We start from the raw sequence: 245,096 nt of genomic DNA, 5'->3' as shown, positions 1-245,096 counted from the left end.
ATGTAGTGAGATGAGATGAGATAGAAGATGAGGTTTAAAGTAAGCGTAAGCTCAGCAGAATTGCGAAAAAAACACGATTACGATTACGATTAATTTGTTAAAGAAACTTTAGAAATACTTAATATTCTATATGTATGCAACAACAACAAAGCCACTAAAAAGTTATAAACAATGTAAATGGCACTGCAATATACAAATATAAAAAAAAAAAAAAAGAAAATGAAAATTATAAAAGTAATTGAAATGAACGAAGAACGCTTTAAACGCTGCATATAGTCAAAAGTCAATCAAAAGTTTTGGCTGCTTAGAAGCTTATCAATTTGTTTTCCCTCTCCCCACTTTCTCTATCAATGTATGTAATTGTCGTTATGCTTTTCTCGATTACGATTTCAATTTCGTATTCAAAAGAACCACCTGCAAAATGCTTAAAGCGAAGAAAATATTAATAAAAGTAGTATTCATAATAATTCTAATCGAAATTGCAAAGGCCACCTGTAAATTTCTAAGAATCTTCAAAATATGCAATGCGCTTAGAATGCAATATACCTATTTTTCGCAATACTATTATCAGATCCCAGAGCTATTTACTACCTTTTAACAAAAATCTCTTGATTTAAATTTGCATTTGCTTCGAACAAGGCACGAGCTTAAGCCGGGAAGGACGGCGGGCAAAATATATAAATACATATATGTATATTGCTGTGGGGCCAGGACAATGGGATCACTTATTCCGAGTGATAAGTGTGTTCCCAAATTGTTATATGAGCTCGCTTTCGTTTGTTTCCGTCGATGGAAACAGTTAACAGTACGTTAAGCGGACGGGATCGGGTCGAGTTTAAGTTTGTAGCGAAATGTAAACATTTGTTGAACTATTATTAATAATTATTTCGAATTGTAACATATTAGAGAATTGTAATTACAATAATCATACCTATACTTACTTACCATTACTATGCGCTGATTTATGTAATACTTTAAATGATATGCACATTCAGTAATTGCAAATGCAAAAAAACAGCAGCAGATGGCGAGCTAAATCTATTAGCAAAAATGAGCAACACTCCACTTAAACTGCATATTCGAGTATAGTACATACTCGTACAGTACATTTGAAATTCAATATAAAAATATATATAAACATAAAACGATATTATATATATAAATTAAAACTCGGGTACGTAAACAGCATAAAAATGGGGCAAAGCAATGCTAGGGATAACGTTCAACGGATTCGGTTTATTATTGTGGAGACGTACACCCAAGGAAAGCGGCAAGCAAAATAAATTCTATGCTATCTGTATGTATAATCCAAACAAAAATGATATATGCCAGAGCGTATCACTATTAAAGAATTATAAATTAAAACGGCTTTAAAGAAAAACTGTAATCTAAAGATCTTTCATTGAGTTACGGGAGTGAATAATGGGTTGAATTTTTATTTATTTATTAATGGTGCATGTAATCATAAATAATTCCAAAGTGAATGGATTATTTTAATGGTCGCATTCTATTAAGTTTATCTGTAGTTCTCATCAGATTCAATTTATTTTTATCTTTTTATTAAAACTATTCGTTGTTAAAGAACTCATCTTAAAGTTGAGTCAAATAATTCTTGACGTAAAGCGACTCCCTCAAGAGTCAACTAATAAAGTTACTTTGGAAACTTTGTCCCACGCTGCGTATGCGTTATGTAAATTACAAGAAAGTTGTGCGCTAAGTCTACCGCTCAGTCGATTCCACGAACAATGTCAAGTCAGATGCAAATCGCGGATTGTATACTTGTACTTGCAACATGCCACAGGGATAAGATGCAACTAGATGCAAATGAATTTCAAAGGGAAATCTTTGTTAAGCAGCGGGACAAATTCACTTGACGCTTGCAGAGAATTTCTTTAACTATGCAGCTGAGCTGTTGTAATTAGGCAACTTGTCATTGCCATTTGGTATTTGGCATTTGGCATTTCCAGTTACTACCTGCTGCCTGTGTGCTGACCATCATCGCTTGCGCCTTTTTTATGGCCTTTTGTTGGCATCGCACAAATGAATAATTCAAAAGTCGACAGTCAGAAGTCGCCAGTAAAATCCGCTTTTAACTCTTAGTCGACGTCTCAGTTGGCTATCAGTTTTGGTCTCGCTTTGCAGTTTGCAGTTGTTATACCCTTTATCAGTCGGTTGTTAAAATTATATACGAAATTTGTAACACATTTTAATTATACATTTGGATTTTTATCCGATTATATTGATAACTTTTATTATTTTAAACGATTGGAATTTTTATACAACACATCTTTATTTCTTAAAAATATTTGTCAAATATTTAATTGCCAAAAAGTTATTGGTATATTTTCTATGCATAACTTATGATTATGATTTAGTAATTAGAATGGAAATCTTGCTATTGTTTCAAAAATTTTATTATTTAAATAAAACTTAGAGCTGAAAATCGTTTTGTCAAATATAATTGTAAAATAAAAGCTTATACTATTATATTTTGCGGATATCCCATCCAAATATAGATTATCTGCGACTTTTTTAGTCTCCACATAATTTTTTTTAGGTTTTTTAAGTAAATTATAAAATTATAGGATTAGGAACAATTAGAAAGGGTATCTAATCTTTGGTAATCCTAGAATAACAAATATTTTCCGACTTATTGTTGTTGTTGTTGCTGTTGCAGCATTGTCACTGGCTCCGATTGAGGTCAGTGAAATCAAATCTCTTGGACGTTCGCAACTTGTTAGCACTTTTAAGAACTGGCAGGCGAATAAGCAACTGTTTAGTTGTTGTAAATCTTATTGTTGTTGTACTTCATCCCGCTGTTGTTGTTGTTGTTGGTGTTAGTGTTGTTGTTTACTGATGCTCGAATACTTGAGTTGGACTTGGTTGGCTGCCCTCCCTCGGCTCAAGCGGCTAGACTTTCAATGTCCAAATGCGGCGGCAGGCGATGCTTTTTGGCAGTGACTGTGTCTATGGTTATGGCTTTGGATATGACGGAACCCAACACCCAAGACAAAACAGTGTAGTTGTCGGTTTCCGCCTCAACAAATTAAAAATAGCAACAATTAAATGCAAATCGAAGGCGGGCCAAAAGGTTAAATTAACTTGGCAAACGACACACAGAAAACAGCATTGACATTGTCAGTGTCGGTATCGGTATCGGAATCGGAATCGTCGGCGACTATAAAAGAAAATACCCAATGTGGCCAAAAGTCAGAGATAAACGTGTGAAGAGGACGTGAAGTTGTCGCGTCAGTTTTGCCACACGGCGTCCAATTGCGGTTGGGGATTTTTTTGCTGAAAGGCAATCATGTTCGACTCGAAGATTAAGGTGCCCAAGTATGACTCGGAGGCGTTCGACAATGTCGAGTACGAGCTGCAGATGACCTACACCCTGGAGACAGATCGTCGCATCATGAGCTTCTATGATGCCATGTGGGGCATGGAGGTAACTGGCGGCATCGATCAGTTTGAGCCCCTCACCATTGTGAATGTCTCGCCAACGGGTCTGGCCAAGCGCGGTGGCATGCGGATCGGTGATGAGATTACCCAGATCAACGATGTGCCCGCCTTGGAGATGACCTTCAATGAGGCATTGCAGCTTTTTCGCAAATCATCGCGTTATGTGCGTGTCTATGTGCGTGGGTAAGTTAACAGATGACCAATCATCGGTTTGTGGTTGTTATCTCATTGGTGTTGTTCTTGCAGTGATGATGATGTGCCCGGTGAGGAGGATTGGACGTGTGACTGCTGGTTCAGGCCCAGGAAGCCATGGAAGCGCGACTTTACGCCCATTCAGTGGACCTTCCCGTGGAACGATCGACGTAAGCCGGTCTACAAGGAGTCCAACTGTTTCATGGTGCCCAGCAAAATGGAGGAGAAGATCAGGGCACGACGTGCGGCCACTTCAGCGGTACACAAGAAGGAGGATGCAGCGCCCCACACGCGCTCCCTGACTCCTACGCCCAGGCCCAAGAATCAACCCGGACCCAATCTACTCGAGAGTGTGCTCCGACCACGTGGACCACCGCCCAGGGATTAGGAATCGCTAAATGATCCAGCCAAAGTTGGACGAATCTACCAGACAGCAGGCAGTGCTGAAACCGCTGCAGTGCGTCAGAATCTTCATGACAAGATAATTAATTGTCGCCTGGCAGACAATTATATTTCCAATTCACAGATCAGTTGAAGTGACATTTGAAAAGCACACATTGTCATTATCTAATTTGATAAAGATAATAGCATAAATAAATGGCGTTGATCCGTATTAAAGAAATTATATTGCTTATGCAAACGAAACGAATGCATTTAGTGGATGTGATTATATATAGTTGGTCGGTTGGGGTCCGTTTATGATTGCCAAGTTATTGCAGCTACCATGAGAACGTCGCTCATCTTTGCTAACCTGTTCCTTCTACTTGCCCTTCTCATCAACTGGACACTAGCACAGCCCCCCTGCAGAATACCAAAAAATTTTATATGTGATGAATATGAATCATTTCCAAAACATAAATTTTAAATGGATAACTGTATATTTCAAATGAAAATATAGTTTATAATCCTAAATTTCCTTATATTAAATGTTTAAATTTAAAAAATTTAATAATTTTTGTAGTTATTGAAAATTTGTTAAATTTCTTTCGCTTTGTAAATTAATGAAGAGATATGTAATCTGTTCTAAGCCTCTAAGCAGTAATGAGATTTCTCTTCCGTCCGTTAGTTATACCCGTTACTTAAAAAATAAGTAAAATTGTATATTGTGTTCATCAGAATGTATGTAACAGGGAGAAGGAGGCAGCTCCAACCCCATAAAGTATATATATTCTTGATCAGCATCAACAGCCAAGTCGATATAGCCATGTGTGTCTGTCCGTCTGACCGTCTGAGTCTATAAGAGATAAAGATACAGAAATTTCACCCACAGACTCCAAATGCGTTGAAACCGGTCGAGTTTGTTTTAAATTTTTGACACGCCCCCAAAACCGTTGTTTAGTCTTTCCCACTTGTTTTAAATACAGTTGGGATTGAAAAAAAAATTTATTAAAGTTTCCACTTGTTCCAAATCGATTAGTAAGACAATCGAAACGAATGCAATTTGTCAATGGGATTATATTTAGTTGGTCGGCTTGGGTTCAGTTTATCATTACCAAGTTATTGCAGATAACATGAGGACGTATCTCATCATTATTAACATTTTCTTTATACTTGTCCTTGTCATCAATTGGACACTAGCCCAGGATGTTGAGGATTCAAGCGATGATCTCATTCGCTGCTTACCATCAAACTCAATTATATGTACTGATTCTTTTTTAAATGTGTTAAGAACTAAATCTAAAAGGAATTAGATCCATTTCCGATAATTGTATACCAACAATAAACACATATACAGGGTTGCCCATATTCGACGGACCCATCTAGCAACTCCATAACTTTTGACAGAGATGTCAGATCGCTTAATGACATACCACGTTTGAAGCGTCAGTCCAAGCAGATTTTTACCATGGAACAATACACGCCACGCGAGCGCTCTGAAATAGTTGAAATTTACATTCAACAGAACAAGTCAATTGTGAAAACTCAACGTGCTTTTAAAAAATTAAAAAATGTGAAAAGTGCGCCTTCTAAGAACACCATTAAGCGTTTATACGAAAAATTTTCGACTGGTGAAAATCCTCAGGAGATTGAAGAAGTGCCTCTTAATGACGAAAAAGTCACAGTTTGGTGCGGCGTTAGTGCGAAAACGGTCATTGGGCCGTTTTTCTTCCAAAATGAAAATGGCCATGCTGTTACCGTCAACCAGGAGCGTTATCGCGACATGATGACCAATTTTGTGATGCCAATTATTCGTCGAAAGCGTATGGGGCAGTTCTGGTTTCAACAAGACGGCGCTCCACCGCCCACAAGTCGCATAACAATCGATTTTCTGAAGAAATTGTTTCCGGGCCGTTTGATGTCGAAAAGTGGTGATTTGGACTGGCCACCGCGTTCGCCCGATTTGTGGGGATATTCGAAGTCAAAGGCTTACGTTAACAAGCCAAGGACCGTAGAAGAGCTCAAGGACAACATTCGTGAAGAAATAGCCGCTATTCCGGCCGAAATGTTGGCGAAAACGATGGAAAATGCTGCAAAAAGGGCACAATACGCCATCAACGCCAGAGGCGGCCATTTGAGAGATATCATATTCAAAAATTGATGAAAAAAAATCTACTTGGAACAAATTAAATGATTAAGATTGCCAACCGCCAAATTTTTATTTTTTTCCTTGATTTTTTTTTAAAAAACATGGGTCCGTCGAATATGGGCAACCCTGTATATTTCACATATTTCTTAATTTTTTCTAATATAAAAAGAGTTTACAAAAGATATCCAAATTACACGTTCATCAGAAAGATTTGTGTCCTAATAATTTTCATGATTTCTTCATCTTTTTGATAAAATGCTGGGATACTCTGCCATAATACCTAAGCATTGATTTCGTTCCTTCAGTTGATTTCATCGGAAAATGTTAAATAAAGAAAATATCCAATTTGTGGTGTAATTGTATAAAAGCAAAACTTTAAAATGCTTATATTACTAACAAATTTGAATGGCACTAATCAATTTATTGCTTATACAATTGAAACGAATGCAATTAGTAAATTGTTTTATATATAGTTGGTCGAGTTAGGTTTACTGCATCATTCCCAAGTTATCACTGCTACCATGTGGAAGTCTTTCATCCTTGTTAACCTGCTGGCTCTACTTGCTGTTATCGCGGAATATAGAGACTCCGATTACAATAAATAGTAATTTGAAATATATAATGTATCATATCAAGATGTTCAAGAAACAATAAAGTTTGCCGTCTAAAGCATATACTTCATATTTAAAAGTTAATGGTTTTTAATTTAGGTTTAAGTTTAAAATTACCGAGTGCTTTTATTCTTTGCCCATTTCGAGCATATCAAATCTACATATATAGAGAAAGTTCGAACCATTTCGATAATTGTGCAACCATTATGTAAAATAGTTTAAAATAATATAAACATTCAGTTTAAATTTGATATAACTGTATAATTTAAATTTGATAAGGTTCTTAGCAGAAATAAATATTTTTGATCCATATTAAAGAATTTATTGGTTATGCAATAAAAGCGAATGTAATTAGTGAGTAAGAATATATTATGTGTGGCGGGTTGTATTCAGTATATTACTATCAATTTATTGCTGCTAAGATGTGGACGTCTCTCTTCTTTGCTAATCTGTTGACCATACTTGGCGTTTTGTCGGAATTGATACGAGATCCATATCACGAATAATTTAAAATATGTAATTTATCATGTTGTTTACAAGCACATAATAAAAAACCAAGATATTTTAAAAGCAATATAGAGTGCCGTCTGAAATAACTTCTTAATTACCATAATTGATTTTGTAAATGCTCCAATAAATCAGTCAATAAATAATCCATCTATTTTCGTCGAAGATAGCTTAAATATATTTTTAATACCTAAATATACAGTTTTTACTATTATATTCATTCTTTTTCCTTATCTATGCGAAATATCAATTTAAATTTAATTCGATAAGGTTCTAAGCATAAATAAATGGATTTCATCCATATTAGTGAGTCTATTGCTTATGCAACCGAATCGAATGTAATTAGTGAATGAAAGTGTATTTAGGTGGGCGGATTTTGTTTAGGATTTCACAACCAAGTTATAGCTGCTACCATGTGGACGTCGCTCATCTCTGCCAATCTGTGGATCCTAGTTATTTTTTTCTTTGACGGAATATTAGACGGAATGGGTGCCGGACAAGACCAAGATGGCGGACAAAATGGTGGCGTGGAATTAAACCAATGGGAGGATTACTTTGGCCGTATTCCTGCTTGGTTTCCTGGTTCTCGATTATAAATACGGGTTCAGTTACACAATCTCAAAAGATATGACCTATCTATATTTCAAAAAATATGCATGATATCGGATCCAATTTCATAATAACTTTAATTTAAAAGTTATTATCATAAGTAAACGCCTCCCAAGATTTTTAAGATGAAAAAAAATTTATAACTTTAAGAGCAAATGTGTACAAATAAATAAACTTTTAATCAAACTAATAAAAATAACTTTTAAATTGATTTCATCGAATGCAATTCATTATGAGTTATCAATTTGTAACTTTCAAGTAAAAGTTTTTTTTATTAATTTGCTTCGATAGGTTGCACACCTCTCTCTCCTGTCTCTCCTATCTCTTTCCTCTCTTTCCGTCTCAGTTTCTGGCATTTGCACTACAAATTGCCAATTGTAATTTATGCTGAGAAAACAGGTTGTCATTGCCAGTTTGGGTAAAAGTCATGAGCTGCGACTTTAGGTGCGCCGTCACTGGGAAACTTGGACTTGACTTGACAACTGAATGCCAACTAAAATTAGCTAAAAAAGAAGTTTATTGCAAATCAAATGCAAAACATGATTGCCCACAAACTTTCAGACGGCCAATAACAAAGCCAATAAGTACAAGTTAATCAATCGGTTGTGTTTGACTAATAGATGCCCTGTTATCAATATGTAAAATGAATTATAGACATACTTGCTTTACAAATCAAGTTAGGTTCGAAATTATATATGCAAAAAGCAAAGCGATACAAATTTTCATAGGTTCAAATTAAGTAGACTTAGACACGAGCAAGGCCGGTTTACACCAGCAGCTAGTTAGACAGATACAGTGGCTCTCAGCTTATTTGACCCACTACATTTTTAAGTATGCTTTGCTTTTAAAACTTAATTCAGATTTAATATTCTCAAAAAATATTATAAAATAAAATGAATAAATCTGCGTTGAATTTTTTAATAAAATAATTTGTAACATGTAAGAGTAGTAAGTCAAATAAGGTGAGAGACACTGTATATTCCCGCTAGACAGACAGTCAAAACAACATCAAGAACGTATTTTTTTTTATGCAGCTTAAAGTTGTGATTGGAAACAGTATTCAGTTTACTTTTTGCATACATTTGCACAACTTTATAACCTTCTCATCCATTTTATTGGCATAGGGTATAGCAACAACAACAACATTGAAGCAACAACAACGACAACAACTACTACAAATTGCAGTCTTAAGTGCATCAAAGTTCAAAAGTGTCAAGCGTTGTTCGTCTCCCAATTCCCTTTTCCCCCCGCTCAATGTTTACCCCCCACTTGGTGCATACTGCAATTCTGGTAGCCAATGGAGGCAACTTTTAATGCACACACGAATTTTGGTAGCAGCACGATGCTAGTCAAGTTTTCTTTTAAGCTGAAGGAGGCTTTTGGCCAATTTATAGTTTGTGTTTGCCACAAGACAGCGACGATAATGTTTCCCAATGCTTTCTCGGTCGTCGAATAGGTCGCAAAGCAGGAGAAGAGGAGATGAGAAGACGAGGAGGACTGGAGTATAGTCACTGTTAAAGTCTGATGACCACAAGGTCGAAACGTGGCTTGGCATTAAAGTGACTACCAGTCGAGGGCTTGTGAGCTGGGCAAACAACGCATAGCAAATTGGAAACCTAAGCTGTGTCAAATGTGGGTCAATCCTAAGCTGACCAAATAAATGGCCAGTCAAACGGAGTGGATCAGACAGCATTTGAAAAGGGTTACCATTACAGATGCAGATGCACATATCACTGAGATGAATAAAGTACCACAAGTGTAGCAGAAAATATGTTAAAGGCAGTGTCATTCAGTGGATGATGCTTGAAAAGGGATTGTAATAACCAAGGCCGCAAGTTGACCAGTTAATAATAGCCCCTTTAAGATTGATGGTTACCCATTTTGTACAACTTAATAGGCAACACTGCTCACTAAAACTACTTTCATTCTTTTAAATTTTTTCACTTGAGACCACAGGGAATTTCACAATTTTTCTTTTGTTTTTCTACATTTTTTAAAACCATATTATCTTTTGGATATTTTATCTACTATATGTGATCTACTCAAATATGTTGTCAGAGTAAACAATTTACAAAATTTTCATTTCTTAAAGAAATTTTGAATACTTTTAACCCTGCTATTAAAACTTTTAGACATCTATAATATTTTAGTTAACAATTTAAATTTAATTTTTTTTTTAAATATAATTTTTTTTAGTTGTAATTTGCATTTTTAAAATTATTTTTTAACTTTAAATTATTTTTTGCATGACTTCTTTAAGTTTTTTTTAAATAAGTCAATAAATAAAATCGAAATCTAACTTTGTTCTTATTTCTAGATTTTTCTGTAATAGTCTTTCTCTTTTGATAAGCTCTCTTGAAAAACTGCAAGAAATGCTGACCAATAGACATACTTAAATTAAACATTTCAAAAGTTGTGTACCAACTTTTTTCTATCTATAATAAAAAAAAATGCACAATTTTAAGAAGAAATCTGCAATTTTTATTCTTCTTACCTTCTGTTTTCTATTTTTCTCAATCTTGCTCTTTTAAGGGTTCATTTTATTTCTTATTGCATTTATTATACAAAGCTATTCAAAGCTGCTTACTAAACACTAATAATAAAAACATTTTATGGACTTGTGTATGCCTAAGATCTACTGCATTTTCATCAACTCTGCATAACAGCAAAAGTTTCAACAATTTATGGACAACAAACTGTGTGCCAACATTTTCTTGCCCATTGTCCTGTCAGGCGTCGGTTGTTGTTGTTGTTGTTGTTATTATTATTGTTGGTGTTCTTGTTCTGCTTCTCAACATGCTGCATGAATATTTCATGAGTGTCGTTTTAAATAAAGTTGTTTGCAGCCAACGTTTATTTTCAATCGCTCCATCTCTCCGTCTGTTTTTCAGTCTGTTGCATCAATCAATGAAAGCCGCGTGAGAGACGACATTCTCGATATTGAACATGGTCAGTGTCCTCGAGTATCCTGTTGACTTCACATTGCGCATAGAGCTCTTAAAATATCTGGCATGAACATGTCATAAAGCGGCAAAGTCAAAAGCACTTTTAACGCTCGCCAATTCTCTACCTTTTTCCCTAGCAACCTATCCAACCAATTCACTTGACTCATTAGCATAGGGGTTCAAAGCGGAGAGGGGAAAGAATGCTCGCGGGGAGGGAATGCTTAAAACAGATGTTGCTCTTAATTACCAACACATTCCTAATGACCGCCATTATCGTCCCTCAGCTCAAGCGTTAGAAATTCAGGAGGTCAGGCGTCAACTGCGAGGAGCTTGGACTCCGGGGAGAAGAGTTTATCTCTGGTTTACTAGAGGATGAAATTGCTGTACACGCTAAAAGCTCTAAAGCGTGTAAATTTAAGCCACCTTTTTTTTTTTAACAATTTGTTTTGTATTGTATTTGTTTTTCGTTTTTGTTGGGCTTTTTAAGCGATACTGATTACCAGTTGCAATTGGGTAAATTTAATTTAGTAATAATGTAAAATTTTCTGGTTTTTCTTAGTACAAATAAAACTAAATAGCTGCCTTGTAAATTTATCTGACTAGCAAAGAAATATTTAGTATTATTATTTTTTTATTAAATAAATTAATGGATCTTATAACTTCATTATTTTAGCTTGTTTGAAGAATAAAATAAATGGCCATTTATTTTGCAACATAAAATATTTAAATAATAAATTCACTAGCTGTGTATATTGATTTATTTTAAAAGACTATTCAAAAATTCAATAATATCAAATTTATAGAGCAACACATATATTTGTCAACATTTGCTTATATGTCCACAGTAATTTGTCATCTTAAGTATACGATTTGAAGACACCCACGTTTCTTTATTATCACTTAGTTTCAACTCCCTTTCGTGCCTTTTCACTTGCTGCACTCTAATGCTTGGGAGAAATTTCCATTTGTTTTTCTTTTTTTTCTGTTTTGTTTAGAGAAAACCACTTGCCCTGAAACTCTATAGAGTTGAAGCTTTTAGCTCATGCAAAATTAATTAACGTTGCGCCAAACTTTTGGCACTGCAATCTTTTGTCATAGTTGGCCGTGCCACTCTGTGTGCCACGCTTGCCACACTTGCGCCATTGCACCCTTGCCACTTTATGGAGTTGGCGAAAAATGTCACGCAAACAAAACAGCAAAGAAACTTGCGAAACGCGCAAAAAGGCGCAGTTACAGAAAGAGACAAAGAGAGAGAGAGAGAGAGAGAGAGAGAATAGCAAGACTTCAAAATAACTGGCAGCCATTTTGTGCCCAGAAAGAAATTACAGCCCATGTAATACCCCCAATTCTCATCATGCCCTCTCTCCACACACCGTTTAGCTATCATTCCTCTTGGGCAACATTGCACTTGCAACTAGCTCAAAAACTTGGAGAACTTCGTTCTATTGCATTTTTTTACGCGAATTTTTTGCACTGACCTTTGTCAAGGGAGGATGGGAATAAGAGAGGGTGGCGAAGAGTATGAGGGGGGTTGGCAACTTTAATTGTTTGCAACTGTTTTGAACTACCCAGCGTTTAGTTAAAGCGCACAATTAAGCGAAGAGGAGGGCGAGGGGGCGTGGCTGGTTTTTTCGCGGCATAAATAGCCGGAACGCTTTGCAAGATTTACACGGAATGCAATTGGCGCATTTGGTGCGTTTCATTCACTTGTTTGCCGTGTGTTTGTTTGCTTCCGAAATTGAATTTCTCGCTGAGCGGAAGACAATAAACATGCCAAGCGTAGACCAACGACAAAGGGCGACGATGTGAAACGTGCGGGGGCGGGACGTGCTGAAGGCTGATGGCTGATGCCAGCTGGCGTATGCTGTACGGCGGGAGCATTGAGTCTGCCGCGTTGCGCATACGCCACGTTGCCCGTCGACGGTCGCCAGTCGACAGTTTCGTTTTCACAGTCACTGGGCTTTTGGGTATGGTGAATTTGTAATAAAGTAAGCTCAGCACTTTGATATTATTATTGATTATAATAAAATATAGAATTTATTTAAATTCGAAGTTAAAGAATTTAATGGAAAATATTTTTCCATTTTCTTTTTCGCAATATAAATAGTTGTAAACATTTATCTGAATATTTAAATAGAAAAAAAATATAAGAATATTGTTTCGGAGTTTTAATTTTACTAATGCATATTTAAATAGTTTCAATTCAATTAATTGTGTGACCATGTTTAATGTTTATTCATTAGCTGTTATGAAAAGTTTATTTTTTAATTCCACCTCAAAGAAACTGTTCATTTATTTTTCATCAGCAGAGTATCTGCTAATTCAATATGATCGCATTTTCTTAAGCATGTCCTCAATTTTGTTCTTCCATTTCCGACTTTCAATTAGATATTTTTATTTTCAAACTGAAACAACAGTAAAGTAAGAGCATACCCGCAACGTTAATAAATCGTTTTCTACTCTTGTTATTTTCTTTCCTCCTCTTACTCTCTTCCTCCCTTCCGTGTGCTGTTCAGCTACACCCCCTCTTTCTCTACCGCTCGCTGTGTTACTCTTGCGCCTTGGCACCGAGTTTGGCCCAAAACGGAAGGAAACACTTTCATTATCACTTTGGCACAGCAAATTTATTGCGACAGCCTTGGTAGGTCGTGGGGATTTGGATAGCTGGATAGCTGGAAAGCTGAAACTGAAGCTGTAACCCATGCTGGCGCAGCTCGTTGGTTCCATTAGCGTCATGTGTTGGCCCTACTGTCTGCCCGACTGCCAGAAGCTGCTGCAGGTCCTGCTGCCTGCATCTCTTATCCCTATTAACAACTGCCAACTTCACGTTGCCCGTTTTTTCGATTTCACGTTCGTTTCGGCTTAAGTTACTGATGTAAAGGCCTTAATCCTTAACAGAATTGGAAACTATTTTGTCCAATATTTTGCAGATGTATGGTTCATCTGGACCTCATATGAATTCCGAATATTTTTTGTGGAACTTCAAGTAACCAAAATATGGCTGAAAAAAAGGGAATTACAAATTAAAATATTCAACTAAGAATACTATTTTTCTTGCTGGCTAATTTTGTGGATTAAATGTTAAGCTAAGCAAAAATATAAAACAATGGTAAAAAAAGTTTAAGAAAAAAAATCGCGCAATTTTCAATCAAATATATTTTAGATATAGAGGATCAACTCAGCTGTGGCAGTAGACTCAGAATTATAAGTTTTAACTTAATCTTTTAAATATATACTTATTTCTATTATATTGCATTATCTTCTTTTTACAATGTATAGCTATTTTATCCTTTAATATCAGTCTTATTTTACTTTTTTTTTTTACCAATTTGTGCTCCTTCCATTTTTTCTCTTTCTTTCCTACTTTGGTCACCTGTCGCTTGTCAGCTGCAACTAAAAAACAATTTGCGCAAATTAGCCAAGGTGTTTTATGGCCATCATCATCATTATAACAGTTGTTGCTATCGTTGTAGTTATTGCTGTCGTGTTTTTGGCCAAGTAAAACTGTTTGCCCATTTTCTAGCTCAATCACTTTGGCAAGCACAACATCCCCGAGTGCGCTTTAATTGAGGTCTAAGCTGTAATTAAGCTTCCCAGCCTTTGCCAGCTGCTCTAATTCTATTTTTACAGTTTAATGAAGTACTCTTTCGGCCGTTAGAGCCGTTGAAGCCAACACTGGACAGGCGCCTACGAAATTGCTTCGCATTATTCATGTGATGTCCTTAAAGCTCCTGGCTGGGAGATTGCAACAGGCCGCAGTCGGCTTAAAAGCCAATATATCACTCTCTAACAACAAAGCAAACCTATCTCAGTATCCCAGTCCATTTGTGTGTGTGTGTGTGTGTTGTTGTTGTTGTATTTAAAACAACAAGAGCAACACATGCATCATACACGTGTCTGGTCAGGATACTAATTATGATTGTGATGGCAACGCAAGGACAGCAAGTCAGCTGCTTTGTTTTGCACCGGTTACAGCAGTATCTATATATGTATAAATGTGTGTGAACAGCTCAAGAAGCACAAGGTGCTTTTAGCTTGAATGATGATTCTATAATTTTCATTAGAAAATATTTTACCTAAATTGAAGAACTTTAAAAGAAAACTTCGCTATAAATAAAATAAGCTTTAAATTAAATTGTAATAAATTTAATTAACTGCCTATATCTTTAAAATGTTCAATTTAACGCATTTAGTTAAATTATTTAATAGTATTTTTTTTTGTAATTAAATACATATTTATGTAGTTCAAAGTGTATTTTTCTCTGTAAATATTAAATATTAAATATTTCTATAAATAATGTGAAATTTTCGAAATTATACAGTTGCTTAAAATCTATAATATTTAATATATATTTTTAAATAAAATACATATTTATGTAGGTTAAAATATATTTTCTTTTTGAAGTTGAACAAGAAATGGAATTGCTCTGTCTGGCATTGAGTCCTGTTGTGTCTGTTGGATGGAATCCTTTTTTGCAAATCGTTAGCTCGTTGCAATATTCAATAAAGAACTCAAGTCGAACCCATAAATTTCCGTCATAGTCAGCTGCAGCTGGGTGCTCCAACATTGCTCCAGTCGTGGTCTGGCAGTACCTTTAACACCTTTCCAACATTTACCGCAAAACACCTGTCCTGGTACGTTTTATTCGCTCTCTCTCTCAGTCTCTTTTTCTTTCGCTCTTTCTCTTTTTCTCTGCCACAGTCCAGACTCATTTGTCACAATCCATTTCGTGCTTGCACAAATAGAAATTGCTGCCAAGTCATGTCATTGCCTGCTCATATATATCCTTGCTACAGGATTTCAACAACAACAGCAATAACAACGGTGCAGTGCTGCTCATATGCAAATCCTTTCGTGACTCTGCGCCAGCTACGTGTCCTGGCACATCCTTTTTCTCCGCATCCGTCGCGACTTATTTACTGTTTTTCAAATTGTGCTTCCTAACTTTTGGTTGCCATTTGCGAGTATCTTTTTTTTTTTTTGTTTTTCTATGTGTGTGTTTTCACTATTCCCTTAGCTAACGTTTCCCGTTTCCGCTTTTCTTTGCTGCATGTGTTTATGGCTTCTTAATTGTCTGCAGAAGTTTACTTCTTTTATTTTGCTTCCCACAACAAAATTTGGCAACTTTTTCATGCCCAACGCCAACTTTTGTTAAAACCATCCACGATTTTGCGGTGGCGGTGGTTTTTTGGCTTAATGTGTTCATTTATTTCGTTTTCATGCTCGGTTTTTTCTTTTTGGTTAATTATTTATAATGACAGCATATTGACGATATTGTCATATATGGGATTAATTTCATTTCACATTATTTGTTTTATTTGCCTTTCGAACTAATTAAAGCGCATGGCATTTACAACACGCTTTTAAAGCTTTGTGCCGCATAATTAAACCGCTTAATTGGGCCTGCATTCAGCTGAATACATTGATAAATCCTTACACAATCAAGATGTATTCATAAAGAAATTTTCAATAATTGCAGTCCAACTATTTTTTATGAAAACTGAATTGATATTGGAGAAAAAAAAAAACATACAGACAAGCTAGTGTTGCTTTCCATATTAAAAAAATCTTTTATTTAGTTTTTATGTGTTTATTTAGTGAAATAGTTATTTTCAAATTTTACAACGATTGGCTTAATGTCTTTTTTATGTTGATATTTTGGCTTTTACATTTCTTTAACTTTGATTAATTGCAATTGCAGCTGCCCGCCTTTTCCCTCCTCGCTGAGTGGGGGACTCATATTGTCATCGGAGGTAATAGTTTGTCGCCATTTTCGTTTTCTATCTCTTTAACTTTTTGTTTTCGGGGAATTTTCCTGTTTTCCTGAAACCTGCACTTCTTTAATTGGTAGCAACCTCCATTGTTACGTACAATCTGCGATTTATCACAGCCGCAGCCATTCTCGCAGTGATAGATGCAGTTCCGGCCCCTCTCACGACAGTTAGACTGGCAGTATTGATTACAGTCCATATAGACGGTCCTAGTGCAAGACACTATGCGCACTCCTTGTGTCCAATTCACGTTAACAGCAAGTAGAATCAACAGGTTAACAAAGATCCACATGACAGCAGCCACAATCTAAGAATAATGAACCGAATAATCCATATCGCATTCACTATTGATTCTCGAATTCGTTCCAGAGCCAAATAAATATTGGTGCTAACAGCTCTAGCTAATTGTATAATTGCAATCTTTATGCATTCTAAATAGCATTTCAATTGTTTTGTGAGTTGAAGTTGCAGTTGTAGAATTCTGCTAAGATGCGCACAGCTGCCATTTTAAATAATTATATGAAGCTTTTAAAGAAGTAAAGTTTTTAGTCGAGCAGACCCGACTGGAAGAAACCCTGTACTTAAAAAATTTATATTATTTATAGAATTTTATTCTGCTTCTTAATTCAAGATTCTTGTCTATAGTTCTTAGAGCCAGTTAAAAAAATGAAGTTTAATATGCTTCAAACAATTTTTATATACCTTTCTTAAATGTTAAATACAGGTTCTATAAATGCAACTATTTCAACCAACAGTGAGACATTACTAAAGTTGCCTCTGTCTTTGGCAATATTATAGGAATTTAATTGTTAAAATCAATATGCTGCGTTGCGGTAATAAGTGCACTTCAGTATGCCACAGTAATTGCCAAATCAAGTCAAATACACACACAAATACAAACAGATATACTTACACACTTACAGCCAGCCACAAGCATTCAAAAGTTGTGTAGCTGGCAAATTGACTAGCATAATTTGACTGCGCTCAAAAGTATGCTACGATTTGTGTATGTGTGTGTGTGTGTGGGTGTTGTGCATGTGAATTGCACTGTAATGTATGTGTGAGTGCTACAAATCTAATTGGATTTGTGCACGTTCAATGAACTGAACACTAAAAGTATTTTCTATTATTATTGCACTTAGAGAAATGGCTGAAATGGCGTTCAATGCTTGTTACTTTGTTCTTGTTGTTGTTGTTATGGCATATTTTATTGCTTTTGCTACACTTCATTGACGCAATTGTAAGCTATGCACAAAAATGTTGCATTAAGCATTGAAATTGTTTTCCTCATCGCAGTTAAATTCCCATTCCTGCAACTCGTGCAACATTGCGAGGCGACGCGCGCAGCAATTAGGTGCAAAAACACGTACCAAAATGTTGTTTCTGTTTCCCTGCAGCCTCCAGCCTCCAGCCTTCACTTCTCACCCCACACTCCGACCTCCCCTGTTGCTTATCCTCTGGGCAACAGTCGCATATGATAGAGACTGTCTGTTGCTCAGACTTCAACTGGCAACTCATCCGTTTATGCGCCGTGTGCCTCGTGTTTCTCGTTGCTTATCACAACCAGATGAAAGAAAAGAAGGTGGAGAGGAAGAAGAACTGGCCAAGAGGCAACTTTAATGAGACGGAAAGCGGGCGCCAATCGCTGCAATTAAAATTAATTACAGTATTTGTCAGCTTTGTGGCTAACAGCCCACCAAATGCGGTTTTATTTCATTCACAAGCCTCATCTGACTGAGAGAGAGAGATAGAGAGAGAGATAGAGAGACACTGCACTGGAGCAACAATAAGAAAGGGGCATGCAGCAAACGGGGGCGTACTCAAAGTTGGGTGCAAGACGCGTTGCATTGATTGCAATCGCGATCGTTAATTAAATGTCGAAAGGAATGTTGTTGTTGTTCGTTGTTGCTGCGTAAAGATCAGACAGCTGGGATAAGGCCAAGTTGTTGTTGTTGCTGCTATTTATAGTTGCTGCAATGCGGCACGCAACGTAACACGATTCAGCACTGTAACTTGCAACTTGGGGCAACAGCGGCTGCCGCGGGCTTTGGCTTTATTATCGCCCTTGATCTTGGCTAAATCGAAATCGCCTGCATTGCGTGAAGTGTTGCAAATGAGTTTTTGTCCGGGGCGTGCATTGAATTTTCAATTGGCCAGCAAATTGGCAGCACCAAAAGCAGGAAACAGCTACAGGGCCACAGGTGGGCCAAAAGCACTTAATATACCGATAACTTTTTGAATATATCGACGTAGTTTCCTTCGATTTTTTCGATAAGTTTTAAAGTTTAAAATTTGCATAAAAAACTTAGAGTCAAAATCATGATCAAAATTTTTAAAAAAATTAAAAGGAAAATTGGTAGTGAGTGTCTGATGTTAAAAAAGCCAATTTTTTTTAGTAAACAAATTTTAAATGCTGAATTAATTTAAAGGCCAAATAATGCTCAAAATGACATTATGCATGGAAGTCGGTTGGTTTTTAATAAAGTTATGATAGATCAACGCTTTTGAAAAGATGTCAAGGTTTTGGTATTGAATGGATTAAAATTGCTTAGTTTTAACATTCTCTGTTCAAATCAATTGGCCTATACAAAGTTTAATAAAGAGATGTTTGCATTTTTATTGTTGTTGTGACATGAACTAATGATGCTTGGAGAAACTTTTGTGAAGCGAAAGATTTCTCCAGTCAACTGGGAGCATCTTTATTATATTTATACATTCATCTTCTTCGACTAAGGAGTCAAAGAATCGCGATTGAGCACTCCTGAACAAAGGGCATACTCTCTCACTCATATGATACTACGTACTTGGGTCTGTTATAAGGGGTCGCTGGATGTTGCAGTTGTGTGCTCACAAAATACAAGTTTATCAATAGATGGTAACAAGCAGATCAACAGAGGAAAACTTTGAACTCGTTTTGAGCCAAGTTTGTTTTTTTTTTGCTTTTTGCATTTTGTTGCTAGAAAACTTTGCACTGCATTTGCTGGGTTGAAAAAAAAAGTTCATTGCAGTTCTGTTGGACTCGTTCCGGAGTTGCTCTTCGGCGTCTCCTGGGCTGCTTGTTTTTCAATGAAAATGCAAACAAATGAAAAGTGCAACTGCCGTAAAAGGATAAGGAGGAGGAGGAGGGAGAAGCCAGAGGAAAGTGTCGGAAATTGGAGCAATCGAAATGCAGTTTTGATGGCGTTCAAAATTGTCAATTTGTGGCCGGTCAGAGGCAAGTGCCAAGTGCTAAAATCGATTTGAGAATTATGGGAAAAGTGTACAGAGATTTTGTTGAAAAAATATAAAAACCAGGTAGCACTTAAAGAATATAAGGAATAACGCAAGCTAAATCGAGACGAGCGTTGTTAGTCTAGATTTTAATGAGATACGCTTTGAAAGCATCAAGTCATAATACTAGATATTATATATAACTACTTGGATGAACTTTAAGTGAAATTAAAGTTCCCATGCGCTTGGGAACTGTTTTATTTCATATCCAATTTTAACAGTTGAATCGTAATATAAAACTAGTTCAACATCTGGTCATTTTGATAAAACAAATAAAAACAGTTGTGCAAATGTTTTCCATTCAATATCCGACTAGAACAGTCGTAAGATTAGCTATTTAAATGCGTATGTTTCCATTGGGGTTTTGTGACCTAAAAATATATTAAACAAACACAGCTGTTTCTTATTATTATGCCTATTCATGTTTATTAGTACAATATTATGCAAATATTTATTCCTTTTAAAATATATCAATGAATTTGCGCGCAAATTTTTCTCATCTTCCTTTTTGGATCGTTCAACTCCCAAACCGAACCACAACACAACCACAAATGCAAATGAGCCACGTGCATTGCCAGAGTCAAGTGCTTCAGTCACAGCATGTTCGAAGCGACGTGGATGCCGGCAACTAACAAGTTGTAGCGTATGTTGCATCAGAGATGAGCAGTAGTTGGCTCTTAACTAAATCTAGTGTTTAGAGGCAATAGAAACTTTTATTCCTTTTCCATTTTTTCCTGAATATATTTCTTTCAGAAGTGCCCCAAAAATGAAGCCAACTGAAAGACTTTATAAAATGTATCGGTTTTGTTAGGTTTTCAGTTGGCTTTCGATTGGTTTATATTTCTCTAGCACCTCTGTATATCTTTAAATATCAACTTTCATTAGAAACTTAATTAGGTTGTTGGATTTTTCATCAGTACATTTAGCTAGATAACTTGTACTTAAAAGCTAATAAAATATATATTTCTATTATCATAAGTAAAGTCAAGCTTGGCGCAAACATTCGTTTGTAGTTTGGATCTTTTTGGATAATTAATGAAATTTCTCATATGTAGTAAATAAAAAATGTTTAGGAATAATGAATTCTGCAGAAATTTATATTGCTGGCCTTAATTATCGAGACTTTAGTGTAATTTAATTTTATTGACATATTCTAAAGATATCGTTAAGTGCACGAACCTTTATATTTCATACTATGATAAAAAATGGTTTCAAGTACATACCATACATGTGGCGATAAGTTTCACTTTTCATATAACCATTTCAAGCCGAAATCCATTTGGTAAATGCGGGTGCATTCGTCATTCCAGACATTTGTTTTTTGTTTTTTTTCGCTAAAGAATGTTAAGAGACCCGCACAGTATTTGGCATTTATCGGGTAGCAAGTTTATCAGACAAATCCGGGTGCCACATCGAACATGTTGCTGTTGCGTTGGGTTTGTCGTCGCGTTGCCAACCAACCCTTAGCCGGTTAACGATGCGGTGGCGAGTGCGAACCGTTTCGGTTCAGACAAGTTCAGAGAAGCATTTCAGTCGCTTCTCGAGTTAGTCGATTTTTAGCCGTTGAAATAGTTGGAAGTGGGGCGCGTGTTGAACGGAACGTTGCATTTCTCTTTCTCCACTTGCACACGAGAACAACAGTGACAACACTCTCACACACAGGTGCACGGTTTGTTTTGTTAGTGCATGTACATGTGTTTGTGTGCTCGCGTCCGTGTGTGTGTGTGTGTGCATATGTGTGAGGGCGCGTGAAAATACAACAACAGAAGTAGAAGTTAACACACACACAGCAATCACAGTCAGCTGTGTGTTTTGCTTCATCTTCATCGTCGGCAAAAGTAATGTGTGAAAAATAAATGCAAATTATAAATAATAAGCATAAATTACAAATTATTAACGTGAATATTTCAGTTGAGCAAATCAAATGAAAGCGTGCAAATAAATTCAACGCCTGCTACCAACAACAACAACAAGCACAACAGCAACAACAACAATCGCGAGTGTGTTTACAGTGAGTGCTTGGAGTTTTGTGCCGTGTCCGTTAAAGTCCACTAGCATAATCCTCACGTCTACGTTTTGACAGCAAAATCAAAGCAGAGCAACCCAAGTGCTGTAGCGGTCACATCAGCAACATCACCAGCAACATCAGCAGCAGCAGCAACAACAGCAGCAGGAGTAGCAATCGAAGCAAAGGAGAGCGAGAAAGAGAGAGGGTAAGTCGAACCAGCTGAACGTCAAGTGTCTCTGCCACGCGACCAGGAGCAACTCAACAACAACAACAATAACAACAACTACAGACAGGTCAGACAGACAGACAGATAGACAACCCACAACGAAACGGTTGGCATAGAACCTTGCTAAGGCAGCGGCACCTGCTGCTGTTCGTTGTTGTTGTTGCTGTTGCTGTCAAGGGTGTAGGCAGCGGGGTATCAAGGGGGACACCCTTATATTCAGGGCTAAATATTTGTTTTGCTTCCGAAATTGGCAAACAAAAGATTCGATGATGTTATAGCTAATATTAGCCAAACTTTCACGTTCTATATCTTTAAAGGTATTGACCATTTTTGAATTCATTGTGTTTCTGCTCAAGAAAGGATAAAACTATAAATATTAGGTTTGTGCCTATGGTATTATTAAAATTTATAAAAAAAATCTAGAAATATAACTAAAGGAGTGCTTAGAAAAGTAAAGGACTGGTTGACAATTTAATGACTGCATATCTTTAAAATGATAAATATAATAAATTTTAATGAAAAATTGTTATAATAAAATAAAACTAAATTTTATTAAAACAAATCTAGAAATATTCCTTAAGAAGTGACTCAAAAAGTTAAGGATTGGCTGGGAACTTCTCTGTGAACTTCTTTAAATGAAAAATAATTTAAAAAAAAATAGTAAAACTCAACTAAATCTTTGAAAAAAAAAAGAAACATTCCTTAGAAAAGCAAAGGGTGTGGATTTCTATGACTAAATATATATTTATAGATGTATCATTAGTCATTGAGCATCTTAGATTAGTTTGCGAAAAATCCACGAATATATTTTTTTTTTATAATTTAAATAAGTATACAACAAAATATATTTGTAATTTAGTACCCCTCTTCGCTGTGAACTGCCTATGCCCTTGGTTGCAGTTGCTGTTGTTGTTGCTGTTGCTTCTGTTGTTGTTGTTGCTGTTGCCCGGCGCTCCACAACAAAGCATTTGTTTTTGTTGCGTGTGTTTGTTACGCGTGGCTCCGTTAACTCGAGCTGACATTTACAACACTGCAAACGACGCGTTGTCGCTGCCACCGCTGCCTCCTTTGAACTCCCCCAGAAACGCTTGGCTCTTTGCGTGCTCAAGTTCTGCTTCTTCTTCTGGGTCTTCTCTTTGTTGTTGTTCTCTTTTGCTTTTTTTTTTTGAGTTTGTCTGATTCTTCCTCTTCTTAGTTTTGGCGTGCATTGACTTTGTCAGCGCACATTTGTTTTTGCATGTTTGTTTTTAGCCTTCTTTCTTCGCTTTTTTTTGTTTTAGTCTTTTGTGTTTGTCTGCAAATTACTTTTATTGGCCACTTCCTTAGCTTTGTTTTGCGCCGGCATAGAAAAATCAATAAATTTTTATTTGATTTTCATGCCTTGTCGCAGCTGTGACTTTGTTTTCCGTTAAATCCCCTCCTAGACACATCCTTGCCATTTGTTTTTTAAGCCTTTTGTTTTTGACTTTGCCATGGCAGCTACCAACCCCACACAAATCTGTGTGCCTGCTGCTGGTTTGTTTGCTTCCTCCCTCTCTCACTCTCTTCTACCTCTCTAAGCTCCACACAGACCTGGCCTAGAATCGGGCCAAATTTATTAATTATCACGGAGCCAAGTCGCAAGCCGTTAGATGACACACTTTCACAAGGGAGCGTACCGACTTATCAGGCTGAAATTCAGTTAGATAGATACATAAGATAGTAATTTGTAGACTTTTGTATATTTATAATCCGTTAATTATACTGCGTTTTATTAATCTGCATAATTAAATTGGAAACTGGAATATTGACCAAGTAGGTGTTCACTTAGCTTGAGTTCGTTGAACGGTTTTCTCATAAAAAAATTAACATTCTCTTTTAAATTGTCAACAAATTAAAACCTTGATAGGTTATTAAATAGATTTTTTAAAAACGGCTTTATAGAAATCGCTTTTGATTTAATTTAATAAAAAACTGAAATTATTAGTTTTTGTCTATTTTTAATGAAGTCAAATAAAATACTCAATAATATTACTTGTTTGGTCAATTTACCATGAGATATCTTACTTGAAAGCACCTTGTTCATTATTTATAATTTTAATAGATTGGACTTGAAATTTATGCAAATATAATTTTCACTTTTCCCCCCATTTCCACGCACATTCGCAGGAATTCCCCTTGACTTGGTTCTCTGTACCCTTCACTTGTCGCATAACTCAAAATTTTGTCGTATATTTACCCGTTTGACAAGCTTTGGGACCTGACACCTGCTAAAACCTGTCCCAACCAATTCATATTCGCAATGAGCCAACAAGTAAAAGTGCCGCCGCCACCGCCACCGCCCAAGTTTATTATGTCTCTTTCTTCAGCGTCTGCAACAAAAAAGCCTCTCATTCATTTTTATTTATTTAATAAAACTCAACATTCGTTTAATTTCCATGTCCATTTGAAAACGGGTTTCTTTCTCGGCCAACTAGGGGCCTCGGGACCCGGCTCTGGGTTCGACCTGACTGCCACTTTTTTTTCTGATGATTTTTTTTTTCGGTCTGCATCATTAAGAAGCAGCAATGGCAATTAAATTTAATTATTAATGTCGGCCAGGTTGGGGCCAAAAGGCGGCAGTGGGGGGTCGAGGAGTTGTTTGCGGCCAGTGACAAAGAGTTTGAGGGAAGCGAGTAAAAGTTAAAGCTGTTGCCATTTATGTTAATTTCAATAAATTAATCACAAACATATTATGACTCCGCTTACATCATGGCCTGTCCACTCTGTTGATTTATGTTCTGCTCACGTTGACCTCACAATTTGGCCAGGTGCGAAATACAACAGATGGGCCCCCTAATCTTTCATTTATTTCGCACGTTTTCACGTTCTTTCAACCACTCTCATCAAATTTAGACCAACTTAACTCAATACAAATAACATTAGCCAAGTCGTAGGTCAGTCCACGTTCCACAGCGATTGTAATATGATCGAAGAATTTACATATCATGTCTCAAGGGAAAATATCATCATACTCGTATGTCAACTGTTTTGTAGATCTCTTCCATGGTCTGTCGACTATAATCTAATGTCGTCCCAAACGGTGAGCACGTTTGTGTATAACTGTAGTTAGTGCTGGACAACTGAAGCACTCGGAATGACAGCTTAAAATGGAAACTGCAAATGGCCAAATGGCACTTGGATAAGGGGTTACAACGAGGGGGCACGTAGTGTCCGATTGCGATGCTGTACAAGTTCTTTATGCAAGACTTAACCTCAGCCTGTGTCTAGTTGTGAAAGAACTTTGAGTAACTTAAGACACGGTCTCTAATTTCACAGTAATAAACATAAGTTTGTGCACCACAGAGAGTTCCTTTATCTCAGCATGTGTGTTGTCGATATATTTGTCGACGATTTTAACATTTGTGTACCAAGACAAGAAAAGTGATTTAATAGTGAATGTGTATTTATTTAACGAACTTAATAATTAAAAAATATTTGTGTAACAAATTTACATCATTTAAGGTAATATAAATGTTTTTAAATTTAATATTTAATTTTCTTATAATAATTTTTAGCTTCTTAAAATAATTATTTAACCAGTCTCCAATTAATGACTTAATAGTTAATATATATAATTTTATATTAATATTTGCTTAACAAAGTTATATTGATAAAGGTATTTTGAATGATTTTATATTTAATATTTAGTTATTTTTAATTATAATTGTTAGCTTCCAACATAATTGTTTAATTAGTCTGTAGCTTATGATTAAATAATTGAGAATTTTTTTTTAAAAAGTCACATAGATGTAGGTAATTTTTTTTATAAATTGTTAGCATTTCAAAATAATTTTTTAAGCAGTCTGTATTAATTGCTATTTCTTAATATAATAATTTCGATAGTTCAAGAACTAATAATAATAGCTTTTAGTGTGTATCTGCCAAACCAAATGTTTAACTTTCCCAGTCAATTCTCTCAGTGGGACCAATCTCCGTCCAACTTGGCATCTCGGTATTTAAAAGGCCTCAAATGATGGCAATTAATACTTAAATGCCAGCCTCTTAGCCATAAATTGTTTCTGAGGCTGCATTTTAATTATAACTCTGGCAACTAAAGTGAGCTGAACAAATTCTGCGTGGCACACAATTAAAAATGTGTTAGAGAAACGACCAAAAATTGAGAGAGCAGCGAACTAAATTGCAATTCTAGGCAATTTAGCCAATGGGCCAAGTGGATGTTAGCCAACGGCTGCAGCTAATTGTGGAGAGAGGTAGATAGCAGCAGAAGGATCTACAACTGCAATGACAAGACAAATGTTGCAACAACCTGCAGATACAAGAATACAACAACAACAACAATAACAACAACAACACGACTGCAGCAGCAAAAACAATTGGCAACATGCAGCGTAAGCCAATGTTTCTGTTTCTCTTCTTCTTCTTCTTATTCTACTGTTCTTGTTTTTGTTGTTAGTGGCAGGCTTAAAAATTCGTTGTCTAAACCAATTCGAAAGCAATTTCTGCTTAAAGCCTTTGCAGCGGGTGGGCAGAGTGAACATTTGCATAACTAGGAGCCTGTGGCAAAAATGTGTACACAGTGAGAAAAGAATTATTCAAAAATGCAAATTCAATATTCTTGATTTCAGCAAGATTTTTAAAGTATGTATTTAGTATATTATTGTTAAATTAAGACAATATGCAGAAAAAAGGCAACGACTCAGATTAAAAAAATTAAAGGAACCCTAAACTATACTATAACTAAAAAAAAATTACGAAAATCAAAATATTTCTGATAAAAATTGTGCTGGTAAAAGTGTTTGGTGCTTAACTTGAGAAAATCCAAGAATACCTTAATTTAGCACCATATTGGGTGATTTTATTCCGCAGTTCCGAATTTTTTTTTTGTGTGTACACATGCATACATGCATAGGCTCCTCTTTTAAATGTATGTGTGTGTGTGTGGAAGATGCATGTTCTACATACACATTGGCAGTGTAAACGTTTAAGATACATGTGTCTGTATGTATGTATGTTTGTATTTGGAAGAGCTGCTGGCTTAGAAGTCTGTTCTGAAGACGAGTTCATTGAATTCTTTGCTGCTTTATTCGCCAAACTCGTAAATTTTCAACCAAATACACATAAAATTCAAACCAAACTGGTTCCTGCAGCCCCAGCACAACAACAACAACCACAACAAGAAGAACAACCGCATTAACAGCGATTTATACGAGACCACAGTCATATAGTCTTTGGGTATCCGTGTTTTTCAATTTTTTTTTTTTTTTTTTTTTCATTTTCATTTTTGGGCCTGCATCTTGTGGAATGCGGCAGTCAACATCATCTTCACAAACCGAAACTCAAACTCAACTTACAGCAACTGAAATTGAAACTCATCTTTGGCTTTTGGTTTTGTTGGTACTCACAAAAAGTTGGCCAAGAGACGGGCAAAATGCAAGTGCATACTATCAACTGCATTTAGGTTTCACTTTGGACTTCTCTTTGGATTCGTTGCGGCTACTTCGATTAAGTAGCTGTCAGCATTTGTATCTTGTATCTGCATTTGTCACATGCAGTCTGTGTGTGTGTCATTTTACTTTCGGTACTGCAGCTCTTTTAAGTGCAGTTTGGTGAAAGCGCAACGCATTTGGGATTATTGCTTTTGCCCATAAAACTTAACTTGGCTCTTCGCATCTTTCACGACAAATTCGAGCTGACGACCCACTTCCACATCCAGTTTTCAAATTAAGAACCAGCTGGTGCCTTATCAGATCGTATCAGTACCGGCTTCATGTGTCACACACACACACACACAGAAGACTGGACAAAAGTTGCGCCCAAGTGACAGCAGTAAAGTAGCTCAAATATTTGGACAAGTCCAAAATACTAATTGGGCCCCATCAGCAACAGACTTGTGCTGAGCTTCCTCTAATCACTGTGGGCAGCAAAACAAATATGTAAATCTAAACACACACACACACACACAGCAGCTACTCAACACAGACAACGAGACGAGACCATACCAGACAATGGCAAAAAATATATATTAAGCAAAAGATACGTATCTGAATCTGTAGCTGGCCCAAAATGGACAAAGACAGCTCAATTGAAGCAAGGGATCATCGATGCTCACGCTTCACTTCTTCTGCTTCTTCTTCTTCTTTTCGTGAATCTTTTTCTTTCCTTTTTTTTTATCGCGCTACCTGTCAAACAGAAGATGGATACTTGGCAAGATGTTTGGAGCTGCCTAAGACATCAATCAAAAAAATTTCAGTTTCTATGATTTAAGAGTTGACTTGAATTGGCTGGGAATTGTTTGGTGGCAGCAACGGAAATGAAGTTGAGCTTTTGACCGTTTGACGTTAACTGTAATTACGCACGCAGATATACGGATATTGATACCGATACCGATACAGATACAGATACATTTTGTATCTCATGACGCAAAAACTCGTTGTGTGCACGCCCAATGCTGGTCAGCGAGAATAGCAACAGCAAATAGCCACAAACAACCACATAATGACCTTGTAACTCAACTGTCAACTGTCAACACACGCAACAACAACAGCAACACTACCAACAACAACAATGGCAAATCAATAGCTAGCCACAATTTATAGTGCTCGTATCGATGGCCATAAATTGGAGCGCCTGGCACATGTCACGCAGTCCGCAAGAATGTTGGCCAAAATGCCAAAAAGGGATCGGTTGGCACAAAGGATCACAAGTCGAATGAAAATCAGTGCAAAATTTGATTTAATTTAATTGAAATTCCAATATTATTTATATGATATGACCTCATCAGTTAACTGTTATACTATATATCTTTAGATACCAGTTAATAATCTTGAATTATTGAAATTATTACAAGCTTACATAAAGTTATGAGCAGTTGAAAGTCTAGAAAGTACGTTTCCTACAATATTTGTTGTATTTTTTTCAACTATGTTCTATTTTAAATACTTTATCTATTCTTAATTTAATTTTACACCATTCAGATACTTAAAACTTATATATATATATATCTTATTTAAGGCTTATTTTTCTTTCTTATCCAATTTTCCCACTTTTGCTGCAACTTTAACAGCTTTTTAAAATTCATTTAATGAAACATTCTGTATATTTAAATTAGGGATTTTTTTTCTTAATATTCAAAAAAATTTTTACTTTATATCACTGTCAAATCTTAATCGTTTTTTTTTGCGATTTTCAATTTTACATTATTTATTTTTTTTTTGTCACATTATATTGAATCTAAATTAAAAAAAAGAGAATTTTGTTATCATAATTTTATTTTATCAAAATGTTACTTAATGTATTAATCTTTCTACAAGCAATTCCCTCGTGTCCTCCATTGTCACATTAAGTTGCTTCCTTAAATTTGTTATTGTGGCATTGCGTGGATTTTTTACTTCGTCTGTCAACTTGTTGCGATAGACATCAAGGGAAGTGTTTGTGTGTGTGTGTGTGTTGCGCCTTTTCATGATGTGTCTTGGGTCAGTTTTGAGTGGCAGCATGGGCCGCATATTTATAAAAATAACAAAAAAAAAAAAACGAAGAAGACGATGGAGAATAAAAAATGCTTATCGTGCTGAATATTTTGTTGTAGTACTCTTGTATTGTTTGCGCGAGAAGGGGCCATAAAATATGAGCAACTCGGCAAATACAAATGGTTGGAGCTATATCTGACGGATACACGCGCACACAACACACACACATACATACAGTTAGCCGAGAAGCGACTTCCTCGTTGTTGTTGGACTTTCAGTGTATTTCGGTTTTCCCTTTAGCACACAATAGGCAGCAGCAGCTACACAGAATAAGAAGAATCTTAACAAGTAATGAATTACTTGCTCAAGTATATAGAGAGAGGCCAGCATGTCCAAAAAGAACTTAAGAATTTGCCAAATATACGCGCTCGAGATATTCACCAAGAACAAGTACGAATAGGACTATATCAAAGGCAGCCAAAAAGTTTTTAGCATTGTATTCGAATTTGTTGTTATCAGCCAGAAAAAAAAAGGAGAGAAGAAAGCAAATTTCTAAAGCAGAACCAAGTTTCAACAATAGGTCGCTGTGCCCTCGTGATTGTTGGTTGTTTATTGTTCGTTGTTGTTGTTGTTGTTGTTGTTGAGTTGAGAGCATTTTGCGATAGCTGAACTTTGTTTTATGAGAAGTACTTAAGTGTGTGCGTGTGTGTGCTGAAGCATATCTTTAAAATACATTTGTTAGTTGCAGTATTTTGCAACAATTTATTTAAAGTTTTTCTAATCTTTATTTTAACATGTTTTTCTCATTATTTTCAATTGGTTTCCCCTGGCCACAGTTAAAAGTATCCGCCATAATATTATGAAAAACTCAGAAGTCTCTAATGACGCGAACTAACCTTCAGTCGCAAATCATTGTTGTCAGAAAAAAAGGCACATAAGAAATACAACAACCAGACAGCTAACAACAACAATACCAACAGCGAACACAACAATAGCAAAGCAGAAGATTTAATAAGGCAAAAGGCCAGTAAATAAACCTGTTGCAATGTTTTTGGCTCTATGCTCACTTGACTAGTTTTTATTTATTATTTGTAATATGGCTATAACTGTGGCCATTACTATAACCATATCCAAGCTAGAGTCTAGTCTCTGGCGTCTGTTTTTATTGGCATTAGCAATGAATGGTTATTAAACCGTAACCACAACACAACACAACAAAACACAACAGCGCCAATATATCCAACTGTGCCACGGAAAATGCCAATGCAAATGTTCACAGTTGACTGCTGAGCAGTGACATTTAAAGTTGGAGTTTTCTAAAAATGGGCATAAGGAAGATGACATACACTTTTAGCCAACACACAAGCTTTATAGAACAATTAAGAGGAGGGAGTGCCTTTGAGATACCCTGCATTAACTCCATTTGACTTGTTTATAATTGATTCATCATTTAATTAGATAAATATGTTGCTAAAATAATTTTAATTAATATATGAAATATATATACAGATGTGATAAACAAATCTACACGGATTCTTATGATATTTGCTTTTGAATTCGCAAATATTTTCAGACTCACAAAAATTGGTTGCCATTTATATATTTTCAATTTCAACAAAATTATTATTTATTGATATATATTTTATACAATAAATGTTTTTATTTAAAATATATTTTTGGTCTTTTAATATATTTCAAAAATGAATTTAACTTATTTCAATAGATATACAATTTAATCGAATCTCTCGACAAATCTTTAGAATTTTATAAATTGCTTTTGCATTTCTTATTGGGTTTCTATTTCTTATTTATTTATTTTGGGTTGTTCGAGAACATGTTTGGTAATAATATTTAAAACAATTAGAGAGTTGAACATTTTTAAATATCTCAGATATTATTACTGGTAACTATTTGTTGTGATCTACATTATAGTTCGCATAATCTCGCTAAATCCTATGTAAATGCCGGGTATTAGTTGTGTGGCAACATCATGACATATTCATTATACCCTCGATGTGCGGCGTCTCTGTAAGAAATGAGAAAACATCATCGAATCAACAACAATTATATGTGATATATACTCGTAAAGCATATACAAACACACAAAACGCGCTTTTGGCCTTCGGGCATTAAACTTTTGCCTCAACACCACGGGCGCTTTTTATACAATTGTGGCAAATGTTGCATCATCATTAACAGGCACACACACACACATACAGTTGTAGATGAAGATACATATACATATTGTTGTAAATGGTTGAGTTGGGTATTGAATAGAAACGCATCTGATGGCTTTAACACTTTCGATGCCTGCAGTTGAAAGCGAATTCATTGCAAAGTCATCAACAGCTGCCACAGCGAGTCAGAGTCACCTTTGGCTTGGCATTTTTCTCTGGTTCATTTACAAATGTTAATGGTTAAATACCTGAGATTCGTTCCTACCATAAGTACGACTACAGGTTCGAGTAAAAGCCGTGCCCTGACAGGGTGCAGTGCCCAAGGCAATGAGTCAGTTAACCAAAAATGTCAGCAACTAAAGTAACTTCGTCTGCCAAGTGTAGGCAGTTGTTGTAGTTGTTGTTGCTGTTGCCTGTTGGCTGTTGATGTCTGCAATTTATCACATGTTGCTGCAACAGCAGCCACAGTAACAGCCGCAACAACAGCAACAGCAACAGCAACATAAAAATTTGTAAAATGCATTCAGGTGCCGCCAAATATTTGAGGCATGCCGCAAACTTTGTGTGCGCTTGTCGTTGGTTCCGTTGCGACTGTCTTTACTTTCAGTAAGTCATTAAGTTGCAGTTAGGTAACCAGGCAGCTGAGGCAACCTACAATACCTACAGCCCTACAGCCCTACAGCTCTACAGCTGCATCTGCATCTGCAGCTTGCAGATCGTACACAGAAAAAAAAAAGTTAGGAATTCCGTAATAAAATCAATCGAATGCGGTATAAGAAGAATGGAATTTACTTGAACAAAGTACAAAATACTTGACTCAAGCACGATTTTTCTCAGAAACATTCAAATTTTCAGGGCTCTGAAAGAATTTTTATTTGTTAACTTAAAAATTTTAGGCTTCTTTGACTTTCTTATGTTGAGTTGCCATTTTATGCGCATACTGTTTCAATTTAACAATATTATGCTAAATAAATACCTTAAAAAACAAGCTGAAATCAGCAATATAAAACATAAATTTAAGATTGATTTTCTTTTCAGTGTAGCTGGCTGATGTTGCAGGTAGACAGTCGGTTGATTGAGCCGTAATTAGGCATCGTAATGAGTTGTAACTTCGATGCAGAGTCGAGACAACTCTTTAAAATTTTTAGCATGTGAGCTGTCAAGTTGATTAGAGGACTAGCCTGGCTAGCTGGCTGCCTATGTGGGTCGTCTTGAAAGTTAACACCCCGAATTTGTAACAGAAAGCGCAACAAAGAAAATAAATATACAACAAAAAACTGCTAAAAAACGAAAACGAGCTTCCAAATCAGAACGCAACGTGCGCAGCCAATTGACATGGAAATGGGCGGATGAAATTCTTGGCACGTTAAAAATTAACTAAAAAAGAAAAAAGCACAAAAAAATCAACAAACTTAACAGAAGCAACTGAAATGACAGCCACAACAAAAACAACAAGATATATAAAATAATAACAACAACAACTGCGACTGGGCTCGGCCCAAAAGGTTGACCAAGAAACGACGTGAAGCGCGTCGACAGAGTCGCAGGTGAACAACCGTCTGATGGCCTTTTAAAGATTTTTACAGCTATTTATTTACTCAAGCCCATAGTCCATTTTGCCTGCTTCTCTCTCTCTCTGTCTCTCTCTCTGTCTTTCTCCTATCTTTCGTTTGTTTGTTATTCGTTTGTTGCTGACACCTGCTTTGCTTTCCAAGCTGCCACTGACGAGTACTCTAATTATATTTGACCATTTGTTTATCAACAAATACAAAAGCGAAATACAGACTAAGCCAGAGAATGCTGCTTGTAGGAGGAAATGCAAATGGCTAAATTTCTGAATGAAAGGATAAAAGAGAAGAAGGCAGAAGCTGGTAAGAGATTACTTCAGTGGGCCGGAAGTTGGCAGAATTCAAATTGTTCCAGCTACAAGTAGCAACTTGATTTGACAAGATAATTGCAGTTATTTTTAGCACAAGTTTAAGTTTGTATCTTTGAGATACATTTGCCTTGGCCGAGTGCTCAGTTTATTTGTGTTCTAAAGGCTGGAAGACATATCAGCAGCTTCTGTCTTAACTTCTTGGGCTTATGAATGGGGAAGTATTTTCCAAAGGTTGATTTCTTCCTAAAGATGCCAGATACTGACCTTTAACTTTTTCTTAACAATTTACTCCCCTAGGCGTTTGATTATGTTACATAACATCCGCTTTAAGAGGGAAGGAAATATTTGCAAAACTTTTGCCAAACTTAAATCTCTATTGAGTTTTGGCAATTTTACGGCTTATGCAATGCCAATGTCTTCTTCAATGAATGAATGAATGAATGTGATTCGTGTGATTTTTACAAATTTTTGCCATTGACATAATCATTATCATCATCATTGTGATCATCAATTTCTTGATTATTAGTTGTAACTTTCACTGTCTAGCCACAGGGCGCTTGGGACTTTTATACTTTGATTATGTTTATAAGTTGTTTCTCTCTTTCTTCTTGTTGCATAATATGTTTCAAAGAAACTTCAGACAAGTTATAACGGTTCGGGCATATATGAATGATAGTTGATATCATCAATGAATTAATACAATAACTGTTTACATATTTGTTTTTGTTATACATCACATATGGCGATTACAACGCTCCACATTTATATATATTATTTATTTTTCTCATTGTTTTTCTTTCTTTTTTTTCGGATTTTGTTATCTGCAGCGGAAACTCACAAATACTGGTAGAAACACGTACGAGTGTATGTAGATATATGTACGTACATATTAACATGTATGTAGTACATGTGTATACATATGTACAAACTATATTCATTATTTATTTTTTTGCCCATCAGCTTTTGAGATTCATTTGTTTGATTTTGTTAGCGCACTAAATGTCACGAACAAGAATTCAGTGTTCAATTAAAAGATACTCTACAATTTAGTAGATTTTGGAATAAAATATTCAGGAAAGATTCAGGAAAAAATTCGAGTTGTTATGATTAATAGTAGAATTTTATTCGCTTTCGGTATGCATTCTCTTACACATGTTTATCACACCCGAATAATTAACTGCAGGGTGTACAAAATTCCGAGATTAAATATTTGTTTTACCACATCAAAGGTATTCATCATATTTTTAGTACTTCCATTGCAAATATTTGTTAGCAAAATATATAAATAATAATGCAAAAATGTCAACAAGCTGTGCAAATGGCCAACGAAATATATTTAATAAATAAACTCGTTTGTATTTTTATGGATGTGCATTAAATATTGAACAGCACTTTGTTGATTATTCATGTATGTGGTCTGCAAACATATATTTACATAAATATTTATATGAATTAATGATGATGATGGCTGGCTTGTGGTTATTTAGTTGTTATGTGGCAAAAAATTAGTAAGTCGTCATTAATTCATGCCCAATAATATATTTTTTATATCTGACACTATCTGTTGACATTTATAGAAAAAAGTACCTGGCATTTCTAAGAATAAATAGAAGTTCAAAATAAAATTTGATAGCATAATCTATGCCAAGTGCTGATTGCAGCATTTAAAATAAGAAATAGTTGATAGTTTTAAAGCTTTAAAAGATTATTTTACTTTTTTATTGTTCAGCTTTTCTACAAGATTTATGTCTAACAATTTAAACTCTTGGCTTAACTTAAAACTAATGTGCAACTTTGTAAATAGTTTTGAATGCATTTCATTATTGTTGTAGGCATTCAAGTTAAATATGATCTCCACAGAGATTACTTTGTTTTAATAATTTTCATTTTGATTTTATTGATTTTTTGTGGTCATCTGAATTCATTTAAACTTGTCTTCATTGAAACTGAACTCCACATGCAGCCAGCCGCAAACTTGAATATGCATTTCGAAAATAAGTGTATCTAACAGATACACACACACACGCATTCTTGAGATACGAGTTTCAAACTGACTTTCAGACGAGTGGGTAGTGCATACTTATTTCTGACTCTCTGACTTTCCGAGTGGTTCAGATGACAGCTGCAACACTGGGGACTCTGGGGAGGAGGGGGGCTTGAAAAACTCTGGAGAGGTTGTTGAGGTCGTGACGTGGCGTCTTCTTGGAAATTTAACAATGACAGTTAATTAGTAAATGTATGCTTATTGCAAGCTGTAACAAATGAAATTACAAAGTGTGCAATTAGCTGCAACATGTTGCAATAGTGATAAAAGCAAAAGCTGTGCCACAACTCGCATTATTCATAATAAAGTTGTTTCCTTCCACACGACTTCTCTTACTATATATGCCATACAAAAGGACGTCTCACAATTCAGCGCTCGTTTATCACAATATATTGGCAAGAAGGAGGAGCAGCAGGTTGGTAGGAGGAAACCGGGACAAGACCAGCCCATTGGGGTCTGTATAATTACTAGTTTTATGCAGCCAGAGGTCGAGACTGAGTCTTGAGACGTTGTCTTGGCCTCTGGAGAGTTAACAACTGCAGTCCTGCAATTGATTTGAGTTATTGATTGTAACGTCTTCTGGAAAAACAGAAGATACTGGAGAGAGAGTGAGAGGAGAAGTACCTCTCCATGGTATGATTAATTTTATGTTGAGTCAGGCTTTTGTATGATTTGAAGAATTAGTACAAACTGAACTGCAAATGATCATAAATCAAACAGTTTGCTGATTGCATTCGAAGTGCGCACAAATTGCATGATTTGCAATTTCTGTTGCATTCCCCGGATGCTGACACGACTGCAACGATGACTTTGGGACCGTTTTCATGACCAGACCGCACTCAGATTCAGCTCATTCCTGGCTGCTCTTAAGACTCGGCAGTCCAAGCCCTCACGTTGCACATAATTCGCATTTTTGTTGCGAGTTACAAGTTGCAACTTAAATAAAATTATTGCCTGGCATTTTTATTTGCTTTTTATTGTTGCCATTTTTCGCCCATTGTCCTGCCTTACAATGGTCTTCGTCTTCGCCTTCTTCTTCTTCTTCATTGTTGCTTTCATTGTTTTGTAATTAAATTTTTGGCAACAGCAACAACAATAACAACAAAGCGACATTCCACAAAATCGATAAGCACACAATCCTACAAAGTCTCTGAATCTCCATTTCCTTCGAGTGTTGTCTTAATGCAAGACAAATTGTGGCAGTTACTTTTTTGGCCATAAAATGCACAACAGGCAAAAGATACAGTGGCTAAAATCGACAACGGTTTGTTTAAAAAATAGCAAATATTGTGGATTAAATTACAAGTTTAGGACAATTTCACCTCGTAAAAACATTTGCTTAATTCACAATTCGAGATTTATTTGAGTTTTCTTAAATGGGTTTTTCGACCACTGTTAATTCAATGTTTAAGCTCTGGGACTTGAGTGGCAGCGTGACTTATCTAGACAGTCGTAAAGTCCTATTCCAAAGTCCATTTGGCAGCTTTCATGGCGCTAGCCAAAATCAATAAACATAAAGCCCAAACAAATTACACGCTTGTATGGGCCAAGTTAAACTCTAAATCGATGACGCAGGAAAACAGACTGTAAGAGAGAGAAAGACAGATATAGAAAAATAGATAGAGGGAGAAAGAGACGATCACAATATGAAACTGGTTAGCCGGCTATGTAAATTTTTATTAATATTCAAAAGAAGCGTTTTCGTGTACAATAACAACAACAACTTCAGTAACAACAACAACAACAGTCTGAATAAATATGCATATGACCTTCGTCGCGGATGATGGACAACCGAACAAAGCAACACTGGGAGATTTTTACCGTGTCGAATGTGCTCGCCAATCAGTTGCAAACAGCATAAATTGGATTTACAATCAGCAATTGCAGAAATTAATTGCGCTTAATCAAGACGTTCAACCAGAAACGATATGGCAAACGGGGCAAAGAAAGAGATATCGAAAACGGAAAGTCATTTTATGCCGACTGGCCGAATCGAAGCTATTTTAATGGGCATCGTGCCAGAACATAAAACAGAATGAAACCACGCCTCGGGCCAGACAAAAAATCCAAAACGAATAATAATAAAAAAAGAAAATTTTTAACCGAACAAAAAGCTAGAGGCATTTTGTTTATACAATTTAAGAGTGTTTACGGCCAGCAACATTTTGCGATCATTAGCAAATAATTTATGCTATTTACAGAACCTCAATTGGTTAAGCTACAATACAATTTACAATACACTGTAAAATTTTTGAAAATTGTGTTGATTTTTTTTTTTTTTAAATTGTTATTTAAATTTTTACAATTATTTTTTGATACGTGAGACTACAGTCTATTATTGGAATCATTAAAAAATAACAAATTAACTTTCGTCTACATTTGAAAAATGTAACATTGAAGCTAAAAATAATACTTATCTTTATTTTAAGTATTACTTTTGATATTTGAAACAAGAGTTTATTATTACAATCATTAAATAATCAAATAAGTAATATATATGACTTTTCTCTTAGCTCACTCACAGAATGTAAATACCCCACATGTGTAGGGTATGCTCAAGAAAGCGCACACAGCGTTTAATCAAAAACCGAAAAGAACCCTTTTGCCGGATCGTTTATATAAGCCGCTTTTGCTTTAGCTTATTGGTCCAACATTTATTTAATGAACTGGCAACTCGCAAATCATTCAACATTGTTATTATTGCTCTTGTTGTTTTTGTTTTTTGTTTTTTGTTGTTATTGTTGCTGTTGTCGCTGTTGGTGGGCGACGCAAAGCGTGCGAAATTTGTTGTCAAGTTTTTAAGCCTCTTAAATAGATCTGAGCACTTGACACAGAAGCAGCTTCTGTGTTTCGCCCACACATCTATAGTATCTCACATACATACAGACAATCGTACACACACACACCCACACACACTCACCCACACATAATACATTTGCAAATGAAATAATTTATGGCCTTTGTCCTTGCAACAGAAATGTGCAGGCTTGCTTCATTAATTAGATTTCCTTTGAATCACATGGCGCTCAAATCGAATTAATTAATTAGTTTGATTAGCAATGCTTGGGGCACATTTATTAATTATATTATTCGCATTTTGGCAGTCATTTGCAGTCCCCCATTGTTTCCAGCTCAGCTCCCAAGGCGATTCTAATTAGTTATTGGAAAAAAATAAAATATGTAGCTACTTGTATTTATCATTGTTGGTGTGAGTACATGTGTATTTGTGGTATTTGGGTGACTTGGTCATCACGCACATGACATACACATTCCACACACAACAACAAAAACAACACTCAGCAAGCATTGGTGACTTAAAGTTGATATCGCTGTACGATTTTTATCTATCGGCCACTTGAGACAAGTACTTTATGTTCTTCTTTTTGTTGTTACACAGAAAGAAAATTCTAAAATTCCAGTTTTTAATTCATGAATATTGCATAAAATAAGTGAAAGAAGACTAAAATATTTGATCTAATAAAAAGAGTCTTAAAGAGCACCAAAATCAAAGTATTTACTGAGAGCCAAAAAAAATAGTGATTTAATTAAGTATTCTGTACTTGGCTTAAGAAATTCTGGTATTATTGTTCTTCTGAAATTTATAAATATTTAAATTTTTTTTCTATAACGTCAACTAGGATAAGTAAACCAAGGATCGATTTAATAAATAATTTAACTTTGAAATATGATTTAAAGTTCATATTAAAATTAAATTATAAGTTATTATAATTTTAAAGCAAAAAGAATGATAAAATAGTAAAATAAAAATTAGTTTTATTGATTTTACCTCGGTTTTTTTTGTTGTGTACTGTTGTTGTTTTATTCTCATATTCTTAGAAGCCATTGCACATTAAACCAACACCTAACCAGTTATGTTGGCCACACAGTGTAATAATGAAAAGTGTGTGTGGGTTGCAACGGGATCAACAGTTTTGAACAGAATGGACGGAAATTTAGTTGTGAGATATTGTTGTCATAAATTTTTAGATTATACATAAACTTTGTCATTATGAAATATCCTGCACACAAACTATGATATATTTTCATTAATTGAAAACATCTTAACAATAAACAGAAATATTTGTATAGACACTCTCTCTGTTGTTCTCATTTATCTCTTGTTAAATTAAATAAACATTATATTTTGTTATATTTTCATTAATTTAAACTAATTTTGCTTTAGACATGTACGAAATATTTGCCTTGTTGAGCTATTTCAAACACATTGTAAATAATTGCATATTCTAAATTGTATGCAAATTAATCTGGCAACCGAAAACAATTGCATTTTAATTACAATAAATTGAAATTGAGTTGAACAAAAAAAATTGCATAGTTTTTCAAAAGGAAATGTGTAAATAAATAAAGTTGTGTAAATGTTGTTAAATGCATTTGTTTTTGCCATATGAAAAACAATTAATTAAAGCTTAATTATGTTGGTTGGCGTTGAAAACGGGAAGCCATAATGCATTTCTTGACCAGATCCCATATGCCATATAAGTCAGAACCATAAATTGTGACTGGCAGCGACACGGTTAATTAAATAGAAAAACTATTATCAGGCAGCCATTATCAGTCGATAATAAGAGCTTATCTTTACTTTACTTAACTTTACCTGCCTGAGTACCTGTACAGTTGGTGATTTATATATTTTTTTCTGTTTTCTCGTTGCAGTTGATAAGAATTGCTGGCAAAATATATTTATATAAATAAATAAATAGCAGATAAGCAAGCCGCATTGAGGTAAGTACTCCAACAGAAAAAGTGGGGGAACAGATCAAATATAATAAAAATAAAAACAGGAAATCAACGATTCCCCTTTTTGGGTTGCACGTGGTGCACAATATTTCCAATGTCAATTTGTAGTGGGAATTTATGATATCCATTGTGGGCCACAAACAAGATCATTGTTTGCTGACTCTGGCCAAAACTAATAAGCGCCAAGTATGGTACTGCAATTTAGCTCTGTTCGCTGTTAACTGGCCAACTGAAGTGCCAGTGGCAGTTGCAACTTTGGTAGTAGCTGCCAGTTGCCTCCTAAGATGCTTACAAAGCCAATACTTAAGCCTGTCTTTTCTCTGGCATTGTCTTCGTTGCGGTTTCTGTTTCTGTTTCGGTCTCGTTCGACTTTTCGTTCTGGTTCTGTTCTGTTCTGTTCTGTATCTTCTGCTTCTCCTTCTTGTTATTGTGCCAAATGGCCATAAAAGGTTAATTGGGTCCTTAGCAACTTGGCTGCAACAAATAATGCAAGCATTCCACACGTACCTCAGTCATTGTTGCAACAAGCGACAAGCGACATAGAAAAATCTTAATTAGTTAATTAAAACAACAAACAAACCCGAACCCTTGTTGTAACAGACGACACTGCAGCTAACTAGTTCACTTGGGCTACTGCATAATTCATGCGACTTTAATGACAACCAAGCGGAGGACAGGACATCGTACAAAAGACTAAACAAAAGCTACACAGAACAAAAAATCGGAGATTTCGGGATAAACTCATTCTAATGCGGTGTCAGAAGTACGACAATCCCGAATATTCTTTAACCAAGTACAAAATACTTGATTCAGGCACAATTTTTCATTTGGCTCTCAACATATTTTACATTTTCTCAACATAGCTCTCTCTCTCTCTTTAATAAAAATCTCCATTGTCATATACCTTTTCAGTAATCCCTTATACTAATACTGACACATTAGAAGACTTGCTGATATTAGATACCTATCCATCCTAGAAATTCTTCCAATACTAATATTAATGCTTATACTTATTGATCTGATTGGGTTTTTCTAAGTTTTTCCAATCGTTGCAACAAATGTTGGATCATTTAAAATATTTTGAATACAACTTGCAACTTTACAATTTGTTTTATTATCTTTCAGTGTTCAATTTAATATATAAATTAAGTTGTAAATTTAAAACTTTCATTTGTAATTATATTATTGTTTGCAACTTTTTTCTATCAACTGCTTTTAGAAGACGTTAAGTAAGTAAACAAATATTTTTGTTTTTGGGACTCTATAAGATTTCTATTAGTTAAAACAAATATCTAAGACTTCTTTAACAATAGTATCCTGAACACTTTTAAGTATGTATACAAGCTACAATCAAGTTACATTTTTGAAAAATATTTTTTTCTGTGTAGTTACCAGTTCCCTAGTTGCCCAGTTCTTGTTGTTCTTGTTGCCACACGATAGAGACACGTTGTCTGCTCCTTTTGCCTGGTCAACTATAGATCTTCTCTCTTTTCTGTGTAAGTGTGTGTGTGACTCAAATCCCCCGAGGTGACATTAAACTATGAAAGGCATTTAGTTCAGCGATTTATATAGGCGACTTTTTGACAGTTTTATGTCTTGGCTGTCCACTGGCTGCTACAAGGTGCCGATTGAGGATAACGAGCTGAAGACCAACTGCCTGAAATCTTTATGCCTCATTAAATAGCCAGGCAATGTTTATATTTCACTGGCAGAAAGGACCTCGTTATCCCAATCAATGCAATTGGCTGGAAGCGATTTATTGCCAAGAGTTTATAGTTTGCAATTGCAGCAATTGCGATTATTAAATGAAGTACAGTGATTGCTTTAAAGCGGAAGAATTTCAATTATTATTTTATATCTGCTCATGATTCTTCCCAATCAATTGACCCGCTACAACAGCAGATCAATCGTCTACAATCTTTTCAATTTAATTAATGACAAGTTCAAGTTCAATTCATGACTATTTTCTATGCACAAGATTGGCCTTTAAACTCTACAAATTGTTAACCCTTTGCGAGTGAACAAAACAAAGTTATTTGTGCTCCAACTGTGTGATGACCACAACATGAGTCGACCCCCAAATGTGTTGATATGTTGTACAAATATGTATGTATTCATGTATATATGTACCCAGGGGTTATCGGGTCTCTGTCTAATCTCTTGGTAAGCCCAACAGAGAAATATTTTGGGACCGGTCATAAAAAATGACCAACTGCCATTAGGACACAGAAATGAAACCATTTTTGTCATTTGACAGGCAATTTTCGAGCGTTACATTTTCGATTTACCCCCCGCTTTCCTCCCTCTGTAATTTGTGGTGCCAACATACACAAACATGGTATAGTTATGAGGGTACTGTGTGTGTGTGTTTGTATGTATGTATGTATGTACTCTGTCAGTTGTGCCCACAGAATGTTTTGTGCTCATAAAATGTTGTAGGGCGACCGAAAAATCTGATGATGATAGTTTATATAGAGCTAAAAGCATTTTTCCAAACCCCTGCACACATTTTCACATGAATGCGGCAAAAATCTGTTGCCATTTCTCATGTGGCAGCAACATTTTTCCATTGCCAGCGTTATAACTCCTACTCATCCAGAGCCTCGGTTTCCATCTCTCTCTGTGGCACGTTTAATCGAGTTGCCACACATTGAAATATATTGACGTTATTATCCAGCCGGCGGGCTATCATTTGATTAAATCTAAATCTGTTTATGATCCCAAGTTTGCAAGAATTTATTAATTTTTAAGGCGCACCAGAAAGCTGAATAAACAAAATTAACTCTGAACTGATAACTTTATGGATTTTACTCGTATTTTTTACCATTTCATCTTCCACTTTTTTTTTTTTGCCAAATAGTTTGGCGAATTAGTTTTTTATTCAATTTACCAAAGTTGGCAGCCAGTTGGCCAAGGTCCAGGAAACAGTGAAACAAACTTAAACACAAAGTCAAGAGGCCAATGTGAAAAATCATGAAAAATGCAGGAAAATACGCGAAAACTGTTGAGTAGAAGATGTGAGCCAAAATGGTCAACTGGTTACAGTTGTCGGGATACGAGTACTCAAATGAATGCCTGAATAAATGCTCGACATCTCGAATGAATGCTTGCCTTGCCGTGTGCAAACAGACATACAAATAAATATTGAGGTCGTGCTATAAAGCAGGCGAAACCAACTGACCTGGCCAACTGGGAGCTATTCGAGCCAATCTGATGACCATTTGTGGCCCGTTGATGTTGCTGTTGTTGCTGCCGTTTTTGTTGTTGCTTCTGCTTCTGCTTCTGTCGCTGTTGTGGAAAAGTCATGCATATGCAAATGAACAATTGATTTCTTGTGGCCTGCTCGGCCTTATATGCTTTATACCGTTGTTTCCCGTCTCCACGACAACCTTGTTTACCCTTTGACCCTGCATCTAGCTTTGCGTATTTGGGCTGACCTTGTACTGAGAAAGTGCAGGGTTAACACAGGCAACTAAAACATAGAAGTCGAAATTAGTTTAATTAATTAGCTGGAAAAGTTCCTACACCCTGTACCTTTTAGAATGGGTATGATTACGTTAAACATCAATGACTAAATTAAACAGACATATATCAGTCTATAATTTTTGTTTTTTCTATATTTTATATTTTTTTTGCAATCCCTAGTAATTTTAAGAAATTTTCTTTTGATGTTTGGAAAATGTGTTATTTTTTATAACATTTTTTTGAAGTGATCTGGCAATTTTGATTATTCTAAGTATACGCAATGTTCGCAAAATCTTAGGACAATCTAGAACTTTTTATAACAATAGTTTCCCCATTCAACTAGAACAGCCTTACTTGTTAATAAGTTCTACGTTTTCAATTAAACACTTTGAGTGTTAGCTCAATAAAGTTGCCAACTTTAAACGAGTTTTCCGAAAAGTTTTCATCATTCGCATAGCTAATCAAATGAACATGGAAAATTCCAGCTGCAGTTGCTAAAGATTTTTCCCAAGCCAAAAGAAAGGAAAAATATCAAAAGGCAGGAGGCAATTAATCATCTGAAATTTGAAAAGAAAAAGCACAAGATGTTTCTGCCAGTCATTTGTTGCAATCATTTAATTGCAGTTTAATAGCGCGCTCATCCTGCAATTTATTTTCTAATAATGAGAAGCGCGTAGAGCAGCGCTGCAAATAAAAAAGAAAAAAAAAATAGCTAAAGATGAAAATAGAATGGCAAAAATGTGCAGACAGGAGTCGAACGAACGTGCTGAAAAACATTTAATTACATTTGTGCGGTGTTTGCCACGGAATCATGTGTCTGACTCAGACTCTGAGTTCGACTCTTCAGGAATATATATAAAAATATATAAAGCTGAAGATGATAATAGCAAGAGAGAGCGGATTGAGAGCAGTTTATGTGAAGCAAACATTTTTACAACGTTGTCAAATTAAGAGCTATAAAAAATGTGTGGCATGTTGCAATTGCTGAGGATGCAGCTGCAACTGTGTACATGTATATATATATACATATAAATCGAAACGGGGGCCTTGCTATTCGAACTGTTTGTTGGCCTGGCAAATTAACAGTTAAGCGCCAACGGTAAATAATTGTCAAAGACAACAACAACGATGATGTCTTTGACTTTTGGAGCTGATGCTGAAGTTGTTGTTGCAACTGCCTGTTGAAAGCTGCTCCAAAAAAGCGCTTGGAGAAGATTTAGCCGTGTCTCGAATGATGTTTGACTGGTTTCATGCACCAAATAACCAAAAGGAGCCGAGTCGGAGTCGAAGTCGGAGTTGGAGTTGGAGACCATGAGACTGGGAAGACCTGTTGTCTGGTTGTCTGTCTTCATGGATATACTATACAATATCTGGTCGTGGTACTGGTAATTCTAGTCGCCTTGCCAACTTCTCGCTGCTCTGGCGGATGTGCAAATATTTTGATTAAATTTTCTCCATGGCAACTTTCTTTGCACCAAAGTGGCATCAGCACACACACACACACACACACACACGCAGCTACCAGCATCTTTCTTATAGCTCCTGTACGTTCTGTATGTGTATGTGTATGTGCGTGTGCAGCTGCCGGTTTTGCAGTAACCAATACATTTCCTGCTTCTGCATAAAACACGTTTTCACAGCAGCATCATCATCATCATGAGCATCCTCAACAGCATTAACATTATCATTATCATCATCATTATCAGCTGTGGCTTCACTTTGATGCACGTCGTTGCCCAGTTGCGGTGACCTTTGCTGACACGCCGCATTATTCGAAATCAGAGACAACATTGTTTCCAATTTTATCACTTACACGGCGCATAAATCTTCTCTATTAAATTGCTAGAGATTTAGCTGCATATTTTCAGATTTGCGAATTTTTTTTTTTTCAATTTTGTAGATTGTTTTTATATGTTTTTCATTTTAATAGAAATTTTCTGTATCAAATTTTGCTAAAGATTGCAACTTTCTGAAGTATTTCAGATGCTTAAGTAAAAAGTTTTGTTTTCTTTTTCAAGTGATGGCTCTGTACATGAGGGGAATCTTTTGGTTACAACTTTCTGTACTCTAACCTAAATGAAATCCATGTTTCCAAGCAATTTTACTTAGCACTTATGCTTTGACTTTAAGTTAAGTAATCTGAATCTTTTGTTTTAGTAAAGAGTCTTTTGTGGCTTAAGCAGGTTGCCTTAAGCCAAAATTACCAGAAATGATAATTGCCTGGAAGAAAAGTTCATTTAAAGACGCACGCAACTCATTAGGAGTGAGAACTTTGCGGCAATAGTTGAAAACTTTATGCCGAAATGCAAATGAATATTAAACGCAGACTTGAGGCTGCGTTTTAATAACTGCGGATTAAGTCTGCATAAATAATAATCATAATAAACTCTCAGCCACAGCCATGAAAATGCGCATCAGCCCGTAGCAGATACGCCTCTAACTACCAAGTGGCTCCCTGTCCCCCTGCTCCCCCTTTCTCCACGTCCCGCCCCTTTCCCGAACGAGCAAAAACTTTTTGCATAAGAAAATGACAAATGATCAACGGAGGTTGTTGGGTGGTTCGAGTATCAGCTTCAAGTCGTGTCGGAAAAGTATGCAAAAGTATCTGACGAGGGGGAAGCGGACGGAAAAAGCGCGACAATGAAGTTTTTCTTACGAGGGAAAAATTCTTGGACTTTGTTGCTTGCAATTTACGCTTTTTTTTCTCTCTCTCTCTTTCGCATCTTTTGTAATATTTCATTTGGCTTAAATGGCAAGCGATGCTTGGATTTTTTTCTTTTTTTTTCTCTCTGAAATAGTTTTGTTGGGGTTTTGCTGGAGTTTAATTCGCAAGTTAAATGTGCGTCTAATTATGCCAACAATTATGCTGAGACTTTGATAAATGGCTGACCTACAAAGGGGAAGCAATCATTAGACAGGAAATGGGAGACATGTCCGATGGGAGATCATCCAGAACATTTGCATGCCATTGGCATTTTCAAGTTTTGCCTTCAATTCAATTAATTTTTATCTTATCTACGCGAAGCAATGCGCGAAAGAAAACCAAAGCAAAGCAAAGTAAAAAAAGTCTTGAAGACAAACGCACAAATTGCTTTGGCGCTTATCAGTCAATTAGCTGTGAGATAAGGCAAACAAGCAACGCGAACATGGCGCAAATGAGTGGAAACAGTGGCAGTGAAGGAAGGGGAGAAAGAGTGAGAGAGAGAGACACTGGAATAGATTGAGCGAGAGGGAAGTTTACTTTTGTTTGTGGGTTTGCCACTTTTTAGCTGAAGAAGTGAAGGTAAAACAATGCCTTGGTTGCCTTTGCTTATCGAGCGAGTTACGAGCCGCCCTGTCATCGCATATCTTTTAATTTCAAGTGTCTTCCTACTCGAATTCTGCTGTCTTCAGCTCCCCCTGCTCATTCTCTGTGGTGTGTGATAAGCCCAGGTAAGCAAAGCACGTAACTGGGTCGCTCTATGAACCTGTTGTGACAGGCCGTCGTGTCTCTAATGGCATTCATCTAAGACCAAGTTACAATCAACTAACTCATTTTGTTAGTTAGTTTTGCCAGACAGCTTTGCCGTGGTAGACAGGTGTTATTTCGAGACAGGTGAGCACAATCCATGCACACAAATTTCCACAACACTTTTCATTTATTATCCTAAAATGTCGCCCCAAAAGCCGCATTTCATTTAGCAATAGAAACATTATTTGGCATATATATTATATATTTGAATCCAAGTTTCGTGCTAAATTGGTCAATAAATATTTTGATTGTGTGCTTTTAAACATTTAAATGTGGCTTGTATTTAAAGAGGGATTAAATTATTAGGTATGCATAATTTAAAGTGACTGCCAAAGCTGAAAACATTGAGTGAGGAAAAAGCATCATTAAAAGATAACGCAAAAAAAAGTAAGCGTGTTATGTCATTTATCTGAGTTTTTTTTCTGTTGGTTTTATTTTTGGGTAATTAAAATGGTATAAAGATCTTCCGTCATATCTGCGAGAGCTCTTATCAAGAGCATTAAAACCATAACCCTGACATAATTAAAAAATTAACAATACTTGAATTTGTCTACCATGACGGCGAGCTACAAATTAATAATAAATTACAAAATTGCTTTCAGTTTATCTTCAATAAACAATTATTTGCAGCTATGTCGAATAGAACTATAGAATCTCATGCTAAATCAACCATTTAATTAAAGTTTTTGGAGTTACAATTCAAAAAAATGTTATGTCTCTGGTTATGACATGAAATCAATTCGTTTGTTATCATTTGGTTTTACAAGCATTGCGTATACGCCATGTGGCTATCAACGTGACGCGAATTTTAATTAACAAACCATTTCCAACCAAAAAATAAAAATAACAATAACAAAAGCAAAAACAAAGAAGCGTATAAAGGCCAACAGATGCAAACAATTGGCCAAAAAGACAGGATATGCGTGCCATTTTGCAGTGCGTTGAAAATGGCCAAAAATGCGAAACAAATTCGGGAAATGCGATGCATCTCATCAATTATAGATTCCAATGCGTGGGGCAAAAACAATTTCATGTGATTGCTGTTGGAGTAGTTAGTAAAACAATTTGGCCCTTGATTATCCAAACTGACAACTGTCGACCTAATTAGATCAACGACTCGAATAAAAAGCGTTTCAGTGACATTTCCTTTACACTTTTATCAGCAATTCAATTTGTCAGTGCGTTGATATTATTATGTTTCTGTTACTTTTTGTGTTATTTTTTAATTTGAGATTGTTGTCGAGCAAGTAAATTATAAATTGACATGTAGTTCGGTTTTAACTCTGAGTGTGCGACTATTCCCAGTTGGTTGGCGAATTTAATCGCTCTATTTTTGTGAATGCAGCTTTTTACAGCTGAGTGAGGACATGACATGTGTGGTGGTACAGTCTGTTCTCTATCCCTTACTTTCCCACTTATTTGCAATTGATAAGCACACACACACACAACGGAAATTGCCAACAGAGTGGGTTGACTGGGTTGACTGGGTCATTTGACTGGGTAATGGAGACCAGGGCTGAATGCCAGGTTGGCGATGGCACTTGAACCCAACGAGCCATAACAAAAGGCACACGAAGTAATTAACTTGTATTTATTGTATGCACACATTGTTGGCATAGCTGACAGTGGCACGTTGGGGAGGGGAAATTGACCTCCCCTCGAGAGGGAAGCTGGCATGGTTGCCTTTTCTAATTGATAAGCTGGCGGGGATCGGGAATCGGGGATCGGTTGTGGTCCCTGGCCTGCATGTGCATTCAATTACTTGGCTCTGAACTCTGGCTATGTTATGCTACGTCCAGTCATGGCTAGAACTCAGACTTGGCCATTAACTGGGCAATAACTGCAGCTGATCATGACAAGAGAGCCAGCTAATAGTTAATGTTTATTAGCTTTTATTGGCCGGAGGGAAGCGAAAGAATATGGCGACTTGCTAATGACGTTGGTTCAAGCCATTTAAATTTATATTTAATGGAAAATAGTTGCATGTGATGTGCAAAATCTAATAAAAAAAAGTTGCATACTTTATAACAGGCATCGCAAGTAAAAGTTAATTGAATTATTAAAATACATTTTTATCTTCTTTTGCGAAAGAAATTAATAAATTTAAACTAAAATTTTAAGATTTTATAAATAAATTATAATATTACTATAATTTTACGTTTTTCGTAATTTTTTTTTAACTATTTCAAAATTAAAAATATCTTTTAAAATACAACTTGAATGAATTGAATCAACTGGTGCATTTTTAAAATTTATTCAACAATTTAACTATTAATTTTGAATATATATTTAAAAAAATTTGATTAAGGGTTAAAATATAATTTTTTTTATTAAAATTTAAATTTGTTATTCATATTTTTAATTTGCTTTGTATCTAAAAATTAGAGTTATATGACAAATTTTTTTTATAACAAGCAACATATAAATTTAATTTTTAAAATTATAAAATTAAAATTATTATGTATACAAGCTTGTATTATTTTCTGCAAGTGTATTTCAAGTTCGTCAAAGGCCGCATTAGTTTCTTATGACTGTTGTTATTTGTTTGGTCTGATGCGCCACAACGTGGCACGCAACATCTCGCTGTGGGGCAACCACTTGACTGGGGACTGGCAACTAAGATTGAGATTGAGACTGAGACTAAGACTAAGACTCAGACGGAGACTTGGAAGTGGGCAGTGTGGATGTTGTTGTTGTTGTTGTTGCTCAAGTAGCGTGTCATTTACCTTGGCAGCCACAAGATTGAATGAGAATGGGGCGGACAAGAAGTGAGGCAAGAGAAGTGAGCTAAGGCTGATTCTGCAAGTTGTGCGGTTTTTGCTGCAATTATATAATATTGACATTAGTTGCATGTTGTCTGTCGTTTTATGATCAAGCTGAGCCGCTCTGTAAATGTTTTAAGCTGATGGATTTAATTACAGTGCAAGGCAAAAATCAAAAATCAATATTGCCTCTTAATGCGGCAATCATTTGATTTACGTTTCAATTTAATGGCTTAATGCCATCTCAATTAGGGTAAAAGGGTGAGGCTAAAACTGGAGCTGAGACTGAGGCTTAAACATGTGCAGATTAGATTAAGTGAATTCAGGACACAATTAAATTAAACTCGATTCTAATGCAATCCTCTCTTTTCTCTATCTCTTTCTATTTCTATTTGCTACATTTGCAGGCTGAGTGCACAAGGAGACTGTTAAATTGACTTAACGCAACGTGTGGCAGACACAACAGCCACAGAAAAGGAAGACACTCGCTTCCTTTCATATCGTAACTTCAGACTGATTCACTGCAGGCCAAATTGCACAACAAACTAGAGTGAAAACTTGGAAAAGCTTGAGAGAATATAAAATAGAGCAAAAGCCAGCCAGCAATTCATGTGAAATGCCAACAAATTGAAATTGAAATTCATGTCCATGTGAAGGCGTGTGGAATGAACAGGACTAGAAACAACTAAAACTACAACAACAACAACAACTGCATTAACATATCAGCAGCTAAATTTAAGTGCAAATCAGCTTAAATCCTGAGCACATATCCTGGCGCATAAATCAACAAAGCGCACACTGATTAATGTTACGCATACGCAGCGTGCGCCAATCAAGCGGCGCAACTACATAGCTGAAGCACTCAACGAGTTTCACAAGCCATTAAACCACAGGAAGAACAACAATAACAGCCACAACAATAACAACAACAACAACAACAACAAGGAGACAAAATCATCATGGCGTTCATTTGGCGTCGACGTTCCACAACAATTGTCAAGCTGGTAGCATTAATGCTGGCCATTTGGTTCTGCATTGCCTTTCTCATCTATACGGACGATACACGCCGGAGAGCAGCACAGGAAACCAGCGGATTCGGTGCCGGCAACATTGTCGGTGGCGGAGGCGGAGTTGGCGGTGACAGCCGCGGGGATCCAATTGCATTGGCCCTGAAAAATGGCCCAGACTCGGGCGAACAGTTAGCGGGCGAAGGATTTGCTGTTAATGGCAATGCCATTGCTGACGCTGATCGCGATGCGGCCCAAGAGGCGGATGTGCCGCCCACGGCCAAGCACAAGTCCAGGGTGAAGGTGTTGCCACGCCTAAAGGCCGAGGAGTCCGTGCGTCACAATGTTGTGGTGCATCCGGAGGAGAAGGCCGTCCACAAGCAGGAAGCCAAGGAAGATGGTAAGTGATGGCAGCGATTTTAATTAATTTTAAATGTCCTTTCCACATTTCATACTCATATTTACACATATCCAGGCAAATAATTATCATTTAATCCTCGATTTCCGCGTTAATTATTGAATTTAATTATTGCAGCATCGACATATATGCAGCGTCATTAGAAGGCTCATTTAATGCTTTCATTTTAGTTTAAAAACATATTTTCAGCTGTCCATTTAACGGACGTATTTTAAGCCAATGTCATTTGAATTATTCTTTTGGCTTTGCTAACGAACTTTTTAATTACCAAATCCATTACAATTTTAATTGATTAAAAGGTTGAAGCAGCTGTGGAAATTTATAAAAATGTTGTGTGTATTAGACTAATTGGTTAATGTTTTTGTAATGTCTGGTTAGCTGAAATTGTAACAGAAAAGTGTTTGATTCATAACGAGTATCTTATGAAACTTTTACTAATTAAAAAAAATAGGAATTTATGAAAAACTCTTGCGTTCTTTTAGGGGTTTATTAATATCTTCAAACATTAGTATTATATTACATGTTAGCAGCGACTTTTTTAATAAGATATCTTTAAAAAGATTTCAGATTGGCATAATATATGTTTATGGTTTAGTTGCAAGTTAATTAAAAGTATATGCTTTTTTTAGCTCTTGGCATACGCATAACAAATGTGCAGCATTAATATTTATATTGAAATCAGTTCCAGATTATCCACATTTCTCGGTTCATCCATCACAGTTAATTCTTTGCCCCGCAACTGATTCGCAACCCATTCAACTAGTTCTTTTTTTTATGATTCTTCTCTTTCTGCTCACTCGTATTCCTGTAATCAGTTTTTACGAATCTCAACGCTGTGTTCCCATTCAGGCGATTCGCACTTCATTTCCACGCAATCTTGTCCAACTAATTCCCATCAAGTCGTTGCACACCGCTCTCTGTCTCTTTCTTTATATAGGGCTCTCTCTCTCTTTCACTTGTTTAGCCTTGCATTTTGGGTCAGCAGCCAGAAAATCGAAGTAAGCGTACGAATAATAACACATATCGCTTTCCTTTCCTGTTTACTAAATGTGGACTCTGGAGAGGAGCTGCCTTCGACTGTGGCTCCTCCTTCCATGCTTTAAGAAAATTTCTAACAAGTTTTACAACAATGTTTAAGATGCCAGCGGCGACAAACACAACAACAACAACAAGAGGAGCTTGAGTAGAAGCACTTAACACAACTTGCAATTGTTGCCAAACAGCATTTTCAATGGCACGCAAGGCAACAACAACTAACTTTATAGGGGGCAGGGGCTGGGTGATAAATAGAGAGACCAAAACTTGACTCATGCCGCTGTCAAGCGAGGCATTCGCATTAAGCATATTAAAAAGAAAAGGGAGTAAAACGACGTAGAATCTTTTACTAATCAGACACAAGCTTGAGGTTTTACTCAATGGACTGAATGAGAGGAACTGACTGACTGACTGACTGACTCAATGAATGACTGACTGACTGACCGTCTGACTGTCTGACTGGAGCTACACTTGGCTGGCCAAATCAATGAAGCAGTCAGTCGTTACTTTACAACTGGAACAAGTGCAGGGGCAACATGAAGTATCCATCTATCTATCAAGTGAGACGCCGTTGCATGTGCAACAAGCATTTAAGATTGCATCTGAGAGAGCAGCAAAGAGGGGGAGAAGATTCTTCTCTAGGGTCTTCTGACTCCTCTTCTGATTTTAATACTGGCTACCTTTGCAGTTCCATACAATGCACGTATTTGCAATTTCGCATATCATGTTTGCATCTCTTTGCCGCTGCCTCATCAACATTGAGGTGGCAAAGGTACAAGTTGTTGTTGTCAGTGCTATTGTTGTTGTTGCTGTTGTTGTTGTTGTTGACTGTTTGCCTATTTGCTGATCCTGTCGTGCAGCAGCCGCCCCGTGGCGTCAAAATTGTGTGCAAGCCTACAACGTTTACCAACACTCGACCACGCACATGATTCGTTGCCTGTGGTGGTGCCAGAGATCTTAGTTTGCAGATTCCACAACCCTGTAGAATCCACAACTCCACTCCATACACAGAAAAAAATTTAAAAGTTAAATCAAAATTTCTAGATGGCTTACATCTTTTTTAGGAATGTATTAAGCATATTATTGTGAAATTAAGGCAACCAGAGGTGTTCCAGACATATAAACTTACGGAAAACCAACCAAAAACCTATACATTTTTGGTTGTTTGCCCAAAAATGGCAACAACTTAACTTTAAAAAAAATCAAAGAAGTCTTAAGTATTTGATCTAACTTAAAAGAATCCTTCAGAACTGCGAAAATCAAGTTATTTGCTGATTAACAATTCGTGCTTTAATCAAATATTTTGTACTTGGCTTAAGAAAACCGGAATTATCATTCAACCGACAACGCATTGTATAAATATTATCCTGGAATTTTGGATTTGGTTATTTTCTGTGTACTCCTCATTGCTCATTGTCTGTTGTCTGTTGTCTGTTGCCTGTTGTTCATAGCTGGTAATTAGTGTTGTTGTACTTATTGGCTGGCCTTGGGGCGCTTACCACCAAAAGACGTGGCCAACACGACGTTTATCGCGCGCACGCATCAACCAGGCAACAAACAACAGGCCAGGATAGGCCAACCAACCAAGCAACCAGCCAACCAACCAGGCCAACAGTCAGTCACTCAGTCAGTCAGTCAGTCAACCTGCCTGCTGGCCATGTCTTTAATACGTTCACTATCTTGATCTTGGCCTGGTCTGCACTGGACTCGTATGTGTCCCCCTTTTGTTGCCATCATTCGCTGTTGCTGCCTCCTCTTGTGCTCGTATTCGTCTTCCAACTCTTACTTGTTTTTTTTTTTGTACAATTTAGCAGCGATAATGATTTTGTACATACAATGCAAATGCCACACCCCCTAAAAGAAAAGCAGCAAACGCCTCTGGGAACAGCTGCTGCACAGATTGATTGCCACATCCATGTTCCCAGTTCCCTGTTCCCTGTACCGAATCCCCTCTCCCCTGTCCACTCTACAAACTTCAGTTTTAATCAATGCTAATCCCTTGCCCTGTTAATAACATAACGCTGATTTCGAGTGTGTTTGTGTGTGTGTGAGTGTGTGTGTGCTGCGCCTGTCTATTGTCCTTGTTTCAGTCCCTAGGCACACGACTCCTAGCCTCCTGTTCCGCCTTCTCCACCATTCATTTGGCAAATAACGCTACTTTGGCATATTATGTTCCTTTTATGCGTTATGTCGGAACATGCCGGGGCAGATTGTACTGCCAGTTGTGGCAGGATGGGAGGATGGAAGGCGCCTCCCAGGCATGTGTCTGTGCTCCTACCTATCTCTGGCACTCCCTGTTTGTCTGCAGCTCCCTCTCTCTTTCTCAATCTCTCTCTCTCTCCACATAACGGACGCTTTATAGCTTCCTGTCACGCTCAGGCGTGTCCCTCGAGCGCTACGTTTGCGCGTATTCGCCTCATGCTTGTGTCCATAAACTGCCGATAGATATGAAAATTATATAGGTGGATAACGCATCTCATTTGCCTATACAGTAAACTCTGGCTAACTGCGACCAAATGCAGAATTTACATAAACAAACTATGTTTTGTTTGTATTTCTTTTTAGAACAGATATTACAGGAGAGGAATTCTCAAAGTATTTTTACTGACCTATTTTCTCTACTTTATCAACTTATCAACTTAGTTTCAATTTATTTATTCACTTATTGTGTATAATCGACAAAATAAGTTAAATTACATTTTATTTATTAAATTACAAAGGTATAGATAATTATATAATAGGTTAACTAATTCATTAATTAAAATATTAATAATTTTGTATTTTAATATTCTAAAAGTAATCAATTTAAAAATAAATTCATTGTTAGGAAAATAAAAATTTCTGCTGTCACCATCTTTTTACAATTGAGTTCTTAGTCATGGCTTTACTGTACACTCTGAAATGGCTTTCATATTGCCATCATAATTTCAGAGAGTTTCTAAATTCCGATATTCTATAATTGGATTGAGCTCAGGTGGTTTCGGTTGCATAGAAACACGCCACACAGTCGTTGCCATAATATTCCATGCTGTGCCATAAATAAGTGAATCAATAAAACACATAAAACCCCAAAGAGCTGCTTCTCCTTCAACAGCCCCCTTCCTTGTTACCTGCCCCTTTCCTGTGTCCTTCCTGCCACTCCTTTCTGTGTGCCAGTTTTTATTGTTTTTTATTATGATGCGTGTGCGCGCACAGCATGCAAAAAAGTTCATTACGAATCCAGGCGAGTGGCTGCTTAGTCCTTGCTCTGCTCCTTGTGCCCCACTCTGATCCTCCCCTAACCCCCCTGTGCCACTTGGCACACGCGTGAATATTCCGCAATGAAGTTGTAACTACGACAAATCATAAAATTTATGCGCAGTGCCTGGACTTTTTCTTTTATTCTTCGTCTACAAGTCTAGGCTCCTACTATGCCCATTTTCTTTTAATGGCTTTTGTTGTGCGACCAAAAATTTATTGCTAGCTGATTGGCCTCTTCGGTTGTTACCAACATTCCACAGCATAATGTGGCTTGCTTGCTTGACTTGGTCTGAACTGGACCTGGTCTTGGGCTCTGACTTTTTACGGCTTTTTATTTTTCAGCTAGCTTTTTATGTTTATTGAAATGATTGTGGTAATTGAAATGTTTTTCATTGTACCAAGTTTTACAAACATAGAGAACGAGAATGTAAGAGAAAGAGTGAAACAGATGGAAAGCAAGTAAAAATCAACAGCACACACACACACACACACATACACAGACGAGTAACACCAATAAGTGTCACTTCTTTCTGACAAATCTCATAAAATGCAGAAACTGGCAACCGGAACAGAATCATATTTCCATGCAAATGCAAATAACAAGATAATATAATGCACAGAGAGCACACCAACGCACACAAACACACTCATTCACACACGAACACACGCACACACGCAGAAGAAGAGCTTCAACCCATTGAGCGTGTGGAAGATGTTACTGACAACACGCATACGCACCGTTGCACACTGACATAAAATCGAAATAAACTGACAACTGAGATGTTAAACATTTTATAAACTCTCCATAGTTTTTAAAAAGATTAAATTTGAAAAAATTACTTACTACAAAATTAAATAACAACATTTTATTAGATTAATCGTTAACATTACAGAATTAAGTTGAATATTATCTTTTTTTCATAATCGCAAATATGAGATATTTTTATTATACAAATAAATTTTTAATCTTCATTTTAAATTTGAAAATATAAATAAAAGAATTCAATAATTATTTAATTTTTTTTATCCAAAAATAAGAGTTAAAATTAAATTTTATAATAAACATACGCCGTATTTGCAATCCCTGATTTTGTAAAAAGAACCAAAATGTCCAAATTTAATTTTTCACTAACAACCAAATAACTTTTATACCACTGTGCCTTGCCAAGTGAATTTGCAAGGCGAAGCATTTTTCATGCATGACGCTGATGATGACAGTTTTTCATGTCAAATGCATTGCGATTTATCTTCGCAGCGTGTCACATGTTGTGCCAGTCGTAAATTTCATACACAACAAAGCAAGCAGCAAGCGAATCCTTTCGAATAATAGCTCCTTTAACCATTTCCCTTGCCAGCATCCACCATTCACACATATCCTGGCAATTTTCAGCCAAATCAAGCAACAACTTTAGCCCGTCACTTATCAAATTCCGTCTTCATTTCTGTCGCCTTTTAGATAAAAATGTTTTGGATGCGCCAGCGGCGAATCTATTGGAGGATAGTCCTGGTGAGCTGGGTAGACCGGTGGTACTGCCAAAGCAGATGTCTCCGGAGATGAAGAAGGCTGTGGAAGATGGCTGGTCCAAGAATGCATTCAATCAGTATGTCTCCGATCTGATATCCGTGCATCGATCGTTGCCCGATCCACGTGATGCCTGGTGCAAGGACTCGGCCCGCTATCTCAGCAATTTGCCCAAGACCGATGTCATCATTTGCTTCCACAATGAGGCGTGGTCGGTGCTGTTGCGTACAGTGCATTCGGTGCTGGACAGATCTCCGCCAGAACTGATTGGCAAGATCATACTCGTAGATGATTACAGCGATATGCGTGAGTTGCAATTAAATTGAATTCTTTTAATTGTATATTAACACAATTTTATTGCAGCACATCTGAAGAAACAGCTGGAGGATTATTTTATTGCCTACCCCAAGGTTGAGATCGTGAGAGGACCTCAGCGAGAGGGATTGATACGTGCCCGTCTCTTGGGTGCCAAATATGCCAAGTCGCCGGTCATAACCTACCTCGATTCCCATTGCGAGTGCGCCGAAGGTAATTATTGAACATGCCCCAAAGTATGCAACGATTTTTGCAGTTTCACGCAGCTTTTAAGCTCATTTGAAATGCAATATTTTCCATTATTGTAAATTGGTCATATTTATTTAATGACTGTCAAATTGTTAACTGGCATTGTTACTGTTGGTAAATAATTAATTGCTCAGCAAGTCACAAATGGCAATTTAATATTCGAGTTTAAATACCGGCAGCATTTTGTGTATGCTAATTTAAGCCGATAAATGTGAACGACAGCGAGAAAACAAATAGAAAATAATAGAAAAGAGAAAACAAGAAAATCGGAAAAACAATTTTATAGAATGTAACCTATTTTAGAGGGTCGCTTTAGGCGCATTTCACAAATCCCCAACGTGCCCATAAATTTTCCTGTTACATTTGATGGCTCAAAGATGAAATCCGCTGGCCAATGACAACGATAACAAGAAGACGAAGAACAACAACAACGACAACAGTGTTGCCAATAAAACAAAGCCAACTAGTAAATCACTTAATCTTCCGTTTTGTTGCTTGCCACTCGAGCGTTGATAGCGCAGATTGCTTTGTACTTGTATCTTTTGGCCAGCTCCAGCTTTTCATTCTGTGTGACGGCCAGTCGAGGAAAATGATGCAAGGGAAAACACAATCAATTTTGTTTATTGCTCACGAAATCGATGCAACCAACAAGAGAAAAACTAACCGAACGATAACTTTCCGCAAAAAAAAAAAATATCATCCAGAAAAACTTTTGAGTCAAAGAACGTGGATAACGATATTGTATGTGTTTGTCAGTGTGTGTGTGTGTGTGTGTGAAAGTTGGCGCTGAGAGAAAACAATTTTGGTCTTTACTTTACTTGGACGTTGTTGTCATCATCGTCAATGCCGATGATGAATGACAATAGCAAAGAGAAATAAGCTGGCAAAAAGCAATTAAATCAAGCTACAAACTTCAACAGCAATAAATCATACACTAAGAAAAACAGTGCATTAAATCATCTCAAATATTTGATACTCCTAAAATTCATAGTTTTATATATTGATTTTAATGTGTACAAATTTCCTTAGTCAAATTTATATGTAAGCTTTTACTTTTTGTGGCTTACTAAGTGAGAGCTATTTTATTTTTCAATATTATAATCCATAATTTACTACTTCACTTTATAGCAAACTGTAAAAAATTTTACTTAAATTAGCTTAACTCACATTATCATTTCTTTCTCTGTTTTTAGGTTGGTTGGAGCCACTTTTGGATCGTATTGCACGAAATTCAACGACCGTCGTATGTCCAGTTATCGATGTTATCGATGATACAACACTGGAATTCCACTATCGCGACTCTAGTGGCGTCAATGTGGGCGGATTTGATTGGAATTTGCAGTTTAGCTGGCATGCGGTGCCCGAACGTGAGAAAAAGCGCCATAACGTAAGTAAAAACTTATTAAGTACGCCCACATACCAAATGTTACCCCATGAACTTGCCCAAGAGCGTCCTCATTGAATTTTTCAAACACTTGAAATAGGACGGCTTCTGTTTCAGAGGATTTCTGCGGTTTGCTGCGTGTTTGTTTAAGCGCATGCCATTATGGTTATATACTTGTGTGTGTGTGTGTGTGTATGTTTGTTTTGTGTGTTGGCTTAGCCATGGTTAGGTTAAACGAACTAACCCCAAGTTCCATTCGAAAAATACCAAAAAAATACGCGCATACAACGGCATACATGAATCCGCTTAAAACCCTTGAACGTGGCTTCGAAATACGAGTATTTGCCGTGAACTCAGCGTGGCCATCTATACACACAAATACACTCACACACACACACACACAACCATAATCCACACACGTACAGGCAACTATGGTATTTGGTTATGTTATGCGATAGTCTCATGAGACTTTCTATGTGGCAATTGCAGTGGCTCATTAAATTTTGGTAACGATGCTAGAATAATATATGAATAATTCTAAAATTGTTAAATTAAAAGCGAAACTTTGTTTTCTACTCTTGAATTATTTGTATAGCAATGCATTAAAATTAGTGATGCAAATTCAAACTGTGAATCAAGTTAAAAATCGATATATTTATGAGGGAAATATGAAAAAAATGGAGAGTGATTGAAAAAAATTAGTTAGTTAAAAGTGTCAAGAGGAGAGCATGGAAAAAAATTACAAATATAGTATGAAATATAATAATAAAACTAGTTAATTAATTTCAAACTCTTGCAGATTTTTTTTAGTTTTATTATTAATTTTTTTTCTGAATATTTACTTTTTGAAAAGTGTACATATTTTGTTAAGTAAAATATTTGTATGCTTTTTACGCTTGTAAACTAACAGCAAATGCTTTTAGAAAAATAACCAGAAAAGCTCGTTAACATTTATTAGTCTTTTATGTATTACTCGTAGCAAAAAAGTTTATTGCCTCTGTTCATGTGTCAGACATCTTTCGTCGTCAGTTAGACACACTTTTGTCAGAAACATGGCATTCACGTATTATAAAAGCACACACATACACATACGAGTATATCGTGTATTGCATTTGGTGCTTTGTGTACTCTGTGAATGGATTGGCAAACACTTGAAATTCAATTTTAGTTGTTAGTTTTAAGCATAACACACACTTTTGCACACACACAGACACACACACACACATATACACACACATTGAATGGTTCTCAGCTTTGGTCAAATGCTCTCGAATATATATTTCGTGGCATGCTTTAAACAGAAATTTGCATACAATTTCTCTCTCAACCACTTTGGGTTGCTCTTTTTTTAAAGTTGGACTGTTGCCACATAATGTTGTCTTCCATTTTGGTCTTATCGTTTTAATTAAACAATTCGCGTTGAGTTCTTAATTACAACATTTGACTTTTGAGTGCGGAAAATGAGCATAAATTGTAGCCGCAGTCGGAGTCGCAGTCACAGTAGCTGCCAGCAGTATGTAAGTGATATTGCGTATACGCCGCTTAAACCCTACAGAAATAATATGCAGAAATTACAACTGAGGCTGTGCGTATAAATGGTGTCAAGGGTTTGGGGCAGGGGGATAGCGTAACTGCAATTAAAAGCCAAAAATGTTAACAGCAAATTCTCGCCTGCTGCTGCTGCTGTTGCTGTTGCTGAATTTGTTGCAGTTGTTGCTGTTGCAGTTGCAAGAACAGCGGCAACAGCAATTGCCGCCGCTTCTTGTGGCGTGAATATCTGGCATAATTGTTTTTACAAGCGCCAAGAGAATTTATGCGAACATTGTTGCCGAAAATCCTTGCCAGGATATAACAGAGAAGGGGAAATGCCACCGCTGTTGTTGCTGTTTTTGTTGCCACTTGCGCCTGAAGCTGCACTTAGCAGCTAAATCAAGTAAAGCATTTCCTGAGTACCACATTGGCAATTTGCCGGTTGCGGGAATGGGAATGAGCCATAAATGTTGTCTGTCGACAATGATAATGGCAGCGCTTTGGCGGAAAGCAGGACGAAAAGAAAGTGGAGAAAGTAAAGGAAATTCACACACATAAATGGCATTTTCGCATGTGCGACAATTCGCAATAAATGACAGTGGAAAGTTTTCGTTTGTCGCTTGTGTTGCTGGCGACAGGGAAAATTGAAAAGCCTTTTTGGAATACATAAAATATGTACTCGCAACCTACAGCCACAAAAGGAGCACAGATCCTTGTTGTTACCTTCCCACTGCCAGCTGTTGACAGTCTTAAAGCCTGCTCTCAACTTTTGCCGTGTGTCCAAAAAGTTGCTCAACTTGTTACGAGCTGCTGGCAGCGGCAACAACAGCAACAACAGCAACAACAACAACAAATGAAACAATAACAATAATAAGCAATGGGAATCAAAAATACATATCCGTTCCAAAGCTCCCAGTTCCCTTCTCTTCACTCTTTCTCTCTCTCTCTCTCTCTTTGGACTTCAACAAAAGTTTCCTGTGTTTGTGCTTTGCGTTTGTTGTTGTTTCTTTAGAATCGATATATTTGGTAAGCGTGTGTGTGTGTGTGTGTGTTTGTAGAGCTATGTAGACTGGCATAGAAGTTCGGAAGCGGTAGGATTAAAACCCGCTTACACGTGAGTGGCGTTGCCAGCGCCATCGGCTAATGGATTTGGCATTAACTTGGCAGCTGCCATTCGCTTGGCTGCTCATCCCCAACTCTCTAGCTCCTACTTCCCTCCAGCACTGCTCCCTATTCTCTACTCCGCCACATTAGCGAATTTTTGCCAAAATGCTCAACTTTTCGATATTGCTCATGAATTTGCCTGTTTAGAGCTAGTTAGCAAAGAAAGGAGAAGTAAGGGAGGCTGACTACCTGTAAATCACTCTTTGGACAAATTGTGAAAGCCGTTGAGACGACTTTAATGCTGTATCGTAAATAATATTTGAGCATTGCGAAAATCCGCTTTTCTTTCTTTTTGTTTCTCTTTTTTGTTGTTTTTAGTTTCGCTTTTTATGGCAGCAGCTAAAGGAACTTTTGCCAGTTTTCTATAACAATTTTATTGCCATTTTTTCACCTGTCGCATTTCAACTTACCTGACGGCACATTTGTGCCAGTTGCTTGCCAACTGCCAACCATTTTACATGCTTTTCAACAGTCTTTTTTTTGTTGGTTCATGTTAACTGCTATTTTATACATTTTCAAGAGATTGTTTTAGTTTCTTTCGTGCTACTTTTGCGCAAGAAATAGCTTTGAAAAATTAAGATTTTTGCACAGTTAACTGAAAAGCATTTTAAAATGATTATATGATAAATAAATCTGGTTTCCTTAGCCTGCAGCTAGCAATGCTTTACCTTAAAAATCTTGCCTGTTAGTCGAGCCCGGCACTTTGTTATTTTTACATATTTATTTGTTTAATAAGACCTGTAACTTGGTTCAATCTTGCTTGCCATTTTCTTTACTTTTATTCCTTCTTTTCGCCCAAGTTGATTACTTTCTGTTTGCTGAAGCGCGTTCATCTTTCTAAAGCATACAACTGGGCGCAGCAAATGGCCCATAGTTGGAGTTTCAATTATGCAAGGCAAAAGCAAAGCACACTAAAAATTTTCAGGCAAATAAATTCACCTTCAACTTCAGCTTCAGCTTAGTGAAGCAGAAATTGCTCTGTAAAATTTGCCAGGACATATATAAGAATTAATTTGAAGGGCGCTTCCGGCAACTAACTAAAAATAATGAAAATGTTGGAGCTGCCAACTAATCCGCTCGCGTTTGTAGTTAGCTTAAAGGCAGTCTAAAAGCCGTAACTAGGGAAAAAACTCTAACACACACACACTCACAGATATACACTAAAATCTCAAATAACCCGAAGCGCATAAAAAAAAACTACTCGTATAATAACAACAACAATTTCATAAAAATAACAGAAATAATATGCAAGTATAAAGGCAGGTAGCAAGAGGGGTAGTAGAAAGATGCGGGGGGTTAGGTTACGTTAGGTTGCTTGCTTTAGTTTTAGCTATTTGCTGGCACACAAATACTAATCCAATTATTTGCAAAATCTAGGTATATGTTGCTCTGGCGTATACGCAATATGAGTACTCCATACGCAGCGTTGGCCAGGCATTTAAATATACATACGGGCATAGAGCCTAGACCATAGACCATTGACTTTATGGTAGGCCCATGACGGAAACAAAGAGAACGAAGTGCCACTTACACGCACACACACACGCACACACACGCATGACAATTTGAGTATACCACACACACACACACACATATATTCACTCGAAGTGTTGTTGATGTCGACTATTCCCTTTTCACTCCTCCCGCTTCACACAGAAAAAGGTAAAGTTTACCTATAAAAATTGTTTGGCTGTCGTCGTCTCTTATCCTTATGTGCATGTGTAATGGGGCTGTGTGGATAGGTAAATGCTTTCTAATACCCTACACACACACACTCACAAATCTAAATACACTCACACATACACTGCACGTTTCATTTCATTTCTTGCGCTTTACGTTTATTCCATTCTGATTGCCTATGCGTGCGTTTTTTTGTGAGACATTTTTATTTATTTTCATTTTTGCCATTTGTTCTTGTTGTTGCTTGTGTTATTTTTGTTGTTGTGGTGAAATCGTGCATGACACGAAGCTAGAGTATTTTTGCCTCGTTGCGTCGAGTGGTTTCTGAGTCCTGTAATACGCTGCGTATGCGAAATTTTCTCTTTTGCGCCACATTGACAAATGTTGAGCAGTCAATTCAGAGAGCATCCGTTGCACAGGGTGAGGAGATGAGTAGTGGTAAGTCGGATTGTTCAGTTGATGAGGATGTGGCTGGAGAAGTGTAGCTCACTCTCCCGCTTCTTTAATGTTAAAGCCGATTACGCTTTTATGTCAAAGTCAATTGGATTTGAGCATGCATCACAGCACAAGCACACTGCGAATATCATATATCTGAATAAATAGCATATTTAACTAAATGATAAGCAAGTACGATTTGTTGCTATGCACTCTAAAAAAGAGAGAATGTATTGCAAAGTGTTTTTTATTTATTTATGGAGATGATTGAGAAGAGATTTTTGGTGTAAAGCGTTTTAAGTTAGCGACTTTAAACTTTTTATGTACGTGTTCCTAAATTGCCTAAACAAAATTTTTCTGACATACTTTTAAAGCGAGAATATTCTAAGGCCGTTTATTTATTTTAAAATTTAACTAGAATGTTAACTTTTTTTATTTTTTACGTTATAAAAAAATTCAATAAAATTGTATTTATTTTCTCATTCTGAATCTTAAAAGGCAAACAAAAGGATAAGCATTGTAGGGTTTCCCCCGCTTATATTCTGAAATTTCTAGTTAATCAGACGATATTTAATAGCCCTCAGAATAGGATATATATCACCAGTGCAGACTCCACGGAAATCATCGTAAGCCAAGTCGAAGAGAGCCACTCCACCCAGGTTGTTATTTTTCACATAGATAGCTTTATCAGCAGCGGTGTTGGGATCCTCAAAGCTAATCCAAATGCCGTTGTCGCCCTTCTTATCAGCGGCACGATAAGCATAGTTGCCGGATCTCTTGGCGGGATCTCTGACTCTTGTCAGCGGAGCATTGGCACCTTTGGCGTAGGCATTATTCTGATTGGGAAGCAGGGCACAGGTCTCGGGCCAGCTGTAGATGCCATGCAACTGGGTGTTTCCACCAACAGGTGCCTCATCCACCACCTTAGACACAGGTGGCACTCCTGTTTCACCAGAATCATCTGTCATTTTCCAGGGACGACCATAGCTGGCCACGCCCACATTTATCTTGCTAGCTGGGCAACTGTTTCGCAGCCAATACTTGACCTGGGCATCGACATTGAACTCGGGATTGCGTTCACTCAGCTCATATAGGGGAGCAGCATAGTCAGCCAGCTCCGGATTGCGTTGCGGGGTGTAAAAGTCAAAGGCGGCGATGTTGACAAAGTCCAGATAGTTGATCACAGCGGGCACATCGAAGAAAACTAAAGATAGAGCAGGAAATTAGCTACTACCTAAAAGAGATCTGTAGATTAACCTACGGGATGCGTTCACATTGGGCAGAACTGTCGTAGAGAGCAGCAGATTGTCCGGACGGAAGGCGTTCTTCACATCACGGAGCAACGAGGTGAACTGTTCCTTGTGGTCCACGGCGTGCTCATCCACAATAAAGTCACCAGTGAAGACCTTCTTAAAGCCTTTCCATACGCTGCCTACACCGCTGTGAAACTTCTTGGGCTTATTCTTGGGAAACTGCCAAGCAATGTCTATACCATCAAATCCGTAAGTCTTCACTAATGTATAAACGGTATTCACGAAGCGAGTGCGACCTGTGGGATTCTCCAACAGTTCTAAGTATTTGTTGGGCAAATCCTTGGCATCCTCGCTCTTCTCAATATCCTTGTCTCCGCCCACGCTCAAGAGAATACGCAGACTTGGATACAAGCGCTTCAAACGGGTCACTGTGCGGTACAGTCCCTTGCCTAGATCCAGATCCAGCTGCTCATTGAGACTCACAGCCTTGTGCGAACTACGCTCGAGACCCGCATAGCCATAGATCAGATAGTCACAGAACTGTAGAGCAGGCTCCAACTCATCGATCACCAGTTTGCCGAGACCTTAATAAAGAAAGATCACGGTAGAGAGATAAAGTTACACACTGTCAAACGTTCTATGTTAAAAGTCATAAAAGTACTCTGGCTAATGAAACGTTTTGTATATTTAAAAATATTTTATTTGACAAAGCGGTCAACCTTGATATAGTGGGGAGATCTTGCAAAAATAAATTTACGATGTCCCGACACGGCCGTCATTCTAATCAGGACAAAAGTGATTCACTTTTTCTAATTTGTGTAATTTTAACCTATAGTAAATATCTACCCAGTGTTCTCGGACAATTAAACTAAAATTTTCTAAGACTTGAGTTTGATAAGCCTCATTTGCTTATTTTTTCAAGATTTCATTTTTAATTTAGTTTTTATTTGTTTGTACTTCCGGGCTAATCTTATTATCAGTAGTTGCTTTGCTTTTTGGGGAATTATGTTACCATTTTTGTCTTATTCACTCACCTTCTTTAATGAAACTCGACGAGTCGTAGAAGCAGACCAGGTGTCGCTTTTGTTGTCCCACCTTGCCGGAACAAACGCCGACCAGGCACAGGGTCAGCAATACCAAAGATTTTATCATCCTTGAACAATTCATTTGAACTCAAACTTGTCAAGTAGTGTTTACCGCTTGGCCGTCGACTTGAAACTGAATCTGAGACTTGCGCTCTATCTGTCTCGAGGCTCTAAAAATGATCGATTGTTGTGCGATGACTAAAGTGTGAATTGATAAATGAGACAAAAAAGCGATTGCGAGGTATTAAAAAGCCCTACATTAAATTTCTGTCTCAGTACAGTGTACATCCGTCGGCTTGAACACTTCGATCTCAGAGACAATAAGAGCTAGAGACAAGCAAGAGAGCAAGCTCTTTTTATACGCTGAGCCCATTAAAAATGGGCAAAAAAAGGGAATATTGTGTTTGGCAGAATGTATGTAACAAGCAGAAGGGGGCGTGGCAGACCCCCTAAACTTTTAAATATTTTTGAGCTGAATCAACAGCCGAGTCGATTGAGCCGTGTCCGTCCGTCTGTCCGTCTGTCCGTCCGTCTGTCTGTCCGTCCGTCTAATCGATCACGTCGATCTCAGAAATAATAAGAGCTAGAGACTTCAAACTTGGTAAGTAGGTTCCTGGATACCGTAAGCAGATCAAGTTTTCTTTTTTTTTTGGATCGGACCTCTATATCATACATCTGCCTTAGGAACGATATATCGATAATGAAGTTTTCGCATGAAAAACTACTTGGTTTTTTTTAGATATCTCGACAATCTGACACAATGTACAGCTGGACTGGTACATCCTGCCCAAATTTGGTTCAAATCGGACCATTATATCATGTAGCTGCCATAGAGACGCTCTGTCGAAAATCATGTTTTAGTATGAAAAAGTTTATTGTTTTTTAAGATATCTTAACCAAACTGATAGAATATGCACTATAGTTGGTGCAATACATCCAGACCAAATTTGGTTCACATCGGTTTCCCATATCATATAGGAACAATCGGTCGAAAATCTACTTTCAGTACCCGACTACCTGGGCACAGGGTGTCCTACTGTCGAGCGTGCTTGACTTTAACCGTCATTCAGTCAATCTGTTTCAAACATATGTAGTACTCAAATTTTTCCTTTATACATAGAGAATTAAGCCAAAAATCAAGCAGATGCTGTAGGAATTTTCCCGGCTGAGCACATATTTTATTATTCGTTAATTGATTGACAACACTTTCAGACATGGGACATTATTAAAAATGATATTTTCTGGAAATTCTAGTTAGACAGGCGATATTTGATAGCCCGCAGAATGGGATATTTGTCACTAGTGCAGAGTCCACGGAAGTCATCGTAGGACAGGTCGAAAAGGGCAACACCGCCCAGATTGTTGTTGCGAACGTAGCCAGCCTTGTCGGCAGCGGTGTCGGGGTCCTCATAGCTGATCCAGATGCCGTTGTCGCCCTTCTTATCAGCGGCACGATAAGCATAGTTGCCGTATCTCTTGGCGGGATCTGTGACTCTTGTCAGTGGAGCATTGGCACCTTTGGCGTAGGCATTATTCTGATTGGGAAGCAGGGCACAGGTCTCGGGCCAGCTGTAGATGCCATGCAACTGGGTGTTTCCACCAACAGGTGCCTCATCCACCACCTTAGACACAGGTGGCACTCCTGTTTCACCAGAATCATCTGTCATTTTCCAGGGACGACCATAGCTGGCCACGCCCACATTTATCTTGCTAGCTGGGCAACTGTTTCGCAGCCAATACTTGACCTGGGCATCGACATTGAACTCGGGATTGCGTTCACTCAGCTCATATAGGGGAGCAGAATAATCAGCCAGCTCCGGATTGCGTTGCGGGGTGTAAAAGTCAAAGGCGGCGATGTTGACAAAGTCCAGATAGTTGATCACAGCAGGCACATCGAAGAAAACTAAAGAAAGAGCAGGAAATTAGCTACTACCTAAAAGAGATCTGTAGATTAACCTACGGGATGCGTTCACATTGGGCAGAACTGTCGTGGAGAGCAGCAGATTGTCCGGACGGAAGGCGTTCTTCACATCACGGAGCAACGAGGTGAACTGTTCCTTGTGGTCTACGGCGTGCTCATCCACAATAGAGTCACCGCTGAAGACCTTCTTGAAACCCTTCCATATGCTGCCTATTCCGCTGTGAACCTTCTTGGGCTTATTCTTGGGGAACTGCCAAGCAATATCTAAGCCATCAAATCCGTAGGTCTTCACAAGTGAATAGGCGGTGTTCACGAAGCGTGTGCGACCTGTGGGACTCTCCAACAGTTCCAGGTATTTGTTGGGCAAATCCTTGGCATTCTCGCTCGTCTCAATATCCTTGTCTCCGCCCACGCTCAAGAGAATACGCAGATTTGGATACTTGCGCTTCAAGCGGGTCACGGTACGGTACAGTCCCTTGCCCAGATCCAGATCCAGCTGCTCATTGAGACTCACAGCCTTGTGCGAACTACGTTCGAGACCCGCATAGCCATAGATCAGATAGTCACAGAACTGTAGAGCAGGCTCCAACTCATCGATCACCAGTTTGCCGAGACCTTAATAAAGAAAGATAGCGAGACAGAGTGGTAAAGATAGAGATAAAATAGAAGCTTGTTATATTGTAATATCGAGAATATCTGTAATATCGAGAATATTTGAAATACTTTATTTTAATTTTAAATTCCTATCCTTACGAATTTCCTATTCTCGACGCATAGATCAATATAAAATCATTCACACACAAAAATATCAACCTTAAAAAATGGAACAGGTTAATAAATTAATTTACTATATCCAGTTTCCACTGTAATTCTTTTCTGGACAAAGGTGATTCACTTTTTCTAATTTTTGTAAACTAAATCTACTGCAATTATTTGTCCAGTGTACTCGGGGAATTAAATAATTGGTAGCCTGGTTTGTTATCGCCATCGAACACTCTAGAGAAAAACAAACAAATAAATCTAATTTCTGAAGCTTGAGATTGATAAGCCTCACTTTGCTTGTAAGTTATTCACTTTTTTTATTCAAGATTTCGTTTTCAGTTTCACTTTATTTATGTACTTCAGGGCAAATCTTAATTATCAGTTGCTGTTTTTGGAAGCATTACGTAAGCACTTTTGGTTTATTCACTCACCTTCCTTGACGAAACTCGACGAGTCATAGAAGCAGACCAAATGTCGTTGTGGTCCCAACTGCTGTTGCCCCACCTTTCCAGCCAAAACGCTGGCCAGGCACAGGGTCAGCAATGCCAAAGATTTGTTCATCTTTGAAGAATTCCTTGAATTGTAACTTGTCAAGCTGTGTTTACCGCTTGGCCGACGACTTGAAACTGAAACTGAGACTTGCGTTGTTTCTATCTCGAGGCTCTCGAAACAGATCGAAGCAGCTTTTCATGAAGGTTGAGCTGATGTTCTTTTTTTGTTTTGTTTTTGTGCGACGAGTAGAGTGTGAATTGATAAATGAGACAAAGCAGCGATGGCGAGACATTAAAAAGCTCTATTATGAATTTTTGTGTAAATACAGTGTACGTTCGATATCATGCATAATTATTAGTTGAATTTGCATACTGCTTATAAAGTCGCAACTTATTTATTAAATTTAATTCGACTAAAAAATGGCTCGTAAAATTAATTGATCAATCTTTATGGCGCTTAACTAATATTAAACTTAAAAATATATTTAATAAATAACTTTTAATATTGAATATTTAATATTTATTATGTTTGAATATTTTCTTATACATTAAACAATGAGTTCACTCTAATAATTTACATATGCCGCTGCTATTTTTGTCTAAAAATTAACTTGTTTAACACATTACTCAGCCATCAAAGAGCGTGTTTGCTTTGAGCAGAATTCACTGTATTAATTTAAATGCCGCTCTAATTTGCTTGCGTTTAAGATCCGTTTGATTTGTGATTTTTTTTCTTGCTTTTCTGTTTAGCTTCGCATTAAATGTGAAGTCCAAGCCCAAGTAATTTTGTTATCAGTCAGCCTGGACCTGGACCCATTTTTACTTTAGCATAATCGTCTTTCGATCCACATCTCAACTACCTCACTTACTCCCACTCTATTCTCTCTTTCTCTCTCTCACTCTCTATCTGCTGTTGTTTCTCTTTAGTTTTTCTGCTTCGTATTTTATTTGCCTGCCTACGACGCAGCTCGCACCGTTTCCATTTACTTACTTTCAGCTGCCCTCTGTGATCTTAACTGCCCACACCAACACACACACACACACACACACACATAGAAATATACCCACACACTCACACATTCATACTCATGCGTTAGCTGTTTAGAAATTCATGGGTTTACCCATCGATTGACAGAGAGAATGATAGAAAGAGAGAGAGAGAGACTGAAAGGGAGATAAAGACAGTAGTAGATAGATAGATAGGTAGATAGAACTTGCCCCCAGCTTGACCCTCATCTCATCTCTGTGACAGTCGCACGCACAATCAGCCACGTGAGCATCCAAATGGAATGGAGCAAACTATGGAATCCAACTGCCAGTTGCCAGTTGCCAGTTTTCCGAGTTATTTGCATAAAATGTTTGTCGATTGTTTTGCGACAAGAAGTCGATGTCAGAGAGTTACTCACAATTTTATTGTTTTGTTTTTGTTGATTGTTGTTTGCTTTCTATTTTATTTTTTGCAGTTTTTCCATTTGCATTTCAAAATATGAGTATTTATGTTACATTTATTGTTTGATTTACCATTCAACATTTATTGCTTTTTTCAGTTCTTTTGTTGAAATTTAAAAGCAATTATCACCTGTTAAGGCAACGTTTTCAATGCAAATTTAAAGCCAACTTGTTCAGGATGGGGAGGGTGTGAATGATAATTGAAATTGCTGTTGGCCTAACATTTGCATAAGTGAAAAGTGCAAAAAAGATCCACAATGGGGTTTAACTTTATCCGCACTTTCGCCTCAGCGCTTGTAAGTTTATGATTAAGTCAATCATACGCATGAATAAAGCACAAAAAATATGGCTTAAACTGGCCAAGGACAGCCAGCATTTAGTTTGTGTGTGTGCGTGTGTGTGTACAAATTGAATTTCGTCTCGGTACGCAACCGACAATGGAACCCGCTGCCAAAAGACCAATTTAATCCTAGCCCGCAGATTTCACTTTTCAATTGCTGCTCGTGCCGCTTTTGACCTTAGCATTTTCTTTCCCTTTTTCTTGCACACATACATATATATTCTTTTTATTCTTATTTTTTTTTAATTAATGGCAAGCCAGTTTTGGGTCTAAAACGAAATCCTTTTGACTGCCCCTTTTTTTTTAACTTTTTGGGATTCCTGCTGCGTATTTTTATTTTTGTTTGAATTTTGTAAATTAATTTGGCTCAAGTAGAGCGAGCAGCAGGCAACGTTATTACTTACACATTTTCTGAAAATTACATGCAGTTTAACTTTTAATTGAAATGTTGTAACGAGTGGGAAGCAAACGAGGCAACACAAAACCCCAACAAAGCCAAAGTTGCCCGCTCTCTCGACCACTCTCAGAACATTCTCATGCTCATCAGCTGCCATGGCAATGCATAAAGTGCTCCCACTAGAAAGCTTTATATAGCTATATTGCTTGCATACATTTATTTTGTGTATATGCATGTATTTTGCGGCTCTGTTTAATTAAACGTGCCGGCAGCGCTGAAAATCGCTGGCGATATTTTACACTCTCGCCTGAAAGTATGCTTCACATTCGCATAAAAAGCACAAGTTGTTGGCCGCTTTCGAGCGCACCATGAATAATGGCAAAATTATGTTATTTGCAAAATATAAAATGACCGCCAATTTAATGCGCTTAACTGCTACTCATAGAGATGGCCGCGTGACACGAAGCGAGGCCGTAACTTTATAACTATATACCTCTTGAAAAATATAAGTTGAAACTATTTAATGGTTTTTGAATTTGTTATTTGGTTATTTTGTAATATTAGCTTTATAATTAAATTTTAGCTGTGGTATCTTTAATTAGACTCTTTAAGTTTTGAAAATTATTTTATTCAGTACAAAATAGAATTGAAAAATTCAAATTTTTTCCATAAAATTGAAATTAAACCTTCTCCAAAATTTTTGCGGACTTGTAGCTTTGACTGCGATTGTTTGAAAAACAAACTATCGACTCGTTCTTATTTTACACAAACTGACCATAGATGGAAGTTTCAAGAGTAGTTCGACTTATGTGTGGATGATGTTGACCAAACCAGCTCTCATGGCATGGCAACGATAAGCGGCAACAGGAGCCAGAAACCTCGCTCATAATTTTGCATATTAAGCCATGAAGAGGAAAACTCTCGAAAGTTTTATTGGCAGCCCGCAGCTGTTGTTCCTTGTGCCGTGAAACCACAACGATGTTGGTGCGAGAGGGAAGGGCAGAGGAGAGCTAACAATAACAAGATCACCCTGCAATCCCAAACAACTCGCAAGTGTATTAATTTGCACCCAATGCAACGACAAACGAGTGGAAGCATAGGAAAACGAGGGAAACACATGGAGGTAGGAAAAGGACGTGGCTGTGAACAATATTTGGTGGAATATGGACGCATGATAAGCGAGACTAACGACCGCTTCACTGGGCTGCCTGGGCAATGTGTGGAGGCTGCTGCTGCTGCTGTTGCTGTTGCTGTTGTGGGCGTGGCAGCATGGCCACCATGCCCCAAAGTGATTTGTGTGCTCGCCCATTTTTGCAGCTGCAACAGCATCAACAGCAACATATGCAAATCACTCACTCAAGCAAGAGAAGGGTACACAAACCAACACCAAAACAGCATAAACACCATCTCACACACCCACACACACCCATACACACACACACACACTCACATCCAACCACCCACATATATATATGTACACAAACACAAGCCTGTTTGGCTGTGTATGAAAGTCAGCTTACGTGGCGCATGATTTATTAAAAAGGACTCGTAAAAATGCACAACACACTCAACAAAAAAAATAGCACGAAACAAACTCCCAAAACAAGCAGTAAATACACTAGAGATGACTGCGTGACAATCGCATATAATGGAACCATCGGTTTATGTTATTCAAAAGCTTATTACAGCTGTGTTTTGCATTTAAATTTTTATTCTAATTTGAAATAACTCTACTTAATTATTTTATAAATAAGTTTTTTGAGCATTACTTTAAAATCATTAAAGTAAGGAAATAGAAAATATATTTCTCTGCTTCAATTCGACATTCGCATTTGTTGAATATATATTTTTGTAGCAACATCTTCTTAAAGTCTGCTTGGGGCTAGACTCCTCGACTATGTACCTTCTGAAGTTGCATTCCTTGTCCTGTCACATTCTTTGTACTACAACTATCAACAACAACTCTCATGCGAGTCTGCAGCAAAAATGCATGAGAAATAGCTATGGAAATAAGCTGAACCAAAAGTAAAAGCAACAGCAATAGCAACAACTTCTAAAAGCTGATATGAAATTTTTAAAGTCTCATCTTTCTCGTTGCATGCACTTCAAAAAAACAAAATTTGATACCATACCCCATTCCCTACACCCCATTTCCCTTACAGCTGGTGCTTAGCCTCGCATGATGGGTAAGGAAAATGTCGAGAGGGGATGGGGAGGGGGTGGCAACACTACAAAACTGGCAACTGGCAACTGGCCCCACTTTGCGAGCCCATCCATCAACTGCCAGCAGTTGGTTCATTTTTAAGCAATTTTCGCAACCGATATTTTGTGCATGGCAGACAACATTATGGCGCCCCCGTCCCCCCCTTCTGCATTGGCTCGCCCAACCATGACATGCAGATAGATGACTATATATGTACAGATATAGCTTCAGCTCTGCCAGTCGATTTTTTGCATTTGCCATCAGCAAAGTCAAAGTTCTGTTGCCTCTATACGCCAGCCAAACCGTATTACCAACATCATCATCACCATCATCGTCATCATTATGGCCAGGCTAAAATGTGAAGCGACTATTTGGCTTGCATTCGCCTGGACGCGTCTGCCTGCAGGTCCTCATTATTAATTGGCCAGCAATGCATATTTCCAGGATTCAAGGCGCCATTCAACTCATTTTTGGGAATCACTTTATGGCATTTTTGTGGCAAGCAAATTGTTAGTTAAGCAACTCAACTTTAATTTAGCTGTTATAGTATATACGATGTTTAGAGCTACATTTAGCAAAAAAATCGATAGAAGAAATGACTAAGGATCAATATATAACACACAAAACTGATTAAATTTTGAAATATGTGAGTCTTCTAAGAGATTAGTTCTTAAGTACTTAATGAACAGAAACCGTAAGAAATAACATTTAGGGGGATTTAATCTTTCATATTATTTATTTTGCATTGAAAAATGGGATTTAAAATTAATCTAAGTAATTATAAAAAATCTTATTAGCGATAAAGTTAGAAGAGTCGCAAGATAAGGTGAATGATTTTCTAGAATCTTACAAAAAACTTGATACGTTCAAAGTTTTTAAATTTATGCCATAAATTGTGAAGGCGAAACTGTTGTAATTGATGGGCTGCTTATGGGACCAGGTTGAAAGCAGGCCGCTGTTGGCCATCATATTCGCCATAAACTAGATATAAGCACGTACTTAGAAGCAGTTTCCGTAACTCTTCGTCTGGATTCACTCGCTGCATCTGGCATGCAAATTGAGTGCGCGTTTCGCATAACCAAAAACTTCATTTTCAGCAATTTGAATGGGCATTGGAGATAACTAAGGAGAAGGAGCAGGAACAGGAACAGGAACAGGAATGAGAATGTGAGAACGCGAGCACGTTCTGAATGAAAATTTGAGAACCACAGATGGACGTCGCATATACGATGTTACCAACGTGCCCAGAGGCGTCGCTTCCGGTGATAAGCTCCATTCTCCCCTCCCCCTCTTTCTGATGGTAATTATGTTATGTCCAGCGGGACCACGCCCCCAACTTAAGGGACTTTAAGTCTTAGCCCAACTTGAATAACTGCTGGCCAAATTAAATAAGCGGCTAAGTTGGCACGACCTTGTTCACTTCCTTGCCCGTGGGAATGACGGGGGAATAAACAGGGAAGAGGATCTTCTTCCGCTTTTAGGAACGTGCTGCTGTCGCCATTTTGACGATGTTATTTAGTATCATATTATACGTTACGGGAGTGGGAAATCGCCGCGTGGCGTTTTCTTTTAATTTTCATAAAATTTTTTCGCAATTTTCTGTTTCTTTTGCGCGCTTTGCACGTGCGCGCATTTTACTGCTTAATACGCAGGGTTGCACTTTACTTTTATTGCACTTTCAGAACGCGCTGTGTGTGTAAAAACGAGCAAAGTTTGCCACGCGCTCGAATCTCTGCTGCGTTTTATGTGTATGCAGAGGCGGGTAAAAAGGGGGAACGGAAGAGAAAAACATATTCACCATTTAAAGGCATAAAAAACCAGTTTGGCAAATCATCTTGAATTTTGTGTTGAATAAATTAAATAAAATGAATAAATAATATTTACTCGTAATATTTATTTAATCCGCACTTGTTTTATTATTTATTTAACCTTAACTAAGAGTTCATCTGAAATGAAATTTAAAAAAAAGTCAATAAAATTAACTTTAATAAAAAAGAATAGATAAAAATTTATATAAATTATAAATAAATTTTAACTTTAAAGTCAACGGATAAAAAACATATTAAATATTGATTTAAACTTGCCATTTATTAAATCAAATTAAACAATAAGTTTTGAATTGACACAGCTACTGCTTAAATTATTCGCTTGATTATGCTTAAACAACCATTTAGCATTCTATTGAAATACAATGTAATATTTGCATATTTCCCCCTGCTGTTGCCTTGACAACGCCCCTGTGTCTGGGCCAAGCAGCAGATAGTCCAGATAAGTATGCTTGCCTTTGGGTTGAGCACTGTCTGAGCCCTGGTATTTTCAGTTTACGCTCCTGTCTCTGTTTCTGCTTCTGTTTCCACTTTTGCTGTTGGTCCTGACCAACGTTAAGCACTCGCTAACGGTCCAGTGAACCGGTAATCAAAGCAAAATCAGCTAAGCAACGAACAACTTTTTATGCTAATTTGGTGCGTTTCATGTAACATTTTCTTTTTCAGCTCCCTTACTCCTAACATATGTGTGTGTGTGTGTGTGTGTGTGTGTGTGTGAGAGTTAGGTGGGTTTTATGGTACATTACACATTTTAATAAGCTTTTGAGCAGCCTTACTTGAGCTTCAGTTAAAGCAGGTTAAGCAGGACTTTTGCTCAGTCGCACCTGGTCCAAAAGCGTGGCTTAAAACATGGCAAGTTTCATGGTTTCCTTTGGCATCCTTTGCAGCATCCTTACAGATCTCGAGTATTACTTAAAACTTGTGCAACTATTTACTTTGTGAGCACAGCGACTTTTTAGCGACTTGACTCATGCAAATGCGATGCAAAGAGGCATGAAAACTCTCAAGTTTCCCTCTCTAGATACCCACCCTACTAAAGATACACAGATACTAATATATACATATATGTGTATATGTGTGTATGTGTGTATGTGGGCGTGTCAGCGTGCACTTGTCAAAAGTCAACTTCACATTATGTCAAGCTGCGTTTTTCCTTCCTTCCTTTCTTCGACGTGTCCTTTGAATTTCTTTCGCATTTCTCCTATGGAGTAAACGGAAGAAAAACCGGAGGTGGCAGCCGCAGGCACTTTATGCCCTACTGTGCGTGTCTGCCACGCCCCTTAGGGGGCGCCCTACACTGCCTCACATAATGCGATGCTGACATTAACGGTATTCCCGCTCATATATATATTTTTTCGGTGCCTCCTGCTACTTTGCGTGACTATTTTATTTGATATTAATGTGTTTGCTGTTGTTTTTGTTGCTGTTGTCTGGCAGCCCGCAGGTTAGCACATTATTTCCATAGCACACACAGTTGCCTTTTAAAACCAGGGCCACTTCACGTTTCGCTTTTCGCCTGCTTAATTTGTGGTGGCTGTCGGGGGTGGGAGGGTTAGAAAATGGGAGAAAGGGAAGTGTCGGATCCTGGGAGATCCTCTGCTAAGCTCTCTCTGTGCTCTGCACTTGACGAATGGCTTTGGTCGCTAAAGGACCCATCATTTTTCTAGCATAAATTGTGTCAACCGCACACACAAACACACACACATCCAGACGTGCATAATAAATGCCTCTAGATTTATTTGATATCTAAATAGGCCGTCGTTTCGCCATTGAAGCCATGTGAGAAATGTGTGGCAATTATGATACCCTGTAAGCACTTTAAAAATGTGATAGGCTATTCAGGGAATTATTTTTTTATAAAAGTAGTAAGTTTATTAAAAATATTAAAGCTATTTAACGATACAGAGTATTTTCTAGTCAAGTTGATCTATTGTTGTCGCCTTTTAAGCTTGAAATATCTTTTAGATTGAAAAACCTCACAAATCTAATGATATTATAGATTTTATCTGCCCCAAATTGAAATACGTAGTTAATTTCATTCGACAAAATAAAAGCTGCACATATTTTAATTTTAATTTTTTTTAATTCTTAAGCCCAATCAATTTCTTTTTTTTATCTAGGTGCAGTCATAGTAAAATAAAATTAATATTTTTTTTTGGCAAAGTAAAATACTGTATACAGGGTAGCTGCTGTTCGACTTATTTTCTTGCTGTTACTGCTTAGCTTGGCTCTCTCCTTGATTGCGTATGCATACATCTTTGTTTAGTGGATATATCTTCAACAAATTGAATTGATTGATTGGTTTATAAATCAAGCGGGATTTTGCACAATTGTGATGAAAGGCAGTTTGATCCTTTGAGCCGTGGCGAGTCTTGAACCATGAACTTCCTTCCTTACGCCTTGTATGGCACTGACAAACAAACTTATCTGTTTGGAAATGAATGTCTGTACATACATATTTATTCGCTGTTGAATCATTTAAGCCGCATTATATGAGTAGGAGTATAACGTTGACGACAGATGGCCAAAAGCGAAGAGTTATGCGACGTTGTTTGCACAAAATGGCAACTGCAACTGCAACTTTCCTCAGCTTTTGGTGTTTATTTATTTATTCAGCGCTGAATTTTATTTCATTTCAGTTTATTTTCACAAGAAACTTATTTTCGTTTTTACTTCCATTTCCGCTGCGCAGGAAAGAAAACAAAAAAAAAAATGTTGTGCATACATATATAGAGAAAGGATGTTGGGCGAGCAACAACAAAAAATAACGCAACTATAACAATAAAATCCTTTTACATACACATGCATACATTACACACACATACGCACATACATATACAAATGAAGCCTGCGTTTTTGTTGCTGCTTTTCACTTTTGCTATTTGTTCTGTCACTTCCGGCGGCGAAAAAAAAAATGAATAAGAACAAAAAATAAGAGAAAAATGGCCGCCCGCATGCAGCTTCCGCCTCGTCACGCATACAACATGATTGTTGTTGTTATTGCTGTTGTTGCAGGTTTTTACCCCGTTCCAGCCTGGTTATGGCCACACTCATTGTTGTCTTGTGCCAGCAGCGTTTATTAAATGTCACACTGCGAATTTGCCAACGGCTGTAGGTTCTCTGTTACCACTCCCTTAGCCATGCACCAATTCCCATTCCGACTGTTATCTGACATCCGTCTGGTGTTCCGGCCTGGCCGTGACGCTCTCTCCCAAAACACAATGGCACTTGTCGCGTTTGGAGATTTCACTCGCTGCCTTCATGTTTGCTATTTGATATTTGTTGTTTCTTTTTTGTTGTTTATTCTTTTCATTCTCTTTTCTGCGTGTTCTCTCTTTTGTTTTTACGCCTTGACATTTTCTTTTGTTGTTGACTTTAAGTTACACAATTTTAGTTGCTTAGCAATCCACCTCTACATCCTTATTCCCTTTGACGACAATTCCCCTGACTGTCAGGCGGCGACAATTTCATTTATTTTGCTGCTTTTTTAAATCAAACGTCCTCAACTTTCTCATTTTGTTTGCGTATCTCACGTGCCGCCATATACTCGACATACATATACCAAATATTCTTTATTATTCTTATATATTTTATACATATTTTTCACAGTTTTATATGCGAAAGTGCATTTGACTAACTTATAAATTTGTAATGAAGAGTCAAAAGATTTGAACAGTCTTTAAATTAAAGGATATCTACGGGTCGAACACTCTCAAGTGTAGAATATGTATATATATTTTTCTTTTGCCATGCTTTTAATCGCAGTTCTTTTTAGGTATCAGACATTGCTTTCTTGTTTCACGTTGCGTATACGCAATGTTGCCTTTGATTTGCATACTTTTGATGTTGATATCAATGAAGTGCTGTCAAAATGAAATGAATTTTAAAATGACATTACAATTTGCAAGCAGCAGCACAAAAAGTTCCATTATTTATATTGTTTATTAACATTACACAAATTATTTATGAGTTAAATTTAATGTTGTTGTGTTTGTTCACACACAATAAATAAATAAAGCAAATGTTATTTATTTTTAATTATTCTGTATGAAGAGACGGCAGCTGCAACTGCTGCGGTAGCTTGGCCAAAACAAGCAAAAATTGTAATTAAATTGCAATGAAAATGAAATGCAATTCTCCAATTAAATGCAAAATCTGCTGGCGCACAAGATGAGCGAGGGTGAGACAGAAAGAGAAACAGATAGAGATAGAGGGTTGCCGCAAGTGCAGCAGGAAATGGAGTTAAATCGAGCTCTGGAAGAGTCCAGCTGTCCAGAAAGCAACATCATCAGCTAGACAAGAAATAGAAGCAGGAGCAGCAACAAGAGCAAAGCAAATACTCAGCACAAAATATTCAATTACAACCGAAATTTGTGGAGAACCAGACAGAGACAGAGCGAGAGAGATATTGGAGATGGAAGTGTGAAGAGGCAAACGAAAATGTGTACTAAATAAAATGTAGCCTCGAGTGTTTTGAAGCTGTTGAAAGTATCCGAAAAAGGCAGACAAAGTTGCTGCCAGATGGGGCAACTTACTCTTGAAATGGGCGCCATGTGGCATAGTCGGTTGCATCTCTTTCGCTCTCTCTCTCTCTCTATGTCTCTCTATAACTTAAACTAGCTTAGGTGTGAGCCACTCGAGCGTACGATACATTCGCTTGAGTTTCAATTAGGAAAATTAAATGTCCTTATGAGATTCCATTTGACTGGAAAAGCAGCCGCAAAAGTCTGCTTTCCTCACATTCCTAATCAAAAATGTCAGTCAGCCGGGACTAACAATATTCGTCCAGGCTATTGCTTTTGTCTGTCTATTCTCTAGCTGACATTCAATTTGTTTATTCTTTGCATCTTTTTCAGAGCACGTCGGAGCCTGTCTATTCGCCCACAATGGCTGGCGGCCTCTTCTCCATTGACCGTGAGTTCTTTGAGCATCTGGGCACCTACGATTCCGGCTTCGATATCTGGGGCGGTGAGAATCTGGAGTTGTCCTTCAAGACGTGGATGTGCGGGGGCACACTTGAAATTGTGCCCTGCTCTCATGTTGGTCACATTTTCCGCAAACGCTCACCGTACAAGGTAAGTTCATGACACAAAAGATACACCAAGGTATTCCCAAGAGTAGTTGCACCATTAATGACCCACCAATGCGATTGCAAAACATTAGAGAATTTAAAACTTACAAACGACAGACACATGTGTGTGTGTTGCATGTGTTGTGTGCTTTGTGGCAAGCCTCAGCACCAGTTGAGGCCGAGGTTCGTGTTTGGTGTACAGTGGCCCTATGCGGTTTTCCCTTTGCCTCTGCACATGTCGCACATGCCACATCCCACATGCCACATGCAGCAGCTACTACATACGAGTAACTATATGGACATAGGCAGGGCCATGAACATGGGACACTGCCTCAATTATCAACGGTTTACGCTTGACAAAAGTTTGGCAACTGTTGTGTTGTCAATACCACAACGGCAACGGCTTCTATTCAAACAAATGCCACTGGGGGCCAAAAGCATTAAGCTGCAACGAACTGAATACATACCTGCCACATGCAACTATGAGTGCAGTTAAGTCACGAACTTCCGATGAAATGAAATGAGCAACATGAGCAACAATGTCAAACTGGAAATCGCAAATCGAATTATTTAGCTTGACCCTCGGCAGGGGTGGTTTTTCAAACTGATTTTGAATATTGATAATTATGTGCATTCAATATAAGTAATTACGAAATCGATTAGTATCGTTAGTATCATACATACGTTGTTATTATTCAAAATTCTTAAATATATATCGATAGCATTACATCGTTAAATGTATGCTCGATAAATTATTAAATTAAACCTGTAATGAGACTGGACAATCAACTTAAGTCTGACATGCGACCAGCTTAATATAAAATTTTCGATATTTATCGATAGCTTATAATGGAAGCTCTTGAATGTCAAACTAATGACATCATAACTCCCAAATTTATCTAAAATGTTCGATTAGTGTCGATAGCCGATAAGCAATCGATAAATATATATTTTAGATAATGTATTGTATTAATTTTTAAATGCCACCACGTTCCCAGAAGTTTGTTTAAAATTTTCGATGTATTATCGACATAAAAGAAATTCGATAACTTATTATTATGTGGAATTTACTTATGTGTAGAGTGCAATGCACTTGCCCCTGGCCCACTCTTCTTCATATTAGCTTTCCACAAGCCACACAAAGCACACAGCTATACAAACACACACTCACACACACATACGCATAAACAAGAACAATACACAGCAAGCAAACAAAGAGGGAGAGGGGCATACATGGCGCGGGGAGTGGGGATTGTGGGTAAAGACAGATAGCCAGATAGAACGACCACAATAGAATCACCAGCAGCAACAGCAACAGCAACTTGCAGCAGCTGCAACTGCAACTGCAACAGCAGCAAGTGGACAACACGCCAAAGTAGATACATATGACGTAAACCAACTCATTCAGGTAATTAGACTGGTCTACTCTTCCCTGCCCCAGCCCCTGCCTCTGCCCCTCTTTGCAATCCTCTGCTGCTCCAGTTGCAACTCCATTGTAAAAGCTCTGCTCTGTGTGCGGTTGCCAAATATGCTTACTGGCTTTTGGCGCCGCCTTGTTCTATTGTGGCAGTTGCAGCCCAATTGTTTTCATGTAAATGTTGCCAAAAGTCCTCTAATGATATATCTTCATCTTCGTCTTCTTCTTCTTTAGTGGCGTACGGGCGTTAATGTTCTGAAAAAGAATTCAGTTCGTCTGGCCGAAGTCTGGATGGATGATTACTCCAAGTATTATTATCAACGCATTGGCAACGACAAAGGCGACTACGGCGATATCAGTGATCGTCTGAAACTGCGGTAAGTGAAAGAGTAAAGCTAAAAAAAGATTTAGACTGTCATAACTTTGTCAATTTATAGCCGATTTATTTGCGGAATGTGAATTCTATCATTATTTTGACGCTACTTTGATTCTGCATAAAAATTGGAAAATTCTACTTTTTCATTAAGAATTTCAAACCGGTATAACTTTGTCATTTCCTAATCGATTTTCTTGCGGAATGTCAATTATATAATTTTTTGTCCTCTATTTTGATTCTGCATCAAAATTACAATTTTTTTCCATTACTGTCTATTTTTTTTCATACTTCCATACATAGTTTTTCATCACCTTGTCTTAACATAGGACTCTTTTTGCATGGGAGTAAACCATCTTTAAAACACGAATATAAATAAATATTTTTTTTTTTTAATTTTTTCCACATATTTTATGTTTAGCGAGGATCTGGAATGCAAAAGCTTCAAATGGTATTTGGATAACATCTATCCGGAACTCTTCATACCCGGCGATGCGGTGGCCAATGGCGAGGTAAGTTCTTGTTCAGTGTTTCCTTTCGAGCACGCAGCTCTTGCAGCATGTGGCAAGCGATTACCCTTGAGATGTGGCAACCTGTACCCCAAGATCCAGTTAAAGTTTCAGCTCCAGTTAAAGGCTCCCGGCTCCTTGCTCTTGGCTCCTTGCTGAAACAACACTACTAACCCATTAATGTGCCATTTATGGAATAGTAACAAGAAACACACACACGCTTACATATGTATTTCCCCATTTTCCACAGATAAGAAACTTAGGTTATGGCGGTCGCACCTGCTTGGACTCGCCATCTGGCAAGCGGAACTTGAAGAAGGCTGTTGGCACGTATCCTTGCCACAAACAGGGTGGCAATCAGGTTTGTTACAACAACAACAACAACAACAACCACAACAACAGCAGCACTGCGACCGCCACAAACTCCGTTGAAGCACAAAACCGTTAAGATTATTTCCCATCCATAAATACTTATATATCTTATGATCCTATGATTACGAGCCTGTACAGTTCTCTCCCCCTAATGAAGCTAATTACTAATTTCACTAATTCAACCTGGGCACACGGGTCGAACTTTACTTTAATTGTACAACAAAAATTGTAAAAAGTCTACAGCATAGCGATAACGATAACGATAACAATAACAGTCGCAATTCCGTTTCTAATCTTGTTATTGTCAATGATGATGATGTGTTCCTTTGTTATTTGTCTTGTGCATCGATATGACGAATCGAACTTAATTTCCAGATTAAAAACATTCACACCGACATGTGTCTCGATGTTGATGGAAAGGCCGAGGACGAGTCGCCTGTCGGTGTCTACGGATGCCACGGCCAAGGAGGACATCAGGTATCCAACTCCAAATCCAAGCTCAAAACTCCATCGTTTGACCCTCGCAGCAGCAGCAGAATTCGGATATATTTTCTCCGATCTGCGGCTAATTTTGTGGCTTGGGTTTTACATCAAATTGTATTTAAATTGGTGTCGGCTTCATTGTTCGGGTCTATCGAGTGCTTTCAAAAGCTTTGCTTACAAATAATGCTCGTAGTTAAATTGTAAATTACTTAAATTACTTTGTTCCCGCTTGCTTGATTAACCAATTGACAACATGACACTAAACGAATGCAGAATATATTTGTATTTACTTATCTAAAATCTGACTACAACACTTTACCTTTAGGCTTAGCATTAAATGTGATTAATCCTTAACATCTTAGCTTTTAATTCAACCAAATTTTAAGAGAGACTTTTCAACGTTTATGTGCTGCTTTTTTAGGACAGATGCATAAACGTATCAACTTATTCTTTATTTAACAATTATGGATTATAATTATTTCCTGGATTGAACAACTTTTACCTAAATTAAATAACATCTCTCTTGTTTTACTTTCAATTTAAATTTTTTGCTATCGACTTTAGCTGAATTTTCCTTTAATTGTTTGTGAATTCATCATTAACACTCTCAGCCACTTTATTCACTTTCTGGCCCTGTCTTTTTCGTATTAGCCAAATTAGTTGGCCACTTGTTCTAAACACTTTTAACCCACAATTCAATTTGGCTTTATAAAAGCCGTCAGTATACTAACTAAATAATATTGTTCTATTTTTCTATTTTTCATCTCAATTTGATTTTTGTAATGGTTTCTCCCGTTTTATCGACCGTTGTTCTGGCCGCAGGTTTTGTGGAATTTCGTAAATGTTTTTGATGAAAAATTAAAATCATGTAGATCTTTCCCTTCCCAACTCGTACTCGTATTTACCATTTATCGAAATAAATATTGTTGATAAACTATTTTTGACAGTCCTGCGGTTTTGAGCACTAATTTCACGGAGTTTGTGGATTATAAAATGTATTTTTAAATACTTTTTCGCATTTATTTAACATTTAGCCTTAGCATCAAGTGAAAGTATTTATCACAAAATTTATTTTTTGTTCTTGTTGTTTGCCATGGACAGAGAAAACTCATTGACAATTTTACACTAAACACATACACAAAATACTCGTGTGGCACACACACACAATTTTGCAAAATTGAGATTTATGCCACGTTGCAAAATTAATTAAATCGCAATCATAAATAAAATGACAAAAATGATAAATCATTTCCATGGCTTTGCTTGTTCGGCTTCGTGTTGGGCAAGTTTTCACAAACCAACAACAACGACAACAACAGCAACAACAACAAGAAAACTGTGACAATTTTACAAACCAACAACATCAAGAAAACTGTGACAATTTTAGCAGCATTTAATAACAAAAATTTCGACAACAAAAACGCACAACAAAACTGCATACAAATGAACTGAAACAGACAAAAAGTAAAAGAAAAACACTAGTTACAACACACAGATACACAACACACACACTTATACTTTAGATACATTCAACATTAAATGGAAAGTGTTGACCTCGTTCCGCTCGCATTTCAAAATGCAACGAAAACCGTCAGACGGCTTTTCTGCCACGCCCACAACCGCAGTACCTTCAGCAACGCCTTTGCCACGTTTTAAGTGCAACAAACCCGCAGCAAAGTAAGGAAATAAGTAATCCAAAGAATAGTAGTGTACTATACAGGATACCAAATAAATTGACTTAAATCTATAGTAAAACAGATTTTATTAAATTTATTTAAATTTTAATTTCAAATGAATAGTTGTGTAACAAAACTACCCCATTTAAGCACTTCATATAAAGGGTATAAAATGTTGACTCTGTTGTGGAAGCGACGCTGCATAAAATAATCAACATTTGCCAGCACTGGCAAAATTTTAATTTCACACATTACAAAAAAAGGAACCCACTTTTGTAGAGGGACGGAGGGAGTAAAGTTTGCACAGTTCTTTGACTAACGTCACGTCAAAGGATCCTCGCAGTTAACATCCAAAACAGCAACTGAAAAACCGACGCAATATAATGAAAAAATTTTCATTTTCACATAAACGCGCGAGTCTAGAAAAAATACGGGAAAAGGCGAAAAAAGAAAACTATGCTCAACACTGATAAAGTGGAAAAAGTTTTGCATGCATATTAAAAAATTGCATGAGATACAAAAACCAAAAAACCAGACCAAAAAAAATAAAACAAAAGGAAAACTGGGAAAAAGAAATGAAAAAGATACATACATAATTAAAAACGTATCATGCATCACTCGAAAAAAAGAAAACGCTGTGGCATCAAGAAAAAGCGTTACAAAGGCTTTAACTGAAGGGAAATGCAAATTAAAGCCGTGAAAATGAAGGCCGCTAAAGGGAAATGAGGTTGGCGTCGGGGTGAGGAAAATGAGAAGGAAGAAAGCAGAGTGCAAAGAGCAAATAACAGTGGTAAAAGAGTAAAATTGTTAAATGTAAATACTGTTAAACCTGTTACTTATGAAGTGAAAATACTGAAATATGTTAATAACTCAGCAGCAGCTTTCTTTCATTTCGTTTCTGACATTTTCACCAATTTTCCCTTTGCCTCGCTAAGAGCTGCATTTGATATTATGTTGCAATATTATATAAATACAATAAACAAAGTGTAAGAGAAACAACATTTAAATGCTCATCATATGCAGGGTCAGTTGTGGCAGGCGGAAGCGGAAATGAAAATGGTAACACAAACAAAATGGCCGCCGGGCAGCCATGTTGCCATGCTGGTCCTGGCAAACAAAAGAACAGCCAGCCAGCCAGCCAGCCAGTCAGCCAGCTGGCGTTGTCAGCAACGTGGCTTAAATTATAAATAATCATGGCCAGGCCGCAGACAAAACACAGACACACACACCCAGACACACACACATACACATGGACAGAGACTGGTAGCAGCTTTGGCATTTAATTTTATATTAAATATGTAATAATAAGTAATGCGGCTACTTGGCGAAAATGTTATGCAACAATTTCTCAAACCAGCTAACACAATTTGTATTAATATGAAATTCTGTTTACTTTCCCCACTTTCCACCCCTTTTAACTAAACAGTACTGGATGCTGAGCAAGGCTGGTGAAATACGTCGGGATACTGCCTGTCTGGACTATGCCGGCAAGGACGTGATACTCTTTGGCTGTCACGGCTCCAAGGGCAACCAGGTGAGTGTTGCATATGATTTTCAAGTGCATATTTATTTATATTTACAATGCTTACAGTTCTGGACATATCGTGAGGGCACAAAGCAACTGCATCACGGCTCCTCGGGCAAATGCCTGGCCATCAATGAGAACAAGGACAAACTGATCATGGAGGAGTGCGATCCGAGATTCGTGCGACAGCAATGGCTCATGGAGAATTACGACAGTTCGAAATTGTGAGGCTATTTCTATGCGAAGGGTACCCTACTGGTCCCCACATCGCAGAGCATGAGCAGAGCATAGCAAGGACACTAAGGAGCAGTAAAAAAAAAGTAGGCATAAACAGCAATAGGAGGAGAACTTGGAGTTAAAAGTTCAATGTTAGTTTGTAAGCAAAAGAAAAAAGAAACAATGACACGGCCCTCGAGAGTTGTGCAATAGGCAGTAGCTAAAGTACGAGTATTTGCCATGGCTTTTAGCTGAAGTACACACACACACACATCTACTAACAAATATATATTAATTTTAATTTTAATTGTATTTTATTTTTTATTTTAATTGAATTAACTAGTTGTTAGGCGCACAGACAAAAGAAAAAGATAGATGGACTGTTTGTTGTACAGTAGATCTTAAGTTTTCTAAGCCAAACGGAAACGGAAACGCAACCGTTAACAGTTACTTACTATAGTAGAAGATGCATTAAATAGTGTAGTCATAAATATATAGACATATAAAGTAAACTGTATACTTAATGCAGTTAACCCAATTGGGTTCAACTGACAAAAGTCGTAGCGCAATTTTTGCATTTACATGTTATAAACTTTTTAGCACAATTTTACGTGGCGAACTTTGTGTGTGTGTGTGCGTGCAAGTGTGTGTATTTGACAGGCCAATAATGGAGTGCACAAATACATACATACACGCATACCAACTTATACATATAGGTACTTATTATAATATTTATGAATTCTCCTGACATCAAATGACTTTGCAAAAGTCGCGTTCCAAATATGTTTAGTCCGTAAGCTTGCTATAAGTCAACCGTATTGTTGTTGTAGAATGGAAAGCATTTGGTGATTTTCCTTGCCCATCCCCCACTTTCCCCCCACCCATTCCCTTAACCATTCCCAATTAATTAGATAATAGATTTATGTACTTATATATGGCACACTCGTTCCGTTTCATTTCGTTTTATTTATTTTGTTTTTATATATTTTCGCAAATTCGGAAGAAACAAGTAAAAATTATCAAGAAGAGTATTGAAGTATTTTGTTTTAAGATAGGAAATCTGAAATACTTCTTTACTTTTACAAACCTATGCCAAATTATATTTAGTGGTTTATTTATAAATTATTTTGTGTATCTTTTTCGCATTTTGTTATAAACTCAACAAGGACAACATATCCCGTTTGTTAAACAACGCCAGCTTGTAGAAGATACATTTTGTATTTATATCGTATCATCAGTTTCGGACAGACTTATCGATATCACTAAACTGTAGTGCTAGAACTTAATCTAAATCTAAGAAGCAAATATGCAATAGTGCCTTCTACTTTATACTGACTCACAATTGTTTATCCCATTTAGCACCAAAAGAAAGTTAAAACTAAACAAATTAATCAGCTCAAATGGGGTCTAGTTTAGTTCACAAGCAGAAAGCGACTGTAAATACTTATAAATTGTACAATTTGATATCGTATATATTGTATGCATGTAAATAATCAAACATGGTCAAAATAGTTCTGGATAATCAGAGTAAATATATTAAAGTTAAATACATAAACATGTTTGATTTGCGATCGATTTTAGGCTTCAACCTAGGCGACATTTACCATTTAGCGTACGAAGAAACCAAAAGCCATAAAAGTGGTCAAGAAATTTTTGATAATGATACAATAATTAATAACCTAAGCTCGTAGTGAATGTATTTGTATAGTACTTAAGCAATTACACGAGTTGTAAAAGAACACGGATGAAGTTGCAAATAAAAAAAAAAACCATTTCGTGTACTGATTAATTGTTTTATTAGTTTTAATTGAAGTTAATAAGAAGTAAGTTCAAGTTCGCGTCAATTCAAATAGGAAAGTAGTCAAATGTGCAGCTAGACATTTGCGTTTTGTTTGATCCATGATCGCAGAGCACCCACATAGGTGTACATGGCGGGACGTCCCTTGGCACCGCAGCCGAATCCCCAGGAGACAACGCCAAACAGCTTGCCATCAACAGTCAGTGGTCCGCCGGAGTCGCCCTGGCAGGAGCTCACCTGTCCACTGGGATGCCCGGCACACACCATGCGATCCGTGAGGCCAGGAATATTCTGAGCATTGCAGAAGTCGCGACTCCAGAGCTGAACCTGTGCGAACATCAGACGATTGGGCAGCTGCAGATTCTGATTGATGGCTCCAAAGCCGCTGATAGTGGCCATGGTATCGGCTGCATAATTGGCATCCGACTCTGCCAATTGAATCGTTTGAACTGCACCGCCCAAGGTCACCGGGCTACTCAGGCGAATCAGCGACATGTCAAAGTCCTGACTTTGGGGATTGTACTGCGGATGTATAATGAATTGGGCAATGCCCACAGTTTGTCCATTTCCAGCGCTCAAATCATTGGTGCCCACAATCGCCATCATTTGACTGGGACTCTGTCCCTTGGTGCAATGAGCGGCCGTTACAATCATGGTATCCGATATCAAAGAGCCGCCGCAATGATGACGCCCATTCAACTGCAGCGACACCTGATGCGGAAACTGTCCGGCGGATGCGAATTGCCCGCCAATTATGCGGGAAACATCCGCACCGTAAACGCGACTTGCAACAGTTGCAAGCAACAGGAGGAGCACAAAGTTGTATACCGAAGACATTGCTGAAGTTGAAGTGTGTTGGACTCGGCATTAGAGCAGGTCTTTTATAGGCCGGTAATAGACAAAGCATTTGAATTGCGACTTATCAGTTAAAACCGCAGGGTTCTTGACCTAAATTCAAGTGCGAATTTCAAAAAGAAGGAAGGAATTTGGATACTCCAAAAAGTATGAGTATGAGTATGTTTAATGAGCCGCTTAACAAGAACTTTGTTATCGAAAAAGCACAACGGGGGCTCGACTCGACCTTATTTCAACTGCGAAATTCTACTTTTGGCAACATTAAAACTGTTTATTACCATGACCATGTATTTGTAACAAGAACAGTTAATTTCTTTTTTTTTCTTTTGTATTTCAATGGGCAGCATGTGTATGATGACCATTGCTTATCATCCAGACATTCTTCCAGATCTCACGCTTGAACACATTGCGATAATTCTGCACGGAAACTAAAAACTCTGGACCAAAAAGGGTTTGAATAACAACATTCTCGGCAGCCAAATTGCGATTTGTGGCCGCGTGGACAATCACTAAAGGCGAGTTGCTCTAAGTGAAAGAAAAGTATGTTAATAAAATTAATTTTTGGAAAATCGAAATCTGAAAAGACTTACTGGCAAGGTTTCGCCCTCACTTTCAAAGCGTTTATTGGGATCCACATGCATGCAAAACCAGTTGGTAAACGCCTTTGGTATGTCCCCGTCTGGACACATAATTTTCTGATAGAAATTAGCATTAGAATATTTTAGAAAATAGATATTATCCAATTACTTACGCTGCGATGCACAAGGCCCAGCGGTAGATTGACTTCTCCGTATTTCTGCGAGTTGAATGAGGTTGTAATGGATTGCGAGAGGTTGCTCAGCTTGGGAGCACTATACAGTAGAATCGGATCATCGGGTGACTCGACACACTCTAAACGGAAACGTTGACCATACTTCAGTCTTTCCCCGGTGCGATCCTGCTCATCGCCGCTCACAATGCGAAAGGAGTTGCGTACGCAGGGATGATCGGAGGGAGCCACAGTTAGTTCGCAATCCTCGTTTATTGTCTGACTAGAGCGAATTGCGTGCTCATTGATGACCACCGATAACGCCGGATGCAGCTCGGATGTATCCATATCCAGTATGTTCATATAGATGGGCATCAGTTGAATCACAGCCCCGATCATAATATCATGCTTAGGTGCTGCCAGCTGAACCTCCTTCTGGAAATTATCAAAGAGGGTTCGTGCCTTCTCCACCAAAAGTTCGCCGCGATCGCGCATCTTCCTGAAACTGCTCATTTTATCCTATATGAAGTATTGTTAGACTTTAATCAAAGAATTGTATTTGAAAGCGATAGACTCACCTCCTCCAGACAGTGGTCCTCAAACCAATTTCCAATGCGCACCTTGGAACGATAACGATTCGAACCCGATTCAAAATTAGAGACTGAGCAAGGCATCGTGTATTATTATGTATTATGCTTTCAGAGAAGAATTACATAAAAGATTTAAATGTATTCAGTGTTGTGATTGCTTTGAAAAATTTTTTGTCTCTGTAATATAATTAAAATAAACTGTGCGACTTTAACAACAACGCAAGAGTTGATTTAACATATTGTACACAAAAAACATTTTTAAAATGAAATAAATAATATTACTAAATCTGAACAGATTTTATATAATTTCTTAAGAAAACACTGTAGCATACTTTTAAGTGCTTTAAGAAATTTTAGCTGCGTTATAAACTATTGCATACTTTCGGCTGTCCAATGAAATTCGATAGATATTCAAACCTGGAAATAAAAAAAAGGGGAATTTCTTGCCCACTGGGACATTATAAAATATATATATTTTCCTGATCAGAATCAACAGAGCATTTAAAATAAACAGTACTAAAAACAGTACTAAAGATCATCTGATTTTGAAAGATAACTTATTGTGGCGACACCTTTTGTCTGTTTTGCGAAACTTATTATTTGGCGCTCTCTCTTGACAACTCTGCCAACTTTGACAATTTTCTGCATATTTATTGACATTTTTACGCGGGTAAATTTAAAAGTTAAAGAATTAATTAAATAAATCGATGAACTTTTAAAAAAAAAAAACTGTTACTAAATATTATTATAAGAGACTTGAATTGCAAACTATTTATCTGATAAATTTAAATGATGAGTTATATTTATATATTAAAGTAGCTGTTATTTACAAGTTACTCAGGCTTATTTAAAGAATTTGTCTCAGATTTATTTTTGCAAAGTTAAGAGCTAAGCAACTATTATTCAGTCAGGCATTTATTTTGCAATGTCGGGTTATGATGATGGGTGTGCCCTAAATGGCAAGTAACAACCATATGATCAGGTGGGAGTCATAGACATCTGGGAGGGTGGAGTTAGATTGTTGCCTGCCTAGATATTATTCATTAGTCAGATAAGCAATTTGTATCAACATGACTTAATTACTGATGTTGTTGTTGTCTTTATTATTGTTGTTGTTGCTATCTTCTGCTATCTGGAACGGCGTGCACTTCACGTGAACGTGATCGGCTCACTCGGCCGATTCACAGCACGTTCCTTATCAAAAGCTATCGCTGACTATAACAAATGTCATTCAATTAGACGCAGACTTTTACGATAGTCGTCATTTGCCCGTTATATGGGACATACACATATTTGCCTGACTTGTTGCCATATTAGCCAATATTAGCCTGTCATTATCATAATCGGTTATCAAGACGCAGAGCTCTGCTCTGATTTATTTCAATTAGTTTGCACTCTATACATTTATGGCTTTCATAATTTTCACTTTATCAAAAAGCAACTGCATTTATTTTCGTATTAATCCATTTTTTAATTTATCTCGTAAATCTATAATAATCTAAAGTAGTTGTATTAACACCAAATGACTAATAATAACTTACCAAATATCAGATAGCTTAGCAATAAGTCGACTTTACCAAGAACTATAACTACAAAAAATAAAATTCATTGTTTATGTCATAATATCGGATCATAACTGTATTACAAAGCCAGGAAACACTTTAAATCTTTTGTTTCTAAGAAGCTTGATATTATTCTGTTTTAAGCCGAAGGATTCATACTTGTCTAAAGCACTAAAACTCTTATGGAATATTATGCAACCTTATCAATGTTATCACAATATAACGAACAGTCTTAAACTGATTAGAATGGTACAAAATTCGGCTTTATCTCAAATTGTTATTAAAAACACACCCACTTTTGATTTCGCCATTGCATTTATAATTGCCTAGGTTTCTTATGTAGTTCTTATCCTTGAAATATCACATATTTTTGATAACTTAAAGCAATCAATGTTGGATTAAAATCTGTTCCGATAACACTTGCCACACTTCCGAGAATTATCTTATCCATGTGAACTGCGCACTGACCAAGTGGTCAAATGACTGCATTATCTACATAGAACAGACATCAGTAAAACACCCACAAAATTAATTGCGTCAATAGATGATTAAATGGCGCTCTGCGAGTATATCAATTAAAATCTGTGGTGGGATTTTTCCTACGAGTAACAACATAACAATACTCCCAAGTATAGGCCATCATAATAGATCTTGCGTAAATGATAGACCCCTGGAATGATTAGAAGGTGCCGCAGTGACTTCATTATTAAACTTTAATGGCGTCATTGAAAATGTAGCCCTTATACGAACCGTTAGCTAACTTATTAGCTTATCGTGATTTCAATTGACACAATTTTTTTTGTTTAGTATGTAAACAACGACAACAATAGAAATTAAAACAAGGGAGGATATTTAAGTTGAGTTGCTCGACTTTTAGATGCCAAGTATCCATATACATAAACAAATTAAAAATATATGTACAGTAAAGGAAATATAAACAAAACTACATATATTCAAAAATATTTAAGAACAGATTGGAACTGAGGTCTTTTGGATCTCAGTCTAAGAGTGAACATAGTATTTGCTTAAATTTTAAAATTTGTAAACAAATAAGCAATTAAATTGTAATAAGTAAGAAATATATTGAAAATTAGAAAATCAATAAAAAAAAATGGATTTAAAAGTGGAGTTAAGTTGAATTGAAGTTTGAATTCATAAATTTTGTTTTAAGTTGAATAATTTATTGATAGTCTTAGAATCTTTCACAAAACAGACAAGTAGAAGGGCCATCATAAGTTAGCGGAATTCAAGTTCTAATAAGTAATAAATATGATTATCCGAAATGATAATGTCAACATTGATTTAGTTAAGTAATTAAGGCCTTCTATTGGGTCTTTAGCTGGCGCTTTAAGAGCGACAACAAATTTAATTGCGTTGGTTATTCCGAATTGTATAACCGTATTCGCACTTCAACTTGTCAAATAATCAGGGCGATAAGCATCGCCATCTTTGGAACTTTGTTGCTTAGCTATACTCTGATATATATATGCGCATATGTACACGAGTACGAGTATGTCAATGATTATACTTAGCCGTAATCCAAATCATGTGACGGTTTTATTTTACACTCAGGTTCCCATTCATAAAGGCCAAATCGAGAGTTCAATTTGCCACTGCTCGACGGTTTATTTTATGGTGCAAAATTTCTCAGTTTTCGAGCAATGCGAAGCAAAGGTCGATTAATATTGTCAAGATCTCGATCTTATCTCCACCGCTTTATAGCCCCAAATGCCGAAGGTGTTGTATTTACCTAGATACATATATGTAATTCTTAAATTGACGTAGGGCGGCCCTTAACGAAGTCGTTGCACTGAGCGTGAAATTTGCATGGCTGATAAGTTGACGACGTTTACAATAACTATATATAAATGTGTTAACTGTGTGCTGTCAATATTGTAAAAGATGTTTCAATTACTCAATGTCAACACTGCCAACGCCAACGCTTTTAATATGGCCCACACGAGTTCCTCACGCAATCCACAACCGCTCTGAGCGCAGCACTTGGCTCGTGAGCACGTGAATGTCAGGGACAGCGAAGAGAAAGAGTGAGAGCGAGATCGTAGAATAACGGCAGTTAATAATCACATGCTGCACTTGCTGAGAGAGCCGTCAACCGGTTCACCATTCTCTCATAAGCTGCGCTCATAAATCAGCAAGCCGCGAGATGAGTGAGTGCACAACAAAAACAAACATGCAGAGATGGAACTATTGAAGCTCACGTGCTGAGCTTGCAGTACAAGTTAATAGTAAATACTGAATAGTGACAGTAAAAGCTTTGTTTTGTAGGCTGCAATTGCCGCAGGCTAAAAGAGCAATAAAAACATCATTTAATAGTTTATAACTTGAGCAATAAACGTTGTCATTATCACTATTTATCAGCAGCTATCGCAGACTACGGAGACGAAGCACACTCGGCTTTATTCGGCTCAACTGATGAATCAAGTTGAGTGGCGTCGTGCTTCGTTTATTTGTTGTTGTTGTATTTGTATTTTTTTTTTGGATTGCTGCCTCCCACCTGAGGCTTTGTTTTAACGCGAATGAAACACAAACAGAAACAGAATTATAAAAACGTTCAATTAGCTCAGGTAGTAAGTCATTACAGCGCCAACGCTCGGTCAGGCCGCTTCTCTGCCACCAACGACGACGCAGCAGCAGCTCCCAGGCAAATAAGAAAGTTACACTGTGCGCGTGGTGAAAATTGATCGCGAATTTAAAAAGTGCCTACAAATTGGAAAAACTAGCTCGTGAGTGCCTGTTTATAAAACAAAGGCTTCTTATCATTATTATGATGAAAGAAAAGAGTTGATAATTTAAATTGCAGTTGCAAATTCCTGCAACGTTGCAATCCGTTATCGTTGTTTTTGCTTAACGCGTTTTAGTTCGCTCTCTGTTTTTGTCCACACCTTCGCCATCGAGTGAAACAAATAAAACACACAACACATCGCAAATTACTATAACATAAAGTCGAAAACAGCTGATGCGGGTCTGTTCAAAAATCGAAATTGTTGTTGTATTTCGTTTTGTCTCGCTTCCATTCATTTTTATTTCATTATTTTGTTATTTCGCTTGCCAAAGGTGAGTGAGTTTCAGTTTCAGCTGAAACTCACCTTAACTTCAATTAATTAATTGCGTACTTTATGATAATGAGTTTTAGAGAGCAGCCTTAAAAAATTTCAATTTTATTATTCACGCTCTGTCACTCACTCTTCTTCTCTCACAGTGAGTGTCAAAGAACTCATTAACTAATTTATATGTATGTATTATAAATCTTATATGTTGATAATTATCAATTAATTCAATAAACGTCAATTTGATTCCTTTCCCAGAAAAGTAACAGCAGTTGCTGGGTTATAACTTGAGCACATGGCTAGAAAGTGAAGGGTTGTAATTGAATTTGTTTTAGCCAAAAGACTGATCATTAAGTTATTTCAAGTGCAAAAATGCGCAGTGTAATACTTTGTTAATGCTTAGATTCCTGGCGATAAGCTAAAGCACTTTAGATGCAAGCAATTTCCCAGAGAATACAATCAACACTCGACTATAGCCCACAATCAACAATCGACAATTGGCATCCACAATCGACAATCGACAATGGAGCATCAAGAGCCACTCGGCCGAAACGTAACGATACAAATCGAGTCAAATGTGTTGTTAAGTTCACTAAATTTATTTATTTATCGCTATCAAAATAGGCGCCATTAAAATCGTCGCATATAATAGAAAAAATTAGATTATAAAATATGTATTAAATAAAAGAGCGCACTAATAAAGAGCCTCCAATTACCGTGCGAATAAAGTTATAATAAATTGCGATAATTTAAATAAAATAGAAATTTGCCAGGCAGCATTAAAAAATTCAAACACTCGAGACACGAACTGAGGAATTGTTGCACGTGAAACGATTGTTGATGCGAAATTTGTTGTGAAGCACATGTGGAAAATTTTGAAGTATTGTTTGGGGCAATAAGTGTTAACGGTTAATGACAGTCTGACGTATATAGATGACGACTTTGACTAGCCAAAAAATCCAGAACCAGAGGGCCTGCCATTTATGAGTCTGCGATAAACTTGATGGCTATATAATTAAGTTAACACAAAAGAAACGACCTCCATATATCGTTTATTGCCAACAATTAACGGTCATATTTTTGCTGAATGAGTTAGCTGTGACTAGGGAAATTTTGGAGATCCATAAAAATCGAGACAAATATTTCCGTTAGTTGTAGCATAATAAAAAGTTAAAAAAAGTGCAAACGCATAGTTCATACTTCCCATAACCTTGTATGGAAACATAATAATTTGAATATCTGACAGGTGTGAACTATGTCGCTGGAATTTATACATCCGCCCTCAGTGTCCAGTAGTTAAAGGTGTGTGTGTGAGAGTTTAATCTATGGCTCGGCACGGGTACTACATACATAAGTACGTCAGTGCGAAATTCTCGTTCAGATAAGTGAGCTTGATTTACGGCTATTCAATAGGTTCACAAACGCCCCTTGGTAACTTAAATTAATATTTTTTTAAGCACTAAGAGTGTATTCTTAGTTCTGATCAAATAAACGTCGTGTATCTATAAATCTGCCAGTTGTCATAAATAGAGCGTGTCCAAGAATTCGCCAATTCAATAGTAAATCGAAATCGCTGGCTACAAACAGCCATAAAGTTTTATGATGCTCTATCAAAAATTGAAAACACTTGAAATTCATTGGACACACGCTTAGCCTTCGAATTAGCCGAAGTCTTTGTCATGTATTGATCATAAATTTATTTAAACAATTTCCTTTAGTATTCTTAAATGTACTCCAGAATTAGCCAAGCTAGTAGGGCTCCATAAATTTCAAAACTAAGATTTAATGCATGATAAATGAAAATATAAGCAAAATCGCTTGTTGTTTTAGTGATGATCATATAATGAATTTATAAGCTACGCTATAAATGACAACACGCTCCTTAATTAAAATGGCATTTATTATTTAGTATACCTACTATATATTTTTTGCATATTATTTATAACTATTTTTGTAATTCCCCTAACTGCGGTTTATTTATTTTTTTTTTTATTGTATATTTTAATACATTACAATTTCTAATTCTATGTTTACTGCAGTCTGTTTTCCGATGCATATCAAGGGCTCGGTTATCCATTAAATTAAATGTGCTTTTCCAGTCGTTCGCTTGTATGACTTATATAACGGTCTGGCTGAAGTCTGAACAGCACTAGACTACAACGTTAGCGAAACATTTTCACACCGAACACATTCGGAAATTCGAAAACTGAACTGTTTAATCTATTGGCAACTCACGACTTTTATTTTATCTGCGAACTGTTAGCCTATATTAATTTTAAGTTAATAATTGGACTGGTCGTTGCTCAAAAACCAGTAGCAATTATCAAAGCAGTTAATGATGAAGCAAGTTGACCTCCATGATTTAGTAGCTGACAGAAAGTGTTAGTTTTTTGATTATTTTCTGTGTAATTTAAGGGATCATAATAATCACTTAGCTTTTGTTTCGAAGATGCCATTTTATACCAGATAAATTAAACTTATTCATATGTATCCATACGAGGGATAATACGCTAAGCATAGGATATTTTCTTCCTTTTCTATTCACAAGTGCTCTTAAGACCAGCACAAGCTCGACTTCCGAAGCGTCTAATCGACATCTTCAGACTGAAACGTGCTGCGTCCGATTAGCAGCCGCAAAGCGCAAAATAATTCACTTATTTATTTTTAGCATATATACTTTTTGCACTATTTGATCGATATCAAATAAAAATCCGCTAATTGCATGTGTCGATAACAATTTTGTTTACAAAAATGCGCTACAATTGGAAAAGCGGAGTATAAAGCACTTCAAGAAGTTCGTAATATATGTATTGGTCGGGTTTTTTTATAAATTATAATCTCTAACCGATTTTATTATAGAACCTGTTACTAAAGCTTTAAGCTAGCTCTCGATCCCCATTAGATTTTAATAAATTGCTTTTATATAAATACTTTATGCGATATTCTCAGAAAGTGGTAAAAAAAAACCACCTACAACAAACAAACAACAGTTCAAGTTTCAAAACAGTGCTTAAAATCCTCAGTTTTAGCCTCAACTGAGTCTTGCCATACTTTCTAAAATAAATTTTGGGTACTGTGACGCGCTCAACCACTAATTGGAATTCCACTCACAAAACAATAAATAAATAAAAATAAAAATATATACAAATATTTAAATGTATTTCAATAGAATTACGCGTAAGCAGAAGGTGAATTATAATGGATTTACCTGTGGATATATGCGAATTCGTTCATAACCGGTTTGTTTTAAGTTTTTTTGACAACTCTTCAAACTTAAACAAACAATGAAATACTTTGTAATTAGTTTTAAACGATAAACAAATTACATCATCAATGAAGTTCGAAATTACAATTTGAAAGTAAGAGAAAAACAGCAAATAGAAAAAAAAACAAAAAAAGAAACAGCTGAGTTCACATATGTAAAAGCCAGATCGCATTGAGCTAGACTAAATGGAGCGACTATACGTAATTATGTAAATTCATTGTAGCCGGCTGTAGATATACGTAATTAACTTGTTCTAACAAGCACAACTGACGGAATCTGCTAACAATTTCAATGCAAAACTGTACTTCAAAAAACTATATCAAATTGATTCAATTCACATGAAAATATGTTTATAATTATAGAAAATCAAAGCGCCCACACACAAAATTGCTAAAAATTTGGCAAATCATCGCAAACATTTGACACAAATATTTGTCGAGCGGCGATTGTCGAGCGACGATCGCCGAGCGTTAACTATGGGAACGTGCGTAGGGGTGACAAACTCGTGAGCCAGTTTCAAATGCGGCTTTTCGGTTTTGAGTTTGCTTTTAGCGTTTGCCAGATCAATTAAAGCCCCTATCTATCGTACTGATTGACTTGCTAAATTTATCATACTAATTTGCTATATTCTGCTTACAGATTAACGTGTCTGGTCCCGACAACTCGATCGGCCGAGCGGCAAAACGTCGGAACGTGCAAACCTCGAGATCGGAAGCGAGACGCTTGCGCAGATCTCCCGAGATCAAGTCAACAACACAATCCAATAAACCAAACAAAACGAAATAAATCGTGCAAACAGCCGAAGCAGCGTTCCAGCTTCATCGTCAGCTTCAGCTTTAGCTTCAGCTTCTGCCCCAGCCATTGATGCAGCTTATTTAAAGGCAACGCGTCTTGTCGTTAATCGTTCAGAACATTTCAAGCTGCCCAACGCGCAGCAACGCGAGTGAAAACGCAAACCGCAAAAATCAAAATAAAATACTTAAATAAAAATAATAATAAGAGCAAGTGGATTGCCGAAAATGACTTAAAACCGCCAGGCGACGTGCTTGCCCTCAGTTAAAGACATTTCTTATTTTTATATTTATTCGTCATACAAAGCTTGCTAAATCCCCGCACTGCTTTTGACTGATTCTTATGCAATTCGTGCTGTTAATACGATTACAACACTCAGATAAAGTCTAATAAATTCAGAGTGTAATTCGTGAAGACAAGAAACCCGCACAAACACTACCAAAAATGTCGGCGTCTAAGGAAGCGATCTGTGCGAGTTCCGAAAAGGAACCCGAGAAGCCAGAATTGGGTAAGCTTTTCTGTTAATCAGTATTAATTTTATTTTAAAAAAATTTAAGCTAAGTCAGCTAATTATAGTAGTAATTAAATACTTAGCAGAGATCAATGCAAATCTATATCTGATCTATTTAATGTTTCAAATGATTATTAGCTTACTTAAAGCCTTCAAACTAATTGAGAAAACCTGAAATTATTATAGATTGCTTGTAAATTGTAGCTGACATTCAGACCAGAAAAACTTTGAAGTTTGATAGCATATAGTTGTCAAATATTTTCTCTGAGTGTAGAGTTGCACCTGTTGCTCATCCCAACACAAACATAACTGTCAGTTTTTTTTTCAGATACAAAACTGCCGCTTACAATATAAAATTAAAATAGAAGTTGTTGTAAGGTGTATTATATGGAATTACTAGTGAGTATTTCAGTGGCTTTACTGAACACGTTTTGGCATAAACGGAACTCTCTCATGTTTCGTAAGTGTCTCCCTTTATCCATCACCTCCCATTCGTCTCGCAATTAAGCGATTTGTGCTTATTTTGCAACTGTCTTAAATTTCATAAGAAGCACAAAATACTATATACGAAATTACAACAAATAGAGGGTCACTTGACGCTGATTCAATTAGATAGCTTCTACTTCAGCTAATTCGATTTGATTTGATTTGAATCGGGCGACCTCTCCAGGCGCTTTTTACGGACCGCAAAAACGGAAGTTATTTGTTATGCGATGTCTCGAAATTTTTATTAATAAACAAAAATTAAACTCGAAAGAGACACGGAGACATTTATTGTCGCCAACGCGTGAGCCAAATTCGCAATCAACATGAAACGCCGGATCCGATGATTCCGTATCTGAATTGAATCCGTGAATAGTTTGTTGACACACAAAAAAAACAAAAAAAAAAAACAACAACTGATAAATGTATTTGCCTCAATTGTTTATTTTGTTGCCTGTTTATGGCTTTAGATTGTTTTCCTACTTTGCCATAGCTTGATAGAGCGATGATCTGAGATCTCATGACATAGTTTATGGGCCAGTTCCTTGTCGTTTTTTGGCCATTTTTGGGGAATGGCATGGAGTGCAACTGAATCCGGTCACCGGCAATACGAGCCAGAGTCAAAACAAAACAAAATAACAAATAAATCAAATACGTGTTTATTGCCATGCAAATAAACAATTCAGCAATAACCATATAAAAATAACAACAAAATTAAAACTAGTTTTCGTGCAAGTTTGAAACTTGACACCGACTTTCATTACGCTCGCAGTGTTAAGGTCAAGAACGATGAGGAAATTTGCAATCAGAGTGTCAATAACCTTGGCATTCCCACATTCTTAAGAGCATAATGCCAATCTTTAACTTTCATTTAAAATATTCGTAGTGAAGTGTTAGGTGTGTTAACAGAATGTGGCTAACAGCTGACAAAGTGACTGTAATTGATTATGAAATACCCTACAAACAATTAAAGACTTTCACTACATTTCATTTGAAATCAAAAGAAATCTATTAGTTGAAATCCTTGGTTGACTTTCAGATACCCTGTATGCAGTTATGCAATTAACTATGCATTAATATTAATTTAAATTTTAGCATACAAACAGAGTATATACGACTGTATGATTAATTTCCAAATTAAGCTTATCCGAATATACCCTTCATGCCGCTTTTACTGAGTATTTTAATGCACTTAATTCGTGTAGCATTTGTTGTCTGGCAAATTGACAAATTTCAGCAAAATGTCGTGAGTTTTTGGCCCCGACATTGACATTGCATTTTCGTCTGATTTTGATCAATTCTCTTTGGCATGTCAGCGAATATTACATGATTATTGAATATGGTTTTAAGATAGATATTTGCTACAGTTTCGCATTCGCAAATGCGCGTTAATTTTCACACGAATTCTGTTTCGCAAACGAAAAAGATACGAGAATTGCCCAACGCCCACACACAAGTCACATTTGTAAAGAGATACTATAAATATTCGTAATATATACTTGCGTTTCTGAAAGATTTGCTTAACGATCTGCGCCGCTTTGTCATATGTGTAATGCAATTTACAGTCCAGACAGTTATGGCAGTTAAATTAGAAAATTGCCGGGGTTCTACTTAAGCTATAGTAAATTGAATGAGTAAGTCGAAAATACGTGCCGAACTTATATGTAGAAACTTAAAAAAACTAGTTGCTGTGAGAATATCGAAATGTAGTTCCTTTGACAATTAAATTTCATTCAGTGACGTTAATCGCGGACAATTTAAGCCAAATTACTCATTTCAGCTAGATGTGCGCACGTTATTTTTAAATTATTGTGAGGTTTGAATTTACAGAATATACAGTACAACTTGACAGTACAGTTTGAAAATAAAATTTAAATACATATCGACAGTGACAGTGTGAGCGACACACCTGAAGGGTGAGAGATTACCTGATCGTAGCACAATTTAATTGCGCCCACTGTCAACGGAAACAATTGAAACTCAGATATGATGGGCAAAAACAGAAGTCTATACTATATAGAATACAGATACAGTATTGTCTGTGAGCACTTGTCTGATACGTGGTAGAAATATTCCACTAATCGTTCGGATGACATCATTACAAAACATTCAACCTCAACGTTAACGCTTTTGTTTTGTTTGGCCCACAAAGAGCATCACACATATCAGTTAGTGAGTTGTATGCCTCGTAATCAACATCTTTAGTATTTGCAAACATGTTTGCCCAACTCTTTTGCACCTGTCAATGCCCCATATCGACTTCTGAGAATTTATGGGATTCAAGTACCAGCTAATCTGTGAATCCCACTCAATAGACTTTATTAACATTAATATAAACAAAAGGTGCAGCTGTGTCTAGAAATAATATCAAGAGTGAAAAATCCTTAAGCGATCACGATCTGACATGGACAGTAAATATAATGAAATTACATTCATAAATGCATATTATTTCTCTAAATAATAACCCCCTATAGTTTCCCATACATGCAATTGAATATGAAATCCGAACAGATTGTTGTTTAATTAGCTGAGAATATCAATATCAATAGACATAGTCTCTGCCATAAAGCAAACATATATTTAGCAATTTCAATTCCACAGATAAGCTCTAGATAGCGCAACAGCGCGAAGTATAAGTTACGTTACGTAACGTGCACGCATTACGTATTTCGCAGGCCCTTGGCTTGTGGGCTTTTAAAGCGCAGCCCAAAAGTAGGCAACGCTTTTTTAGCCAGCACGCAAACCTTTGAAAATGGTCTGTTGAAAGCTTTTTTGAAGTTTGCTGATAAAACTAGTGGGAGTCACGTGCCGCATGCTGCTAATGACAGTTATTAACTAGTGACAGCGCCATTGTAGTCGATGCCAATTGTTGTTAGCTGATTTTGCAAGGCATGTTAATGAACGGAAATAGAACAAATGCAGCTAATTCAGCAACGCTTCCTATTATTCTACCCTGTTAAAAATAATGAGTGTAAAAGGGTGTTTTATAGTATTAAATAATATTTTGTTGAATATAGTCCGTAGAAATTTTAATGAATTTTGTGACAGCGTATCTGCTAGTCCATACACTTTTATTCATCACATTTAATAACATTTTACTATGCTCGTACTTTTAACTAATTGCTCAAACGTTAGACTGTACCCGTCCAAAAAACATTTCCATTTGAGGACTTGCCAAAAAAAAAAAGAGCGTCATAACATGACGACATTTTATGATGGATCTCTTGTATTTCCCCTTGGGTTCCATAAATAAGCACAACAATGCTCAAGTTTGGGTAAATTCTGTCGCATTTTGCCTACACAATTATTATACATAACAAAATTAACAATAACAATTACAATAACAATTGCCGGCATTTCCAGTGAAGTCGACAATTCAATAGTTTCATTCCCCAGTGACGAATTTAGAGTACGCTACGCTTGCTCGACCCCCATAATGATTTGTAGCTCATTAGCTAGTCAGCTTGTGCTGCTCTTTTTGAGAAACTTGCTCAGCTCACGAGCAAAGTCGAGGCGAGAGAAACAGGCGAGAAACACGTGCAAAAGCCGCTTGCCGGCAACGGTTCTTGGCAGCTGCCTTCAACCGACTCGAGACTTCGACAGCGAATGGATTTATGAGAGAGTGTGAGTGAATGAATAAGTGAATGAGCCGACTTGTATACCCTAACTAATAATACATTAGTTTTGTTATAAAGGCAAGAAAAGAGGAGAAGCAAAGGAATTTAAGTAGACTCAACTAAAAATAAATTTAAAATAATTATTGCTCTTTAATTTAATAAATTTAATGATAATATATAGTTAGAAATATATTTTATTTTTATCAGAAGAGCTCGAAATAATATAAAATAAATATTTGATTAAAATTATATTAAATTACTTAGAGCTTGAGAATTTAAATTGAATTGATAATAAAGTAAAATAGTATTTATAGTACAAAAAGTATACCGTTGATTAAATATTAAAAGGGTATTTAGAGCTGTACTCAACTTAGTTCTCTTTCTCTCTATCCGGTTCTCTGGACTGAGCTATGAAGATTTTTTGCGTTGCGAATATTTTGCACTTTACTCAAAATTAGCAAGCACCTGACAATGCAATGGATTGCGCTTTTATAATGCCTCCAAATGTGGTGCTTAATTGTTAATTAAGAGGAAGACACACTTGGGTAAGGGGGTAGGGTAAAAGTGAGGTCCACTTAGCAGCACTTAGGCACCACCCTCTCCTCCGCCCATCACTCCTCATTCTGGCGCCAGTCGCGCTGTTCCGTCGACCGTCTCACATTTCTAAGGTTTCGGCATGTACTCAACATTTTTCTCGATAATTTCCATTGTCTGGCAGCGCATTTGGCAAATATCATGTGGTATTTAAATATTTGAAATTAAGAGTGTGAGTTAACTCTCATGTGAGCATCACGCGATGTGCGATGTGATGAGGTAGGTCTAACCAGAGTTAAAAATAGATCAATGTATACACGCTATATGTATATACATACATATGTATATTTACCACCAATTGACATCAATCGGCACAAGTTCAATAGTTGGCACAGCTGATGATTAAGTTTTGTGGCAAGCATATGCCTTGACCAAATCTCTGACACACGTTCCCCAATGTTGATGTAATCACATGTGAGCACACAAAATTACCTCTCAACAATTCTCACTCTCTCTCTCTCTCTCTCTCTCTCTTTCACACTCTTTCTCTGTCTCACATTCTCCCTGCGTCAACGTCGACGCAGGCGCCTCAAGCGTCCAGCATTTGTTTTCGCCCAGTTTATATAGCCAGAATGCGCAACAGTTGGCGCTCAGTTGTGGCAGAGCAACAACCGAACATTGGAGAGTACACCATTACCCAGAGTACCCAGTACCCAGAGACCTATTCGAAAACAGCTCAGTGCCCAGAGGCCAGTCATCAGTCGTCAGTCGTATATTCCTCCTCGAGTGCGACAGTTATAGAGCTTTCCACTGTATTCAGTTTTCTTATAATCACTCAACTCTAATATCTTGACCCGCGACATGTTTAGGCCCGGCCAACTTTACAGATAGACAATGAAATGGTTTAAACGAGTGCGCAAAAAGTAAAAGTGAAACACCAGCAACAACAACATCAAGTCGTGTATTGTGTGTTTATGCTGTAATTCGGTTTTATTTTGCCGACAATTCGCATAGAAAAAGTGCGAATCCGTTTCGAATATAGTTTAGTTTTATTTTAATATATTTATACAAATCGAAAAAGCTCAGGAAAAGTGAAGCATTCAATATGCCCTTCCGACGCAGCAAGCTTAATCATCGTCATCGCGATGGCCATGTTCTGGTCTGGGAGCAAAACAGTCTCCAGGACAGACCAAAGGGTAAGCTGAAAGATATGAAGAAAAAGAAATAATATAAAAGAAAATCGCTTATTAAAAAATAATGTAATTAATTAGTTTAATTACATTTAAGTGTAAGCCGCAGCCACTGCGTATACGTAATATTAATAGAAATAGTCAAGTTGCTTCAAGTCTGTGTCTACGTTTGCATACGCGCGATATACACGTGTTTCCACTGACTTTGCCACCACAATAATGCCATTGTGCAACATTTGTGGTGAAGGGAGCGTTGAGCGGGGAAAGGGAAATGGGATCCGCGTCGGCTGCTCGCAAATCGCGCGATTTAACGCTGCGTGCGCACAAATAAAAAAATAAAGCGAACGTACACAAATTGTTTTATGTTTTCTGTTTTCATTCTTCTTTTTTTTTCGTTTTCATTTATTTCGACTCTGCAATTCTATAGCACTGTTTTTGATGTGGTTTTTCCGCTGTACTTTGTGTCGTATTTTGTGGAAAAATGTTGGGGCAAAAAGCAGCAGAACATTTCGAAATTTAAGGAAAAAATTTCTGTTGAACTAAGCTCTCAATAGGCCAAAGGGGGAGACAAAAAGGGGGGTTATTGGGTAAAAGCATATCTGAAAAGTTTTAAGTTCAAATTCCATTACGATTGCTGATTGTTTATGTAGAATTTGAGAATACTATACAACCGTGTTCTGTCCAAGGGCAATTTCAAATGTTAACAAGAGTAACTAAATAATACTAGCTCATTAGGTGGAGTTTCCCCACACTTGAACTCTGTACACACCCTTAAGTTTAAACGAAAATACGCCTAAAAACTTCCAGAATCGTGCAATGAATCACCTGGCACATCACATAAATATCACGTGTTGTTTGATCGTGAAAGTTGAGTTGTCGAATGACACAACAAAATAAACAATTGCTGTAGAGAAAAGTAAAACCAAGAGTACATGTAATATTACTATAACAACTTGTAATTATGAGTCGAGTACACAATTGTGATTTAAAATGAAATGCCGAGAATTCAATCTCTGAGGTAATTAAATGTGAACCAGCTTTATCTATGGGGAGGCTGCTCTGCATTGAGTCATAGCCGCGATTATCTTATCTGAAAATTAAGCAAATGTTAGCCAACTCGTCTGCATCTTATCTTAGGACTTATCGCGTCACAGTTTTGACCTCCTTTAATTTGTATCTTTTAATTTGTTGTATCTAGTTTGTTTAGTCATTTCCGTAGACATCTGCTTTGAGATCTGAAATCTTTTGCAAAAACCTTTGAGCAAATTAATGCCGACAGATTTTGCACATTAATTAGATGTAATTAAACGATGATCCAATCCGACACACATGTTCTCTCTCACTCTCTTTATTTCTTGTGCTCTTTAAAAACAGTCTCTAAATGTTCTCTTATTTATCTCTTTACAGGCTGGGCAACCACCCGCTACTTCGTCACATTCATGCTCTTTTTGGGCATGGCCAATGCGTATGTGATGCGCACTAATATGTCGGTGGCCATTGTGGCAATGGTGAACCACACGGCGCTCCAGAAGGGCGAGGAGATACTCGACGATGAGTGCGGCGATCGTGAATTGGAAGTTGTAAGTATAAATTTATGGGAAACAATTTTTAGTTGACTAAACCAATGTGGAGGAAATATGCTAAAATAAAATGAATTGCACAAATATCTATATTTTTTATTCTTTAATTAAAAGAAACTTAAAATTATAATTTCTTATATCAATAGTTAATTTATTTCTTATTTATGATCATTTATTAAAATCCAAAATAATTGTAATTCCTTAATTTTAACGCAAAAATTAAAGCAAAAAATTTCATTCTTTAATTAAAATAAACTTAAAATTATTTTAACATCAACAGTTAATTTATTTCTTATTTGTGATCATTTATTAAAATCCAAAATAATTGGTTTTCCTTAACTTTTAAGCAAAAATTGGCAAATAATAATTAAAAAATTAATAACACGTTCCCTGATCAATTTTAATAATATATCATCGATCTTAATAGTATAATTTAAATTTTAGATATCAATAATTCTAACATTTGCACTCTTCTCTCTCTTAACAGGACAATGGCGAGGATGGCGAGTTTGTCTGGAGTTCCAGCTTGCAGGGCTACATTCTGTCATCGTTCTTCTATGGCTATGTGATCACCCAGATTCCCTTCGGTATATTGGCCAAGAAATACGGTGCATTGCGCTTCCTGGGTTGGGGCATGCTCATCAATTCGGTCTTTGCCTTCCTGGTGCCTGTGGCAGCCCGCGAGGGCGGCGTCTATGGCTTGTGTGCTGTCCGTTTCATCCAGGGATTGGGCGAAGGTCCCATTGTGCCCTGCACGCATGCACTCCTGGCCAAGTGGATACCGCCTAACGAACGCTCGAGGATGGGAGCCGCAGTCTATGCGGGAGCACAGTTTGGCACCATTATCTCGATGCCATTGTCTGGTTTGTTGGCTGAATACGGTTTCTCCGGCGGCTGGCCGTCGATCTTCTACGTGTTTGGCGTTGTGGGCACAATCTGGTCGATTGCCTTCCTGTTTCTGGTCTTTGAGGATCCCTCGGTGCATCCTCGCATCGATGAGCGTGAGAAGCGTTACATTAACGACTCGCTCTGGGGCACAGATGTGATCAAGGTGAGAAGCTCAACTGCTCTTCTATTCTCTCAAATACCAAGCTAATCTTTTTATCTTTTTTAGAGCCCTCCAATTCCGTTCAAGGCTATCATGAAGTCGCTGCCCTTCTATGCGATTCTGCTCGCTCACATGGGTCACAACTACGGCTATGAGACTCTGATGACGGAGCTGCCCACTTACATGAAGCAGGTGCTGCGTTTCTCCCTCAAGTCCAACGGTCTGCTCAGCTCGCTGCCCTACTTGGCCATGTGGCTGTTCTCCATGTTCATTTCGGTGGTGGCAGATTGGATGATCAGCTCCAAGCGATTCTCACTGACGGCCACCAGGAAGATCATCAACAGTATTGGCCAGTATGGACCGGGCCTGGCTCTGATTGCCGCCTCCTACACCGGCTGTGATCGTGCCCTGACCTTGGCTATACTCACCATTGGCGTGGGCCTCAATGGCGGCATCTACTCCGGCTTCAAGATCAATCACTTGGATCTGACGCCGCGTTTTGCCGGTTTCCTCATGGCCATTACCAACTGCTTGGCGAATCTGGCGGGTCTCTTGGCGCCCATTGCAGCGGGCAATCTGATCAATAACAAGGTGAGTGCAAATAATCAAAAAGATCATTGAGTAGTCTTTTAATTAATTCTCTTCTCTCGTTTGTAGCCCACCATGGGACAGTGGCAGATTGTCTTCTTCATTGCCGCATTTGTTTACATCATCTGCGGCACATTCTACAATGTGTTTGGCTCCGGCGAGCGTCAGTTCTGGGACAATCCCGAGAACGATGAGCACAAACCAAGTCTGGGGAATGACAACAGCAACAACACACCTGCAAGGCTGAGCAATGGCAATTCGGCGCCGTTGGCCATAACCGCCAGCGAGTCCAGGCAGTAAAATGCCTGGTAGCATTACCATTACTAAATACTACTAAATACACACAAGATAGTTTAAGTTATTGTTTTAGTTTATTATACTCTAAGCCAAAAGTTGTTATTAGTGCCCATTGCCCCTTTATTCCCCTTTAATGCATATTCCTAACCAAAAATAAAAGACAATAATCATATCATATAGAAAGCACAGTACCCTTTTGTAAACCCAAGCACACTTTTTTTTTTAACATTGTCAACAGTTGTAAAAATGTGCCTAAGAAAAAGAGAGATAATCAATAATCTACCATTTGAAATGAGTAGTTTCTTAATGTGATAGCCAAGAGTTTAGTTTTCAGTATATATTGTCAATACGATTGAAACGAATTAGAAATAACTTGATAAACCATGATTAAATATGTATATGCAAACAATTCAAAATACAACAAAAGACACCAAAAGTTTGCAAATCAAATAAAATACCTGCAAAAATACAACCCGCTTATATCTTTCAATAAAAGTTTGGGAATTCAATATTATTATTAGCCCTGTAAGTATGCAATAACATGTTTATCAACGAAACTAATCATGCTGGTAATAATTGGCCAAGACAACTTGCCCACAATAATTGAATATTAATAATCAGTTGTCAAACGCATCTGAGCCACGCCCACTTAAGCCTCTATATAAGCAGAACTTTTGCCATAGCTGAGCACACTTCGTATCAAACTTTTACCTTGACAATGGGTCACGAGGAGGAATTAGGTCCCGAGGATATCGACCCAAGGAAGTCGCCATTTCGAGGCGCTTTTGAACGCACCTGGAACGATTTTTGTGCCACGAGCAGCATACATGGACTGAAATATACTCGGGACAAGGATACCAATCGCATTGTGCACTTTGTGTGGATACTCATCTCGTTGGTGATGTTCATCTGCGCCATTGTCATGGCCCAGACTTTCTACGCGGACTATCGTCGCAGTCCGACACGAATGAATGTGGAAAGTGATCACACGCCGGTCAGCAAACTCTTCTTTCCACCCATCACCATCTGTCCCGAGGTGCTGTTCAACATGGAGAAGTCAAAGATATTCATTGAAACACTGTATTTGGCTTAATCAGAGGAATATTAACTGTATAAACATTTATTTTAATTTCAAACTGTCATAATTGAGCGATTTCCTTGCGGAATTTTAGCTTTATTTGGCCCTTTTTTTCCGTCACTGTACAATTTTTCCGTACCTTTTCACAAACTTTAAAATGCCATAACTTTGTCAAATCTTATTCGATTTACTTGCGCAATATCAATTAAATTATTATTTGATCTCTATTTTAATTCTGCATCAAAATTTGAAAACTCAATTTTTATTTCTTCACTGTCAATTTTTTTTGTACTTTCGATCATTTCCCCTTAACACTTTTTCACAAACTTTAAAATGCCATAACTTTGTCAAATCTTATCTGGTTTACTTGCGCAACATTAATTTTATTATTATTTGATCTCTATTTTAATTCTGCATAAAAAAATGGAAATTTCAATTTTTATTCTTTCACTGTACATTTTATCAGTACTTTCGATCCCAGTTTTCCATACTTTTCCCTTGACTCTTTTTAAAGAATTTCAAACTGTCATAACTTAGTAAATTCTTACCCAATTTCCTTGCTGAATGTCATTTTTATCATTGTGTGGCCTCTTTTTTGAACAATTGGAATTCCCCACTCTGATTTTTCAGCAACATGTCGCACAACATTCAAGTGTCTGATGTGTTGCAACACTTGCACATTTTCTATGGCTTCATGCTGGACGATGAGCGTTTCTCTCAGGAGGAGATTGAGCTGATGGAGTCCGTGCTGCTGCTGAACAATCTGACAATGCATCAGCTGGTGGATGGGCTGCGTTGGGACTGCAATGAATTACTTTATCGCTGTCGATTTAGGGGCGAGATTATGGACTGCAATCGACTCTTTCAATTATCGAAGACCTTCTTTGGTCACTGTTGTTCCTTCAATCTGCGACAGCACGGGTATGCAAACTGTAATCAAGTTGAAGTCCATTTTCTAAGGATAAACTCTCTATATCAGCATCAATTTTACTGCACAACAAGCAGCTGGCGGCTTGGAAAATGGCCTGTCTCTGATTTTACGCTACAAGGATGAAAACTATGATGCATTGAAATCCTATTCCCATGGCTTTAAGCTGCTCATTCAGAATACGGATGCATTTCCCAGTGCCCATGCCATTTGCAAGTTTCTAGGTCTCGGCACGGAATCATTTGCCACGCTCCGCGTCGAGGAGACTTTCTGCTCGGATGCGGTCAAAGCGTTGTCCATTGCACAGAGGAACTGCGTCTTTCGCACTGAGTTCCAACTGCGCTATTTCGCCGATTACGTGTATCCCAACTGTGAGCTCAATTGCCGTGTCAGCAACATGGTCAAGTTTTGTGGCTGTCACACATACTTCTTTGACTTTAATCGCACCAAGGATCGCATTTGCTCCTTTCGGGATATTCCCTGCCTGGTGGATAACTTCCGTAAGTAGCTTCATAATAAATGGTTATACTTTTTGATTTAAAAATACTTCTCAAAAGCTGATATTATTACACGTAATCGGAAAACTCAATGCAACTGTCCTCTTTCCTGTGAACAATTTGATTACCATGTCCAGATATCAAACTCTCAACTGCAGCTCAACATGCCAGTGGTGGATTCTTTCTAGTGAGTTGAGATTTGATCAAGCTAGGCATATTCTATATAGTATATCTACCAATAACAGCGATGGAATAGAGAAGAATGATGCCATCGTTCACATCTTTGTCAACTCGCAGGTTTATAGGCGAGTGCGGGTGGATTTGCTTTCCAATATGGTTACCTTGGTTTGTAAGTAAACGTATCTATATTTTCTATTACTTTCACTCTGATCCAATCTATTCCTCGACAGCAAATCTGGGCAGCGCTTTCAGTCTTTTTGTGGGCATGAGCATGTTGTCTGTAGTGGAGATTATATATTACTTTTCGGTGATACTGCGCAAAAATTATGTTCAGGAATGTCGGGCCCGGCAAAAGCTTCAACTGGTGCAAAGAAGACCAAACTTTGCATGGCCACCATCGACGCGTAAAATAAACAATAATGCCAATCAACAAAAATCTGTTTTCTATATATCAAGTCGTAACTAATCAGCCGGCTATTGATAAGAAGTTTGAAATGTTCTCATAAATTACAGCATATAAATAAATAACAAATCACAGCAAAAATTATAAGCTCCGCAGTTAAAATACCCTGGAATAACTTATATTTGTAAGGGAACATTGATAGAATAATTTAATAGGCTCAGCAACATTTCTGTTTGCTTGGAAACATTTGCTTAGTTCGTCAACTTCTATTCTAGATTTGCAACATTTCTCTTAGCTCAGCAACATCTCAGACAGCTCGACAACATTGCTTTACAGCGCCTTGCTCTGGCTCAGATATAACTGCGATAAATGTTTTATTGCTATCTTCGCTTGTCAATATTTTATATTTTATTTTATTTTATTCTCTGATTTATGTTTGTTTTTATAGTTTGAGAACATTGCTGTTTTGCAGCCCTCAATCGTCAAATACTTATATCGATACATCGTTTGTGATATACAAAATATCGCAATGAGTGTGCGTGATAAATAAATCGTTAAGCAGGAACAAGATAATATCGATTAAGTTTAAATTTAAATTAAATGGCGCTTCAAAACCATTGCTATTTTTAAATCAAATTTTTGAGTATTTTTATGCGGAATTAAAAACTCTTGCTGTTAGCATAGGTCAACACGACAGTTAGCCGTGGCTATCATAAATTCAGCCCACAAAATCACAACGGGTTGGCCGTAAATTGGCACCACGCGAAGTACGCAAATCCCCATGTCAATGTATGATTAGATTAAGTTTCTCTATAAAAGAGGAGCTTGTCCATGGTATAAACTCATAGTTTTTGGACATGTTCAAGTTGACATTACTCTGTCTGCTGGCCAGTACATCGCTGGCCCTGGCACAGCACAATCCTCAGTGGTGGGGCAATCGCAACACCATTGTGCATCTGTTTGAATGGAAGTGGGATGACATTGCCCAGGAGTGCGAGGATTTTCTGGCACCTCGCGGCTATGCCGGCGTCCAGGTGAGCCCTGTGGCTGAGAACATCATTTCGGAGGGTCGACCATGGTGGGAACGCTACCAGCCCATCTCCTATAAGCTGATCACGCGCTCTGGCAACGAACTAGAGTTCGCCTCCATGGTTCGTCGGTGCAATGATGTGGGGGTGCGCATCTATGTGGATGTCCTGTTGAATCACATGTCGGGCGACTTTGAGGGCACGGCACATGGTACGGGCGGATCTGTGGCTGAGCCTCGTTCCAAGTCCTTCCCAGCTGTGCCCTACACAGCGCAGGATTTCCATCCCAGCTGTGAGATATACGACTGGAATGATCGCTTCCAAGTCCAGCAGTGTGAGCTGGTAGGTCTCAAGGATCTGGACCAAAGCAGCGACTATGTGCGCAGACAGCTCATTGAAGTCCTGGATCACCTTATTACTCTGGGTGTCGCTGGCTTCCGCGTGGATGCGGCCAAACACATGGCTGCCGATGATCTGGATGTAAGTTAGTCATATTTCTCATTGAAGATCGGCTCTAAATTCGTGTTTTCAGTATATTTTCGGCAAAATGCGTGACCTAAACACCGATCACGGCTTCCCCAGAAATGCGCGTCCCTTCATCTACCAAGAGGTCATCGATCATGGCCATGAGACGGTCTCCCGTGATGAGTACACTGATCTCGGCGCTGTCACCGAGTTCCGTTTCTCCGAGGAAATAGGCAAAGCTTTCCGTGGCAACAATGCGTTGAAATGGCTGCAAAGCTGGGGCCCAGAATGGGGTTTCCTGCCCTCTGAGCAGGCGGTGACCTTCGTGGACAACCACGACAACCAGCGCGATGGTGGCCAGGAGCTGAACTACAAGTCGCCCAAACAATACAAAATGGCCACCGCATTCCACTTGGCCTTCCCCTATGGCATCAGCCAGGTGATGAGTTCCTTTGGCTTTGACGATCGCGATCAGGCTCCGCCCCAGGATTCCCAGGAGCGCATCATCTCACCCGAGTTCGATGACGATGGCGCATGCACCAACGGTTGGGTTTGTGAGCATCGCTGGCGTCAGATCTACAATATGGTTGGATTCAAGAACACCGTGCGCGGTACCAAGGTCTCCAACTGGTGGGACAATGGTGACAATCAGATCGCCTTCTGTCGCGGCAACAAGGGCTTCATTGCCTTCAACAACAACCGTTACAATCTCTCCGAGAATCTGCAAACCTGCCTCCCAGCTGGCGAGTACTGTGACGTCATCTCCGGCAGCCTCGTAGACGGCGCCTGTACAGGAAAGTCGGTGTATGTGGACAGCAACGGTTATGGCCACATCAGCATTGAATCCGATGAGTTTGACGGTGTCCTGGCCCTACACACAGATGCCCGATTGTAAAAAAAGGAAAGATTCCAGATGTGTTTCAAATAACGACATTGATTTGGGTTTTTTATTTCACAACTTACAATAAATCGCACATAAAGTATAATAATTTGGCTAAAAGAATGTTGCGCTCGCAAATACACATACATACTTATAATAGTTCGATAGATCGATAACTGTAACGATAACATTAACGATAACGACACAAACGGTACAAATGCAAAGTAAAAACTTTTGTAGCTCGATTCCAACTGCAACTGGAAGTGTGGATTTGGTCATCTAACAATAAAACTCTCTCTCTCGGCCATATACAAATCGATACATTTATATAGATTTGATTACTACTCGTTTGATAAAAATGGCTTTGGCCACACCTGCATATCCCACATCCAATTGATCTCGATCGGGAGGAGGACCAATAACAACGTCTCGAACAAATCCGCTAGAAAACAAGTCTGTGAATAGAAGAAAGTCGCATTTGTGAAATTGTAGTTGAGTGCTTCTATTTTCCGGCTTGCGGCTACTTCCTCATTCGGCTAATCCTCTCAAGCATTCACAAGCAAATCAAAATCTGATATAGATCGCTTTCGAGTACTACGAATTTATCAAGCGTTTTGCATTTAATGTTTTTTGTTTAGTATTTTTTTTTAGATTTGAAAAACAAGCAACTACAAATCAAAATAGCAACGTTTCAACTACTTGCATTCATGTTAGTTATAGTAGAAATATTGTTCTAGGGTCTGCAAACGATCGATGCAATTGTATGTGAGTACATACATACATATGTGGCTCATGTTGTTGTTATTGTTGGTTGGAATTGTTGTTGAGATGTCAATGTCGAGAAAAATCGTGTAAATACGTATGTACATACATATGCGTATGTATATCAATATAAGTAATAACTATGTTTAATTAAATGCTTAATATGCGTAAATACCTGTAAAATGTTGATATCTTTAGTTTTAGATTTTCTTTCTTTCTTAAATTTTATAAATAATGAAAACAGATGATAATAGTTACAAACTTATGCTCTTTAGACACCACATAGATTGCTTAATTTTAGGATTCTCATTTAACAAACAAACACGGAGTTCGAAAAACCGCTCGAACAACAGTAAATATTAAGTTCATTAATTTTCTTTTAAATTTTAAAGAGCATTTGTTTTTTTTTTTTTTTTTTAATTACCATATTTCATTTGAATAATTTTCGGCACAAAAGTTTTCATTTACGATTTAAGTACGGCCCCAAATCCAGCTTTAAATTTACATACACATATACATACAACATGATATATAAATACAGGTGTAAGTTAATACTAATATTAATTTTGTGTGATCTTTTGTTGAGCCTTAAAAGTAAGCAAAAAACGGTGTCCCTTGCAATAGCAGCATTTTTTTACATTTAGAATTGAACAATTATTTGTAGTTATCTTCTTGAACAATATAAATTATGCGTCTCGTTAAAGTATTATTTTTGTTATAGTTGTAATGTTAGTCCATCAAAAATTTTAAATACATAATATATCTATATAACAGGAACCACGTAAAATGCGCACATATTCGTAATATTTGTTAATAATATACCACAAACATTACAACATTCAGTTATATTAACTTTAATATAAGTATATATATATTTATATATATGCATGTATATTTATGTATATATAGTACATCATGTATTCTCTATTGTTTAATTAGTAATCAGGTAAATCGTGGGAGGAATTATTGTTTCACATATACTTATTTGTAGACCTTTAGAATATTTTGTTTTTCAATTTATCTTTGACTCATTTATTTTTGTAAAGAAAAAACATTTTTGATATTCAGTTTCTGTAATTTTAAGTTTGTACCTTGCAAGCATGAACCAAGTTGTTGTATAAGTTTAATATTACTTGATAGTATAGATCTTCGCAAATATCCTTAATGATGATGAGTTCTAGCCTGAATATGAAAATTATCTGCCTTACACTATTTAGAAATTCATGGGCAGATTTACGAATACTTGTATTACTATCTTAACTTATTATAGAATTTTGAAACGGCCTAAAACCAGAACCATTTTATAAAGTTTGATGTTCGCATTGAGCTCCTACGATTTTGACTACACCCGAACGTTACAACTAGCTTACTAGGCAAACGGTGTTCCATTTGATTTGTATAGAGACACAGATATACATATATAGAAAAACCTTGGATTAAATAACATTTAGATTGTCAAAAATTGTATTCCTTTTGAAAAAATATCATCAATCCTCACTGGGATGATCATAAGATACAATTGAGGTTAGAACAATTTGATTTATTTCTCTAAACTATTTAAGATTGCCTTGGGATTGCTTCGTGCCTTCGACCGTCACATCGAGTCTCGTCTTATCGCCTAGAAACTCTTGCCCGCATCGTGGATGCGCTTGCGCCGACTGTCCCGGCGTCGATATCGATCGATAATGCGGGATCTATGCCGTTCCGGACACAACGCCTCCGGTGAGCTGTCAACCTTTTTCATAACGATGCGGAATGTAAAGGTGTGCTTGGGTGAGGCGCTGGCAGCACGTCGCGGTGAAGGCGGCTCAAACTCGCTGCCGCTGGAGAAGCCGCAGGACCCAAGCGATGCATTCGCATGGGAGACACCAACACCAACACCACCACCGACACCGACACCGACGGCGATGCCGACACCGACACCGACCCCAACGCCGCCACTGGGCATGGCAATAGCACCACTGCCCAAAGTTGCGGAAATACGGGGTGCGCTGTAACCGGAAGCCGAGGGCGTTGACATGGAGCCCGTGGAAAGCTGTTGTGTTAGCACGGAACTGGGACGCGGCTCAAAGATCGATGCACAGCGGAGATCGGTGCACAGGAAGGTCTTGACCTCCTCCTCGCGTTGTTTAATGGTGAGAGGGAAATGCTTTTTGCTAGGATCAGCATATGGGCTGCGCTGCGGCTCATGGCCATGCGGATAGGACGAGCTGGAGTCGTAGCTATCCCGCGAGCTGTAATTGGAGGAGGTCTGCTGCGAGAGCGGGCTGCGTGCCCGCGAGAAGGCACTGAAGGGCGAGATGTGCAGCTGGCGAAAGTGTTCGGTTTTCTGTTTCTTGGTCATGGGAAAGTTGGGAGATCGGGCGGGTGTCACGCCGCTCGTCTCCGAAGGCGTGTAGTCAAAGTGCGTCTCTAGTGAAGACTTGCGTCCGCAGGAGGAGCCGGAACGCTGAAAGGTCTCTGCATCGACCAGCTCAATGGAGCTCTTGCGTAGATCAACATGACGACGACGATCGTCAGTATCGACGATCTCAAAGCTGGACGTCTGATCCTCGTAGCTGGTGGATTGATATCGCGATATGGACACATCAAAGCTGGTGTCACGCGAGGAATACGGACAATCGAAGCTAGATTCAGCACGACTTGACTTGCGATCACCATCGACCAATTCGAAACTATCGCCACCCGAGTCCAGGCGCTGCAGATTGATCAGATCTGTGTCCGTGTCGCCGCCAGGACTGCGCAGCTGCTCCAGGAACGGTGACCTCGGCGGATCAAAGGACGAACGACGCGATGGCGGCTCAAACTCAATAGTAGGACACTGCAGCGGTAGCTTCTCCGGCGGTGGCGGTGGCAGTGGCGCTGCAGCAGCGGCCACAGCAGCAGCTGCCTCCGCAATGGCACGTGCCACCGCCTCCGCTTCCTCCGTTTCGCGCCGCAACGCCTGCAGATTAACATAAACTGGCTCTGGTGCATAGGCCTTCAAAATCTCAACTAGCTCCGCGCGCAGCTCCTCGGGAATGATCAGGTCATTGGAATCTGATTCACGTTCTTCGCTAATCCGCGGCTCAATTGGCTCTCGACTCTCCGAGCGACGAGTGAAATGATGTACAGTCGGCACACTTCCATCTCCGTTGAGTGCCACAACTTTCAGGGAGTTGGTGACCTCCTCGACGAACTGCGCCATGGCAGCATCCGCTTGCTCTGGCTCATTATCAGCGGACTCTGCATCCGGTACTGTTACTGGTACTGCTACTGGTTCTGGTTCAGGTTCGACCAATTCGCGGAGTCGCTCATGCTTGATATAGGACTCACCTACCTTCTCAAAGTGCACATTCGCCAGCTCGAATGGCAGATCCTCCTCAGTTCCGGATCCACCTACCTGATCCTGTGTGCCTGCATTGGAGTCCGCGCTAGCTCGCTTCGAGCCTGCGGCCGAGCTGACGGCCGACGCCTTCTGCTGCTGCTGCTGTTGTTGTTGCTTCTCCTCCTCCTCACGACGCGCCAAGCGACGCAGCTTCAAGGACATTTTCGTGTAGTGAGCAAACTTGAGGGACATCTTCGGCTCGAAGCCGACCTCGGACATTTGCTTTTGCACCGCACTCTTGGCGGCCGTCGACGAGGCCGCTGGGCTGGCAGAGAAGGTGCTTTGTCGTATCAATGGACCACTGGAGGATCCAGATTCCGCCCTTGTAAATGCATTCGCAAAGCGATTCGTGCGCGTCGAGATGTGCTTGGAGGGTTTGCGCACAAAGGCCAAGATTTCCCGCATGACGCTCTTCTTCTCTGGCGGTGGCTGGGCCTGGGCCGCTTCCTTTTCCAGCTCCCGAGCAGCCGCCTCGGCTGCCTCGCGCTCCCGTTCGGCGCTCTTGTATGTCTCGGCGGGATTGGAAACCGTAATCGGTGGTATGGGACCCATTGGACTGCGTTTCTCGCTGGCAAAGTAGATGGGCGTGAAGAGATTTATCGAGGGACGCTTCAGGCCAACGAAGCCAGCCTCCTCTGGCTCCGTGGCCATGTCCTGCACATGAACTGTGGATGTCGGACTGCGTCTTGTGCCGGAAGTGCCTGCCTGACAGCTAAAGTCCATTGGTGCAACGGCTCCCAGCGGCGAACGACGCTCCTGAGTATGAATCTGAATGCTGAAGGTCGGACTGCGTCGCTGTGAATCTCCCGTTGGACTTCTGGCCGTCGGACTGGGCTGATCGTTAGGAGATCTGAGGCCGCTGCTGGGAAATAAGGGGCTACGACGCCCCTGCGGACTGCGATCATTGAGGCCAACGGGACTCCGACGACCTTGATTCTGGGCGCTCAGCGAGATGGTCAACTGGCCGCTGTTCTTGCGTCGGCTCGAGGCACGCAAGGTGCCCTGGCGGGAGAGCGATGTTGGCGTCTTGGAGGAGCTGCTGCCGGGACTCTTGGACTCTGGTTGAGGCAGCACCGGACTCTTGGGTGTCAATGGACTGCGTTTCTTCTCACCATTGGCAGCGCTGGTGTTGAGGGTGAGCGTAGGTGCGTTGGGACTGCGACGCTCGGAGGGACTGCGGCGAGTGCGGAATGATTGGGATTTGGCCTTGCGGATCTTGGGCAGGGACTGGTGATGATGACGATGGCGATGTTGCTGGTTATGGGATGAGGAGGAGGATGAGGGGCCGTTCAACTTATGTTAGTTGCTGTGATGCGGACCACTGGTCGGGTCGCTGCTGCCGCTGGAACTGAGCGTGGTGTTGGAGCCGTAGGGATCCAGGGAGCTCTGCACGGACATCGATCTGCCCTGGTTCTGGCGGGCACGCCTTACTCGGCTAGAGTTGGGAGACAGCTTTCCGGGGTCGATGCTTTCTGGGTCTGCCTGCAAGTTGTAGAATCAGACATAAAGGGGGACAACAGGATGGATAGCATGGGCGATGGACGACAGATGGATAAATAGTATAGATAATGGACAGACCGATAGATGGCACATAGACAGATGGATGATGTGGCATGAATGATACTGAGTTAAAACACCAAAGAAGCCAACAACAATTAGGCGAATAAGCACACAACGCACCTGATAAGCCAGAGCATTCATTATGATCGCATATGGCACCAGATTCAATGGATGAATCTCTCGCATCAGCACATTTGCGGGTATCTTGTGGAACTGAATGTATTCCAGAAATGTCCCCAATATCTCCTTGATGTCAATATTCTAAGAAGCAAACATAATTAATAGGTTTGGATCTTTGGGAACACATTTAATGTCTTACTGGATTGTTATCATAGTACTTTTTACTCCACATAAGCGCCGCCTGGAACTTGGTGAACTCATCTGCCCGGAGCTCTTCTCTCGCAAGTATTAGCCGCACCACATGCTGTGGCAGCAGCGTGAAGCTGCCCAGATTCAGCACCTCATTGCCGTGCTCGTCCACAAACTCAAGGACCTTCTGCACCAACGTCTTGGTGCACTTGTATTGAATATACCGCTCGGCGGAGGCCAACAGAGCACACACAGTGTCCACATTGATGCAACACTGCACAAAGCCAGCGCAGGCACGACGCAGTTCCTCCAGGCCATAATAATCAGCGGCATTCATGACGCCTGAAAACCAGCAAGAGTAAGCTAATTAAAGTAATCTGGAGTAGCAAGTGGCAAGTTCTTACCCAACAGAGTGCGAGGTTGTAGAGTCACACAGCCCGTGTGTATGTACTCGATTAGCTGACGGAAGACATCCGGCTCGAACTCCTCAATGATCAGCGTCTGATGCTGTTGACCTGAGGGCTATAAAGTCAAATCATAAGATTAGAATATTTCCAAAATAGAACTTAACATTGTCTACGACTAACGAGTTGAACATAAGGCAGCTAACAAGCTTAGAACAATTTAATAACAAATGTTGAATTCAATTCCAAGCAAACCGAAACTGTGAAATTAAAAAAAAAAAAAAAAATTTGGAAAGCGAGTTAAAGCATTCATACAAAGGACATTTGATTTGTATATGTTTGGAAGATTGTAAAGTACATTTCAATATAACAGTAAACAGTCTTTGATCAGAAATAGAAAGTGGCTTATAAAAAAAATTTAAGTTTCAAATTTGTAATTTGTATTTGTATTAAATGGTATTAATGTGAATAAACATGAAAAGCAATAGAAAATTTTGAAAAACTGAGTTTTAATTTAAAGTCACAGCCGGCTTTAGAAAAATAGAAGTAAACGCAATTACGATATTTACAAAATGCGCTTAGTAATCTACGTATACACAGTTGGATTCATTCATTTAAGAGTGTGAAAACTATAAGATATTCAGTTAATGTGAGACATATTTATATAGTTTATTATTTAAAAGAGTTGGCTTTTTCATCAGCTCAAATTGCGCTCCTGAATGCAAATGCACACATACAACATATAGTGTTGAATATTTAATATTAGTAACTAGGACACATCACGTTTTGAAGCTCTAATTAATTATAATGCCAATTACAAGATACGCATATACACACACACATCACAGATACACCCACACACAGATACATATATACACACACATATGTCGCTTGGGTTGCAAAGCGTTTACCTCGGGTATCGGAGCTAATTGTTGGGTGAAACCGGTTCTCTATTATGTTTTATGGATTTTTATATTCAGTTTGGTATACATTGGATGGTTAGGAATGGAGTCACAACAGAGAATACACAAAAAAGTTACATTGATGTTATTAAATTGTTTTTTTTTTCGTTTTAAATTCATATTTACATAAATATACAGAAATAAATAGGATTTTATAATCAAATTGAATAAAAAATTAAAGACTTAAGTGATGGTAGCAAAGTATGCCACAATGCTCATACACTCACACATACACCACCCAAACACATACATGTAGACAATCACAGACATATACGCATACAAATTCTTGCCCCCTTAAATCGATTCTAAATACGAACCTGTTGTGCCGCATTCTGTAGATTCAACAGCGGCTCCGAGGAGCGTTTGAGGAAGAGTCGCAGCTTATTCTCCTTGGTGGTGGTCTCCCTCTTCCGCTGGGGTGAAGGGGCGGCATAAAGCATTTTGGCAAACACGCGGGAACGCGACGCAAGCACAGCCTGAACAAGAGATGGAAAGATATAAAAAGAGAGAGAGAGAGACGCAAATACAATAAAAGGAGTAAAGGACGCAAAAATGATTGTGGGTCTGGTATGAAACTGATGCTGCGTTGATTACGCAGTGACCTGATTTTGGCACACACATGGCGTCGCACACACACGCACACACACACGCACACCTACCTTGACGGCACAAACGGGCTCACGGGTGTCGCCAACGAGAAAGGTAACATCACATAGCTCGGGCATAGAAGCCAGAAACTTCATGTCCTCGGCGAGTCCAGTTTTATTCTCGAACGTTGATAAGTCCGGCTCTGCGTCAGCCATGCCGTGTAGTATCAATGCCTCGGGCATCTGGGTTTACTGTAACGATACGTGTCAGTTGACATTTAAGCATCGCTTGTCTATCAAATTGGAGATGAGAGACGGCGCTTGATGGTTGAGGGGGGTCAGGGGCACGAAGGGGGGAATGCTGTGGCTTTGGTTGAGCCAACGAAACTTAATTGAAAGTGCTATAAATACGCTCACTGAAGCTGCTCGCTGTTGAGGTCTTGTTGATCCTTTAAGACTGCAAGGACTCGCAAGTAATGAAATTGTAATTCTGCCGCACAGACACAAACAACAACAGACACACACACATACACATCCCTTTTGTCTGTGCGATTGTCTGTGGGCATCCGTGCGTGTAGCACCTGCATTGGGTATGTCCTTGAACGGAGCATGGCAAATAAATTACAATTACAATGCCATGAAGAGCCACGAGACAAGGACCACAACAACAGCAGCAACAACAGCAGCAGCTACAGTAACAACAACGACATGTTCCACATATATGTACAGTCAGTCGGAGGTCGGTGGTTGTTGGTTGGTGGTTGGTGGTTGGATATTGGGTTGACTTCGTTAAGTCATGGGTCAAAAATCGTTGCATACTTTTGAGGTTACGAATTCGAGAAGGAGATGGAAGAAGATGGCATGCAGTACATTAAAGGTCATCTTGTGGCCTTTTTAGCTACTTTTAAAAAGGTTGAATTAAAAAAAATGACTTTCGAAATTTTGCATGTTACCTGAATAGTTTATAAACATATTATTGGATAACCCCGTTGACTACAGTTCGCCAAATTATACCATACCTAATAAGATTATTATGCTTGAAACTCATGCGACTGGGAGTCCACCCAAAGACTTAAGAGAATAAAAGACAAAATATTTCAAATGTACAAACTCGACTTACCTGTTGCAAAGTGAATTCAGTTTCGCCCCCCAGTTCAAATGTATTATTGAGTATTTTTTTTAAACGGATTTCGAAATCCGTTTGCGAGCTTAATATTAAATCATTTTGACTGCAAAATTAATTTTATTAAAAAAAGAAAAATATACGGAATAAAATTGAATTCGAGCAAAAATTGTGGAAGAATTAATCAAAAAATGTACAAAATTAGTCCAAAAATTTAAGAAAATATTGAGTTATTGAATTTACAGCATGCGAGGTGGTCGGTGGTGCGGGGGAGGTGTGGGTACAAAAATGTGCTGTGTATAAGTGTGTGCAAAATTTGTATGTGCTACGCATAAATTACAGGGCGCTGTTGGCGGGGAGTGAAGGTTGAGAGATGTTTGCTGGATTAAAATTGTGTTAAGAAAATTTGATCAGCGCGTTGTGTGGCACATTGAAAGTGGAAAATTGAATTAAAAGGAAATTTACTTTGCTAAGCGTGGCGATGTGTGAAAATTTAAAGTTCGTCTGACTTTTCCAAGTGCTCCAAACGCTGTTTGGGGCGTCACTTTCACTTTTCACAATTACGTGTGTGTATTTGTGTTTGTGTACGTGTACGTGTACGTGTATATGTGTACGTATACGTGTGCGTGTTAAGCAATGAAAGCAAAGAAAGCAACACACATACACACACACAAATCCACTGTAGATTCTCACAAATCAAATGCAAAAAGCAAATGCAAATTTTGTTGTTGTGTTCGACTGAAATGCGACTACAAATCAAGAAATTAAACAATTTCAAACTATGCAGCTGAAATTGACTCTAGCAAGCACACACACACACACATACACACACACACACAGAGTCACAGTCACAGGACACACACTGTTTTGTGAAGCACGATGAAATGTAATGAACCGTTTCACACGAAGCACGGGAACGTTCTGCAAACGCAGCAGATACTTTTTCATTCGCATGCTCGTCGTACTCGTAATTATTGTGTCTACATCAAAAGGAGTTTCCTTCGATATGTCAGCCAGCAGTCAGGAGTCAACATTGCGCATGTCCAACACCAATCGATATATTCAAACACCCCCACTATCACATGCCCCATGCCACATACCCCTAGGACCCATCAGGCAACAGTTTGTCGCGTGGTGTTCGTGGTGAGGACAACGTGCCACACAGCCACTTGTTAGCATCCAGTGTTGGTACAGGCTGCTGCTTCGCTTCTTGTTTATGTGGCAAGTGCGCAGGTGCAGTGCCACAAACGTAAACAAAGCGCACAAATCTGACAGTTAACGGTTGACAGTTTTGAGGACCAAGGATACAGTCTGGATACAAACACTTGACATGCGCCCTGCTCGACTCGGCTGTCATTTTGGTGGCGCCTCACAGTTTTACGGGCATCGAATAACGATAACCGCATAACCAGGGCTCGAGAAGTAAACAAACAAGCAAACAAATTGGTGACAACACTGAAAACACTCGAGATTGCAGCTACTTGAAATGTGGCAAGCAGTGTAGGAGGAGGAAAGAGCGGGAAGGCAATAAAAACTGAAGAGAAGGAGAAGAAGACCACACAAAACGGAAACATTAGCAAACGATCTGTGTGCACAGTGGGTGTTAATTGATGGCAACTGCTCGAAAAATAAATACAATTTTGATTATTTATAAAATGTTTTTAATTTTAATAAATTTTCAAACTAAAAGGATCTTAATATTTCTTGTTTTGATTGCTCTTAAAAAAATAATATACCAAACGGAAACATTAGCAACGATTTGTGTGCACAGTGGGTGTTAATTTTTGATAACTGTTGATTATTTATAAAATCTTTTTAATTTTAACAAATTGTCAAGCTTAAAGGATCTTAATATTTATTGTTTTGATTGCTCTTGGAAAAATAATATACCAAACGGAAACATTAGCAAACGATCTGTGTGCACAGTGGGTGTTAATTGATGGCAACTGCTCGAAAAATAAATACAATTTTGATTATTTTTAAAATGTTTTTGATTTTAACAAATTGTCAAGCTTAAAGGATCTTAATATTTCTGGTTTTGATTGCTCTTGGAAAAATAGTATACCAAACGGAAACATTAGCAACGATTTGTGTGCACAGTGGGTGTTAATTTTTGACAACTGTTTATTATTTATAAAATGCATTTAATTTTAACAAATTGTCAAACTTAAAGGATCTTAATATTTATTGTTTTGATTGCTATTGGAAAAATAATATACCAAACGGAAACATTAGCAAACGATCTGTGTGCACAGTGGGTGTTATTTGATGGCAACTGCTCGAAAAATAAATACTATTTTGATTTATTCTAAAAAAAATTTAATTTTAACAATTTTTCAAACTAAAAGGATCTTAATATTTCTTGCTTTGATTGCTCTTGGAAAAATAATAAACCAAACGGAAATATTAGCAAACGATCTGTGTGTACAGTGGGTGTTAATTGATGGCAACTGCTCGAAAAATAAATACAACTTTGATTATTTATAAAATGTTTTTAATTTTAACAAATTTTCAAACTAAAAGGATCTTAATATTTCTTTTTTTAATTGCTCTTGGAAAAAGAATATACCAAACGGGAACATTAGCAACGATTTGTGTGCACAGTGGGCGTTAATTGTTGAAAAACGTTGATAATTTATAAAATGTATTTAATTTTAACAAATTTTCAAACTAAAAGGATCTTAATATTTCTTGTTTTAATTGCTCTTGGAAAAAGAATACACCAAACGGTAACATTAGCAACGATTTGTGTGCACAGTGGGTGTTAATTTTTGACAACTGTTTGAAAATTCTTATAAAATACAAAATTTGAACAATATTTGGTAAAAAAAAAATATTCATTATCATTAATAATATTTAAAAAATGGTCAAACTCAATGGATTTTAAATAATTCTTGTTTAAATTGTTCTTAGAAGCATAAGAAATTCTACATTAGGAACCAAGACTTTAATTTAAATTATTTTATAGTATTTGAGCAGTTAGCTGATAACAATAATTTAAAATACAATGTTGTTTTATTTAATTTTTAATATGAAATCTTAACTAATTATTTAAATAATATCAAATTGTTTTAACTGCTTTAATTCTACGTTAAATAAATAAAAGAATAGGTATATTTAACTATAATCTTTTTAATTATTCTGCGCAGAATATTTGGCTGAGTGCCCACTGTACCTAGTGTTGATCTTTGGCCGCTGCTCATTTCCGCTTTCGAGAACTGTTTAAGATGGAATCATTGCTGGGGAGTGAAGATAGTGATGATGCTGCAGCAGCTCATTAATTTTGTTCGCAGCTATCCCAAGAAATGATGTCGCAAGCAGGCAACTTGCAGCATGCAACTAAAAATAACTCAGAGACATCAGTTGCGTTGCATTTGCAACGACACATAAATCTTTGGGGCATGCTTTGATCAAGGCGGGCAATTGGAATGGCAATTGACAGGCAGAAACGTAACGTAGTCAGTGTGGCAGGTAGCAAGGATATATTTACTAGTAGCTGTGGCATTGTCTGCTCAAGTAGCAGCCGCACACCCGCTGTGTGTGCGTCAGCGGCACACACAAGTCAATTGCGTGGAATCCACTTGACGCGACGCCAGTGAAAACAAACAAACAAACAAGCAAAGAAACAGACAGACAGAGAGACAGACAGAGAGACGAACAGACACGACACAAGACGGGGCAAGTCAAGGATGCTGGCGAGCAGCCGTGAGAAAAACAACAGACGCCGAAGATGTCTGAAAATCCAAATCGTTTGTCTTGGCTCGATCTCGAACTGTGTTCGGCTCGTCAGTCGTCAGTCGTCAGTCGCCAGTCGCTAGTGGACAGTCGCGTCTCTCAGTTTTGTCGTCGCGTCGCTCGTCGTTGCCACATTAAGTTCTTATCATAATCCATTGGGGCTACGTGCGCAGATTTAAGTGACTATAATTGAATGAAAAGTGCAAGATACATTTGCGAATATATAGCTATAGATACAGATACAGATACAACTACAGCTGTAGTTATCTTTGGATTCGCCATAGACGACTCCAAGATTGAAGGGCGCGCGTGGCAGGCACGCGTTGCATGCCGCTGTGAGAGTTTACATCTCTCCCCAATCGACTGTGAGTGTGTTTTATAAATAATCGCATAGAAGACGACTCTGTGTTATTTTCGTCGTCGACTGCAGCAAGTGCCAAATGTGTTTAGTTTGTGTATCCATGAGATACACGCATAGTGATGCTTTTATGTGCAATTCTCATATATTTGCAATTTGCGCAGCTCTAAACATTTTACGATTCCGTTTACTAGCCACAATTTTCGTGAGCCAAAATTAAAATTAAAAACCAAAACAAAAATGAAAATGAAAATGACACACACACACGCACACACACATACATACAAAAGTATCTTAAAAGTACAAGCGAAGTTCCCTTGTGATCGGTCTTTGACGTCGTCAACGTTGACGTCGTTCTTCTTATTGTTGTTGTTGTTGTCGCTTGTCTGCGACTGTCGCGGTCTCTAAATATATTTATGTATGTAGGCACTATAGATATAGTACGTATGTACATATAAATAAATATATTTGCGCGTTTCTATATAAATATACACGAATATATCTAAGTATCTGTGTATGTGTCTCTCATTTCCGTTTGTTGCGATCTCTCTATGTTGTTGCTGTTGTTGATGATGATGTTGTTGTCGATGTTTTTGCATTTTGACTTATTGCTATGCTATTTGAAATTGTGTTGGAATGAGATTTGCTTTTTGCGGCAATCTGAAATATTCAACTAAGAATTAAGCATTTTTTTGAATCTGTGTCTGTTTCTTTATTTTTTGTGAAGAAATCATTATCTTTAATGGATAAAAATACGATGGATTTAGGTTCATTCGATTGACTGATCTTGGAAATATAAATGTTATTTTTGGATATTAAGTAATTGATTTGGATTTAAAATAAATTCATAAACAATTGTTTTTTAATTAAATTTGGAAAGTTGTTGCAAGCAAGTACTTAAGCTATTTAAATTCCATAAACTTAAATAGTATTAAACTTTTAAATATATTTTTAGAAAACTTTGAGGTCTCATAACTTTGTAAAAACCCTATTCAATTTGATAAACAATGTCTTGTCAGTCCATGTACGCCATCTAATTTATATTGTATCTAAATTTCTTTTAATTTAAAGAATGTCAAATTTTCATAATTTTGAGACTTTTTCTATAGTTATCGCTTTGAAAGATTTTTTAAATTCATCGAATTGGTATAAGTTTGTCAAATACAAGCCGATTTTTAATCATTGTTTGTCATCTATATTGAAAATTTTAGAAAATTAATAAACATTCAGCTTCTGTAGATTATTAATTGAAGATGATAATTTCCCAATTGAAATAAACAAAAATATCAAATGATACTATATCTGAGTACTAGCTTAGCATCACAAAAGCTATTGATTTGCGGCATTCAAGCATATGGATGACAACTCGACTCATTGCTAAATCAATCATGAGTAAGACGCAAGCAACAGGATGAAGCAGCTGCTAAGCTGCAACTGTTGCCGTTGCCACAGATTATCCTTGTGCACTCCAGGCGATAGATAGGAGCATGATAAATGCATTTATGCCGCATCCGTGCAACTGATTAGATGAAATTACAGACGCACGCGTCCAGGGGCTCACACCAGAGCAGCAGGACAGCAGGTTAGGAGGATAGGAGGATAGAAGGACATGAGGATGCAGCGAACACGAGTAAATCCAATACATTGTCAACATTATGGCTGAGACAGCCATGAGCATGCACATTTATGTCTGCGTCTCGTATATCTATGGCATTTGCCACAAGGATAACAGGACATCAGGCCAACGGGGCCCACTTGCACTTGAGCGCATTGCAGCGCAAATTGAAAAAGGAAGCGTAATGCAAGCTTAGCTGACGCACGACCATGCCCACAATCACAGACACACACACACACACACACAGTCACAGTCGCAGCCAACCGCCCACAGGCAGAGCAGCGGCAGAGCGGGGGCAGAGCGGGGGCAGAGGAGGTGCTGTGCCTGCCGCCGTGCAGCTAAATTAAATTTCCAGCAGTTTGCATTAATTTCCCAAACGCCGACCGACAGAGCGCGCCACTAAGCGCCCAACTTTCCACCTTCCCACTCCCTTCCGCCGCCTGTTCACCTACCTCAACCTGCCACAACAGCATCCCAACAGCAACAGCAACAGCTTTTGCCGCCATTACTTCAGCAGCAACGAGACGTTGGCAGCGAGTAAAAAATGTCCTTTCGTGTCCTGTCTGTATATCCTGTACGCAGCTCGATTTCAGCGCAGGATATTCGTTTAACCTGCGCCTGCGAGACAGACAGAGAGAGAAAGAGCGAAAGAGACAGACGCAGTCGCTGCTGCCGTCGTCGTCGTCGTCGTTATTGTTGTTGTTGTTGTCGCCTCTGGGCTGCCTCTGGATGCTGTGCGGGCTGCACGACAATTTCCCAATTTCAGTCTTCGTTTGCCGAGCGTCGTGCGCGCAAGTATCCAAAAGATACGGATACATCGACTGCCACAGCGCAGCATTTACAACAACTGCAACAACAACAACAACAGCAAAAACCACAACAACAGCAACAACGAGCAAATATTTCAGCTGTAAGAGCAAAAATTTTTGTATGTTGGTTCAGTGAAAAATTGAAAAGTGAAAAAAATAAACCTCAAGAAAATTGCAAATGTGTAAAAGTTTTCACAGTAAAAAAGATTTTCTTGAAAATCCATTAAAACAGCGCTAAAAATCTGCCCAAAATGTGCGCGTTATGGTAATTTCAATAATTTGTGATACACATAAGAAAATAAATTGAGAAAGGCAACAAAATGTTGCAGTTATACACTTGCAACAAATCTAAGACAAGGCAATGCTAAAAAAAGGGTCGATAAAAATTAATATAACAATCGAAAGATGAAAAATTTGTGAAAATTCTTATAGAAAAAATTCTTTACTTTGCCTGTGTGTGTGTGAGTGTGTGTGTGAGTGTGTGTATGGTATGTTTTTGTGTGTAGTATCTTTTGTGTGCCTCTGTATCCATGTATCTGTGAGATACGCAAAACAATTTGTCTGCGCCATTGGTAGCGAGCGTTCCTCTTCACATTTGCGTGTGTGTGTGCGTGTGTGTGTGAGTGTGTGTGTCGTGCTCTTTACATGTGTGTGTATCCTGCGCACAGCAGCCAACGCCGACGAAGCTGTAGCTGCGATTCACATTGGGGCTGGTGATGGTCGAAAGCCTTGGAGCCCTACAGGAGACACCACCAACACCAGCAACACCAGCAACAACAACACTACCAACACCAACCCCCGCAATCACCACCACCAACAACAACAGTAGCTGTAGCAGCAGTAGCGCAACATTTGCGGCGTTGACGCAGCTTCAACTCGTTGTTGTTGTTGTTGCTGTTGTTGCTGTTGTTGTTGTTACTGCTGTGTGTGTATCTGCAAAATACGCTCACTCACACACACACACAAGCCTGCAAATAGTAGCATTTCTAAGCTCGTTAGATTTTCGCAACAGTTTTTGTTTGTTTTAAATTAATTTAAGCCAAATTTAAATAGCTGCAATAAATTCTCATATTTTTCTCTGTTTGGAAAATCAAAATCAAAATATGCAATCCCAAATTGTACAGCTTAATTAATAATTCCCTTGAACTGCATCAACATATTAAAATAATTCCAAGGGTTCAAGCCTTATCAAAATTTCCTTTGACAAATTTTGCAGAATTTCTATTAATATTCTATAGTTGTTGTAATTGCCTTTATTTCATCTGCTGAATATGCTAACATCTACACTTCATTACTAATCAATGCAAATGTTAACTAAAATTTCTGCACGTAAAGTTCAATTTTTGTTAAGTTTCAGTCAAATTTGAAACTATGACAAATAACATGGGCACTATTATTAATATATTGGAATAGTTTTAATTGTTATTTAATGTACTTTACAAGCAGAGTTTAGTGGTTTCAATGTGTTTTTTATAGCCGAAATATTCCAATACAATCAGTGGTTATTTAAATGCCGAAACAACTATTTAATTCGGCAACAAAAATAAAGGAATTTATGTTTATCTGATACTTTTCTTAGATGATACTGCTTAGCAACTAGTTGTCTAAAATAGGTGCATTCAATCTAAAAACTTCGTTCAAGTCACTATTCATTCTAGTTTAATTTTTAAAATATTACAGAGCATTTAATGGTGTTTGTATAGGAAGACCACCTTCATATTTGTCTTAATATAATCCAAAGAATTGGCAATTTTGAAGACTTTGAATTAAGAGATAGTTTCATAGTATGAAGATTGTTGTGAATAGTTAAAATTTCTCAGAAGTTTTGCTGTTTAGCCTTCTCTTTTTCAAATCAAACCTGTTGTGTATGTCAAGAACCAATTCCGAAAAGTTTCAGACAAGTTAAGTTTGGCCTTAATAAATACTTCTAGGGATAAGAACTATAATTAATTTAAATAATTTCTGCGTAGCCAATTACTAGTTTTATTATAACAAACCCAGCAATCGACTTTGCAGGATTACACCACTTTTCAATATATCATACAAGTTTAATTATGTCGGAAAAAGGAAAAACGTTGCAACTGCAATATGCGCTTGAGTGTATTTTGCGGAAAATCTACGCCAAGTACCGGCTTCAGATAAACTGACGCTGCACTCGCTGCACTCGCTGCCCCCTCTGCTCACCCCACCTGGCATGCGCCGTTTCCTGCTCCCCTCATGGCCATAAATTGACATATTTGCTGCAGTTCCTGTGGCCTGGTTGATGATCTCCTGTTCCACTCCAGAGCATCATGTCCCCAGTCGTGTGCACTTCTACGTATTTTGAACCCAGTTTGCCTCTCCCTTGTCCCTTGTCCCCTTTCCCTTTGCACTACTTCCCTCCATCCTCTTGCCTCATCCTCTTGCTCTCCTGTTTGACATGCATGTAGTTTATGCTTTGGCTAGTTAGTTTAACTTTGTTCATGCCAGGTCCTTTGGCTGCTCTCATCTCCGCTACTCGCATAACTTTCAGCTTCAATTGGGTTTCCGTTTGGCACTCGTTGCTTCTGCGGATTGCGTATACGCGCCGTGGTACCGAGTCGACACTCTGGTCCTCAACTCGCTGCCTTTTACATTGCCTCCCTCATTCATGCTCTTCTCACAATTCGCTTTTTTTACTAGACATATCTGCGTGTGTAATGTGTGTATATTTACGATTCTGCTTTGTTGTTGTTTTCGTTGTGCTGCTGGTTGTACAACTGCGGCAGCCATTTTGTATAGCATACTTAGCGTACTATGAAGTTACACACACACACACTCGTTTACAGAGTACAATTCGACGAGTAAATTTCGCTATTTGCAACATTGTTTTTCTCATTTTTCGGCAAATTCGGGCATAGAATTTCCCAGTGTTTTTCTTTTAGTCTCTTGCTGGTCGCTTCCCTCGCCAAAAGCACCGAATGTCAAAGGACGAACGACAACAGTTAGCCAATACTTACAGCAGCAACAACAACAACTTCATTTTTATATACAGCAACAAGATGATGGCCAAGAAATTTAATTTGCAAATACCACAATTGCATTTCTGCTTTAGTCTTAGCCCCTTGAAAATATATCCAACAAGAGAAAAGAAATCTAAGGAAAACGCGAGAAAATTGCATTAATGTGCATTTCTATTAAATTGTATGTGTCTAGTACATGTGTGTGTGTGTGTGTGTCTATTTGTGTGCGAGTGTGGGGCTCAGTACATGACCAAAACGAAATGTTAAATGTGAAATTGTACGCCGCCCCAGAAACTGTGCGTGTTTTTTACGGAGAGTAGATGAAGATGTTCAAATAAACTGTTATTATTTCTATGCATAGGTTATCTTTTTCTATATATTTATCATCCCGACAATTAAAATATATTATTATATTATTTGATTCGCTTTGTTGAGCATCAATTATGAAGCTTAATAGAAACTATTTTTGGCTCTGCCAGATGCAACGAATATACGACAAGCTGATTTTCTATTCTATTTTCCGAGAAACTTGTGTCCGACAAGCTGAATGCAATTTATACACTATAATTACCATTTCGCAGAATACTGAAAATAATCTCAATTTAATTTGTACAAATTATAACTCAACAATATTAGCTGATTTATGCATTTATTGGAATAAATTCACTACCTTTGTGCATTTGTATTAATTATTTATTTTGAAATTTTGTAGACTACAAAACATTGTAAATTATATTTTCTGCAAATCAATAAAACTGTATATATAACTAGAATTCATATATTAACTGCAGTCAATTTCTAGATAAATCCCATAAATATATTAAAAGTCATATTTGCAAATTCCAGTGAAACCTGTTTATTTTGGCCTTGAACTGGAGTTTAAATATGGCAATTCTATTATGCAGAAATCCGAGAGCAGTGAGATATAAAAAATCGTATTTTTAAAATGCTCACATCTACTTGAATATGTTAAAAATTGATTAAAATTTCCAAGTAAATTTGATGTTCATTATCCGGTTTAATTCAAAGTTATTAATATAAGCATTGACTTTTTGACAGTATATTATGAATAAAGGCGGTTTTTGTTGATAGCTCGAAATCGTAATTCAAACTAACTAACTTAATTAAAAGGTGAAACATATTTTATAACTGAGTGTAGGTTTACATTAAAATTTCTTAATTTATTATTATGACATCAATCTGATTGCATTGGTCTTCTGAAATTAAATTTTAATAAATGACCTCTGGCAATTAAAAGCTACATCAATGACCCATTTTCGGCGAAGCTGGCCCATCAGCAATTCAGGCAGCTTGTAAAAGCCAAATTGCAAACTGCAGTGGGCCAAATGTCAAACAAACGAATGTTGGCATTGATTTTCTTTATTTTTTTTTGGCCCGTGGCAAAACATTGTCAGCTGGGGAGGCACACGTGTGTGCTCCAGCATTTCGAGTCCTTTTCCTATCAGTTTATTGCAATTTTGTGTAAAGACTGAGGCTCAAAGTAGTTGCCGGCAAATGAAATTGCAATTCCTAGAATCTACAAGGTCACCTGGATGTGGGCGATTAATTGAATAATAAATTGATGTAGCGAAAGCGGATCTTAGAGGGTTATTAAATGGATGGCAATTATGTGAATAATTGAATGCCACCATGTGGGCATGTAAACATGTATTTATGAGTATTTTCATTTGCGTATTAAAAGTCAAAAGTCAAGGGGCGTTATTCATTTGCATATTTGTTTCGCATTTCCAATTTTTGCAGATTGTCGCTCAAGTTGCCATAACAACAACCACAACAACTACAAGAACCACAACAACAACGCACACACCTACACAAGATATTGAAAGAACAATAGCAATGTGCTGCCTGCATCTGAAGAACTTTAAATGCGCGATTCGTGTGTCCGCCCAGCGGTCAGCAAGGACATTGCCCACGTGCCACAAGAGTTAAGCTTGCAACCAGTTGAGGCGCCTCAAAGCGACTGGCTCAGCAAAAAATAAGTCACAATAACTAAAGAAAATACACATATTCAAATCACATACACACACACACACACACACGCACCTAATAGACGCCTACATATTTTGAGGCACTGTTTGTCGAGCTTTTAGCATGCCACGCCCACTAGCGGCGCTGCTGCTGCTGCTGCTCAGCCTGCTGGGCGGGCTGACGTTGGCGTTGGCGCAGCGGCCGCTGTTGAATCACACCTTCAACTCGCTGCCAATGTCGCAGCATCAGAGCAACAGCTACAACAACTACAACTATCAGGGGCCGGGCAAGCAGCTGCGGAATGGACGCCTCCATGAGCAACCGCTGCCGCTGCCGCTGCCAACGTTGCCCGGCTTGGCGCAGCCCGTCCATGTCTACGATGATTACGAGGGGGAGGCGAGCCAGGGGACACTTGGTTCGAGGCCGCCGCCGGGCAGTCGACGGGATACGCGACGTCGCCAGAACTTGTCGCATGTGGGCGCTGGTGGCTTGCCACGCCCCGAGCGCGGCAATGGGCAACGTGGCATGGAGTCGCTACGCAAGGAGCTGCTGAAACCCTCGGTTGGAGGTCCTGGCGGTGGCATTTCCGGCAGCAGCACTGGCTATGCATCCTACTCGGGCACCTCCTCCATTGGCAAGATCGATGGCCTGGGCGGCGTTGGCTCAGCGGATCGATATGGTGAGAAACTGCGTCAGCCCAATGGTGCGGCAGCCATGACAGCTGGTCCTGCCACCGGGCTCTTCTCCACGCGCTTTCCTCCGCTCTACGGAGGCACGGATAATCAACCGATACGCACGTCTCCCCGCAAGAACTCACTCAGTGAGCTGATCAAGCTGAAGAAGAGCCTCAACCAGGCTGACCAGCCAGTTGGTGGAGTCACCCATGGTAATATGGAGGACGATACCGATGCCGATGGTGATCAAGTGGATCCCATACAGCAGATCAAGGAGCGCATTCGGGATACGGCACCAAAGCCGGTGAGTACAGCTCCAGAATGAGCTATATCCAGTGTCTATCAGCTACTCTAAGCCCATCTTCATCTTTATGTAGAACACCTATGCACCCCACACGGAGTCCACACCCTCGTCGGAAATCGAAGATTTGCTGGGCGTCAAATGCAACTTTGAAACACCCTGCGCCTGGGAGTGGACCGAGCATTTAGTGGATGGCTTTCAGGTGATCAGCGGCACGGAGCTGGCCAAGAAGAATATGACGGGCTTGCTGCCCGGACCAGTCGCAGACAGCATCGACGATGCCAATGGTCACTTCCTGTACGCCCGAGTGCAGCCGACGACGAAGCAGCTGAACTTGACGTCACCCTCGTTTAGCACCACGTTGGATAAGTGCGTCATGGAGGTGTATATGCATCAGAGCGACATGAGTCACGGACTGTCGCGGGTGGTGGTGGAGCCACTGCATCCGCAGGAGAGCAGCTGGGTGCCGGCAGAGATAATGGGTGACAATTACCGTCAATGGACACACCGTGTTTTTCGACTCGGTCGCATTTCCCGTGACTTTCGAATTGTCTTTGAAATCGTGCCCGACCTGAAGACTGGACAGAAGGCGCACGTGGCCATCGATAATTTGCGCATGGTCAACTGTTTCCCGGAAGGCACCAAGTCGGAAAAGTGCAGCACATCGCAGGTCAAGTGCATGATGAACAAAGTACCCGTCTGTATTCCATTGCCGCGCATTTGCGACATCACCCGCGACTGTGACGATGCCGAGGACGAGATTCAGTCATGCGGTAAGTGGTAAGTGGGTTCACTTGGTTCAGCGTGGCTCAAGCTCTTATCTGTTACAGACAAGATACCCTATGGCGGTCGCTGTGACTTTGAGGAGGATTGGTGCGGTTGGCGCGACTCGGGCAAGACAACGTTGACTTGGTCCCGTCACACCGGCTCCTCCCCCACCCACGACACTGGCCCCGATGGCGATCACACGCAGCAACATCTGTTGAACGCCACTGGTGGCTATTACATGCTCGTCAACATGAACCAGCACATCAACGACTCGGAGAAGAACTCAATCATTGGCTTTGCCAGCAATGCTATCATGCTGAGCAAGACCTTCAACCCGCCGCCCTCTGTCCATGGTAATCCCGATTCACCCTATCGCAACTCTTGCGTGGTGCGTTTCTACATCCATCAGTTTGGCAAGAATCCAGGCAGCATCAATCTATCCGTGGTCGAAATGAAAGAGAAGGAGAATATAACCACAACGCTCTGGTGGAGCACCAAGAACCAGGGAAGCGATTGGTTACGTGCCGAGTACGTTCTACCCAACATTACATCCAAGTAAGTTGACAAGCCTATGCGTATAGAAGCCATAACAATCCAGTCAATCGAAACTACTCGGATCTTTTTAGATACTATCTGCAGTTTGAGGCTCGCATGGGAATGCGCATCTTCTCGGACGTTGCCGTCGATGACTTTTCCCTGAGTCCCGAATGCTTTGGTCTCAATATACCCGAGGAGCATCTCAATGGATATAACTATTGGGACGTTCGTTATAATCAAAAGAGTCCAACGCACCACGACTTTGACCATACGAGCTGTAAGTGGTTTTTTAATGAAATATCCCAGATAAATAGTAAATTCCTTACATCCTCTTGCTTGCAGATTTAGAGCTAACAACCTGTGACACTCGGGGCATGATAGGACCGACACAGGCACAATGTGAAAGCAACTACAAGGAGCAGAATCAGTCGCACGTGCTACGCGAGGTACATGTCGTGGAGGATCAAAGCACCTACAAAGGCATGCAGAAGTGGAAGGTTCCCAACGAGGGTTATTACACGTAAGTACCAATTTTTAGACCCCGTACTTAAAAAAAGTACAGGGGTCTATTGGGTTTGTTTGAACGGATATGTGCGTGACAGGCAGAAGGAGGCGTGGCAGACCCTATAAAGCATATATATTCTTGATCAGCATCAATAGCCAAGTCGATATAGCAATGTCCGTCTGTCTGTCTGTCTGTGTGTCTGTCTGTCTGTCTGTCCGTCCGTCCGTCCGTCTGTATAAACACCTAGATCTCAGAGACTATATGAGCTAGAGACACCAAACTTGGTATGTAGGTCACTCTATATTGCAAGCAGATCAAGTTTATTTCAAAATTTGGCCACGATCGAAAAAAAAAAAATTTCATATCCAAATTATAAGAACAATTTAAAAGCTAGTGACACCAAATTTGGTATGTAGATTCCTCAGTATTGCAGGCAGATCCAGTTTGTTTCTTTTTTTAATCGGACCACTATTATATATAGCGCCCATAGGAACAATCGGTCGAAAATCAAGTTTTAGTATAAGAAAATTTTTTGTTTAATGAGATATTGTAACCAAACTGATGCAATAAGCACATAACTTGGTTTTATATATCCTGTCCAAAGTTGGTTCGAATCGAACCACTATATAATATAGCTGTCATAGGACCGATCGGGTGAAAATCAAGTCTTAGTATGAAAAACTTTTTTGTTTTATGAGATACCGTAACCAAACTTATAAAATATACATGAAACTCGGCTTTAAATAGCCTGTTCAAAGTTGGTTCAAATCGGACCACTATATCATATAGCTGTCATAGGACCGATCGGACGAAAATCAAGTCTTAGTAAGAAAAACTTTTTTCCATTATTAGATTTTGACATAGTAAGTACGGGGTCTCCGACAGTCGAGTATGCTCGACTGTAGCACCGGTCGACTAGTTATTTCTCCCATTGGGCTATACCTTAACTCACCTGCTTTCCTACTCCCTCAGGATCATCGCCAAAGGTGCCAGTGGTGGCCTTGGATCTGGTGGTGTGGGCAGCTCTCGTGGCTCTGTGGCTGTGGCGGTGCTGGAGCTGCACAAGAATGAGGAGCTTTACTTTCTGGTGGGTCAACAGGGCGAAAATGCCTGCATCAAATCAATGGGTCTTCACAAGGAAGCCGGCTGTGGAACGGATCATGATCTCGACTTGACACAGTTCAGCTTTCGCTCCAAGCAAGACATGGTGATGAACATTTACATTGAGAATGGCGCTGGTGGTGGTGGCGGTGGCTCCTTTGTCTTCCTGCTGAACCAGGCCAAAAACGAGGCGGTACCGCTGCTCGTGGCAGGCGGAGGTGGTGGCCTGGGCATTGGTCAGTATATAGACGAGGACTTTCAGCACGGCCAGAAGGCCAAGCCACTTCAAGCCCCCGAGAGCGGTCAGATCAATGGCGAACCGCTGAACAAAAAGACTGCCGGACCCGGAGGTGGTTGGCGTGCCAAGGAGGATCAGGCGCTAAGTCCAACCTATGGCGCTGCGTTGCTGCAGGGCGGACGCGGAGGACACTCCTGCTATGTTGAGCTGGCTGACAATGGCACCTCCGTGCACCGACATGGACAGGGTGGCTTTGGCGGTGGCGGCGGTGGCTGCAACACAGGTGGCGGTGGTGGCGGCTACGCCGGTGGAGATGTCTATCTCAACGAGTCCAATGGCGAGGGAGGCAGCTCCTACATCAGCAGCAGTCGCAGCCTAAGAGATGCCAGCGAAATCCATGCCGGATCCAGCAGTGGTGCTGGGGCCATCATCATCATTCCAGCTATCGAGGGTTGTGGCTGTGATTATCGTTGTGTGGCTCTGGATGAATTTAGGTCCAAGGTGCGTTGCATATGCCCGGAGGGCTGGAGTCTTAAGCGGGACAACAACACGGCCTGTGAGAGACAGGAGGAGGCGGGCAAGTCCTCCTTCCAGTATCTGGTATCCATCCTGATGTTCTCTCTCGCCGTGCTCTTTATCTGCATCACCGCTCTTATCTTTATGTTGTGTAAGCTCAGAAATGTACTTCTCAATTGTGTTCACTAATTATCCTTCTGATTCTTCTGCAGACAATCGATATCAGCGCAAGAAGCAGGCCAAACTGCGGCATAAGATGCTTGCGGAGCAGGATCTTCAGCTAAGTCGACTACGTCACAACATTGATGACTCCAATCTGAATAACTTCAATCCCAACTATGGCTGCGATGGCATTCTCAATGGCCACATCGATGTCAACAGTCTGCCGCAGGTGGCACGCGAGAGTCTCCAGTTGGTCAAGTGAGTAGCTTATGTCCACCTTTGACGCTTTTCGAGAACTTCAAACTGTCATAACTTTGTCAAATCTTAACCGATTTTCATGCGGAATGTCAATATTATAATTTGTTGGCCTCTATATTAACTCTGCATCAAAATTTGTAAAAATATTTTTTTTTCTTTTACTGTAAATCCCTATGACACTTTTTAAAGAATTTAAAACTGTCATAACTTTGTCAAATCTTAACCGATTTTCATGCGGAACGTCAATATTATAATTTGTTGGCCTCTATATTATTTCTGCATCAAAATTGATAGTATAATTTTTTTTCATTCAGTGTAAATCCCCTCGACATTTTTTTTTAGAATTTAAAACAGCCATAACTTTGTCAAATCTTAACCGATTTCCATGCGGAACTTCAATATTATAATTTGTTGGCCTCTATATTATATCTGCATTAAAATTTATAAATTAATTATTTTTTCATTCAGTGTAAATCCCCTTGACATATTTTTAAGAATTTAAAACTGTCATAACTTTGTCAAATCTTAACCGATTTTCATGCGGAACGTCAATATTATAATTTGGTGGTCTCTATATTGATTCTGCATAAAAATTATAAAAATAATTTTTTTTCTTTCAATGTAAATCCCCTTGACACTTTTTTAAGAATTTATAACAGCCATAACTTTGTCAAATCCAAACCGATTTCCTCGCGGAAAATCAATTATATCTTTATTTGACCTCTATTTTGATTCTGCATTAAAATTTGAAAATACAATATTTTTTTATCATTGTTTATTTTTTCCTTAGATACATTTAATACATATTTAAATTGAGCAATGGATATTTTATCATATGACTTTCTCTTTTCTCCACAGTGCACTGGGCAAAGGCGCCTTTGGTGAAGTCTACCTGGCTTTGTATCGCCATCGCGATGGAGATGCTGTTGAAATGCCGGTGGCTGTGAAGACGCTACGCGAAGATCCCAAGCGCGAGAAGGAGGAGGATTTCCTGAAGGAGGCAGCCATTATGGCCAAGTTCAATCACCCGAATATGGTGCATCTAATTGGCGTCTGTTTCGATCGACAGCCTTACTATATTGTTCTAGAGCTGCTTGCCGGCGGAGATTTGCAAAAGTTTCTGCGCGAGAATCGCAATACACCGGAGCGACCTTCCCTGTTGACCATGAAGGATCTGCTTTTCTGTGCCCTGGACGTTGCCAAGGGATGTCGCTACATGGAGAGCAAACGCTTCATTCACCGCGACATCGCAGCCCGAAACTGTCTGCTGAGCAGCAAGGGTCCAGGACGTGTGGTGAAGATCGCTGACTTTGGCATGTCCCGCGACATTTATAGATCGGACTACTATCGCAAGGGCGGCAAGGCAATGCTGCCGATCAAGTGGATGCCACCAGAGGCATTCCTCGATGGCATTTTCACATCCAAGACGGATGTCTGGTCCTTTGGCATACTGCTCTGGGAGGTGTTCAGCTTGGGCCGTTCGCCATATCCCGGCCAACATAATACACAGGTCATGGAGCTGGTGGTGCGCGGCGGACGTCTCGGCTCCCCCACTGAATGTCCCGTGTCCATTTACAAGATCATGGCCGACTGCTGGAATCCCACGCCCGAGGATCGGCCCACATTCACCAGCCTGCTGGAGCATCTAACTGCCTGCACGCAGGATGCAAGTATTATGAATGCACCGCTGCCCAATATACTGGGACCCACGGCCTCGGAGCGGGACGAGACTGTCATCCGGCCGCCCAACGGTGAGGAGTTCTGTCTGGCCGTACCGGACTATCTGGTACCGCTGCCCGGCAACGGTGCACCACATGCACCGGGTGGCACTCCGTATGCCCCCACCGCGCAGCGTCAACAAAACGCCTGCACTCCCCCCGCTGTCACCTCGCCCGCCGCCCCCAAGCCCACAATGCCAGAGCCCTTGGAGGGGGCAGCCGCTGCAGCGGCGATTGTGGGCGGCGACTGCTGGGAGACCTCCTTCATATTGCCCAACTCGAAGAGCGATCAGCCGTTGCTCAGCTCTGGCGGCATCACCACGATGGCCAATGGAGACTCGCAGCGTAATCTGCAGGCTGCCGCATCCATGGCTGCTGCTGCCGCATCGGCACATGCCACGCCCATATTGCGCTCGCCCACGCATAGCGATGAGGCGAAACTGATTAGCCTGGACACGCCACAGCCGACGCCGACGACCATACAACCACCGCTGTCCTTTGCCTCGCAGCTGGATGGCATCACGCTAGATCCTGCGGCGTTGTCCAAGAGCCTGGCCAATGGCGGTAATCCCAATGGCAACTCCAAGCAGTCCTATGCCAATGTGCAGGTGCAGTTGAAGGCTGATCCGGAGAGAGATTGCAGCAAGATGAATGGAGCTCTGCCCAGTGGAAATGGAATGCTGCTCAACGGGGAGACGGCAACAGGGAAGGCAACGAACGACTCACCCTTTACCATTCAAGGATATGCGGAGCGATATAAGGACAACAACAATCACTCCGAAATCAGTTGTTAAAGCGTCCCAATAGCTAACACAGGGCGTCTGTGTCTGTGTCTGTGTCTGTCATGTGGCAACAGGGTGACTCGGCTGTAAGCATAAAGTCTGATAAAAACCCGAGCGAATTGGTTAATTGATGAAAATTGTTGAATTGTGGAATTCGTGCAACATGTGGATAGCGTTATGTCAAGCTTCAAGGGCCAAGTCCCGGTCACAATTTGTTTTTGCAGCTGAAAAGCGCATTAAAAAAACACATATTAATTGCAAAAGCCAAAACAAAAATAAAACCAAAAAAACAAAAATCGAGTGAGAAATTCACAAGAATTATATATTGTAATTGAAATATTCAACTAAATTTGTATGCGTAAAATACTTACACATAAATACGAAACATAAATTATGACAATTAGTTGAAAATTAGTTTAGTTTTTGTAAGAGATTTGTTTGCCAATTGTGAGAGGTTGTAAATAAGTATATGATTAATCTTTTTTTTGCCAAATTACATTTTTAATTTTAAATTCAATTGTTAATTTTATGTTAATTTAAGCAAATGACTGAAATGCTAAACAATATTCCTAAAAACCAACAGATTCAATTAATTTTTTATAAATATGCAGTCCAAGTGAATCCAAAAACAACAAGAACATCAACAACATCAACAACAACAAGAACAAGAACAACAATAAGAAAATGTACCAACGCATAGTCATTTAATTATTTATTTTCTATTTTATTTCTTCGTTTTTCTTATGGTTTTTAAGTGCAACGTAGTCTTTATACAAACAGCGAGCATATTTTGTGAATATATGTATTAAAATTGTTTTTCCTTTATTTTGTGAATTATTATACTTTGTTTTTATCTTTTAATTAACCTGTAAATAAAAGCTTCCGTCGTAGTATATGAACTTATGTATTTAGTATCTAAGCTAAATTTAGCATGTAAATGATATACATATAAAGAATATTGAAATATTATAAACTACAATTTACAGGGTGATTTTTATGAAAATTCAGTTGTATGTTTAAAAAACAAAACAAATTAGCATTAACAAATTATGACAAGAAGAAAAACAGAAGACGGATAGTTTTTGTATCATTTTAGTTGTGCGCCATAACTTTAATTTCAAATGAATACAAACATAATGTGAAGAACATGAAATCGAAATTAAAAGAATTCAAATGTGTGAAAGAAATATGTTGCATAATATTTTCACATTTTTTGCGTTGACCAACAAAAAGGAATACCGAAGCGAGCAGGCGCTTTAATTGTGCAACTCGCATTTGTTTAAATAATTAAGGAATATAATGTTGTTGCCGCTTGTGTTAAATTGCAGTGTATTCAAAGGTCAAAGGTCGACCGACGATATCGATGATCGAGGCGGTTATTCAAATTTTACATTTAGTTCAGACGTAACAAACAAGCTTTAAATTATATAATTTTTATAAAAATATATATACACATGACATAAAATATACAAAAAAAATGGAATAAGACGCATATTTATATTTAACAAAATTAATATAAAAAAAAGCCAAAAGAAATGTATGTATTAAAGAAGAAAAAAAACTTGATAATTTATACAATACACACAAAAAGAAGTAAACATTGAGCATTGGTTAAATTGTGCGCCAAGCTTAGTAAAAATATATATATATATCTATATATATATATATATTAACGGAACATTTAATTTATATGATGTGTATGTACGTATATTAAATATAAGAATGTTAAGTGTGTGCTAGTATACATATAAATTATATACTTACTACATGTGTAATACTAAATGAACAAAATGATGATAACCTATGATAATGACATGTATATGTTTTGCTTATGTACCAGTCTACAGTTATTTATGCGCATTAAAATACGAATTACATATATATGTGTATTTAACTTTATATGTATAACTAAACAAACAGTAATTAATGCTGAATACGCGAAAAACGAAGAAAACAAATGAAAATATTCAAGTATGTAATTTAAATTTAAAAGCATAGATATATTGCATATTACATCACAATAATGAAACAAAAACAAAAAAAAAAGAATGAACAATGTACAAACATTAAATGAGATTACAAATATGCTCCACATTAATTCACCAAATAAAACAAACACAACCGAAAAACAAAGTAATGCTTCAATATATATACATATAAATATATATCTCAACATTCACAGCTAAACAAAATTTTAGAACTTAACTTTAAACTTACTTTTTGCTCAAATTGCGATTTCTTTGCAATGCAATGAAATGAAAGCAACTAAAAAATATTTAAATTTCATAACATATTTATGAATTTATGTCATGGAGTAAACATTAATACTACTTATGTACTTACTTATATGTACTCGTATGTGTATCTAATATGGTTGTGCCGAGGCATGTAAGGGCGTCTTTGGAACCCCCAGACAAATACATACCTATTATATATGCGTTAAATGTAAGAAAATACTCATATTCGTACTTTCACAACACTTTCTTCTCCATTATATTTTCTTTATTAGTATGAGTTTTGCATTGTTAGCGGATGTAGTGGATGGATCCGAATAAAATCATGATCGATTAAAAGGGCTAACGTCTGTTTCTTTCTATGCCCACATTGTACCCTGATATAAACACTTTTTGTACCTAAAGTCCAGAACCTGACAAGAGTTACATATTTATCGCAATTACCAAACCAAACCGTAACATACCATCTATATACTTATTATTATCATACATGTATTGTTAATGTTGGCGCGCAGAAACATGATCTATTTTATCGAATCGAATCCTTAGTTTATTGAAGACCATCCACTGCTGACCAGGCCAGAATACCTACTTATTAACATACACACATATACAAAAACATATATATTTATCAGCAGTAGAATTTTTTAGTTTTTCGTTAAGTATTTTAAATATGCCGCCAACTAATATCAGTAGTTTTGGATGCAGTTCATTTCTCAACAATAAAATGTCGCAACGAAATTATGAATTATAAAACCAAATATACAAATAAAAAAATCCTTATAAACAATGAGAGAATTATTTAAGTAAACATATAATAATACTTACCAGTATATAAGTATATAAAAACATTAAATAGTATTTTTTATATACTTAATAAAAATCCAGTTGAATGCAAAGTAGTGCATACTTGTAATAACAAAAAAAAGGCGTAAATTAGCTCTAGCTCTAATGAAATATTAAATAAAATAAAATAAAATTGAAGGTTTTCATTTAAATGGTAATTTATTTTGTTATATTTAAAGCAAAACAAATAGAAGATAAAAATAATGATATATGATGATAACGATAACGATGACGTTGAAGATGAAGATGATGAAAACAGAAACGTAAAGACTAGAACAAAACATTTTGTAAGCAGAAATGTGAGTTTAGATCGAATGGAAGTTAGTGAAAAGTGTGTGCTAATAATACTAATTACTCTTAAAGGAAGTTATGCAAATCGAAAAATTAAAATTGTTAAATGTGAATTATTTGGAGGAAGGGGCATTGATAATGAGAACAACAAGTAAAATAAACAGCACTTAAGCTTACTTACAAAAACAATGAGTCCATTTAGAATATACTAAAATTGCATAATTCCCACGCAGAGCACATAAATACAATAAAAAAAATATATTATGAAACTTTTGCTGAAAAAGTAAAGAAAATTCTCTTATTCAATCATATGGAGTTTTGTTAAAGCCCATAAGTATTCAACATGTGCATGGGTTATAATTTTGACTTAGTAATACCATTTTCTCTCAAATAATCTACATGTCTCAGAATCATATGCCCCTTTGAATAGTTTGTGGAGCAATTTAATTGGAAGCACAAACAGATAAATTCAATATACTTATATATAAATATACGTAAGCATATAAGTATGGCATTTTTGTATGGATCATAATTAATTTGTGAGAATTGAAATGGTATTGCTCTTTTAACTCCCATAATCTGAATATCCCACAAGCGACAAAGATGATGAATAAATGAAATATATAAATACTACATATATTGAAATCCCGAGAACCGATATAAAAGACAATTTTAAAGATGGTAGCGTATAAGCGCATGAATTGTGAAAACTGAAGTGGAAAATAAATAATAATAATAAATGAGAATTCATGTGTACAAAAAACAGAGTTGGCTTTTTAACTCCTTCTACGCCCCGAAAGATAGATTAAAACACATTCACATTATTTTTTATAATTTCCTTAATGGTTTTTATTCAATTTTTTATTTTAATTTTTTTCTTCTTCAAATTTCTTTATCTTCTTTTCTAATGAAAAATTACTAAATTCAATTATTTTGCATACCAATAAGAACTAAACCGTTAAATAGCGTTTTACAATTTGTTGTATAGATTTTTATTTATATTATTAATTACCATAGTTTTAGTTAGTATTTTTTTTTAGTTTTTCTAGTCTCTAAGTTATATCTGGTATAAAAAAAATTGGGAAAAAACTGAGACAAAATTGTTGAGTTTCGAAATTTGAGAAAAAATTTCTTCAGTTATCTGCAATAGGCAAAAGTATTACCGATTAAATAAAAGGAAGGAATTCTTCAATTATTTTGGAAGTGTATGTTTTATTGATGCGCTGCAATTTACAAATCGTATTTATAATCATTTAAAATAAAGTTATAATAGATTCTATGCATAAACATAAAAATATTAATTGCACGAAATGTTTTGTGTGATAACCCCAAGACTTACCTAATTCATATCTCATATCTCGGACAACAAACAATTTGATGGAGAGAATGGGAATTGGAAAATGCGGCGCAGACATATGGAAAGTACAAGAAGAATTGGATGCCCCGTTTCGCTAACTGGATGGAATGTTCTTACTATATGTTGTTCTTTGTGTCATGTTTTCAATTTAATTTCGCAATGTTAATTCGTTAATCAATTTATAATATAAATTTAATAATTCCCTTTCGCTAATTGTGTATACAATCTCATGTCAAAAACATTGATCAGTTACATATATATATAGATTTCTATATCTATATGTATACATATAATTTGTTTTTTTCGGCTTTTTTTTAATCATTTTCGCTGATTACGCTTAATTTTTAGGCTGCAAATGCTAAGAAATTGTGTTTGATGTTTATATAAATATATTTGTTATTTAATTATTTATTGGTTTTTGTCTGTTTGTTTCATTTACGCCATATTTGTCATAATATACATATACATAAATTGAATTTTGTATATTTATAATCTGCATATTTTGTTTCACTTTGTCTCCTTTTTGTTTAATAAATTTCTTTTCTATGCTTTTCTTATTGTTGTCGTATATAATTCTGTTTTCGCTTTGTGTTTGTGTTTTTGTTTTGTTTTGTAATATATAAATTGAAAACTTAATTGTAATTGTAAAAATGTTAAAACTAGTAATAATATTTATAATTAATTAATTAGCATAGTTTACGTTACGTTTATGTAATTTAAAGCAATAACAAGCCATTTTATAGTTTTGTTTTTTTTTGTAATATTTTTTTTCTCTAATTTTTTGATAAATAGTTTTTTTTTTTTTTGCAAATGTGTTTGTCGGATTCACTAATTACTGCAAATTGCTTCATTATCTTTGACATAGTTATGTTTATCCATAATCCATAATAGATTTAGTACGAATTTATCGCCGTCCCAAGTGTTGTTTTTTTTTTTTTGTTTTTGTTTTTTGTCTGTTTACGCGAAGGTGGAATAATTTATTTGTATATAAGTATTCTATATACCATTTAATTAGAATCTAGTATTATTTTTTGTTTTTTTTTTCCTTTTAATTTTCATTATTAGTTTTACTTTTATTTGTATTATTATTATTTTTATTTTTACTTAGTTGACTGCACAAAATTTACAAAATTTACGTCTTCAACTCGCCAACGAGAGAACCGACACCCTGGAGAGGCATAAAAGTATCTCAAAAATTGCACAATTGCGTCACACCTGACAGCGGACAGGTACACCTGTGTTCTGCTGGCACTGCAGCTGCATTTTGATGCATTTTATGTGTGTTTGTGTGTATTTATGTGTATGTGTATGTGTGTTTGTGTGTGTATTTGTGTATGCGTCTGTGTCTGTGAATGCCATTTTATTCACCCGATGCATTGTTGTTGTGGTTTTGCTTACTCGTTTTAACATATATAAAAATATGATTATAATTATTTGCTAAAAACCTCTAAAACGTACGCCATGTTTAAAGCATTTAGAAATTGCAAAGAAGAACATCACCAGACAAGACTTATGCTGTTTGTCTCGGTCATCAGATCAACGCAGCCGCATTATTACAAAAATGGTATTAAGCGCGCTATTTTCAACGCATTTTCCAGAAATGCGCTCCACATATCATTCAGACGCTTCGAGCGTGACATCAGAAAACGCCAGGTGAGCAGCACAGCAACCACTTTAACCAGCTGATGCAGATAGTACAGTCTGCAACCGTAAAAAGAATACCAATTAGATATGTTGTCAATAATATTAGTTCAGATTTACCCACCTGACCATGCGCTTTCTGCTGGCGGGCAACGATTCGGGCCGTTGCTTAAACAGAAATTCCCTGAAGCCCAAAACATAACGCTCCACATACTTATCCCAGTTGATGTTGCGCACATCGAAGATGAATATCTCACGATCCTTGGGACTGAGTGTGTGCAGCAGCCCATGGACATTGTCATCCTTGAAGCGCCATTGACGTGTGGCAAAGTATTCTAAGCATTCTACAGCTTTGGCAATTTTGTTTTGTACGTTGACAACACTGTAACAATAGAGTTGAAAGAGTTACAAGTTTGCATTAATTTTAGTGAGCTTTGACAAAGGCAGCAACAATTGATTATAGAACTTTCAAAGCTCTACTTCTATGTGTTATCTGTGAGAAAGCTCTTTGCTTTAGAAGAGTGGTGTTCAAAATAATACCATTTTTTATCGCATATGATAGAAAAAAGTTCTTTATTTTGCACAACCCTGCTTTGGACACTTACAATGGTTTCTTTCCCATTATGCGCGCCACTCCATCCAGTATATAGGCCGGTAAAAAGTGTTTTAGTAAACAATTCAGCGTATTCATTGGACGATTCATGCGCAGGTCGCCAGTTGGATACCACAGACAACCCTCTATAATAATAATCAAGAAAATAAATGGAGAAAGTTAGAAAATAGTTGAAAATTCATTCCATAGTTAAACGTACCCAAGGGATGTTTGCGCACACTCGTCATGGCAAATTTGACAAACTCAGACCATATGATGGGATTACGTTGACCGGTACAACAATTGTAAATGAGTAAATTATTGGATTTACGCGTCGCTGTGCGCCAGGCGGCGGCAATCATTAGATTAATCACAATATCGACAGGTACCATATCGGCCACATAGTTCTTCTCACACATCATTGTGCGGAACATGCCCTTGGCCAGCGCCGAGACTAGACCCGTTGGCCCATTAAAGTTATCCACCCAACCAGCGAACGGTTCATTCAGGCTGGCAGTCACTGTAAAACATAATAAGTTTATTAATTATACGACTACTTAATAAGTTAGAGAATATAAAGGCAATAAAAATACTAATAAAAACAATTATGTTCATAATAGTTCATTAATTTCATATCAAATACTATTAATAATCAAGTAAAAATACAAACAGTTAGTCAATAATTCACACATCTGTTGATTTTTTAAAATAGTTAAATTTAACGAAAAAAAAATAGGTCACTTGTTCTAAAAACTTGAATAATAACTATAAAATAAGAATTTACATAAAAATTTGTAATAAGTATTTTTAGCAAGAGAAAATGTGTACATTTTAAATTGTATCAAAACACTTTCTGGACTAACTGTATGTTCACAATTATAAACAGAAATAATCAATAGGGATTATGTAATTAAAAAAAAAGGTTTAAGTATCATTACTGCTAGCCTTTTGAATTATAAGTGAACTTAATACTTTTAGCGCTGGGAATCAATGAAATAAATTTAATTAAATAAAAACCTACCAATTGAGGGCCTCACAATGGCAACGGGCAGATTTCCAGCCTCCTTAAGTAACATATGCTCCGCTAAGGCTTTTGTAAATGTGTACGTATTGGGACGTTTGCCAATGAGGCGCGGTGTCAGCTGTATAATTGAAAAGTAATTAAATAATTACAAAAATTTTAAAACATTAAAAATCAGCTGTACCGACCTGATCGAGTATATCTTCTGGAAGCCAGTTGATTAGTGAGATTATATCATCGGGATTATAGGGTGGTGCATAGATAACCTCTGATACATCGGTTCTATCGCAATTGCAATAGGCAGTGGAAACGTGAATCAAGGCCTAAAAGAATACAACAATTTAAAAATGAACAAGTTTAATGATATATAATAAATAGGGACAACTCACGTCTAGGGACATCATACGATGGCACAGCTCAACTAAACGTTTCGTGCCCAACATATTGATTGTGACAGACAGTTTCAGTTTCTCATCGAATTTCACAGTGGCAGCTGAATGAAATACAATGGAAACATTGCGACAAAGTAGGCTCTGAATATAAAAGAGAATATTATAATGAAATCAAGTGTTTAAAATTAACAATTTCTTTATGATTATAACTTGCCTGATCGCTCTCAGAGATGCCCAGTTCCTCAGATGTAATATCGCCGGATATGGGTATAACTTTGCTTAATTCCTTGGGCTTCTCGCGACGCAATGATTCAAAAAGCTACAAACCAAATAATTAATTCATAAGCTTAAAGTAGATTAAAGATATTTCCAGTTATTTATTTACCGGTGCATTTAGGAGTTCCGTAAGGCGCGCCGAGACCTCCTGACCGCGTTTCGGTCGTATCAGAAGATATATATTTCTTATATCCGGACATGAGCGTAACAGTTTCTCAACGAGCACCTGTAAATTGATTAAAACGATGAGTGCTTAAGTCAAACATTTAGTTTACCCTAATTTGGGGCAACACTTGAGGATGATTAAACCATTTCCAGACAAATAAAACATATCCATTAGACCATAAACTATAATTGTGGCCAGCCAATCAGGCAGTCAAGTGGCCACCTAAATTGAGTGCCATCAATACCCATTCACAAATAATCGTGAGTGTGCGAAGGACATTGACAGGAAGTGCACGCAGCCTGACACGCCCTAAAAACTATATAAAAATTGTACACCCAAAATTACACACAGACAATAGACAATAGACAATGACAATGGCTATTTTATGGTGTGTTTAGGGGCGGTAATAGCAGCAGGGTTGAAGAAGGGGCGTGGTCAGTTATGACGTACAGGTTGCAAGTTATGACATTTAAATTACAGTGCGGCGATTATAAAAATCGATGACTGCGACAGCAACAATATTCCTAAGAGCGTGCTAAACAAATAACACTTGTCACACTGTGCAATCGAGTGGCAGTCTGAGCGGCGCCGCGTTGCCAGCGATTACATGCCATAATGACGCAGGCAGGAGGCATGCAACTTGGCCAACAAACATAGGAAGAAATCGACACAAGAGCTGCAGGATCTGAGTATTAGAAGTCGAGGCGTAGTCGAGTCTATCTTTGTGTATGTGCATGTTCATTCACTTGACGAACAATTAGAGATGTGGCACTCACACACACATACACACATACACAAACAAGCAACTATGACCTAAGCAAATGTGTGTAAAATAAGACAACAATGAGTAAGAGCGAGTAAGAGTGAGGCTGTTCCGGCTTGAGTGTCACTGAAAATCGCTTTTTGCTTCAGTTTTAAATTCTACACATCTTCCTCTCTGACTCCCTCTCACTGCTGATGCAAACCTCGTGTTTGTTTGAAGACTGCCGTCACACTGCAAAGTTGATTTGCATACAAACATCTGACTAAGTATATATATTTACGTCTAATAGAACAACAAGCTCATTTGGGTCGTAAGTGGTTGCTAGGCGTGGCCATAACCAAAGAGTTCAACAGTTCATGATGCATATTATGCAAACAGAAACACACGTGGCGTATGCGTGATGCCAAACGCCAGCTGCCCACCAAAGTAGGCAATGAAAATTGCTAGCCTAGTTAAAAGAATTTCATTTTAGCAGTTAACAGTTCTACATCTATATGAAAATGTTGTAAAACTAAAAAGCTATTAACATGCAAGTGCATGTCAACGTTAGAGATGAACGAGAATAGTGATTTTGATGTGGAAAGAATTGGATATCGAATATTCAAATTTTAGAGCAGTTATTTTCAAGGCGATAACCATAGCTGAACACAGTTGCCACATTTATATTAAAATAGGTAAAAAATTACAATCGCTGATATATTGAGCTCAATTTGTTTTAAGTGTTTATTATTTTTTTAATTAACTTCCACTTACTCACGTTGGAAAATGCAATTCAAAATGTATTTGTGTTGCCAGTTTAGCTTATAATAAATACAAATATTTTGATTTTTAAGTGAAAGAAGAATTTTATAGCTTTTGTAATTTGATTTTTTGGGTGCTTTTAAGCTTTGCAATTTTTAGGCAGTTCTTTTCTAATTTTTCTGTCAAAATAAGCTTATTATAACTTCGAAAATTCTGGTAGACTGACCGAAAATTGAATATTTTCCCTGAAATCTGATACATAATATATGAAAAATGTGTCCACAGCGGTAATTTGCGCAAGGGTAGATAATTTGAACTAGCACGAAAATACTATCAATATATAGTTTGTTAAGAGTAACAAATAAAAAACCGAACCAATTCAAGACAATTTAAATAAGATAAACGTATTTTGATGAATCGATAACTTACCTTTCCCATAAAGCCAGTGCCGCCTGTAATGAATACGCTGCGTCCGGCATAGAACTGTCCGATGGGCACATAACTGGCATCGTCGGCTCTGTAGCGCTCATAGGGCGACTGCAGGCCGCCATTGCTGGGCAGCGCTGTGGCAGGCACGGCATTCAACAGAGCCGCATTGAGACCGGCTGCGGCTGTACCAGCACTACCGGCTACCGTTGACATGCCTGCAGCATTGCCGGAACCACTTCCGCTGCCGGAGTTGGCATAGCTGGCAGCTGCTGCATGTGCCGCTGCAGTGAGTCCATTGCTGCGCTGATGCGATGAGTGGTTGCCATTCATCAGTGAAAATCCAGCATCGCCATTGCTGTTGCTGTTGCTATTGTTGTGGCTGTGGCTGTTGCTGTTGTTGCTGCTGCTGTGCGGTTGTTGTGCGGGCTGTGACGACTGTTTGAGGCTGCTGCTGCTGCTGCTGATGCAGTTTTCCGTTTCTGTTTTCTTGGCTACGGCGTGTGACATGTTCGTTGCGTTGTTCTTGCTGAGTTTTTTATGTTTTGTATTTATTTATGTATATATTATCCTTATGTTAACCCTTGCGCTTACGTTACTTAGGAAGCAGTTATGTAATTTAAGATGTGCGCTTTCTTCTTCTTCTGCTTGTTCTTTCAACTAAAATTATTTGATTTTATTGTTCAAGTTTCGCTTTGTTTGTTCTCTTGGAAATGTTTTGCTTTTTTATGTTTTTTTTTTTGTTGATTTTCGGGAAGTTATCTGTTGTTTACGTGGAACACGTCTGCTTTGTTGGCTCCAGTATCAAATTGTTAACCATATATATTATAAATAATAATATATAATTAAATTTCACAGTAGTTTATTGAAAATGCTGCTGCCGTCGTTGAGCGCTTATCCATTTTTGTATCAAAGAATCTGGGAGAACACACCAGTTAAACATAAAATAAGGAACAGGAACAGGAGTAATTCCGTGTGCACGTTTTTCAATGTATATCTGTAACTGTGTGTGAAAGGGGCGACAGAGCTGCTAAATTTTTAAGTGTTGCTTAGCTGAAAGAAAGAGAAAAAATAATACAAATAATTAATATATTTAGGTATTTAATTAGTTGAAAAGTTGACTTCTGTTTACAAAGCCATGGCTACAAAGGCCAAATATATTTAGTTATTTAAAGGAAGAGAGAACAGCTGCAGTAGCAATTATTTTTTTACATAAAAATTTAATTTTAGTTCAAGGAGAAAATTTAATAATTAATTTTTCTGCTGATTTTCAAAAAATCTGTTCGGGAGAGAGAACATCTGCAGCTATTATTTTTCTTTAAGTTAAAAAAAGCAAATTTTAGTCGAAATACATAATTTAATAATTAGTATTTTTATTTAACTAAAGCAAATCGGTTGGGGAGGCAGAGAACACCTGCAGCTAGAATTATTTTTTGTTAAATAATGTTGATATGTACAATTTTGTATTTTATATTTGATTTAAGTTTAAAATAAATCTGTAAGAAGGAGATATAAATATCTTTAAACATAAAAAATCCAAAGTTTAGGTGAAATGAAAAACTTAAAAGAGATTAAAAATATTAATATTTTTATTCAATTTAACTAAGGGAGACAGAGAACACCTGCAGCTTTAATTATTTTTCGTTATTTTTAGTTAAATCGTTAAATTATATAATTTATATATTTTTTTTTAATTTGAAAGAAATCTGAAATCGACACAGGAAACACCTGCTGCTACATCAATTTCTCTTTAAGAAATTAATTTTATTTAATTTAATATTCTATATAAGAAATATAAAATAACACCTGCAGCTACAATTATAAAAAATAAATTAATTTTAGTTAAATTGTTAAAATAAATTATTAATTTTTTCCTTTGCTTAAAAGAAATCTGTGAAAAAGATAGAGAACACCTGCAGCTACAATTATTTTTGTTAAATAAAAAAAGTTAATTTTAGTTAAAACGTTAAACTAAATTAGTTCTGGAACCGATTATGTTAAGTTGAAGCTAACTAAGATTTGAAAAGGGGAAACCCGTCCAGACCCAGATCACAGCCTAAGCTGTCTTTCTATCAAAATGTCATTTATGAGAGCCTGTATCTATAAATAGTTGACATCGACATGGGTAAACATCAATTTTTTGGGCAAGCGACAGGCGATGTGACGTCTTTTGGTGTGATTTTCGTCCTTGAAAGACAGTCAGCCCCAATTGAAATGCAATAATAACCAAACTGTGACGCTTTTATCCTTTAAGAGTAACACACACACAAACACACACACACACTCACAAATATATACATGGACTCATTCACGAGCTCAACCGCAGTTCAATTTAACGCACAATAGAACTAAATATGTAAAGCTCTTAAAGACTTTAAGCCGCTTAAGAAGCGTCAGTGAAAGGCACTAGCCAATTGAGGAACCAACAAATTCAGAAAAACCGGCAACAACCGTTCAACAACTGGGACACTGCTGTCGATATCGACGACAGATTACGAATGCGCACTGTGCCGACTGTGGTCTGCCATTCTATATTGAAATGTCCAACTGTGAGAGTCGACCAAGTAATTCTATTTGGCCATTTTTCACACATCATCAGGCTAGAAACAACTTTAGATCCACTTCTAAGAGACCGATCAGTTATAGCCGCAACTTAGATGCGCTATAAAATCCCCAAAGTAAAGTCTAAGCTTCCACTAAGCTTTCACACAGACACAGTTCACGCACTTGTAAAAGCTTTGCTGCCTTCTAGACTCACAAAAGCTCACTAATACAATGTAATGTAGAGCATGGAAAATTAGTTGAAGCTTAGTTTAGTTTCCTTAACAACTAAAATGCTCAGCCAAGAAACTTAGCGGATTTACAAATCAAACAAACGTCATCTCGCCAACAAGTTAAAGTTGTAAAAAAAAAATGAATGAATTTGTCAACAAATGCAAATGCTGCTAAGTGCTTGTCTTGTTCTACGGATACGAGTACAAATAACAAAAAAAGCAAATTTTGAAAAGAAAAAAAAGCCATTTCGTTAGAATATTGCTCGTGAAAATAAATGTCGTAACCCCCCGCTAATGGTAACGTAAAAAAAGAAACACACCCAATAGGGCAATGTATATATAATGATTACCCATCTGTATGTTTATACACATATTTATCGAACAGAGTACAACTTGTCACACGGACGGACAGACAGACAGACAGACGGACAGACAGACAGCCGGCATCCGCATCAGTTACTTCCCCATTTTATATTTACATTTACGTTTACGTTTTCATAGAGAAAACTTTGCACCTGGTCGTAATTGCCTTTGCTAATTACCAAAAGCAACAACAATTAAAGCAACAACAAAAGTAACAGCATCGGCAATAGTACAAAAAAAATTCAAATTAAACACTGTCCAAATATTGATTATAGACAGGAACTACGACGAATACGACAAAAGGCAATGTCCATCTGATGATGTTAGGGAACATCTCGATGGCTGAACTGAAATGCGTCTCAAATTCAAGTCCAAGCTTGGGACTTGGGCCACAACCCATGGCTTTCACTTTTAAATATCTAAATTCCGCAATATGGATTTTTTTTCTTTCTTTCTTTCTTCTTGCTTGTTGTTGTCGTATTTAAATTTTTGGTAATTTTTGTTTTTTTTTCGTTCGGTTAACCGAAATGTTCAAACTTTCGTTTTCATTTAAGGTACAACAGAAATCTATTTCCAGAGAGATAATAAAAGAGAGAGAGAGAGAGAGTAGTAAGCGAAAGAGAGCAAAAGATACAACAGAGATTTCAATTTTTTAACGTATTTTACTTCTTCTTTTTGCTCATTTGTATTTAAAGTTTCTTTCACTGACGCAGCATTTATTGTTTATTGTTGTTGCTGATGTTGTTGTTGTTGTTTCGTTCGGTTTAAGAAATGTGTTAAAATGGCCCACGAAATTGGCACAGCTTTTTCATGATATTATCGAATCATATCCGCTGTTTCGACCCAAACTAGTAGCTGCCGTATAATTAAAGTTTAAACAACTCGACGACCATCTGACAATCGAGCGGTCTCATCACGTAACTGTAAATTTATCAATGGACCTTCCCAGGGAATCCAGTTTTTCGGTCAGCCACTTCTTCTTCTTCCTCTTCTTCTTCACTGCCTCATTCTAAAGTGAAATTTCTTGAAAATCAACTTTTCATCACTCTGTCTCTCTTCTTCTCTCTGCTTCTCTTTCGCTTGGACTCTCTTTCTCTGCGAGAGACAACACAAAATTCGCGCGCCTAAGCAAATACAAGTCAGAGACCCACCGTGCACCATCGCACCATCGCACCATCGCACCACTGCACCACCAGCTGAACTGAACCACGCCTCTGCGCGTGTTAACCAAACATGAAGACCAATCTGTAACTGCACCACTGTGTGAATATACGTGTGTATAGCAGTGTATATATGTATTTGTGTGTGTGTGTGTGTGCGTGTGTATGCTGTTAAACGGTAAACATTCAACCTGCCTTGACAAGGTAGTTACAGTGTTGTGCCCGTGTATTGTCTGACCCATTTCCTATAATCGTGCCGCATATCATCACCGTCAGCGTCATCGACTTCGACAGCAGCGACAACAACGACAACTGGCCCTGGTCTCTCATTCGACGCTGTTCGTCTTTGTCTGACCATTACTGGCTACGTTTTAGGCCAATACCCTCTGCAAAAAGTTGGCTATAACAAATTGAATATCCAATGTGTAACCCCGATTCTCAAAGCACATGAACACTATGACGACATGATAAAAATATAATTTTAAAATACATTAAAACAAAACAAAGATAAATAATAATGTGTTAATACAAATAACTCTATCCAAAGTACTGAAAATAAATTTTATATGTTTTTGAAAATAAAATCAATAATACTCAAATGAAATTAATCAAAATTTACAATATATGTACTTATATGATAATCATAATTGAAATCAGTTAAATCGAATTTTTCTATTTGTGGGTACCATAGTAAAATAAGCCCTAGTATTACATTTTGCTCTCAAAATCCTGTTGACCTATTACCTGCATCTTTTTTACTTATTATCTGAATATCGTCTTAATTAAAAAATAAAATATTTAAATCGAATATTCATGACTCGAGAAAACGTTCTTTTTGCAGTTTTTATTGTTAATTAATATCAGACTGATTGTTTACGCTCTGTTACTATCTCTTAATTAAATCATTTTGTGCGAATAACAGTCAATAACTGAAAGCAAATTAATTTCTAGCCTGAAATCGTAAGCCGAGAAGTGTATTCATGGTTCGGTGCATCAAATAAAATTCTTTTATTCTGCTTTCTGATTGCATTTAAAGACATCTAGATATGTCACCGCATTTTTCCCGATTCTTTTGCTCACAGAGACCTTGTTGCTTTCGGATTACAAGTCTTTGGGGAAGTATCGAATAGATTGAATTGAGAGTGGTCGTCATTCTAAGTTGTTTTGTGTTGATTTTAGCAATTTTTCAAATTCACTAACGAAAGTTCAAGTACTAAGAGTTTTCACTTTTCTAGGGATCTAATTTGAGGGGTCTCTAATAGTCTCATAAGGTCTAATTATGTAAATGTAATGTCCAAAGCGGATGCTGGGCACAATTCATAATGGGTCTGTGCCCTCTATTCTATTGAACCTAAGCTGCCGCCTCATTCTCCTATTCCTCTATCCCCTACCGCCCCCCCCCTCTTACCTATCCCTTGGATCTATCTGCATTTACAGTTATCGTAAGTTATCTATGCTTTGTGTGTAATTGAATAAATCTGTGATGGAATCTGTGATGTGCTGACCTGAGCTCTGCTTTGCCCACAAATCTCTTCCTCTCTATCTCTATCTCTGCCACTCTGTCGCTCTCTTTCTCACTGATACGCTCTCTCGCTCTCTCTCTTTCTATCTCTTTCTAGCTGCCTGCGACTGAGCCCATAATTTGCGTTTTGATTAACAAACAAAGCGCTTCGCAGTTTACAGCATAAAAGTTAAATTTAAGTGTGTATAATGGGGCCCCCGCCAGAGTGAAACTGTTGTCGCTGCGTCCGCCGTACCCCCATTCGTTATTTACCACCCGCCCCGCCCCGCCCCCAAATACCCAGTTCCCAATTTTCCAGTGCCCCGTCAGTTTAGACGACCAATTGAGACTCTCAGCTGACCGTCTCTCCAAGTTAGATATTAAATAATTTACAATTAGAATTTATAGAATTTATTTTTAGCCTTTAGGCATGAGCTAAGACTGTATAATACATATGCTAACATCTTAAACCAAAGCCAAGAACAATGTCTACAGTCTCAATTAAGATAAACCCCACTAATTAACCAAATATATATATATATATATATATATATATGTGTGCTTATCTGTATAAATTTGTCGCTCATTTTCCACATGCCAAGTCGCCTTTTAGGCATTTTTTGATTTATGAAATTGCGTTGCAATTTTCCAAAATTAAGATTTATGAATTGCGCGACAGCACGTGAGATTGATTAGACTATATAGTACTTTAAAATATATATGATGAGGGGAAAGCTAGATCAAGATAAGAGCTAACATGTGTTTCTAATTTTCTAAAAGCAACACATTAAATAAGGCTAGAGAAAAAACTGTAAGTGTTAAAGTGCTAAAGTAATTATGGAATGTATTCAGTGAAAGGAAGTGATAATATAGACAGACTCTTAGTAAAATAAAAAGATTTAACAACATGATAGTGTGAAGAAGTCAAACGATTTTTGCAGGAAATAGAAAGAATTTAGAATAGCCATAAAATTAAAATATAAATATAAATAAATAAATAAAAAGTTTAATACAGACAGAAATAGTTTGGATTGTAATAAAACTCAAAATAGCTGTAAAAATTGCGATTTGAAAGAAATATCAGGAGTTTTAATTACAAAAAAAAAAAAATTTTAAAAAAAGTAAATTAAAAATAAATAAAAAAATTTTGAAAGCTGTTATTAATGGGAAAAAAGTTGAAGAAAGAATTTGGGCTTTAATAAGATTTAAAAAACATGTTAAAAATAAGGAAATTAATAAAAGAAAAAAAAAAAAGAATATTATAAATACAAAATACAAAAAATTATACTTGTTTATCTATCATAAATAAGTCTCATAACAAAACAATCAAGTGCGTCACAGGTAATTAACTGGGACATCAAATATTCTAATCGGGTTATCCCATTTTTATGGGACTGCCAACCCATTTAACGGGTAGCTATTAAAAGTATTGTCACATTGCAACTTAGAATTCAATCGGGTATTCATAATTGCGAAAGTGTTTGAAAACAACGAAAGAAATTTCGCCAAATGCTGATCTGAAAAGCGCGGCACGTAATCAATAGAAAGACTCGATGAAATCGAGTTGACATATTGACATATATATAGTTTGTATATTGTATATTGTATTGATATGTTTACTTGATTTCTTGGCTTGCCAAAATGTTGGCAAAATAAAGTTGGAAAGCCCATGGAATTTCGACTGCATTTGCACATGCGCAGTGCCTGATAAAGTGGGTCAATGCGTTGTTGGATGGTTGAAATGTTGGATTGTTGGATTGCTGGGCCCTCATGCAATTGTCATTTTGCCAGTTATTACACTGTCCGATAAATATATACTATAAATGCATATAGTGTACATATGTATGTATATTTATTCAAATTGTGGTTGTATTGCCATTACAGACAGCCTCCAAAAATGTGACAAGATATCAGCGAAACGAGAGCGTATACGTATAAGTAAATACTTAGCTCCAAAAAAAAAAAAAAAAAAAACAACGCCAACCTTTTCGCAACTTTTGGTAACGGAATTGCAATATGGTTGAGGTAGCTGCTATAGCTATAAGTAGTTGTATCTGTATAGTCTGTGTATCTGTTACGGTCTCTAGCTCTCTGTAGCTGACCGTGATCCATGTTTACTTATTATGCTGCGTCTTCATTTTCGTTAAGAGTGTATGTGTGTGTGTGAGTGTGTGTTTGTGTGCAAATTTTATTTGTAAATATGCTGTGATTAATATTACAAATACAAAAAAAGGTTTCGAAAATATTTGTGTTGTTGTTGTAGCAACTTTCTCGTTGAAGACGACTTTAGTTTTAGACTAAATATTACGTCAACGTTGCATAAGCATCCCAATGCTGTACCCCCTCTACCCTCTCCTCTCCCCGCCCCCCATTGCCGTTAATCAGTAAGCCAACCCTACCCCTTTAATGGCAAATATTTGCTGATCGTTTGCTTATTTTTAGCCACGCAGTCGGCCTTACACTTACTTGTCAGAAATGAGTTAAGAAAACAAATTAACAAATCGCCGCCAAATCGTAGCTAAAGATGCGGAAAGTTGCACGTTGCACGTTGTCGATTTTCCAACTGTCAGTTTTCCAATTGCCAGCTTTTCAGTTTTCCAGTTGCAACTTGATTATTGTTTGGATTGTTTTGAAGTTTGTCTGTTTCGGCGCGCGATATCAAAAGAGATTTAGGTCAATGACATTTATGTGCAAGAATTTGATGTTGTTGTTGTTGGTAACACTTTCGTTTCGACGCTGGCGGGGGCGTGGCGAGGGCGAGGGCGGGTGGGGGGAAAAACGGGGTTAGAGCTGAACGGGGTCGAGACTATGAGTATTTCGTTGAATTTGAAATTGACACTATTATCAAGGCTGGGCAATCTTTGGATTTGCTTAATGGTAATGTTTTCGGGTTACTCATAAAGCTGTGACACACAAAAAACCTTGCGATCGACTGAAATTCTGCTCAAGAAATTTCTCCAAATATTTTCACTTTTGCGCGGAGACGGAGACAAAGACCGAGACGCAGACGGAGACGGAGAATGCGAGTGTTTGTCTTAAACGCTGCGCATGCGCAAAGAAATCAAAAGAGAGTGCAAGACAGTAGGAAAGACAGAGAGAGAGAGAGAGAGCGAAAGAGAGCCGTCACGCACACACTGTTACACACGCACGCAAGCACGCACGCACAGGCAGAAAGAGAGGAAGAGAGTGAGTGAGAAAGAGAGAGAGCGCGTTGCGGTTCTATGCTCGCTTATCGGTTATCGCTAACAATTTCGGTATTTCGATGTATCCCGGTGTCGGATCGATCTCGCAAGACGCGTCCGCTACGTACGCCGGCTGGAACTGAACTAAACTTTGATGGCAAAGAAGTGAAAGACTTTATGCAGCGTCAGCCAGCGTCGACAGCGACTGAGACGGAGACGGAGACAGAGACAGCAGCAGAGAGCAGAAGCAGAAGCAGAGACAGAGGCATCGATGTTTTATGGACAAGAAAGGCAGCCACAAAGCGCACAAAAGAAAGCCATGGGCATCAAAAGGGGGGGTGGGCAGGGGGCGTGCAGAGCGACACGTAAACGACGTCGACTGCGACGGCGACTGCGACGGCGACAGCGATGGTGGCATGCAACAAGCTTTAATTGAAAAAGCCGCAAAGAACTGTGAAAAACGAGTCGTGGAAATGATGTGAGGCACCAGAGCATATGTGTGTGGAAAAACCTGACTGAGCATGCAAAGAAATTCAATCTTGCCGCATGGAGACCAGTTCAGTTGAGGCCCAAAGCCAGTGGCCAGCACTGACATTGACCACGGTGCAGCGATGTCGAAAGAGGTCAAAGTGTCAGTGTTGCCATTTTGTTGGCTTTGCCACTAGATTTAGTAACGTACTTTTATGCTTGCTTGTGACTGAAAATTTTATCTTCTCAGCAAGTCTTATTTTTTGGCTTTTTTCTATTTTAGTTTCCTTTTTTTTTTTTGGTACAAAACTCGTAATGTGAATCCAAATAGTGAATCGAGTTTAAAATCGAAATGTAACAATCGAAAATAAAAAGAATCGAGTTATGGATCAATCGACAAATAATACACCGAGTTACAAATATCGAGTTTTTTTAAATCATTTTAGAATTAGAATATAGAATTAAATTAGAGTTGAGTTGTCGATTTTTCATGAAAATAGATTTAATTAAGTCGAATTATTGTTAAAAAAAAAAAATAGTCGCGTTAAAGTAGCTGAAAATCGAGTATTCGACTATAGTTATATTGTTATTTATTTAAAAATAATTAAATTCCGAACAGTTGAAAAACTCATACTTTTTGAATGAAAATAAGAATGCTTGTTAAAACAAATTCCGTTTTCATAGGTGCCCTTAAACAAAGGCGCCTAAAATCTCTACATAAATAAAAACAAGCATACATACAAGTGATCATATTTTTTCCATAACAGTACTAGCATTTAGAAAATTTAAGAGGTGCCTTTGTTTTCGAATTGTTTCGCAAACAGCTTGAAACCGAAGCTGATATTTTAAGACAACACCAAAATCAAATTGGGATTAGAAGCACAACAACAAAGCATATGATAGTGTTGTGGCTGAACTCGACGACATGGGTAGCGAATAAAGATAAGAAACTAAATGTGCAAAATAGTTATTGTATTTAGAATTTGTCTATTCAATATTTTAAATATGTCAAATTTAGCAGGAAATAGGGAATTTAGTCGGATCGCTGACATATCAATTAAATTACTACTTAATTAAATTAAACAGAAAAATATATTAATTATGTCATTTTTTAAAAAACATTTTGGTGGAATTTTTTGGAAAGCAAACGGCAACACTGCATAGTACAAAGTACAGAAGGAAGCTTTCAGCCCAATACTGTTAGTATGTCTATGTGTGTGTGTATGTGCGCATGCACTTGGAAACGGTGTCACAGTGAGCCACAAAATTTGTTGCTGTCTAATTAAAAGTCGAGGCACACATGGAAGGAGGTGGAGTACGAAGAGAAGTAAAGAGAATTCCCCATTCAACAACACAACAGTTCAATGAACTAGTGGAAATATTTGCCTGAAAACAACACAAAGAGAGCTGCACAAATGATCGATAATAGTTGCGATTCAATTATGTTGCAGCATTAGAGATGGCAGGCACCGATGGCAACAGCATTAAATATTATAATTACGTGCGTTCCTCATCAACAGTTATATTATTTTTTTATTATTTTATAAATTTGTAATGAATCCAGTTTTATTTAATAATTTTTACAAGTATATTGACATGGACAACTTTTTATATTTTTCAAGCATTTTTTTTTTAAGTCACAAAAATTGTTTGGTATAATTTATTATTCAATTAAATCTATTTAAATTAATTTTTTGTCAGTGTATTCAATTTTTAAATTAATTTATTTTTATTTAGTAAAATTTACATTTTATAAAATTTTTTTTAAATATTTTGACCATAAATTTGGTTTAAATCAGGAAAATTACTATCTATTGAGTTTTCAGGGAATTGCACAACATGTCTGATAAGTATTTTATTGAATAGTTACTTTATTATATTGACAATTACTTTTTTTCTGTAATCAGTACTTATATATTTTATTTCGGAGCTTAACCTTAACCTCAAAATGTTCCAAAGTCAGACTTTTTGTGACACCTTCAATCAACCCAATTATTGACCTAGTGTAAACTTTTCTGAACCTCAGATATCGCTGACCTCACCATAAAGCAAATAATAAATAATAATCGACTACTGAGCTCTGGGAATTTTCACTAGTTGTTTTTCTCCTTTTTTTTATTATAATTTTTTTTGTTTATTCTTATTTTTTTTCTTTTTTTGCTCTTATAAGCAATTGACGGCTTACAATTGCATGGGCGACTTGTCAACAGCGACGACAACAACACTCAGACTAGAGAGCGCATTGTTGAGCAGTTGAAGGAGGCTAAAGGAGGATTCTTGAACGTTGAGCTTGCCGCTGATTTGGTAAATAATAACAACAGCGAGTTAGCTCGAAATTTAAAACTCAAAGCTCGAGTCACACCTTAAAACGTGATTCAGATGAATCCGTCAAATCAACTTGACAAGCACTCATATTTGCCCAACTGAATGCAACTCAAGGACACTAGCAAGCTAACGTCAAACTTGGCGAATTTTTACTGTAATTTTACTCAGCTTTAGTATGGGATAGACACGTGCCAAAGCCCTCCCTGCTAATATGTTAGCTAATATTTGAGTTGATAATTGAATTTGCACACAACACACGTTGCCCAAAAACGGAAATCGCCCGTAGCTGTTTTTCAGTTTGCCCAGCCAATTGACTAGCTTCGGTCAATGATTAAAATTAGTTGATTTTTGTCGCAGTGCAGAGCATAAATATTGCTCAGCCGCCAAGTAAGAACGGAAAGAAGAGCGAAAGAACTGGGGAAAATATAAAGCATTGCCTACTTTTAGGCAGCGCACATAAATTCCAATCAAACCGGAAGTAGGACGAACAAATGTTGCTTGTGAATGTGTTCCCAGTCTTTGCTGCCTGCCAACACTTGTGTATTAATGTTGCCAATTTAATATATAGTCGTGTGTATAAAATGCGACACTTGTTCCCACATGCTGTGACCCTTTTAACCCACAATCACCCGAGCGTCAAGGGCTGCCACATTTCAGCCATATTTCAACTGACACACATACACACACGAGCACTGACACACACACTCATACAGTTGCTGCTGCTACAGCTTTTTGTGGTCAAGTCGTTTAAATCATCAGCTCGAATAACGTTAACGGAAATTTCAATTTCTGCTTTACATCAGTTTCAGTTTGTTGCTGGGGCGGAAATTACAATATTTTCCACATTTTTGTGTAGTCACATATATTAATAACAAACTAATACACGCAGAGTGTGTGTGCTAGTGAGGGTGTATGTGTGTGTGAGTGGGTGGGTGGGTGTTCCATAATCCCCGCCTTGTTGCTTGTTCTTTTTTTAATTACACAAAGTTACGGCATTAAATGGCGCCCTGTTGACAGACAACGAGCGCTGTGTCCTCGTCCTCGACTAGCAAAATGGCAAACACTCACACTAGCACACACTCACACACACACTGAGAGGCACACACACACTGAGATAGGCAGGTAGACAACAAAACGAGGAATATGACATAATGCACTTGAAATGTTATCGCCTCGTTTGTTAAGAGTGCAGCTTTTGCTGATGATGAAACCGATTATAATTTCATGTTGAATCAGTTTCCTTTATGAATATCAAGAACAGCAACAACATTAGACACACTAAGAGTAATCAATCGATTATAATCGAATATATCAATGCATCAAAAGCATAGCATACTTTTGGGGCTATTATATGGGCGGTAAGTCGGTCGCTCGTTTGATGGGTCGATGAGACGCTAGGGCGGTGGGTCGATGGGTCGTTGGGTCGGTTTCTACTCACACATTTTTATGCAATAGTCAGCCACTCACACTGACACGTCGCTCTCAAGGCTTGCCAAATATTTGTCACGCATTTTTGCATACATTTTTCACAGCCACACAAAGTTGGTCTACTGCTTTAACAGTTGCTAAATTGTTGTACTTTTTTTTATTTATTGCTTATTATATTTCTTTTTAATTATTTAAATATATATTTCATTTGAATTTATTTAAAAAATATATTTCGTTTTGCCACAACGTCGGCCGCCTTGAAAATCAATTGGGGAAATGCCTGTTTTTTATTCTTTTTGCTGCTCCTTTTTGCTTTGTAAGATGTTTCACGCGCCTGCTCTCACCAATACACACACACACACACACACACACACTCAAATACAATGGCACACAAATACAAATAAATATACACCCACACGGAGAGTCGCTCTCGCGCAGCTGGTCATCTACTACCTTTTCCAAATGCCATTTCTACTGCTGTTTTGAATTTCAATTGTAATCGTACTTTGTTGCCGGCTTTTGCTCACAGTCGCCAGGGTGGCCTGTTATATAATATATATATATGTATTTAATGATGTGCTATCTATTGATTGATAGGTTTATTTGTTATCTATACGATATGCATATCTTATCGCAACTGCAGATAAGTTGAACAAATCCCTGTTCCGTGCTCTAATGCTTGAATTTTACATAGAGTACATTTACAGTAACATTTTTCTGTCACATACTTTTAGGCTGAGGGTACAAAATGTGCGCACAGCAACACTGAAAGAAGCTGCTGCTGTTGTCGCTCATCATATTCATATATATTTTACTCTCAGCAACGCTCTCATTTCATGTCACCCTCTCTCGAATTCGTGCCCTCTCTCTCTCTCATTCTCTATGGCTGCTGCTTGCACTTGCTACGCGTGTTTGCGGAAACAAGCAACGGAAATGTCAGATTTTGCGCTAAATTTTTTACGAGCGTCGCCGTTTCCAATAGCGACATACATCGGCATTGTCGATGAGATAATAAACCCAGCGACATACATTTTGCCTGCCTCAGTAAAAATCTCAATTCCCCCATCCCCTCCCACAATTCGCTCTCACACTCTCACGCTGTATAAAGGTGCTTTGAGGCTCTAAAAATAAATGCCTGCTGTAAGTTATATTTCTTTTTTCGGATTTTTGTTGTTCGCGACAAATTTGACAACAAACCGAGCACATAATTATGCTAAAAATACTGCGTTAGTATGAATAAGAAATGGGGAAAGTATAGTTAAGGGATAGGAGAGTTTGTGGAGCAAGAGGCGTTGTACATACCGGCACAAAATTGAGGTTGGAATCGTCACTGAATGCTGCACTGAACTGAACAGAATTGAACTGAAACTGGGGGTGATGAGAGATTACAGATGACTGCAGAGCATTCACTTGGATTCTTGCAGCTTCTTATTCCTTTTTTGAACTTTATTTGTTTCTTACTATTATGATTATTATTTTTTTTTTTTATGTTTAACAAACGACACACACACAATTTACACACGCGACGCACGGGCAAAAATTTGGAAAAACTGCACCCTGCCCAGGTTAGGGAACGGGGGAGGAAGGACGGGCAAGTTGAAGACGCGTATTTGTTGTTGTTATTCGCTGGTTGCTTAACTTGAGCAGCACAGCTCGAAATGCGACTAACGACTGGCGACAGGCAACTGGGCGACTGGGCAACTGTTCAACTGGGCAACTGCTGGGCGAAAAACCGGGCCGCCAGCAATTTCAATTTTCACCGAGCAGCAAATTCAGGGGGCTGTCTGACTGCGCTCACAATGTCACACGCTCGCTCGCACACACACTGAACCGCACCGAACTGAACTGAACTAAACTGAGCCGAGGGCAACTCCACCCTCTTTTCGCACCCCGGTGGTGAGTTTTGGATCCAACAACACACAAAAACACAGACAAACGCACATAAACAAACACACACACACACACACCCTCTTGCTTTTTTCCCTCCGCTCCTTCTTCCCTCCTTTCTTTCGGTCTTTTCCTTTTTTTTTTTGTTGTTTGTTGGCTCGTGGTCACAGTTTGCGCAGTGCCAGTCGTCGCTTCCGTTCGCCTTCGCGTTCGCTTTCGCGTTCGTGTTGGTGTTCGCGTTGCCTGATTTTTCCACCACCTTTGGATGAGGTTTTCCTATTGAATGAAATACACTTTTCGCGTTTTTGCTGTTGTTGTTGTTGTTGTTATTGTTGCCAGCGCATGCGTTTTTCAGCAGCCCGAGAAAAGAGAACATACAAATTATAATAGACGAGAGCAAAAAAAATTTTGTTTTGCCTACGACTTTTTGTTCGATATATAGCACTCGAATCAAAAAAACATTTGAAAACTTGGCGCATGCTGAGTTTCAAATTTATCGTCACACTGCCAGCGTTGCCAGATGACAACAGACAGACGCTGCGGCGCTGCCACCTGATGTATGCCCCAAAATAACAACAAACTCAATTTTAATTTCACATATTCAAATTGAAGATATTAATCTGTCATCAATTTTAATTAATCTACCATGTAAATCCAACGTCAACACAACCTTCGACTCATAAATATTTGGACAATGCGAATGAAGGTCACAATGCATGGCATGCAATGATAAGTGCATTGTCATCACTCCGATATTTGGAGTCGCAGGTTTACTCTGCATAATAATTAATTTTCATTTAGTTAAAACAAAGCGAAAACTAAACAAAGTCTAATAAATATGCAAGCACATAGCACTTGGCATACTCTGCAGAATTAAAATATTTTATTTATTCAATTCTAATTTGTTTTTGTCTGAATTTATTTACTATATTTACAACTACTAGTATTATATTTGAACCTTACGATAGCGAGTTATTATATTTTAAAAAAAAGTATGTATATCAGTTTCTACTATGGAAACCTTTTTTTAATATATAATCTCAATAAATGTAATCAATTATAACTTAAAACTTACTAATAGTCTATTGAAAAAAAGTTTTTATTAAGTAATATCTTTTTTCAAGAATCTCTTAAACTAAATCATCCAATATCAATTTTAGAACGTTCTCTATAAGCTGATTAAATATTTGTAATATTAAAGCACTATGTATTTAAAGAGTATTTTGGCAACGGCGATCGTAGGAGAACTTTTCTATTCCATAATATATTGACTCATCATTTGAACTGTCCTAGTATTTCAAAATTTATAACTATTACTCTTATTTCAAAGCTATTTTTAACCGCATATGCATAAATATTCTGTTATTTATGTTTCGATCTTTTACAAAAACTGTTGCTGACTCTAATTTATAACCGTAGTGAAATTTTAAGTAGTATTTTGCCCAAGTTATTATAAAAACGAAGCGACTTTCAACGAGCTTCTAGTTTCGAGCGACTTAAAAAAAGTAAACAGCAACAACAACAACAACAAAGCTCATTACTCATGCACATTGTATGACGTCGCAACGTATTCAACAATGACGCGGATCCATCCAAGAGCAGGTTCCACTCGGAGACGTGACTTGCCAAATCGGTGAAAAACCCCGACGCTTAACAACAACAATGAGGCAAACTATCAAGTGCCAGTGACTAGATGAAAATTCGATTAAATTATAAGAAGTATTTTTCTTTGTGTCTTGTGGTTTTGAAATTGCCACTCAAATGTAAATTAATGCAAATTTTATTACCTTTGGGGCGATTCAATTTGTTATGGGTCATTTAATTAACGATAAGTCTAACGAAATCAGGATGCTCATGTTTATGAATAAGATGTAGCTGTAGATAGAGTTAATAATTGAAAGAATCAGGTATAATGTAGATAGTAGAAAATTAATATATATCTATCTCTCTTTGTGATTATCATATATTTTATCGGAACTCTATTATTAAATAATCAATACGTTATACAATCATGTAGAATGTAGATAGTAGAAAATTAATATATATCTCTCTTTGTGATTATCATATTTTATCGGAACTATATTATTAAATAATCGATACGTTATACAATCTTAATAGATAAGTTTAAGTAAAGTGATGTAGGTCCGATTAAGATTGAGAAACTAATTATATGCTCACTATAAAACAAATAAAATTACTGTAGATAGACTATTGTTACTTTATGTAATCTAGGAACAAGCTAATTAACTAGGTATAGCACTCATTTGTGTGCCTAACAACAAAGTTGCCGATTCTCAGTAATATTATAGTAAACAGTTTTAATAATATGAACTTCAATAAACGTCAATTATTTATCCAATCAATGTCAATCTTAAATGCTAAGCACCGTAATAAACACAGATTAGAGTGCAATCAAAATATCCATGTTTATTTAATATATGATAATTTCATTCAAAGTGCAACCAAAAACTTGTTCTTAAAGGAAAACTAGCAAAGGTGTTAGGGAAATTTCATTTTAGAGTAATTATTTGAATAAATATGTAATCAATTTGAATACAATTGTTATTTTAACTTAGCTTAACAGCATCACGAATGGCCTTGCATAAGTATTCATTGAAAACACGTGAAACTCTTTGAACCCACACAAAAAATACAGGCACACCCACACACACACGCGCACACCTCTAACAACCCACCCACTTTCTTTATTTTGCGTGTCGTACAAATTACTGTCAAATTTTGTACTTTTGTTGTTAATTTTTTTTTTTTTGTCATTTCTTTTGTGAGTATAACACAAAAATTATTATATATAGACTTGCTGGCATTTGAGAGTAACCTTTGTCTGGGGTTTCTTTATAGTTTACGGCCGTGTGGGTTTCTTTTTAGGTCAGCTGTAATTAAGCCTAGCACGGATCATTCATAATTTCAAATTGATAATATGGGGAATGAAAGTAGGATTAAAATTAAAAAGATCTAAATTTTTTTGTGAAAATACGTTCCCTTGTGGGTATGAAAATAAACTCCAGGCACTTATGAAATTACAATCACAGCAATTCTTGAAACATCAACAAGAAGAATTGCAACAGATTGCAGAATGTGGTCAAAAAAAAGATAGAAGAAGAGAAGACATTGCATTTGAACTGACCTCGTAATGAATCCAATTTTGAAAGCAGTTTAAAGATATTATTTTCAACAAGGTAACCTCATTTTATGTAGAACTGAAAAAAGTGCTGACACAAAGAGTTCCACAGAAAAGCACAAAAAAGTCAATTAAATGTATTTCAGAAAGTATTAATATTATTTTAAACTCAGTTTAAAAATACTTATTTATTTTGTATATTTAGAAAATCACAAAATATCAGTTGACCCTAGTTCCAAAGCGTATTTTTTATTTTAAAAACTATTATTAAACATTCTTTTTTTTTATTTATATAGAAAAGCACAAAATTTTAATTTTAAGTAATTAAAAAAATGCCTATTTTATGTTAAACCTTATTACTAAATATAAATTTATTTTATTGATATTTAAATGGGCTTGATAAAACGGTAACTCATTTGTTTAATGATTTTTATTGTGTTATTACAAAATTATCTCAAATCATGACTCAAACATTTTATAAATGAAGCCAATAACAGTCTGGCTCTCTTGCTCTCGCTCCCTCTTTCTCTCTCGTCTACTAGCTCTCACTCACTTTTAAACAGCCACTCAAATGCGATATAATCGGAAGAGACTCGTAGAGTCAACACTCAAATAGATACGACGCACTCGTAATAGATACGAAATTACATTGACAAAGATACACGATCTTGGCTTTCTCAGTTGGCCAAATAGCTACGAGCACAAAGTAGCGGGACTTTCCTGTTGTTGTTATTATTGTTGTTGTTTTTTGTCCACTCAAAGCTCTTGTGTTGTCTGTTTCGGTCTCTGGATTTGGCACTCAAAGAGTCTATACAATAGTTCAGATATTTGCTGACTTTGCTTTTTGGTTTTTGATTCTCTCACTCTTACTCTTGCTCTCTTTCTCTTTCTCGTTTTCTCTCTCTCTTTCCCTCTCGAACGCTTTGCTTTTGAGCTGATTATTTAGTGTTCCGATTATCATTACGTGGTTTCGTTGGCCATGCGGACGTGGTTGTTGTTTTTGTTTCTAGCGGTGGCGGTGGCTCAGCTTTTGCCTGCTTGGTGGGTATTTAAAATTTCCTCATGTCGGCGCTCAGTTCCAGTCAGTTTCGGTTTCAGTTTCGGTTTCAGTTCGAGTTGAGCGTGCGTCGGCATTGGCAGCAACTTCTTCCACATAGAGTGTATTCTCTCAACGTAACGTTTGTTCGTTTGTGTTGTTTCATTATTTTTGGTTGGATCTGATTGAATCCCCATACATTTTTTGGTTAGTTAAACGTCACAAATAATTGTTAACTATTTAAAATGTTGTAAGCTCAAGTGCAATTTTAAGTGAAACTCGCGTTGACTCACCGTAAAGCCTTCAAGACTTTTTGTGATTTCCAATTGTGCTGAAATAGAATTGAAATCGATTCAAGAATCGATTGCCAAACAAACCGAATCGATGAGAAACGGAAGCACGCTCTGACGAAAGCCAAAGCCTGCTGTGACCAAAATATATAAAATATATAAAAATAAAAATAATATATGAAAAATTAGCTGATCTATTGATCTAAGTATTGTTTGTTTGTTGACTTTTCCAGCGCTCTTATTGACACGCTGCCTTTTCACTTTGCCTCCAAAATCCGTTTTCAATTGGCTTTTTGTGTATTTTGTTTTAACTTTTCTGCGACAGGTGTGTGCTTATGCCTGTATGTGTGTGTGTGTGTGTGTGTGTGAGTCAGTTGTGTGTATGTGTCTGAGTTTTTCGCGTCGCAAAGCTGCAAAGTCTGAGTAAGTTTGTTTTTTTACGCTTTTCGCGCTCTTGCTGGAAAATTCATTGGCGTTGCGTTGGACATTTTAAAATGTTTTCCTCATTTGGTTTTTATTTTTGAAGGTTTCGGTTCGTGTTTTCGGTTTTCAGTTTTGCAGCACAATTTCGACAGCGTGGCCAAATTTCTTGTTGTTGTTTTATTTTTATTTTAGATGATTTATTTCATCTATGGCCGAGGGCTATAAATTGATGAGCCAAACCGGTTGGGTAAAATATCCATAAAACACCGCTTTATTTATTTATAATTTCTTTTAACTTGACAGCGGCTGCCAGAAACAACAAAAGTCAATTGTCTGTTTCTTGTTTGCTAAAAACAACAAAAGCAAAAACAAAAGCAAAAAAAATAAGTGCGAATTGCTCGAGTAGCAAGCAGCATTAAGAGCTGCTATTTCACACTACATAGCGCTTAGGCGTGGCAAGTTCGTTGCCTAAGTCTTTTGTTTAAGCTGAAAATCTGCACGCGACATTGAAAGCGTCAATTATGCGAGCACACGGCAATTTGATTGAACTCGTCAGACCGTTTGTCGTTTCAATGTGAAGGTCTAACAACAATATGCAAATGCCAGCAACAACGACAGTAGCTGCTAAAACAAATGGCCAGGCCCAAAGACAAACTGCGATATCGATTGAAACACACCGCGCACTTAATACGCACTATATAAAATCGTATTGTTATTGTTGCTCTTTTGTTTATTGAGACTCGCCCCCAAAAACGGCTATCAAGTTCAGCTAACGCATGCCGCGAATAAATAACAACAAATTGTTACACATTTTGTTGCTATGGCGGAAGCAACAAAATATGTACATATAAACAATATAAAGATATATACATACCTTATAGACATAAAATCTATAACAAAAGGCCAAAAGTGAGATTCGACTGGACGGAGCACTCGAGATACACATAGAGAGAAAAAGAGCGTGAGAGATAGGAAGAGATGCAAAGAGATCTCATATTATAAAAAAGAAAGTGCCAAAAAATGATGTGTGTGGAGCTTATTCATAATTATATTCGTCACACTTTTTTGAAAATGTTTTTTTTTTTTGTCAGCCCTTACAAACGTCATGATAAAGTTGTTTGCCTGTTGTTGTTGGTTTTTTTCTCTTCTTTTGTTTTGCGAAATAGGTCAAAAAGCTGCAGACATGTGAGCATATATTGAAACTTAAAGAAATTTCGACAGATTTAATATGCATAAACGGTTTTGCTCTCTCACACAGCTAGCGAAAGATAAGCGCAGATACCTTCACAACAATAGATACAGATACAGATACACTAACATCAATAGATACGTGTATAGATACTATATCTATACTCGCGACGCTGTCTCATTTTGTTGAGCAAAATTAGCAAGCGAAACGCAAACGTCGCAAAATTATGCAAATCTTTCAAAAAAAAAAACAAAAAAAAAACCACAACAAAAAATTATATGTATACAGCAGGCAGATGGGCTTCGTATATATTGTATGCACATGCTCATTTCAGTTAATGTATCTACATATACATAGACAAAATTATATAGACAGCGCAATCCTTACGCTTCATTGCGCTTAGTTTTGGGACGAATGCACAAATTGCGAATATTCTGAGACTGAAACTGAAACTCAAACTGAAATTTATATAATATGTTACGTTAAGTATTTGTATCTGAAATCAAATAGCAGAACCTTCAAAAGCCAATCAGATGCACAATAGAGAAACTTCCGTTCAAAATCAAATTGAGAACAAAATGCGAAGCATATTAAAAAATATACAATGAATATGGATGTGATTTATTCAATTCAGCTTTTATTCGTACGCATCTACTACGTGACTACTTGAATAAGGGTTTTCCAACCAAATCGTTTGATAGCCCAACTCTTTTAAATTCCTAAAAAGTTTGAAATTCCGTGGTTCGAAATTGGGGAACGCCTTTCGTACAGTTCATTGACTTTATAGTAGATTAGATGAGCATTTTGGGAGCTTTTAAAATAAAGCTTTAGGTCATGCTAAATTATGCTGATTTTGGAGCCAAGACCTAGTCCACATACGAATATTGTGATTGAGAGATGAAATGAAACCAGTTTGGATGCTGAGGTTCAGCATGAGAAGGCGCATTCTGTTCAATATTTGGTTTGTTTGTTAGCAATTCAATTCATTGAAATCTCAGTTTACATAATTCTGAAGTCAATGTCAAACGATTGAAAACGCCTTGAGAAATATTCAAGTCATTTAGGCAATTAGCCCAATGCAATGCGTTTACTCCGAAAGCACACACACACATATTTATTTTGAGCGCATTTCACATATGTGAAAATTATTTAAAATGAGCGAAGGCTGTTGAAATATTTCCAAATCAGTAATTAGCACGCCCCCTTTTTGTCTCGTGTTCCGCCCCTCTCTACAAATTGGTTGGCTAATTAAATTTAAAGCGCAATCATGAAAATTACCCAAAAACTATAATAAATGCAACAAATTTTCAATTAGCGTCAAGTTGGCAAAAATTACGTGTCAGGGCAATCAAAACACCGAATACCAGATAGACCCAAGGGGGGTGTACCAAAAACCCAGATGGATGCCATCTGCATATCGAAATCGAGACGATAATGACCGTGACCGTGCAACAGCAGCAGCAACAGTAGTTTTGAATATTTATAGAAAACTATGCCCTACAAAAATGTAGATATTGTTGAAACTCAAAAATTTGTAGTGTTGATCAGTCTTTGAGTTACTTTTCATCACGGCCTTGACACAAATACAAGCGTCAGACAAATCACTGAACAAAATCAAAATTAATCTCAAAAGAGAAAAAAATACTACGCATGTTTTTTTCCTGCCTTTTTTTGTTACAGACCTTAGGCAACACACTTTGTTGTGCCTATGTGTGTGAGTCGTATCTTAAAGATATTCGCGTAGTTAGTAAGTTGAAGGGCCGCCAATTAATACTATTACTATCATTAATACGAGTACTTTTGTTATTATATCAATAATCACGACCTCTAGTTAACCGAACCATAATTAATTTATTTATTATACTCGTTTCTTCTAAAATTTAATATTCTGTCAGAAGCTTAAACCTCTTTCATCCTACAGACGTTGCGTTCTTCCCAGTTTTGCTTCTGACTGCTTCAAAAGTTAAAAAAAAAAAAAAAGATTTATTGGAATCTTTTTATCCTCGGGTTAATAATTTGTATCAAAAAAATTTTGCAATTTCTCTGGTCCGAGTTCAAAGACCCAGAGTCTGTGTTTTTTCAGTAGATGGGCTTCAGATTGTGGACATTGGCAAAGCTGTGCCAGGCATCGCATACGGTTTGCCGTCCATAGCCAAGATATTCACTGTACGGCGTAAATCGGGTGTTAACCGCCAGCTGATTTGAGAAACTATCGATGGGCGTACGCTGACGCATCAGACCCTTGGACTTGACCGTCATACGAAAACGGGGCGGCTCCAGGCGCTGCTTGAGGCGATCCTGATTGTTGCGGGCAACGGCCCGTTTGATGCTATCGAACCGCTTGTAGACGGGTCGAGGCAATCCTTTCCACGCCAGCTTCATGCGAGGCGGCTGTTTGGGCAGCTCGATGTCCTCCAGTCGCTCCTCTTCCTGTATATGCCCAAATGTTGGCGGAGACCTTAGCACATGAGACTGCAGCAGCGATGACGATGGACGCTTGAAAAATTTGCTGAATTCTTCGGTCGTTACATCGCTTTCATCACTCAATCTGTTGACTCGTGTGAAGTCCCGGGCCAAACGATATTGCTTCTCCATGCCATTGGGCTTTCGCCGTAAGGCGGTCTTCTTTCCGGGCCTGAAACGAGGCGGCGCCACCTTACGATCGGCCAGTTGAACGGAATGCGTCTGAAAGCGTCGCACGCCGCCATCATAGGGCTGAGGAGGCTTCACAAGTCCGCGACGTGGGCCACGTGGTCCCTCATAGCCATGCATTATCTCCTCGCTGGCATCCTCGGCGCTTTCTGGATTCTGTCGCTCCGACGGACACGTGTGCCACGAATGCCAATATTTCTGTTCATCCTCACGGGCACGCTTCTCCAGCCACGCCTGGCTGGCGGTCTTGGCGGGACTTGGCGTATCCTCAGCAACCGGAGCCTCATCCGCTTCACTCTTTAGTGGCCGATTGTAGCCAGGAAGGTCGTAATTCTTGCGAGATTCACGCAACTCACGCTCCTGACGCTTCACTTCCTTCTGGCGCTGTTCTTGCCCCCTACGCCTTGGTTCCGTGGTGGTACCTCCCTTTTTGCTTGGTGGACCAGCTCCATAAATTGGCTTCTCAAATGAATATCGAAGTCCAGTTGTTTTTGGCTCCGAACGGTATTGCCACCTCCATTTATTCTCCTGTATAATGCGCTCCTGGCGACGCTGATGATCAGCCGTGTCCTGTGTTATACGACGTCTCGACTCTGAATCCTTGGCGGAAGTATTGTTGCCGAATCCTTCAGTGCGTTGGTAGCTCTTATAGTGACGTTCGTCATACCGAGGATCGAAGCCCTCTTCGGTATACACTTTTCTATCTCCCGGACTACCAGTTGGCCAATTGAATCGATCGTCATATCTATAGTTTCGACGCTGTTCCACGCTCAACGCTCCAAACTGACTTTCGAGCAGTTTGCTGGCGACTCGTTGCCTCCACACACGGATGCAACGCCGCAATCCCTTGACAACGCTCATCGTGAACAACAACAAATCGTTGTCAACAGCTCAACTTGTGTATATCCTAAATATCTTAATAAAATACCACGCCGAATTTTGATATATATTCCAAACGATTTAATATTTTTTTCAATATTTTTTCACATCCAAAAACTGAAACCGAAATTTTGTGAACTGAATTCCCCGGGAGCTAAACAAATAATAACGTGGCAATTAAACAGCTTGAAATTCAAGTGTAAAGTCAACTTTGATACTAAATTGATATACTTCTCAAGGCCCTCTCTGTGAGATTAGAAGCTCTAAAAGAATTTAAGTGTTTCTAGATATCTGAAACATTCCCGAAAATTAAAAAAACTCAAAAGCAGGGACTGTAATCATTACAAGTTTTATTAGAAGAAGCAAGAAATAATCATTATTCTATGAGTTTTATTATTTTACTTAGGATTACTTTTGATCAAAAAAATACAACTCCGGAATTATCATTATTTTTGAGCAAAAAAAAGAATATAACAACATTTTTTTCTTGAGTTTTATTTTTGATTCAAAAGTTTCTTGAGTTTTATTTTTTTAATCAAAAATAAAGCTCAACGTGTTATTTTGACCAACCAACTTGAGTTTTAATTTTGATTCAAAAAAAAAAAAAACTAATGAAATAATCATTATTTTATGAGTTTTATTATTTTGCTTAAAAATAATGATTATTTCATGAGTAAAATATTAAAAATCATAATTCTTAAGATCGTGGTGAAATTGCGTAGATTACCCTTAAAGAAATATGTTGGTATTTTTCAAGTTCATGTACAGTTACTAGAAGTGAATAAAATTTTCATTTGAAAAAACAAAATAATCATTATTTACTGTCCCTGCTTCAAATTTAATTTTTCTTTTTTTTAATGAACTATTTAAAATTGATCTCTTACATAGCTATAAAATATATTAAAGTAGAGTAAATTAAGGTGTTGCAATAGGTTGCCTTTCCCCTCAAGAGACTTATTGATATCTTGCGAGTCAAAAGATTGAGAAAACTTCAGCTTTATGCTCATGGCACTTCCGGTGGCTTTGACACCGACTTCAAAGGCAGCCGTTGAAGTGGAAAACCGTTAGACTGACCTCGTCTGTGGTTTCGATTGCATTTAATTTGATTTAACCTTTTATTTATATTTTCACTTTTGGATTTCACTTTATTCAGCTTGCAACCGAGGACAGATCCAGCAGCAAGTTGGCGCCACCCACAAATCTAGAGCCCTACACCATGGCCGTCATTACGGAGCATGGCAGCAACAATCACAAGACCAACAACAGCCACAACACAAAGATTGGCATCAGCAAGGCTGGAACTGAATCGCCATCTCATCCCAGCCAGCGTCAGCTGAGCACCGCTCTGACTGTTCCCGAATTTTTTGCCAAGAAAAATATTTTCGTTACCGGTGGTACGGGTTTCTTAGGCACTGTCCTAATTGAGGCCCTGCTGGACACACATCCCGACATTGGCACCATCTATGTGTTGGTCAGAGGTAAACGCAACTTCGATGCCAACGAACGCATCAATCGCCTCCTCCAGAAGCCGGTGAGTAAAACAAACAACTAACAATGAAAATGGGTCGAGAAACAGGTCCAGAGTTGTTGTTGCACCTCGGCCACGCCTCTTGACACTGCTGACACCGCAACGACCCATTTCCCGCCGAACTACTACTATTATCTCAGACTATTACGACGTATTTTAATGACGCATTAGTTTGTTGAAACTGAAACTGAAGTGAAGTGTCTTCCGTCCGCATACGACTCTGTATATTGTTGTTTAAATCATTATTGTTTTTAATCACTATCTTAATAGCGTAATAACAAAATGTATTTAATTTTATATACCCGAAAACATGAAAGTATTAGATGAGATTGAAAGTCTTACTCTGTTCCAGACATAAATAATTTGTTATAATAAATATTAAAAAAAAAAATAGAGAAATGAGATTTTCATAACTTTGACAATACTTAATCGATTTCCTTGCGGAATGTAAATATTGTCATTATTTGGACTCTACTTTCAATTTTATATATCTAAAAACATGAAAGTATTAGATGAGACTGAAAGTCTTACTCTGTTCCAGACATAAATAACTTGTTATAAAAAATATTTAAAAAAAAAAAACAGAAATAAGATTCTCATAACTTTGACAACACTCAACCGATTTCCTTGCGGAATGTAAATATTGTCAATATTTGCACTCCACTTTGATTCTGCATAATAAATGGAATTTTCTATTACTGTCTATTTTTTCTAAACTTTCAATCACTGTCCCTTTTTTCTATACTTCGCCTTGATACATTTTTAAGAATTTTAAACTGACATAACTTTTTAAAAACTGAACCGATTTTCTAGCGGATATGAATTTGATTAGTATTTTTCCTCTATTTTAATTCTGTCAATATTTTCAGTAACTATCCATTTTTTCGATACATTCCCCTTGACTATTTTGTTTATTTCATATATCATTTGTAAATCTATTATGCCTTCTCGACGATCAGTTTAATGGTTACCTTTTTTATTTACAGATCTTTCAGAAGTACAATGAGAAAACACTGGCCAAGGTTGTGCCCGTGGTGGGTGAGTTGACCGAGCCGAACTTTGGCTTTGGCCCCGAGCTGTTGGAGGAGATCCTCGATCGCGTAAACGTGATCTATCATAGTGCGGCAACAATCAGGTTTAATTCACCGCTGCGTACAGCAATCTTCACGAATCTGACGGGCACAATGCGGACCATTGAGCTGGCCAAGCAGCTGAAGCAACTGTCCGCATATATCTATTGCTCCACGGCCTTTTGCAATAGTAATAATCGAGGATTGATCACCGAAGATGTGTACAAGTCACAGTTCGATCCCTACGAGATGATGAAGATGGCAGAGAACGATGAGGCCTGGGTGGATTTCACTGGGGCCAAGTGCAAGGAATACCTCAAGGATCACCCAAATACATATACATTCACCAAGAATCTGTCGGAGAATCTTCTCATGGCAGAAATGTCCGGTCTGCCGGCAGCCATAGTCAGGCCATCGATTGGTAGGACTTTCAAGAGGACGTTTTTAAGCTAAAGATTAATTGATTAATTCTCACAGTTTACGGCACACTGGAGTATCCAATGAAGGGTTGGGTGGGCAATGCCAACTCAGGACATTTGGGCTTCTTGGCCGGATTCGTCAAGGGCATCTTCCGTACGATGTGCGGACGTGCAAATGCCGTGATTGATATCATTCCATGTGATTATGTTATCAACAGTTCTCTGGTCATGGGCTGGTATGTGGGCACACATCATGTGGACAAGCCCGAGATAATACACTGCACATCCGGCGAGGTCAATCCACTGACCCTTTCCCAGTTCTGCACCATAATCAATGACAGCGTGGAACGTCATCCGCCCAACAGTTTCGTGTGGAAGCCATCGACAAAGTTGCGCAATGGTTGGCGCTATAATCTCTTCTTCTATCTGTTCCATCTGTTGCCCGCTATGATCTTCATCATACCGGAGAAACTCTTTGGCATCGGCATGCCCCAGCACACGTGAGTATTCTTTCAAGAGAGACACACAAAGGGATAGAGAGAGTGAGAGAGAAACTAGTAATGTTTAAAAAAAAATTAAAATAGATGTTTTGCATTTTTATAGTAACCCGATATTTTTCGATTTTACAATAAAAATCATCGGTAATTGTCTAGTCTGTGCGCGATCTCTCAGAAAATTACTTAAAAAATATTTTAAGTATTTATTTGGAAAAACTGTAAGACATCGATATATAGATTTTTGTAAAGGCTAAGTTTTATCATCTCAATTCGACGTTTTAGTAAAAATCAATCGATATTTACCAATATAATAATAATAATAAATACGGAAAAAAATTAACGAATCATTTTTCATAGCCCAGTTTTACTTGAGAGATATTTTTTTTAATTTATTATTAACTTTTATGAAATTTAAGTCAAAAAATCTCTCAAATTCCTTAGCTAGGCATTGAAAAAGTGATGAAATGGCGTTGTTTTTTCAATTTTTATATATTTAACGCAATAATGAAAAGATTATTTTAAAATAACCGATTTTTTAATTCGATGTTAAAATCAAAAATCGGTTTGAATTTAGATCATAAAGTCTAATTCAAAAATAATTTATTATCTTTTTTTATATACCGACAGCGCCTATGAGTACATGCGAGTCTTCCAGAATGGCACTAAGGCATTTAACTACTTCCTGGACAAGGACTTCCGCTATTCATTGAAGAACGCTCTGCGCATCTCCTCGTTTATCCATGAGAGCGATCGCAAGCGCTACAACTTTGATGCCAGCCAATGCGATTGGTCCGAGTTTATTGATCGTTGCCTGATCGGCATTCGGCGTTTCTATTTCAAGGAGTCGGCGGTTACGACACAATGGCATCGCAACTACTGGAAGGTGTAAGTACAACTCGCTAAATAAACTGATATATATATTTTAATATAATTTCCTTTACAGCTTCAATGTACTGCATTATGCTGGCTTCGCAGTGATCTTTGCAATTCTCTACTTTGCGCTAACTCCATTCCTGGGCTTCCAAATCGGACTGACGCTGGCCCTGCTTATATGGGGCTTCCTGGTGTGGTTGTAGATATGGCTGAATAAGCCCCGATCACTCATAATGTGCAATATACAATCCAAAATAATAACAGCACACCTTTCACTCACTTTTAACTCAGTCGCCTTCATCGTTAGATCGTTGTTCTTCTTAGGGTTACATCATGTATTTTTACTATAAGTTCTCACTTCGAGTACAAGTCAACAACTTACAGAAGTACGTACGATTATGTATAGCATGAATCTAATAAATAAATAAATAAATCGATATTCATAACTATCGAAATAAAGCAACACACAGCAATGCAAACAAGTCCAAAACATAGCTCAAATCGTAGTCACATTAACAAATAGTCCTGGTTTATAGTCAAATAGTCAATGTTTCTGCACTTGTAAATTACGAAACCAAACGTAAACGATAAAAAAAATAATAAATATGTAACTATAAATGAAATAAATATGACAATTTTAATGTTAAGCATAATCGCAAATTGTGTTTTTTTTTTCATGATTTGATATTTGAAATGAAAAATGAATTCTTTTCATTTAATTTGAATTTAACGGGATTCGTAAAATATATAAATATTTTAATCTCGGAAAATGAAATATATGTTTTATATGATAATTGCAAATTAGCAGAAAAAAAAAAAAATTTAGTAAATTTGTTTTCCATTTCCCTTATTCTGTTGTGGAACTTAACTTTTAGTCATCCCCGAAAGTATGCTACATTTTTGTCCATTGCTCTGAATTTAAAGTCCGCGTGTTAAGATTTGACTGTTAACAGTTCTGTTAACATTTACAATATTTCATATGTATGTATATCCATTTTTAATATATGTATTTATTAATATGATAATAACTTTAATGTAAAGAGCCCGCCCAGTTTAATGTGTAATTAATAATAGCTAAGCTCTACACTCTGAAAAAACTCTAGTGTACAAAGGCCTTTAAAGTTTAATGTCTAATGTCTGTAAATAAATTAAAACAAATTATCTTTAGGAAATTATAACCCCCTTATAAAGAACGCCACTGCATAACGGGTTTGGAGTACAGGCTGATCATGAAGTTGTGGATAATGATGATGATCGTCAGACGTTGACGTTCAGCGACTCGAGTGCCGAATCCAGAGACCCGATCAAATAGTTTCGTTTCGGCCGGCAAACGTGCAAGTTGTGAATTGTGGATTGTGGAAGTGCGACGATCCACGTAGAGCTTTCAAGCGAGTAAAGTTACCCGCACATAAAGCAACGTAACTGTTCATCACTGCATACATATTCACACAGGCACACGCACACACAGAACCATTTATAAAAATATCTGTATACAGATGTGTTTGTGCATTTTGTTTACTGCCGGAGCAACAACGACAAAACAAACAACAACCGAGTGAAAGAGGAAAGAGGGAACAACGAAAAAAGAGCCCCAGTTTTTAGAGACACCGCACGAAAAAAAGAGAAATTTTGTGTGTTCTATTCAAATCTTGAGACGACAACTAAGTATACATTAACTTAAGCTAACCAGTAATTTGAGGAACAACAAAAACAACAGCTGCTCCCCTTAAAATGGCCAGGTAAGCAAACTTGTCCATCGATTATACAATAAATGGTCCATCTAACAAATATAACTGGCTCGTTTGACTGCTTTTGCCAGCTCTCTAGGTTTGAACGAATATAAGTACATATGTGTGTCGTTGTGTGCAGATGTTTGTCTTTTATAGTATTCCTTTAAAAAAAATTTAAAAATAAATGGTGCAAAGTTCGAAGCAAACAACAAAGATGCATACAGAATCCACATGCTCTGAAAATAACAGAGGATTAAACAGCCTATGTAAGAAGAGTTATTGGACATACGAAAGAGTAAACCGTAAAGTGACAGCATTATTTTCTAAAAATAAAAAGTAAACTGTATATATAATTAAATTTGTTGTTAAAATGCATATAGCGAACGAAAGGAGAGTAGTTAGTCAACAGTATAAATGTATGTATGAATCTTATTAGAAAAATATATATTTTTGATGAGTACTATATTAGTTTTTAAATGAATTTAGCATTCAGTTTCCATTGACATCGAGAATACCCAGTAATACCCACCATTATTTGTTCTAAACACAACCCTTTTTCATGTATATATTAGTATTAAGTAGTATCACAAAAAAAAATACTCCTCTTAAACTTTGACCTGATCAACGCCAACGCCTCATGTGCGAATTTCAATTTACAAATTCCGTTGCAAACACATTCAGAATGACGTTAATTGCCGGGTAGGAAACAGGTTATCTTGGCAGACTCTGAAGCTCAGGCCCTCAAGTCAAATGGAGGCGTTGATATATGATGCAGGAGCGCAAGTGGAAAAATACAAAAATAAAAACTTTAAAACAAAATACAAAAGAGACACAATGAGATCCACCGCAGTGCCAACAAGCTCCATTACATGCAATTACTTCCGCAGCTTAAAACCGCATATATGTAATTATTAAAACTACATAGCTTGTCTTTTATCCCCTCCTCATTGGTGCTATTTTTAGATGTAAATTATAATCAATAACCTGACCAGACTGACAAATTGATCAAAACAGATGCCAGACACCGATTGCAACAATGATTCTCCGAACTGATCCATTTGTGACCCTTTCATCATCAATTGTGCCATAAATAGCCAATTAATAGATAAATAGATAAATGTACTGCTTCACTTAACTTGGCTGTTAATAAAAACCCGGCAGCAAAATCTAATCACAGCAACTCACAATGTGGCCAACTCAAGATAATAATATAATTTACTATAGCGTTAAATGAAACCCAGTAGGAAAATGTGCAAAGCTTCAAAGGTTGCGTGGCAAATTTGCAAATTTGTTGATGAAACTGAAATTAAAGTGTTGCCAACTTTTGACAAGCAAAAAAGTTGTTTTAATTGCTAAAAGCTACATTGTCAAAAACTCAATAAAAGTAAAAACATCAGACATACAAATAAAATACAAAAAAAAATGATGTCTTATCAGTTTGTTTTTATTGTTGCTCCTTTCCAAATGTTACACTCTCTTAAAAAAATTGTAGTATTGATTAAATTAAATGTATTTTAAAATTAAATAAAAAGGCATAACGTACATTTTGAATACATTTAATTATTGTTTTGTTGATACAAATTTAAAGATCATTTCAATATTATTATAACTTATCAATATTTGTTCTGTCCGAAAAGGGCAAAGCATATTTCAAAATAAATCCAGAAATTTAACTGTTTTTTCCTCAATTTCATATTTAAATAAAGCACATCAGATTTGACTGAACAATAATAACAACAACAAACTATTTATCACGTTAGAAGTTAAACTTGTGAACCGAGTTTTGGTTTAGGCCAACAGATCTAAGCTTACGATCAAAGTGAAAGCTGCATTAAGTTGACAGCTAGTCGAGAGCTCAAATGGCATCTGAATCCGTAACTGAAGCTTGAAGTGTAACGATGTTGCAATGACGAGGCAACTTGCAGCTGCAACAACTCGTGCCTTGAACTCTTGAGACCCGAATCGCATACCGAGAGAGTGTATGCATGCAAATTTATCATAATATTATATTTCCTTAAAGTTGTTTTTTTCTTTCTGCTTTGAAAACTTTCAACATCTAATTGCCAATAGATGAACAATAAAAAAATATAAAGTTGCTGTTGAAACAACGCACCAATCATTCATTGGCCATGTTCATTATAAAATCATTTGGCATGACCAAATGAAGAGCAGGCAAGACGATGGCTAACACGGATGCAGTGACTAGATCATCGTTACGAATAAAATACGGCACAATTCAAAATGGGCTAATTGAAATTACCGTTGCGTGTGACGAAATGGCCCACAACAACTTACTTACACGTTGATAAGACAAATCGTTTTTATAGTTAGACCTGCTGCTATTGTATTTAAAATGCAAATAACTTTTGACCTAATTGCAACTAAATTTTTATATCGTTACGCAGATTTAGTTTTCTTTAATGTTTTAATTTTTTTTTATTGCTATAATATTACAAATGTATCTTTTTTATTTATGTTTTTTTTTAAATATACTTCAAGTTTTCAAAAATTCCACGTCAGTCTCGAGTGCTGAGAGCTCTGTTCCACCTTTGATACTACTGCCACTTAATGAAATCGTTGTTTTCCTAGTCTCAAATCAATAATCCCGCATCTCATTTGAAATCAACCATGGAACACCTACGAAAAGTCGTTAGTTACATAAATATTAAACTACAACAGCAGTTAGAACTCCCCCGTGGGATCGAAACTCGTTTTGAACTTTGAACATTGCATCGTTGTGTAAATTGTTACGAGAAATGCGCCAAAAAATGTTGCTTCATCTTCAACTCCAGCTAGCAATTTGATTGTCGTAATCGTAACCAAAGCGAGTGACAATCGCGACCAGCTTCCAAGCGATTGAATCGCGTGAAGGGAAAGTTTTCTCTTTTCTTTTGTTTAGTTTTTTATGCTCATTCACATATGTATAAGAAATCTCGTAAATTAATGTAAAATAGTTGTAGTGTTGATTATGTAAACAATTTGTGGTTTCCTTTAACAACTAAACAACTTTATCTTTATCCACACAGCACACCGATTGCAAATTTCTATGCGGGACGCAATGTATTTATTACAGGCGCCACAGGCTTTGTAGGCGTCACCATAGTCGAAAAGCTGCTGCGGGATGTGCCCAATGTGGGCACCCTGTATTTGCTGATGCGCGCCAAAAAGGGCAAAAACGTGCAGGAACGTCTGGAGGAGCTGAAGAAGAACTCTGTGTTTGATCGCTTCAAGGAGCTGCAGCTGGAGTCACGTCTGTCCAAGATTGTGCCCATTGAGGGCGACGTTGGACTAGATAATCTAGGTATCGCGCCAAAGGATCGCCAAACACTTATCGACAATGTGAACGTGGTGTTCCATTCGGCTGCTACGTTGGATTTCTTCCAATCCCTCAAAGAGACAACGAACATCAATTTACGTGGCACACGTCGCGTTGTGGAACTGTGCCAACAGTTGCGTAAACTGGACGCTTTGGTCCATGTGTCCAGTGCATATGTGAATGCCTACATTACCGAGGTGGAGGAGAAGCTGTATCCCTTGCCCGATGATCCAGAAAAGATTATTCAGCTGGCGGAAACACTTAACGACGAAGCTCTCAAAGCACTGGAGCCAAAGTGAGTTGCAATGCGGTCCAACTGAAATTAAATAATGATTTAAATGGTTTACAGATTACTGAAGGATCATCCCAATACTTACACGTTCACCAAGCATCTGGCTGAGCATGAGGTGGCCAACGTGGCCAGCCGTTTCCCCTGCGGCATTGTGCGTCCCAGCATGAGTAAGTGAAGCGACAAGTTGGAAATCGTATTTCTCAAATGTTTGATTCATTGTAGTCACGGCTGCTTGGAAGGAACCAATACCCGGTTGGACCATTTCGAAGAACGGACCACAGGGCTTCTTTATGGGGGCCTCGAAGGGCATTTTACGTCGCCTGCCATTGGATCCGACTTTGATTATGGACTACATTCCCATCGATGTGGTGGTCAATGGCATTATAGCGACTGGTTACTATGTCCACACACTTAAGTGGGTATATCAAGGAATTCTTAAGAGAGTGTTATTAACTAATAATTCCATTTGTTTGCAGAGTCAAGAATGGAGATCGTCCTGCCGACCTGCAAATCTTCCATTTGACTTCGAGCACATATAAACCATTCCGTTTCGAGTTTTTGACGGACAAGATCAATAGCTATTTGCATGAGTATCCACTCAACAGTGCCGTCTGGTATCCCAATCTCCGTCTGGTGAAGAGTCTATTCCTGTTTCGTATTGGCGCCATTCTGTTTCACTTTATACCCGGCTTCTTCCTTGATTTAGTTACCAAAATAGCGGGTGGCAGACCCATGTATGTACTCTAATCCCAGCAGAATGATCATTTCCAATTGATGTTTTCTTTTTCCTTTTACGATTACAGTTTGATTCGTCTGCACAAGAACGTCTGGAACTCGCTAAACACCTTGGAGCGTTTTATATTCACGGAATGGCATTTTGACAGCAAACGTCTATTGTCGCTATCCAAATCGTTGGATCCCGTGGACAGAAAAAAGTTTATCATTGACATTGGTGAACTCGCTTGGGATGATTACTTTGCCAACACGATCAAAGGAGTGCGTCAGTATTTGAGTAAGGAGTCTCCCAAGAATCTGGAAAAGGCACGTCGCAAGGACAAAATGTAAGTCCACTAACTGATAAGATTATATATGACTTTGTTTACCTTTTTATCTCTTCTTTTGCAGTCTGCTTGGACTTCACGTTGCGTTGCAGCTTATCTTCTACTACGGCATCTTCAAGCTGATCATTGGAGTGACCGGTGTGTCCTCTGCAAAGGCGGCCCTTATCTTGCCCGTGTTTTACTATCTGTTCGGACTGATTTAGGGTCATTTTACATCTGGGAATGTATGTTATATATAGTTAAACAGTTTGCAATAATTATTTATGTGTAATTTGATCAAGGTTTGGTATAACATCTATTCATTTATTTTAAATGCAAAATATAAGATATTCAAGCTGTATGTCACAGCTGAAAAGCAAGTAAAGCAAGCGTTTTTATTTAGAAATAAATTGTTCACAGCAAATTAATTAGTGCCTTTGTTATTCGTCGCAGCGTCGATTAGCCGAGTGCTGCCACTTCAGTAAAAATTTCCGATCTGGTTTGATTTATTTTACTTCAAAAATATGTTTTTTTTCTGAAAAAAGGTATTCTAAATTTTTGTACATTTTTTCAAGTTTTTATTTTTTAGCTGGAATTTTTAAATTTTTGCAAAATTTTTGTCAGAGTTTTCTCGAGTTTTTAATATTTTTTTCCCCCGAGGGCTGATAACTTTGGACTTCATCAACATGTTTGCCTTAATTTTGTCTAGTTTCGAATTTGTATTACTCATCTAATTTATTAATTTCTTATCGAGTTTCTTGAGTTCTTATATATGTCGATAAGAAAAATGTAGCTACAGTTGATGAATCGAACAAGTATCGATAATTTTGGTATACATCGATAGATTCATATTCAAATACCGTCTCTATATTCGATATTTATATTGGTATCTACAGCGATAGTGTTAAATATCGGGTGGACCCTGTTATGCCACTGTTCGTACACTGTTATCGATGTCATCGCCTCTGCTGGAAGCCTCATAGCCACTGTTTTTTTTTTAAACTCAAAACTCAGTCGATGTTTTTAATACAATTTAGTCGCTTTCTTGTCCGTTTTAATATTATTACCGCACTGTTGCTTAGGTAAAAAATAAGTTATCGCAGTTAGTAAGAAAATATCGGCGATCACTGTTAATAGCAGCTCAGCAAAATGTTATATTTTGCTCACTGTTATCAATTAATCAGCTGTTTTCATTTGCTTTAAAGTTCGCGGATCAGTCGGATCGCGTAAAAATCGAACGAAAATACAAATAAATACAATTGTAAAACTAACAATAATAAGTTACAAAAACGCTTGGCGATATCGAAACAAAACGGAAAACAGAAGTGCGAGTGCAAGTGCGGTTTTCTACAAGTGCAAAGAATAAGTGAAAGCCAAGCAAAGGCCAACAATAAACGGCCACAGAGAGAATAAGTGAAAACACAAAAGTTGATGCAATAGCAAAAAAAAAATAAATAAAAGTGCTGAGGAATAAACACAGCTAAAGGGCGCCTATTTTATAATTGTTTTTGGTAAGTGTAGAATACGATTAGCTAAGTACATATGTACAACGATAGCAATTACACATGCAACAAGTTGCGTCCGCCCAGCTCCCCGCTCATAAATATTATTATGAAAGTGTTTGTGTGCGCTAGTGTGTGCTTGTGTGTGTACACACTGGCTGTGCATTTTCGGGCCATGTTTGCGTTTGCTTTCAAATTCTGCGATGTAATTTCTTAACCCAGCTGGCATTTTACATTTTATTTGAATTATGTATTTTTTTTTATCTATTATTGCGTAGCGCTGCTGCCAATGTCACCTGTTTTTATGCGCTTGCTCTCTCGCTCGCACTTATTCGCACACACACACACACAAACACGTAGACGATCTGGCTGGTTTTTATCTTGCTGTTTTTTTTTTTGACGTTAATACAGCAGCGTCGTCGCCGTTGTCGGTCTACGTGTCTCTTTCGCACAATCACACTGTACGAGTGTGTGTGAGTGTTTAAGTGCACACATACGTAGCACGTATTTGATATATGAATGTATTTCCGCCCCCGCCCCGTTACCGAATGATAACACAAAAACTGTGACTGGGTTTTGGGCTTAGAAACGAGGTGGCGGGTCCGGACAATTGCCTATTTGCCATAATGGCCTTAATTCTTATGAAAATATTTAAATATACATAGGTATGTGTGTGTGTGCTTATATATATTGGCTTTAGTTTTTTCCTCATAATTTCTAATCTAAAAGTGCAAATATTGATTTTCAATGTACGATTGTTTGTGCTAGGGGGTTTTTAGCATAGTTTTATCAATGGTCGTTGTTGTTTTTCGGCTCTCTGACGCCACGACCGACGCACAGGTGGCGTTGTTGTCACTTGCCAGTTAGAGATGAGCAGAACTTGCAATCACAACGTGTCACGATCCTTTTTAAAAATCGAAAAATTACTTAACATGCAGCTTATATTTATTAATTTATTTAATTAATCGGACTACTATTCCTTGATATTCCTCATTTATAATTGACGAGAGACTGTTGTTCAATTTGCAAAAGATTAAAACACTGTTGTTGTTTCCATTTTACGTCTTTGTTTATATACATATGTACGTTGTTGTTGTTGTAGTTGTTGTAGTTGCGGCTGCTGCTCTCGGGCATACGCCTTTGTTGTTGTTGTTATTGCGGGAATTTCCCTGCATATTTACGTATCTACACAGTATATACAATTAAATACATATGCACGTACGTACTTATATTTATACATACATTTAGCTGATAGTTTATACGGCTTTAATTATTTTTCATTGGCTTGACTTTGTATACCATATTTGATTTATCAGTAACATTATAATTGCCAAAAAATATATGTATATGTATAAATAAATGGCAAAAACTGTCGCCAAGCACGAAAAGCATTTCCCAGACTTCGGCGATAAGCGTACTTCCCATTCCCCCCACACCCCCCTGACAATCTCTTTTACCGATTGTCAATTATTTATTTTTTACGCCCAAATGAACAGTGTCTAAATATAACTCAAAAAGCTGTTGATGTTGTTGTTAATATTGTTTTTGTTATTGTTGTTGTCTTTGACTCCCCTTTGATTATTTGCACATTTATAAAAAGGCTAAGAACAAGTAAAGTCCAACGATGCACGGCTCAGTTAATAAACTAATAGATACCCTGTATTCAGCGATGCGTATTCTCTGCCTTTTTTCCTGCATTATTTAAAAAAAAATATTCCTGTATTTTACAATCCAAGAAAGATCTGAGGATTCTAGTTCATTATAAATATATGGTATGATAAAAAAGTAAAGAATTTTTTTTTTTTTAAATATTTGAAAATGTTTGTCTATTTTAATATTTGTCATTACAATTTTGTTCTCCCATTTTGTATATTTGTTATATATTACCAAAATTTAATAATTACAAGTATACTATTTTTTTAATCCTTATTCTTTTCCTTCATTTCTTGTTATCTTAGCACATATCATTTGTGAAATTCTTAAAATGAATCGTTATAAATACCCCTTATGTAGCTTTTAGACAATGGGTATAAAGATGAATATAAAAAGAAAATGATCATAAATAAATAAATAACCCGTATTTATGTCTGAATGTAGATTGTATTGTGGTTTTTATTTTCGCACTGTACAAAGTAATTTCGAGGCAGGAGAACGACAGGAGAAATGATCCGCGTTTCTTCTGTCTTGTTTCCAATTCGAAATTCGCGCCAATGACGTCAGTCAAGGCCTGACGTCTGCAGAAAATTCCGCAAAACGCCTCTTCAAATTATTGGCAAGCAGCGGGCGCACAAAATACAAAATACAAAACACAAGAAAAAAAACAACAACAAAATATATAATAAAATTAAATTATTTTTGTTCCATTTTTGCTTGTTGTTTCCATTCCATTTCATGTCTATGCATTTGATTTATAATATTTCGTTTATACTTAAAAATTTGTTTCTTTTCTATTCCCTTGTATTTTAATTTTTTATTTGGTCGGTTCCCTACACAAAGTGAAAGTTGTTTTCCATGTTGTGTGTAGCACAGTTATTATAGTTATTTTTTTTTAGTTTTCCTACGCATTGTCTTCGGGAACCGTATGTTTTCTGTTTCAGAATTGTGCGGTGAATGGCATAGAGTATATATTCTTTTCTCTTTTTTTTGTTTCAAAATTTATTTATTTATTTGGCAGAGCAGACAATGAGATTTCCGGCCAATGCATTGATACCTCAAATGGTCGGCCTTCAAAGGCAGACAGTAAGGTAATCTATACATGTACGTAAATATCTCATTAACGTCGATTACTGAATTGATAATAAAATATACGTAGAATGTTTTTTATAGATAAATTAAAAAATGTAATCAATAATAGACAACAATGGCTAGCGTTAAAGGTGAACTTGAAGAGCCCTTTAACAATTGTAGTGTATTGATAAGCCACGAGTGTTAGATGGGAGTCCATTAAGTTTTAGAGCCATTAAATGGGTCAACTACAGAAAACAAGAATCTCCCCTGAGTTGTCGCCAAATAACAAATATATTCGGAAAAACCTTAAAAGCGCCATTTCCTGCAAGCATCAGATGATCCGCTTTCAAATCAACTGATCGACTGCTCGGAAAACCCAGCAACACATTTACTATACCCTGTAATCACACAAAGATATAAGGTATTGTAAACATGCACATATTCGAATTCATTTAGTCTAGATTTCAAAGACGAAATAATCTGAATAGACGGAAAACACATACAAAAAAAGCACAGGGTATTTTGAGGACCAGCTCTTGCAACTGTTAATTTTTTGTAAATTTTACGAAAAATAAGCCAAGCGCCGACAAATTTTTCACAAAAGCATTTTAATGAATGGAATTTTTTTTCCGTGAAATTACAAGATGATCTGTTCCGATCGAAGACCCATGTACCATAAAACTTATATGTGTTGCCATAAATTTAATTACATTGTAAACTTTTTGTTGTTTTGAATTTTCCCCCTTTTGTTTCAGTTTTTTTTTTTTTTTGCTCTCGACCAATTTTATGTTTTCTTGCAAAAAAAAAAATGGAAATCAGTTACCTGTGCATATAATAGATTCTATGTACATATATACAGTATGCAGTTGTCTGTGCGTACATCCGATTTTGTATATTTCTTTAATATACACGAGTACTCTCAGTTTCTTCTATATATTAGATATGTTTAGCTGCACATTTTGACGTCGATTTCCTTTCCTTTCTGAGACGAAAACTCGTGCACATCTCGTATATCTGTTGCATATATAAATGTATCTGTATCTCGCTAATTGTGAAGGTCGTTTACGTCTGCAGTCGTTTGCTTGTTTGCCTGTCTGCGCTACACCCTCGCTATAAGGCGCACGAAAAATAAAACGTAAAATATAAACGAGATACATTATCGAAATAAAACAAATTTTCCTAAATTGCCTCCACTTTTAATATAACTCAGAATTTACCCTTAAAGTTGAGGTTTAATTTGTGCTGATCATGTTATACACTTCACAGGATATTCAATCAGTCAGTGTAATATTCCAAAAGTGAGTTAGAAAAAATTATTGTATCGACGAATATTTTATCGCATTAATTTCATTATTTTGATGATACTTAAGAAAATATTATTCTATGTAGCGTATTCAAAATTCAATTCAACCTAATTATCTTCAAAAGTCAGAACAGTTTTGACCGCAGATTTTTGGTTGGAATTTGTTGGAAAAATAAAAGAAAATCTAATGAAATTCTTCACAATTTTCGCTATGCATTCTTCATGTTGTTTTGCCTTTGAATTGCTGCTTAATTTTGATTTTCCTCGCTTTTTTTTTTTAATTTATAGAGTATGCAGAGAGTTTTATAATTTAGTCACTAAGTATTTGACAACAAATTTAACGCGTCATGTTCAAATTGTCCATGTGTTTTTGATGGAAGATAAGATATTAAAGGGGAACTACTTGAAAGAGTATTATATCTTCGGTTAAAGATAACAATTTGGTTTTTGTTGTTATCATGTTTTGTTTTTGCTTTAGGGGCAGATTTTCAAATAAACAAATTCTGGAAACAAATGTTGCTGGTTGTTTTTTGAAAATAAAATCAAATAAAAAATAAATAGAAAAATAAATATTATTTATGCCTGTGGCCATTTTAATGGCGCCATGTTAAATGTGCCATCGCAAATTTAATGCCAATGCTTTATTATTAATGCGTTTTTTGTGCATAAATGTTTGCTTTTTATTACTAAACTTGTATTTTCTGTGTGTGAGGGGACGAAAGTTTATTATTTGTTTTTATTAATATTGTCACTAGCTGCTTCCATTTGACCAGCAATCATCAAAAGAGCTCAGGTGAGCCGAAAATCCCCAGTATTTCGCAGATATGTAGATGTTTTTTATATGTATGCATGTTTCGAGGGCCGTTTAAATACTTATCAAGTAATCTATTTTTAATCCGTGCGATGATGTGTCTGACATTTAAGTGTGCCCAACTTTAAAATAGTTCTTTTATGATAATTAATTAATTTCATTCTTAAACAACTCTTTCACCTTAGCATATCATTTGTTTTTCGCATTAGTTGCTGTTGTTGTTTTGTTATTGTTGTTGTTCTTTTTGGCATCTTTCAAATATTTCATTCAATTTTCGATGGTTTTGTGCAACACCCACACAAAAGTTTATTTTTAAAACATTTATAAGAACCAAATTGCTTACCAACCAAGAGAAAGAGAAGGAAAAAGAGAGCGAGAGAGTAAGAGAGAGAGAGAGAGAGAGAGAGAGAGAGAGAGAGAGAGAGAAAGTGAGAGAAAACTAAATACAAATGCGAAATAATTCTTTTATTTTCGGTTTTTTTTACTGTATGCGTGTGTCAAAAATAATTAAATGATTTAATTGATTCGTTTCACTTTATGGCATTTTAAAGGGACTTAATAGAACGTAAGAATATGAAAACTACTGATCTTAGATTATTTTTGCGGTTTTTCCTAGGTATTTCTTTGTTTTATGTTGATATTTATAGTGGGTGCATTACGCATACGTCACGTTGACCAGTCGAGTTTGAGTAGAAAATTACAATTTGTTATGTTTTTTGAGGGCATAAATTCACTCACATAATATGTACATATGTATAGTATATGTGCATGTATGTGTGATTTTGTACACTTCACATTTTTAGTCGGCTCATTGAAAATATTTTCGAAAATGTTTTCAGTTTATCGCTGGCATTTAAGGCGTCCAAACGCTTCCCTCCGACTTGTGAGAATTGTGGGAAACAGCGGGAGATTCTGATCTGTTCTGTTTTGATAAAGAATTTCAGCACATTAAAATGCTAATATACATATATGAGTATGTATTATGATAATTTCGCTACTTATTTGTATATGAGTGCGAGTACATTCGTGTTGAAAACAAATTTGTGATTGAAATGTGTTTAGAAACAACCAGAAAACTGAGTTTTAAATTAATTGTGAAATAACTCAAAGCTCATGTCAACATATGTGGCTAAACTAAAATACAAAACAACTGCCTGTCAATTGGAATACCAAGTTTAAATATTATAAACATATTACTTAAATTCAATTCTCGTTAAGAGCTCTAAATATAAATTTTTAAAATAATAATTCACTAAAGATAGCTGCTAATTATATATTATTTATTAATTAAGTGTCTCTTAAAAAACAAACAAATAAATTATTTTCTGTGTTAAATAAACAAACACCATCAAAAGCAAAAATTTTCTAAGCATTTTACGTTTTCAAGTGCATAATTAAATCAATTAAATATAAAACTATTCGAAATCAAAATGTAAGTGATTGCCATTGATAGTATTAAAATGTTTTATGTGAATTTATAGTATTAATTGTAGAGATGGATAAATATATAGAAATATCGACAAGTCGATTTTCTCGGAGTCGAATTTCCATCACTCGTTTAACTCGTTTATTTTTTACGCACAATCGAGTCGATTTAATTGATTGTTATGAAAAATCGACAACTCAACTTTAATTTGATTCTGCAACAACATAAAAAAAATTCAAGTTTCATCACTGTCTATTTTTTTAATACACTTGATACTTTTGTGAATCTTACAATTATTTGACCTGAATCTGCATTAAATTTGGAAAACCCTATTTTCAATAACTTATTAATGAATTGCATCACTAGTTGATTGTCAGTAAAAGGCATTTTACACTATATTCTTCTATACATTAATATGCCAATGTTTTTGCTTTTATTTCTGATCTTCATTTGTCTATGTCATCCTTGACACTGGCCTAGCACCGGCAGAAGCACGAGATATCGAGATTTAGCCAGTCGAACGATTATATTTTCTTCTCGCTCTTCTTTTTTTATTATTATTATTTTATGTATTTCTGTTTTTTTTTTTTGTATTTTTTGCACAAAAACCTGAGCAATTTTTTTTATGCCATGCATTGAATTGTGTCATAAATATTTTTAAATTTTCTCTGTCATTTGTTTATTGTTTTCGGTGCTTATCCAAATGGTTTGAAGCTATTTTATTCTTGCAGCATTTCATTTGTATGACTTAGTCGATGTGCTAATTCTGGCCATGAACTAATGCTTTCTATGAAAAGAAATTGAAAATCGATGGTTAATTCAATTAGTTAACTAATTTGCATTTTATGGGCTTTTTCAGGACTGCAACTGTGACAAATGATGGCTTAAAATGGCGGCTACACCACCAACGCCGCCCGGAGCAAACAATTTCCAATTAAATGGCAATTTTAATACAAGCAACAACAATAATAATAATAATAACAACAACAACATAGCCGAGGCACTGCAGCAACACTTTAAATTCAAGGCACTTCTTAACGCAGACGAGGATCAGCAGCAGGAACGGCAACGACAGCAACAGCAACAACAACAGTTACAGCGAAGCAACAACAGCAACATCAGCAGAGCCAGCAGCTATGAACAGCTGGAGGAGGAGGCAACAACTCGAGCGAAATCGAAGCAAAGCTGCCAGTGCACAAATATAAGTATTATGCACCTGTTCCATGAGATGAAGCAGGAATTTCCAACGCTGCCCGATGCTCTGGTGACGCAATGCGTCAATGAGAATTGCCATCAGCGTGATAATTGCATACAAATGTTGAAAAAGGAGCTCATCCTGCATCCTATGCCCGTGCAGTCGTATCCCGCCAAGGTGTTGCAGCAACAACAGCAACAGCAGCAACAACAGCAGCAGCAACAGCGACTGGCAAAACCACCAACACCGCTGAAACCATCACGTGCCGCGCCCCCACAGCCGCCCCTTGTCAATGGCAATGTGGAGACGTCACCAGCAGCGATTACACCCACCCACACCCACCCCCACGCCCACGCCCATCCTCAACCCCAACCCCCACGTCCTCGACCTACAACCTTAAATCTGCAACGTCAAGTGAACGCGCAGCTGCAGCAAAAAATTCAACAGCGACAGCAGCAACAGCAGCGACAGACGCCGAAGCAACTGACGCCGAATGCGATTTGCAAACCGTTGCGTCGAGCGCCGCCGTTGCCGCCGCTGCCACCGAAGCCGCAGTCGGCAGCTCTCTCGCTCTCACAGCAGCAGCAGCAGCAGCTGAGCAGTTTCTCCAATGATTCCTCCTGTCTCACCAGTCCGCTCAGCTCCAGCGAGTCGGAGTTGTCGCTTAATGTTTCCTTATCATCACCAACAGCGGCAGCGACGCCAGCGGCAGCTGCGACGCCGACAGCGGCAACAACTGCGCAATTGCCTTCTCCAGTCCGACATCGCTCAGTTATAACGCTACAGCCGGAGCCGCCGTATGCGCGCGAGTTTTTAAATAACGCCGTCGCAATTTCACCAACGCCGCCATCGCCCACTTCCGGATCTGGATCCGCATCCGGCCGTAAAAGTTTCACCTCGCTAAATCTCACGCTGCGTCAGCCGCAGACAACGAGCAACGGTGCTGCCCCCTCGACCATTGACATTACGGCCGGACCGGCGGCCAGTGGCAACGGCAGCAGCGGCATCACATATTCGAGCAGCAGTTTCGATGCTCGTCGTGGCACCCACAAGAATTTCCAGCTAACCGTCACCGACGAGGGCAGCGTCTTCAGTGCCGGCTGTGTGCGTCCCCAGGTGCCGCTTTATGCGCCCTGCCCGCCGCCTCCTGTGCTGACCACCGATGGAGCAACGCCACCGCCTTCGTCATTTCTGACGTCACAACAACCACAAGAACAGCAGCAACAGGCAACAAGTGCAGCTGACGAGATGCCTGAAGTATTTCCATATCCCACACAGGCGCAGAATCACATTGTGGCCTCCAACTACAACAACAATCATCTGCACAACAACAGCACTGATAACAGTCCCAGCGTCACACACATGCCCCTCTACGAGGGCGTCGTGCCCGAATGCGATCGAGAAGGTGAGTACCAAACAAAGCAAGAACAAGAATAAGAGAGAAAGAGCGAGAAGGAGAGCGAGAGCGTCATAATCATGTGCCGTCCTTTGCTTATCGTTCAACACTCGGAATGTTGAGCCAACTGAATTTGTTAATCGTTTCATTAATAGCGTATTTATCGAAAGACACTTTTAGTTCCGCAAGCTCTTAGGTTAAAATATCGAAAAAGTTTGCTAGCTTACAAAATAACAGAACTACTAAATTTTGCCAAAAATATCAATTAAAAAAATGTATATACAATTCCTTGTGTAATAATTTCAGCCTTCTAGCTCTTAAAATTTGGGCTCCATATTGATTGCCAGTATATATGTATATTTACAATGTCTCAGGTATTCCGAGAATTGTCAAATAAAAGCTTATCGCTTCAAACTACGTACCAAGTCAATTCGAACAGATTCCTTACTATTTTTACTTTAGTTGACTTGATAAGAAACAATGCCGTTTTCAGCAATTAGTTCATAATATTATCATATCAAAACAATACAGAAATATTGATTTAACTTACAGGTTTCAAGTCAAAGTAATAGCTATAGTTTTCACATGTTCCCTTGCGCCAAATTCATAACTAATTTCTATTTATAAGGGGATTTTTGTTGTTACTGTTGTTGTTATTGGGCTCTAATCGCTTATGAAAGCCTCGTTGTTGAGCCTTATCTGACGATTCTGTTTACAATTGATAACAAATTGAATTACGCCCTGAAATGTGCAAATAAAGAGCGAGAGAGAGAGAGAGAGCTTTTGTTTCACGTGTTGTGAAATGAGAATACAGCACTTTTAAAATAAAGTTTATTTAATGCATTATACAAATAAAGAATACAAGAGTTTAAAGTGACTGTTTAGCCAAAACTCAAATATTTAAGATTAATTTGAAAATCCACTGTGAATTCTTTCAAAACTCACATCAAATGCACCTCAGAATTTCTTGATTTCTCTCATATAATTTCCGACATTTAAATTATATTAACTGGCTTAACGGCAAATAGATTTATGTAGAAAGACATTTCTAAGAACAGTTTAAAAATAAAAAATGATAAATTTTATTAATCCTCAGCAAATCTTTTAATGCATATTCCAATTACTATATGCATAAGTATTCCGTAATCTTTCTGTGATTTGATTGAGATTATGTTCACCCTTTGGCAATATAAGATACAGATACAACTTACCTATTTATTTATATCTGCACCTATCCAATCTTTCTACATAATTACATACATAGGTATATGGATCGCCCACGCTCCGATTTATATACAGAGTCCGGCACATTATTTGCTGTCGGAATGTCTCTTGTCTGGTTTCTTTGGCCTTTGCCCATTTCTCATTTCCCATGGGTTCTATACAATTTCGTCGTTTCGTTTTGTAGATTTTCTCTCCTGTTTTTCTCGATGCTTTTAAATATTTTTCTACCACCAGCAAATTTATCTATTTTATTTGTACAACGATTTTGTTCTCTCCTCTCTGCAATGCTTTGTTGTGTTATTGTTGAGATTCGTTCAAGTTCAGGGCAAAATGCGACGACAGAAACAAATTCGAATTCCGTTAGATCGTATAAGGCGTTCTACTTGCCACGTTAAGCATACGCAGCGTGGGCAGCCCAAAGAAATTATGGTACAGAAAACTTTTTTCAAAATAATACATGACGATGAACATGAAGATGAGGATGAAAATGGTCGCGTTGACATTTAATCACGCGGTTCAAATACTATAAAAAAAATACAAGAATAAAAAAAACCACTTAAATCTTTAAGAAACGCATTTGCTTTTAGACAAGAATTTAAGGCGACAGTCAATCTGACAAGAATAACACTTGCACTATTCATATACATATATTTGTTTTACTTTGGAATTCTTCTCACGCTTGCCATTAATGAATAAATTTATCAATTAAAATGTTTGCAAATACCCGCAAATGACGTACGAATATATTTTATGTAGATACATATGTATGTGCGACGCTCTATATGTCTGGTCCGGTTTAAAATCCTCCCTTGGCCCATTGCCCTGTTTGCTATTTCCGCTAGAAATCTATCAAAATGTCTAAAAATATTTTCTGTCGTTTTTTTTTTTTTCCTTTTTTTTATTATTTTATTTAATTTTGTTTTATTTTCTTTTTGTTTGCTGAAATCAAATTCGAGAAAATCATTTCAAATCGGGCGATGCGCTGCTTATTTTCAGAAAAATAAATTATTATTAGATTGATTTTTCGTGTGTTTGCGCATTTTGACTAAATTTAAATTTGTTTATGAACTTTTAGCGAGCGCAAAAATGCGCGCTATTATTTTTAGCAACAAACAGAGTAATAAAATGTGAGGTATTAGGCCATATAAATAGAAAGAACACTCCCACATATAGACACATAATGAGCATATTAACTAAATATACCAGGGATCGTAAATGGGAGTTAAGTTAAAAAAAAAATCAACCATTAAAAAATATCTGAATGGATGAGAAAATATTGAATATTATTGTTATTATATACAGGATAAACTGTTATCTTAAATTTGTATGATGCAAATATATTTTAGCTCTTATTTTTGATTTGAAATAATAATATTATAAAGAATTAAATAAATTTAAATTGTCTTTTAAACTTTTCATTTAAAAACTCATTGTAAATAACAATAATAACAAAAACAAAATATACTAAAATCTAAAAATTTATTTTCTTTTTTAATTTTAACAATGCAAAGTTAAAATAAACTATATAGTTTGTTTATTCGAATCAAAATATAAGAAATATTTATTAATTTTTGGTAAAATAACAAATAAATTGAATAATATTTTATAATCATTACGGTACCCTGAATTATACATATTGTGAACTGATTGTAATTTGTGGAATTATTCTGCTTACAGCCCATGAAGCAATCATTGAGCGCCAGAAGACACGACGCGATAAATTAGCCAATGTGCTGCGTGACAATAAAAAGCGTCTTGTCGACCTGACCGAGGAGATTAACATACTGACCGAGCCGGTGCCAGTGGGTGAATCCGAAAGACTGGACAGAGATATCAGGAAACTCACTGATGACTGTCAGCGGCTGCTCAATATGATAAATGGTAAGGCAAGACAATTGAGTTACTTTTTGGATGTTCTAACTGTCGAATTCTTCTGTTGCAGATCCCCAGCTGAATGGCACCGCTGCCGCACCCAATTCCATGAATCGTCAACTCTCGGCACCGGCGAGTAATTGCAGTCCGACAACACGACAACGCGGTGTTCCAGGTGGCAGTCGAAGTCAGGCGCGTCTAAATTCTGTGCCGACTCTGTTGACGCAGTCTCATTCAGACTATGTGCAGCAACCGAGCAGTGCGCCCAGTTCCGCTTGCCTGACGCCTCAGCAGCAGCACCAGCAACAGCAGCTGCAACTACAGATGCAGGAACCGCCGCCCACTTATGCGCAGTACTATCAGTTTCAGCAATTTCTGCAGCAGCAACGAGCTGCAGCGGCGGCGGCAGCAGCAGCAGCAGCATCGTCAGTTCCATTACCACGTCCCCATGCCAATGAAGAGGAGGAGGAGGAGTCCCTGTCCGAATCAGAAGGGGACGAAGGCGACGAGCCACTGGAGCCCACATGGGCCTGCAACTTGTGTACATTCCAGAACCATCCACAACTGAACGTTTGCGAAGCCTGTGAAAATGTTAGGATCCAGCCGGGTATGATACGCATTGTGCATAGCGGCGATGATAATGCCACTGCCACTGCCACGCCCACAACATCCTCGACAGCTGGCGATGCTAATCGTCAGCAGCCATACGCTTTGCACACGTGATTGACTGATTGATTGATTAATCAATTGATTGATTGCTGGCTTGCCTGTTTCCATCATTGATATAAGTGATAACCAATACACTTGTGCTAATTGTCAAGGATCCAAGCTACATATGTTCTATGTATAACCAACCCAGAGTTCTCTAACATGCATGGCTTGCACGCGTTGTTGTTTTGTTCTGCATGTTGGCAACTTTGAAACTGTGATAGAATCTAAACTAGTTTCCAGTTAAGCAAATTATTTGATGCATAAGTGAAAAAGTCATGGCATAAATGGGAACATGTAATGAATTGTGTGTTTATAACCGAACTTGCTGCTCATTTCAAAGACACGGCTAATTTAAGAAGAGAATAAAACCCACAAAAAATTAAAATTCAACATATATTAACATTCATATTTATATGTACTAATTAAATGTACATACATACAATATTAACAATATCTACACGTAGATTTGTTGAAATAATATTTATGTAAATTGCAAATGCCTCAATATCTGTTTTAGCGATATCGCTGTACTACTAAGTTTATTACAAAGTTTATTATTATATTAAGCAGCTTGCAAAAATAAAACAAAAAGTTATTTAAATATTTACCATATCTGCTTTTGCTTTTGCATTTGTTTGTTTTCTTTTGGCTAGCGTATTTTTAAATACAATTATTAAAATTATTTTGCAGCGCCGTTGCTCAACCGTGAGGACATACATATTACACTCTCACCAGGCGAAAATCGTAAGAACCTTAATACCCAATTTGAAATCTGTGTATATAACGATATTGTCGCAGGTATAATACACTCCTGGATACTATCGTGACAACTGGCCCAACAATCTAACAATAATAATAACTAGACAACATTTACACACACAGAACAAATGTGTGTTATTTAAGTTTAAAAAAAATGGATTAATTTTGCTTTTGTAATTATATTAATTTTTAAAATGCTGCTGGCAGCGATCATTGTATATACATAGATGCGTAATATTTATTATGCTGTTTGTTGATTTTCTGATATAAGAATCAAGACTTTTAGTAGCACATCTGTATATAGAAACTAGTGAATTTTAAACCTTAATTTGTACATTTTGTAAAAAAAATACGATACGTATAATTGTTTTCTACATAAAAAACTGCAAAGAGCAGTTTTTGTATGACTATCGAAAATAAATATCAAGTGAAGAAAAACATTTGCTGTTTGTGTCTTATTTAAATCGTCACTAGCGCGAGCTGCCTGCCGTCCGCAGTGATTCCCCCCACTCATATTTAAATATTGAGAAGTTACTGGTGTTATATTCATCGAGTATATTGCCATATCGAAACAATTATATTAGTCTATCGCCCGACCGCCACATTCTTGGCAATTCGATTTAACGATTCGTCTCAAATCAATATCGATAAGCTTAAGCGAGCAACTCGTGTTTTGTTTGGTGCAGCGTCGCCGATTCGCCCAAATTAATTCTCTTTTCTAAGTGCGCAAAAAGTTCTTCAAAACTTACTATATAAATTGCTTAAAGCACAGCTTGGAATCCTCTTGTGTCACGTAATACGTATACGACGTCAATGACCGTTTGATCGAAAAGAGGAGTAGATGTCGATCAAACACCACTTGGAATTAATACAATGAGTATGTTCAGGTCCAACAATAATTTCATGAGCGGGAAAATGTCTGGACTTTCGCCTAAGAAAAACTATTACATTAAGCAGCAATTAGCCTACACCGAAGATCATGTGCTGATTAAGAATCTCTTTTTATCGAGCATTTCACAGGGGGTAAGAAATTAGCCTGAAATCCCCTTAAATTCCCAAAATTTTAGCAATAACATTGCTCACATTTCAGCTGGAGCAGCAGCAGCTACGAGATTATTTCGGGGGATTTGGACGCGTTTTACGCTTGCATCTGTTTTCGAGTGGAAGAAGAATAAAAACAAAAACTGGATATGTTGCCTTTGCGAATCCTCGTCATGCTGCCAAGTAAGACAAGCTAGATGACACTGTGAGAACTCATCATTAAAGAGATCAATTTATTGAATTTTTAACTTGTTTACTTTTACAGGGTATTGCAGCGCAAGGTTCACTATGTAAATGAATTCCGTTTTTGTGTGCAGCCCAGTGATAGCTGGCATCAACCCGATGTCCAGAAAAAGTCTCATAACCGGGGCAATATAAGTCCCAATGAGACCCCGGCGGAAATTATGAAACTAAACGATCATTGCCTGGAGCATATACTCAGTCATTTATCATTGCCCGACCGCATTCACTTTGCACGCACCTGCACTCGTTTCCGTAACATTTATGAGGGAATGTCTCCGACGCTGGACAAATCTATTCAATTTCATGTATTCGAGGAAATGACTGCATGGGATTTGCGTGATTTCTTTCAACTATCCGGACGCCATGTAAAGCAAATTGAAGGGATTATTCCACAGCGTCACTGTAAGCGAGTGTGCAACTTTCTTGGCACGCATTGTATTAATTTGCAGTCATTGAGAATCCTATCCAACAAATTAACATCGGAGAACACATTTCAAATGTTTGCTAATCTGAATAGTCTTAAAAGTCTGGAATTACGTGGATGCAATCTCACCAATCAGAATCTGCAAGCACTCAGACAATTAAACCAGCTCAAGAAACTGGATCTTTCCAATAATGAGAGGTTGACTGGAGCTCATATGAATTGTTTACCGGATTCTATTGAATCGCTAACATTGAACAACTGTAGACTAAAGCCGGAACTGATAAATCGAATGCTTGGCAGGCTAATACTACTTAAGGAATTGCACACGAATTGTATCCACGTATCTGCAGGTATCGAGCAAATTGTCAACGAAAAATGCTGTGAATCTCTGGAGGTTCTCTCCATTACCTGCAGTGATTTCGGGCTTACTGAGTATAAGCACATTGCAAGGTTGCCAAGTCTTAAGAAACTAATATTGAACATCTTTCGTGATGTGAATGCGATTCCTCCAATGCTAATGCAATGGCTGGTGGAGCATAAATCCATGCAGTTGGAACATTTGGAAATACGTACTCCAAACTGCATTAATGCCGAGACCCTTGTGGATATTGGTAAACTAAACGCATTGCGTACTCTGTATTTGCCACAGAACGATGTGATCAACGATCGTGCATTAGAGGCCCTATTCACTTTACATAATTTAGAGGAAATCAATATGAAATATTGTATGAATATGACTGAAAATGGTGTACTCCGACTGATACTTGCCTGCCCCAAACTGCAAGTGTTACATCTCGAGGGTTGCGTCAGAATCACCGACAAGCTTCTTAATGATATTATTTCAAAATTACAAACAAATCATTATCATCGTCCGCTTCCAATTAAAATAAATATGTCAGGCACCCATGACAGTCAATTAACAATACCAAATGGGGATGTGGATGCCAAAAATATAATCAATGTATCATATACGGTTCCATCAGCGTTTGATGCAGACTTTTTTCATATATTCAATCTTGATGATGATGATGATGACTTTGATAGTTATGATTCGGATTTTTCATACGACTCGGAGACCGATTATTATGGAAATTTCTGGAGCGACGAGGAATTCGAGGATGATCGCGGCGATTTTGACGACTTATATGACCTCGGCTTTAATTTTGATTAAGTAATATAATTCAGATTACTACAATTCTGAAATCATTGTGATTTTGTTTTTTGTTTATCATTCTGGAACACAATGTTGTTTTTATGAATTATGAATATATTGATAATAAATACAAATATGAAAATTAAACAAAGTTATCTATTGCTTTTTGTAAACATTTCATTTATTTATATATTAGATACATAGTTTTAAAATCGTCTTTTAACGCATTTCAATGTTGAAAACCTAAAGATCGTTGTTAATTTCGCCTATGCACTGTTATTGTATTGTACGTTTAATAATTTGTTACTTTAATTTCTTTGATTAAGCGCTAAGTCTGGCTTGGCTTCGCGTTGCTTGGTGTTTTAATATAAATATATTTTTTTTCTTGGGTCTTTTCTTAAATTTTACAAGCAATTTTTAATTGACTTGGGAAATTGCACCAAAAATACAAAATAAGAGTTGCAAATCTTTCCAATGGACGTGTGTAGGCGAATATTAAAAAAATGGTTAACTTAAGTAAAGTGTTTCTAATTCGAAATGCAATCTTTTGGATACGAGTAGTTGGACAAATATATGGAATTAACATTTTCGTAAATATAGATTTAAATTTAACTAACTGCAAATAACACAAAATATAATACTTTGTTCAATGTGAGATTGAGAAGCTTAGTAATAATAATAAAAGCCTTATTTCAAATACGTTTAGCAACAATTATAAATTTCGGAATTTATGTTAACATTTTTGCACTATATAAAGATAAGTTTATAAGTAATAAATGTTGATAATATTTATATTAAGGTAATTGAGTTTCAAGGAATTTTAAAAACAATTGCATTGCAGAGATTCTTCTCGATATTCGCATTATTTATATATATATATATAAATAGATATGGCCAGTGATGGGCCTTTAAAAGCTGAGCAAGGAACAAGGATAAGTGAACTAGCTAGAAGGTTGTACATATGTTTTGCTGGAATGCTTGGGATACATGAGGCACACTGATCGAACGACATGGACTAAGCTAATATAATTGGTATGTATATGGTGTATATTGTATATGTATATTCTGATAAATTATTGTACTTTCTTGCATCATTTGCATATGTATTATGTATGAACTATGTAATTGTCCAATTGCCTTCATCTAAACGGTTATGAGTATTCTTTCTATAATAATTTTCGAATATTTTTTTTTAAGTTTGTTAGTTTTCTTCCTCTCTCTGATTATCTTAGAGAGTGACGTCCTGTTCCTCGTCAAGCATTTCTACAAATGCACGGGGCACCAGGCCCTTCATCAGTCCCTGCTTACCGTACATGTAATCCTCGTTGACTGGTGAGCATTCAGTGACAAAGATGACCTGTAAATGGATTAAATGTATTTTATTTCACAATGCTAAATAAATATGTAATTTTCCACATACCTCATTTGCGCTTAGATTCAATTCTGTGTGATCCTTGGCATCATAGGAGCACAGCACTCGGGCACGTTGCATTTGATCCGTGTTGACGTGAATTGGCATGGATTGATTTGGTTTGTGGCCATGACCAGCGCTGCTATTGTTGTTGCCAGCTCCACGGGATCCATTGCCACCTACGCCGCCGCCGGCGGAATTTGACTTGCCGGCATCCTGTAGATCGAGTGGTGCATATGGTGTTGGGCCTCCCAAGCTGATGGAAGACGCAGAGGCAGATTTTAATGACTTGATTGTGTTTGATTTGGAATTGTGAAATTGGAGGTGCTACTATTGAAACCTTTAGAACATAACTACTAACAGGAACACATGACTATATACTACCTACAACAATGATAACAACCAATTCAATATTTATAACTAATTACGTATACTACATGTAAATCAAAGCTCGTTTCAATTTTGATTCAAGGCTTCTTGCACTTTGAGTATTTAGATTTCAAATTGATTAAACTGTTGTTATAGCACTCGTATCGAATTCTATCTCAAAGTCTTCCAACAGACTTTGAGTTAACGCCTTGGCCTGACCAATATCAATGCTGGTATAACCAGCCTCACTATCGTTATCATTATCATAATCGCTATCACTTTCTAGGGCAAGTGCCAGTGGAGTGGAAATGACATCGGAAACTATGCTGGGAGGCCCGACATCGACATCTTCGCTATTGATGCGCAGGCGTGGCTTGGCGGGCTGCATTCTGTAAGACCACAAGACAATACAAACAAACGAATTGGCCACATTTGTAAGACGCAACAGCAGACAGAGTGCAAATACATAATTGAATGGTGCCGCCTTCTCAAATTACAGGGTACAAAGTTTACAGGGAACTAATTACATACAAGCATCATAACTGTTGGACTTACTTGGCCAGCTCGCGTTGCAGTTGATCCATGACATCGCTGCACTGTTTATAGTATCGCACCTGAGTCTGAATGAAGGCGTGCAGATGACGCAGGTGAGAAGCCTGCGAGGTGCTGATGCCATCTAACAGCAGCTTCGTTATCTCCGACTGCCGATCAAACTCGGCCTGGGCCACACGAAGGTCACGCTCCGCCTGCATTAAACAAAAGTTGAGTTATAATTGGAAAATTGGCAAATGGTATTGGTAACATGATAAAGAAAGAGCATTAAAAAGGCGCCGCGTTGGGCGATACCTGTTCCAAGGCAGCTTCTGGCGATATGCCATCTTTCTATAAACCACAAATCAAGACACAAACATCCATAATATGTACATCCGTATGTTGTAGAAAGCAGCAAAAGGAAGTGTAAAAGCAGAGGCAAAAATCCATAATGAGCTTATTTGCTAAATTTATTCGCCATTCGTTTCCATTCCCCCCTCTCAGTTCCCGCCCACTCACCGCCTGCTGGCCGAGCATGCTGCGTGCCTTCTTCACACGATTCTTACACGCATCCAGATCCAAGCTGCAAGCAAACACATCCACATACACATACACATACAAATACATATAGATATAGATATAAATATAGACATGACCAAGTGATTCTCACCGTTTCGTCTCCAGGATGCCGCGTTCCTTGCTAATGGTCTTCATTTCGCCATCGAGGAACTTGCGCAACGGTTGCGTAAAACAAATCCCTGAGGTGGCAATGAAGTCGTGCTCGCACTGTCCGAGCTTCTGCTCCGCCTGACCGACCTTGATTAGGGCCTGGCCATAGGGCATATCCTGGCCAAAGTCTCCGCCAGCTTCGATCATGTCTAGCGCCAGATGCTCCAAGTTGCTGAGACGCTTCGGCTTCGATTTCTCAATCTTCTCGAATATGTAGTCTTCCACGCGATTCTGTGGATTGGGAATCAACACCGATTCGGTGTCTTTCACGATTTTCTCAGTCCATGTTTTGGTCACGTCGGCGCGCTCCGCTAGATTTTGAAAGTGTATATCATATTCGGTGCGCTCGGTGGTGCCAAGTTTCTCCTCTGTTAACTGCAAAAAGGGCAAGGGTAAACACAAAAGTCAATCGACTGCGCAGCCCCAAAACCACCACCCACCCACATCTCCACCCAAAATCCATGCCCCCAACCACAACTGTGGCTTTTGCCCATTGCCTAAGCATTATTCATTTACCTGCACCACTCGTGATATTGTACTGCCCGCCTCCTTGACGAGGTTCTTCACATTGAAGTTGGGCAAATTGATGTTCATTTTTATGCGGATTATTCAAATTTAATACGTTAATCACCTGCAAGCCACTTTTTGTTTGTATTTATATCAAAGTTCTTTTTTTTTAATTTGCAGTTGTCGGAGCGTTGCCCAACCAGTTAAAATTTCCGATCTGGTTCCTTTTTTTTAACTCAATAAAATAAGTACATTTCTGATTTTTTGTACCCTTTTCAAAATATGGCTTTTATTTTAGCTACATTTAAAAAAAATCTTTTTTTTTCTCACCGAGGGCTGACGATTTCTTAACCTTCACTACAATTTTTACATTAATTTTATATAATTTCGAATTTTAAATATTCATCAAAAAATATAAATGTGTGGCAAAGTTTTTGCAATTTGCATTACCTCAAATTTAAATTGCGCTCAAAATAGCTTAAAAAACTACCCATTTTTTGTAGCACCAAATACATAACATAGGTGGCGTATTTTTCGCAAACTGTCAGATTAAAATTTAAACAACAATTCAAAAGGAAATAAAGAAAATATATAATTTATGCTCTTTAATTATTAAAATTCTTACAAGCTATTCAATAAAAACTAAAAATACTAATTAATTTGCTTCCAAAAGCCGCCGCAGTGGCAATGCAGCCACTTATTACACCAGGCCTTAAGCGCCGACGTTTTGGCCACTTTGTTGGCGCTATTGACGAATCCACAGCGGGCACAGCGCCGGATGGTGCTGGGACTGGCGCCAAGCTGAAGATTACTAACGCCATCCTTGACACAGTTTGAGAAGACGACCTGTTCCATTTCAATGTCTTGGAGTCCAGCAGGTTCCACCTGTGATGTGAACGTCAATTGTCCGGACTTGACCGCCGCATATCCCTGAGTGCTTAGCAGCGTTGTTGGATTGTGTTTAGAGAGTTGTGGTATGAGGAGCTGCTTGGACAGCAGACTGCATTCGTCCAGCAGTAGTTCATCCGGCTCGGACGTGTTCTGTGCCAGCCTCGTCAACAGTCGGAATAATATGACCAGCACATCAATGTTGTCCATAGTCTTGGTGTACACAGGCAGACACTGTGGATTCAGCAGTCCCCAAATGCGAATCATTACGAGCAGTTCACGTAAACTGCCAATGGCCACAATGTCGCGACTGATGTCATAGCTGGGTCTCTTGCCGGACAGCTTGCTCTTCATCACCTCATCGGGCAGGCGGTTGAGCATGTTGACGGCCAGATCCGTGACCCATTGGATGAGCTGTTGCAGACTCTGCAGCATCATGGGCTCAACGGTAAAGTCTTTGGGATCCAGATTCAGCATAACCGTATCCACATCCGGCACCGATTCAGCCAGTTTCATGGCCAAGTTATCCGCCGGTCCTTTGTCCTGGCAACCCAGATCCGATGGCCGCAGAAGGCTCTTAAATGTGCTAGAAATGGCGTGCAAAATGATGAGATTGTCGAACTCCTGCTGTTGTGCCCGGCACAGATTGCTCTTCAGCGCCAAAAAGTTGGCATAGTAGAATTGCCGAACATACGACGGTTGCCGTGTAAAGTTGTCCGTCAACTTCTCGACCAACGCCTCAAGATTGCCCAGATTGAGGAGCAGCACGTCGCTGCCATCCACGCCCGTCACAATGCAGTACTCGAGTAGCAGCAGGAGGAGCTGCATGGTGCTCGCACTTGGCTTCAACATGGGCGTTTGCATCGCATGCAACTGGGCGTGGCTATCGAAGATGAGCAGCATTTGGCTCGTGGGCGTCAGATCGGCGCAAATGAATCTGGTCTCTGCATCCCGCTCGAATTGCGTGTGATTCAGTTGCTTCAATGTGCCCGGTTCCAGCACATGCACACTGTGATCCTGCATTATGGCATACAACTGGTCACAGTCCGCCGAGACGAGGCGAGTGCTCGCCAAATGTGCAATTGGTGAGTTCAACTGCAGCTTGGCCACCTGCTCCCAACTCTCGCTGGGCACAAACTCAACCGGTTTGTTGTTGGACGCCGCTCCCGAGGATTGCTGCAGCAGCGCGTGCACATTCTGATGGCGTCGGGTGAGAGTCCATTGCTCCAAGAGACTTCCGCCATCGTTAGAGCCAAAGACTACGTAGATGACATCCTCGTTGGCCACCCGCGTCCACAGCAGCTGTGTGATGCGTCTGCTCTCTTGCGAAGCGGGCGTGGCATTCAGGAAGATGCTGGCCAATGATTCCGACTTGATGGCAATGCGTTCACTCTCCAGCTGCAGTGAGACCTGGAAAAACCAATCATAATATTAGCTAAATTCAAATAATTAAATTAGATTGGATAGGCCTACTTTAAAGCAATAAACCAGCTGTTGCTGCTGCTGCTGCTGCCAGCCAATGCTGTAGGCCACATTGAGGGCGCCACTGGGACTGGCCACAATGCTGCAGTGCTCGATGTAGCTGCGCGAGATTCCAATGCTGTGTGTGGCGGGCGTCAATTCCATTTGTTCGCCGCTCTGGCTGTCCAACGGCTCCTGCCCGGCACTGTTACTGTTCGGCGGTAATCTCTGCAGCTGGGGCAGCATAAAGGCAGCCAAGAGTCCAGAGGAGGTCAGCAGTATGCAACCCTCGGCAGCGACGCCGCCAAAGCCGGTCAACGTGGGTCGCTGCTCCAAACGCTCAAACTTTTCGGCATAATATGTGTGATCCTTTTTCTGGGTGTTGAAGACAACGCCTTTGCCGTTGTGAAAGAATTTCGCCTGGATGATGTCCTCGCTGGGAATGGTGGCATGGTACTGCAGTTGCCAGACGTTCAGCGCATGCTCCTTGGGCTGCCAGATCTCCACACGACCGCCAATGTAGCCAAGGAGCAGCTGCTCCCCATTGGCACTCCACTCCAGCACATTGATCAGCGACTTGGAGGTGCACACCTTGTAATATTGCCAGGGAGTCACAATGTCGCACACATAGACGTGACTGGAAAGACTCTGGAGTGCGCTGAATGCAATTATGTTGCGGGCGGAGACGGCGCACAGCACGATCTTGTGGGGGAATACACTGTCCTTGCCATTTCCAAATTCCCGCCGACTTTCCACCTTATACAAAATGGTCATTTTGTTGTTGTTATTTCTCTCTTTCAGCGGCAACGATTTTGAGTTTGTACCAAATCGTTCAGCCTAAGTTTGATTGAACTATTCACTAAAGCACAATATTATACATCGAAAAATGCAAAACACAAATGGAAACTAATTCTAAAAGCCTTTTCATCACATGAAATAGATTTTTTTAGCAAAAATAGACACCAACACACATACACGCAAACGAACGAAAGTCGGCGACAGTTTTGAAGTGAGTGGCAGCATTTTTTTTTCGCAGAAAACGGTGTGGCAGCCTTAGTTTGCGGAAAAAGCTCCGTTCCCCATATTTGAATCAATATGCAAAATTAATTTATTTTTGTAATTTCTATAATTTTAAAGCTAGAAACTTCGAATAATTTTGGAGAATTTTTGTCAGTATTCTGACGAATTTTCGGACTAAAATAATTAATGATATATCTTTCAATTTTAGGTACCGTATTATGTTTCGCAAAACAGACAAAAGGTGGCGCCTCAGTTTATACCCAGTAAACCAAAATGTTAGTAAAAATTAAAGAGCAAAAATTAACAAATTATTCTGCTGCTTTCAAATGAAAACAAAAAGTATAAATTGAAGCAGAAAATACTTAGCTGCAAATTCCGTTTATTTATCAGCTTGCACGTGAGTAAACTTATCAGCTGACGAGATACAAACCGGAATTGTGTGTATATTATTAATGAATTCTTTTTCCATCGGAATTCACAGTTTATTGAACTCTGAGGCTCGTACAATAACTTAAGGCAATAAATACAGAGTGAGTACGAATTAAATTACCTAAAGAGAGATGCCTAAACTAAGTTCACATAGCGCAATCCCTTGACGGGGCTCCCACTGAAGCTGTCGCCGTCCATGAAGCGGATGCCATCGACCAGACAGGATTGCAGGCTGCATGGGTACTCTGCGCCAAAGGCGCTGCTCTCCCAGCTCAGCTGCAGCACGTACTGCACCTCGGGGGTGAGGACACAGGCCTTTTCTCGGCTCCAGCTCAGATGCAGATCGCAATTGTACTTTGTTGTCTGACTTTGGACGTGATGCGTCCACACGGGCTCCCCGCCATCCGCATATAGATCAATGCGCAATGATTCGCGATACTCCTGCGGAACGCGTCCAATGTGGCAAGTGAGGTTAGGAGCTAGACGACTGTTGAGCACTAGCCCCAGAACGGAGATGAAACGGGAGCACTTCAATCCCAGTCGCCACACATGTGACTCCGCGTCGACGGTGAAAGGACGGCAGGCCTTGTAGTAGCAGCGTTCCACGAGCGTAGCAGGCGGAGGAGCGGGATTATGGACTATATCTGTTGATGGAGCCACCTGCCAGGTGGAGGCGTCTCCCAGACCAGCATCATCGCACTCCTGCTGCGTCCACTCGTACACATACCAGAGGAGCAGCTTGTGTGGTTCTTTACAGGCGGCAATAATGGACTTGACACATTCCTTGGATACGTGAACGTAGTGATCCTTCAGATAGCTCATGTACTGATCATTGTTGACACAACAGCGCATGAAGAATGACATGCAGACATCCAGCAAACTGTCCAGGCCCATGCACACGCTTAGCTCCAGGGCGGGCAGGACATTGGAGAAGCGCAGCTTGCGCGTTATGGCCAGCAGGGAATCGGCAATGAGTTGATCCAGCAGATACTTCTCGGCGGCATAGTACAGCTCTATGGATGCCTCCAGCTGCAGGCACTCGTAGTCCACACTTCCCGTATAAATGTATTCGAGGAGCACCTTAAAGATCGCCGCACTAATGTCATGTATCTCAATCTCCGGCTCCAGCTCCTGAAGTGGCCCATAGAACATTGCCTCGAAGACGGGACTGGCTGCACTTAATATTAACTTGTGTCCCTTCAGCTGTTGCTCGCACACATGGAACACACAGTCCGTGTGCTTCTCTGCATGCAAAAGATCCGCATAACGCCGGCCCAGCAATGTGCCCACATTGGCCTGCTCCTTGCGATGGGCAACGGCCAATTCCACAGCTGCGGCGTTGCTCATCTGAAAGCGTTTAAAGGCAGAAAGTCAATAAATTGCGTATTGGAGAAACTAAAAAGCTAAGACCTTAGAATGGGAAACCAGTTTTAATCGCCGATTCAGCATCAATCATTTAGTGAATTTTTAGAAATTCGCTTTGGGCTCGTTCTGCCTTTCCCTCATTTTGCATAGTAAATGAAGGGAAACCGAAACTTCTATACTCTGAGAAACGAATTATCATAAAGATAGTATTTCTATTCTGCATATAGCTATAAAATTAACTCAATTGGTTCTCTCTAGAAATGTAGAGCTCTTCTCATGTAGAATATACATTTTTAACTAGTCAATAAAGTGATTTGACCAAATCAAGAGTTCACATATTTCCTTTTTAATTTTTAGATACATAAAGTTCGGTACAAATTATTCTTCTTTATTTTAAATTGTTCTAAAAACCATAGACAAGAATATTAAAACAAGAAATAAAATAAAAATTTATTAAATCATATATATATATATTTTGCAAGAGATTTTATGTAAATTTATGATTTTATCAAACACTTTCTACGTATATTTTTCTTAAAGTTAGGCAAATTTTAATATGCTTAGTTAAATATTATCTGAGAGTTGATTTCAAATTTAACATTCATGTCTATGCATAATAATATATATTTTTCAAGAGCGAAAGCCTAGAAAATATGTACATAGTATGTTTATAAGTTATTTCATAATTTTTTTTAGATCTTGTGTTATTTTTACACAGATCTAATCTGTGATTTTAGATAAGAAATCCTACTCAAGAATATGTACTATATAAAACACCTATAAAGTGACGTAAGTGGTGGGCAAACTGAATTGAAATCGTGTTGACAATTCTATTCTAGACACACGCTAATGCTTTGTTTATCAAAACACAACAGAAATACTACGAATCTGAGAGTTCGGTCATTCTAATGCCGGCACGACATGCCGCCCCTAAATCGCCTCTGGTTCGTAACGAGGTGTGCGGTGTGTGTGTATGAGAGTGTGTATTAGACTGTGTGTGGTTCTCATTATTTATATTTCTCGCATGGTTAATATATAACCGGTTTATAGTGTTTACTTGGATGTGTGGATGGATGACATTGCAGGGAAGCTATGGGAACATGGATATAATTGACATTTTTAATTATTTTATTTCCAAAAATAAGTCAAAAGGGCGAATAACTCAGCTTTTTTGTTTTATTGAAATCCAATAACTCAATATTTACCTTTATTTACTTATTGTTATTGTTTTGATATTTCGCAGAATCGCTTAAAGCTTATAATCGATTTTTTTTTTAAAGCTGCTGCGCAAATTGTTTTCTTGAAAATTCATTTGCAATCACGAATTGTAATTTGCAAGCCTTTAAATTTACATAAGCACCAGTAAGGGCATTAGAATTGTTTTTTTTTTTTCCTAAATATTGTGCGACCTTTGAAATAAACATGTAAATTTTCTTGTTGATTCTTTTAAATGGAAGGCAAAGCAAAGAAAGCACACCTTTTATCTTTATCTGCGCATAATATTTGGCACCGTGACAAGTTCTTGAGTATTTATAATTTAATTTATAGGTTTTGCACTTTTGCTTTTATTTAAAATTGCCGTTGAAATGTGAATTTCGTGTGAATTCGAAAAGAATTCAATAAACAATGCACGTTTCTGTAAAGGAGCTGAACTTGACCGATATTGTCAGCTGTTTTCTGTGGAGACGACGATCACAGATCGGAGCTCAGACGTACGAACGAACCGTTGAGCGCAACGCGCCACCTTCAACTGATCGTGATCACGTTGAAAAACGCAACTTGATCGTTTTCCTCTCTCTCTCTCTCTCTTAGACGTTCCAGAGTGAACGCCTCTCTACATTTTGATTCTGGTCTTCGCTCTCACTTAAGCTCTTGAGTTTGTTTTGATTAAAATTGATAAAGTTTCTCACTCTGTTGAAGCGAGTTTTAAGGGATTTTATAAAATCTCAATTTTATACTTCTGTATAACCCTAAGAGTTAGCTCCATTTCATGAGTATTTTGTTAAGCGGCTTCATATATTCTACTCTGCCTTCAATGATCGGCTTTGCCGAGGCGCAGCCTTGAACCCTTTAATAGCCTCTACCTCAGCCATGGTTATTTCTGTAACTCATCTAAATACACTGTAAATAGTTCAAGCACATTTTAAATATGTCCGACTGTGTTCGTTCTTAGTTTTTCCTTAATCCTAGCAACAAATGTTATACCAGTCTACGATTAGACTAAATTCAAACTATATTGAAAAACGAATCTAAATGTTATAAATTTCTTTAATATTATAACGAATTTTTTGCTTATTTTTAAATTAAACTGACAAGGTGTAATATAATTTTAATTTAGTTTTGTATGCTTCTTATTCAAATTATTATTTAATTTTTTGTGTCGATTGCCTGCAGTTGACAAGAACTACATATATATATTTAAATAAGTTGTAAGGGTACTTGTAAATATTTTAAGCTGATTTTATTTATTCAAATGACTATCATAAACATAATATAGTAAGTTGTAAAGGGCAACGCAACTTCGACTTTTCAAGAGGTCTCTTCTGCCTTTTGAGTTAACTGCTGAAGGCAGCTGCTTTGGCATGACTTTGACATTGGCATGTGGCTTTATAAACTGGTCTACAACCATTGGAGGCTGGTCCCTTCTCAATTTTTACACGTGTGTGCGCCTTTTTTTTTACTACCCGTTGTTTTCCCCGACTGAATTCTTTGAAGCACCTGCCGCACTTTTTACAAACAGTGTTCAATGATGTGATGGATTTTTTAAAAATAAGTGGAACTGAAACAAGAAGGTAATACCGTGCTTTTGAATCATTCCATGTTGAACTCGTTTAATCATGCTCACAAGTTGTAATTATTATTTTACACGTTAACTCAAATTTAATATCTAAACGCAGCAACTAATTTGAAAGGGTATTAGGAGTTGTATGTACTTAGTAGGGTCAAAAACTAGGCAATAACTTAGGCTTACAAAGATATTTATATAGTAGCTAGAATATGTGTAGTGTATAGTATAAATGGAGTATGGCTGGCCAGCCGGCTCGCATCTGCGGTTAGATAATATCACGTGGCACACTCAGGAAGTGTATAGAGTTGGACACATGGTGCGTAATGTCCGTCAGCGTCTCCTTATGAACGCCTCCGAATAGAATCAGCTCCCCGTTGCCAGCTATCAGACTGGACAGTATAAGGCGATCAGGTGCACCGCTTAGCACTCCAAAATTCTTGTATTCCACCCAGTCCAGAGTCGGTTCGCTATTTCCATCCAACTGCAGCAAGCTAGAAATATCGCATACAAACAACGACTGCACATTGCAACGGACACGCTTGGGAGAGGGAGCACGCAACGCTTGTGGCTCCACGTGGGCGGGTGCACTGCGTCGAGAGTTGCGTATGGCGTTCATCTTCTCCTCCATGCGGCGTATGCGCTCGCTGTGATCCCGTGACGCACTGCGCGAACGTCCCGGCACATTGAATGCCACCATGCGGAATGGATCCTAAAGTTGAATGCGAATTATTATTAATTATTATTAAAAGAGCGATTAATAACGTATTTTGAATCAAAGACTGACGACATTAGGAAGGAATATTAATATAGTTAATAAATAATAGACCGTTTTTATTAAAAATTACATTATTGCAGAGCTGGAAGAGGGAATTGAAGTCGGTGAACCAAATTTAGGAGCTCTTATTCTTATAGAGCCAGGCGGAGGCAGAAAGGGGCGTGACAAATGTTTAAAGCAAACTTGAGTTACTTGGGGCTTATATGAGAAGACTGTATACTAAATTTGGTTGCTCTAGCTCTTAAAGTCTCTGAGATCTAGGTGTCCATAGAGACGGAAATGCTCATCAAGAATTTATACATTCTTTTTGAATGATTTTTTAGTTTTGAATTGTTTTAAAATATTTTAAAAAAATATATAAAGCCTAATAAACTGCTTAAGGATCATTTTGTTACGTCTTTCAGTTAAAGATGCTCTCTTCTCCCTGTTATTTGTATTGCAATGAATACAATATACTCTTTCTTCAATCTCACCTCGTAATGCTCGTCAAACCGCTTGGGCAGCAACGGTTCGTTATCCCGACACCGCAGCGCCAAGTTGCGCTGCAATCGCTGTGCGGCATCCGCATCGCCGTCCGCTGCCGGCGCAGGTGGTGCTGGCGGTGGTGCCACAGCAGCGGCGACTGCCGGCGGTGAATGCAAATCACTGAGTCGTCCAGAACGTGGCTGATAGTTGTTGTTGTTGTTATTGTTGACATTGTTGTTGTGCATAAACTGTTGGGCCTGCTGCATGTGCTGGTTGAGTATCGCCCGCCTATTGGCCAAATACTGTTCCTGGGGCGCCAAAGCTGCTCCGGCTCCTCCCAAGCGCATATTGTTGGCACGCCGTTGGTCAGGAAGCACAGCTCCCGGCCTGCGCTCTGGAAGCGCCAAGCGCTGGCCCGGCTGCAGCTGCTGCTGTTGTTGGTAGAGCGGTGGCGGTGGCGGCGGTGCCTGGCCAAGGCCAGCAAAGCGTAAGGCGGAGCCGCCAACGGCCGGAACGCGGCTCTGCTTCATGATCTGAAAGTCCAGCGGTATTTTGGGCGAGGGACCCACCACAACCAAGTAATTGTTTACTCTGCAGCCAGGATTGCACCACATGTGGACGGCACCAAAGTTCTTGTTACGCACATTTAGTTGCTTCCAGGACCAGGCATCCCGGGTCATATCCAGCAGCCAGGCATCCGTATAGACACGATTGGCGCCACCACAGCCACCGACAACGAGCAGATGATGCTTGTCCAGCTCCACTTGAATTTGGCCATAACGTGGCGCAGGTCGCGTGTTTCCCACAAACAGTGGCTGCCACCAGCGCTGCTCCTCCAGATCGAGCACCCAGGTATCATTGGAGTTCACATTGACATCATCTTTTATCTGATAGCCACCAAAGACAATCATCCGATTGCCATGTACTGTGGCCGAGTGTCCAGCCATGGGCGGTGGGCATGGCATCGAACTGCGAGCCAGCCAACGATCTTTGCCCAGATCATAGTAGTGCAGCTCATCGAAAAGACACCATGGCTGATAGGGTGGATGCAGTGAAGGATACCGCCAGCCACCAAACAGCACTAATCTATCCCGCCAGGCCACCATCGAGGCGCTGCCCTTGGGCGAGGGATATGTGCCGGTGGCCAGTGGGCGTGTCCAACGCATGTGCGTCATATCAAAGCGCCACAGATCATTGAATGTCGTATCCGACGAGGAGCCGCCGCCAAAAACATACATGGAGTTCCCCTGCCGCACTGCCGAGTGGGCAAAACGACCCGCAATAATGGGTATTGGCATGCCTGTTGACCTGCTTGGACTATTGGCCTCCACGGCAACGGCAGTTTGCTGGGAGAACACCTCCCAACGCAGTCGGAAATCGGCCAGACCCTTCTCCAGGTTCAATTGCGAGCGTCTAACAAGATCTGCATAAATGAATGCGTTAAGATGAGGTCGCTCTCAATATACGGTTGTACTTACTCTTCACAATTAACTGCCAGCGCTTGCAGACGAGGCTACAGTGCTCCAGATCCCCGTATGGCGGCAGATACGTGAATATGAACTCGAGTATCTCGTCGGGCAGCACATTGAGGCTTATGGAGGCACTGGGGCATTTGGCTGGACATGTTGTCGCATTGCCACAGCTGTCGCTCACACTGCGATTGCACGTGGCCATTATGTGGCGTCCTGTCCTTGTCCTTGCTTCCTTTGTAGTTGTCCTTCACCTTTTTAGCTGCAGCTGAGAGCCCAAAGTGGCCAAACTCCAAACCGCACAATTAATTCAAGGAGACGCTGGATTTTCCTTAAAACCAAGGCGTGGCTTACACACACTCTGCAGCTGCAGATTATCCTTTTTAAGACGATTTCCAGACAATAAATAAATACAATACAAAACAGCAGTGTTTGCTGACTTAGAGTTCAATTGAACTAATCACTAAATTGAGCGAGCGAACTAAATCCCTGATTGTAGATCATTTAGTTCAGTTCGTTTCTTGATCTGAGTTCCTGAACGTCTGGCAGCCTTAACAAATTATAGTTAATTTGAACGTCTGGCAGCCTTAAAAACTGATTTGAATCATATTTTGTTCCAGCGTCTCTTTACAAAAATTATCATTTGATTATTCTTCTAAATTTTGAAAATAATTGCAGAATTTTTGTTAGAATTTTGTCGAGTTTTGAATTAAAAATTTGAATCAATTAATTAATTTATTGCAAAATTATTGCTTAACTAACTAAAAACAAGTTCACAGTTGAATTTCGCGCCAACCTTTTTCCGGTTGGAGCCGGCGTTGATCAATCAATTGTACTAATCTGCTGATTGTAGGTCACTTAGAGCGTCACAGTCAGTGTCACACAGACGCACTGTGACGGTCTGTGGCGCAGGGAAAGCCCAGCGTAACAGTTAATTTTAAATGGTCGTTGCGGAATTTTCATTTTGAAAAGCAGATTTGTTTTATTTATATATTTTATAAGATCTAGTAGTTTATCACATTGACAATCGTAGCTCATTTAAATATTCTCAGTTTAAGCACTCAACAGTTTAATACAAACTTTTTTAAACAATACTATACTACCACACATAAACAGATAAACATACAAGTTAAAAGGAAAAAAATGAGTTTTCATTTGGCTGTGTCCATGGAGAAGCCGGTGCAGCACCTGGCGTTAAGTGATTGGATGGCCCGAGTGGATCGCCTTCGGAATGTGGCGAATGCTCGTCGAGCTGACGCCTTTTCCACACGGAATTCTTCCCGAATGCTACGCAATGAGACGCTCATCGAGGGCAACTGGGCGAACTACGAATCGAAAGAGGCGCTGAATGTTCGGTAAGTTGCAGGAGATCTTTAAAAATAGCATAACATAATCATTTAAAGGTATATTATAAAAATGATGAGTTTATGATAATTTTAAATTAGTTTTATAAAAATCTAACTATAGTCAATAGATTTGAGCGATTATTTATCACTTGTAATTTTAAAATCATGGAGCAAATGCAAAGATTTCTTTAAATATATCATTATATTCATTTTCTTGTATTCGTATTCCTTGTCATTGATTTTTTCATTTAAAAAAATGCTCATTTTTACGATCCCTGTTTAGAATATACCGATTTTAAGCTTTCGTCTGTTTCCAGCATTGCTGAACTGGATCATTGGCGGGATCTTATTGCTAAAACATTTGGACGCCTTGAGCTCGAAATTGAGGCATTGCGGGAGGAGAAGAAAGCCGCTGAGAGTGAGCTGGACTCGCAGATTCGTCCCTTAGCGGTGATTAGCAAGGTGATGTCGATACGGGACGGTCGTCTTATACCGGAGACTACACACGATGCTCCCGATACAGAGATCAAAAATGAATTATACATATTGGAGAACAATCAACGATTGCTCGTGGATCGCTGCCAAAAGGCATGGGAGAAGTTGCTTCGCCTTGAGCAGGTGCGTTTTAAGATCACCAGAGAGCTGGCCAACAAACAGGATACTGAGGATATGGACAGTGCATTAGTGGCTCTTGATCGCAATTCAGCTAAAATATCCTACAAAACGGATCCGCTGCGTAATCCCAGAGAGTAAGACCACCTAGTAATGTATTTCAAAAATAATGTTATGAGTTTTTCAGATGTTCTTCATATGAGCACTGGCTGGAGCATGCGAAGAACATGAAACAGCTGGCCGAGAACGAATTGGCAGACACGGCTGCCTTAAGGGATGCGCTGTTCGTATGCCGCCAAAAATCCCGTGATTTATTGGAAGCCCAGCGGGAACGCACTGAATACAGCTTACGTAAGCGCATTTTTCTGACTCAACAAGCTCACAACGAGTTGGAGTGGCAGCAGCTCAAGATGAAGGAAGAAATAAAGGATCTTGCATGTGAGATTCAGTCGCTGGAAGATGCTCTACTTAGCAAGGCAAAGATTCTGCAATTGGCCGAAACGCGACTGGAAACTCGTGCCATGCGTTGCGTCACAGAGTTGTGTCTGGATGATCCACACAATTTGCTCTGCAAGGAGGTGGAGAAGATAGAAGAAATAAAGAAATGTCTCAAAAACCAAATAGACGATGCCAAGGCAAACTTTAATCTACTTTCGGATCATGCTAAAAAGATTGATGAAGATTTGGAGCACAAGAAGCACTCGCTGATGATTGACACTGAAGCTCTTCAGTTGCATGAAACTCTCAACGAGGAGGAATTCGCAATTCTGAAGGATCACAATCCCTGTGAACTGACCGATCGTAATATCGAGCTCACGCGCGTTGAAGTCGATCCTCGCAAATGAACGCAAAATGTCATCCATATTATGCGACTCAATTATTCAAAATTTTGAGAATTTCACATATAAATCGCCTTTCCACTCTTTTACTTTCACACCATATGTTTAAAGCTAAAGAATTATGCTGTAAATGTCCTCAATGTCGAATTTTAATGATTTACTTCAAACACCAAATAAATCACGATTGACATATGGAGCTATAAGATTTAGTTGGATTTAATTTGTAAACGGTGATATCCTTTCTGATATTCTTTTTATTGATGGAGAATCCTGGAACAGGTCAATTTTATACATTCTTTTTACAAAATTCAATTGAAGCCTACAACTAGAGGAAAATTATTTTCCAACATATTTAATTAAATTTGAATTAAAATGGATTTTGTTTAAAAATCTGTTCAGTATTGCCAACGCTATGTAAGTTTGATGTTTTCCAGACTTCTGACCTTGCAACTTTGTTTGAAATTGGTCTAGCAACTTTGCAATAATTTTTTACAAGAAAAGGAAAGGCCTCAGAATCAAGTTTCAAGTATTGTCTTATGTAGGATGAATTATGAATTTTTGGATATTCAATGGTTTCTAAACTCCGTTTTGACTGATCTAGTAGACATCGCATCAACAAACTTTGAGCCTTCAAATAGGAATCTAAAAATAACAATAGTACATCTGTGCATCTCATATAAGAACATCAATTCAGAAAACTACCAAATACTCTTATATTATTATTACATTAATTAATCTATTTCCAAAGATTTAATAAATTTAATTATCGATAATGGTTTTTCAATCCGTGGGTACTAAAGAGAAGCCCTTGGCGCACATCTCGCTGACGGATTGGAATGCCCGAGTGGGTCGTCTAGGGAATGTGGCGGATGCACGCCGGGCCGACACCTTTTCCATACGAAACTCTTCGCGTGTGCTGATCAATGAGACGCGTATTGAGGGAGTATGGGCAAATCGGGAATCAAATGAGGCGCTGACTGATCGGTAATTATTTTTAAATATGATAATCTTGATCTGAGCTTCAACTTTCTGTGTGTGTTTGCAGCATTGAAGAGTTGAATAGTTGGCGTAAGATAATTTCCAAGACGCTTCAACGCCTGGAGAATGAAATTCATACACTGCAGCAGGAGAAGTTTCTAACGGAGCGCGTTCTGGATGCGCTGGAGGGACCTATAGCGCTGATAGGCGAGGTTCTGTCCATGCGGGATGGTCGCCTCGGTGCTGAGCTGACTTACGATGAAGCCGACAAGGAGATCAAGAATGAGCTATATATATTGGAGAACAATCAACGATTGCTGGCGGATCGATGCCAAAACGCATGGAAGAAACTGAAGCGTCTTGAAGATGTGCGTGCAAAGATTCGCGTGGAGATCGAGAGCAAAGATGAGGCAATGCAACTGGACAGAGAACAACTGGCAATCAATCGCAATTCAAGCAACATATCCTTCAAGCCGGACTCTCAGCGTTATCCGCGAAAGTAAGTGTAGTCCTCATTAAGGAGTCCAATTCTTTGTTAATAAAATGCTAACAGCTGTTGCACATATGGAGGCTGGCTGGAGAATGTGAAGAACATAAAGCAGATGGCCGAGAACGAATTGGCAGACACATCCGCCATAAGAGAAGCATTATTCGTATGCCGGGAAAAGGCTCGCAGCATCCTCAAGGCACAACAGGAGCAAACCGAGTACACATTGAGGAAGCGAATCTTCGAAACTCAACGGGCGCACAATGAGCTGGAGTGGCAGAAGACCAAGATGAAGGAGGAAATGGAGAAAGCAATATGCGCCATGCGGATTCTAGATGCTGATTTACAGGAAAAAGCCGCTGATCTCAAGTTAGCCGAGTCTCGACTGGAGAATCGTGCTCTCCGACGAGGTAGAGAGTTGTGCCTGGATTATGCTCACTTTACGCTTTGCCAGGAGGTGGACAAGTTACGTGGAATACGACAGTGTCTTATAGACAAGATCGATGAGTCGAAAGCCAACTTTAATCTATTAACGAGTCATGCCCAAAAGATCGATGTAGATCTGGAGAACAAACGTCAGTCGTTGATGGCTGACACACGGGCGCTAGAATTACGTCAGCGCCTCCAGGATGAAGAATTTGGCATAAAACTGTACAATCCAAGTGCTCAGACCGATCGCAATATTGAACTCACACATATGGAGAGTTTCTCAAAGTGATGCGAGATTAAGATTTTTACATTTCTATCAGCATTTAATTTATTTTATATAACTTGTATATTGTACGAAATGTAATTTGATATATTTAAAAAATATATATATTAATAGGTCTATAGGAATCAATTGCATTTTGAAATAAATTAACTGATAAAGTTTTTAAGGTAGACTTCCTTTGAAAGTAAACTTTCTTTCGAATCGTATCCCTTTTGAAAATATAGAGTAGGATCTAAGAAATATTTCTTACGCATATTCAAAAAGTAATAATTTTTTAAAACAAATTAATAATACTCGTATTATAGATACCCATTCCGCTGGACATGAAAGAAAATCAATATCCGAAAACAGTCTGGAGTGCAAGCGTTGTCCTTGACAATGGCACTAAGGCGACACCTTGGAGATCTAGTAGCCATCGTATAAACAAGCCACTTTCCAATATGCTGAAAATTGGAAAATTTCCTCAGTTCTCGTTGTGAGTTAAATTAAATAACACATAGTCTGTGAACATATCATTTTTTTTTGTACATAATCTTAATAACTTGAATTTTTTGGTGGTTTACAAGAAGTTGAATTAATTAATAATGGCTTTTCAATCAGTTGTGATCATGGATAAGCCGTTGCAGCACATCTCGCTGGCTGATTGGAATGCTCGAGTGAGCGGACTTCGGAATGTGGCGGATGCACGACGGGCAGACGCCTTCGCCTTGCGTCATTCCTCCCGGGTGCTACGTAATGAGACGCGGATCGAGAGCGATTGGGCGAGCATTGAAACGAACGATGCGCTGGCTGATCGGTATTGAAGATCATGTTGTGTAGCTATATTAATCTCTGACTTATGATCATACTTATGCCTTGTAGCGTTGTGGAGCTGAATAACTGGCGTCAGATAATCCTGAGAACGTTTGAACGCATTGTGAGCGAAATCAATGCGCTGCAGGAAGAAAAGGATATAACGGAGCGTGAATTGGCGGCTCTTTCCTCACCGATTGCGGTGATCAGTGAAGTGCTAACCATGCGGGACTGTCGCCTTGGCGCCGAGCTCACTTACGATGAGCCGGACACGGAGGTCAAGAACGAACTGCGCATTTTGGAGAACAATCAGCGACTTCTGGCGGAGAGGTGCCAGAAGGCTTGGTCAAAGTTGACGCGACTTGAGGAGGTTCGCTTTAAGATTGGCTTGGAGATCGAGAACAAAGTCGAGGCGGTGGATCTAGACACTGTCCAACTGGCCTTAAATCGCAGCTCAGCCGGCATATCCTATAAGCCTGATCCTATGCGTATGCCTAAAAAGTAAGGTCAACAACCTGATCGATCAGACTGATCTTATCTTATCTGACCTTGCTTATCAATGGTCTTATGTCTATTTCAGCTCTTGCTCATACGAGTCGTGGCTGGAGCATGTGAAGAATGTGAAGCAGCTGGCGGAGAACGAACTGGCAGACACGGCTGCCATTCGGGAAGCGTTGTTCGTCTGCCGCGAGAAGGCCCGCAACATGTTGCAGGCACAGCAGGAGCGTGCAGAGCACTGCATACGCAAACGCATCTTCGAGACCCAGCGGGCGCGCAACGAACTGGAATGGCAGAAGCTCAAGATGAAGGAGGAGATGGAGAGTGCCGTTTGCGAGATAAAGTCATTGGAGGAGTCGTTGCGCGACAAGTCGGATGCCTTGAAGCTGGCCGAGTCACGTCTGGAGAATCGTGCACAGCGCAGTGGCAAGGAGCTGTGCCTGGATCATGCTCATGATATGCTCTGCCAGGAGGTGGAGAAGTTGCGTGAAATCCGTCGTTGCCTCAAGGATAAAATCGACGATTCTAAGGCCAACTTTAATCTGCTGTCGGATCATGCACAAAGGATCGACGTGGATCTGGAGAACAAGCAGCATTCGCTGATGACGGACATTCGTGCTCTGGATTTGCGTACGCGTCTCAAGGGAGGAGAGCACGGCATAAAGATGAGCGATCCGAGTGCTCAGACCGAACGCAATATTGTGATGACCCACATGGAACAGGAGATTCCCAAACCATAGAGATCAGAATAATGATTTTTAGTATAATGTAATTCCAAATCTTGACTAAATTCTCGTGTTGAAATCTCGTCTTTTAATCGCATTTTTCGTGGTTCGCAAATAGCGAGAAATTGAAGCTCAGATCGCCCAGAACTGGTCTAAACGTAGTGCTCCAATCCAGACGCGTTTTAGCATCTTTCGTCGACATCTTTTGATTGGTGAAGTGCACTCCCTGCCGCACAAACATGTCCCACTTGACAAATTGACCGGGCACAACTGGCTCCACGGGTCCGGTGCTCACAACAGACTTGGGACTGTTCTTTGCCGTCAATTGCCAGTCCACCCACAATGCAATGCCATTGCACTCGCCAGATCTGCAATTAATATCGTTAGGATTAGGGTACTGCTTTAATTAGAGCTTAGTTTTATCAGTTGTTTACGCAGTCAGCTGCAGTTGACCCTCTTTGTGCTGCTCCAGGCCAAAGTTGGCAAAGTCAACGCTGAGAATTTCCTGCGGCTGTGCGAGAGCACGACATGGATATTCCCAGAGTGGTTGCGCCTCCACTAGGGACAGGGCCTCTTCCGCTGAGCGCTGTAATAATCAATAAAAAAAGGGTTAAAGTCGGTCATTTTATTTTGAAATAACTCAATGTTGGACATTACCTGCACCATTTCATCGAAGAGCTTCAGATCGAATCCTTCACATTTGACGATGGGTGCTCGTATCTTGTGCAGATCGAGAAACTGCACGGGCAAAGCATAAATGCGAGCCCCATAGGGCGAGATTTTCACCGAGGCTGGAAGATGCTCCTGCAGCTGGAGCAGTAATGTGCCAAAGTAAAAATTGTCCCAGGGCAAAATAGAATTGAGAAAGTAAGGCTCGGCAAAGATGTGTGTAAGGGTGTTTAATTCCTCGGGTTCCAGTTGCTTTAGACTTTCCAAAAAGGTAACGTTCTTCAGTTGATTATGCTTGGCTATGGACTCAAGGAGTCGACGCGAGAAACGATGTGGTTCCAGGCAACGAACTGTGGCAGCACCTAAAGCTGAACTGGCAAGTCCCAACATGCAGCCGTCACCCAAGATCAGCATATGGGCTGGCTGCGTCTCTGCCTCTTGGAGCGCCTCTTCCAGGTAGCTCAGGTAGCGCTTGTTCCTCGTGCCCTGATTAAGCTGACCGATCCGACTGCGGGTGTAGGTCATGTGCAGGTCACAGCTGCAACTATGACGGGGTGTGGCCTTTGTGGGCGGCTGATCCTTGTGAGCATCGAACCAGAGCGAATACTCGTCGTGGTAGCAACTCAGCCAGAAGGGTTCTTGGGTATCATGTATCTGCAGGGGCTTGGGTATGTAGTAGATGGCCTGCATCCAGTGATCCCGCCAGGGCACCACATTGGCCACAGGCCGCTCTGTGTCACTGCAACTGGCCTGCAGTTGCTTCAGCTCGGGATGAGCCCAATAAGGTGCACAGCTCAGCAATATATCACCAGCATCATCCATTTCGATTTGCCACCAGTAGTAGACTATTTCCACTGTGCCTGGGGAACTGAGCTGCAACTGCAGCACATTCTGACGCTGCTCCTCTCGCTTCTGCTTGCGCTGAAAGTCAAACTGAAAGATCTCCATTGGCGGAGCGAGTGCACGAAATGAGCTAGGAGGCACTTGGGAGAGCTGGACATCGTGGAGAGCAGCCTCACCGCTACACTGCGAGAGCTGAGCAGGTGGACTCAAGAGTATGTCGCCATCCAAGTTGGCCAAGATCTTCAGGCTGTTCCACTGCGACGCTAGAGAGGATTGAGCCAGCTGAGCATAGCAAGTGGCACGGGCGGGAATGCACAGTGCATCCTCGGTCAGCAGATGGTCATGTGCATGATTGTAGATGCCAATGGCTCCCTCACCGATGAGTTCCGTGTCCAGTAGCTCTGCCACAAGTAAATTGGCCTTATGAGGCATGTCCACTCCTATTTTAATCTCTGTCGAGCGTTTGCGTATGAGTCGCACCTTAGTGGCTTCATTGGCGGCAAGAATACGTTCCGCACAGTTCGCCATGGGCATGAACGCCTCACAGGCTGTCACAGTGTCGGCGCCGGCACGCAGGGCCATCATGGCGAGAATACCGGTACCGGTGCCAATGTCCAGCACGTGGACTTCTCTGCCCGCTTGCCGCATGCCTGCGATTGTCTTTCGCAATGCCGCATCGTACTTCTGGTTGCGCTCCCAGTCGTGCAGCATGTCCCCGAACCCTGCGTTTGCCACCTCCTGGTGGTAATCATAGTCGTCACCCTGTTCCTGCCATGTGTTTTGGCCCGTTATCGGGTTGAGTACTTGCGAAAAGCTCGACATTAATCGTATGCGCTGCAGCGACAATCGTAATACTTTCTGCATCGAAAAAGAATGTCAGTCTTTAATATGTTTGTTTATCTTTCATAAATGTTTTTTCTAAATAATAATCACACACAAGTTTTGTTGTTTATCCCGCCGCAACAGGTTCCATCTGCAACCACTGTTGCCAACTTAGCTATTTTATGCCCAAGTGATGCCACCTATTCCCAATGATGCCAGCCTGTCGATAGTTCAAGTGCGATAGAGTGACCGTTCGCAAAAGCTGTCTGGCAGCACTGCAGCAAGGCAATAAAAAATTCAAATAATTTGTATTACCATAAACAATGATAAAAACCATAAATTTAGTATACATTCAAAATGTGTTTTTATTAAAAATGTTCTTATAAAATACTATATATAATTAATTAGCTTAAAACTGCTGGTCAAGTCGACGGCGTACACCAGGCATAACTTTTGCACGGTGCTTCAAACTCAAGTGTTTCATCCATGGTATGCGTTGAATAGGCGTCTGTAATTCCTGTTCGTATTTGATTTCCTGTTCTTTATATGTCCAGTGTAATATCCGTGAATAGTATTCGGGACTGCATCGAACTCTGGCAACTGGAACTGGCGTATTCATCATTACCACATTGTTGAAAGTTGGCCAATATCTAATGAAACAATCCACAATGATAATTCCCAGCATGAGCAGCAAAACGTAGTTAGCTAACTGCAGAAATAACATGAACATCTTGACGGTAGGGATTTCCAAATACGAATAATGCTGTCCAGCTAAAGTTAAGCCATTATATACTGAATACAGGTAAATAATTTCGCATCATCCTAAAGGTACGAAGGGTTGCACCAGGTAATAATGCTACCTGGTAAAAATGATACCTGTTAATCCTTTTGTTTTGGTTGTGGTTAAAAGTAAACCCTTTCTCTTATGTGACCTAACCTAGGATATTTATATTTACGTATGTAGTAGCTTAGGGAGACTTATATGTATATTCAATTTTTTATTTCATTTTTTTATTGCTGCTTGTTATTGAAATATTTTATTTTGAATCAATTTGAATGCATTTTAATAATTGTTAATTACCGATAAGATGTTATTGCCCTAGGAACAGCGTCATTCTCCTATTTGGTGTTGACACGATTAGTACGGAACTTAACTTGCTATCTTCAGAGAACATGACAATAAAACAGATAATTAAACGAAACGCAACATTTTGCAGAAAATTATTGCATTAAACAACATTGACCCCGTGTCTTCTTGTCATGTTGTCAACACTAAAGGAATCAACACTGCTGATAAGATTGTTAATATTTCAGGTATAAAAGGGTTGGTTATTTGACGAATGTCATTAATATTTTGAGATTTCTGCTCCAATCAAAATGTTTAAAATTATATGCGTTATATTAACATTAAATATTTAATAGCAATTTAAATAATCAATGGTACTTTCCAAATAAAAAAATTCCCCTGAAAGAGAACTAAAATATCTTCGTCGTTAAACTTATTTATTTTTAGATTGTAAGCTGACGTTATCGAGATAATTTTGCTATAAGAGATTTTTTTAATGATTTTTTTCATCACACTCACAAGTATTTATTATACTCTTGCTGATAAGCTTATTATTATTTTACGTAGCTATTAAATGATTTGTTATTTGTCGAATCTGTTTAGTCTTTTGCGATTTATGCTTGAGTCAAAGCGAAAAAATGTGGAGAATTATATGTATAATTATGTTATTTAATATATCAATGCTTAAGTGTGACGAGAACTATGTAAAAGAATTTGAAAAACTCGGAAATTTAACAATAAAATATGGTAATACAACGGAAATACGTTTTCAAATGAAGGATCCTAGCAACAAGTTGCTGCAAACTCAACTGGAATCCTTGCAGTAAGTAATTAAAATTACATCACTTGCTGAAATATTTTAAAAAAATATTTGTTTCTTAGAGAGGGAATTGCTGAGCTTAACGCCAAAATTGACAGATTGACGTTGACCAGCTTGGAGTCAACTCATTTCCCGAGCAGCTGTACGGAGGCCACAGCTCTGAGTCGTCGCTCTGGAGTCTATCAGATCCTTCTTCCCGATTACAGTGTGCATCCATTCCTAGTCAGTTGCGATGAGGACTCTCATGGCGGAGGATGGACGATTGTGTTGCGTCGGGAGGATGGAAGTGTAAATTTCTATCGCTACTGGAACGATTACAAGAATGGATTTGGAAACGTGAATAGCGAGTTCTTTATAGGTCTGGATACATTGCATATGATGACCAAAAGACGGGATCAAGAGCTACTCTTCGTCATGGAAAACTCCAAGGGGGTAACAAAATTTGCAAAATATGATCTATTTGCGATTGGTAGCGAGAAAGAGTTTTATGATCTGCACACATTGGGCGATTTCTCTGGAGATGCCGGCGACTCATTCACTGGACAATCGAGCTTTAAGTTTACGTCGCGCGATCAAGATAACGATGTATATCCAACTGGAAATTGCGCTCAGCTTTATAAGGGCGGCTGGTGGTATAACAAGTGTCATGGCAGGTTTGTATCCTTAACACATACGATTTAAATCAATACTTGATTTATTAAATTACTTTTAGCAATCTAATGGGTGTGTATAACGAGACAGCATATGGAACGGGAATTAATTGGAACACATTTAACGGTCTGAACGACTCATTGAAAAGCGTCAAAGTGATGATAAGACAGAGAAGATATTAAGAGCACAGAATCACTTAAAATAAAATTATTGCCATAATAATAACATTTATTTAAATAAACTACTGCAGGTAAACTAAGAGAAGAAGGCAGGCATTACTAATTCTTTTTTGAAAATGGTGGGCCAGGCAGCCGGTTGTGAAAGTGTGAGAATGATCAATCAAGAGAGAGACAGAGAGAGAGAGAGAGTGATATTTTGGAGCTCTTACAAGGGGGTTTTTTATTCAGAATGTACAATCATTATCAGCAGCTCGGCGAATCGTTTAGGTCGTATACATTATAAAATTATAAGAAATGCGAAAACGACGCGCTTTTACTTATATAAAGATGCCACTAGACTATTTGTTTAATATTAAACATAATATGATATTTGATTGCCAAAAACCTTATTCTCCAGTTGAATTTGTGTAACTGTGATAAAAATCGAAGTACTTATTATATTATTTTTAATTACTTAAACAATTCTTAAAATAAAATTAAAGCGTATTTATTCATCGGTGTGGCAAGAATAATTATTCTCATTGGCTTGCTATAAAATGATTCGTTGCCGGCTGAGATTGTTTAGTCTCGTGTGATCTCTTCTGATCTGGCATGCTGAATGTGATTATAGAAATAATGATGCTGAGAATTATAGCTATTAGCACAATCTTATTGTTGGGCGCATCCGTGCTCAAATGTGACGAGGATCATGTACCGAGTCTAGATAAATTGGGAAACTTGACAATTAAATATGGAAACACAACGGAAATACGCTTCAATGTCAAAGACACCTACAACAAGTTACTTCAAGCGCAGTACGATGTGATGCGGTAAGCAATTGTAATAAATTCGTTTTTAAAAATTGTATAAACCTTATCACGACATAGAATGGAGCAGATTCGTCAGGGCGGATTGCTAGACGATCTCGTAGCGAAGTTCAATAAGTTGACTAGCTTGGAGCCATCTCAGTTCCCTGGCAGCTGTGCGGAGGCCACAGCTCTGAGTCGTCGCACTGGAGTCTATCAGATTGTCATACCCGATTACAGTGTGCATCCATTTATAGTCAGTTGTGACGAGGACTCTCATGGCGGAGGATGGACGATTGTGATGCGACGTCATGATGGAAGTGTCGACTTCTATCTCTTCTGGAAACACTATAAAAATGGATTTGGAAATGTAAATGGCGAGTTTTTTATAGGTCTGGAGAAACTGCATATTATGACCAAAGAACTGGACCAAGAATTACTTATAATGATGGAAGACTTCAAGGGGCAAAAGAGGTTTGCAAGGTATAATCGTTTTGTGATTGACAGTGAACAAAATGAATATGCATTGAAAGTATTGGGTGAATACTCTGGAGATGCAGGGGATTCTTTAATTGGACACGCTGGTCGCAAGTTTACTGCTCAGGATCGTGACAATGATGAGAACCCAGCCAATTGTGCCACGCAGTATACAGGCGCCTGGTGGTATTCCAGCTGTCATTCCAGGTAAATCATCATGATTATAATATACAAGATTCGATTATATATACTTGTTTAAAATTTAACAGCAATTTACTAGGCAAATATAATGACAACACTTTTGGAAAGGGCATCAATTGGCTTACGTTTACTACTCACACTGCATCGTTGAAAAATGTACAAATGATGATAAGACCGAGAAGGTCATGAATTTTAATAGTTCTTTAGATTCTAAATATTTCGTGAAAGTATATATTTAATTTTAAACAGAGCATTCCAATAACACTAGGAAACAATCAAATTGTTGTAAACCTACTTCATAGCTCAAGATTCAAAAATTTTTTTTTGATTATTCTTGTATTTAATAAGCACACAAAAATTCGAAAATATATGTTTAAGAATATGAACACAGTTTTCCATACTTTATTTATTTATGCTTAAATAATTTCACATCAACAAAAATTGTAAAAAAAAGTAACTAAACATATTTAAATAAACATTATTTTTTACCACAATACTTTTTCATAAGAGTGTGATTTCCTTATACGGCACCACAGTGGTTTTAGAGAAAATAATAAACACCAACCAAAGAAATTTAATTTGATACCCAGTGTAATTTTATAATCGCCTGAGCTTATTTATGATTATTCTTATATTTAATAAATACACAAAAATTTGAAAACATATGTTTATGAATATGAATACTAGTTTTCATACCATAATTATTTATATTTAAATAATTTCACATTATAAAAAAGTTCTAAAAAAAAGTGACTAAACACATTTAAATAAACATTTTTTTTACCACAATACTTTTTCTTAAGAGTTTGATTTCCTTATCTGGGACCACATTGGTTTTAGAAAAAATAATAAACACCAATCGAAAAAGTTTAATTTGTTGCCCAGTGTAATTTTCCAGTCGCCTTAGCTTATGTACATCAAATTTCATCAAGCGATGAGGACACATTGATGGAAGCACTTAAGCTAATTACCAATAGTCGCATGGTAAGCTAACAAGAAGTACATTCAGTATCGTAGCGAGAACCATTGAAGATGGGCCGACAGCGACTATTACAGTGGTACCACAACTACGCTCTGGCCCTGGGAGTTACCTCGCACTGGCTGGTGGCCGGAAGGGTCCAGCAAACGTGGCTGACACGCTCCTATACGCTGATTCTGAACACTCTCGAGTTGACAATGCTGCCCGTACTGTTCTGGCTATCGGCAGAGTATATTGAAAAGACGAATTGGTTTCCGAATCTTGTTCCATATACATGTTATATACTGTACTCGGTATCGTATGCCACCATAGCCTATACGGTAATCTCTCGGGGTAGGCGAGACTGTGCTTTATTGGAACTAGAGCGTATTGTTAACAATATAATGAGTCAGCAACTTCACCATATTGGACGCACTCTGAACTATATCTACTACCTAAAGTTCACAACAATGATCTTTGTGTGTGTAAACAGTGTGGCATTGTGCCTCGTGATGCCCACCGATGGAAATTTGAGTGTTTATTTGATCACTTTTCTATTTCAAAATGCCATGAATATTCCAGTTGTTGCAACCTATAGATACTTTCTGGCCTTGTGGTATATTGCCTGTTCCTATCAGTCTATCAACTGTCGTTTGGAGGATCTAATGAAGTCCTTTAAATCGAGATTGCCCACACGCTTGGATCTCGATGAACTTAATCGTTTGTGGTCGCAGCATTTAGTGCTAGGACGTTGCACTTTAAGAATAAATAAGGTTTACGAATGGCTTTTACTGGCGGCCCGATTCGATTATGTGACTTTCGGCGTGATCAACATATATTGGGGAATGCTCTTTATGTTCGCGATTAAATCACCCATTTACATGATCATGCTCGGCGCTTTTAACTATTGGATACGTTTAATTGACTTTTTTCTATTGGATGTTATGTGCGATCTGACAATTCAGTATCAAAATTGTCCACATCATTCCGTAACCGAGGGACGCTGGTTTAAAGAGGTACTTTCAGAGAATTCTGATATATATAAATACTTATGATAACTTCTAAACTTTGTGTGTTTACAGATAAATGCCTTTTTAATGTATGTGAACACTTCGAAGTTTAATATTTCGGTTTGTGGTCTCTATATAGCGAATCGTAGTCGCTGGTTCCAAATGTTTGGCTCTATTGTGAGTTTCTCAATATTGTTAATACAATTTCATTTGATTTTGAGAAAAAACTTTTCACTGTAAAACGTTTAATAAAATACACACTTTTATTTATATTCTATGCAATTTTCCCCCTAAATTGGGTTATATAGATTTTCATTCCATTAATAGTTTATCGGACAACCCCACGCTTTGAATAGTTTTCCCACTGTAAGTGAAATAAGAGAAATGCCAAGAAATTGCTCACGTTTTGCTTTGACCTTTTATTTAATTTATTTTGTTTTCTTCGCGTTTTCATCGAGCAATACAATAACAATAAAAGGCAACAAGAGCTCTCTGCAGGAGCCAATAATTCCTGTTCGATAATTTCCAAATGAATGCGTTCCGCAAATAAATTCTCCTTTGGCAGCAGCAGCAAAGTGTTGAAATTTTAAAACGAAATCACGTTCTGCTGTTGCATACTTTTTGGCGTATGCACATCTGCTCAACATGAGTACGTGAGAAAAGTTACGTTATATACACACATAACTTATACACTTATTTACATATTACACACACACAAACACACAGCGTAGAAATGTAGTAGTAAACACCCTTGCTTTTTTAGGGCTGAGACGCAGGTGAAAATGAAATAAAATAAATCATAATATAATTTTTGCAACAAACTCGTTTCTACAAATCTAATTCCTTTCATTGCCAAACGTGTCAAAATTATTTAGCAAAATTTCTATTTGCGAAATTCGGCAGTGCAAATTCTAATATTGATCACTAATTCAAAAGTTCCTAATACTTAAATTAAAATGTGTGTTTTGTGCTTATAGAAAAAATTTAAAAATTATTACATAAGAAAAATATATATATATTGATATAAAGAAATTATTTGTATACACAAAAAAAAATTGATATATCTTTCCGGAATGAAGTAGTTTTAAAAATGACAAACCTAATCGGATAAAGTCACCACTGAAACTTTATCTTATTTATCATTCTTTTTTCTTGTTTAGACGAAACAAGTATATACTTAGGAGATTGCAAACAATTGAAAATGTAGTTAAATCCATTTAAATTAGCATTCACATGTCAACACAATTATGTTGGATAACAACGGCAACGATTTATGTGCACGTGAAGTTACATAATACCACACACACACACACACACACATACACACACGTAGCGGATGCTGGGCTACTGGGCGGTAGGCGTGGCCCGGAGCTTGGCAATTGTCAAAATTGCCGCCATAATTCACGTGTTGCCAGCAACAGAAACAACAACTATGCACAACGTGAACAACAACAGCAATAATAACAGCAACAACAACAAAAACAACAACAATTCAGTCAACATCGTCATTCAATTGAAGCAAAATGCTCAAAATGCAAATTACGCAATGATTTACATTTCGATTGACATATTTTAGGCGAACTGTTTGCAGTACGAATATTATGAGGCAACACCCTCTGACGGATCCACCCTTTGCTTGTCAGCCCACGGCAGTAATTCAAAAATATCTCCAACATCTTCAACAATCCCAAAATTGATGTCAATGATGCACGTTGAAAGCAGTAAGCACACTGACAGACAGACAGACAGACAGACGGACAGACAGACAGACAGAGTGTCATTTCGTACCATATTTTATAGGTACATACGAGGGTGGTATGATAAATCATTGCATTTAATATGAAAACAGAAATTTTTTGAATGAAACTAAATTCTCTTTTCATCATAATCTTCTTAAAAAATTAATTCACTTTATATGGCGTTGCTAAAATTTCTTTATTCTTTCCAGATTATAGGGTTGGTTTAGGTCCTTAAAATAGGCTAAATTTGAAAACAGATAAAAATTATTAAGAATAAAATATTATAATTATTTCATACCTATGAATATTAAATAATAATATGAAAATTTCCTGTACATTTAGTAATATATATGAAAAAAGTTTACCAAGACTCGTTAAACAGTCAGACCGTACTTCATTAAACTCAACCTCTTATAAGTTAAATTACACTACCAAACAAAATTATATTACGCTTGGTCAGCTTTTATATCATTTTATAAAATTAATTTTTTTACTTTTCTTTCTTTCACTTTCTTTTCACTCTATGAAATAAGAACAGGTTAAAGATATTTCCTTTCGGAAAACAGAGAACAAACCTGATAATTTTATTCAAAAAGTCGTGTTCTACTTAAGCCATTGAATTATACCATATTTAATTACTTAATTACTAGTTATATAGTGTCTTGTACAAACTTATACCACTTCTTATACTCAGTCTAATGTTAATACTATTACTAATGCGAACACTAACACTTATTGGAACAATTTTTGGAATATATAATAATTTTTCGAATTACCCGAGACTTTTATATTTTTAAATTTGCTTTATTAAATAAATTAATCAAATAAATAAATAAATATGACCACTCTAATATCAAATACTCAATCAGAATTCAATTTCTACCTCTAGAAATGTCCAAAGAAAATGCAATAATCAAAGTGAATCATAAAGCATATTTATGATAACTGAGTAACTGTCCAGTGGAGATACAGTTCAGTTCTTTGTGCAGTTTCATTTAACCCATACATTACAATCCTGGCCAGGCACTCGTTATTAGTCAGGCTTTCTTGGAGGGCATCGTAAAATGCTGCAAGGACATAAATACGTTATTATTATATGATGATTTTGAAAGGCAAACTGAAAGCCAGAGCAAAGAATGCGAGGCAACACAATGGCATTGGCATTGGCGACACATGCCACAGCGACATGCAACCTCAATGGATACTCCGCGACATTTTGTATGCTTCACAGTCGGTGGCCAAGCCATTGACAAAGACCCACTGTGGACCGGGTGTGGTCATCAATGCAGCTTGGAGTCAAGCACAAGAGCCTTGTGAATGGCCTGACTTGCATTTTGTGTCGCTGTCACCGCAACCTGCTCCCTTGCCACGTAAATTCCCAGATAACAATAAGGGAGCAGCGTCCTGATGGCTGCGTATGTGCGTCCTTATTCTGGAGCAGCAAAACTTGTGCCAGCAAATACAATAAAGGATGACAGGCCAAAACTTTTAATGATGCCGCAAAGTCGTTGAATCAACTTGCGTCTGGAATTAGATGGATTGGTAAGGCGCAGAAGACCGACAAGATCTTTAAAGATTTCCAAAACCTTAAAGAAATAAAAAAAATACAATAAAAATATATGTTCTTAAACTTTATATATGTATTTAAGTAATAGTGGAACCCATGAACCATGTTGCAAAATTAACGCGGCAGGAATTCTGCTGCTCCTTATGCTCCTTCTCCCCTGTTGCCTGCTCCCGTTTAGCTATAAGCATATATGTCAACTGTGCGCGGGCGCTGGAGCAAAGTGAAAGTTCATTTTGGGTCCGTCGGGAACTGCAGCAAAAGTTTAATTTTTTTTTTTTTGCCTTGTTCGTAGAAAGTTCCTTACTAAATGCACCCACAAATACACACACGATACACACTCACACGTACACACATACAGAGGCAGCTGTTTTGTTTTCAAGTGAAGAACTTGACACCAACTTATGATGGAATTCCATTCCAGCAGTGCTTAAAATGCCTTAAGGCTGCCAAGTGGCAAAAACTTGAGACAGACAGCCGCAGAGTTGGCCAAAAGTGAATTTCTTTTCCTGCAGTTAAAATTCTTTTTATTGAGCAAATTGAGCTGAACAGTTAACTTGGTAAGCGTGTCTAGCGGTAATAACCGCCGCCGCCACCAGCTGAGGCTGCGGCTGAAGCAGATGCGCTGGCTGTGCCGTATCCACCGCCACCGCCGGGATAACCGCCATAGCCACCGCCGGGATAGCCGCCATAGCCACCGCCGGGATAACCACCATAGCCACCGCCTCGATATCCTCTACCACCACCTCCATAGCCGTATGGGCCTCCTCCAAAGCCGCCACCATATCCTCCTCTATGTGGCGAAGCTTCCATCATGCTGAAGAGCGCGAAGATCACAACAAGAAAAGCAATAGCAGCTCGCATCTTGATTTTGGTTCTGATCGCAATGAGTTCTGTGTTTAAATGTGCATGATCGCTTTCAATTTATAGAAAAATTATCTGTCTGCCTTTGAACAAAACTGGAAAGTAACAATGATGATCACCATGACCATGATCATGACAAGTTCAAGTGTGTACAAATTTCGTTCTCTCCAATTAATGAACGTAGTCCCCTCTTTGGGAACCGGTTCTTCGTTTTGCGTTACTTCGTCTGGACTTTTTGGGGAATCACTTTGTTTGGTGCTGTGTCTTTCTACGAATATTTATAATCGTAATATATTGAACTGCGTATTGCTTCTTTTTTTGTTTATCACATTCGCACACACAGCTAAATAATAAATACATATTTGTAAACAAATGTTAATCAACCCATCGATCGGGTTTCTATTTGATTCATATGTATTTTAATTTTTTAATTTCTTTTCTTGACAAATGGTTCTTTGTTTGCTGTGGCTAATTATTGCAAAGGTCATTCATCCAATACCTATTAATAAGTTATTTATTTAATTATAATAATTATGTATAAATTGCTGTAATTAACTAGTTGGAACATAGCTTAAAAAATTGTAAGAGTTTTGAAGTAATATAAACAAATAAATTTACTTATCACTGAAATAATATATTAAGTTAACTTAGTCAATCAATTCAAACATTAAAATGGATTCTATTCGAATAATCAAGAAATAGAATTTTTCAACGACAAAATTGTAATCGTATTTAACATGCCCAGAAGGTGGAAATTTGGTCAACAAATGGTATCCAGGAACTGTGATGGCTCCTTCCACAGTGCCTGGAATATGATTTGCAGTGACGAATATCCGGAAGACATGGGCACCAAATATGGCGGATATATGATGAAAGATGGGGAACCCTATAGTGTATTCAGTTTAGAAAGGAATCCAAAACATTATTTGGTTATTTTTGGCAGTGCAGATGTGTCCGAATGTAAGACCCTGGATTTCGTCAATTCCACATACTTTAAATGTTTCGCGGGTGTCGGGAAACCGAAACCTCTGAGTTATCCCCGTAGTCGTGTCAATTGCATAAACTATTCCTTTCGTATGGCCGATGAATTGGTATCCTATTGCACCACCAGATATATGGAAAATAATGAACTTGCGACGATTCTGTACGCCGATTATGATGACAAACCTGCTGATGCTATTGTAGAGCACAACAGAAGTTCTATTTTAAGTGTAAACTTTTGGTTAATCTTAGCAATAGCTCTGATATCATTGTTCTTTATCTTTCGTCTCAGATAATGGTTAAGATTACTGTACGTACACAGAGTATGTAATAAACAGATAAAGAAATAGTGTTGAATAATTTTCAAATGATCTTTAAGGTGATGTTATGAATGTGATTTATTAAACATCGTTTCAGAGAGTGAGCTAATCGCTTTCAACTCTCCCATTTGACATCATATTTTGACAGAGCTCGAGTCACACATGTAAATTGTTCATCTACACCCACAAATCTCGTCACCCTCATCATAACATCGGCCTGGACTCAAGAAGCTGTCAAGAGGGTTGCGGCTGCGCCTCGGATCGTCTTTCATCTGACAGGACAGAAGGCAACAGAAGTGGCCCTTGTCAAGATGTTTCCCGTATCATCACCACATATGTATCTACTTATAGGTCTGGGGACTGAGGAATCAGCGTGTGTGTGTGCCCATTCATCTGTTTTGATGTGTATGAATAATTGCTTTTTAACAGACGCAAAATTATCACCCAATTATTGAGATTTGTGCGTAATGCACCATATAAATGGGTACTTTAAGGGATTTAGTGTCTTTACATAACTATATCATGACACTGTTTTTTATACTTATAACTTAAAAAAATGTATTCAGTAGCATTTTGTAATATTAACTGTCAAGCACCGCTAGAAACAGATATGTATGCGAAGTCGGACACGAGTCCTATTTGCTCAGGAATTTCTGTCTGACATTTGATTTGACAGTTCTCTCTCTTTGTATCTTTTTTTCTCTCTCCTGTTGTGTGTTGCAACGTATGTGGCATTTATTTTATACCCTATGAGAGGAAGTCTGTTAGTATTTGAACACAATGTGTGTAGTTCCTTAAAATACCTGTTTTTTTTTTCTTAATGTATTGTTAAATATATTTTTATTATTATAATAATTGCTAGCTTAAAATTAAAATTTTCAAAATCATTTAATCAAGAGTCAAAGTAATCTTTTCTTTAGTTTTTCTTAAAAAAAAGAAACTCCAATAAAGACAGAAATTTGTTTATAAGTATAACACCCTATTTCATTTTGATTTTTTCGAGTACTAAATGAATATTTGATAGAAACTTTTGTAGTAAAATAACAGGCGTTGATTGTCAATCACTCACTGAAGCAGAAAATCAATCAATCTGCATAGAGAGTTTTTATTTTAGAGAAAAGTGTATTATATCTTCTTCTATCACATGCATAGTTATTCCATTTCCTTTTTTTATTTTGCTTTATGTAAAGTTTTGCAACATGTATCATGTCAGCAAATGTCGTGCCTCTGTTAATCTCCCATCCTTATACGCCTTGGCGGTGGTAACTATGTATATATTACAGTGTATGTATTTATTTTGCCGCATCGCAAAAGGACAAAACGCATTTTTCCTTTGTGCTGCCTTTCAAGTATTATTGCAATTTTGTAAATATTGTAAAAATGCTTAATACACATGGGGCACTCATCGCTTTAGCTCTCTCTCTCTCTCTTTCTGTCTTTGTCTCCCTCTCACATTTTATGCAAATTAGTGACAGATACCGCTTACATTCCGAATGTTAATTTGCATTTTTTGCAACTCCTTGCGTTCCCTTCTGTCATGTTGAAAAGGGAATTTCTTTTATTTGCATTTATACTTTTACATGGTACTTGTTAACCTTTTGTCTATTAAGTGTATAGCACCACAGTCTGGGTGTGTGTGCTCGTATAAGAAATTCCCCTAATGCTACCTTATTGCCTTAAGTGCTTAAAATAAGATGGAAAAGAAGTTAGAGCAAAGCTTTTTCGTATGATAAATTACATTGGCATTTAGAGATTTGAAACAGAATCCTTTGCTTTTTCCACTCTTTTAGTTTTAAATTTCAGTTTCTCACCTCAATTTCCTCATAGGTACTTCACAACTTCAGCATTTCAACACTTTAGTCTCTATTTATTGTGCCAATCTTTCATTTTAATTGCGCTCAACACCGAGTTGGCCACAATCCTAATGTACTTTGATGGTAACGCCCCTTTGCCCTTGTGAATGTGTTGTGGCTTTTCTCAAAGTTTTCCTTTGCTTTCCTTCTGTTTATTTGCTTGTGTTCTTTGACTTTAATTAAGTTTTATTATACAAATTAACACATGCGGGTAATAGACAAACTTACACACAATCACAGGCCCTCCACCTTGTATCTGCCATATACATACATATATCTATTTGTAGAGGTATGTATTTTTAATTAATTCATATATCCAAGTAAATAATTTAATATGCAATGTCAATTTGACATCTCACTGACAACTTAATAATTGAAATGCTGAAAAGTTGAAAAGAATCCATTTAAGGGCAAATTGTGCATCGTTGATGTTAATAAATTAGCTGGTTTTATCTGTAGTTTGAGAATTTTTGAATATCT

At 38.0% G+C, this 245,096-nt stretch overlaps 29 protein-coding genes and 1 long non-coding RNA gene across 43 annotated transcripts; 16 read left to right on the top strand and 14 right to left on the bottom strand.

Moving 5' to 3' along the window:
* Positions 1 to 3,231: 3,231 nt before the first annotated feature.
* Positions 3,232 to 4,276, top strand: LOC117783598. Its single transcript, XM_034621057.1, has 2 exons — positions 3,232 to 3,642; positions 3,706 to 4,276. The coding sequence occupies exons 1-2, from the start codon at positions 3,308 to 3,310 to the stop codon at positions 4,037 to 4,039; spliced, it is 669 nt and encodes a 222-aa protein (XP_034476948.1). The 5' UTR covers positions 3,232 to 3,307; the 3' UTR covers positions 4,040 to 4,276.
* Positions 4,277 to 21,444: 17,168 nt separating this feature from the next.
* LOC117783978 (putative polypeptide N-acetylgalactosaminyltransferase 9) lies at positions 21,445 to 89,068 on the top strand. Of its 3 annotated transcripts, none has more exons than XM_034621564.1 (12): positions 21,445 to 22,105; positions 40,349 to 40,417; positions 50,578 to 51,577; positions 57,327 to 57,698; positions 57,756 to 57,920; positions 59,150 to 59,343; positions 80,733 to 80,951; positions 82,599 to 82,741; positions 83,159 to 83,249; positions 83,994 to 84,095; positions 87,204 to 87,311; positions 87,369 to 89,068. In XM_034621564.1, the coding sequence occupies exons 3-12, from the start codon at positions 51,130 to 51,132 to the stop codon at positions 87,528 to 87,530; spliced, it is 2,004 nt and encodes a 667-aa protein (XP_034477455.1). In that variant the 5' UTR covers positions 21,445 to 22,105; positions 40,349 to 40,417; positions 50,578 to 51,129; the 3' UTR covers positions 87,531 to 89,068. The 3 variants fall into 3 exon arrangements, with proteins under 3 accessions (XP_034477455.1, XP_034477453.1, XP_034477454.1); XM_034621562.1 differs by lacking the exon at positions 83,994 to 84,095 and adding an exon at positions 83,497 to 83,607; XM_034621563.1 differs by lacking the exons at positions 21,445 to 22,105; positions 40,349 to 40,417; positions 83,994 to 84,095 and adding exons at positions 47,475 to 47,492; positions 83,497 to 83,607.
* On the bottom strand, positions 64,661 to 66,580 carry LOC117783979 (imaginal disk growth factor 6-like). The gene is made up of 3 exons (XM_034621565.1): positions 66,437 to 66,580; positions 65,411 to 65,986; positions 64,661 to 65,353 (listed from the first exon to the last, which is right to left on the bottom strand). The coding sequence occupies exons 1-3, from the start codon at positions 66,567 to 66,569 to the stop codon at positions 64,701 to 64,703; spliced, it is 1,362 nt and encodes a 453-aa protein (XP_034477456.1). The 5' UTR covers positions 66,570 to 66,580; the 3' UTR covers positions 64,661 to 64,700.
* On the bottom strand, positions 67,633 to 69,784 carry LOC117783980 (imaginal disk growth factor 6). Its single transcript, XM_034621566.1, has 3 exons — positions 69,602 to 69,784; positions 68,448 to 69,023; positions 67,633 to 68,390 (listed from the first exon to the last, which is right to left on the bottom strand). Exons 1-3 carry the CDS (start codon positions 69,729 to 69,731, stop codon positions 67,738 to 67,740), a joined length of 1,359 nt encoding a protein of 452 aa, XP_034477457.1. The 5' UTR covers positions 69,732 to 69,784; the 3' UTR covers positions 67,633 to 67,737.
* Positions 89,069 to 89,290: 222 nt separating the features above from the next.
* LOC117783084 (trypsin-1) lies at positions 89,291 to 90,153 on the bottom strand. The gene has a single exon (XM_034620262.1). The coding sequence runs from the start codon at positions 90,151 to 90,153 to the stop codon at positions 89,392 to 89,394; it is 762 nt and encodes a 253-aa protein (XP_034476153.1). The 3' UTR covers positions 89,291 to 89,391.
* Positions 90,154 to 90,420: 267 nt separating this feature from the next.
* LOC117783982 (cilia- and flagella-associated protein 161) lies at positions 90,421 to 91,613 on the bottom strand. The gene is made up of 4 exons (XM_034621567.1): positions 91,498 to 91,613; positions 90,923 to 91,438; positions 90,762 to 90,866; positions 90,421 to 90,696 (listed from the first exon to the last, which is right to left on the bottom strand). The coding sequence occupies exons 1-4, from the start codon at positions 91,591 to 91,593 to the stop codon at positions 90,505 to 90,507; spliced, it is 909 nt and encodes a 302-aa protein (XP_034477458.1). The 5' UTR covers positions 91,594 to 91,613; the 3' UTR covers positions 90,421 to 90,504.
* A 4,049-nt stretch (positions 91,614 to 95,662) lies between these two features.
* Positions 95,663 to 110,227, top strand: LOC117783117 (putative inorganic phosphate cotransporter). 2 transcript variants are annotated; one of them, XM_034620328.1, is made up of 6 exons: positions 95,663 to 95,815; positions 100,044 to 100,704; positions 107,939 to 108,111; positions 108,599 to 109,162; positions 109,226 to 109,750; positions 109,817 to 110,227. In XM_034620328.1, exons 2-6 carry the CDS (start codon positions 100,641 to 100,643, stop codon positions 110,045 to 110,047), a joined length of 1,557 nt encoding a protein of 518 aa, XP_034476219.1. In that variant the 5' UTR covers positions 95,663 to 95,815; positions 100,044 to 100,640; the 3' UTR covers positions 110,048 to 110,227. The 2 variants fall into 2 exon arrangements, with proteins under 2 accessions (XP_034476219.1, XP_034476218.1); XM_034620327.1 differs by lacking the exons at positions 95,663 to 95,815; positions 100,044 to 100,704 and adding an exon at positions 106,408 to 106,537.
* Positions 106,266 to 106,752, bottom strand: LOC117783118. Its single transcript, XR_004617353.1, has 2 exons — positions 106,709 to 106,752; positions 106,266 to 106,542 (listed from the first exon to the last, which is right to left on the bottom strand). It is a non-coding gene; the product is annotated as an uncharacterized LOC117783118 (long non-coding RNA).
* Positions 110,228 to 110,762: 535 nt separating the features above from the next.
* Positions 110,763 to 113,271, top strand: LOC117784894 (sodium channel protein Nach). The gene is made up of 6 exons (XM_034622747.1): positions 110,763 to 111,124; positions 111,753 to 112,043; positions 112,102 to 112,550; positions 112,608 to 112,734; positions 112,793 to 112,896; positions 112,958 to 113,271. Exons 1-6 carry the CDS (start codon positions 110,763 to 110,765, stop codon positions 113,191 to 113,193), a joined length of 1,569 nt encoding a protein of 522 aa, XP_034478638.1. The 3' UTR covers positions 113,194 to 113,271.
* Positions 113,272 to 113,978: 707 nt separating this feature from the next.
* Positions 113,979 to 115,612, top strand: LOC117783300 (alpha-amylase-related protein). Its single transcript, XM_034620649.1, has 2 exons — positions 113,979 to 114,638; positions 114,691 to 115,612. Exons 1-2 carry the CDS (start codon positions 113,988 to 113,990, stop codon positions 115,516 to 115,518), a joined length of 1,479 nt encoding a protein of 492 aa, XP_034476540.1. The 5' UTR covers positions 113,979 to 113,987; the 3' UTR covers positions 115,519 to 115,612.
* A 1,688-nt stretch (positions 115,613 to 117,300) lies between these two features.
* Positions 117,301 to 124,616, bottom strand: LOC117783301 (serine-enriched protein). The gene is made up of 10 exons (XM_034620650.1): positions 124,575 to 124,616; positions 123,527 to 123,706; positions 123,185 to 123,343; positions 122,817 to 122,855; positions 121,906 to 122,023; positions 121,512 to 121,843; positions 121,313 to 121,453; positions 121,064 to 121,114; positions 118,210 to 120,886; positions 117,301 to 118,128 (listed from the first exon to the last, which is right to left on the bottom strand). The coding sequence occupies exons 2-10, from the start codon at positions 123,695 to 123,697 to the stop codon at positions 117,884 to 117,886; spliced, it is 3,933 nt and encodes a 1,310-aa protein (XP_034476541.1). The 5' UTR covers positions 123,698 to 123,706; positions 124,575 to 124,616; the 3' UTR covers positions 117,301 to 117,883.
* Positions 124,617 to 128,366: 3,750 nt separating this feature from the next.
* On the top strand, positions 128,367 to 144,756 carry LOC117785364 (ALK tyrosine kinase receptor). The gene is made up of 9 exons (XM_034623327.1): positions 128,367 to 128,677; positions 135,837 to 137,042; positions 137,116 to 137,812; positions 137,870 to 138,362; positions 138,434 to 138,621; positions 138,687 to 138,864; positions 139,822 to 140,855; positions 140,917 to 141,124; positions 141,983 to 144,756. Exons 2-9 carry the CDS (start codon positions 136,188 to 136,190, stop codon positions 143,634 to 143,636), a joined length of 5,307 nt encoding a protein of 1,768 aa, XP_034479218.1. The 5' UTR covers positions 128,367 to 128,677; positions 135,837 to 136,187; the 3' UTR covers positions 143,637 to 144,756.
* Positions 144,757 to 149,137: 4,381 nt separating this feature from the next.
* LOC117785365 (putative fatty acyl-CoA reductase CG5065) lies at positions 149,138 to 163,479 on the bottom strand. Of its 2 annotated transcripts, none has more exons than XM_034623329.1 (11): positions 156,669 to 156,876; positions 154,374 to 155,423; positions 152,384 to 152,500; positions 152,213 to 152,317; positions 151,996 to 152,139; positions 151,795 to 151,929; positions 151,607 to 151,727; positions 150,806 to 151,105; positions 150,599 to 150,731; positions 150,118 to 150,375; positions 149,138 to 150,053 (listed from the first exon to the last, which is right to left on the bottom strand). In XM_034623329.1, the coding sequence occupies exons 2-11, from the start codon at positions 154,878 to 154,880 to the stop codon at positions 149,906 to 149,908; spliced, it is 1,968 nt and encodes a 655-aa protein (XP_034479220.1). In that variant the 5' UTR covers positions 154,881 to 155,423; positions 156,669 to 156,876; the 3' UTR covers positions 149,138 to 149,905. The 2 variants fall into 2 exon arrangements, with proteins under 2 accessions (XP_034479220.1, XP_034479219.1); XM_034623328.1 differs by lacking the exon at positions 156,669 to 156,876 and adding an exon at positions 162,635 to 163,479 and having other exon boundaries at positions 149,906 to 150,053.
* A 10,204-nt stretch (positions 163,480 to 173,683) lies between these two features.
* On the top strand, positions 173,684 to 184,106 carry LOC117783670 (putative fatty acyl-CoA reductase CG8303). Its single transcript, XM_034621196.1, has 6 exons — positions 173,684 to 173,840; positions 180,220 to 180,597; positions 181,581 to 182,085; positions 182,142 to 182,583; positions 183,208 to 183,465; positions 183,524 to 184,106. Exons 2-6 carry the CDS (start codon positions 180,283 to 180,285, stop codon positions 183,654 to 183,656), a joined length of 1,653 nt encoding a protein of 550 aa, XP_034477087.1. The 5' UTR covers positions 173,684 to 173,840; positions 180,220 to 180,282; the 3' UTR covers positions 183,657 to 184,106.
* LOC117783671 lies at positions 177,367 to 179,286 on the bottom strand. The gene has a single exon (XM_034621197.1). The coding sequence runs from the start codon at positions 179,046 to 179,048 to the stop codon at positions 177,615 to 177,617; it is 1,434 nt and encodes a 477-aa protein (XP_034477088.1). The 5' UTR covers positions 179,049 to 179,286; the 3' UTR covers positions 177,367 to 177,614.
* A 662-nt stretch (positions 184,107 to 184,768) lies between the features above and the next one.
* LOC117783623 (putative fatty acyl-CoA reductase CG8306) lies at positions 184,769 to 190,188 on the top strand. Its single transcript, XM_034621104.1, has 7 exons — positions 184,769 to 185,192; positions 188,210 to 188,794; positions 188,849 to 188,958; positions 189,014 to 189,206; positions 189,268 to 189,525; positions 189,595 to 189,852; positions 189,917 to 190,188. The coding sequence occupies exons 1-7, from the start codon at positions 185,185 to 185,187 to the stop codon at positions 190,053 to 190,055; spliced, it is 1,551 nt and encodes a 516-aa protein (XP_034476995.1). The 5' UTR covers positions 184,769 to 185,184; the 3' UTR covers positions 190,056 to 190,188.
* A 735-nt stretch (positions 190,189 to 190,923) lies between these two features.
* LOC117785961 (ataxin-2 homolog) lies at positions 190,924 to 205,197 on the top strand. Its single transcript, XM_034624253.1, is given in 8 exon segments — positions 190,924 to 191,342; positions 198,460 to 200,200; positions 203,093 to 203,296; positions 203,358 to 203,676; positions 203,678 to 203,744; positions 203,747 to 203,894; positions 204,689 to 204,742; positions 204,797 to 205,197. Coding segments are annotated over 7 exon segments (2,532 nt in total). The 5' UTR covers positions 190,924 to 191,342; positions 198,460 to 198,489; the 3' UTR covers positions 204,826 to 205,197.
* A 209-nt stretch (positions 205,198 to 205,406) lies between these two features.
* LOC117785962 lies at positions 205,407 to 207,765 on the top strand. The gene is made up of 3 exons (XM_034624254.1): positions 205,407 to 205,780; positions 205,848 to 205,981; positions 206,064 to 207,765. Exons 1-3 carry the CDS (start codon positions 205,631 to 205,633, stop codon positions 207,634 to 207,636), a joined length of 1,857 nt encoding a protein of 618 aa, XP_034480145.1. The 5' UTR covers positions 205,407 to 205,630; the 3' UTR covers positions 207,637 to 207,765.
* Positions 207,766 to 207,777: 12 nt separating this feature from the next.
* On the bottom strand, positions 207,778 to 211,377 carry LOC117785963 (endophilin-B1). Of its 4 annotated transcripts, none has more exons than XM_034624257.1 (7): positions 211,175 to 211,377; positions 210,600 to 211,033; positions 210,449 to 210,512; positions 210,245 to 210,280; positions 209,954 to 210,144; positions 209,544 to 209,787; positions 207,778 to 208,975 (listed from the first exon to the last, which is right to left on the bottom strand). In XM_034624257.1, the coding sequence occupies exons 1-7, from the start codon at positions 211,250 to 211,252 to the stop codon at positions 208,847 to 208,849; spliced, it is 1,176 nt and encodes a 391-aa protein (XP_034480148.1). In that variant the 5' UTR covers positions 211,253 to 211,377; the 3' UTR covers positions 207,778 to 208,846. The 4 variants fall into 4 exon arrangements, with proteins under 4 accessions (XP_034480148.1, XP_034480146.1, XP_034480149.1 ...); XM_034624255.1 differs by lacking the exon at positions 209,544 to 209,787 and adding an exon at positions 209,039 to 209,285; XM_034624258.1 differs by lacking the exon at positions 210,245 to 210,280.
* Positions 211,378 to 211,755: 378 nt separating this feature from the next.
* LOC117783561 (mediator of RNA polymerase II transcription subunit 16) lies at positions 211,756 to 214,426 on the bottom strand. The gene is made up of 2 exons (XM_034621007.1): positions 213,527 to 214,426; positions 211,756 to 213,463 (listed from the first exon to the last, which is right to left on the bottom strand). Exons 1-2 carry the CDS (start codon positions 214,286 to 214,288, stop codon positions 211,817 to 211,819), a joined length of 2,409 nt encoding a protein of 802 aa, XP_034476898.1. The 5' UTR covers positions 214,289 to 214,426; the 3' UTR covers positions 211,756 to 211,816.
* Positions 214,427 to 214,880: 454 nt separating this feature from the next.
* Positions 214,881 to 218,075, bottom strand: LOC117783562 (BTB/POZ domain-containing protein 6-A). 5 transcript variants are annotated; one of them, XR_004617373.1, is made up of 3 exons: positions 216,374 to 216,565; positions 215,011 to 216,310; positions 214,881 to 214,971 (listed from the first exon to the last, which is right to left on the bottom strand). XR_004617373.1 is itself a non-coding variant. In XM_034621010.1 (3 exons), exon 3 carries the CDS (start codon positions 216,308 to 216,310, stop codon positions 215,099 to 215,101), a length of 1,212 nt encoding a protein of 403 aa, XP_034476901.1. In that variant the 5' UTR covers positions 216,311 to 216,312; positions 217,530 to 217,737; positions 217,806 to 218,075; the 3' UTR covers positions 214,884 to 215,098. The 5 variants fall into 5 exon arrangements, 4 of the variants coding, with proteins under 4 accessions (XP_034476901.1, XP_034476900.1, XP_034476902.1 ...); XM_034621010.1 differs by lacking the exon at positions 216,374 to 216,565 and adding exons at positions 217,530 to 217,737; positions 217,806 to 218,075 and having other exon boundaries at positions 214,884 to 216,312; XM_034621009.1 differs by lacking the exon at positions 216,374 to 216,565 and adding an exon at positions 217,534 to 218,075 and having other exon boundaries at positions 214,884 to 216,310.
* A 1,054-nt stretch (positions 218,076 to 219,129) lies between these two features.
* On the bottom strand, positions 219,130 to 222,231 carry LOC117785308 (F-box only protein 42). Its single transcript, XM_034623251.1, has 3 exons — positions 221,835 to 222,231; positions 220,365 to 221,779; positions 219,130 to 219,825 (listed from the first exon to the last, which is right to left on the bottom strand). Exons 1-3 carry the CDS (start codon positions 222,028 to 222,030, stop codon positions 219,382 to 219,384), a joined length of 2,055 nt encoding a protein of 684 aa, XP_034479142.1. The 5' UTR covers positions 222,031 to 222,231; the 3' UTR covers positions 219,130 to 219,381.
* A 591-nt stretch (positions 222,232 to 222,822) lies between these two features.
* LOC117783443 (tektin-2-like) lies at positions 222,823 to 224,825 on the top strand. Its single transcript, XM_034620850.1, has 3 exons — positions 222,823 to 223,180; positions 223,489 to 223,920; positions 223,971 to 224,825. Exons 1-3 carry the CDS (start codon positions 222,969 to 222,971, stop codon positions 224,626 to 224,628), a joined length of 1,302 nt encoding a protein of 433 aa, XP_034476741.1. The 5' UTR covers positions 222,823 to 222,968; the 3' UTR covers positions 224,629 to 224,825.
* A 553-nt stretch (positions 224,826 to 225,378) lies between these two features.
* On the top strand, positions 225,379 to 226,860 carry LOC117784151 (tektin-B1-like). Its single transcript, XM_034621808.1, has 3 exons — positions 225,379 to 225,606; positions 225,668 to 226,099; positions 226,154 to 226,860. The coding sequence occupies exons 1-3, from the start codon at positions 225,395 to 225,397 to the stop codon at positions 226,803 to 226,805; spliced, it is 1,296 nt and encodes a 431-aa protein (XP_034477699.1). The 5' UTR covers positions 225,379 to 225,394; the 3' UTR covers positions 226,806 to 226,860.
* A 477-nt stretch (positions 226,861 to 227,337) lies between these two features.
* LOC117784089 (tektin-2) lies at positions 227,338 to 228,893 on the top strand. Its single transcript, XM_034621702.1, has 3 exons — positions 227,338 to 227,595; positions 227,661 to 228,092; positions 228,172 to 228,893. Exons 1-3 carry the CDS (start codon positions 227,384 to 227,386, stop codon positions 228,827 to 228,829), a joined length of 1,302 nt encoding a protein of 433 aa, XP_034477593.1. The 5' UTR covers positions 227,338 to 227,383; the 3' UTR covers positions 228,830 to 228,893.
* Positions 228,880 to 231,320, bottom strand: LOC117784088 (protein arginine N-methyltransferase 7). 3 transcript variants are annotated; one of them, XM_034621700.1, is made up of 4 exons: positions 231,264 to 231,320; positions 229,472 to 231,184; positions 229,249 to 229,400; positions 228,880 to 229,182 (listed from the first exon to the last, which is right to left on the bottom strand). In XM_034621700.1, exons 2-4 carry the CDS (start codon positions 231,146 to 231,148, stop codon positions 228,903 to 228,905), a joined length of 2,109 nt encoding a protein of 702 aa, XP_034477591.1. In that variant the 5' UTR covers positions 231,149 to 231,184; positions 231,264 to 231,320; the 3' UTR covers positions 228,880 to 228,902. The 3 variants fall into 3 exon arrangements, with proteins under 3 accessions (XP_034477591.1, XP_034477592.1, XP_034477590.1); XM_034621701.1 differs by having other exon boundaries at positions 231,260 to 231,298; XM_034621699.1 differs by lacking the exon at positions 231,264 to 231,320 and having other exon boundaries at positions 229,472 to 231,199.
* Positions 231,321 to 232,837: 1,517 nt separating this feature from the next.
* LOC117783889 (ficolin-1-like) lies at positions 232,838 to 233,952 on the top strand. The gene is made up of 3 exons (XM_034621455.1): positions 232,838 to 233,037; positions 233,097 to 233,687; positions 233,747 to 233,952. Exons 1-3 carry the CDS (start codon positions 232,853 to 232,855, stop codon positions 233,865 to 233,867), a joined length of 897 nt encoding a protein of 298 aa, XP_034477346.1. The 5' UTR covers positions 232,838 to 232,852; the 3' UTR covers positions 233,868 to 233,952.
* Positions 233,953 to 234,425: 473 nt separating this feature from the next.
* On the top strand, positions 234,426 to 235,569 carry LOC117784115 (ficolin-2-like). The gene is made up of 3 exons (XM_034621764.1): positions 234,426 to 234,673; positions 234,731 to 235,333; positions 235,396 to 235,569. The coding sequence occupies exons 1-3, from the start codon at positions 234,456 to 234,458 to the stop codon at positions 235,514 to 235,516; spliced, it is 942 nt and encodes a 313-aa protein (XP_034477655.1). The 5' UTR covers positions 234,426 to 234,455; the 3' UTR covers positions 235,517 to 235,569.
* A 790-nt stretch (positions 235,570 to 236,359) lies between these two features.
* On the top strand, positions 236,360 to 240,442 carry LOC117783083 (putative gustatory receptor 59b). Its single transcript, XM_034620261.1, has 3 exons — positions 236,360 to 237,301; positions 237,368 to 237,529; positions 240,266 to 240,442. Exons 1-3 carry the CDS (start codon positions 236,360 to 236,362, stop codon positions 240,440 to 240,442), a joined length of 1,281 nt encoding a protein of 426 aa, XP_034476152.1.
* A 726-nt stretch (positions 240,443 to 241,168) lies between these two features.
* Positions 241,169 to 241,462, bottom strand: LOC117783078 (glycine-rich cell wall structural protein). The gene has a single exon (XM_034620256.1). It carries the CDS (start codon positions 241,460 to 241,462, stop codon positions 241,169 to 241,171), a length of 294 nt encoding a protein of 97 aa, XP_034476147.1.
* Between the last annotated feature and the right edge of the window lie 3,634 nt (positions 241,463 to 245,096).

The sequence above is a fragment of the Drosophila innubila genome (genome assembly GCF_004354385.1).
Source record: "Drosophila innubila isolate TH190305 chromosome 2R unlocalized genomic scaffold, UK_Dinn_1.0 1_C_2R, whole genome shotgun sequence".
NCBI lineage: Eukaryota > Metazoa > Arthropoda > Insecta > Diptera > Drosophilidae > Drosophila > Drosophila innubila.
This window is presented reverse-complemented; position numbering and strand designations above follow the sequence as displayed.

Coding starts and splice junctions, on each gene's coding strand:
- LOC117783598 (XM_034621057.1), top strand. CDS start 3,308: ATGTTCGACTCGAAGATTAAGGTGCCCAAGTATGACTCGGAGGCGTTC. Junction 3,643..3,705: donor GTGCGTGTCTATGTGCGTGG/GTAAGTTAACAG, acceptor TTGTTCTTGCAG/TGATGATGATGTGCCCGGTG.
- LOC117783978 (XM_034621562.1), top strand. CDS start 51,130: ATGGCGTTCATTTGGCGTCGACGTTCCACAACAATTGTCAAGCTGGTA. Junction 57,921..59,149: donor CCATTGCGAGTGCGCCGAAG/GTAATTATTGAA, acceptor CTCTGTTTTTAG/GTTGGTTGGAGCCACTTTTG. Junction 83,608..87,203: donor ACAAACAGGGTGGCAATCAG/GTTTGTTACAAC, acceptor TTAACTAAACAG/TACTGGATGCTGAGCAAGGC.
- LOC117783979 (XM_034621565.1), bottom strand. CDS start 66,569: ATGAATTGTTCAAGGATGATAAAATCTTTGGTATTGCTGACCCTGTGC. Junction 65,987..66,436: donor GTCGAGTTTCATTAAAGAAG/GTGAGTGAATAA, acceptor TTCTTTATTAAG/GTCTCGGCAAACTGGTGATC. Junction 65,354..65,410: donor GCCCAATGTGAACGCATCCC/GTAGGTTAATCT, acceptor CTCTATCTTTAG/TTTTCTTCGATGTGCCCGCT.
- LOC117783980 (XM_034621566.1), bottom strand. CDS start 69,731: ATGAACAAATCTTTGGCATTGCTGACCCTGTGCCTGGCCAGCGTTTTG. Junction 69,024..69,601: donor GTCGAGTTTCGTCAAGGAAG/GTGAGTGAATAA, acceptor TTCTTTATTAAG/GTCTCGGCAAACTGGTGATC. Junction 68,391..68,447: donor GCCCAATGTGAACGCATCCC/GTAGGTTAATCT, acceptor CTCTTTCTTTAG/TTTTCTTCGATGTGCCTGCT.
- LOC117783084 (XM_034620262.1), bottom strand. CDS start 90,153: ATGTCTTCGGTATACAACTTTGTGCTCCTCCTGTTGCTTGCAACTGTT.
- LOC117783982 (XM_034621567.1), bottom strand. CDS start 91,593: ATGCCTTGCTCAGTCTCTAATTTTGAATCGGGTTCGAATCGTTATCGT. Junction 90,867..90,922: donor TGGGCCTTGTGCATCGCAGC/GTAAGTAATTGG, acceptor AATTTCTATCAG/AAAATTATGTGTCCAGACGG. Junction 90,697..90,761: donor GTGAGGGCGAAACCTTGCCA/GTAAGTCTTTTC, acceptor TCTTTCACTTAG/AGCAACTCGCCTTTAGTGAT.
- LOC117783117 (XM_034620327.1), top strand. CDS start 106,447: ATGCCCTTCCGACGCAGCAAGCTTAATCATCGTCATCGCGATGGCCAT. Junction 106,538..107,938: donor TCTCCAGGACAGACCAAAGG/GTAAGCTGAAAG, acceptor ATCTCTTTACAG/GCTGGGCAACCACCCGCTAC. Junction 109,163..109,225: donor GGGGCACAGATGTGATCAAG/GTGAGAAGCTCA, acceptor TATCTTTTTTAG/AGCCCTCCAATTCCGTTCAA.
- LOC117784894 (XM_034622747.1), top strand. CDS start 110,763: ATGGGTCACGAGGAGGAATTAGGTCCCGAGGATATCGACCCAAGGAAG. Junction 112,551..112,607: donor CTGCCTGGTGGATAACTTCC/GTAAGTAGCTTC, acceptor ACTTCTCAAAAG/CTGATATTATTACACGTAAT. Junction 112,735..112,792: donor CCAGTGGTGGATTCTTTCTA/GTGAGTTGAGAT, acceptor TACCAATAACAG/CGATGGAATAGAGAAGAATG.
- LOC117783300 (XM_034620649.1), top strand. CDS start 113,988: ATGTTCAAGTTGACATTACTCTGTCTGCTGGCCAGTACATCGCTGGCC. Junction 114,639..114,690: donor TGGCTGCCGATGATCTGGAT/GTAAGTTAGTCA, acceptor TCGTGTTTTCAG/TATATTTTCGGCAAAATGCG.
- LOC117783301 (XM_034620650.1), bottom strand. CDS start 123,697: ATGCCCGAGGCATTGATACTACACGGCATGGCTGACGCAGAGCCGGAC. Junction 121,454..121,511: donor AGTACTATGATAACAATCCA/GTAAGACATTAA, acceptor TTTGCTTCTTAG/AATATTGACATCAAGGAGAT. Junction 120,887..121,063: donor TGTCTCCCAACTCTAGCCGA/GTAAGGCGTGCC, acceptor TCCCATAACCAG/CAACATCGCCATCGTCATCA.
- LOC117785364 (XM_034623327.1), top strand. CDS start 136,188: ATGCCACGCCCACTAGCGGCGCTGCTGCTGCTGCTGCTCAGCCTGCTG. Junction 140,856..140,916: donor CGCTCTTATCTTTATGTTGT/GTAAGCTCAGAA, acceptor ATTCTTCTGCAG/ACAATCGATATCAGCGCAAG. Junction 141,125..141,982: donor GAGAGTCTCCAGTTGGTCAA/GTGAGTAGCTTA, acceptor TTTTCTCCACAG/TGCACTGGGCAAAGGCGCCT.
- LOC117785365 (XM_034623328.1), bottom strand. CDS start 154,880: ATGTCACACGCCGTAGCCAAGAAAACAGAAACGGAAAACTGCATCAGC. Junction 151,728..151,794: donor CAGAAGATATACTCGATCAG/GTCGGTACAGCT, acceptor TCAATTATACAG/CTGACACCGCGCCTCATTGG. Junction 151,106..151,606: donor CATTGTGAGGCCCTCAATTG/GTAGGTTTTTAT, acceptor TATGTTTTACAG/TGACTGCCAGCCTGAATGAA.
- LOC117783671 (XM_034621197.1), bottom strand. CDS start 179,048: ATGAGCGTTGTCAAGGGATTGCGGCGTTGCATCCGTGTGTGGAGGCAA.
- LOC117783670 (XM_034621196.1), top strand. CDS start 180,283: ATGGCCGTCATTACGGAGCATGGCAGCAACAATCACAAGACCAACAAC. Junction 180,598..181,580: donor ATCGCCTCCTCCAGAAGCCG/GTGAGTAAAACA, acceptor TTTTATTTACAG/ATCTTTCAGAAGTACAATGA. Junction 182,086..182,141: donor CATAGTCAGGCCATCGATTG/GTAGGACTTTCA, acceptor TAATTCTCACAG/TTTACGGCACACTGGAGTAT.
- LOC117783623 (XM_034621104.1), top strand. Junction 188,795..188,848: donor CTCAAAGCACTGGAGCCAAA/GTGAGTTGCAAT, acceptor AATGGTTTACAG/ATTACTGAAGGATCATCCCA. Junction 189,207..189,267: donor TACTATGTCCACACACTTAA/GTGGGTATATCA, acceptor ATTTGTTTGCAG/AGTCAAGAATGGAGATCGTC.
- LOC117785962 (XM_034624254.1), top strand. CDS start 205,631: ATGAGTATGTTCAGGTCCAACAATAATTTCATGAGCGGGAAAATGTCT. Junction 205,781..205,847: donor TATCGAGCATTTCACAGGGG/GTAAGAAATTAG, acceptor CTCACATTTCAG/CTGGAGCAGCAGCAGCTACG. Junction 205,982..206,063: donor AATCCTCGTCATGCTGCCAA/GTAAGACAAGCT, acceptor TTACTTTTACAG/GGTATTGCAGCGCAAGGTTC.
- LOC117785963 (XM_034624255.1), bottom strand. CDS start 211,252: ATGAACATCAATTTGCCCAACTTCAATGTGAAGAACCTCGTCAAGGAG. Junction 210,145..210,244: donor CAGAAGCTGCCTTGGAACAG/GTATCGCCCAAC, acceptor TGTTTAATGCAG/GCGGAGCGTGACCTTCGTGT. Junction 209,286..209,953: donor CTGCAACGCGAGCTGGCCAA/GTAAGTCCAACA, acceptor GTCTTCCATCAG/CTTGGGAGGCCCAACACCAT.
- LOC117783561 (XM_034621007.1), bottom strand. CDS start 214,288: ATGACCATTTTGTATAAGGTGGAAAGTCGGCGGGAATTTGGAAATGGC. Junction 213,464..213,526: donor AGCTGGTTTATTGCTTTAAA/GTAGGCCTATCC, acceptor TGGTTTTTCCAG/GTCTCACTGCAGCTGGAGAG.
- LOC117783562 (XM_034621008.1), bottom strand. CDS start 216,412: ATGCTGAATCGGCGATTAAAACTGGTTTCCCATTCTAAG. Junction 216,311..216,373: donor AACTGGTTTCCCATTCTAAG/GTCTTAGCTTTT, acceptor AAACGCTTTCAG/ATGAGCAACGCCGCAGCTGT.
- LOC117785308 (XM_034623251.1), bottom strand. CDS start 222,030: ATGGCCACGTGCAATCGCAGTGTGAGCGACAGCTGTGGCAATGCGACA. Junction 221,780..221,834: donor CTGGCAGTTAATTGTGAAGA/GTAAGTACAACC, acceptor TCATTTATGCAG/ATCTTGTTAGACGCTCGCAA. Junction 219,826..220,364: donor GGTTTGACGAGCATTACGAG/GTGAGATTGAAG, acceptor ATTCAACTTTAG/GATCCATTCCGCATGGTGGC.
- LOC117783443 (XM_034620850.1), top strand. CDS start 222,969: ATGAGTTTTCATTTGGCTGTGTCCATGGAGAAGCCGGTGCAGCACCTG. Junction 223,181..223,488: donor AAAGAGGCGCTGAATGTTCG/GTAAGTTGCAGG, acceptor GTCTGTTTCCAG/CATTGCTGAACTGGATCATT. Junction 223,921..223,970: donor CCGCTGCGTAATCCCAGAGA/GTAAGACCACCT, acceptor TGAGTTTTTCAG/ATGTTCTTCATATGAGCACT.
- LOC117784151 (XM_034621808.1), top strand. CDS start 225,395: ATGGTTTTTCAATCCGTGGGTACTAAAGAGAAGCCCTTGGCGCACATC. Junction 225,607..225,667: donor AATGAGGCGCTGACTGATCG/GTAATTATTTTT, acceptor GTGTGTTTGCAG/CATTGAAGAGTTGAATAGTT. Junction 226,100..226,153: donor TCTCAGCGTTATCCGCGAAA/GTAAGTGTAGTC, acceptor AAATGCTAACAG/CTGTTGCACATATGGAGGCT.
- LOC117784089 (XM_034621702.1), top strand. CDS start 227,384: ATGGCTTTTCAATCAGTTGTGATCATGGATAAGCCGTTGCAGCACATC. Junction 227,596..227,660: donor AACGATGCGCTGGCTGATCG/GTATTGAAGATC, acceptor TATGCCTTGTAG/CGTTGTGGAGCTGAATAACT. Junction 228,093..228,171: donor CCTATGCGTATGCCTAAAAA/GTAAGGTCAACA, acceptor TGTCTATTTCAG/CTCTTGCTCATACGAGTCGT.
- LOC117784088 (XM_034621699.1), bottom strand. CDS start 231,190: ATGCAGAAAGTATTACGATTGTCGCTGCAGCGCATACGATTAATGTCG. Junction 229,401..229,471: donor TCTTCGATGAAATGGTGCAG/GTAATGTCCAAC, acceptor TGATTATTACAG/CGCTCAGCGGAAGAGGCCCT. Junction 229,183..229,248: donor GGTCAACTGCAGCTGACTGC/GTAAACAACTGA, acceptor TATTAATTGCAG/ATCTGGCGAGTGCAATGGCA.
- LOC117783889 (XM_034621455.1), top strand. CDS start 232,853: ATGTGGAGAATTATATGTATAATTATGTTATTTAATATATCAATGCTT. Junction 233,038..233,096: donor ACTCAACTGGAATCCTTGCA/GTAAGTAATTAA, acceptor TTTGTTTCTTAG/AGAGGGAATTGCTGAGCTTA. Junction 233,688..233,746: donor TATAACAAGTGTCATGGCAG/GTTTGTATCCTT, acceptor AATTACTTTTAG/CAATCTAATGGGTGTGTATA.
- LOC117784115 (XM_034621764.1), top strand. CDS start 234,456: ATGCTGAATGTGATTATAGAAATAATGATGCTGAGAATTATAGCTATT. Junction 234,674..234,730: donor GCGCAGTACGATGTGATGCG/GTAAGCAATTGT, acceptor ATCACGACATAG/AATGGAGCAGATTCGTCAGG. Junction 235,334..235,395: donor TATTCCAGCTGTCATTCCAG/GTAAATCATCAT, acceptor AAAATTTAACAG/CAATTTACTAGGCAAATATA.
- LOC117783083 (XM_034620261.1), top strand. CDS start 236,360: ATGGGCCGACAGCGACTATTACAGTGGTACCACAACTACGCTCTGGCC. Junction 237,302..237,367: donor AGGGACGCTGGTTTAAAGAG/GTACTTTCAGAG, acceptor GTGTGTTTACAG/ATAAATGCCTTTTTAATGTA. Junction 237,530..240,265: donor TTTTGAGAAAAAACTTTTCA/CTGTAAAACGTT, acceptor TATGCTTCACAG/TCGGTGGCCAAGCCATTGAC.
- LOC117783078 (XM_034620256.1), bottom strand. CDS start 241,462: ATGCGAGCTGCTATTGCTTTTCTTGTTGTGATCTTCGCGCTCTTCAGC.